The sequence below is a fragment of the Hydra viridissima genome, unplaced genomic scaffold (assembly GCF_058129835.1).
Source record: "Hydra viridissima isolate aposymbiotic clone 2 unplaced genomic scaffold, HvirCarnegie_v1 scaffold_8, whole genome shotgun sequence".
Classification (NCBI taxonomy): Eukaryota; Metazoa; Cnidaria; class Hydrozoa; order Anthoathecata; family Hydridae; genus Hydra; species Hydra viridissima.
In genome coordinates this window covers 14,407,291-14,690,000 of record NW_028324307.1, presented here as the reverse complement: position 1 = coordinate 14,690,000, position 282,710 = coordinate 14,407,291, and the positions used below count along the sequence as shown (strand labels likewise).

At 28.9% G+C, this 282,710-nt stretch overlaps 21 protein-coding genes, 3 long non-coding RNA genes and 3 pseudogenes across 35 annotated transcripts; 10 read left to right on the top strand and 17 right to left on the bottom strand.

Annotated features, from left to right (window-relative positions):
- Positions 1-64: 64 nt before the first annotated feature.
- On the bottom strand, positions 65-5,799 carry LOC149885267 (uncharacterized). Of its 3 annotated transcripts, XM_090095614.1 has the most exons (6): positions 5,517-5,799; positions 2,236-2,492; positions 1,780-1,915; positions 1,112-1,554; positions 612-868; positions 65-521 (listed from the first exon to the last, which is right to left on the bottom strand). In XM_090095614.1, the coding sequence occupies exons 1-6, from the start codon at positions 5,797-5,799 to the stop codon at positions 482-484; spliced, it is 1,416 nt and encodes a 471-aa protein (XP_089951740.1). In that variant the 3' UTR covers positions 65-481. The 3 variants fall into 3 exon arrangements, with proteins under 3 accessions (XP_089951740.1, XP_089951739.1, XP_089951741.1); XM_090095613.1 differs by having other exon boundaries at positions 65-868; XM_090095615.1 differs by lacking the exon at positions 65-521 and having other exon boundaries at positions 579-868; positions 1,234-1,554.
- A 68-nt stretch (positions 5,800-5,867) lies between these two features.
- On the bottom strand, positions 5,868-10,625 carry LOC149885266 (uncharacterized). Of its 4 annotated transcripts, none has more exons than XM_090095617.1 (6): positions 10,022-10,625; positions 9,341-9,499; positions 8,834-9,069; positions 8,591-8,729; positions 6,682-7,043; positions 5,868-6,535 (listed from the first exon to the last, which is right to left on the bottom strand). In XM_090095617.1, coding segments are annotated over exons 1-6 (1,209 nt in total). In that variant the 5' UTR covers positions 10,023-10,625; the 3' UTR covers positions 5,868-6,223. The 4 variants fall into 4 exon arrangements, with proteins under 4 accessions (XP_089951743.1, XP_089951744.1, XP_089951745.1 ...); XM_090095618.1 differs by lacking the exon at positions 10,022-10,625 and adding an exon at positions 9,808-9,970; XM_090095619.1 differs by lacking the exon at positions 10,022-10,625 and having other exon boundaries at positions 8,834-9,292; positions 9,407-9,741.
- Positions 10,626-13,113: 2,488 nt separating this feature from the next.
- On the top strand, positions 13,114-13,285 carry LOC149885265 (U2 spliceosomal RNA; annotated as a pseudogene).
- Positions 13,286-13,526: 241 nt separating this feature from the next.
- On the bottom strand, positions 13,527-19,015 carry LOC145194869 (uncharacterized). Its single transcript, XM_090095612.1, has 6 exons — positions 18,377-19,015; positions 17,784-18,034; positions 17,553-17,679; positions 17,014-17,251; positions 16,304-16,343; positions 13,527-16,146 (listed from the first exon to the last, which is right to left on the bottom strand). Exons 1-6 carry the CDS (start codon positions 18,549-18,551, stop codon positions 13,561-13,563), a joined length of 3,417 nt encoding a protein of 1,138 aa, XP_089951738.1. The 5' UTR covers positions 18,552-19,015; the 3' UTR covers positions 13,527-13,560.
- A 4,641-nt stretch (positions 19,016-23,656) lies between these two features.
- On the bottom strand, positions 23,657-25,976 carry LOC145195351 (uncharacterized). The gene is made up of 3 exons (XM_080073179.2): positions 25,710-25,976; positions 25,297-25,336; positions 23,657-25,131 (listed from the first exon to the last, which is right to left on the bottom strand). The coding sequence occupies exons 1-3, from the start codon at positions 25,814-25,816 to the stop codon at positions 24,844-24,846; spliced, it is 435 nt and encodes a 144-aa protein (XP_079929305.2). The 5' UTR covers positions 25,817-25,976; the 3' UTR covers positions 23,657-24,843.
- A 9,867-nt stretch (positions 25,977-35,843) lies between these two features.
- On the top strand, positions 35,844-40,801 carry LOC145194626 (QRFP-like peptide receptor). Of its 2 annotated transcripts, XM_090095873.1 has the most exons (5): positions 35,844-35,964; positions 36,048-36,187; positions 38,204-38,332; positions 38,435-38,716; positions 39,277-40,801. In XM_090095873.1, the coding sequence occupies exons 4-5, from the start codon at positions 38,602-38,604 to the stop codon at positions 40,359-40,361; spliced, it is 1,200 nt and encodes a 399-aa protein (XP_089951999.1). In that variant the 5' UTR covers positions 35,844-35,964; positions 36,048-36,187; positions 38,204-38,332; positions 38,435-38,601; the 3' UTR covers positions 40,362-40,801. The 2 variants fall into 2 exon arrangements, with proteins under 2 accessions (XP_089951999.1, XP_089952000.1); XM_090095874.1 differs by lacking the exon at positions 35,844-35,964 and having other exon boundaries at positions 38,536-38,716.
- Positions 40,802-52,026: 11,225 nt separating this feature from the next.
- On the bottom strand, positions 52,027-65,767 carry LOC149885264 (uncharacterized). Its single transcript, XR_016455202.1, has 3 exons — positions 65,340-65,767; positions 52,594-52,748; positions 52,027-52,154 (listed from the first exon to the last, which is right to left on the bottom strand). It is a non-coding gene; the product is annotated as an uncharacterized LOC149885264 (long non-coding RNA).
- Positions 65,768-71,430: 5,663 nt separating this feature from the next.
- LOC145194996 (thialysine N-epsilon-acetyltransferase-like) lies at positions 71,431-72,792 on the top strand. The gene has a single exon (XM_080072757.2). The coding sequence runs from the start codon at positions 71,583-71,585 to the stop codon at positions 72,075-72,077; it is 495 nt and encodes a 164-aa protein (XP_079928883.2). The 5' UTR covers positions 71,431-71,582; the 3' UTR covers positions 72,078-72,792.
- Positions 72,793-75,453: 2,661 nt separating this feature from the next.
- LOC145195079 (protein DVR-1 homolog) lies at positions 75,454-79,361 on the top strand. The gene is made up of 4 exons (XM_090094824.1): positions 75,454-75,566; positions 75,642-75,980; positions 77,769-78,532; positions 79,041-79,361. The coding sequence occupies exons 2-4, from the start codon at positions 75,716-75,718 to the stop codon at positions 79,194-79,196; spliced, it is 1,185 nt and encodes a 394-aa protein (XP_089950950.1). The 5' UTR covers positions 75,454-75,566; positions 75,642-75,715; the 3' UTR covers positions 79,197-79,361.
- Positions 79,362-79,581: 220 nt separating this feature from the next.
- Positions 79,582-81,636, bottom strand: LOC145195081 (uncharacterized). Of its 2 annotated transcripts, XR_016454690.1 has the most exons (4): positions 81,408-81,636; positions 81,211-81,255; positions 80,029-80,101; positions 79,582-79,883 (listed from the first exon to the last, which is right to left on the bottom strand). It is a non-coding gene; the product is annotated as an uncharacterized LOC145195081 (long non-coding RNA). The 2 variants fall into 2 exon arrangements; XR_016454689.1 differs by lacking the exons at positions 81,211-81,255; positions 81,408-81,636 and adding an exon at positions 80,289-80,611.
- Positions 80,723-86,593, top strand: LOC149885263 (uncharacterized). Its single transcript, XR_016454691.1, has 3 exons — positions 80,723-81,001; positions 83,721-83,860; positions 84,776-86,593. It is a non-coding gene; the product is annotated as an uncharacterized LOC149885263 (long non-coding RNA).
- A 1,174-nt stretch (positions 86,594-87,767) lies between these two features.
- LOC145194731 (receptor-type tyrosine-protein phosphatase S-like) lies at positions 87,768-118,860 on the bottom strand. Its single transcript, XM_090094820.1, has 25 exons — positions 118,737-118,860; positions 118,495-118,603; positions 117,971-118,408; positions 114,633-114,887; positions 112,604-112,864; positions 112,233-112,526; positions 108,074-108,186; positions 106,550-106,769; positions 105,699-105,818; positions 104,600-104,767; positions 104,266-104,451; positions 101,704-101,798; positions 98,088-98,178; positions 97,203-97,414; positions 95,565-95,724; positions 95,068-95,206; positions 94,500-94,635; positions 94,245-94,388; positions 92,102-92,198; positions 91,522-91,598; positions 91,280-91,408; positions 90,903-91,055; positions 88,877-89,031; positions 88,656-88,794; positions 87,768-88,572 (listed from the first exon to the last, which is right to left on the bottom strand). Exons 2-25 carry the CDS (start codon positions 118,520-118,522, stop codon positions 88,504-88,506), a joined length of 3,879 nt encoding a protein of 1,292 aa, XP_089950946.1. The 5' UTR covers positions 118,523-118,603; positions 118,737-118,860; the 3' UTR covers positions 87,768-88,503.
- LOC149885262 (uncharacterized) lies at positions 98,508-101,143 on the top strand. Its single transcript, XM_090094495.1, has one exon. It carries the CDS (start codon positions 98,818-98,820, stop codon positions 100,402-100,404), a length of 1,587 nt encoding a protein of 528 aa, XP_089950621.1. The 5' UTR covers positions 98,508-98,817; the 3' UTR covers positions 100,405-101,143.
- A 274-nt stretch (positions 118,861-119,134) lies between the features above and the next one.
- On the bottom strand, positions 119,135-133,622 carry LOC145195348 (uncharacterized). Of its 2 annotated transcripts, none has more exons than XM_090094821.1 (11): positions 133,502-133,622; positions 133,108-133,192; positions 130,925-131,054; positions 130,211-130,330; positions 129,953-130,014; positions 129,689-129,831; positions 129,457-129,535; positions 127,451-128,190; positions 127,236-127,363; positions 120,602-120,694; positions 119,135-119,421 (listed from the first exon to the last, which is right to left on the bottom strand). In XM_090094821.1, the coding sequence occupies exons 1-11, from the start codon at positions 133,539-133,541 to the stop codon at positions 119,224-119,226; spliced, it is 1,818 nt and encodes a 605-aa protein (XP_089950947.1). In that variant the 5' UTR covers positions 133,542-133,622; the 3' UTR covers positions 119,135-119,223. The 2 variants fall into 2 exon arrangements, with proteins under 2 accessions (XP_089950947.1, XP_089950949.1); XM_090094823.1 differs by having other exon boundaries at positions 129,689-129,826; positions 133,502-133,603.
- Positions 133,623-136,507: 2,885 nt separating this feature from the next.
- Positions 136,508-138,136, top strand: LOC149885261 (uncharacterized). Its single transcript, XM_090095437.1, has one exon. The coding sequence runs from the start codon at positions 136,737-136,739 to the stop codon at positions 137,277-137,279; it is 543 nt and encodes a 180-aa protein (XP_089951563.1). The 5' UTR covers positions 136,508-136,736; the 3' UTR covers positions 137,280-138,136.
- A 4,315-nt stretch (positions 138,137-142,451) lies between these two features.
- Positions 142,452-166,760, bottom strand: LOC145194909 (semaphorin-5A-like). The gene is made up of 10 exons (XM_090094659.1): positions 166,514-166,760; positions 166,183-166,233; positions 165,876-166,055; positions 155,372-155,487; positions 154,647-155,140; positions 147,904-148,160; positions 144,790-144,840; positions 144,262-144,441; positions 143,301-143,416; positions 142,452-143,119 (listed from the first exon to the last, which is right to left on the bottom strand). The coding sequence occupies exons 1-10, from the start codon at positions 166,671-166,673 to the stop codon at positions 142,625-142,627; spliced, it is 2,100 nt and encodes a 699-aa protein (XP_089950785.1). The 5' UTR covers positions 166,674-166,760; the 3' UTR covers positions 142,452-142,624.
- On the bottom strand, positions 156,411-157,792 carry LOC149885260 (uncharacterized; the record flags this gene model as incomplete). The annotated part of the gene is made up of 1 exon (XM_090096043.1): positions 156,411-157,792. A coding segment is annotated over one exon (432 nt), but the record flags the coding sequence as incomplete, so codon positions are not given.
- Positions 166,761-171,891: 5,131 nt separating the features above from the next.
- Positions 171,892-185,683, bottom strand: LOC145194984 (guanine nucleotide-binding protein-like 3 homolog). 2 transcript variants are annotated; one of them, XR_016454924.1, is made up of 13 exons: positions 185,452-185,585; positions 182,865-182,917; positions 182,715-182,766; positions 177,159-177,241; positions 174,603-175,037; positions 174,249-174,481; positions 174,007-174,118; positions 173,620-173,828; positions 173,441-173,540; positions 173,144-173,299; positions 172,852-172,911; positions 172,467-172,623; positions 171,892-171,994 (listed from the first exon to the last, which is right to left on the bottom strand). XR_016454924.1 is itself a non-coding variant. In XM_090095686.1 (13 exons), exons 1-13 carry the CDS (start codon positions 185,468-185,470, stop codon positions 171,927-171,929), a joined length of 1,716 nt encoding a protein of 571 aa, XP_089951812.1. In that variant the 5' UTR covers positions 185,471-185,683; the 3' UTR covers positions 171,892-171,926. The 2 variants fall into 2 exon arrangements, 1 of the variants encoding a protein (XP_089951812.1); XM_090095686.1 differs by having other exon boundaries at positions 173,165-173,299; positions 185,452-185,683.
- LOC145185914 (E3 SUMO-protein ligase KIAA1586-like) lies at positions 178,910-181,816 on the bottom strand. The gene is made up of 2 exons (XM_090096067.1): positions 179,457-181,816; positions 178,910-179,360 (listed from the first exon to the last, which is right to left on the bottom strand). The coding sequence occupies exons 1-2, from the start codon at positions 181,402-181,404 to the stop codon at positions 179,215-179,217; spliced, it is 2,094 nt and encodes a 697-aa protein (XP_089952193.1). The 5' UTR covers positions 181,405-181,816; the 3' UTR covers positions 178,910-179,214.
- A 5,210-nt stretch (positions 185,684-190,893) lies between the features above and the next one.
- On the bottom strand, positions 190,894-193,755 carry LOC145195021 (large ribosomal subunit protein eL20-like). Its single transcript, XM_080072781.2, has 4 exons — positions 193,645-193,755; positions 193,238-193,417; positions 192,840-193,079; positions 190,894-191,019 (listed from the first exon to the last, which is right to left on the bottom strand). Exons 1-4 carry the CDS (start codon positions 193,660-193,662, stop codon positions 190,927-190,929), a joined length of 531 nt encoding a protein of 176 aa, XP_079928907.2. The 5' UTR covers positions 193,663-193,755; the 3' UTR covers positions 190,894-190,926.
- A 4,544-nt stretch (positions 193,756-198,299) lies between these two features.
- LOC149885259 (uncharacterized) lies at positions 198,300-202,047 on the top strand. Its single transcript, XM_090096684.1, has 4 exons — positions 198,300-198,507; positions 200,011-200,853; positions 201,069-201,198; positions 201,435-202,047. Exons 1-4 carry the CDS (start codon positions 198,486-198,488, stop codon positions 201,625-201,627), a joined length of 1,188 nt encoding a protein of 395 aa, XP_089952810.1. The 5' UTR covers positions 198,300-198,485; the 3' UTR covers positions 201,628-202,047.
- Positions 202,048-207,045: 4,998 nt separating this feature from the next.
- Positions 207,046-213,809, top strand: LOC149885258 (uncharacterized). 2 transcript variants are annotated; one of them, XM_090094757.1, is made up of 2 exons: positions 207,046-207,137; positions 208,670-213,809. In XM_090094757.1, the coding sequence occupies exon 2, from the start codon at positions 208,672-208,674 to the stop codon at positions 213,709-213,711; it is 5,040 nt and encodes a 1,679-aa protein (XP_089950883.1). In that variant the 5' UTR covers positions 207,046-207,137; positions 208,670-208,671; the 3' UTR covers positions 213,712-213,809. The 2 variants fall into 2 exon arrangements, with proteins under 2 accessions (XP_089950883.1, XP_089950884.1); XM_090094758.1 differs by lacking the exon at positions 207,046-207,137 and adding an exon at positions 207,315-208,183.
- Positions 213,810-219,403: 5,594 nt separating this feature from the next.
- LOC145195349 (uncharacterized) lies at positions 219,404-237,408 on the bottom strand. Its single transcript, XM_090094756.1, has 13 exons — positions 237,155-237,408; positions 233,783-233,884; positions 233,388-233,450; positions 233,114-233,222; positions 226,064-226,163; positions 222,173-222,228; positions 221,779-221,834; positions 220,890-221,015; positions 220,704-220,798; positions 220,494-220,590; positions 220,129-220,348; positions 219,925-220,015; positions 219,404-219,850 (listed from the first exon to the last, which is right to left on the bottom strand). The coding sequence occupies exons 1-13, from the start codon at positions 237,288-237,290 to the stop codon at positions 219,689-219,691; spliced, it is 1,413 nt and encodes a 470-aa protein (XP_089950882.1). The 5' UTR covers positions 237,291-237,408; the 3' UTR covers positions 219,404-219,688.
- A 4,305-nt stretch (positions 237,409-241,713) lies between these two features.
- Positions 241,714-256,682, bottom strand: LOC145195067 (uncharacterized). Its single transcript, XM_090096138.1, has 13 exons — positions 256,303-256,682; positions 255,920-255,979; positions 254,332-254,436; positions 250,321-250,695; positions 249,760-249,836; positions 249,467-249,651; positions 249,133-249,191; positions 248,924-249,036; positions 245,056-245,177; positions 244,925-244,971; positions 244,029-244,708; positions 242,483-242,756; positions 241,714-242,357 (listed from the first exon to the last, which is right to left on the bottom strand). Exons 1-13 carry the CDS (start codon positions 256,430-256,432, stop codon positions 242,059-242,061), a joined length of 2,526 nt encoding a protein of 841 aa, XP_089952264.1. The 5' UTR covers positions 256,433-256,682; the 3' UTR covers positions 241,714-242,058.
- A 7,318-nt stretch (positions 256,683-264,000) lies between these two features.
- Positions 264,001-266,976, top strand: LOC149885257 (large ribosomal subunit protein eL29-like). Its single transcript, XM_090096585.1, has 4 exons — positions 264,001-264,086; positions 264,373-264,425; positions 266,679-266,743; positions 266,868-266,976. Exons 2-4 carry the CDS (start codon positions 264,389-264,391, stop codon positions 266,934-266,936), a joined length of 171 nt encoding a protein of 56 aa, XP_089952711.1. The 5' UTR covers positions 264,001-264,086; positions 264,373-264,388; the 3' UTR covers positions 266,937-266,976.
- A 1,426-nt stretch (positions 266,977-268,402) lies between these two features.
- LOC149885256 (uncharacterized) lies at positions 268,403-269,285 on the bottom strand (annotated as a pseudogene).
- Positions 269,286-276,740: 7,455 nt separating this feature from the next.
- LOC149885255 (uncharacterized) lies at positions 276,741-279,569 on the bottom strand (annotated as a pseudogene). The gene is made up of 3 exons (XR_016455168.1): positions 279,127-279,569; positions 278,852-279,019; positions 276,741-278,711 (listed from the first exon to the last, which is right to left on the bottom strand). The product of XR_016455168.1 is annotated as an uncharacterized LOC149885255 (transcript).
- Between the last annotated feature and the right edge of the window lie 3,141 nt (positions 279,570-282,710).

Below are 282,710 nucleotides of genomic sequence, written 5' to 3'. Positions count from 1 at the left end.
CTAATTGGCTTGAAACATTAAATGTATACGTTAGTAATTTTGTTAGAATAAATTAACTCTAACAAAAACGCAATAGTTTTTATCTCAAAAACCTTTTGTAAAAAACGGAAGAAATAAATTCAGTATCAAAATAAAATATTATAAACTATTGTCGTTTGAAAAATAAAAATAGCTTTATTGAACAAACTCAAGAAAGCAAACCACCTGTTGCTAGACAGAAATCTAAAGTATAAGTTAAATGTCACAGCACTAATTGAGCTCGATGTGCATTTTGAATATGAACTTTTTTACATTTGTTAAATCGTGCAAAAGGTGTGCCAACTGCTGCTTCATTCAGCTTTAACACCGGTTTCTAGAATTAGAAGATGGTTTCGACACTTAGAAGGTGCTTTCGACACTTAGAAGGTGGTTAACATGATAAACTTACTATTCCTACTGGAACCGTTTCTTGACATCACGGAAAGGTTTCCTTAAAAATTTTCTAAATAAATTCTTCAGAAAAAGATGAACTGTTGCTAAAGGTAGTATCAAAGTTTTGACTGTTGCTAAAGGTAGTATCAAAGTTTTGACTGTTGCTAAAGGTAGTATCAAAGTTTTGACTGTTGCTAAAGGTAGTATCAAAGTTTTGACTGTTTACATCATTTGATGGGGTATCATTTGCTGGGGTATGTATCGTGTTTTTAATACCTTCAGGACCGATTAGTATTGTATAGCGATCTAATTTTTTTTTGTTTAATGTGATTGGTTTGTCTAATTTTGAAGTAATAATTTTGGGCTTCATTATTTCTGAATGCGAAGGAGGTTTTGGCTTATTGCTTATGTCTTGGATTCCAAAAGGGTTTGCGCAGTCAGCGTATTCTGGTTCTTTCTGTAAAAATATGTAATGTATCAGTATAACAGCGAATAATGATTATAAAAACATTTTTTTTTTTTATCTCACTATTAGAGCTTTTTTTCGTCTCAAATATATGATTGCTACAAAATAAAGCTAATTTTAAAATTAAAATCTCCAAAGGATTAAGAATATATGCAGTATGAATGCAAATCAAACAATTACTGCATTTTCTTGCATATTACCTAAAGTTATAAAAAGTAATTAAAAAGTGCTTACTAGCGGTTCACTTTTCTTTCTACATCTTAAACACAGTAAAATAAGGAGAATGATTATCAAGAGAAAGGCAACTGCTCCAAATACACTTGCAATTATGATGGCTAATAAGTAATTATCATCACCTGATAGTCTGGCAGATGCGCCATCAGGTTCTGTTAGTCGAACAGAAAAGGATGCAACATTTGAAGTTTGTAAAACGTTCTCCTCAACTATTGATAAAAAGCTATATAGCCCCTTAGAGCTCGAGTTTCCTAAATGAAAACTAGACATAACAAGTAGTGAAGAGCTAATCGCATCTACGACTGACGTACGTACAGCTGACGTTTGTGTGGGGAGTGTTGTTAATTGTGTTGTTAAATGTTTTTGGGTTGAAGATAAAACAACTTGCGTTCTTGATGAGGTCGTCAACATTTCTTTAGTAAAAACAGCAGCACTTAATGGCACTAAAAGTCAAGAAACAAAACAAATTATAAAAAGAAAACAATTTCATGCATTTAGATTTTTTTTTTATAAAATACATAAAAGTTTCGTGGCCTTTGTTACCGTAATCTAAAGGCTTTTAACTTAAATCTAAGCACTTTTTATGGACAATTTTATGCAAATTTGTTCAATAACTTAGTTTTGTTAAGTCAGTTATAGATTGTATATATAAATTTTTAACAGCTCACGTGTCAAAGTTCCACCATATTTGATCATAACGCAATTTCTATTTGCATTTAGTAAATCCTCATCTACGTTATTCAAGCATTTAACATATAACTTCATTAATACACCAGGGAAGTTTTCATAAAATGTAAGAATGATCTAGCAAAGCAAATAAAGTATCAACGAGAAAAGAATGCTTTCTGAAACTTATCTTCAACAAAATATTACTCATTAACACCCATAATTTTTCCAGAAAATCAAACAAAACAAAAAAAAAAACAACAACAAAAAAAAAAAATACAACAACAATATCTTGATGCAGGTAAGAAATAGATGGTAATGAGGACGGTAACAGCGATATGGGCTTTGACAACAATGGCACGTTTTATATCATCAATATCATTTATATCATCCTCATTCGCATCATCCTCATTCGCATCATCCTCATCATTACCGTCACCACAATTTTAACTTTGTACATGCTTGCTATTTTCATCAATTTTAAAACTAATGCTATCAATGAGTAGTGATACAGCTGGTGGATCAGTCACCCAGACCTTCTTAACAACACTGTAAGGGTAGTCTTGTAATTCAATTTTTCCAAATGTTGCTTGGTATCCTTGCGTACAAAAATCAGACGATGATTGTGGAACTACATTAAGTACTGTATTGTTAACTCCATTAGGTATGAAACCAATCTCTGTGCCTTGATTGCTATCAAACATCAGATCACAACCTAAAAACACAAAATGTGAATACACAAAATGTAAATTCAGAGCTGATGTGTTGAACGTGGTTTAAAAAATTTCTTAAAGTAACTGTTTTTAAAAATTTGGTGATTTGATTTCGTCATGTTGCGCATTCTCCGTTCACGTCAAAGCAACTAAAATATTTCGATAACGCTACTCTATGTCATATATTATTTTCATATTCCAAAAACATTTAAGGTGGTCCTATACCATCAAACTTGTGTCGCTGACGTTTGACCTTAAAACACTTTTTACTGCATATAATAGGATGCTTAGGTATAAAAAAAGAAAAAAAACTAAAAAAATTAAAAAAAATAATTAAGGGATTAGTATACCATGTTGGAACCCGAAATACCCCAATTACTGTTTCCTTAATAACTTTTAAACCATATTAACTTATTAAATAAAATTTTACAAAAAAGTTTTGTATTACTATGAAGAACAATTTGAACTAAAATTAATAAAATTTATTGAGTAGTTTGTATTTTATAGATAAAAGACCATTTATATAAAAAAGTGATTATATTTATGTTAGTTCTTGGACCAAAATTTCAAAAAATACAAAGTAAAAAACTTTAATTTTAGTTCAGGTTGTAGATCAAACTTAAACGAAAAACTTGGGAAATTTTTAGGTCAAACTGTAAAACCTAGGAAATTTTATTCTGGAAACGGTGACTAAAAATAGATAAAAATCAAAAACTCAGAAAAATGAAAATAAGAAAATAAATAGAAAATAACAAGCATCAAAATAACATCACAATAACATCAAGTTGGCAAACTATACTTTAAAAATGCAGTGGTAACATTTTCAAACATTCATTTTAGTAGTGGTTAAAAAGTTTTTTGATTTTAAAAATGCCGTTGCTAGGTGCGTAACTCCGGAAAACAATTTCAGCACCTTGTTTAAAATTAAAAGTATACCAATCTGTGCTCTGAATTTATTTAAAATTATTAAAAAATCTTAAACTAGTATAAATTTTGCACAAAATTATTAAAAAAAAAAAATTTGAAATTTTCTATTTTTAATGGTATAGGACCACCTTAAGTTAAGTGTACAGAATAGTTAGCTTTCAACTCCAGTAAAAAATCCATGTGTCCATCCAGAAACATCCTTATTAAACTTGTTTGGGTTAAAAACGCCACCATGGAATTTAAGTATTATAAATTCGAGCCTCACCCACCTCAATTTACATAATTGAAACAAAATTTTTTTGGTTCAAAAAATCACTTAAAGTATTAGTAAGTTCAAAAAATTGATTTTGGTTTTAAAATTAAGTTACCTTCTGCTTTGTAAAAATCACTTTTTATATTATTTTTTCGACCAGATATTATGTTTGAAGCTTACATAGTAAAAGGTACTCATGAAAAGGTCATGAAAGAGTTGTGGAAAATCACGATGGGAGGTCATGAAAGAATCATAGAAGATAATAATAGAAGGTCATAAATGATGGTCAGTGGAATCCAATAATTATTCATTCGTACCGGCCGGTGACATTGATAGTCACAGCTTTTTGTTATAGCTTACTTCAACAATGACGTCATAAAAACATGATATAAGTTAAAATCTTTTAGCTGGATTCTATGGCACCTGATTATCTTGAAGCAGTCACATTGAAACTTGTTCCTATGGTTTGTTACGGTGCTATTGTTGTTTTTAATGTTGCAATTCTTTTTGATATTGAGTCACCATGGAATTTAGTAATTCACCATGGAATTTTGGCCATATTACTTATAACTAGCATCTTTTTTTTTTTCACTTGCATCAATCTTTTATTGTACGTGCTGCATTAAAGATTGATACAAGTGAAAAAAAAATACATATTGGCAAGTTTAGACGATTATTTTACTTTTTATGATTCCAGAAGAAGTGTAGTAAATACATTTTGAATATATAAGTATAAGCTTGTTTTACATTTCGCTAGAACAAAATACTTTTTTTTTCATTTTACAAATTTAAAAAAGATAACAAAATATTGAGAGAAAGACCTTACACCTGTTTGACTCGAAAAGAACGTATTACAAAATTCTAATGTTTTGATATTGGTAAAATACAATTATTGAGTTTATGAGGAACAGACGAAAGCAAGAGATGTAAATCAGGACATGTAATTTTTGATTCCATTTAAGTAATGCATGTATTTCTAAGAAAACAGGTCAGTTTTCTTTAATATAACAAAAAATCATATTGAGATTATTTAGAAATTGAAAAAAGAAATTCAAATAAACAAATAGAGGCGTTTTGATCGAAAGTTCAAATTACATAAACAATAAGCTAAGAATAATATATTACAATGAAAATTAGAAATTATATTTAATGTAACAAACTCGAACTAAATAATCTCAAAAATGATTTATATTAATGTTTAAACTTTTTAGTGACTTGCTCAGTACTTCTTACGCACTAGTTTTTGTGACCTGCTCAGTACATTTTGTCTTACACAGAGGTTTAGAGGTTTTTTTAGAGGTTTTTTTAGAGGTTTTTTTAGAGGTTTTTTTCTTTTAGAGGTTGTGCAACAATTACAAAAATTTTTTATCATTTTTCAAAATTTTTTGCTTTTTTTTTAATTTGAATTTTAAAAACAGAAAGCAAAAGTTTAAGTAACTTTAAATCCATTTTTTGTAAAATTGTTTTTTTTGTATGCAATTGTTTTTCTTACTTGTACCTTTTATTTTTAAACATAAAAAATTTTCTAATCCTTTTACTAAAGAATTATTAGTCACAGGAGGTTTAGAATAAAAACTGTTCGCTGCATTAAATTTCATTTTGTAAATACTTGCATTAAAAAATTATTTAAAATTTTTACTTAGTTTATATGAATATTGTATCACAGAAATTTAAAAAATTTTTTTCGATTAAATAATTCTATAAATATTATATCTTTATAATATTTTCAAAAAAAAAAAGAAAGTTTAACGATTAAATACAAAAGCAATTTGTATTGAGTAAAAATTATGCATAACATTTAATCGAGTAAAAATTTAAAAAATAAAAAAGATAAGTGGAAATATACCTGCATCTTTCATGGCTTTATAACAATTTAATGATAAAGTGGAATCCTGAGAGACAACCCAAGTTCCATTGCAAAGCTCACCGTTTTCATCAATATCGCCAACTACATCTCTTGAAATTGTGAAAGCGCTCATAATGTATAAAGTAGCCATACTCCAAAAAAACTGCGTGTATACCTTTTTCATTGATGTGCTCATTCTATTTATACAGTCATCTTTTGGGTAAGAGAAAACTTTTAAGCATATAAAACATAACCTTATTATACCATTATAACGATTCAACATTACACCATTTTGAAACTACAAAACGTTACATTATCCTTGTACAAAAAAATGAAAAAGTAAATGTGCTATTTTTATTTTTTATTTTTCCCCTATAAACAAATTACAAGCTAAGGACAATAATAATTCTATTGTAGACTTTCGATTCATGTAATAAAATTTATGCGCATAAATATTCATACATTGCGCAATTCAAATGGTCGTCATATTATTGTCATATTGTCGTTATATTGTCTTCAATTGGTTATATAAGAAATATATGAGAAAATACCACTGCAATTTTCTCAAAAATTATGAGAAAACAGCGCTTTGATTTTCGCTAGTTGAATGATTCAAAGAAAGCGTATTTCACTCAACGCTTCTTTCATTTTTAAACAGAAAAGCAGCAACTAGCACATTAGAAATTTAAAGGTTAAAAGTTTAATTTTCATATTATGGTGACATGCTGAATGCTTTCTGTCCCATTTCCTGTCATTTCTCCATGAAAATTTAGGGGTTTAATGTATATTTTGAGTTCACTATGATGCGGTGCTTCTCTTTCAGATTCAGTGTCGTCATAATTTGTATTAGTAAATGCAAAATTTTGGTTTGTTTTGTTAATCTGAGGGGCTCTATAATTGGGAACATCGTATGTGTCGAACTCGTCATATTTGTATTTTTGGAATATTTCGGGAGTCTTCAGTATAATAGATCTGCTCCCATCCCCAAATAAAATTTTTTTACTGACTCTTCCTGAGTTCTATAGAAGAAGTAAATGAAAATTTCTTTGGTACAAATTTGCACAAATGCACATGTGCGTGTAATTCGCACAAATGCGCATGTGTGTGTAATTAAGCAAGCATTCACCTAATAGAAATATTTAGTTTCCAAAACAAAAACACAAACCTCTAAAATTTCATTTTCTTTTTTGAGCCTTCTTTTTCTGCTTAGAAAAATTAGAATCACTATCAATACTGTAATTAAAACAAAAGATCCAAGCAACACACCAATGAGAATGTAAACGTTGGTAGTTTCTCTTCCACTCCCCTCAGCTAATTGAGCTTTTTGTTCAACTGAGTGAACTTCTGTTTCTTTTGAAAAAAAACTTGTTCTAAAAATTGACTCGATTTCTTTTTTAGATAATTCCATTACGCTTGCGTCAATAAGCGATGTCGTGTTTGGTAAAACTACAACTGTTGTCATTTCCATCCATGTAGAAGTTAAAAATGTTGCTGAGGTAGGTTTAACAAATCTTGCTGTTAGGGGAACTACAAATTAAAAAAAAACAATCTAATTTTTTAAAATCATTATAGTTATATTGATAAATATATACAGTAGCGTGAGGGTGGTCTTTTCATATATTTTATACTATAAGGGGTGGTAGACTGTGATAGAAGGTTATTAGAAATTAACGAGGTATAGGTTCTAGTGCTATATGAAAGGATTACGGAAGTTGGGATTGAGGGTCTGGTGACTATTTGGTTAAGGAAGGACATAGAATTATTGTAAAAGAGTTGTGTTTTCCGTCCTCAGTATATTCTACTATACAATAATTCTCAATATACGTTGTATTTGTATGTAATAGTAAACGCTCTTTCAATCATTGCGTTAATAATTTTACAATTAATTTTTTCTTGTTCTTCTTCTAGTGTATAATACTATTTTTATCAATTCCTCCTTTCATACATTTTTTTTTTTAACGATTATCTCTTCTTTTTCTTCTTCTTTTTCTTTTTTTTTTTTCGTTAGAAACAGCTAAAACTTTCATTTACTTTTCTTTAATCAAAATTTTTTTTTGACTTTTTAAACTCTACTTCTTTCGTTTATCAAAATTTTTATTTAGTTTTTCTTCTTTGCTCACTTTTTAAATTTTTTGTTTATCCAAAAACAAAGCAAAAATTCTCTAAAAACTCTCCTTAAAAAAAAACCGTTTCTTAAATTTACGCTTTCCATTTTGAGATTTTTTAGTTTTTACTTCTCTTAGGTTACGGCACTCATCATTTTTTTCTATATCATTTATCTTATCATCATTTATTCACATGACAGGTTGAATAAGTCTCCGTGTGTCTGCGTCTTTTCCTAGTCGTTGGTTTTAATGTTTCTTCATTCCGCTTTATCTTCTCATCATTTATTCATATTGCAGGTTGATTAAGTCTTCGTTGTTTTTAACTTAATTTCCCTTCACAGTAGTTACAAAAAAATAAGTTACAAAAAAATTAGTTACAAAAAAAATTAGTTACAATAAAAATTAGTTACAAAAAAAATTAGTTGCAAAAAAAATTAGTTACAAAAAAAATTAGTTACAAAAAATTTTTCTTCACAGTAGTTACAAAAAAAAAAAGTCCATTAAGATTTTTTAACGGTTTTTGCCAAAAAACATAAAAAGACATTAACTTTTTCTAAAATCTTTCTTTTTTTTTTTAAGGGGACCTTCTCGAGACAATCCTCAATAATCAATTGGAGTCTGGTGATCAAGTTGGCGAGACATTTATTTCATTTTCTTACATCCAATTCTTTGACTTTAAGAACTGCGTGAGCAAGAACTGCCACCATTATTTTCAATCAGTAAGTTTACTGATCATGCAGCAAACTTATCAATTGATTGAAAATATTGACGCGCGCCTTATTTTTATTTATTTATTTTTCCATAACTAAATTTCCCTAATTCACTTTTAAAAGCAACTAAAATAATAATTATCAAAAAATTTTTAAAGTGATAATTTCGCAAATTATTATCAAATAAATATATGTACTACATTTAATTGATATTATAAATTGTAAAAAATATTGAACATAGTATTCGAAAGAAACTTACATTCCGAAATTCCAGCAAATTTAACATAAACACATAATCCATCAGAGTCTGTAGAGTCTACAATACCATTGATATCGACGCAATGGAACTGTATCCTTAGCAAAACGCCTGGACTAAAACCAGTGAACAAAACCGAAACCTGAATGTAAAAAAAGAAAAAAAGCTGAGAAGCTTGAGCACTTTTTTCTTTTTAATACACCGAGTTTTTTTCGAGTTTGTCGGTAACATTTTATTCTATCAAACCTTATTTTCTTCCGAAGATGATTTCACATTTATAAATTTTTCAATTGCATCAACACCAAACGATGTCCAGACTTGCATATTTATGTTCAACGGATAATCTTGTATCCTGAGATTTGTTAGTGCTAAGTTGTTTTTATTTGTGCAAGTAGAAATGATATCGAAAATTGCGGTGCCATTATTTTCGGGTATAAAACCCACTTTTGATTTATTTTTATTGTTGAACTTCAAATTACAACCTGTTTTTACAAGAACAACCTTTAAAATAATTTAAGTAATTTGAAATATTTGAATAGTTTAAAATATAAAAATATGAAAAAAGTATGACAAAAAATATGATGAAAAATATGATAAGCTTTTGTCATTAATTTTGACTGTTTACTAAGAAATTTCAAATTTCTTTTAAAACATTTCTCTTGTTTTCCTCCGAGTGCTCGCCATCACCAACCCCTGGGTTGTTCCCTAGAAACAAAATAGATACAAATGACCGGTTTTTAGAATAAAATTCACCTCCTTCATCCATGTTCATGATGCAGCTTATTGAATGTGTTTCATCTTGATGTATTAAAAATGTACCATTTGGGCATGACTGGCTGTTATCACCGTCGTTCAATACATCGCCAAGATTTCCTCTTGATATATTCAAACCGTTCGTCATCAAAAGCTGCACTAAAAAAATGATCGAGCAGTGAAATTTATGGACTTTAATCAACTTGTTGGTACGCAGCAATTTGTGGATGCTCATAACTTTTTAAAAATGGAGTTGTGTTTGTAAAATGCAAGAAAATGTTCTGCTTTTGAATTTGTTAATTAAGTTAACTAAATTGATTTAAATAAACAACTCAATACAAGTAATCCAGAATCGAATAAACAAGTCAAAAAAAATTAATCAAGAATCGAATAAACAAGTCAATAAAAGTAATCAAGAATCGAGAAAACAAATCAATAAATGTAATCAAAAATAAAGAAAGCACAACAGTTGCCATTTGTTTTGATTTGCTCAAGTTTCCTACGGGTTTCGGTATTTGTGATTTTAAACTTCTGTTTCAACAACAAAATTGTATAAAGTTTAAAAAAAATATCAGTATATTTAACTCAACCATTTGATAGATTGTTATTGACAATCATAAAAAGTATTGTTTCATAATTCATGTCTTTTTAAAACTGCTTTAAAAAAAAAAAATCACTTACTTAAGAAATTTGACTGCAGCGGAAGAAGTTTCTTTTACGATCTTGTAACTCGCATTATCATTTGGTTTAGTGCACAAAAGCCTTCAACAGCTTCCATTTATTCGGTGTCCTTTCTCAATAGACAAAAGCCTTCCTTGGTTAACATTTACTTCAGAGTTTTTTTAAATTTCAGATACTTAAATGTGTTTTACTTTTAAAAAGCAATGCCGGAGAACGAAATGCAGAGTTTGCCTTAAACATTCAGATAAAGATTTAAACATTTAGATAGAGATTTAAACATTTAGATAGAGATTTAAACATTTAGATAGAGATTTAAACATTTAGATTTTACAGTTGAAAACAGAAAATTTGATAAAATACGATTTTGTTGTAACATATAACAGGGAATAACGCTGAATTTAATTTCTATTTTTAATTTCTATTTCTTATCTGAATTAAACTGTTTGTTAAACGGAAAAATGTTGCGATGTTCAGTTTGTTCAAGTTATTTATGGATCAATGTTAAGATGATAATTTCAACTTTTCAAACTTCTCTTTAACTACCACTTTGATTTGTTCCAAAGTAAATTGAAGGAGACTCCTAACGTGTTTAACCGCAAATTTCATAAAAAGTTTTGGTGATTTCAAAAGAAATGTTCCGTTGTTATGTTTTTGAATGACTTTTCGCGTTAAGAGGAAGCATCGCAGAGAATTTTAAGGAGGTCAGATTCATATTAATGATACTAATAATAATAATAATAATAATAATAATAATAATAATAATAATAATAATAATAATAATAATAATAATAATAATAATAATAATAATAATAATAATAATAATAATAATAATAATAATAATAATAATAATAATAATAATAATAATAATAATAATAATAATGATAATAATAATAATAATAATAATAATAATAATAATAATAATAATAATAATAATAATAATAATAATAATAATAATAATAATAATAATAATAATAATAATAATAATAATAATAATAATAATAATAATAATAATAATAATAATAATAATAATAGTAGTAGTAATAATAATAATAATAATAATAATAATAATAATAATAATAATAATAATAATAATAATAATAATAATAATAATAATAATAGTAGTAGTAGTAATAATAATAATAATAATAATAATAATAATAATAATAATAATAATAATAATAATAATAATAATAATAGTAGTAGTAATAATAATAATAATAATAATAATAATAATAATAATAATAATAATAATAGTAGTAGTAATAATAATAATAATAATAATAATAATAATAATAATAATAATAATAATAATAATAATAATAATAATAATAATAATAATAATAATAATAATAATAATAATAATAATAATAATAATAATAATAATAATAATAATAATAATAATAATAATAGTAGTAGTAGTAATAATAATAATAATAATAATAATAATAATAATAATAATAATAATAATAATAATAATAATAATAATAATAATAATAATAATAATAGTAGTAGTAATAATAATAATAATAATAATAATAATAATAATAATAATAATAATAATAATAATAATAATAATAATAATAATAATAATAATAATAATAATAATAATAATAATAATAATAATAATAATAATAATAGTAGTAGTAATAATAATAATAATAATAATAATAATAATAATAATAATAATAATAATAATAATAATAATAATAATAATAATAATAATAGTAGTAGTAATAATAATAATAATAATAATAATAATAATAATAATAATAATAATAATAATAATAATAATAATAATAATAATAATAATAATAATAATAATAATAATAATAATAATAATAGTAGTAGTAGTAATAATAATAATAATAATAATAATAATAATAATAATAATAATAATAATAATAATAATAATAATAATAATAATAATAATAATAATAATAATAATAATAATAATAATAATAATAATAATAATAATAGTAGTAGTAGTAATAATAATAATAATAATAATAATAATAATAATAATAATAATAATAATAATAATAATAATAATAATAATAATAATAATAATAATAATAATAGTAGTAGTAATAATAATAATAATAATAATAATAATAATAATAATAATAATAATAATAATAATAATAATAATAATAATAATAATAATAATAGTAGTAGTAGTAATAATAATAATAATAATAATAATAATAATAATAATAATAATAATAATAATAATAATAATAATAATAATAATAATAATAATAATAATAATAGTAGTAGTAATAATAATAATAATAATAATAATAATAATAATAATAATAATAATAATAATAATAATAATAATAATAATAATAATAATAATAATAATAATAATAATAATAATAATAATAATAATAATAATAATAATAGTAGTAGTAGTAATAATAATAATAATAATAATAATAATAATAATAATAATAATAATAATAATAATAATAATAATAATAATAATAATAATAATAATAATAATAATAATAATAGTAGTAGTAATAATAATAATAATAATAATAGTAGTAGTAGTAATAATAATAATAATAATAATAATAATAATAATAATAATAATAATAATAATAATAATAATAATAATAATAATAATAATAATAATAATAATAATAATAATAATAATAATAATAATAATAATAGTAGTAGTAGTAATAATAATAATAATAATAATAATAATAATAATAATAATAATAATAATAATAATAATAATAATAATAATAATAATAATAATAATAATAATAATAATAATAATAATTTTTATTTACTTTATTACTTTTATTACTATTAACATTAATTCCTAGACTTTAATTAACTCTTAAGGTCTTATTAAGTATATAGAAAGTTAAAAGAATTATAGTAAAAGCCAAGAAATTTTTTTTTCCTCCTGCTAACAATGCTAATTAAAGTTTTTTTTTTGTTTTTTCTATTTTGTTCTCCACTCAGATTAGAAATTATTACCACAAGCGATGAATTTCTATTAAAGTATTTTGACTGCGATGAAAATTTAAGTAAAATGACTTGTTTTGCTCCTGGGGTTATCTAAAAACCTTTGTTTCGCTTCTCGGCCTAATGGCTAAGATCAAGTGTAGTATCGCTTGGATTGATTGCGAGCTGGCTAGGCCGGTGTACTTGTATTAAACTGATACTTTTCTTTTTTTCCCCCCGTTCCTCAAAGGGGAGGCAAACTCAGGGTCGACGTGCTTCTGGGTCTTCCCTGGAGAGGTTCGGGCAAGTCCGCAAGGAAGTCGCTGGAGGACTCTAAACACAATTCAGGCTCTAAAAACCTTTGTTTTAAAAACCCCTTGTTACCCATTTATTTCCCTTGCTGTTACCTTTCTTTTACTCTTGTTAGTTTATGGTTCGGTGTTTATGGTATAACAAAATTATTTGAGTACTTACTTCTCCGATTCACTTAACATTATAGATATTATTGAAGATTTTATTGACCCTATGAGAAGAGCAAAAGTTTTTCAAAAACTATATTCTACCTAAATTACTTTTCATTTTTGCTGCTGTTTCATTTTCAGTTTTAACTCGCTCAATAGCGTTTTATGTTTGATCTCACCAACTATTGAGTTCTTATTTTCGTTCGAGCCTCGATGTCTTTGAGAAAGTAAAGCATTTTGATCAGTTCTAACTTCTTCTGGTGTACTATCTTTAACTTTTGTAAAACGACTAAAATCATGTTCTTGAGATTTCCTTAGATTATATTTTTGCTGATTCAACAAGTCTGTACTTCCGTCGAAATTATCTTTTTGATTGTCTTTTTCAATAAAGTATGACGTAAGGATATCTAAACTTCTCATGTCTAGAGTAACGGACGTTTTTCTCGTTGTTACTTTGTCAGAGTCCTCTAATTCTTTTGACGGCACCAAAATCTTTTCTCCGTAAAGATTATTCAACATTTCTTTTCTACTTTTGGCTGATCTCCTTTTCACAGGAGGCCCTTGAAAGTTTTCAGGATTAAAACTCCGATCATAAAAAGAGTTTGAATAGTGCTCTCCCCCAGGACTCTTTTTTACATTACTTTTGCGGTTTTGCTTCGGGTCAAATTTCTCCAGTACGCTTTTAACTAAATTGGTATCATGCTTAAAACCTTCTTCACTTTCCGTAGTTAATGATGTGTTTGGATCAAATTTTCTTTGGGATTCGTGTACTCTTAATAAATTATCTTCTGAGAGTAAATTGGACCCCAAGTTAAGTTTTGCTGATTCTTGATGAAAAGCGGAAAAATAAAAGCTTCCAGTTTTTAAATCAATGTTTAATGTCGAGGCTCGTTGAGAATCAACTGAATTATCGTAAGAAAAGACATGCTGACCTAAAGATCGTCTTTTGTCTTGCAGACCCACTAAGAGCCTTTCATCGCCACTTTCTTTTATTTTTAGTTTTACATCAGGTAATTTCTCAGAATTTTTAGATAAACCAAATTCACTAGAAATTGAGCTTCTTGAAAAGTTATTTTCTTTTTTCACAAGGGACTTCTCATCAAATTCTGACAACAACTGAGAGCCTAGGGAACGGCGGCTGGGTTCTCGATTCTCTTCTGAAAAAAGTGTGAAGGTTTTATTTTCAAAAGCTTTAAGAAGCTTTTCTCTTGATGCGACTGTATTTATTTTGGTTGGGTTTAAAACTGTAATGTTTGATGATTGCTTTCTCACATTGAGAGATGATTGGTTCTCTCTTTTTCTTTCAATTTGATCTTTCATGTATTTCACATTGGACACGTTGTCATTGTTAAATAACGCATTTGATCTAATAACAGAAATATCGTTGTTGATTACTTTTTTCGAAGCATTGTTTAGGTCACGAGAGAGTGTAGAAGTTTCCTGTGATGCGCTTGAGTTTTTGTTTTCTATTTCTTGCTTCATGCTTTTTTTAATATTTGCATAGTTTTGGAAAACACTTTCTTTGTTTAAAGGTTTGATTTCTTTTAAATTCTGTTTTTTTTTCATATCTAATTTGTTTTCTCGAATTTTAGAAAGATTTTGAAATTTATTTTCAGGCATTAGTTGGTCACTTACTTCGTGTTTAGCTGCAACATTACTACCTGTGACGTTTCTGACAGTTCTGTGAAGAGGCTGCTGATTTTGGCTTTTGATATTCTTGAATTTCAATTTGTCGTCCGAAAACTTTGCCACATTTGTTATGCTCCTACTATTAGCAAAATTTGAAGACGAGAAAGTTGCTTTGCTTTCTGCAGGATTTTTTTTTGCATCAATACTTGTTGAGAGGTCTATAATATCACTCCGTTTGGCATATGTGGGTCTGGATTTTTGAGGGATTCTAAGTGGAGTTATACCCACGTTATCTGCTGAATAATAGTGATGAATGACCTCGTAGTCTCTCACCAATTCCTCTTCGAAACTGACCTTAGATTTCTGCATTTTTTCTTGATCACCATTATTGTCATTTGTTTGGGGAAAATGATTTTTCGGCAAATTTGATGACTTCTTGCGCGGTTGTATTTCAAGATTAGCGGCTTCTTTTTCTAACAAAACTCTGGGAGATTTTCTAAATATAGTTTTCGTTTTATTTGAAGAAAACTGCTCCAAACTTCTGTTGTTAACTGTATCGTATACCGGTGACATACTTTGAGTAGACCTATTACCAGAGCGCTCGTTATGTTTCTCTTCTTCAAACGAAAATATCTCATCTAAATCAATATCTAAGCTATTATCTGGCGTTATTTCAGTAATCTCAGAAGAATCATTTGAAATTTCTCCACTTCTTACACTTGAAGGCTTTAATTTTTCGATTCGAACAGTTGTAAAACGACTAACAGGTAATGAACGTGTGGAAAGGAGCGAATCACTCAAAGGATTATTTAGATTATCATCTCCGGCTGGTGACTTGAAATCAGTTTCTTTACTAATGTTTGCTGACGAATATATAGGGTTATCTGTTTCGTTCTGTATTCCATGATTAAAAGCCGTAAAGACCGGGATTTTTGAGTTCATTAATTTTCCCCTTTTATTTAGAAAAATCGCATTACTCTCTATCTCTTGGGATTCTACATCTAGACTTCGCACGGCATTGCTCGGTAAATTGTCTTTTTCTCGTGTTATATTTGCTTCTTCCAGAATAACCTTCAAAAATAACATTTTCGTAATTTATTTAAAAGAAAGGGGAAAAAATATTTAAATAATGATGAAAATTTTAATGAAAAAAGAATTCTCCCTAGACTCTTCTTGAAAGCTTATACGAATTAGACTTATAAGCAAAACAAAAACTAGGATAACTTACGTCATTATTTGCAGAGTTTCGAATATTCTTAGAGCGACGCCTAAAATAAAATAAAATACGGTAGTTTCTAAAAATACCCTAATTTCCGGTATATACCGTTACATACCGGTATATTCCCAACTTTGTATTTGCTAATTTGAAATTTCATTTAGGATTAGAAAAATAAATTCTGTTTGGAAGAATTTTTGACAGACTTCAACAGATTCCACCAGTTAAAAAAAACCTGTCATACTTGTTCCACAAGTAACAGATTTTATTTATGACAGATTCTTTTTCAGCAACAAATTTCCACAGGTAACAGATTTTACCTGTTATCATTTCAAAAATTGGAAATGATAAATTGAACAATTGAGCTTATAATGTTTAGTTTGATATTATGAAAAATGTCGGCTTGATTATTCATATGAAAATTTGTTTAATAAAATTTCCAAAAAATATCAAAATTGTTCGAAAATTTGAATGCTCAATAGCCGTTAAAAAGTTATTATCATTTTTTTTTTTTTAAAGTCCGGTAAAATCTTTTTAAAATTGTGACAGAAAAAAACACAGATCACAGGTGAAACCTGTCAATATTTGAAAATCTAAAACAGTTTTTAACTGTAAACAGATTTTTACAGATTTCCAACCCTGGTTTTATTCTGTTCATTTTTGAACATTATAAAAAAAAAAAATCAAGTTGGCTACGTAAACGTTCGCATTTTAGAACCTACTGAAGTAATGCTTTCGCTCTTCTTCTTTTGCAAAAGCACAAGTACAGGAGGATGAATGCAATAACCACTGACGTGGTCAAACACACACTTGACAAAACTGCAATAACGATGCTCGTATCCGCATCACTTATCATAGCTCCAAAGGAAATGGGTGCTGTAGTTGCTACCACTGTAGTGCTACTGGATATGGTCGTCGATGGATCGTCGGTTTTTGTAAATGAGGCGGACGAAAGGGGAACTATTTTTATAAATCAAAAAATTATTTATTAGTTCTCCATTATAAAGTTACAATTTCACCTTATTAAAATATTACACTCGTGACAGATTATTTCTGTAACAGATTTACACAGGTAACAGAATTTTCCTGTTGTCAAATAAAAAACCTATAATAGTTTTGGCCTGTGGACATGTTTCACACTGTGAACAAAATATCCACAAATTTCCAACGCTGAAGTAAAACTAACTTTTTAAAAATTCAGTCAGCTGTTTTATGAATAATTAAATCTGCAAATCTATATTTTGTAATTAGTTGAACTTACGGATTGTTGAACCTTCGTACTTAATTAGAACACACCGATTTTCAACGACCTCATCAACATCATTTTCGCAGCTCACGTACAGCTTTACTAGGATACCGTCCCAATGCTCTTTTAAGACCAAAGATATCTAAATAAAATAATTTTTACAAAATTGAGAAAAGCACTAATTGGAATTAACTACAACCCTATAACACTCAAGGAAATTTTTTATTATGGCACCAAAACACTTACCAAAGAGTTCGTGATTATTTCCCTGGTCAAACTTTCGTTAACTAAAGCGACCCCTGTGCTGTTATTCCAGACCTCTTTGTATATATTTAAAGGATAATCTTGAAGAAGAATTTTCCCGATTGACGGCTCGTAACTTGACATACAAAACTGTGACTTTCCGATTTCTGGCACAATTTTAAGAGTCAGTGACTGCTGATCCTCTTTTGAAACAAAACCGACATCATCAGAGCTTTCAAATAGCAGATAACAACCTAAAAATTATTATCAGTTTTAAATTTTTCACATGAATCTGAAAGAAACTATTATCAACTCTCAAGCAATAACTAGTAATTGTAATAAATTATCAGCTAAGCGTTGATTAATGTAAACAATTGCAATAAATTATTAAATATGCATTAAATAATGTTGATAATTACAATAAGTTATCAGCTATGCATGGAATAATGTTAATAATTACAATATCAAAATAACGTTATTCCATGAATAATTATCAAATTATTCGTGGAGTAACGTTATCGAATACAAACATTACACCGTTTTTTATTGCATGAATGAGGGTTGTAAAAACCTTCTATTTAAATTAAACTACAAACCTGCTTCTTTCATTTGGTGTGCGCAATAAATCGAATGAGTTTCGTCCTGTCTTACGATGGCAGTACCATCCTCGCAAGTAGAACCGAAGTAAGTATCTCCTGTCTTTTTCCGATAGATTTCAAAATCACACAGCGCCATCATGAAACTTGTGTAAAGCGAATATTTGAGAAACATATTTTGTTATCTTTTACTTTTGATTTTTTATGAATTTAAATTAATATCTTGCTTCTCTACCTTTTTCTAAATTACCTGGAACATAACTTTTATGAGGAAAAATTGAGAATCAGTTATTAAATCCGTTGAGTTACGTGCATAATCCATAAAATCTGATATTAAGAATTTGTTGCCATTGGTTTATTTTAAGTGTTTACGCCATATAATTCGATTGCAGACATACTAAAAATTTTCCTTTAAATTCCTCAAAATACCTGTCTGCCATTCATTAAATACCTGTCAGCCATTTCTTAAATCTTTACTTTGAAATTTGTTTTTTTATTTTTTAAATTTAATTTAATTAGTGGAGTTTTATTACTTTTCTCCCACTTCTTCACTTCTTCACTTCTTAAGTTCTGAAACGTAGCTAAAAAATTTCCGTTGATCATTTTTTAAGTTACTTTCAGACAAAATCGCACTTCTTTGAATAATTTAGTTCAATATATTCAAATTAGCAATATATTTATCAGCTTGTTTTAAAAAAAGAATTAAATATTTATAACAAAGGCTTATATGCTTTACACAGTTTTCTGACGTCATCGAGAGCTGATCATTTACAAGCTCTAGCATTAATACGATGGGCTCCCACTTAATTAACGAAGCTGCCAGATTGAAAAGTATCAAATATGAGTTTAATTCTTTAACAATACAGATCTCTTACCCCCAGCTTCAAAAATGTTGGTTCCTGTGACTAACAGAGTTGGTAACATAACAAAAGAATATCTTCAACCAGATTGCTGTTAGCAAAGCATTTTAAAATTATCAAATGAGAACATCATTTTTTTAAAAAAAATTCATTTTATTGAAAAAATCAAAACTTTTAATACTGCTTTTTTTTTTTTCTTATGCCTTTTTGTTTTCATTGACGATTAGTTAAATTTTCATAATAATACGGTTAACTCGGTTAAAGTGAGTCTTAAAAACTTATAGCTGATATTCAGCACGTTTACTTAGAGACTAATTTGGAAGTTTTAAATACACAACCGTTCAAAGGTCGTCTTTTAGAATATTGTATAATTCTTTCAGGCTATGGAACACTTTTGGTGAAAATTTGACCACTGAAATCTTTTGATATCCTAAAGCAAAAAAGTATATGGATTTCAAAGTTGAAAATATACGGCCCATTATTATGTAGGTACGGAGGCGATGAGTAACGTCCTAAAGTTCTTTATGCTTATGGAATCAACCCGTTGCCGTAACATCTGCAAACGATTGTTTGAAAAATACAATTTTATTTACCATGACCCCTCATTTTGCAAAATGGAAGCACAAATTGAACCGTACAAGAAATGGGAGGTATACAAAAATCTCACGACATTCGACTCAGAAACACATTTTTACATCAATTCTCTAATTTATGTCTTATATACAATTTTACGTCTATATAACATTTAGTATAGACCAACCTAATATATATATATATATATATATATATATATATATATATATATATATATATATATATATATATATATATATATATAATTTTTTTATTTATTAATATATGCATAATTTTTATAAATGACTAATTATAAAAAAAAAAGTTAGATTTATATATATATATATATATATATATATATATATATATATATAAATTTTATTTTATAATTCTTAAAATAATTGGGTTTTAACGGTGTTAATAAGTATGAGACCGAACGAATCTGCAAACATTTTTTGACGGAAGCAGAAAATAAAAATTCTGAAAAAGCACTTAAGATTGATTTCTGAAATTTTTTATGCCAAATTTTACAATAAATAGGACTTAATCTAAAAAATTGTCTAAATTGAACTATGAAGATAAAAATGCTCAAGAAGCAAAAATAGTGTAAAGAAAGAATTCACTGGACCGTAGAAGATTGAATCAAAGTTATCTCCAGTGATGAATAAAATTTTAAGGTCTTCAATCTAAAATCAAGAGTTGTTATCTGGGGTTTCATTTCCCACACGAACACTGGAATGTTACAAAATGTATGAGGTCCGAATTAACCAATTTACCTACAAAGACACCACTGAAAATGAGTTTTTATCATTTGCTGAGCTTTTCTATGGTCCAAGCCAAGCATGGAAATTCCAGTAGGACGGAGCCACAGCGCATGCGGGGTTATCAGTCCAACACTGTCTCAAAAAGCACCAAATTGAGATGTTGCCATGGTGCGTGAGATCTCCAGATCTGAACCCGATCGAGAACATTTGGTCATGTATGAATGCCAAAGTGGTACCAAAAGCAAATATCGTATGTAGACCATCTTAAACAAAAGTGGGAGAAAGTTTAGTTCGAAATTCCAAAAGAACTCTGTACGAAGTAAATCAAATCGATGCCAAAACGTGTTAGAGTCTGTTATGTGCCTAAAAGTGGCTACTTAAAATACTGATTTGACATTCATCTGTATGCAACTTTTTTATGCCACTTTTTTTAATCTGCAACTTTTTTTACTGCTTAATTCTGATCCAAATTTGTTTTTTTTTGGTCTTTTTCAGCTAAAAAAAAAAGTTCTTTTTTTTTTTTTTTTTATTAATTTTTCTTTTATTAAAAAAAAAAAAAAAAAAAAAAAAAAATTAAAAACAATATCTTACATTGCGCTTTTGTTTTTTTGTTTTTTTATGGAAAATACAAACTTATCTGATAAAAAAAAAATTAAATTTGTCCATAAATATGTGCGCAACTGTATATTAATATGAGAATAATATATTATTTATATTGAAGTTTTTACTGACCAAAAAGATTTTTTTACCGACAAAGTTATTGTAAGGGTAACAAATTCGGCGAAATATAGTTCTTTTTCGATTAAGGTGGTACTAAAGCTGTTATTAAAATGTTAAATAATGTATTAAAAAATTGCAAATTAGAAGTTTTATATATAAAAAACTAAAATAAACAAATTTTGAAATAATTTGTAACAAAAAAAAAATTTTTTTGCCTTGCTTACCCAAATCTAAAAACACATAAAAAAGGAATATATGCAGAATGCAATATCTCAAGATAGGGTCATTTATTTGCTCTAAAACTTTACAATAATATTGGTCCCATATTGATATAGGAGTTGTACTAGAATCACATACTGTATGCATTTAGTTTAGAAGTAAAGGCAATTTTACCATATTGAACCAGCTGCGGGTTCCAGGTGGGGGACATATCAGGCATTACTTCATGAACTATTTTGTATTAGAAGCTAATTCTAGTATGCCTCCTGCATAGGAATGCAATGAATATATCCTGAAAATTTCATTGCATTTGCAACTTTAGATCTTGAGATATTTAATTCTGCGTAATCGTGTATATTGAAAGTTTTCAAATGACAAAAACACGTTTTAAAAACAATAAACTTTCCCAGTCAACTACCAACCACCAATAAAATAAGCTGGTTGTTTTTCTGATTCATTTTCAATGTCTAAGTAACCTTTTCTTATATTTTTAAGGATTTTTCTTTGTTGTGTTCTTTTTTTTGATGATTTTCTCCCCATATTTCTGATTCGTTCATTGTTGTTTTTAATAAATCCTTTATTCATAAATTGTCTGACAAGAATTTTAAAACATTCAAAAATTTTGCAAATACCAGTAGCACCTTCATTAAACTGTAGTATTGCAGATGAAACTCCAACCTTCATTAAACTGTAGTATTGCAGATGAAACTCCAACCTTCATTAAACTGTAGTATTGCAGATGAAACTCCAACCTTCATTAAACTGTAGTATTGCAGATGAAACTCCAACCTTCATTAAACTGTAGTATTGCAGATGAAACTCCAACCTTCATTAAACTATAGTATTGCAGATGAAACTCCAATCTTAAAAACCTTTTTTCCAAAAAAAATATTTTTGGGACATTTTTTCAATAATATAGAATTTAAAGCTTCGTTTTTGTTTTGGGTTTGCCCATTTTAACATTTGGAAAGTATTTTATCACTTAAAAGATCATGAAAAATTGGGAGAAGAACAGCTTCGATTGACAATGGTATATTCAATGTGGGTTTGTATTTGTTTTGATTATTAAACCTATCTGTTTGCCACAAGCACCAACTGTTTTTGGATTGAGGGAAGAATTGATGGCATTCGTTAGGGAAGAATTGATGGCATTCGTTAGTTTTACTTATATTACTATTATGAAATAACACAGCCCAAACAGATTTTTTCATTGGGTATAATAGTTTATTCTGCCTAATTGCCATTCCATAATAATTTTGAAGTTTACTCATATCTTTATCTGTCAATCTTCCTGACCCATTTAATTTTTTTCCATCACTTAGTATTTTTCCTTTCATACTTTGAAGCAAACTGCGGGATCCTGTACCTAATCGCTTCTGAACATGTACAGGTACCCTGGTTTTTTTTTTGGCACATCCTTTGTAATATTTAAATAAAACTGCTGTGTCTAAACACTTTCCATTTTCTCTTGAAAATAAAGTTTTAACACTGTTCATTGACAAATACCAACATTTTTGCCATGTACCATCAACTGAGACCTTCGTAATATTATTGTTATCAAAAGCATTGGTAGCAAGTAAACTCTTTGTTTCTAAAACTGCATTGCTCATGCTTTCTGATACTGCATCATTATAAAAAGTATGTAATTTATCATCTATCAATTGATATACAGGAAATGTTAATGGTGTTGGCATGTTCGTAATGTTTGCAAATGTACGGATTCCCTGATAACCTTGACCAACCTCACGAAAAGGCGTTGCTAAGCGAATAAAATTATACCTGATTTTTTAAAAATCTTATATCTCTTAATATTATTAAAAAAACATATCAAAGTTATACATATTTGAAACCAGAATTGAATTCTACATATATTGAAATAAAAATCCCAAAATCGTTTTTTTTTTTTATGATTTTAATGCTTTTGTACCACCTTAAGCTTATAATTACATGAAAACTTTAATATAAATACTTTAATTTTTCGATTTTCTTTTTTTTTTTTCTCTCTCTCTTTTTTTTTTCCAAGTTGCGGCAGAGCAATATGCCAACTTTGATCCTCATCACCGGGCTTACCCTAAAACCTACAAAGGCTTCACCAGCAATTTTGTAGACTGGAGGTAAGCCCGGTATAAGAATACGTTTGTGAATTTCTTGATGTTGATCAGGACGCTGATACTTTTGACGGAGCAATTAAGTTTCATCGTTTAATTTATTTAGTAAAAAAAAAAAACATTTCTACGTCTTTTAAACGCCGCTAACGAAGATAAATCTTCTTCTTTAGAAACGGTTAGCATACAAAATACTGATTGTAGAGAGAGCTGTATAGGTTTATTGTGAGCTCGAACCTGAACATTTCAGAATTGTTAACTTAAGTAAAAATTCTGAAATGTTCAGTTTTTTTATTTTAATCTGATGTTTACGTCAAGTTGTTCCTTGATGAAATCTAAAAGTGTTTAAAGCACAATCTTATGTCGCAGAAAAATTTTTTCAAATGGTTTTTAATTTTTATTTAAGGAAAAGTTTTTCTATATGTTAACCCTATTTCCACTTTGGCTGATGTAGGGGGAGTAGTTACTATCTTTATTAATAATTTTTAACTCTGACAATTTAACTTTTTTAATCTTTTCTGTCTTTTGAAAACTTGAAAGCTAACCAGTGATCAGTGATCTGCAATCAGACGCTTTCAATCTATTTTTTTGTCGAAATAAAAATTTAAAAAAACATAAAAATTTAAAAAAATTAAATTTCCACAACTTTTTATGACTTGAACTATGTGCATCAAAGCACTCAATTCACTTGTTCTATGTTTTCTAGGACACAATTACTTCCTATTACATCACACAAATAACTAGAAATGATAAAATGGCGCCACCAAACGTCATTTTGACGTGGTCTTATTTTCACATAAAATCTGAAATCTGCTCAGCAAATTTTTTAATTGAAATTTTATTGATGAGTTCATTTTTTTGACGAAATGCAGTTTGTATCGATTGTAGTATCTCTATAGCAATAGCTTTTTTTCAATAATTAAGGATGGGCGCCAGAATGAATAAACTATGCATGATATCGCATTATTCTGCGGTTGTTTCAGAATAAAAGGATGCCAAAGTGAACTAGTTTGAGTCCAACAACCTAATACAATTAGGAAATTATTCTGGAGATAATTGTTCTGGAGGTAATTGGTTGTGTTTCAATTTAATTTCCATATCACATTGATTGCATATCTTCACATCCTGCGTTATCGAAAAAAAATTTGTCTTTATCGATAACAACCTTTATCGATAATAACCTTTATCGATAATTTCCTTTTTTTTTTTCTTTATAAACAAATAGCTTAATCTTTCTCCTCTTTTTTTATGTCAATTGACTCTGAAATATCTCTTAATGAAATTTCTGGGTGAAAAAAGATGTCAAATTTTTTTCTTTGACCAGGAGATCTCGGCAAAGTATTGAAGTGATTCTGTATCTCACGAGCTAAATTGAATGATTCTCTAAATGGGTTATTTCTCCCAAAGTTATCGTCGTATTGAACGACGCTATCAGTTTTAGAAAGAGGATCGTTGATTTGCAAATGACCATTTTGTTCATCAGATTTTGGGACTTGATCTTCAAGTGCAGTTACCTCAAAATGAAAATTTTAAAACAGTTTTTTATTTACAATATTCAAACAATAGGTCTAAGAATTTGCAGACCGATCTAAAAATAAAATCTTTAAAGGATCAGTTTTAAATATCATTTAAAATAAAGAAAAAAAAAGAAAGAAAGAAAGAAAAAAAAAAAAACATACCACTATTTTAGTAATGTTGTTTTGGCACTGTTCAGCTTTCCTAGTAACAAAAGTAAATATTTAAGTAACTTTGTCCGTAAAACCAGGGGGAAAAATTAAAGCTTTTTCCCGCCTGAGTTATGCATTTAAGATTTAACATAACAGCGCTAATAAAACCCGGTTAAAGTTTTCATATTATCATGATTATGAATTATTCGTAAAAGGTCTTTGCTCAAAATGAATCTATCAACTGTACTCGTTGTAAACAACCTTGAAAAGGCTCTGAAAACCAAAAAAAAAACAGATTCGATTTTTTTTTTAACCAATAAATAAATTCTTAATTAAAATTTTGATTGTGGAAATTTACGGGAAAAAAAAAGAAGGTATTTCGCTCATCATCTTTCTAACGATAAAAAAATGCCTTTAATATTCACCTCGCTTTTCTCCTTTGAACTACAAATAAACAAATCCCAACTAAGACCAATAAGAATGCACCACCGAGTACTCCGATAATTATAGCTCCCTTGGTCCCAAGTACCATTTTTGAAGCAATGTGAAATACTCATCAATACTTTTTGGGCATTTATAACAACTGACGTGCTAAATTCAAACACGTATACTTAGATGAAAAACTTTGCATTTTCCTTCATATAATTTAACACGTCACTTGCGTCATGAAAGTCGTTAATATATCGGATTATATTTTTTTTTTACTATAATGCCTTTTTAGAATTCTTTTTTCGTCATGGCAACAAACCACCGAATTTAATTCAAATATTGAAAAATCTGCTTGATAATAACAGTGTATAATTAAAAACGAGCACTTTTAAACAGTTTCAAAACGTTTAAAAATAAATAAAAGCAAACGCTTCAACCTTGATGCAAATTACTTTAAAAAAAAAACAATTGCTTTTAAGTTTAAAAAATAAAATGCATCAAACAAACAAAAAATAAATTTTTTAACCATACAACTTAGTCTTGTTGCCTACGGAAAAAAAGATATTTGGTTTTTAATACTTTTGTTTTTATCAACATTAATTATTGTAATTAAGTTGTGATTTTTCTTTTTATCAATTTTATTTATTATAACTAGTTATACTTGGAAAGTTTGTGCGCGTTAAGAACTGGTCCAACAGGTAGTTTTTGACATCCAGTGAATTTTTTTATCGTTGCTTTTTTAAGCTCATTTCAGTTTAGTTCACAGTATTTAACAAGATACAGAGGCCACTTCGCCATATACTTAAGCGTCTTTTTTAAAGCCGGTTTTATTTCCTTTGCATATTAATTCGATTGCTGCACAAATAATTCCATTTGCTGTCCTTTTTCTTTTGCAGTCGCTTATTAAATAAAACTTAGACTCGATCATTTAATTACAGGATCAAATATATGTAATCAGATTTTTTTTTAAATAATTTTTTGTGCGAACTGTCTTTTATCATGTTCCACGTTCTAATTCGCATTAAAGTTAAATAAAATTCAAAAAGTAAAGATAATAATAATATTAATTTATTATGTTAAAATTAAAGTGAAATATTTGCTTCATTAGGTTTTATCGTGAGAGAATATTGGTTCGCAATGCTTTTGAATCATCACGCATTTATAAAGCATCCGTTTAGAAAATAACTGGGAATTTTCGGTTTCCGTTATGAAAAACATCATATCTCCAATCGTTCGCGTTTTCGTTTTTAATATCTGATAGGTTGCCTTCCATCCGACTTCGATTTCAGTTTGCTGTTTTTAAAACTACCGTTTGTGGGTCGAAAAAAATGGAGCTGTTCTAAAATAGTTAAAGGAAAATGGCAGCTTAAAAAAAAAAAAAAAGGTGCTTCTTAAATTTTGTTTTGGCATTTTGTAGTTCCTAATAGCCGAAGAAAATTAATTCAAAAAAAAAAAAAAAAAAAAACATTTTAAAATAAATTTATAAATTCGCCATTAAGACCTCTTTCTTGCCAATATCGGATTAAAAAATTTGAAGTATATAATGTATAGTTTAGGTATTTCTCAAATATTAACTTATATTATTTGCTTAACTAAACTTAGGATAGTAGTACTTGACAAATCAGTGCATAGTTAGCAATTTTCATTACAAAATATGCATTCATAAATCGATATATACATATTGTGTGTGTTAGATTTTGAAAAAATCTCTTTCTTTGAATTACATTTAGGCTACAGAAAAGATACATAAACGGAAGCATGCTATTACACAAATAATTATCTTTATTTATTTCCTTTTTTAACTATATTTTTTAAGCTATAGGTAGAATTTTTACTTGGTCAGGCTTCCGGTATTTATCATGAAGTCACCCTTAACTCAATATAAATTTTGAATTTTCCGGGATAGAAACCTGTAATGATTTCCCCAAATTAAGTCTCCATTTCTTTACCTGTAAAAAATTTGACATGATTTTAATTTGTTAATTAGGGGAAGTCGTTACAGGTTGCTTCCCGTTTTTTACTCGTAAACTAGTAAATAAGTCGTTGCAGGTTGCTATTGAACATCTATGTAACAATATTTGTGCATTGTAGAGTTTTTTTATTATTATCGATGAACCTGCAAAAAAATGGAATGAAAGAAGACAACGAAAATACGGCGCAACACATTTAATTTATTGTTGGTAAAAAGTATGTTCATAAAAAAGTTAACCTGCCGTAAAAATGAACTGTGGTAAATCATTTTTTTAAAGTCTTCAACAAAATATGTACTGAAGGTGAAAGGTTAGTCCTTCTCAGGAATAACAATAAGAGTTAGGTGACTGATTCAAAGGCGAAAAAATTGGCTAACCAACTTTGAAACGGATGCAATGCTTCAAAAAATTTCTGAAAGGTTCTTCTTTGCTTAACACGAAAATTAACGTCGAAGAGTTTTTTTATGGGAAATTTTGTTATCATAAACCGAGTTGATTCCCGGTTTATAATAACAATATTTTGTTGAAAACTTTGAAAACTTGATTTATCACAGCTCATTTTTACGGCAGGTTAACTTTTTTATAAACATGCTCTTTACCATTTTTTTACAAGCAAAAAAATTTTTTTTGTAAAACATTGGAGATTTTACAAATATAAATTTTTGGGAATTATAGGGAAAATTGGGAAATATTGGGAAATATTGGGAAATATTGGGAAATATTGGGAAATATTGGGAAATATTGGGAAATATTGGGAAATATTGGGAAATATTGGGAACTATTGGGAATAATATTGGGAACTATTGGGAAATTAAAAATATTGGGAAATATTGGGAAAAATACCTACAAAAATAAATATATAACACCAAAAATAAAAATATAAAATACCATTAGAAAAATAAATATATTGGGAAATGCCTTGAGAAGGACATGAAAATTAAATGGTTCCAGAGGCGGATCCAGGAAAAATATTGACTGTAGCAAAAGTAAAACCAGAGAACCACAGCAACAGTGGCGTAGCTAGGTGACGGAGGACCTTTCTTTTTTTTTTTTTATTTTTCCTAAGTTATAAATACCCTTCAAAAATTTAAAAAGTTTTGCTGGCAGAAATTGTTTAATTCGGCGGTGTTACATAATTTAATCTGATCTATTAAAGAATGATTGTTTGCTTTTAACGCTTGATACAGCTCCATTTCTTTTATTAAAAAAGTTTGTAAACCATATATAAAGTAATGTTAATTCAACCAAGTACAATTTTGGTTTTTTGCTACACTTGCTCAAGGTTCTCGTTTAATGACTTTTAGTTCTTATATAAAACCTCCTTGTTAATAAAAAGGTGTTACTAAATATGTATTTAATATTATAAATGCACGGGGGTAAGCTTAGAGTTGTTTGAAAACATGACAAACAGGATTTTGCTACAGTTGCAACTCATAATTTTCCATTTTATTTCACTCCAAACCAAAATTAAGTAGCTGCGCTGCGAAATGTTTGACATTCCTACAAAAATCTATGAACATGAGAGACAAAACCCTCAAAAAACTGGGGTTCTTAGAATTGTGCATTGTTCCTGCTAAGTAGTTTGTCAATAACGTTACATTAAAATACAATTATGAACCAAAGTCGACGAATGATAAATAAAAATAAAAGAACTTTCATCAAAGAACAGAAGAAGACCATCTGCATGCAAACTATTATTAAATGATTTTAGCGATCACATCAATTGGGCTTTAAAAGATTCTTTACGAAAACCGTGACATATTACCATGTGCACATAGAGTTAATAAACATGCTCCAACAAACATTTGTCATTTTGTTGTTATAAACCAAGACCCAACTTTGTCTATCAATGTAAAATATGGGTTAGTCATCATTACATGAGGAAGGTTAATGGTTTAAAATTGTAAACAAGATGACATTTGTATCTATTTAACCACCTAATATTTTACACACAGACAAACGATAGAGAAAAGACCTCATCAGTTTAAAAGAAAAACTTTAAGGCACAGCTAAGAGGAAAAAAATTGGAATAAAGCGAAGAAAAGATGAGTAAATTTTGAGTGAAAGAGACACGCGGGTTACTTTACGAGCGGGTATACAAGAGAACAAATAAAGGAAGGAATGAATATGAGTGAGAAACATTTTTTTCAATTTAGAGTTTGAAAACGAATGTTTTTTAACAACCTCATCTGCCCAGCAAACATTTAGTCTAAAAAAGACGTCTTAAATATGTCTTTTAGACGTATTAGACGTTTTTTATACCTCTAAAAGACATCTTTTTTAGACTCGATGTTTGCTGGGTGAGTTGCAAATGATAATTCTCAAATCCCTCAACCCCCTATTTCATAACCCAAATACAATAATCAAATAAAAATTGATAAAATACGACCCCTTAGGAGTCAAGAAGTCCATAAATACATCAAGAAGTCCATAAATACAGGCTTGGTTATGAAAAAGTCAACTAAGCCGCAAGTGAAAATGTTCAATCTCATAGGAGGAAAAAATTGCAATCGGCGTCATCAAGTATCAATTACAATAAAAGTTGATCAAATAGTATTTTAAAGAATCTGTAAAGATATTATCCGAGGGCAATCTTAAAACATTTATTGTAAAAATATGCCACTTAAATAAAAATATTAATAATCGGCAAGTGATTAAATCTCTTATTTTTTCAAGTTTAATCGACGATTTAATGTGATTTTTTTTCTTTTATTAAATTTATTTTTAATATCTGCTTTATTATACGATAAAGTAAAATTTTTTAGATCATCCAAGAATTATATAGAACAGTAATTAAACTTAGAATTTAACACCCATCTTGTTATTTAGGAAGCATTATTCCGGTTAACTTCGAATAATTCCGACTAATGACGTTTATTCTTAAGCCTTAATAAAATTATTGTGGTTTGAAGCACGATCTATCTGATTTATCCTGAGTTAACCGGAATAATGGATTTCAACATGATAAGTAATAGAAGGAAACCAAAAGTAAATAATCTGTTGTTAAGTTTTAAATTTGATCTATCAAAGATTTATTGGCTCCCATTAAATCGGAAGATCAGTTTATTAGACAAATTAGTTATGGACAAATTGTACTGCGTACTGCAAAAGGACCAACGCTGAAATGAAACAATTTATTTTAATCTTAGCTATTTGAGATAGTAAGTACATGGCGTTCGCTCAACCGTACGATTTTGTAATTTAGCCTTTTAAAACGCATAGCTAAAGGTGATTTTAGGTTTAAGAATTGTGTTACACTGTTGTTTAAAGAAACAAATTCTTATTTAACTTTATTTAGATTATGGAAAACCTCGTTTAAATAAATCTTTTGAAGAGAACTTTTTTGGGATTTTTGATGAAAAAAGCGGTTTCCCGATTGATATCCGATTCGGAGCGTTAAATTTACCGTTGCAACATGCAAACAGTAATTTTCAAATTGAATTGTCATTTGAATATCAAAACGGAACTCTATTTTCAAACTTACTCAGAAAAAAACAGCCTAATATAAAGTAATCTGTTCCATAAGTCCAATGAACTGAAAAAAAAGACTTTATTCTTTACATTTACGCATAATAGCTGTTGCATTTGAAATCATATACCTGATTGTATTAGTTTTTATTAAATCACCTTTAAACTGAAATTTTTAAATGTTTTGCAATTCTACTGTCACTAAGTACTCAAAATTTTCTGATTTAGGTTTTTCCCCCATTAAAGTAGGTGTAATTCTGGCCGTGATCTCGTATGCCGTTATATGGCTTTATTGATTTAAGATTTAAAAGGTAGTGATTACAATTTGTTTCCACAGTAATTTTGCCTGGACTCCTAAACTAAATTCTTGGATTCTACAAGTTGGCTTCTAAATACTCTTTATTTCCATTTGGGACAATGCAATAAAGCTCCTGAGCTGCCAGCAAAGCACGCTTGCATTGCGGTTAATTATTATGAGGAAGGAGACTTAAAACAGCGATTGGAAAAGAGTACAAATGAATATTTATTTATCCACCGTCTAAATAAATGATAAGAAGTGATAATGTAAAGAAGGTAAAGTAAAAAACAGCGATAAAAAAAGAGGTACACACGGATACTTATTTATCATGTCATGCAAATGAATGGTAAGTAGACATAACAACAAAAATAAGCAATAAAAAACTCAAAAATAATGGTAGAAGAACTTTTGGGTGAACAGAAAGAGGAAGGGGTTCGACAGAAGCTTCGAGAAAAATATTGGTTAAATTAAACTAAGCGGATGTTTTGCCTTTCTAATAAAAAAAAAAAAAAAAAAAAAAAAAAAAAACAGAAAGATATTCAATTAAAGAAGAGCTAGAAGAACAAAAGAAGATTAATTGACAAAAACGATACTTACATAGTATTAGACACTACAACGAGAGTGAGAAAATATTATTTGTAACTTTATTAACACAATGAATAAAATCTTGCCAACCATCATAACACATTAATAGAACATTATATTGAAACATGTTGAAGGTAAAATTTACTGAGGACGAGCGACCCAATCTCAACCTCTTAATAATTAACCCTTGTCCTTCCCAAGCCAAAAATATCAGGATCCACTCTTGAACCAATACACCCGCCCTAACATTATGTTAAATACGCATGCACAGCCTTTTGATATACGAATATACAAACTGTAGAACATGCGACGCATGTTTGTTAACAGATTTCCAGCATATCTGGGTTAAGACTAATATATTGGAGATTAACAAACGAATAGCAAATACGGGTCATAATTCGGAGACTAATGAAAAGGTAAGAGAATGATAAAAATTAACTTGAATTAACAAAATGCAGGGGATTAGATTACAAGCGTCACGATAGAAGTGAATGATAAAATTGGTTTATGAAGCTTGAGGATTGGGCTGAGGAGTCTCGTAATCAACGAGGTCGAGAAAAAAGCTGTTGTTAGTGATGACCAAGTTTCGGTTACCACCACCAAAGTTAAACGCACGAAAGAAAATTTAAATGCTAAAAAAAAGAAAACAGAAAAAGATGCTTTTCCGATGAAAAGATGCATTCTATTTGCAGGTGTCTTTTCCTATTTGATTACTAAGTATTACAAGTAGTGTTAGTAAGAACCCATGAAGATCAAAAAATGCACGTAGTTTAATATGTTAAACATTCCTAAACTAACACCTAGCAAAGTATGGCATTAAAAAACTTTAAAGTTTCTTTTGTTGTTTTTTTCAACAATAGCGATGAATTCGAGCGTTTTTCAGTAGCGCTAAAATTCTCTACTTTCTCTACTCTAATTTCTCTACTTCCGCGGTTTTATGCAATTAGATTAGAATTTATTTCCAGTTTACGGTAAAGGCGGAGAGAGACTAAAGAATTGTGAGTAGTGAGAATTAAGATAAAAACAGCGATTGGAAAAGACGGAAACACACAGAGACTTGTTCAACCTGTTATATAAAGAAAAAATGATAAGAAAATAAAGCGTATTGAAGTAAATTAAAAATAGCTATTAGGAAAAGACGAAAAAAAGACTTATTAATATGTCAAGTGTAGCAACAAAGTATGAGATTTATATGTTATGTATAGCAACAAAAAAAGAAATTTATATGTCAAGTGTAGCAACAAAATATGAGGTTTTTATGTCATGTACAGCTACAAAAGTTAAGCAATAATAAAGAACTATAAAAGCTCAAAAAATAAAACTTTTTGGGAAATTAGTTTTTAGAGAGAGAAAGAGAGTTTTTGGATAAACAAGAAGGTAAACGAAAAAAAAAAAAAAAAAAAAGAAGTTTTGGATAAACAGAAAAAACAAAGGGTTGAACAGAAGCCAGGAAAAATATTGACTAAAGAAAAGCAAACGAAAGTTTGACCGTTTGTAATAATGAAAAAGGAGAAGAAAAAAAAAGGAACAATAGATAAATATAGCATTACACACTACAAGAAGACTAAGAAAAATATTATTTGTAAATTTATTAACGTAAGGAATGAGTTTTAACCACCAGTTGATAAAACTTTATGTTAAGAATTATTTTAGTTAGAATGTAATGAGGACTTAAAACACTGCCTTAACCCTTTAAGAATTAACCCTTGCCCTTTTCTTACCAAACAGTTCCTAGTCCCTCAACATCCGCATTCCTTCACCCCCCACACTAACAGAGAACACACCAGACCTCTCACATTAAAAGAGAGAACATACTACACTCCTCAAATATAACATAAAATATTTAAAGAAAAGATCACCCTCACCGTATAAATGCAGCAAAACAAATGTTGAGTCATAACTTTTCATATATGGCATAAATTCATTTTTAATAAACTGACCTTTACAAAACTGAGGAGAGATAAATATACAGGGTGCGGAGCTAAAATCCGGACAAATTACCACTTTTTTACAAATATATTTCTTATTGCAAAAGCAAAATAAATTATCTTTTTTTTTAAACTTTTTTCTAAGGTCATATAGAACATATTTATTCAATATACTCCCATTTGTTTAAATAAACGGCTCTTAATAGTGCAACTTTAGGATGTCAACTACGCTTCATACGTAAATGTCCAAAGGATTTAAATCTGGGCTGTTGGGAGGCTAGAATTCTTTAGACCAAAACATGTTTATGTTGTCCGATAACCAACTTTACACCAAACGAATTGTGAGAGCGGGCGCATCGTTCAGCTGGAAAATATGCAGCCTTTCAGACGACGCAGTTTCCATCCAGCGATCACTTTTTCTATTTTTTTTGCCCGCAATCACTCTCTCTATTGGTTTTTGTCAACGATCACTCTTTCTATCCGTTTTTGCATTGACAATAACATTTTTTTTTTCAGAAAAAAAAAGGGTTGTCCGGCAGTATTGTTTCATAAGTAATGTAAAAGCAGTTTGCAGCGTTTAACTCGTTTTGTCCCAGCGGCTTCGGAAAACATTTGTGTCACTTTAAGTGTAAAGAACTTAAAGCGGAGATCCTCCTCGATGATTTGACGCAATTTTCTTTTATTCACACCAACAGCCAATAAAAATTTTCTAATCGACCGCCCTAGATCCTCCTAAATCAGGTCTTGAGCCCGTTGAATGACGTCAGGTTTCCTGACAACGCACTCCTTCGAGTGAGTTTTCTTTGCTAGTGTTACAGTGACCTTGTTAGACTCATCTGACTTATTGTACTTCGCGATCGCATTGTACACAATCCATCTTTGGTATCCCAAAAGCAGAATGATTTTTATCATTAACTGTCCGGCGCGAACACATTTATAATTGCGACTCTTCGGTTATACTCCATACTTGATCAACATGGCAACTGCTTTAAGGCAAAAAGTTTCATTTACTTTTATGAATTTAATTAGTTCGCTGTCCTTTCGCATGGATCGATAGGAAGCATGGTATAGAGAAGGTCCTTGAGGTGGTAACTAAATTCATGAACAAAAAAAGGTTTGTTGTTTAAAGCTGTTATAAGAATCCTATTTATTACACTAACAAAAGCTTGTTTAAACTTGCTTTCATTCGGAAAAAAATTACTACTAAAGTAAAATCGAATTGAAATAAAATATAGATTCTATTAACCTCTTCATAAGCCACTTCAATGTAATATTTGTAACGGGGCTAAATAAACTTCCCGTATACCGTAAACTTTCCTCTTAGGGCATGAGTGATTAAGTATCGATAAATTCATGAACTAATATATCCCTCATTTTGGTCTTAATGGCGGAAAAAACTTCCTCACTTACCAGTATTTAGTTTTTAAGTTATAATAACAGAATTGCGCTCGCAACCGTTTGGTTGTAATTGAACAGAAATGCAATTCCGTATTAATTATATTTCCTAATAACTATTTGTTTTATTTTAGTTTCTTTTAAGTCATTTAATTATTATAAAATATCGTTATAAAATATTATAAGAAGAGAAAATTATGAAAAGAACAATCAAGTCTTTTCTTTTTTAAGAAAAAGCGCATTGAATTTTAAAAATGTTCACATATAGCAGAAAAATAATTCATGTACAAACGCATGATCTTAGTGTATTTGTTTTACAGACTGTTCCGAAAAATTTTCAGGCTTTCGATAAAACTTTACGCGTCACAATTGACGAGACGTCACTAAATTCGGACAGGTTTTTACTTTATTCCTTTTTTTATCAATGACGCAATTCGCAGAAGTTTTTGGACCAAATGTTAATAAATTGCACAATTTTAATATGTAGTTTTTCTCCGTCAAAACTTAGCATTGTGCTGAAACGTCAGGGTAAACAGTGAGTGGATTAAAAAATGCTGTTCAAAACCTCTTCAAGAATAACTTCTAAAGCTCTAAGCTTTTCTGTCTGGTATAATTATTATGGCATAATTTTATACCATTTTTGGTATATACATTTAAAGCATAAAGTTATTTAACAAATTTTAATCCTAGTGAGTGTGTGCTGTTATGCAAATCAATATCAAATTCAACAGATGCATTAAGAGAAAGGGGTTCGACGTTTACAGAACATTAACAGTTTGCTAACAAGTTTTAAAATCTTCTTATGACAAACAACTTTATGAGATATATTGGTAGGTGAAATATAGTTAGTGTTTTTGTTTAAAGATGGTCTTCGCTAAAAGAAACCAGATAAATAACTTAGAAAAATAATACTCTGCGCTTGTTCAAACTGATGAAGAAAACAGGGAGCCTTTTACATTATACTTTTATTTTTTACATAAACGTTTAAGCAGTTTTTTTAGTTTTAATTTCGACTTAAAAACCGGCTTGAGTTGTAGATGTGTTCATCACTATTTATAAAATAGTGTTGTTCATTAAACAAAATGATTTTTAATGAAAATGATTACAATTTCTTTTAACATTTGAGATTTGAAGGGATGGATTTTTTTAAAAAATAATAAAAAAGCGAATTTAATTTTTTAATTTTTTTCTTTTTAATAATTTAAGTGGCGAGTAGCCCGTCGACTGAATGGCCCGGCTTCTTTGCATAAAAATACTTTTGTCGCTGGCTCACCGCTTTAACTTTCGTTAACATTTGAAAATAATCTGAATAAATGAAGATCGCTTTGATGATGAGTTTTTACTTCCAATCACGACGTTAACATTAAATAGAACTTTAACTTCATTCACGATGATAACATTAAATAGAACTTTAACTTCATTCACGATGATAACATTAACACGATGATAACATTAACACGATGATAACATTAACACGATGATAACATTAACACGATGATAACATTAACACGATGATAACATTAACACGATGATAACATTAACACGATGATAACATTAACACGATGATAACATTAACATGATAACATTAACACGATGATAACATTAACACGATGATAACATTAACACGATGATAACATTAACACGATGATAACATTAACACGATGATAACATTAACACGATGATAACATTAACACGATGATAACATTAACACGATGATAACATTAACACGATGATAACATTAACACGATGATAACATTAACATGATAACATTAAATAGACAAAAAAAAAAAAAAAAAAAAAAAAAGAATTTCAAAACGTCCACACGGATAAAGACGGGGAAAGCAAACATGTTTGCTTTTTACGAGTTAAGCAATACAAAACCATCTTAATCTTCTTGCGAAGCAAAAATGAAGTTTTTTTGAAAAATTTCTTTTTTTTATTTACAGTTAAAAAGATTTGATTTGACAAATTTTGTCAGTCAAATTTGTCAGCTTTATATTTTAAAGCGTGTACAGCATTTATACAAAAAATAGGTTTTGATGATAATGGTTTAAACTATAGTGATAATTAAATATATATAACGAATTTATAATTATCTAAAAGCTTTTGAAATAAAAAATTAGCTGTCAAAAGCTTTCAGGTGAGCACGAAGAATACCTTAGTATATGCGATAATGCGATAATGCGATAAACTATTGCGAGATAAAGTCGAACTTTATTGAATACGAATGCACTTCTCAATAACGTTTACCTCTCAAAGTTCATCCCTAAGGTTAACATTTTATGACGCATATTTACTTACTTTTTATTAACCCTATATTTAAAAAAATCGGTATAATACCATACTATTACTTATGTTCAAAATAGATTGTGTCAAAACACTCGCTGTAAGACCCACGTATTGTTTGCGAAGTTTTTACATACTTAGATCCTATTGACTCGGCAAAAGTAAAATAGTTTTAAGGTAAGCAAAAAAACAAAAAAAAAAAACGACTCCATAATTCAAAAGAATGCATCTCATATATAAGAATGCATCTCATATATAATGCATATGAGCGCACCCTTGTAATTTACCAGGATTTTTGCTTTGAACAACGGTCTTGAACATTTACACAATACTATCTTTGGCATTTGAATCTTTTTATTTCATCTTAAAAAAATCCTCTTTTTTCTGGAACATTCTTATCACATTGATACGAGCCGCCTGATACTTTGTTTTCAGAGAGATTTTAGGCGAATGACATTTTTCATACCAAAAAAACATTTCGAACAGTAGTACTAAACTTTAATGAAAAAAATAATTTATTATGTCATTGCATTTTCAACTATTATTATACTCTTTTTTAGCTTTTCGATGTTAAATAAGCTAATTTTAGCTTGGAGTTATCAATTTTAAGAGGGGAGGAGTGTCAGAAAGTGCATCGAAACACAAGCATTGAGATTAGTCCGGATAAATTTTCAAATGATATAAATAAGGTAAGGTTTGGTTTTAAACTACTCTTCTGACGTCATTTTAACTGTGATAGGCAAACAAAAGCGACCAGTAATAGTTCACTTAATTAACAATAAACATTTCAGATTTTTATTCGTCTTGATTGATTGCAATTGAAGAGAGGTCGTCACATTGTGTGGGAGTAGAGAAACTTCTTTTTTATTTTACATTTAAAAACTTAAAATAGATTTAGATAAATATACCTGCTTTGGTAGCTCACAAACCATTCTGTGGTTATCAGAAACAAGTGATCATGACAATCTCAAATTCGACTAATGCAACTACAATGATCAGACAGCGCCTCGAAATCTTTTCTTACGAAGAAAACTTGTTAATTCGGATTGCCTACGCCATAGTTACTATTATAGGTATGTATCCTTTGAAACAGTTTATTTGATTCTCATGGGTAGAAACATATTCCACACGGGAAACTGGTTTTCATTTTAAAATTTTAGTTACAAAATAATTAAGATTTTTAGTTCAAAATGTTTGACCTAAAAATAAATATTTCAATTTAAATCTTTTTGTGAATAAAAAAAATTTTATTACAAATCATAATTTATATTAGGTACTTTTAAAAGCTATTTATAAATATTAATTTACATTTAGTTAAGTATAGTTTTATGTTTATATTTCACCAAATATTACTGAAATTTTGTGGTTTAAGAGCTCAAAGTGAATATTGTTTCCTGTTCTTGACAAAATTTATATTAAGTTTCATAATAAAACCATTGAAACTTCATAAACAACGAAAACGTTCTTTTTTTCTTTTTTAAACTATTTTTCCAATCTTCTACAAATTATCAAGTACAACCAATTAAGAAGAGGCATTTAAGCTCAAGTTTTTTGGTTATACTTGTTTTAAGTCCATTTTTAATGTAGTATTACTTATTTTCATCTAATTTTTTTTTTTTTTTTTTGCATTCAGGTATATTATCAAATGCCACGGTATCCTACCTCATAATACGCAACCGCTATCTTAGAACTATCGTCAACTTATTAATTCTAAATCTTGCAATATCAGATATAATTGCATGTTTAAGTATTTACCCGTTCATCTTTTTTAAGATGTCAGAGACAAATATACGAGGTATGAGCGCAAACGTGCTTTGTGGATTTACAGAAGGGTTGTATGGATTTTTTGCAGCTGCTACTGTTTCATTAATAACGCTAAGTGTCCTTTCTATCAGCCGGTATTTGGGTATAAACCACCCTTTAAAGGTAACGTGGAAGCTTGGACACAAACACATGAAATGGGTGTTTGGACTTTCGTGGGCCCTAAGTCTAGGTCTACTTACTCCAAACGTGTTGTCGTTCAAATACGACGAAGATCTGAAATTATGCATAAGAAATTGGGCCAGTGGTGTAAACCCACTGATTTACTTTATATTTACTGGTCTTTTGGGTGTATTTTTGCCTCTCTCTTCTCTTACGTTTACCTACTTCACTAGTTTGTATACGTTGTGGTTCAAAGGACGTTTTAATAAAAACAAGAACAAAAGCAACTCTATTGCCTCACAAAGCAGTTTTCTTCTTAAAAGACGAGCCCTTAAATTACTAGGGGTCCTTGTCTTGATATACTTAATTTGCTGGTCACCATTTGCTTCGTACTGGCTTTTATCGGTTGTAATTGGAGAGTACACGGTAGGAAATTATGATGATGAAAGAAAGAGCATTCGTACCACAAGGTTGACTTTGTTTTTTGCTGTATGCAACACTGTGTTAAATCCAATTGTCTACGCTTATACAAGCAAACCGCTTAGGGCTGCTTTTAAGATCCAAATCGGAATACGTAGTCATGCTAAGTCAAATGAGAGCAGGAGGAGTACCTTAAGCCAAATATCTCCACCTCCAAGTTTCTTAATTCCACCGCAAATAAACTTGCACGAAATTTCTTCGGAATGTTCATCTGCAGTATTTTATAATCCGTTGGCATTCCATGATCACACTTTCGATAATAATAATGCTGTAAACGGTTCACCAAAACCTGCTGCAAAGATATCACAAGTTTGAACTGTCTATTGAAAATTTATGTAAAGAGGTCTTTGCAGTTTGAAAAGCTGAAAAAAGTAAACTGTTTTCTGAAAAGTTGGAGAATTTTCTGAAATTAAAGATTTTAACCATGAAAGGTCAAGGAGATTTTTAAACCAAAGCTGTGTTGTAAAAAAGTGCAGTTACGCTTTTTAGAGGAATTTTTATTCTTCAAAAAATCTGCTAAGCTTATTGAAAGAAAAATAGTAAATTAAAAGATTTCTTTTAACTTAGAAACAGTATCTAACGCAGACTTTTAGCAAAATAACAAAGAAATCAAAAACAAAAACAAGATTATGCTTCGTTATGGAGCATGTTGTGTGTTTCATAGGATGTTGCATTGAAACTATTGTAAATTATATTTATTTGTAAATTTTTTTTGCATGGATGAAACATTTTGTAATAAACATTTAAAAGAAAAATTTTTTTTGAAGTTTTTAAAGAATAAAAAAATCCTTTTAGCTTCTCATTCCTTATAATGTAACGAAAAAAGGCACGTGATATTTTACGTAGCCATGTTTAAATTTTCCTATACTATGTTTTAGAAAATCAAGACAAATCAAATTAAGCAAAATAAACTAAGTTCAATCATTTTCAAGAGGGCACTATCTTTTGAAAACAACTTTTGTCTTTGACCATAAAAATAAATTGATAACCTATCAAAAGAGCAACAGAATTTTTTTTATTTATATTTCAACGCTGATTCACAAAAAATGAAAGACTGACAAATTTTGTAAATTCCAACCTTTTCGTCTAGTTCCTGATTCTTTAGATTTTTTATGAAATGTTTAAAAACAAAAAACTTGAAGCTTAAAATAAATTTTTACTGATTTATTTTAACAAAACGTAATAAAAACTTAAAGAAAAAAAAATTAAAAAAAGAAAATCTTACATCGAAAACTAAGATCATTACAAACTTTCATTATTAGTACTTTGGTTTTAACTTAGGCTGCCCCTCGATATTTTCAATTTTTTTTTCCATCTATGAAAGTAAAAGTAAACCTTTTTTTTTTTTTTATCATCAAAGGACATGTCAAACTATTTCAATAAAAAAAACTGTCAAACCTTGTAAACAAAAAAACAAAAAAAAAAACAAACATAAACTCCATCAAGTATCTTGAGTAAATTCGAGATGTCGGCATTTTGATTTTTCGTTTATTACAAATAATGTACAAACTTCAATATTCGTTTGAAATAAATTGAATTTAAAATAATTTTCATATTTAGACCTAAAATGTTTTATGATTCTAAAAAAAAATTTTCGATACCTCACATTTATTGTATTATTTTGTTTCAACGTTTTAAGACATTGGGCAGAATTGCTATTTGATTAAAACCTTTATATATTCTTATATTTCAAAAAAAAAAAATTTCTAAGAAAAAAAAAAGTTTGATGAATATAATTTTTTCATACGTTAAACTGTTGCTGTTTTTAACGAATAGAGAGCTTTATATGAATAAAATTCAGAAAATTCGATTTATTTTAAAAGATTTATTTATAAATTTGTACTTTATTCGTCATTATTCGTTATCATTCGTTATTAACGGAAAAACCAAACGCCTATATTTAGTTTTAAGTAGGTTAGGCCATTTTTAATTCAGCGCACCCAAAATGGCGCTCTTAGCAGCATATAAACGGCAAAAACTAAAAGTAATATTACTCAAAAAAATATAAAATTCAAATTGCAGATTTTTTAGATTCACCACCCAAAAATCATCCTAACAAATGATTGCAGTTTTAAATTCTTTGCGTTTAATATTTAGTTCTAAATTAAACTAAACGAGACTAAACGAGACTACTTTTATAGTAATTGGAAGGTTAAAATTTAATTAACATATGTCATTAAAATAGCTATTACAAAATATTTAAAAAGTTATTTTTATGATTTAGATGGAGATGAACAAGTTCAAATAATAAAAATCTTTTATCTATTTTTCCTCGATAAATGACATTATAGTATCCATCACAAATACTTCATGGAAAATTTTGCTACTTCTCATTGAATTGCTACCGCTCAATGAATTTCATAATGGAAAATGATTGCCTCTTTCAAAACATTTGTTTTAATACATGCTACAATTAATTGCATAAATTTTCATAAATTAAATATTGAGATTAAATCAAAAAAACAATTAATGAGCTCAATAAGCATGGCAAAAAAGATGGAGGAATCTGATATTGAATGTATGTTGAAACAGACAAGAGGTCCATACAAAACACTTATTGTATTAAAACAATTAACGACTCACAGTTGCTTATTTTCATTTTTTTGACGACTAAAAAAAACAAGCTATTCCTTTGGTGATATAATGGGGTACCGTAGAATCGTCTAAAATTGGCCTTCAATTTAACTTTGGCCGCATTTTGGAAATTTATCGTTTTTTATTACATCTCTGTAAATACGAATTCACAGATGCTGAAATAATTTTTTCACATAACTCGATAAATGTTCTTTATAATAGATAAATTTTCAGTGTACATAATATTTTTCTTTCTTTACAGAATTTTTTTGGCGCCCGTTTTGTCAAAGTTTTGACCTTTCAAACTTTCTCCCATTTCAAATATAAAATAGTCATGGAATCCATATTTAATTTCTTCAAAAACTAAATACATTGCGCTCAAATGTCTTCAACGCATCTGTTTCAGTCATTGGATGTTGCATTTTTTGCAACAATCAAAAAAATTTCGCGTTAAATTCTGGAAGACTACTAAAGATCACATAGGAAAACAGAACGTTTGCAGAAGAGCAATTTTCCCCAGTAGTTGAAAAATGTTGTCCATAAAATGGACTCGCGTTGTCATGCCAATCTACAGTTCGGTTTTCAAGTATGTGGTATTCGGCCTTTCGATGCGGAATGTGTGCTTAAAAAGTGCCTGGTACTGAACCTGATCATGATCATTCGGTGCGCTCAGTTGTATTGTCACAATCAGTTATATCCGTTTTGTAAACAATGCGTTTTAATAAGTAATCAAATCCGGCCTGAAAGAAAAAGTTGAAAGTTGTAGCTGGAAAAGTTTTCACCGCTGCAGCAAGGCAATTAGCCACATGTTTCAGAAAAATCAGCTGCTAAAAAGTCTCGAGTAAAAGTTGTATTATCGAGTAAAAGTTGTATTATCGAGTAAAAGTTGTATTATCAAGTATTGATGAATCATCAGAAGAAAAAGAAAACCACGAGCAAGAAAAAAGCAAAGTTTGTTTGATCAAAGAAATTTTGAAAATTCCAGAAAGTATGTAAGACTTGTTAATCAAACATAATGTCAAGTCGGGAAATGATCGTGAAGGTGGATTTAGTTGAAATGGATTCAGGTCTTCCAACAAAACGTCTTTTAACAACAAATTTTTGAAAACATCACGTGTTTGAAAACAACTTCTTGTAGCAGTGTGTCAAAACCTTCCTGAATTCTATGAAAATGTTAAGTTAAAGTTTGAACTAATTGATGCTAAAATAGTTTAATATATTCTATCCTGTGATATGAAAAGTGGCAAATATCTTGTGTGGTATACAATCCCATTCAAGCAAAATTGATTCTATATCTATCAACTCAATTCCGACACCTTTTATAGTATCTTTAAGTTTTAATTCTCATTCACTGACCAGGTATTCTAGTTAATCACTCGGCTAAGTTGTCCTTCGATACAATTAGCTTTACGTAGATCTCCAAGTTATAGACGCCAACCAACTCCCAGAACAAGTTCGCTTGTTCTCCCATCGATTCTTTCGCCGCCCTTTTTTTTCAAACCATAATTCCAAAAATGTTTTTTAACGTACTCCATGCTTACTACTCCTTTCTCGTGAAAAAAAATATCACCTGCATATCTCGATGTTCCTTTTTTCTTTAGTTATCTTCTTCAACGATGGCGCTCACTACGGACTTCAAGATCATCGGTACTATAGCCGCGTCAAACAATATTGTTTGCTCCTAAACCGTTTGATACGCTTTCAATTGGAGATGCGCTTTGCGAAATTCGTCTCCACTGCCTCAACTTCCCAGCACAGACGTCCGAATCTCTTGTGAATGCCTCAATAAACCTATTGGTTTCTCTCCAGTCTAGTACTATTCGAACTTTGTTTTTGTTCCGTTAACTACTTCCATTAACAGTAGCTGGCCTTTCAGTGATCCCAGCATACATTCATTGCATTCCAGTAACCAATTTTCCTTTATAAACTCTCGTAATTCTTTATCATACTCTTGCTTAACGTTTTCCGGAGCTGCGTACTGAGCCACCATATTCGCATATATCCACTTAATTGTCCAGTCCAGTCCATCGAACACTGCTTCATGGTCTCGCTTCTTGTTCTCAAGTTAACAGCATAGACCTTTGGTGCGACCGATATTGGCAAAAATAGGAAAGATGTTTTGAATTTCTGAATTTTAGTCTTAAAGATTTCCTTTAATGTTGTTCAAAAAATGAAATGAAATGACTTTGAAATGTCTTAGGGTTTAAATAAAGCCAAAGAAAAAATAAGCACAAGCTTTTTCAGGATTTCGTTGGAGATTGTCAATATTTTTTAAAAGCGTATGGCAATCATTCCTTTAAAGTGTCCATCATGGTACGCTGGAGCTGAGTGAGCAACTCAGCTGGCTATTCTTTGGCGCCAGACTACAAGTCTGAAAGACTTTTGAAAAGATGATAAACAATTCCAAGAAGAAGATGGAGTTCAATTAGCGGAGTAATATCTAAAATGAGCACTGAGTTGTAAATATTGATCAAAGGTGAATGGATTTCATTTGCAAAAGATTCCAAGTTTAACAAAATGGTAGCTGAAATCTCTGTCCAACAGCACCATGTTAGTAAGTTAAATCCTCCAAGTTTTTGTATTGAATACCATGTTTTTGTTCTTCAGTTTTTTCTTTTGTACTTGCAAAGTTGACAACTGAATGCTGAAAGAAATCTTGCAATTTTTTTTCCGGCGGCTTTTTCGACTATTCGAGTTCATGTTTTTTTTTTTTGAGAGTTAAAACATTTCTCATTCCCGTATTAGATAGTTCAGTGTTTAACTGCACGCTAAACAACATTAGCGCTGTAAGTATATGGCTTGTTTATTTTATTGCAGATTGTAGGGCTATTAAAATAAAACCAAATATAGTGTAGGTTGCTGATTGTAACAACTTTCAAACTGGCATTTAATAATGTGTAATAATTTAAAAGTAATAGTAAGTATAAATGTAAATAAAAATTTTCACTGCTTAGCATTGTTGATTATACTTTAAGTATTTAAAAGTTATAAAAAAATGCATAACTACCTGGTGTTGCTGGAAATAATCCTCCTCATTTTGCTTGGCTAAGCAAGACTTTACCTCTTGGAGGTAAATTTTTTGCCTTTATCACGGCAGATGCAATTTGCTCTGCTCCGACTTGATCTTTCTTGACCAAATGATCCAAGTTTTGACGTCTTGTTGCGATCGTTCAAGAATGATTGGAGCCTTGAGGTACAATTGACAAACAACACGTATATCTTTTTTATGATGATGGAAAGCAAGAATTTGAATAAGTTTCAGGATTGGAAGATATACCCTTAAGATTTATGTTAGGTGCCTTTGGTCCTAAAGGATGCTTTTCGTTAAATTTAAGCTTTCCAATATGGCAAATAAGACAATCATATACACCAGACCTTCGTGTCGAAGGTTTGATAATAATCGTAGAGAAATCGTAGAGAGGTAGCAATAACACGTCATATCACCAGCATCTTTTTTTGTAAAATAGTTTGACACGAATTGCAAATACCACGTGGAACTCGTTCATCTGCATGATTTATATCACTTTTAACAAATTTTCGGATTCTTGCAATATTAAAGTCATCTATCACATTATCTCATGCATAACAGACATACAGAACTTCTAAAGTCTTCGTGACTGTTTGCTTTATTTGGCATTGCAAATGATTTCTTTTAACTGTTTCTTAATTTTAAAGCTGACTATTTTCTTTCAACAAAAGAAAATTTTTTTTGAATGTTTTTAATTCATATTATCAAATCCAACTACCACAACTACTAATTATTTAAAACGAATTGGTTTAAGAATAAAATAAAATAAAGAGATTAGATTTTCTAAAATTCCCACTGCTTGATATCTTTTCTTTACTTTTATTTGCACTTGAGGTCAATCTGGAACATTTAAATTACTACAGTAAAATAGTATGCTAACACTAATTTTTAAAGTTTAAGAAAACAATATTTGCCTCTTGACATCAATTAAGGGAGAAAATTTTTTGAAAAAGAAACAACTTCATCCTAAAGTAGATCAAAATTCATTAAAAAATTTAGGTTTAAAAGATTTTTTCATTTCGTGTTTAAGAGTAATGATCATATAATAAATGCAAACCCCTCTAATTGAGAGAGTTGTAAATTTTACATGGTCACCGTTTTGAGTATTGTTGATGAAATATGAATTATATAAAAGAGCTTTGGTCTACTATAGAATAACGTAGTTTTTTTTCCAAAATAATATTTTCTTCGACAGGGGTCACAAGGGCAAAATCGTTGGGGTATTTTTTTCCCCAAGTTCCGTTTGCTATAGTTTTTTGTAAACCATCCTCATTTGACATCATGAACATATAAAAGATTTGAGTTTGCACCATGCTGGAAAGTTAACCATCTCGAACACAAAAAATCCACCTGCTAAAACGCAAGAATCAGGCTCGGAGAAAATTTAAACATTTTAAAAACAACTCCAAATGTACACATAAGGTCTATATAATGCTTCCATAGAAGGAATTTTTTTGGTCCTTTCAGATGATGTTTTCAGATTGATCATGAACTTGACAGGGTATGAGATTTCAATGAAACTACTTCAGCTTCTACTTTACGTGATTGGTTCCACTCGCTGTAATTACACCAGCATTTGTCAAAATTTTAAACTTTCTGTAATCCAGTTTTAGAAAATCCAGTTTTGTAGAAATTACCTTTATAAGAAACTTCATGGAAAAATTTAATTAGAAAGTTTTCAAAGATATGCCTAAAATAGTAATATTTGTTTTAAAAATTTAGCTTTTGCAATAATACAAATGAAAAATTTGGCTGTCATTTGCTGCTTATCTTGTTTATTTCGTCCACTTAATGAAACCATTACAGTTGTTTTGTTTCTTTTTTTAATTTTCAAAAATATAAAAAAAAAGCAAGTGTGAGTCGTTGATTGTTAACGATACTTTACAATTTCATACAATGGTTGGTTACAATTCTCGACTAAAAGTTTTTAAACAAAAAAAAGTATTGTTAAAAAGGAAAAAAAACAAAACAAAACATAAGAAGAAAAACATATATATGGATATATTATTAGAAGGGTATATTAAACTAAGCAGTAACGTTAAGCGGTAAAAAACTTTGAATGCTTTTTATACTTTACGATTCCCTTTTTACAAGTAATTTAGATCTAAACTATTTTTGATGTATTGATAAGCGATGTTCATATACCATTATAAAAGTATGTCATAGTTTAGGCAAAAATAAAAAAAAAAAAAAGAAAGCTATGTTCAACCATAATCATAGAGTCTCGCTGCACCAAACTCAACAATTTAGTTCAATTATATAATGAAGCACATTTTTTACGTTATCTGTGCTTTGTAACTATAACTAAAAAACCCTCAAATTTCTCTTTTTGTAAAACATTGAAATATTAACCTTAATTTTTCTCAGAAAATGAAATAAACTCCTTTGCATGACAGATTTTCAACATTTAAAGATCAATTTTCGAAATTTATCTTAATCAAAATAAAAATCAGTGTTTTGGTTGGACCACAAATAAAAGAATTAATGGCCTTTTATGTATTTTCAAAGCTGCTTAGCACTTATGAAAAGCAAGCCTGGGTCAGCTATAAAGCATTGGTTCATGATTTTGTTGTTAACAACAGAGTAGAAATTTGGAAGGCCCAAGGATTTGAGCAATACTATGGAACGGGAATTGATGGAACATTTTTTTAACAAATAAGTTTTTTTGGGCTTATATAACTGATCAAGGAAAACTTGTCTATCAACTAGCTGAAAATTTTAATTCACCACACAGTTTTAACAGAGAAAAAGAAATTGCAGGAAAGATGTGGTACTATAAACTTATGAAAGTTAATTCTCGCTTATCCATACTCCAGAGGCAACATCAACGACTAGTGCTAAAGCTTTTAACAAAGAATTAGTTTATAAATTGTTTGATAAATGAATCTATATTAGACGAATATAGTTTCACTGCAAAGCAAATTTATAACGTTGATGAAATAGGATTATCCACTGTACACAAAAATGGAAATTACGAATGAATGATTAAAGTTTAAACGTGCACGAATGAAGGGTTGCTTAAAAAAAAAGAGCACCACCGGGAACTGTGTTCGAATGTTCTGGAAACGGATGGATAACATCAGAGCTTTTTGTTGAATAGTTAAATTATTTCATCAAACATATCAAGTTGGAAAAGAGTTACAAAAATAAGTTACTATTTCCTTTGGATGGGCGCTCCACGCATACAAAAAATATCGAAGCTATCAATTTAGCGTGATGGCATTATTATGCTATCTTTTCCTGAACACACAACGCATCGAATCCAACATTTAGACAAATCTTTTTTCAAATCTCTCATAACCAATTATAATGAAGTGTTATCTAGTTGGTGAAGAACAAAGCCCAGGAGCACTGTATCAGAACTGTTGGGAATTGCATACTCGAAATCTATTCGTATGGATATTGCTTTGAATGGCTTTAAATCTACTGGTGTTTGGCCATGCAGAAGACATGAGTTTCTGAGGAAGATTTTTTTACTCCAATTGTAAATTTAATGACTGAAGAGTCTTTGCGCACAAATGCAAATCAGATTGTGAGTAATGAAACTCCTCAAAATGTAATAAAGCTGTACAAGCGTAACTCCAGCAGTTGAATTAACGTCGCGTGTGAATAAAGAAAATTTAAAAAATGCAATAAAAAGAAATAAAGATGCAATGGCTAAAAATGAATTTATATTAGCGATTATAGATATATAAATACAGACACAAGCAATTGTTTCTCTTTTGTCTTTTTGCAGAAGATTGAAAGGAAAGTATGATTCAATGCTTGAAATGTAAAACATGGGTGCACGGTTTATGCGGAGGATTCAACAAAAAAAAAAGTATAGAAATAAGTGTGTGATGCCTGTGCTTAATAAAAATTGATTTATTATTGAATTTTTTTTTTTTCTTTTTGTTATTAAAACTCAATTCTTTACAAAATGATCATTCTTAAAAAATTTTCTTTAAATAAATACCTAATAATTCATTTTTAGGTAGGTACGACTTAAGCCGTAGGTGATACAGCTTAGGGCACTGGTTTCGTAAGTCGTACCCTTGCTACTTTTTTTTTAATTTAGATTAATTTTTATGACGACAAAAGATTTTCGGGATTTTTTTCATGTATAAATACAACATTTGCAACATTTTAATCGAATAGTAAATATAGTTTTTACATTTTATGTGCTAAATACTCATTGTTATGCAGGTTTTTTCTTAGGTGGTACGAATTGAGCAACCTTACTCTAGAATAAATTTTAATGGAATTCTTTGTGACTTACTATAATTTATTCAAAAGCATTTTAAAATTTATTTAAGGTAATGATATTTATGGGTAACTGAGCAGCAGATGTCTTTAAATTTACATTCAAAACAACTAACTTTTGGTTCAGAAATATGTTATTGTCAACATCATTAACCAGAGGTAGATTTACATAGTTTTTGAAATTGATTTCTGTGTTGTTTGTGTGTTGAAAGCATTTAACATAGTTTTAAAATCACTTTTTGGATAGAATTTGCATTAAGATGCTGCAAATTGCATTTATGGTTGCAAATAATCTTAGTTGGTACAAGCATTCATGTGGTCATCAATCATCTCAAACCTTTTTGTAACTTTAAGAAAACCTGACTAAAGAACTTAGCAAACAGCCTAGTAAGGGCCAGATTAACCATAGAGCAGATAAGGCATGTGCCTCAGGTTTACGAAGAAAAAACTGGCCTACATGAAAAAACTGGCCTACCAAAAGAAATGATTTACTTTTAACTTGAGAGAAATAAAAAAAATGAAAAAATTAGATTCTTTTTCTAACAATCGTATTTTTTTAAAGCCCAAAGTTCCATTCATCTTTTATCATTCATAACCATTTCAAATTTTTAACTATTTAAAAATTATCTATGTCTGTTAATGAAATCAATTTCAGTACACAAACCTAAGTTTGTTTAAAGGTTTTTTAAACTTGACTATTTTTATACGGAAATTCGAATCATTTGGCATTATAAACGAAGTTGCTGAACCAAACAAAGCGCGTAGCTTTCAAAATCAGACCAATCGTAAATATCAGATGGATTTCAAACATATTGTTAAAAAATTTTTGAAACGATAACTGCTCTTTAAACTCGAATGTTAGAAGTAATCGTCTTGCAGATTATGCCCCATGTACCGAGCATTGTTGAATCTAGTTGAGTCAGTTTCAGCTAAATATTGTTTGCAAGGAATTTCTGTGTTCAGTACATTCCTAGAAATATAACTTTTATGTTGTAAAAAGACTTTCCTAGACAAAGTGGTCTTCACATGCAGATGCAAGGAAAGCCTTTTACGCTAAATTAATCATAAGTACTGGAAACTTTGTCAACAATTGCAGAGTGCCCTTCAACAAACCAGAATCATTTTGTCGAGCACTTATTTGGTTTCTTTTTAAAGCATTTTATAAAAAAGCATTTTATAGTTTGCACAGAGCTTTTTCCGCTCAAATGACTGGAGATAGCCCTGATGGGCAAACTATGGAATCCTATTTTAACTTTAAGGTTTTTTAACTGAGGTTAACATTGTTATAAAGTCATTCAACAATAACCTGGTATTTTGAAAAATGGCTTTAAAACTTTTAAGCTAATTGGTAATTCATCTTGAAACATTGGAAACCTTTTTTCAGCGCAAATCTTTTGATTCTTTTAAAGAACAAGCAAAACAACTTCGTTTGAGTGATTATAGGAAATCTTAAGTAATAAAAAGCACAAGATTCTTCGATGAAGATAATGTCAGTCGCACAGATGCAGCTTTGTCTAACAAAAACAATTTAAAACACAAACCTATCTTGTTATTGCTGATAAGCTTTTAAAAAAAAAGAAAAAAAGGTTATCAGATATTTTCAGATAGACTTGGTTTCTTGACAAAAGTCAATAGCATGTCAGACATGAAATGCTTTCGCGAAAAGTTCTTGCAACACTAAAAGATTGTGATTTAAAAACGGATATCACGGATTAGATTCTTACTTTTTAAAAATACTAAAAATGATTACCAAGTAAAAACAGTGGAAAAATACTGTGGTATATTATTTCAAAAAAATTAAGTGTTGTTTTTTTTTTAAATGTATGCATTGAATTTTGTATTTATTTGAGCATCTTGGCTACTTCTTGTAAATAAGAACGTTCTTTTTCAACAATCAAAAGAGAAAAAAATTAATCTTGCTCTTCTCTGCATTGAACACGATGAAAATCCTAAATGTAGATCACATCATCAATTGCTTTGCAACTATAAAACATAGAAAGAAAAAAAATATTCAGTTAAAATAAACACAAATACACTTATTAATTTGTTTTACTTTTTTTGAGCAATTTTCTTCAATGAAAAATTTTGACAAAAAACTTTTTACAGTGACTATCTGTAATATAGACGTACCCTATATTATAGACATTGTGCGATCCTACAACGTTTGTATTCATATTTTTATAAGATGCTGTTTTACCCCAGGCTTACGAAATGGTTAATCCAACTCTGAGCCAAGCGAATCAGTTAACCAAGATTTCAGTGGACTTTTGGAAATGAAAAGAAACATTAAAATGCAACACAAATACTTTTCTACAAATTTGCTATCAACTATTATTCAGAATGACGGACGCCACTTCACCAATTGTTAGTCATATTGAATGTAAATTTAGAGATTTATAGTCATGGAGGCCTCCATTTTTATATGAATTCTATTAAACACATTTGCACTTTTGTTACTACAATACACAAACATATATATATATATATATATATATATATATATATATATATATATATATATATATATATATATATATATATATATATATATATATATATATATATATATATGTATATATATATATATATATATATATATCTTTTAGATCCGATTTTGGTTACCTTTAAGCATCGCGCAATCAAAACTGGACTACATTTTATAAAGAAATATCATGAGCTGTGGTTATTACGAAAATTGCATACCTTTTCATTCTGCAACCTTTGAGTTTAAATTATTCAATCTCAGTTCCAATACACGAAAAGACATCAAGTGAAAAAAATAAGATAGAAGAAATCATCTATTATCTTCTTGCCCGTTATGACCAGTTAATTATTCCGCCTTTGCCAAATCTGTATTTCTAAAGTTGACAGAATATCCTATAGAATATTACACTATAAATCTAAGACACAATTAGTCTGGTAAATGTTACATTAGGGGATATTTTGTATTAGATAATATATATGCATTCAACGCGTGCTTCAACGTTATTATCTTCAAGCTCGATCGTTGCACAAAAGTAAATATGTACAACATGCCATTTAGACATCTGGAAGCAAATCCAATCAATATGCAGAGTTTTAAATACTGATGATGTCTAGAAATTATCAAGACAACTAATACATGCATTACAATAAAATTTGTTTTATTCATAAGAGAAAAAGTTGGGATCGTAAAAGCAAATGTTAAAGTAAAATATTCAGACCAGAGGTTTGTGACAGCCAAGTTCTGTGAAGTTTTATTAGAGAATGAATCTGAAAAATAAAATGTTGTGTAATGACATGTCATTTTCTCTCGTGCAACCTTTGGTAGTTGGACATTCATGATTAAAATATAAAACTCGTACCGATGGTGGGGGTGGATCATTCAAGATTAAAACCTTAAGTATGCTGGACATAAAGAAAAAAGAAATTACTTCATAAGCAAATTTTATTTTAAGTGTAAAGAAAATTTTTTCATAGATTTTGCTCCAGAGTTCTACAGCAGCCATGAGAAAGTTAAAGTAATACTCGATCTCCTTCAAATTGATTCAATAACGTGTTATATTTCTTACAAGGTTTGAACTTTAAACTTCTAAACATAACGCGTAGTACGCAGTAAACACTTTCCGTGGGTATGGTGTTCTAATCGCACAATTTACACTTGTAATGTGTAATAAAGTAACAACTTTTCTCAGCTACTTTCTTCGAAATCTTTGTTCTTATTATCAAATTCAAAAATTCATTTCTTATTCAACTGTTTGTACTTTCTTTTGCACAAAGCCTAGAAATGTTTTATTTATTTATTTTTTTCTTTGGTAAGGTAAGCTGATGAATGTCATAGATCATAACTTTAATTGGTCAAAGTTAGTTTTTTGTTTATCTAGATAATTGCACACTTTTCGAGCATAATGCAAGCTAGTTATATATGGCTCAAAAAAGAATCTTAATCTTGTTTCGGTTTGTTGGATCTAGACATTTTATGACACACTCTTCGAGGTAAAAATGTTTGTTTACTGTTCGAGACGTGTTGTAAGGTTTAGAAACTTGACCATCCTGCGCATTTGCCGGTCAAACCAAATATTTAGTTAAAAAAAGAATTCATCACCAGCAAAAATGTCTTTAAAATCTTTTAAGTAATTTTTCATCCCAGTCATTTAGATTTTTTGTTTCGTTTCTTTTTGGATTGTATCGTATTTTTGGATCAGGAAACTTTTTATAGATTTCAATTCTCAATTTCTTTTTTGCGTTAAGGAAACGTTTTTTGCAAATAACGGTCTTCTTCAGTTGTTTACTTCAGTTATTTATGTTGTTAAACTAAATTCTTTGAGTTGTCAATTAAACCAGGATGAATAAAACGGTTTCAATATTTGTCAAGTTGTTCTTTTTTTACATCCTACATCCATTCGAGATAATACATTGTTGACTTTCGATCTTGGTTTCAATTTTTAAAAAAGATGATAATTTTCTAGCATCGTCTTTACACTGCTTTGACTTCATGTTGATTGCGATTGCAAAATTAGTCCACTGCTTATTACCGAGTTCTACAAGTTCATCAAATTAAGTTAGTAGAACTCGGTAATAAGCAGTGGACATTCGAATTGACTTTGAAGAAAGTTTGGACAAAAAAACGAATAATGTCGTTACCAGTTAGATCGCTTCAACATCGATTGTTAAAAGTGCTGATATCGATATCGTATCGAAATACTGATTTCTTAACTCACAATTGACTTAAAAACATTGATTAAAACTGATATTCCTTTGAAGTCAAATTTCCTATGCAAATCAGTATACATTTTTCATCGTTTTAATTTAAGTGTTAATTTTGCATTATAAGTGCGCGTCGTTTTTAATAAATTATGATCGTTTTTAATCGTAGATTAACGCTTTAAATTAACTTAATTTAACCAGTCAGTCTTGCATATATACTCATCAAAAGTCCTTTGTAAATCAGTATTCTTATATGCTTATATCTCACTCATCAACAATCTCACTCATCAACAATCTCACTCATCAACAATCTCATTCATCAACAATCTTACTCATCAACAATCTCACTCATCAACAATCTCATTCATCAACAATCTTACTCATCAACAATCTCATTCAACAACAATCTCATTTATCAATTCAAGGCTCCTAATCTTATCTAGTAGAATTTTATCAAACAAACAATTGACGAAAATGGAAAAATGACAGTGTTTGCAACTTGCAAACATTTCAAAAAGGAATTAAAGCTGCCTCAATATTCTACAACTGACATCAGGATACATTTAAAGGAAGAATCCAAATTCGAAGCTGTCATTTTAAATCACCATTTTATGTAAATTGCACTTGATAATTATGACGCGAAACTTTTTAATATAAATTTTCGATCGCATTTTATTTTTTAATACTTGAAGACTTTTTAATCCATCCATGGTTATAAAGCCTAGTCATGATCTACTTTATACACGATTGGATATATTGCATAAATAAGCCGAAAATTAGAAGGCTACTTTTCAGACGAACTGGCAAAAAACTTAAAAAGTGAATCTTACTCTCGTTTCGCAAGTAAAGCTGTTTTTAGTTTCCCTAAAGATACTAATTTAGAAGAAAAATGGATTAAACTTATAAGCAGATTGAAAATCAAGCAAACATTTAGTTTTATGACACGTTTATCTTGGATTATGATAATGCCAACCTAGCTGACCCAAGAACGCCGCTTATATGGAATAATAGCGTGCACATCAAGGTACCCTGTGATGTAAGTTTTGAAATCTTTTAATTTTGTCTGCGGAAAATAACTTGATTTGAATGTTCAAGTTGAGTGAAATTTTGACTTTATAATGTGCCAATAAAAATACCTCTAGAATGTGAACCACTCTGTATAATTTGATAAAAATTGTTGCAAATGTAGACACACTAACTTCGGATAAAGTTTCAGTCGGAATGGTTAGCTGGTTAAGAACTTATAATTGTTACATGAGTGTTCTACTATGTAGAACACTCATGTAGCAGATTAGGGTTGTTTTGAAGCAAAATTTTTAAAAGTTTTATAAAAATAATTAAAAAATTATAAAAAGAGTTACAAAAAGAGAAAATCTCTATCAAAAGTTTTTAAAAAGTGCAATAATTTTTAAAGAGAGAAATGTTATGAAAGGAAGAATAGTCGTTTGAAGAGCAGTAAAAATCTTTTGTAGGACTCTCCAATAAAATAAGATCTTATCTAAATTATCTTTAAGTGTGACCAAGTATCATTAATTTAAAAAGCTACAAGTATGTAAATAATCGTAAGTATGTTAGGTGGATTGTTATTCAATAAGAAATTTTGATTAAGTTTTGTAAAAGGCAGAGTTTAATTTAGTGAAGTTAGGTTTAGTGAATTAACACAATGCCAAATCAAGCAAAGACTCATGATGAAAATCAAAAGTGTACTTGCTCTGTTTGAAAAAATATCTAAAACAGTTTACTGTTATCCAAGCAGATCGAATATGCCAACTGTACGAAGCCAAGGTCAAAATAAGTGATTCTCGAGTACCAAAAGGACCATGCAAATTGTGCTGAACTACTTTGCGCAGGAAACAAGAGGGGAAAGAAGTTGTACTCCCCTCTTTGTTTGATTTTAAGTCAATACAAGTAAAACTTGAAACAAGAGGCACGATGTGTTATTGCCTAATCTGCCAAATTTTTCATTTAATGCTGCAAGGTAAACATTCTTTTGAAGAACAAACCACTATTGAGAAAAAAACAAATGTACAATGCAACACATGCCTCAGCCCTTTAGGAAAAGGTTTGCCCCACCAATGCTCTTAATAAAAAGTACAGGGAAAACCTTCAACCTTAAGCAGATGCTAAAACAGCCGAACAGATTGCATCTTGAGTTATTTCTAATAAAGAATTATTTCCGAAGGAACTATTCAACTTTCTAAAGCATCCGGCGGGCCTCAACTTACAATTACCTCCGGTAAATATTTATACTAAATAATTTTTACATACATATATTGAAAGAAAATTTTGACTATTTAGAAATGAGACTAAATAAATTTCAGCAATTATATTTTTGACAAGTTTCTAATCTCTTTAGATGATTTAAAAACTTTACCCAAAGTTTCTGAAAAAAGTTTATAATAAACATAAAAAATGTATGTTTTGATTTTAGGTCAAAAGTACCCAGCCACCATCAAGCGCTTCAAAATTGACCACTCTAGCTTTGTTATGTACAACTAAATACAGGCCTGTCAAACAACGGATTAAAAATACTGGTAAGAAATGTAAACCATACATCAAGCAGCAAGATACTAGAACCAAATTTTTACATGAATTTCCAAAAGATCAGGTCAACACTTAAATGATTTCTTCACATAAAATGACTTAAAAATCACTGACAAAAAAGGAGATTCTCGTACAGTTCGGGTTGTTGCTCATTACAATGGTTTATCAAGTCTTGTGAATAATGTCATTTGATCTCGAAAAATTTCTGGTGGCTGTTTTGTTAAGGTCGGATTTAATAGAGGCAAAGATTTTCTCAAGTCTTGACTAAGCACACCTGATACTGCGTTAAGGTATGAAATCAATTCACCACCACAAAAACAGCCTCTCAGTCAAAGGACTGGCAAAGACACTGGAGTCAAGAGACAAATTCTTGTTGCGGTATTAGAAGATTTGTCAGAATCTCACTCCGATATTGAGCAACTCTGGTCACTGATTAATTTAAATGGGCTTAAAATAAGTTTGGGTTGTGATTTGAAAGTTGCGAATGTAATATGTGGTTTTCAAACCCATTAAAGTATGCACCCTTGCACATGGTGTGAAAGTCAAATACAAGTGTCTTGCCAAATCTAGAAAATTGTAAACACTGGGCTTAATCAAATTTAACCTCGAGTCTTTTCAGCAACATGGTGGGGTTGTTGCTAATGCAAACCTGTTCTGCAATGTCATTCAAAAGACAATCATCAAAGGAACTAACAATGTTCTGATTTTGGGAATCATCCCACCCATGGAATTGCATCTCCTCCAAGGAGTTGTCCTTCATCATTTCAAGATTCTTTAAACTGCTTGGATAGAAGCTGTTGAGTGGCCAGCAGCCTTCGACATTCAACTGATCCCTTATCAAGGGGGCCAGTTCGATAGAATCGAATGCAGAAAGCTTCTTTAAAATGAGGACGTGCTGCAGTAACTTGCTGATACAAAACTTGTTCCCAACATCTTTCATGTAATTGAAGCATTCAAAAGTTTCAATTTAGTTGTCAAGGCTTGCTTTGGATTTATTCTACAGCCGGACTTCGCTGAAAGAATTGAAAATTTCAAAAGGTGTTACTTAATGATAACTGATGCAAGTGTAGCACATAAAATTCACAACATACTTCTACCACACAAGGATTTTATCAATCATGCTTATCAAGATTTTTATAAACTTTGGTCAAGGTATAAGCGAAACAATAATCATCCAGAGTAAAAATAAAGATTGTTGTGCTGCATAACTGATCTTAACAGTAAGCATCTTTAAGGAACATAATTTGAGTTATTAGATATAAAGAGCAGAAAATCATAGCTTATGGTTTTTAATGAACGTTTTAGCCAACTTAATCCTTGAATGTCAAATTAAAAATTATTAATTTTGATATTACATTTAAAAATAGTATTGTAGAGTATTTGCCTTAAAAGAGTATCTTGAGGAAATTATTCACATATTTTTTGTGGAGAAAACCAAAAAAACATGCTTTAAATTATAATCAGATGCTGTTTAATTGTAAAAAAATAATGTAAAAAACAGGGTTTAAATAGTTATTTTTTTCACTTAATTTTGAAAGTAAAGGTATTTAAGAAGGTTTCAAGAGACAATAAAAATTTTTTAACAAAGAAGCAGTTTTTTGTTTTACCAACTGGTAGTCTTTTGACCAGGATTTGCACTTTTTTTTTTTAGGGTTTTGTTGCATTTTGGCAGTAGTATACTTTAGGAAATGCTGAGATTTTCACGCTATGCATAAGCCAAGTCAAACTACGCTTTAAATAGCAAACCAATATTTTGGTCTATAAAATGAAAACGGTACATGTAGCAATTAAACAGTTATAATCAAAAATTGTTGGTATTACATAGTAAAACACTCGTGTATTATTTTGAAAATAGTGACCGAATTTCACAGCAATTGATAACGTTTTGAGGTAAAAGTAGCAAAAAACTAATAAACTTTAAACTAAAACTGCCATAAGTTCTTAAACAGCAAACCATTCCGACTGAAACTTTATCCAGAGTTTAGTGTGATCCATGCATCTCAGTTATCATGGTCCATGATAACTGAGATGCATGGATCATTTTGAAGCAAAGAAAATTTAAAATAAAGAAAACGGTTTATTAAAAATATAAGTTAAAAACTGTTCCATTCATTTATTTAATTTGCATTCCATCTCGTATAAAGTCTAAAGTTTCTAACTTTTGTCATTTTTTCGTACAGCCTTCCGTATTTTGTTCTTGCGAACGGATTACAGCTTATGTTGTTTGCGTTTTACTGATGTAAGCTAGGCTGCAATCAAGCTTTCAGGTTGCTTGTCTTTAAGAAACTTCATCCTTTTGGCCATAACTTTTCCTTTAAACGCTTTATATTCTTTCTGGCCATTATGTTTGGTTTACAACCGTTTTCTGTTGCTTTTTGACAGTTAGCTCTGCTTTCTAAACGTTTTATTATAGTATAGATAGCTGAATTTGGTACAAATTCTATCATAAAATGGTCATCAGTAAATTTTTTACCTTTACCTTTATGCGTTTTATAAAATTCGTAGAAAGCGTGTTTCTTAAGATCCCTGATTTAGAAATCTTTTTTTTTTTCAATTAATAAAAGTTTAAAGGAGGAGAAAATGTGCAATATTTTAAATGTACTTGCAATGTTTCAAATGGATTGTGGTGTCAAGAAATTAGTTTAAAACTGCTGGCCAAATTTAATATTATTACCACTACTAGTGTTTGTTTTTTTGTAGACTCCGGTTCTTTTCTCGAATCAGTAAGTATAGATAACAATTTGAATGTAAAACTACACTTTAAAAGTTGTCCACTTCCATTTCCTCATTGGCTCAGATAAACAATTGTTAGCTCACAATTTTATCTATTTTAAATAGTTTCGTGTCTTATAATGTACAACCTTGTTGAAGGGAGTTTCTATTATTTAGTTTATAAACTTTCAGAACAAATCTTTTTCAAATCTAGATGTGATCCTCCATTTTCTTCAAAGTTGTTATAATTTGCATTCATTCAATAAAATCATTAAAGTTTTTGTTAAATGAGGACAAAACAAACAATCATTTTGTTAATCCTTTTTGATGAAATCCGCAGCAATCTTGTTAATTCCACCGTAGTGGTCAGACAAACCAGAAGAAAATTATCATTTATAATGATCATAAAATAATCTGACGTATGATAGCATGCATTTTGCTTAAAAACTTAAGAAGTAATTTGATTAGTACTAATAAGTTCGTTTTCCAACCATTTTGAATTGCAAGTTCAGCTGCAATTCAAAATTATTTTCCAAAAAATTACTGAAAAAAATTGAAATATGAGTTATGCGCAGTAAACGCAAAAGTGCTGTATTATCTTTCAAAAGCAGAAAAAGAGAAAAAAGAAGAAAAAAGACTGTGTATGTATGTATACATGCATGCATCCATGTGTGCATGTATGCATGTATGTATGTAAGTATGTATGGTATTGTAAGTATGTATGTATGTATGTAAGTATGTATGGTATTGTAAGTATGTATGTATGTAAGTATGTATGTATGTATGTATGTATGTATGTATGTATGTATGTATGTATGTATGTATGTATGTATGTATGTATGTATGTATGTATGTATGTATGTATGTATGTATGTATGTATGTATGTATGTATGTATGTATGTATGTATGTATGTATGTATGTATGTATGTATGTATGTATGTATGTATGTATGTATGTATGTATGTATGTATGTATGTATGTATGTATGTATGTATGTATGTATGTATGTATGTATGTATGTATGTATGTATGTATGTATGTATGTATGTATGTATGTATGTATGTATGTATGTATGTATGTATGTATGTATGTATGTATGTATGTATGTATGTATGTATGTATGTATGTATGTATGTATGTATGTATGTACGTACACTGCAGGCCAAAAGTTTCCGGACACTTGATATTTTTTATATAAAAAGCTAAAATCTATCCTGTATCATTAAATTAATCAATAATATTAATTTATAATACTTAAACTTACTAATTTTAAGTGTTTATGTAAGTTTGAGGTCAGTAATTAGGTATTACTGGCCTCAAACTTACATAAATAAGTTTGTTTTTTTAATTGCTTATTTTAACTTGATATATAGCGTTACATAACTCTTAAGAGTTTGGTCTTGTTAAAGTTATTTACTTGTTGAAACATGAAGGAAATATTTATAATATAATGATATCCGACTAAAATGATTAAGAATATTTAGTTTTGTTTAGTTTTCATTTGGTATTAATGACGCTTGCATTAAACAATCTTCAAAAAAATTTTAAAATTTTATAATTCGACTATTTAATTAAAAATATGGGTAAAAAACCTTCTTTAACGGTTGTAAAACGTTCTGAAATAATTACGTTACATAAAGAAAGATATTCAGTTCGTGAAATTTGCAAAAAAGTACAAGTTGCCAGAAGTACTGTACAAGATACCATCAAACGATGAAAAGAAACAGGCATTTTTGAAGACAAAAAAAGATCTGGTAGACCACGGAAGACAACAAAAGCTGAAGATAATAGTATAATATTGATGAGTAAAAGAAATCGAAGACTTACGGCCCCGGAAATAACTTCAGGCTACAATAGGAGTCGTTCAAAATCTATTTCATTAACCACTACGAAACGACGTCTTAGACAAGCAGGACTTTCTGGCCGTATAGCGGTCAGGAAACCGTTGCTACGGATTGAAAATAAAAAGAAAAGGTTACAATGGGCTATAGACCACCAAAATTGGACAGAAGAAGACTGGAGAAAAGTACTATGGACCGACGAGTCTAAATTTGAACTGTTTGGGCAAAGACGTAGAATTTACATCAGAAGAACAACAAAAGAAAAAATGATCCCAGAGTGTTTAGTGCCGACAATCAAGCATGGTGGTGGGTCAGTTATGGTATGGGGATGTTTTTCTTCAGCTGGTGTAGGTGACCTAGTTAAAATTGAGGGTATTATGAAAAAAGAACAATATAAAATAATTCTAGAAAACAATGATATACCTTCTGGCTTAAGAACTATTGGTCGTGGTTTTGTTTTTATGCAGGACAATGACCCTAAACACACCTCAAAATTATGTAAGAATTATCCTCAAAATCATAACCTGGCCAGCCCAATCACCAGGTTTGAACCCAATAGAGTTACTGTGGGAAGAATTGGACAGAAAGGTCAGACAAAAATGCCCAACATCCAAAGAGCACCTGTGGCAAATATTAGAAGAATCCTGGTTATCAATTACACCCGAAATAATAAATAAATTAATAAATAGGATGCCACGGATCGCAAAAAAAGTGATAAAAACTCGTGGGTTATTTTTTGACGAAAAGACAGTGTAATAAGAATAGTGTTCTTAGTATTTTTTTTATTTCATTTTTTGGCTTTTTTTTTCTTAAATAGTAACTATATGTGTCTTTTAAAAAATAAATATGATATTTGAAATTTATTGAAATAATTATGGGAGTTTGAATTAAAAAATTATACAAAATCCAAGTGTCCGGAAACTTTTGGCCTGCAGTGTACGTACTAAAAACTATCTATTTGAAATGAACTGTGAAATATGGTTTTACTAATTTTATACTTGGTGTAAAATTTCAAAACACAGAATAATTAACGTGAAATTATTTTAAATATGGAAAATTTATTAAACTTTAAACTTTAAAAAACTAAGAAAACGTTAAGCTTTAACGTTAAAAACTTTTTTAAGTTTTAAAACACAGAAACTTAAATTACTGAAAAATTGATCTTCCAATTTTTGGCCAAATTTTTTATTTTAAAGTCGACAATGAGCAATTTAAGTCATCATTTACATTAAGCATTCGAATATTTAAACATTAAAACTATTATCATTTTGTAGTTTTTTCATTCAAAAGATACAAGCTAGATTATCCATATTTGTCTATTTTAATCATTAATGCAAATTGCGCTAAAAACGATCATAATTTTCAATTAAGGCATGCTATCGGAAAAATCTGCCCACATTTCTTGATCAAAAAAGGCTGTAAGAAAGCTTAAATGTATTTAAATCAATATATTTCTGAAAAATTAAGACTGTAAAGATTACATATTAATAGGGAAAAAACAAAAAAAATTAAGTTTTACAGAAAATTCTGACTTTCTTTTTGATGCCTCCCATAGTTTCTGGACAGAGTGATTTTTGTAAGTTTTAGCAGCGTAATCCCATTTTTTCTTCAAATCTGTAGCTGATTTTACTGTTTTTCCACTTAATTTCAATTTCTTTTTTATGATGGCCCAATATTTTTCAATAGAACGTAATTCGGGGCAGTTTGGAGGATTCATCTTTTTCGGAACCAACATCACTCCATTATCATCGTAAAACTTTTGAGCATCTTTTGAGTAATGTATTGTGGCTAAATCAGGCCAAAACAATACTGAAGTACTTCTATGAGCTTTAGTTAGTCGTTTTATATGAGAAAGACAACATTTCACGTATTCCGAAGATTTCATTGTGCCAAACAAACATGAATTGGCGATTTTTTGCCAATTCATGTTTGTTTGGGCACAATGAAATCTTCGGAATACGTGAAATGTTGTCTAGAGCAAAGTGCCTGCCAAATCATCAATTTTTTCAAAAATTTATCAGCCATTACATACTTTTATTTATCACTCACATTTCCTCTTATTTTAGAAGTATAGTAGCACTGCCCAGGAATTTGTTAACAAGTTGTCATACAACTTTCGAGCTCGACTCTTTGCGGTTGAATTTTGTTTATCGTTTCGATTTGGCATTTTAACTACTTTAAAACTTTGATATCCAAGTCTCTGTCGCCATTTGTGTACAAGAAAATTGGAAACCTTCAGTTTTTTCGCTCGATATCTATCAGACCAATCAGGATGTTCTTCCAATGAAGTCTCCAACCGTTCGAGAGCTCTAGGATTTGCTGTGCGTTTTTTTCGACCACTTCCTTGTTTTCTCTGAAAATCATGAGTTTCAATACCTTATCTTAAGGCTGAAACCAAAAGCAAACATCAAAGTTGAATCCAGTTTCAGAAAATAAAAACTTGTAAATGAACATGAAAGTCTCGAGTAAAAGAAAAAATTGGAGAAGGACCATAAAGAAAAAATTGGAGAAGGAACATAAAGAAAAAATTGGAGAAGGACCATGTCAACAGAGTTGGACTTACCACAAATGGTTTGACTGCTAAAAATGGTGATAAATTCATTTCTCTCACTGTCAGCTACAAAAGCTAACAAAAGAGTTTGCAATACAGAGATTTACACTTGACTGCTGCTTTTTAAATGACCAACACACCAGTGAAAACATAAATTAGAAACTTGATGACATTATTTCCTGATATGATGTCCTCAATGACGTAGAGATAATCTGAATCACAGACGCTACTCCCAACGTCACCTTGTTTATGAGAATAAGTGACAGTTTGAAGGACAGTATGATTTGCTTGGCACATGTACTGAACACAGCATAAAAATCAGCTTCTGAGATAGAAGAATAACAAACAGTAGAAAAATTCATTAAAAAATGCAATAACATGGCAAAAAGACTTCATCAAAGTGTGGTTCTGACTCAAGAAAAATGAAAAAAATGTAGTTTATTGGTGTGCTATTCAACGAGCAGATACACATTGAAATAATTACTACATGACACGTTCTTCAATTTGCAAAAAAAGGGAAGGACTGGAAATGATAGTTCAAAGTATTCAGATTCAGGCAACTTCTAGCTGTTTACCAAAAGAACATTTTTTTGAACAAAAAAATATTTTTAAGCATTTATAAACTTTTACATGTGATAATTCATTTAGAAAAAGGATTTTTGATGATAGATTTTTTGAAGCACACAAGAAGGTCAAATATATTCTTTTAAATGCTGTATCATAATAAATACACATGCAGAAGAAAAAAAACAACAGGAAAACAAACTAAAACAACAACAAATAAACAACCACCACAAGCTAAAAATTTTACTATTTGTCTAATTAATGCACAACAATAATATTTTGTTGATTGCAATATGTAGATATTGAATATTTCAATAAAAGAATTGACCTTTGAATCTGAAGCAGGTAAAAGACATATTAAAGGCAAATTTTAAAAAAAAATTTTCCTTAATGAATGTATGAAGAAATACGGCAACTCAAAAAGCAATAATCTATGTATTATATATAACATTAAAGATAAATATACATATATATAAGTATTGGCAAAATACTTCAATCTTTAGAATTCAACAATGTATTATTAGCTCTCTTTAAATATTTTAGCTTACAATTTCACCACGTCAGTATCCATCCTTCTTTTTCCTGGTGAAGGAGATGACATTTCCTGGTGAAACGGATGACATTTCAAAAATACGGCTCAACTAAACAATAACTGCAGCTTATATGTAAGACGCAAAATAGTCAAATATAAAACTTTAACTCGGAATGTTTTGCTAAAAATTTGGTAAAACACTTACTATTACATCATTGGTTATAATGGAGAATATACTGTTACAAAAAAAAAGCTTTTAACTTGAAGACGAGTGTGGTCTAATTCAAATGACGATTTTATCTCCGTTATTCAAAGCCAGCAACTTAAATTATAAGTTGAATAACAAAATCTAAACAACACATTATTTGCTTTGTAATTACACATAAAAAGAAAAACCTTCTTACACTATAATCCCCGCATTCGAAAACCAAAGATTGACTTATTGGACAAACTTGAATATCATCTATTTCTGTAACATTGCATTGCGAAGTGTACCATAAATAAAGATTTGCATATTTACAAAAAAAAATGCTTTTTGCATGCCTCAAAAAATGCTTTTTCGAGACTCGGTACAGAGTAGTTCAGTGAGGGGAAAAAAAATTTTTTTAGATCGATTTTAATCGGTCTTTTTTGAATTCTAGAGGTAAAATATTGGAGAATCCGAATCATTAAAAAAATACTGATAATAAGCTGTGGCCGTTAATTTGCAAACTTACAAAAAGACAAAGAATTCTTTAGAGAGATAACTTGGCTTTCTTTTGTGACTGTTATAAAATAGTTTCTTGAAAATATAAACCAGAAAACTATGTAGATTTAGTCGTTCGAATGTAATGTTCCGCTGCACACTCAACTTGTGGGACTGGACTGGTCTTGTGGGACCTAGATTGGTGTTTTCTCATGGCGAAATTTGACTTTAATCTTTAGTTTTGCTCGAAATTGATAGATAAGATACATATGGTAGATAAGAAAAATTTCAGTTTTTTTTTTTTTTTTGCGCTTGTAACGTCTGCTAAGAGTGTTATAATTTAAATCGAAAAGCTACAAACTACACGGGATATCACCACAAGTCATAAAGGCGGTTTTTCCAGGATGAGAATTTATTTTGCACAAAAAAAAAAAATTTCCTCGTCATATTGATGTTGATTGCGGCAAAAAAAAACTTTTAATTATGTGAAATAACATGGATATTTGGAAGAAATCTGGTAACGAGTTAGAAAAAATCTTTAGTTGACCGAGTAAAGGGTGTTAAGAAACACCAGTAGTAACTAAAAATAATTGAAGACATCGAAACATAAAAATTCAAGAAAAATTCTAATGAGTAGAACCTTACGCTTTTGTTTTTACGTTCGCAATCTTTTCCAGTGAAATATTGATTGATGCACCTGCGGTGGTCTGCCATAATGTGGTTGTCTCAACGTCCTTGGTAAGGATATTTTACTGCAAAGATCTTAATCTTGGAGGAATAGCTCTCTTTACTCTTCACTCACATCTCTAATAAAGTCAGGAAACTAATCAAAATGACTATTTATGAACTAAATTTTATACTAATATTGCATTCAAGATCGAAACATCAAATTTATTCTAACAACTAATTCCTCAAAGCTTGACCTTTGAAAACAAATAATTAAGACACTTAGAACTAATCGTAAAAGTAAATAGTGAAGTAAATTGCATTCTGCTTTTTTTATTTACTATCAGTACTAAGTGTCCTAAGAAGTTGCTTCATAGAGCCGAATTTCAAATGAAAAAAGGCGCTCATTTTATTTAATTGAGCGCCTTATAGTTCTAGAGCTTTCTTAGAAAGTCATAAGTCAAAAGTACTAAATTATTTGCTTCTTATTAAAACATCGAGGTGATTTAAATGTTTAGGATTAGGCGAGAAGTCTGATATTTTTTCTAAGAATCTGATATCATTTCTTTAGTTCCTGGATAAGGTTTTAATCATCTTCCGACCAAAAAAGAATTTAATCAATTTGAACTGGAATTTCTTCAGGATGTGAAATTGTTATGGTTCAGAATATATAAAAGAAGTATGCGAAAATTATAAAATCAAAAAAAAAAATGGCAGGAGGAATGTTAGAATAAGCAAGTTTTTTATTTTTTTGCTGATCCCAAATCGTCAGCAAAAAAAAAATAGTAACAACCAGTTGTGTGGTTTAGTGATTCTCGTCTAAACATCTTCCAAAGGTTAATCCTTTCCTTTTTCCTTTTGTCAACCAACTTTTTTGTCAACCTCTTACCAAGACTCTCTTCATAATTATCGCACACAATATGTGGAAGTCACATTTTTGTCTTGATCACGAAGTTGATAATTGCAATAAGAGTTAGATGCTCACTTAAAAAAAATTGGTATGGCTTCTTCTTTTTTGGGTATAGATACAACAAAATGAGTTTATGTATACACTTATACTTATTTGAAGTTGTAAACCAAGTGTGAGGAGGGAGAAAAGTTAAAAACAGCGAAAAGACGTACATACAGAGACTTATTCATCATGTCGTATAAATAAAACACGAGAAAACTAATGAAGCAAAAATAAAAAAAATAACCATTAAGAAAAGACGTACATACAGAGACTTATTCATCATGTCATATAAATAAAAGATAACACGAGAAAAAATACTAATGAAGCAAAATTAAAATAACAACGATTAAGAAAAGACGTATACACAGAGACCTATTTACATGTCAAGTAAATTAATGATAAGTAGATATAGCAACGAAACAAATAATAATGGAGAACTATAAAAGCTTGAAAAAAGGAAGAGTTAACAGTTAAGAGGAGAAGAGATTTTTGGAGGAGTTAGAAGGGTTAGTTGAGAGAATTAGAGATAAAGAGATCGTCTCTTTTGAAGAAGAGATTTAAAAGAGAATTTTAAGAGAAAGAATTTTTAAGAGATTTAAAGAGGAATTTTAAAGAAGAAAAAGGATTTTGTTATAAAAAGAGTTTTAAGAGATTTAAAGAGAATTTTATGAGAGGTATTCATCAAGATTTTAAAGAGAAACTTACGAGAAGAATTGCATATCTGCGCCACTAGATTTACGTCACACAAATATAAGAGTGCTTACCGTTACACATCAATAGAACATTTGTTGAGTTTTGTAGTATAGAATATACTGAGGACGGCGATTATAAGTTTAGCCCTTTTAGAATAAACCTCGCCCTTTCCTAACCAAGCACTCCCCAGACCACTAACCTCGTTCCCAACCTCCACATACCTAATCCAAACAAACCTTAACCCAAACCTTCCCCTTCCCCTCACCACCCTCACCTTCATCAGCTAAACTAAATAAAAAAACGTTAAACGTTAAGCATTAAAATTAAATTAAATATCGAGCAGAAATATAATAAAATGATAAAGAAAATCCACCGCCCTCACACAAGTAATATACTTTTTTAAAATTTTTTTAAGAAATTTATTAATTTTAAAACTATTATACTTAATTATTATACAAAAAAATGTCATAACTTTTGAAAAATCAATTATTTCTAAAAAACTTTAGCATGCCGACAGAAACTGAGTTCATATTTGAAATCAGCGCTAAAAGAAATACGTAGAAGTCAGTTTAAATATCTCATTTCAAAAAGATTTTTTTTTTGACCGTGACTTTCAACAGCCTGAAACAGGTACTGGCTTTTTTTTCTTCTTGGTTTGTGATAACGGAATTAAAACTTTGAATTAATGACACCCCACGTTTGGCAGTAATTGATGTTCCCTCCAACGGCTGATGAGCTGGGATGGGTCATGGTGCTATGAGATGACATTTGATTGAACTAGAGATGATGAAACATTAAGGCTGACAATATGACTGCTTCGTTTACTTTTAAATTCTTTAGAACATGATTTACTTATTCAAAAGTATCTCTTCTTCATTAGGTTCTTTTTTTAATGAGTGATAAACTTTTAGTAATAGCTATCACTCAAAAGCACATGAGCTGCAACAGATCGTGAAATCTGTGTTTTTATATAAATATAAATTTGAATTTTTCAACAATATTCAACATATTTCTTATAATGACTTGAAAAGCTGCAGAACAGAGTCTCCAATTTTTTACTACAAAGCTGAATTACATTCAGGGGGTGAAACAAGTGGGCTATAGCAACTTTAACCCCATTAAATAAAAAAAAATTTAGGTGGCTTGTCAACTTGAAGTGAAAACATCTAAAAGTTATTTTTGAGCAAATTTTAAAAGATCAACAAACATAAAAATCAGTTTTCATCGACCAGTTTTTTTTATGAATTTATCATAGCACATGGCATACGCTTTCCGAACTCTATGAAGCAAAGACCTCCTGGAGATTCTGAATATAGTTATGATTAGAAACTTAACACATGACTTGATCAAACATTTCTAGATATAAAGCTAATTCGGCGCCGATATTCCGATACTCAAATCAAACAGACATCTCACTTTGATTAGTCCAAAGTCCTCAAAATTCACCATTTCTTGTGATGGTTTTAACTTTTTATTTTCAAAATAATTTTCGCAATATTATAACATAGTTTAAATATTTATCACTTTTATGAAATTGTATATATATATATATGTATATATATATGATGTTTGGAAGATATCCCTATTCGAACTGAGATGTGGCTTTTTGAACTAAGTTTACACAATTCGAAGTGAGTCTTGAGTTTACACTATTGAAAGTGAGTCATGATTGAAACGTTTTGTGCGTCATTTTAAGTTAATCACAAAATATTTTTAGGCGTCAATAAATGACTTGGACTCATACATAATGCTAAATTTTGTTTGCTCACTCGTTAATAGTTTGTTGGATGGGGATTTTTTTGAGTTGATTGATTAGTTTGAAGTTTTTTAACATTTAAAAAATGTAAAGATTCTTTGGACGTGTTATCAATCATGCATTCGTTAAAATTGAAATCCAGAAGAATATTTCTCTTCTTGTTTCAGTATATTTTCTGTTGGTTAAAATTTTATTAAAGTATATTAATAAACTGATGCAACCAACAAACGATTAGTCTTTTGCAATAACATAGTCATTAATAATTGAATTTCGCTAAACGAACTTGATCAAGTGAACTGGCTAAATGATAATTATGGGTGTGTTATATATGGGTATATTATAAATCAGAATTATGTATAACATGGTATGCCAAATAACTTTAGAAATAGAATATTATTTTTTAATATTATTCATATTATTAAAACAGATCATCAAATCTTGACTTTAATAGTCTTTTATTATTCTGACGATTAAAATGAACAACGTTATCAGTTTCACAATTTTATTAGAATCGTTAGTGTCACACTGTTCTAACAGATCTTTAGGAATAACTTATGCCGTTTTTTAAACCAGTATTCTCTCTTTCAAAGGGAGGCAATCCAATAAGAAAAATTACATAGAGATTCTCATTTTTTTGTTTCATATTTCGGTTTACTCAGAGACTTGTGGAGGGTATGACGTTTTAGTGTTTTAGGCCAAACTTTAAAGAGTATGAATGAGAAATCTAAAAAAATAGCTAATAAGCTCGATTGAGAATTCGGTCAACGGAAATATGTTGAAAATAGCCAATCAGCTTGGTTATGAGTTGCTCGATTGAACAAAATATGTAAAAAAAAACCAATCACCTCGATTGCTATTTGATAATTTAGAATTCTTGAGTATTTTTTTTACCCATCAACGTTTAGCTTTTTTGTAATGAATAAAAAACTTCCCTCAAACTTTTAAGAGTTTATAGCTGTGTATGTTTAAGTATATATTAGTCGATTTTTTTCATATGGCTAATATAGTGTTTAACGGAAAAACAAAACACCCATACTTAGTTTTTTTACACAAACCTCATTGAATCGCATGACTATTTTAGATAATGGTATTAACCAACGATGACATTGGATTCTTGAACCTAACAAGTAACCTAACAAGCTTGCTGAGAGTTCTTTTTAGTTGTTCGTTGAAGAGTAATCTTTGAAAAAAAGATTGTTCTTCAACTGCGTTGAGGACAATAACTCATCTCTGTACTGTAAATATGTAAAGAATTTCACTGAGGATTCCTTAGAGGAAAAAAAATATCATTCTGCTGAAAAAGAGAACGAGAAGGGTTTTTGATGACAAGCTTAACTTGGTTTTATTTAAAGTACATTAAGCAAACAACGCTGATGTTGTTTCTTTAAATACGATGTTTAGCAAACACAATGTTTAAAGACGATGTTTAATAAACGTTGAGTAACTTAGGTTTTTTTTAACTTAATTTAAATTTAATGCTATTTAAATTAAATAAAAAGAAAGCAAGATGACATTAGTGAGAATTCGAGACGCCGTTGCTAATGATTGTGATTGCATAATTGATATGATCAAAGAGTTAGCTGTGTTTCAAAAAGAATGTCAAGCCAAGGTTACCAATACTAGTTCTACTTTGATTAGAGACGGGTTTGGAAATGGAGAAAAATGGTTTAAAATATCTGTTGCAGAACTAGAAGAGAGACTTGTAGGATTTGTTTTGTATTTTAGAAGTTATTCATCCTGGAATGGAAGGATACTCAGAATCGACGATCTTTATGTAAGGACTGAAGTGAGAGGCACTGGTATAGGTACCTTGCTTCTCAAAGAAGTTGCGAAGCAAGCGTTACTAGAGAACTGTGTCAGGGTTCATTGGAATGTTTTACACTGGAACGAAAATGCTAAAAAGTTCTATGAAAAATGTGGGGCTGAAGTTGAACCAGATTGGCAAACATGGGTACTAAAAGGAGATAATTTACACAATTTTGTAAATGCTCGCACCCAATAATCTTTATTCAACAATATTAACATTTGACACTAAAAATAAAATTCTTAATCAAAATTTTAGATCTTATTAATTCATAAATATACTTAGCTAAATATCTTCAAAACTAAGTGGGAATTTTGAGATTTCCCCTTTCAATTTTGAAAATGCTTAACTCTATGTAAGGTGTGGGCTTAAGGTTGAGCCAGTTTGCCAAACATGGGTATTAAAAGGAGATAATTCACGCTGTTTTGTAAAATACTCACACCTAGTAAACAATCTTTAACAACCTTTATTCAACAATATTATTTATATTTTATACTAAAAATAAAATTCTTAATCTAAACTTTAGATCTTCTTTTTAATTCAAAACTGCAGTGTTAAGCATTTTTAAAATTAAAGGGGGAGTTTATTACGAGTATCCTTCCTAAGAACTCTTATTCCCCCCCCCCCCCCCCCATTTGCAAACAGTTCTCAGAATACTTTTTTCTTGCATCATTAGATTTTAAAATGTGCTAAATAAAGCAGCCTTAATATTAATAGCTTGATAACTTGCAATAAAATTAGTCCTTGTTTATTAGGAATATCTTTAAACTCTTTAATTTTAATTATTAAAACTAAAGATTAATTGGTTTATGTAACACCTTGAGAATTTATAGAAATTTATATAAAAAAAAAAAAATGAATATAAAAAAATTTCTTTTTTACTTAGATATTTCTACTTGCTTTTTATCAGTTTTTTCTAATCTTCATATATTTCTAGCATATATCATAATATCTATAGTATATTTTTTAGCATATATTTTAATATCTATGGTATATTTTTTAGCATATATCATAGTATATATGGTACATTTTTAGCATATTTCATAATGTTAATTTGTAAGATATATAGCATCTATAGTATATCTTATAAAATATATAATATTTATGGATTATTTTTAGTATATATTGTAATATCTATGGTATATTTCCAGCATATAGTATCTATGGTATATTTTTAGCATGTATCATAATGGTTATTTGAAAGATATATAACATCTATAGTAGATTTTTTAAGATGTGTAATATATATATGGAACATTTCTAGTATACATCATAATATCTAAGGTTATATTTTATAAGATATCACCTTTTAGTCCTAAAAAATAGTCCCATCAGGCTTATACAAATAAAATGTTTACAAATATGGGTAAGCTATATATAGATTACTCAAAACAAATTTTTATAACAACACAAGTCAAATCAAAGCACTAAATAAAGAAACATATAGTTGTACTAGCTGGTTGATGAAACAGTAATAAAACTGTAGTCAAAGGATAGTTTGAAAAACTTAGGGTGAAAATTCTAGCCTTTAAACAATATTTGGATGAAACTCTAGTATATGCCAGCATTTAGTAAAAATTGTTAAATTGCTGATGACTCTAGAAATTGATAACATTTCATTGTTTTTAAACCAGCATGTATATCATCATCACCATAAATTTTCAACCATTAAATTAGCTATCCTTAAAAATTGCCCATTGACAGCAAAATTACATCCATATGATATCTTGTGATTACCAAGTACAAAAAAAAACAAAAGCTTTGTATTTGTTTCAACGCATATACATCTGCAGTTAGCTGCTAAATTGATTCCAATAATTTTTCTAAAAGCTCCCAGTAATTTTTCTAAGAACCACAATTTAAGCTGCCAGTATTTGCTACAATTACAACACACATAATAACCATTTTTGAATTGGCTTTCAACTTATTTAATGCCTTTTAAATAATTAAAATATCAGTAAATGATGCTAATAAAACTGGCAAATGATATAACTAGCATGCATTAGTAGTATGAGCCATACATTTCCCAATTCAATACATAATAGATTTTGTAACACAAACATTGCTCTTAATTTAACAGGAATTTGATTATCGAACTCTCAGCCTTTCTAGAGTCTGCTTTGCTCTGTACCTTTCTTTTATCAACAGATCCTATAATATAACTTAAAGACTGCTGTAGTGTAGAAACTGCTCCTATTTTGTTACTAATTTTTATAGCTAAAAGGATGATGTCAAATAACTTTTTAAGTCTTTCTGAAACAGCCGTTGCTATTACATATTTTTCTCATTATTCTAGTTTTACCTTTCATCTTAAATATTCGATCGTTCTGACACTTTGAGAGTTTTTTCAATCTTTATTTTTTTTTTCGATTTTTTTTAAACTGAATTTTAACCCAACTGGCACTTTTACTAACTGTAAATTTCTGCGATGAACGAAAATAAGTTAAATCTTTCATTATACTAGTGCCACTAGATATAGTCTATCTTTCTAGAAGTCTTTTCCTGAAGAAAAAATAACTGGAGCCAATGAGCCATAAACATAAAAAAAAAAAAAAAACGCTTGAGACATGGCATTTTGTCTAATGCTTTAGCAGTGCTGATTTTTATTACCACTCACGACATCAGTTCACGTGATTTTTTGAGAGAATATTTAGTGAAATCAGTATTAGATTGTCAAGAGTAAATAAAGACATTTATTACAAAACGTTATCCATACGCAATAAATTATTTTAAAATAATTGTTATACTGATCGTGTCAGTTGTTACACGGAAGTTATAAGAAGCCTATGGCAAGTAATAATAGCCTCGCCAGAATTCCAATGTTAAATTTGGGAGAGTTTCGGTGACCTAAAAAACCTGTTTTGGTTTGCAGTATTAAGATATAGCATAACACACTTAGGAGGAGTTGTTAAAAATTCATTGCCTAAACCTATATTTAAAGTTATTGGTTAACTTTCTTTTTTTTATATATATAAGCTAATTAAAGATTGCCACCCTCATAAGTTAATAGTATATGAAGACAAAATAATATCATACTTTGTGCAAGATTTCCTCACTAAGATAAATTTATAAAGAATTATAAACTTCAATAGCATTTTTACAATTTCACGCTACATGTTTAAAAAAAAAAAAAAAAGATTGCTTTAAAATTTATTCAAAAGTTATCCCTTTTCCAATCAAACCGTTTTTTTTTCTCTTAAACCCAACAAATTTCTTAACTGAACTTGAATTTAGATTAAAGAGATGCAGAGGTAAAACTGCAATGTATAACACTGTGGTCATTGTTTAGTACTTAACGCTTTTTTTTTTTTTAAATATTTTATCACGAAACCTTCTTGTTCTTCATTCAGGTTACCTGACGAAATTCCTAAAAGAATACAAATTTTTAGAAAAGTTTTGATAATTCTCATTAGACTATCAAATGAATCAATTAATTTAAAACGAGTAAATTAATTTAAAATGAAAAAAAAAAAAGGCTAATTGTTTGTAGATCAATATTTAATTATTGTAATTTTACAGCTCAATTTTCTGTATGACGTCACTAGTTTATTTTTTTCAAGTATTTGCTTTTTTTTTTTTTTTTTTTGCTTCTTTGCGCTTCTTTTTTATTTTGATTGGTCGTATTAATGACGAGCTTATGGATGCGCTCGCTGAAGAATTCAATTCACTTTTTTTATATTCGCAAAGGTAAACAAACCTTCTCACTGATTGAAATGAAGAAGGCGATTAAAAAAAGATAATTGTATATGTGTTTACTCGTAGGTCGAAAACTTTGAACCAGGTCAAATAAAAAGATATTGTTGCGAAGCCAAAATCAAAATAATAGCTGTTATGATATGAAGACCGGAGTTTGCGTTTATGTTTTTTTTTTGCTGTATTGCGTCCGTAAATTTGTGGGTCAGCCTTTATCGTTAAGAAATCTTGTAGGGAAAACATTTAGCGAAGTAAAAAACCAAGATGTGGAACAACCGATAGAAGAGTCGTTGCAGGACTTAGATATTCCACAATACATGCAGGATTTGTACGAAAGCTTGTCTAGTCCAGAGAAATCAGAAGATCTTCTATACCATGGTGACGTTGCACGCAGCTACACTGACTTAAGTAAGAACTTTGAATATCTTTGTTTTATAGGCTGTTTATCTTTTTAATTTATATTTCCGAGCGGCCACTGAAAGGAATTTTAAAACATGTAGAGTAAGCGAAAGACATATTTTCATTTAGCTTTGCTTCAAAATATTTCAAACTATTGCTATTTGAATTCGCTTACTTTATATTAGCTGTTATACGTGTTAAATGTAAAATATATTGTATATATTAATCAATTTAATTCTAATCTAATTCAGATATTAATTTAAATTTATATATATTTAGGTGAATTTTAAACCTTTTTTTTATATAGCAGCACTTGATGAAAATTTAAATTGAGAAATGATATTATAGAAATTGAAAAATAGAAGGAAAAAAATGCGAAAAAAAAAAAAAAAAACGGAATAAAAAAAGGCGAAAAAAGAGGCGAACGAAAAACTGAAAAAACTGAAAAAACTGAAAAAAACTGAAAAAATAATGAAACTTAAGAATTAAAAATTAAATTTTGCACTTATGAAAGAATTTGGACTTTATCATGATAAATAAATAGAATTTTTATTTCTTAAAAAGAAACTCTCTCAATTTTAAAGTCAGCAAATACACGGTAATTTTGCACTTATGAAAGAATTTGGACTTTATCATGATAAATAAATAGAATTTTTATTTCTTAAAAAGAAACTCTCTCAATTTTAAAGTCAGCAAATACACGGTAATTTTGCACTTATGAAAGAATTTGGACTTTATCATGATAAATAAATAGAATTTTTATTTCTTAAAAAGAAACTCTCTCAATTTTAAAGTCAGCAAATACACGGTAATTTTGCACTTATGAAAGAATTTGGACTTTATCATGATAAATAAATAGAATTTTTATTTCTTAAAAAGAAACTCTCTCAATTTTAAAGTCAGCAAATACACGGTAATTTTGCACTTATGAAAGAATTTGGACTTTATCATGATAAATAAATAGAATTTTTATTTCTTAAAAAGAAACTCTCTCAATTTTAAAGTCAGCAAATACACGGTAATTTTGCACTTATGAAAGAATTTGGACTTTATCATGATAAATAAATAGAATTTTTATTTCTTAAAAAGAAACTCTCTCAATTTTAAAGTCAGCAAATACACGGTAATTTTGCACTTATGAAAGAATTTGGACTTTATCATGATAAATAAATAGAATTTTTATTTCTTAAAAAGAAACTCTCTCAATTTTAAAGTCAGCAAATACACGGTAATTTTGCACTTATGAAAGAATTTGGACTTTATCATGATAAATAAATAGAATTTTTATTTCTTAAAAAGAAACTCTCTCAATTTTAAAGTCAGCAAATACACGGTAATTTTGCACTTATGAAAGAATTTGGACTTTATCATGATAAATAAATAGAATTTTTATTTCTTAAAAAGAAACTCTCTCAATTTTAAAGTCAGCAAATACAAGGTATTGTTGTAACAGCGACACATGAGAAACAATTGTGCTGAACGTCTAATCGTGTTGATATTCACAATATCTTTTTTGAAAAGGTGCAGCCTTTTTGAGTTTTGTAAACATTTTTACAAATCAAAATCTCAGATTAAGTTATTTTAGAATCAGGTATTGAACAAGATTAGTTACTTTTAAACTTAATCGCCGAGCAAATTGCTGTCGATTATCAACTTAAAAGGAGATGTAGCCGCTTTTCAAAATTCGACTTCTTATCTATTTTCAAGTGGACAATTATTCTTGTTATTATCCAGTTTATTTTTTAGATTTGGACCTTGTAGACTTTTAGTAGATTATTACACAGTTTATTTTTTTAGATTTTGATCTAAGCAGAAACTATAACTATATATTCAACGTGTCGGATATCGATAATTCAAGAGAAGTTTTGAAAAAAGCTGAACTGAGATTGTTTAAGGGCTATAGCTCAAAAAATCGCGATGTCACACGGGTTTTACAGATAGACGTTATAAATATATCTAACAATAAAACTGTCAGTTCAAAAATAATAAGCTCTAATAGTTACGGCTGGCAGGTTTTTCCTCTCACAGAAATAGTACAAAATTGGATCGATAACAAAGTTCATAATAAAGGTCTTAAGATTTCAATTCGAAAACTCTACGGAACCGATACGCTAATCGGTTTTAAAACTGACAAATCTCTTCAACACAGGTCGATTTTGGTCACGTTCACTAAAGAAAAAAACGAACTCTCGTTATCTTCACTTTTAAAACATATTGGGCCACATCCCAACTCAATTAAATTAAACAATTTAACGAAGAGAACTCGTAGAACAGTTACCAACAGCATTAAAAAATGCGGAGTAGAACCCCTAGTTGTACCTTTAGAACTAATTGACTGGCATAAACTATTTCGCTACCCTACTCAATTTACTATTAATCAATGCAAAGGTCAGTGCTACCATAAAAATGACGAAGACTACTTGGGACAAACAAATCATTCCATATTACAAGCGTTGTTCGCTGGTGTGTTGAAAGATGATAATGTAAATTATCCATGTTGTGCTCCTACAAAGTTCTTGCCGGGACCAGCAATATTGGTTGATAGTTCATCTGGCATCCAGGTAATTAAAGTTGTTAGATTAGAAAACCTAACAGTTACAGAATGTGAATGCCTATAAACTAAAATGCATAAGATTTTTTTATGATAAATTATATAATTTAAGATAAATAAATAACATCAATCATGGCTAACCTCAAAGTCATACCACGAACCTTGAACTTTCTTGCTTTGTTTATATTCATCAGACGTGTATTTTAATATTTATGTTATGTATTTTTTTGACTTTATTTTTGAAAAACTGGTAACGAGGTTGGATTTTCGTATATGATTTTTTATAAAATTAAAATGGATTTTATAATAGGATGGTAACTAAGTTTACCGTTCAATTAAAGTTGCCTTAATTTATGTTAAGCTAAAAAACTGTGAAAGTGTTTTTTGTGGAAGATATTTGCGTGCATAATGTCAACTAAATTTTATTGAACAATTTTCTGGAATTGAATTAATATTTATAGTAATTTATTTATACTTACTTGTAATATTTTATATGTTAATATTAAATATTTTTATAGTTTATACCAAAGTTTTTGCTTCATGGAGTCCTGGAAACAAATACGTCATTTATTTACGCGAATTTTCTAGTACTTCAGGAAAAAAACATTAAAGTCGTTGCTAAATTTGTTAAACAATTTTGTCGTTGTTTAAAAATCAAAGGTATGCGCAATTAAGAACTAGCGATTCTCTTTTTTAAACACGAAGATGTGTTGCAGTTTTTTTAAACACGAAGATATTTTCGCAAATGTTCGTTTTTGAATTTTCACAAAGTTCGAAATTGTAACAAAGGTGAAGGTTTTCTAATATATGTTTTATTGCGACACCTGGTTTCTTTTTTGCGTGTTGGTGTTCAATCATCTGGTTTTTTACATTTTCGATTGAAACGTAAAAAAAGTCAATTTATACGTTTCTGCCGTTAACATAAACTTAGTGCCGTAAATACAAACTTACTGCTATTAACAGCTGCAAATAGAAGAAAGTTCATATTTGCCACAAGGTTTCAAAGAAGTTAACACTTTAGCTAAGACCCCAAACTAACAGCAGTAACAACAGATTGTAAAATTAAACTTTTTCTTAGTTTACTTCTTATTCATACTCTCATTTTTTACACTTTTCGTTCAATAATTCTGGTTTTTAACGACGTTTCTTGTTTTTCGAGCTATCTTTTTTTTTATCGTCTTTTCATACCATCTTTTTTGTATTCTCCAAAGTGTCGCTCCCAACTTTCTTGCTCAATTTCTTGCAATTCAACTTCTGCTGTTGTAATTCTTCTTTTTTCTTCTCTTCTTCTTTTTCACGTATACCGGCCTGCTCAAGGTTTTTTGCATATATCATCCATGATTGAGTGTGACGAGGTTTTTCTGAAAACAATACAATAGTATCTCCGACAGTATCTCCGACAGTTTAGATTAAAATTTATAAAATAGTTTTCAGTTCTTAAAAAAGAAATGTTTTTAAAAGCTATTTTTTAAATGAAGAAAGATAAAAATATTATAAATAAATTGCCTGGACATGGTGGATAATTCCTTGTGCGTAAGTTTTGAATTCTTTTCTTAGCTTCCATTTTTTTAAATTTATTCTAAAAACAAAAATTGAGCCATAAAAACTAAATACAATTTACTGTTGAAGAATATGTTAGAGTAAGCGTTTATCTAACTTTTCCTTTACTGTATTTAGAAATGTTAATTACAGTTTTTCGTTGGCAACAGGTGTAAATTATTTAAAAGACAATTTGTAGGAGAAAAATATTAAAAATATATAAATACTTTTGAGACTTTTTGAAGATAGCATCTCCCTTATCCAATCGTCTCTTATCTAGCTCTTAGCAAGAAACTACCATGTTGTCTTGATGTAAATCAACAAAATGTACAAGCTCTCGTTGAATGCTTCAGATTCTATGAGTATACACGGCTTTCGTTTTCGAATTTCGGCTTACGGTGTTGATACCGTTTGAAGGATGCATTTCACAGTTACAATTTCTTACCATTTTAGTTTACTTTATTAAGCCATAGATGAACGATCTTATAACTATGTTATTACGATCTATTTGTTATTATTAACTATTTATTTATAGTTATATTTGGTCAATTTACTCATAAATTATTTTTTATTCTGATTTATTGATGTTTATGCGTTGGTTAAAGCATCATTAACCTCCGACTAAAGTTTTCAAAATAAATTAAGAAAAGAAGTCACTTTTAGGGAAAATGAAAATAAATATAGAAGCTACGAAGTGAGAAACAAACAATGATTTGGCTACCAAACGTGTGTTCTTTTCTACCCCTTTGACAATTAGAAGTAAAAATCAACTGCGTTTCAAAATCCAAATAAAAAAGCCAATTGTTAATTTGATTGACGGTTTTAATGCTTTGATTCTTTACGTGAACTTTCATGTTTATCTGTCTGAGATATTTTTTGATGACATTTTTATTGGTTCCCAATCCAAGAACGTGAGACTCAGAGGAGCCGAAAATTACAAGTAAATTTTCTCCATCATTTGGTAAATTTGTTATCGAAACATTAAAATTGAGATAAATATTAAAAAACTTTGATTAACAATATTTTAAATTATCTTTAAGCTTCTTTTGGGACAATAAATACTGGGTTAAAGTTTCTTCGTTACACATTCTTTTCATTTTTTTTTTATTCTTTTTTACATACTTTTTACATTTATGTCTTTTATTTTACCTCTTTTTTGCCTCTTTTCCAAGAAGTACAACGAGTTAATTATCCCTAGAACAGAAGAAAATCACGGTTAAAAAAAAAAAAAAAAAAAAAAAACCACAAGCAGCACAGCAACACATTTTCATAAAAAAATTCTTGTTAATTATAAATAATTAAAAAATATGCCATTTTGTTGCTGTGCTTTTTTTTTTTTTTTTTACCTTGGATTTTCTTTTGTCCCAAGTTATCACGATCTTACTATCTAACGGTCTATTCTTATAGTGTACCGTCAAATGAGGTGAATTCGGACAAAACCTCAACAAAAGCGCAAATATGCTAGTGACTTGTATATATAATCTATCAAACTAAATAGCTCAATGGTGAAAAATAGTGTTGACTGTTAGTTACTTATCTAATAAAAGATATGCCAATTTTATTATGTCATCAGCGGTAAAATAAATATTCTCTGAGTGTGTATGTTTTTACGTAAGAAGGTTAATTTAGCAAAAGTCTGTTTTGGAGCACCCAGTTGCAGACAATTTATAGAAATTTTGGTACAATATTTGTAATAGCTATCACATGGCAACTTTTTGTGAACAGACAAGTAAAAGATTTGACTGGGGATTTGTTAAAAGTAAAAGGCAACAACCCCATCTAAAAATCGGGTGAATAAGAATAAATGCACAAATTATGAAGCTTGTGCTTAATAAAAGTGTCAAACAAAAAGTGAGAAAAATTTTACAATGCTATTATTACAAAAGTCTACCAGACGTTGATGAAAGAAATAAAACCAGACGTTGGTGTATCATTCCTGAAACAATACCGCAGAATAACAGAAGAGTCTGTCACATCTGACGTTAACGAAACATATCTTGTTGCTCTGTCTAATATTGTTGGTCTATTGGCACCACCAAGAGAACTAGGACGAGGCGTCATGCAGTTTTCAGTGGACAGTCGTGAATGATTTGCTTAAGTGATAAATGTGCATTGAAAACTTTTTTTTACCAGTACCGATAGTGTTTTTATTGCTAATTTAATGTTCTAGTTGATAAATGTTCATCTAAAATATTAATTGCAAACGTTTTTGCACCTGTGTTCCTACCATATCTGTTATGGGTTGGTAGACTACCAAACTACCTACTTCAGTGTCACGGTGCGGTACCAGTGTACCAGGAAATGTTGTAATTGTTTATAAAATATTCTAAGGGTTTTTTAAAAACACTACGTATGTATGAACCTACGTGAACCCTGACTTCGTACAACATGAAAAACAACGGCTATCCGAATTCACACCGCCCAGTGTGGTGAATTCGAACAATTTTTTACCAAAAAAGAGTAAGTAACAGTTACAGCTTTGTATACACTTTTGGTATATATGATATTCCTACTTTTGGTATATATGATATTCCTACTTTTGGTATATATGATATTACTACTTTTGGTATATATGATATTCCTACTTTTGGTATATATGATATTACTACTTTTGGTATATATGATATTCCTACTTTTGGTATATATGATATTCCTACTTTTGGTATATATGATATTCCTACTTTTGGTATATATGATATTCCTACTTTTGGTATATATGATATTCCTACTTGTATATTGTCTTAAAAAAAACGTTACACGTCCTCGTTGCTCAATTTATTTATCAGTTCTTAATTCGCCAAAAACCCTTAAAAACTTTTTCGAAATTACCCAATTTGTTTTCGGCTAAATGGAGTATCTTGGTTACAAAAATAATACTTTTTTTATGGCCAAAATTAACCCATTATTAATTAGTATTTATGTTGGGGTGATTAATTAGTATTAGATAGTATTAATCAAAATTATTAACTACCCAAAGTGAGATTCATTATAAAAGTGTCGCAACAAAAAAGGTCTCAGTGTCAGAAACAAGCTTTCTGTTAAAACTGTATTGATTTTGTTTTTTAAAATTGTTTTTTCAATCAAAAATTTTTTAGATAAATAACGAATATAAAAAGGGTACCATTATAAGAAAATAGTGTGACGTGGAGGAGGGTCGACATCTTGACTCGTCAATAACAAGATTTTATTACTGCAATTATTTTCTTTACCTCTTCATGTATTATTTTCTTTACCTCTTCATGTATTATTTTCTTTACCTCTTCATGTATTAGAATGATGTTGCAGAATAAAGTTTCTTTCATTTTGTTCCAGGGTTTTCGACTATTACCTAGGTCATTTCTGTGCAAGTTAATCAGCCTGGGGGGGGTTTACCAAATCACATAAAATCTAAGGTCGACATTTATTCTAGTGAAGTTTAAACGAATTTCTTAAGTTTTCTTGATAATGCATAGAATAATAACAAGCACAACCATGAGATAAAATGCAGCTGAAATTTGTTCAAACTTTGTTCAAAATATGAAAGTTTATAAAGTTATAAGTTTATTGATCAATTTTTTATTCATTAGCTTTAGTTAATTTAAGTTTTAATTTTATCTCTTTTGTTTTATGGAAGATTCACTTGATATATGTATTTTATCTCATTTTATCATTGATTTTAGTGGGAGAATCTTTCAGAAAATGCCCTTTAAACTTCACATATGGGACTCAGCCATTGGAGGGGCCTGTAAGGAAAAAGATTTATAAAAACTTTATTGCAGAAATAAATCAAGTTATAGTAAAGCGGACATTCATGTTTGAGGTATTGAAGTACGTGCAGTGTTTGATTATACGTTGTTTTTTTTTTTGTTTTCTTATAAGAAACTAAACAAATGGTCTAGCTAGTACTAGAATGTTTTTTATTTTAAGGGTAATTTTTTACAACTCTAGTGCTAAAAGTTTTTTAAGAGTTTCTTAAGTTTCAAAAGAGAGAAAAAGTAAATAAAATGCAGTTAGAAAACATGTTAACAAGTAAGGTAAAATGTTTACTGTCAACTAAAAATTATTTGAATTCCCTCAATCATCATTCAATGTTAATATAATCCTCAGGTTTGTCCCTGAGGAACAAACCTGAGGATTAAATTAACATTGAATGATGATTGAGGGAATTCAAATAACTTTTTGTTGACAGTAACTGAGCAGAACACAAATTAGGAAATGTTCCTAAAAAATTTTAATAAACTAAGTTTCGTATCGAAAATTAACTTTGTACTAATAGTTTTTTAGGATTTTGGGGTTTCTAGTGCTAGTTTCTTATAAACAAGTTTCTTATTAAAAAAAAAAAGGAATATGTATTCGCTGCTTTTTACCTATTTATAAAAGAATGATTGGCATTTGCTCGTAACGAACTAAAATAAACTTATACTCATTTCTTTTTGTATTAAGTTTAAACAAGTACGTAAATATTTTATGTGTGTGCGCATGAGAACGGGTGTTTTTATACAAATATTTAATATCAAAAATAAGAATATTTAATATTGAAAAAGACAAAACTGCAAGTGACGCTCAGATTCCTACAGATGAAGGTTATTGGGGAGAGGGGTGCTGTTGACCCAAAGAATGTCAAGTTTTGATTTTACTTTGATCTTAAACTTAAGATCTTTTTTTTCTTTTAATTTTATTGCTTTTTTTATGGCGTCAATCAAACATAGAATGAAAGGTATTTAATATTTCTTAGGGTCAATCTCATATAACAGTTTACGATTGTAACACAATCCGACGCTTGTAGGCGGAATAAGCTATTTAAAAGGTAAAATACATAATTTTTCATGAAAATAATTAAAGGTTTTCATTAGTTTTCAGGTTCTCACTTTATAAAAATTCAACATTTTAAGAAACTAATTGCGCCTACAAGCTTGCGTTGGATTGTGTCACGATCATAAACTGCTTTATAAGATTGACCCTACGAATACTTCTGCACAATAAAAAAAAAAAAAAAAAAAAAAGTCCTTATAAGCCACTAATTTGTTACGGGAAAGTTACGTTACATTTTCGCAAACCTAATAGATGAGATACTCTCGGAATCATGATCAGTGATGGTATTTCAAGTTGTCTTTCCCTCACGATATGTTTATAAAGTATGTAGGCCAGTTTAGAGTTAATCAGTAAATATATCTATCGGATGGTATTGCAGCAAGATTCATAACAGTTTATGCAAACGTTTTCTATGTCGTATTTTCTGTGTTCTCACTCAGATTTTCTGCGTTCTCACTCAGATTTTCTGCGTTCTCATTCAGATTTTTTCCAACCTAAATCTCGGGGATGTCAGCAATGAACATGGAGAGTAATTTTTTATCAGAATAACCATAATTGAAAGATCAATCGAAAAACGATATCAAAGTTAAGTCTAAGGATAAGCGTCTAAACATTCATAATACTTATAAGAGTCAAATTTAATTTTTTTAAAAACCTGATTTAACTCGTTTTGACCAAGCACCCGTTAGTTAAATATAGTTTACCAAAATTATTTGAGAAAGAAGTAATAACCATAGTGTAATTGCTGGCTGACAATGAAAGACAATCAGTGAGCAAGCTAGAAAATAATAGTTTTGACCTTGGGCGAAATTCCTGCCGGAATTAGTGCAGAGTAGACCTCATGTCGGGTCTACTCTGCACTAATCAATATGGAACAATCTAAGTGTATAAATATCTTAAATATCTTTTTAATGAACATTTTAACTTTAATGTTGAAAGCTAGTTCTAAATAATAGAAATGCAAATGCGAAATTTTGATAATTAATGAGACTAAAAATACTCTATTATGATGACGTCAAATGAGAAAACCGAAATCTTCTCAGATCACAAGATGCTGTTTACAAACCCTTCCTTGAACAAACCTTTTTTTTTAGCAGACTCTAATCTTAACCCTTCAAACATAAGAATAATACAGAAACGCAAAACTTTTAAAACGGTTTATTTCATTATGGTTTAATTTTTTTAAGAAGTAGGCCAACACATGTTACGATCAAGTCTGCTACATTAATACATAATAAATTAACAAACTCTTCATTTGAAATCTCACTACAAAAACGAATAACTGAAACCATCGATACCAGATCCCTTTTAAAGTTTAATTTTAACAATTGTAGTTATCATAATTATCATGATTTTTCTGGATGTTAAAGTATTAAAGTTTCTTTAGATACTTTAACATCAAGTAATTTATGATAATTATTATAATTACAATTGTTTTAGTTACTTTGATAATTATGATAAAAAACAATTTTAACGAAATTTTTCCAAAACAATTTTTCTGGTCGAGACTTTTAATGATACAAATCTTTTAGCGAATATCTAAGTTATGAAAGTAAAACAAAAAGCGAAGAACATAAATTGTTTTTAAAAGTGAAAACAAAGCTTCTGGAATAAAAACGTTAATTGCAATATTTTTTTACAAGATTCTAAAAAATTAAAAAAATGACATTAGGTTAAGTTGCGAGAAGTTAAGTTAATCCCACTCCCTCCCTCCCCCATTTAAAAAAAAAAAGAAGAAAAAGTTTTAAAAGGAAATTGAAAACGATAACGAAACCTCACCAATGTTTAAGTCTGGAGATGCAACAAAACTAGACAATTATACACCCATGCTTACATACATAAAATACTTTCTCAAAAAAATTGGAAAGAAAAATGAGATTTTATATATATTTTTCAAAACAAAAGTTTAAAACGATTCGGATTTCAAGAACACCAACTCCAAACCAACCCCCAAAGTAAGTTATTCTTTTGCAGTTCACTGACGAAATCAAAAGCTCTTTACAAATCACTTGATTTAGTTTATCACAATCTCCCATCATTAAAGCTTGACTTGTGTGGGATTCGAGAAGGAAAAATTTTTCTGGAGGCAAGAACACATTTAAGGAAAAGAGGGTAGAGAGAGAGAGAAGGGAGGATGGAAAAAAATAATCCAGAAGTTCTTTTAGCAAAGTAATTAGATTCAGACAAAAAAATTTGACTATTACGAGGGCAGCAAAGAATTAACAAAACAGGCTCCTTTTGCATATTTTTGGCGTTTAAAAGCTCGTACAACTTTTTTCAAATTTTCTGGCAAAATATGCAGTGATTCAGACAACATTAGGCTCATTAAAAATTTTGTTTGTTGCTCTTAGCAACAAATGCAGCTCAGGAGAAGAGAGAGAGAGGTTTAGTTCAGTAATAGCTCTCCAACAGCCAAAAGTTTGTTGAAACAAACAAATTCCTTTGAGGTCTGTGGAGGTTTTCCCCAACTTTTAAATTCTTAAAATGGACTTTATTCATTCTTCTTGGTTCTTAGCATGGCAGGAAGTCTCTAGGGAACCCTTCCTTCACATCATCCATAGAGATACTCGGATGTATGACTCTGCATCCTTCCTGAAAATTTCCTGTCTGCACAAATGAAAAACTTATGCTGATTCTTTTTTTTAAATATTTCAGAGTAAAGTAAAGTTCAAAAAAAAAAGAAACTTTTTTTTTTTTAAATAATCTGTAAGCAATTATAATAATTTTTTTTTGTGCGTTCGGAAAAAAAGTTTGAAGTGATTAAGATTAAACTTCAACTTTCCACTCGACAAAAAAGATTTTAGCATTAGGCATGAACGTAAACCTGGCAGAACATTATGCATGAACGTAACCCTGGTTTGAACATTTAGGCATGAACGTAAACCTGGTCAGAAATATTGAAAAAAAAATAATAATAAAGTTAAAACATTCTTTTTCTAACGACTATTTTAAATACATACCTAAAATATTTAACACAAAACCGTTTCACAAAATGAAAATATTTAAAAAGAGTTACCACATGAAGGGAACCAGTCATTGTTAAAGAAGACATTTTTTCTAAGAGTTTCGATCGCACCATTTTATAGTACAAAAACAATAATAAAAAAAATATGTCCAAGTAAAAAATAAAGAATTTTATATTTACATAAATACTCGTCGTTGAACTCGATACTTAAATATGGATGCAATAAATTTTTAAAAAAGGGTTCCACAAAGTAATTTATTTATTTATTAAAAAATATTAAAAAAAAACTAAAAAAAAACAACCGATAGTTTAGCAGCTGAGTGTCAGAGATCAAACTGTCGATCAAACTGTCAACCAAACGATTACTGAGTTTTTAAAATTTAATCAGAAACATATAAATCATAAATTATCATTACGTTTTTTTCATGAATGTAAAAATAATTATCACTTTTTATTTACAAATATATACGCGTAAAAAAAAATAAGAAAAATTTATCTCTAAGAACTAAACCAAGCGACCCAATGGAGGAACGAGGTATCGAACGAGGTGATATAAACATTTTTAATTTACAGTATAAACAAAAAAAACCTCTCAGCTCCCGTTTGACGAAATTAAGTGTTTCAGTGAGACCACGGCTTTCAGTTTCCGCTGTAAGAGATAAAATGTTTCACTGAGATTACGGCTTTCAGCTTCCGTTTGACGAGATAAAGTGTTTCAGTGAGACCACGGCTTTGTACAGGAACTCATACTGCTCCTGTCAATTAAGAAGAACAGAATGAAAAGCAAGCACAATTTCAAAACACTTATAACAAGTTAGAAATCTTTAATAGAACTTACTAAAGACTGGATCATGTCAAGCCTTTGATTTCGAAGCACTTTGACGGTATTGAAAACATCCACAATCTTTAAAGAGTCCTCCAACTGTTCTTTAAACAAAATCAAAGCAAGAAGTATCCCTGAACGGCCTATGCCTAATCTAGAAAAATGTGAAGCTTTAAAAATTCATACTAAGTGAGAGAACAAATGTTTATTAAAAATCTACGGTTGAAAAAACATACTTGCAATGGATTAAAATTGGGGATTTGCTGAATTGATTATGACAATTCATAACATCATTGATAAAGTAGAAAAGAAAAGCCATTCGTGGAAAGAATCTTTCTGGCCAGCTGAAGAAATGATAGTGATGCAGAAAACGCATTTCACTCGTATTTCCCTAAAAAGAGATGGCAAAAAAAGAAACTCTAGAAAAATGAATATGGTAACAAATACAGCAAAAATCCTTATACAATTGACACTTCATACTACTACATACTATTACTACATTACGTTTACTACTACATCACACTTAAAGTCACAATCAGCTGATCTTTCGACAAAAATATTAGTTTATCATAAGTTTTGAAAAAAAAAAAGCATTCGTGGTAATAAAAAATGTAAGACGTAGAAGAAATCAGTGCTAAAGAACAGTATTTTATTTTATTTTACTAAATATGTTAAAAAACAACCAATACCTAAATAAAATACATACTTTGAAAATAGCAAAACAGACAACTTATACAGCATATAAATATTTTTGGCAAAAGGATAAAGAAAGTCAAACTAGGAACTTCTAATGCAATAATTCCTTCTAAATTTTATATTTAATTGTCACAATGCATCTTTTTTTCCAAAATATCAGAAATGAACATTTGGATGTTTCTCTATGCAACCAAGCTAAATATACATAAAATATACATAATATACCATCTAAAGTATACAGCAGCATTTTATGCTTATATTTGGTTCTTTTCTGGCTGCTTTTATTTTTCTGAATTTTAAACTATTTTTTACTTTCTCACTTGCTTTCATAATGGTTCATAATGGTTCATAATGGTTCATAATGGTTCATAATGGTTCATAATGGTTCATAATGGCTCATAATGGTTCATAATGGTTCATAATGGTTCATAATGGTTCATAATGGTTCATAATGGTTCATAATGGTTCATAATAGCTCATAATGGTTCATAATGGTTCATAATGGTTCTTTAGTTCTTTATGTTAAATCATGAGTTAACTTTTTTTAGTTTTTTTTTTTTTAAATCTTTTATTAATAGGTGTTATGCGAAGAACTGCCGAAAGAAGAAATGCAGTCATTCAATTTGAGATCCAAGAAGTGAAAGTAAATAATTAGAGCTAGGAAATTTTATTTCTCTTCTAAATTTTCTTTACTTAAATTGACCCAATTTACAATAATAATCCGCCTTTTCTGTTTATCAAATAAATATAAGCGATTAACGTTAAAACCCATAAAAGAAATTAGATTTTTAAACAGTGGTATCCACATAACCAGCAACTACGAGCTGTATAAAGCTCAGGTTAGCAAAATAAACTTTTTTTTTATGGAAAATACTTGTGACCTGCACATTAGAGCTTTGTAAATAATTGTGACCTGCTCACTGGAGCTTAGTAAATATTTTGAAACAAAAGAGCTTGAGTAGTTACACTTTTAGCTATTTATCTAATTTCTTTTTTTGCTTTGTCTAATTTGTTGACTTTATTAGTTTTTTTTGTTTGTCATTTTTTATTAGATTTAGCATCAGCGCTGAATCTCACTTTATCCTTTTTTTTTTTTTTTTTTTTTTTGCCTTGTAACTGGCAACATGACAATTAATGGTACTCTAGGACATGCCTTGTTTTCAGTTGATATTGTAGCTATTGATGCTGCATATAGCTGATTGGAGGTGTTTTACATAACTTTCAGTTTGACATGTTTAAGGTTTGACTGAATTAAAAGGGGTTATAATGGCAGTATGTCTGTTTTTGCCCCCTAAAAATGGTTGTTTACCCCCCTTTTTTAAGTAGATGAGGACAGATTCATCCCCATTGTTTTCTTAATGGTTTTATATCCCAAATCTAAAATAACAGAAAATAATCACACATTTTGGCCAAAATAGTCTTTGCAAATCCAGCATAAGCTACACAGCCACTACTACTCCACCACCATTATTTCCCCATCATCCCTTATAACCCAGTTAACAACTACAGCAAAAAAAAAAAAGCATCAAAGTATATCAATGAAGAATTAGAGTAAAAAAAAATTACTGAAGAGTCTGATAATGACAGTTTTCTGTATATGTAGTTGTTCTCTTTCCTCTCTTCTATGATTTCGATGCAATAAATACCAAGCTTTTCTATACTTCCAACTTTTATGAAACAAGACGTACCAAATAGAAAATTAATATCGCACATGTCTCTCTAAAACAAGCAGAAATTTCAATAAACTAGTTGTGCATTTATGAAAGTAAAATGACATTTTTCAAACTAAAAATATATAAATACATGATGTAATGCGATTCAACTTTTGTCTTTAAGCCAAACATTTGAATATCAGAAAAAATATTCCTCTCCTTAAACATGCTTCTTTGAAAAATAAAAACTGGACCAATTTTTATTGTTTGACAAACACATAGCAAATTTACCATTTCCTCTTCAGTAAGCAAGTTTACAACAACTTTCACTTCATTCTCCCATACCATACGATAGAATTCATCCTTCTCTTCAACTAGTGGAGTTTGTGTAACTATGAAGGTTTTTTTACGATGATAACTCTGCAATGAAAATACAAAGACATCAATAAAAATATAAAAACTATAAAAGAACTAAACATCTATGCAAATATTTCAATAAAAAAACAAAAACAGAACATTATCAAACTATATACATCAAAGTAAGATGCATTTATGTAATCAGATCCATCTGTGAAAGGTTTTTTTAACAAATGCACACGTGTTGCGTCCACTAAAATTACAAGCAAGAAAAAAAAATTAGTTGAGAAAGTAAAAAGTTTTACTTTCTCAACTAATTTTTTTTATTCTGCTCTCTTGAAAATTTTCCTTATTAAAAATTTTCAAGAGAGCAGAATAAAACTTTAACATTTTTGTAAAAATAGCATTTTTTGACAAAACATTTTTCTACAAGAAAATTATCTTTTTAAAAAAATGACTCTTACACTATTATAAATTCTATTTACTATTACTAAGTATATTTCTAAATATCATAAATATTAAAAAATATATTTATTTTTACTAAAATTGTTTATTTTAAAAATAGGATTCAATAGACAAAGGTCATTTACCATTAAGGGCAGTAACCATTTTTACATTGTTATATTCATTTTGTTACAAAGTCAAGAATAAAATCTTGATTTTATAAAAAAAAAATGAATATAACAATGATTTGGTTGCAAAAAGGAAAACTAATTTTGCCATTTATGTAAACAATCTTTACAAAATCTATTTCACCTGGCAAAGCTGAAGTAGTGCAAATATTCTTTAATCGATTACAAGGGCGCAGAGCTGCAGAAAACCGATGGCGGGGAGCATGCACCTTTTCTAACAACTAAAGTCAAACTAATTGTTAAAAGATAAACTTTTGAAAATGCATAAAACTACACAATAACCTACACTAATCAGTCACAAACTGTGGGTAAAAAGCAAACTGAACTGAAAAAACTGAGAAGATAAGTCTAACACATAATTCCAAAAATTAAGTGGGAAAAGTCAAACAGGTTTGATTTTATAAAAATGTTAAATTTTTAAGCTTTCAGTTTTGTTCCCTTTTTTTTTTTTTTTTTTTTTTTTTTCAAATTATTAAATTATTTTTGTAATTACTTTTGTATAAACCTTTATTATTTTTGTAAAGTTACGAAAGTGACACCTGTAAAGCAATAGAAGAAAAAATATCTACATGAATCTCTGGCAATAAATTGAAAGAAAGTTTTTCAGTGGCATTTGATTTGTTTAAACAAGAATATACAAAACTTTTTTGTTGTGCTTAGTAACTTTTATAAGGATTTGTTACTATGATCCTAAATAAAAACAGAAATGTTTACAGTGGATTGAAGCAAGATGTTTAGCTTCAAGGCAAACAAAGAGTGATTGATTGAAATAAAAGATTATAGCCTCTGTTTATTAGAGTTAAAATAGAAATTTTGTTGATTCAGTATCTTGAGAAAGGTAAAAATGATTAACTGAGAATAACATTTAAGCTTTTTTGCCCAGATGCTGCAAACTTATTAAAATGTCAACATGTTTTCACAATAAAAAAAATCAACATATCGATTTAGGATTTGCTTGAAAATCAATCATATTCACCAGGCTCACAATTTTTTCCATTATCTTTTAAAAAGTCAAAACATTTTTCATCAAATGAAGAGGCCGTTGCAGCTCAATACCAGTATTTTTGTAGGCCAGATTTGTACTGTTGAGATAAAATAGAATCATTAGAGAAGCAGTGAAATAATAGCAGAATATGTTCAATAAAAAAATAACTCAACAAAATTAGAGAAATTTAATAAGAAGTTTATTCCTGCTTTCAAAACTTATTATGCAATCGAATTTTCCATTGGAATATTTTTAAGTTTTAGAAATATGTTTTTGAAAAAAATAAGTTTTGAAAAGTGTAGAGGTATAGAATCATAAAATGATCACATTGTTGAATATTTCACTTTTTTTAAATTTTTTTTTCTAGTTTAAAAATATAACCTTACATAAAAGTATTCTGGTTTTTATTTACGCTTAAATTGTTCAGAGAAATATATTGTTTCACAAATTTTCCATTGGAATATTGAAATTAATGATATTAGTCCATTTTTAAACCAATAATATCACAGGGCATGGAAAGAATTCCTGAACTATAAACACCAAAAGCAAAACAAAAAAGTATACTTTGGTTTAGAACAAAATAATACTAAAAATATATACCAAAATATATACCAAAAATTACAAAAGAATTTTCTTAAAACATCTAAAGAAAATACATTTTTTTAAATGTTACTTTTATTTCTACACCCTTTTATTCCATTCTTAAACTAAAAATGTTGCTCCACTTTCTATTTAATTTCAATCTTCATCAAAAGAAAAAAAAAAGTTTGCTTTCTAAAAAATTGAGGTGCGTTACCAATTCAAGTAAGAGTAGTTCAGAACTTTTTTTTAAAAGGTAAAAATACAACTGATTTTTCAATTTTTTTATTTTGTTCCCTTTATTGATTGGCTTATTTCTCATTAAATCTTTTGAAATCGAAAACATTTTACACTTTTCATCCTGCTTCCTCAGAATCATGGAATTGATTTCCATTCCTACTAACAGAAACCAATTGTAATTTCTACATTACATTATTGGCGAACATTTTTTCTCTTCTTAAAAAAACTATCCATTACAATGAGTTATAAATTTAAAAGTTTTTACTTTTTTTTTTTTTATGTTTTAATTGTTACTTTTACTTTTACCTACCCAGACAAAACAAAAATTATTTGAAAGTTGACATTAAAAAAATAATAATGATTCTAATAAACTACCAAGATAAAAATTTGCAACAATAGTGATTTTTTTTTGCTTTAAATTGAAAAGAAAATTATAAAAAAAACATTTCTCTAAGAATGGTACCTCCCATTCTTTATGAAGCTTATTATTAACTTCTTTACGACAATAATCTTGATTCAGTGCTACTTCCAAATCACTAATTGAAATTTCTGTAATTCCAGAGTACATATAATCCAATAGTAGGTCATGTATAAAGATATACTGTATCTAAATTAATAAAAATTTCTTAAAACTAACATTTGAAACTAATAAAATAATGCTAAAAAGAAAAATAGGAAAACAACAAAAAATTGTAATTGTTTTTACAAAAAGGTTAACCTCCTGTTGAACTAAAAGATTTCTTTGCAGTCTTATCTTCTTTAAATAATTATAGACATCATAATCCTGCCTGTGATCAAATCGCCTCATTTGTGCATCAACAACAATGAATGTTCCTGTTCTTCCAACACCTGCACTAAAAATGAAATAATTGTTTAGTCAAAGAAATATAAAATAAAATTAGGAAACTATAATAACTAAAAAAAAACCTTTGTGAACAAAAATTTTATCTGCATATGTTAAAAACTATAGTTTAAGATACACATCAACATTAGTCACGGTGTAGGATAGCTAAAAATTTCTGAGAACTTTACTTTTATAAGTAAAATTCCCAGAAACTTTTGGGTATTCTACACCGTGACTAAATAAAAGTAAACAAATTGTAATAACTGTTGATGACAAGAACTGATAAGAAATACAAAAGTTGATTTTTTAAGTAGAAATAATTTGTCCAAGTAAATCAAACATTCAACACTGAAAATTTCTTAACAAAAATTTTGTTATAGCAATAGAGCTATATATGATTATCACTTTCTGTTTACTTGTATAAAAAAAATAGTAAAACTACCTGCAATGAACAATAACTGGTTTTGATTGGTCTGAGTGTTCTCTTGTTCGCAAAACAAATGACATAAGAGAGGAACTTTCCAATGGTACACCAAAATCAGGCCATTCAGTGTAATGATAATGCCACACATCTCGAACTTCTAAAAAGCAAAAGAAAACCTCTAAAAATCAATAGAACACAATATACAAATATGATTTTCAAAGCATTAAATATATAAGTGCAAAATATCATTAAAGATTGACAATATTTTGTTGTAATAGTTATTAAATATATGCATAAAGATTTATAACCCTACCACAGGTTCACATATCATAACAAACAAGCTTTGAAAAGCATTTCAAAATGATTGCTACTCCTCTAGTATTCTATGATTGCTTTTAAGTTAAATTCTTTTTTTTTTAAGATCTTTTTTTTCTTTATCTACTTTTCAGAAAACTTATGTATTACATAAAGGAACATAGAAAACAAAACAAAAAAAAACTTTAAAAAAATACTACCATCTGAAGTGACATAACTACTAGAAGGTTCAGGATTAACTTTTGTTATTGTCAACTTCCGCTTGATGTAAGATGCATATGTCTGTGTTTTTTCAATAGTAACAGTAAACCCTTTGTAGGTCTCACTTCTGTTTTCAGGCCAATAAAGATCACATTTTTTCTAAATATATTAGGAGCTTAAGTATTAAAAATAAAAAAGTTTAGTTGGTTGGTTACAGTTGGTTGGTTAAAAAGGGTTGGTTACAAATACAATTAAAATTTAACAATTAACACAATACAACAGCACACTGCAACCAACTTTAGGTCAATTTTGTTTTAACTTAGGCTATAAATATCTGAAAAAACTGTAAATTTTAAATTAAAAAAAGCTAACTCAACTTTTGTTGGTTATTAGATCAATTATCCAATAACCTGATAAAATTCAACTAGTGTTTAGTTCAAACTTATTTTGATTTTAGCTTTTTTAACTCCAATGTTTCAGTTCAGTTCAATAATTAACTGATGAATTGATGAATCACATCAATTCACTTTGTGTTGGAAACATTCAAAATAAAAGTGTGCTCAACCATATTTATGCTTTAAATATATAAATTTTCTTCAATTATCAACTTATTATATCAACTTTAACATATTTAGTAAATTTATTCTTTACTTAATCAATATATCTATATATATAATTATACTTGCTTAACCAATCAATGGTAAGGCTGCATAACGATTTTTCCTAAGTTAATGGAACTGGCAAATGTAATGTGTAAGTGGAAAACACAAGGATATTTACCAATTACTGCTTCAATTACATTTAGATTTAAACTAACTCAGATGTATCATATTATGAAGAAACAACTTCTTGATCTGCTTAATCATGACTTAAAAAAAAGTGATAAGGTTGAATTAATTACAGTTGACTTGTGATCAAAGACACACCGTTGGTATATGTTAGTTACCCTGTATTATGGCAATCCAAACTTCAATTTGAAGAAGTTCATTTTGATTGTAAGTTCATACTCAACATTTGAATTGATACTTTAAATTGCTTTGAATCTTTTATCAGTTTTTGTTTAAAGATCTCCTGTAAATAGTCTAATAATAATAATAAATAATAATAATAATAATAATAATAATAATAATAATAATAATAATAATAATAATAATAATAATAATAATAATAATAATAATAATAATAATAATAATAATAATAATAATAATAATAATAATAATAATAATAATAATAATAATAATAATAATAATAGTAATAAACAGTCTATTTCATTTTGTTTTATCTAATCTTTTTTGTTACACTTGTACTAAATTAAAAAATGTCTGGTGTCTAGTGTCTAACTAACAGTTTCTTTTAAGAGTTAATATGAAGAAATATTGAAAAGGAAGTTTTTAAAAAGAAGTAAATTCATTTTTTAAGATCAAATAAAATTTTTTAGCAAAGATAGATAAAAATAGATGTATAAAAATAGATAATAACTTAAGAGTAGTTTGAAAAAAATAAAACTTTAAAACTTTAAAACTTTATTTTAAAAATTATTTAACTGCAATATTTCTTTCATCATCACTATTGTAGTTTATAAAATGAAGCAAATTATCAAAATAAAAATCCTTAGATATCAGATTAAAAATGCTTGCCTTTCTATTTTCAAACAAATTTGTTAACATAACAATAACTTGACATTCAGATTCCCAAACCATTCGCCAGAAATCACCAAAAGTATGTTCTAGAGGTGCTTGTGTTGCGATATACGATTTTTTCGTTTCATAACCATCAATAAAATTTGCATTAATGTAATCTGAACCAGGTATTCCAGGTATTGCTCTCAATCGAAAACGTGTATGATCATCTAAAAAAAAATATTTCAATTTCAATTTATTAAAACCTAAAAATGTTGGTAGTGAAGAAAATATTTTTAAGTTATAAATTATATGATAATATATTACATAATTATAATATGATATATTGTATAACAATCATTATTAACAACTATATTATGACATATAAACATTAAAAACAGACATTAAAAAATTGTGCACTGGAAATTAATGAATTACCATAAACTTTTAATTATCAAAGTTAACTATCATAATGCTATGATGAATTATACATGCGCTTATACAAATTTATTCCATTTTATACAGTAATTCTATTATAAAAATTTTGTTCAACAACTTTCACCTGCCACATAAATGAAAGAAACTTTTTAGAACCTTTTCAAAACTGAGTTGAAAAAGAATCAGTTTTTCTTTCCATTAAAATACACAGTGGAAACTTTGTAGAAGTAAAGAAAATATCACCTTTCAAATAATAATACAAAAGTGCAGTTTAATTTAAAATAAAAATCAAACTAGAATTTTTTAACTAAAAAAGATTGATACTTAAAATTTTTCTAAAAATATTTTGCTTTCCAAAAATCTAATTTTACTTTTTTTAGATAGAGATGTTTGAAAATGATTAAAAAAAAAATTCAAGAAAATCTTTTTAAGATAAAACCAAATATAAATGAAAAAAAGTTTTACATGCAAAAACGTTTTGATAGCGATTCTTTGACTGATTTTCAAGAGTTCGAGAATCATTCCATGTGCTTTCTGGTTGATCTGGACCCAGAGTCTAAAAGTAACCGTACTCAAGTTTAGCAGAAAAAACACTTAAAATATTGTTATCTATTATATTACTATAACTTTATTTTTACACTAAATTATAAATAGCTATGCGTTTTAATCAGGGTTGGCATTAAAAAACCCACCCAAAAAAACCCACCCAAAAAAACCCACCCAAAAAAACCCAAAAAAACCCACCCAAAAAAACCCAAAAAAACCCACCCAAAAAAACCCAAAAAAACCCAGTTAAAAAAACCAAAAAAAACCCGGGTTTTTTTGGGTTTTTTTAAAATAATATTTTGTTTAAAGGATTCTCTTTTTTTCTGTGATTTATTTATTTCAGAAAACATTTAAACATAATTATGACTAATTAAAAGGTAATTATTATTGAAAAGAGGATATGGATATGATCAGAATATAGTATTTAATAAGAATCAAAATTTTTAAAAGACATGATTTTTTTGAAATATTTCTGAAAAAATAGTTTTAGTATTTTTTACAATATACTTTCAGTGGTCTCAGTGGCTTTCATCAACCATATCAAAGTCAGGCTTGTGTTCTATCTTACAAATTACTCAAGAAACTTTTATTCAAACAGTATTATTATTTGTGTAGCTTTAAGTATATTTAACTTGCATATTTCGATGCAATGTGTATTTTTCAGAAAAAAATCTTTATAAGAATGCCATTCGGAAGTGGAAGGAAGAAAGGATGGGAGTGGAAGGAGGTCAGTGAGATAGAAGGGGACAAAAATAGTGTTCAGTGTGACCATTGTTCAGAGAAGATTAGTGGAAAAATTGAAAGAGTTCGTATTCATTTGGAGAAGTGTAAAGAGAGAAAGAAGGACACTGATGAACAAGAACCAAGACCTGGAAGCTCAATGAGCAATATTAGCCTCTTGTCAAATGAGTCAGGTACTTCAATTTCCGAAGGATCTATTATGACCAGCTCCACACCAGCAAAAAGGTTTAAAAGTAGTAACTTAAATAACTTTGTAGTTAGAACATCAAATGATCAGAAAGATGCCATAGACATGCAAGTTGCCCGGTTTTTTTTCAGCTCTAACATGTCTTTTAATTCAGTGGAAAATTGTGAGTTTCAGAAACTTTGCTCTCTTCTTCGTCCTGGGTATGTCCCACCAAGCCGAAAGAAACTGGGTGGAGATCTATTAAATGAAGTCTATGATGATCTGTCAGCTGGGATAAAGAACGAACTGGAAACCAAAGACACGTTGGTAATTTGTCAAGATGGATGGTCTAGTATTCAGAATGACCCAATAATTGCTCACTCATTTTATGATGGAAAAAAGAGTTATCTGTACAACATAGTTGACTCAGGATCAGAAAAAAAAACTGCAGAATACTGCTTCAGAATCATCAATGAAGCTATAGTTAGCATAAAAAATGATTATAATAAGTTTGTATTTGCTGTCTGCACTGACAATGAAGCTAAGATGAAGAAAATGAAAGAGCTGATCAAACAAGAGTATCCTGATATGTTAACATATGGCTGTAATGCACACTATATGAATTTGCTACAGAAAGACATTTGCAATTCTTTTTCAACAATTCTAAAACAGGTTGTGGAAGTTCAGAAATATTTTAGAAATGTGCATATGGCCCATGGTTTGTTAAAGGAAAAAGGTGGATGTATGCCTCAGCTGCCAAATGAAACACGCTGGAACTCTCAAGTTGCCTGCATTGAGACATACCAGAAAAATCATAACTTCTACGTGGAGATCTATGGACAGAAGATGGAAGATTTTCCAGCCAATATTGGAAGAATAATTGAGAATATAGCCATCAAACGTGAGGCAATTCGTCTTCTTAGTGAAATGAAAAAATTGGGGATTGCCTTAGACAAGATGCAGAGTGATTCTTGTCATCTCTCTGATGCAGTTCATATCTGGTATTCATTGATAAAGGATGAAGAGCTAACCATATACTATGATGCAATAAAGAAGAGATTTCAAGATGCTGTACAACCCTTTCATATTTTGGCCTATATAACTGACCATCGCTATGTAGATGATTACAAAAGCTTCATTGATAATGATAATGAAAACATTGCAGAACAATGGTTAGAGGACAGGAACCCTGATTTCTTGGGTTTACTATACAAGTTTAACTTGAAGGACAGGGAGGTGTTCCCCAAGCAAATGTTCTCAGAATCACTGAAGGTTATCTCTCCATCAGAATGGTGGAACATCATGAAAGGAAAGGTTACTAGATCTTAAATCAGGGATAAAGAGGTTTCTGCCAATTTCTGCAGCTTTCTAGCTTCTCTACACTCCTGTCCCGCTAGCTCAGCCTCAATTGAGAGATGGTTTTCAACCTTTGGATTTGTCTGGTCGAAGATCAGGAATCGTCTTGGTGCAGATAAGGCAATGAAACTTGTGAAGATTTACAAATCATTTCACAATAGCTCAGCAGCTGACAGCAGTTCCTGTGATGATATCGAATCTGATCAATAAGTAGGTAAGTAGTAGGAAAAATCGTTTTTAACTTCAGAATAACCATCGAAATTCTGAAAAAAATTCTATTTCTATTATTTAAGTGTAATTTATATTTGTTTTAGCTTATTCTTGATGATCTCAGAGGAGGTGTTTAACTGGAAATCTGTCAAAAACATCTGAAAAGCTGACAAGAATTGAAAATTATTGTAATAATCAAACAAAGTAAAATTATGTAAGGAGAATTTTATTAACAGTTCTTCAATTTATTAAATCTTCCTTGTAAAAGCTCTTTTCAATAAATAAATATAACTATTACCATGTGTTTTTAATTATTATTTTGAAAAAATTAAATGTATAAAGATAGTTTGAATGCAAAATAGGTATTAAGTCTTTCATTTTCTAAGCAAAAAAAGCTATTTTTAAAAAAACCCAAAAAAACCCAAAAAAACCCAATAAAACCCAAAAAAAACCAAAAAAACCCAGTGAGCTGGGTTTTTTTAAAAAAACCCGGGTTTTTTCCAACCCTGGTTTTAATGACTCAATCTTGGTGATATATAGAAACCACCATGTTTATCTCAGCACAAAAATGTAAATCTGAACATTAAGACATGATGAAAGTTGATATTAAAACAATATGGATGACTGAGATAAAGCAAATTTCAGTTTTTATATTGAATTAACTTTTTTTGATACTTCAAATGAATTCAGTTGCCTTTATATATTACTTACAATTTTTAAATTTAATTTCTTAATATTTAAGAATATCCTCAATTTTATTTTCCAAAATTATCATAATTTATGATAATTATCATAATTTATGATAACTATCATAATTTATGATAATTATCATAATTTATGATAATTATCATAATTTATGATAACTATCATAATTTATGATAATTATCATAATTTATGATAACTATCATAATTTATGATAACTATCATAATTTATGATAATTATCACAATTTATGATAATTATCATAATTTATGATAACTATCATAATTTATGATAACTATCATAATTTATGATAATTATCATAACATAATATTTAGCTTAAAAACAAAAATTAACAACTTACTGTGAATTCTTCAGAAAATAAATAATCTGAATTAGAATGAAGTTCAGCAACTCGCCTTTCAAACTCACTAGGATCATATGAGATTCTCTTCACCTCTAAAGAAGACAAGTCAACTTACACAAAGTGCTTTTACCAAAGCCCTGGTACAAACTTACAAAAAATACAAACTTTCGGATTGTTGAAGTATTTAAAATCAATCTCAAAATTTAGTAGAGAATTATAAGAGAAAAAATTTAGAATTGGAAATCGTTTCAAAAGCAACTGAGAATCATTGATAAATTTCATTTTAAAAGAAATAGTTCTACATAGTGAATTTTATTTATATTAACATGCTGTTAGCTGTCATTTTGTTCATATTCTACCTGTTTAAATTCAGTTTATAATCTTTTCTTTTCTTTTTTTTTTTTTTTATCACAATGTTGGAAATGGCAAAAAGAAAAAAAAACCTTGATTTTTAAAATTTTAGGTTACTTTTATCTAACAAACATAAACAACAACATGAAATAACTGTTTTACATATACAGTTTGTCCCATAACTCACTAGAAAAACTAAACATATATAATATATTAATATTATTATCATATAAATAATAATAATAATAACAATAATAATATAAAATAATAATAATAATAGCTTTAAAAAATTCAAATAGTGATAATTAAAAATTCCACTTAATTTTGCATTTACAAAAAAAAAAAAAAAAAAAAAAAAAACTATTCATAAATTTTATTTGTGGTTGTTTATTACCAAATGCCTATTTAAAGCTAACATGAAGTGCCTCACAGTACCAAAGAGAAAATGTTGATTGATAATTTATTCTGGAAATTTATTCTCAAAACATCTTTAAAATAGTAACAAATGTAATGCTAAATACCTATCATGTCAACTAAAAACAAGTCTTTACTGTTAAATAATTATTTTCTTTTATACTCAAAATGAAAAGCTATTTGGTTAACTTATTAGAACTATCATGATATTATCATGGAATTTCTTTAGCCTACCAAATTCCCATCTTTCAAACAACTAATTACAACTATCATGATATTATCATGGAATTTCTTTAGCCTACCAAATTCCCATCTTTCAGACAGCAATTATTTTTGTTCTGTTTTAACAAATTAAAGTATATAATTTAATTTTTTTTTTTTTTTTCAAATATACATTCCATTTTCTGCTCATCGTCACTTTCAATATAAAGAAAATCTTGTTTTCCAAATATCTCTAATAAGTTTGATTGTATTTCCTGTATATTACTTATGTAGCTAAGAAAAATAAGAACTGTTCTGAGTTGATTTTACAAAGGTAATGTAGCTAATGATAATAACAGCAACAACCTCAATAATTAAAATTAACAGTAATAATAAGATTTTTGTTTATGTTTAAATCAATAAAAACTTTTGAACTTTTTTTGTGTTAAGGTGAAAAAAAAATTTAAATACTACTTGACCAAAAAAACGAAAATTTGAATGAAGTTACATTTTCTAAATCTTGATATTATGATTGATGAAATAATTATTCATTTAAATAAATTATTTTTCACTACTTTGTATGAATGATTAAAAAAGAAAAAAAAATGTAGCAAAGTTAGCTAAAATATGTTAGTGATGTTGCAAAAAACCTGTAATTTATAACCTGTAATTGATAACCTGCAATTATTGCTAGAGAGAAAAAAAAATTATTTTTTAAGTACTTATAAAAAAATGGACAGCAATTAGAAATGTGATTAATGATCAATTGCCTCATATCTGTTGTAATGACAATCAGTTGACTTTACAAAAAAATCTGTCCAAAGTTTCTACTCTATTTGCATGATAATAAAAATTCACAAGAATACAACTACTTCAACAAATAATAGTTTACAAAAGTTTAACAAAACATGCTAAGCTCCTGTAAACACTACAATAGACTATGATAATGATACTATAAAGTGATAGCAAATGACATTTATGAATGCATTATTAATGTTGTAAATGAAGTGAGCATAACTCTTCACAAAAATATCCACAAAAGTTTATTTGTTCCTTAAAAGTGAGAGAAAAATATTCCAAGTTCAAAAAAACTCCTTTAATTGTATCAACCAATCAAAAGACAAACCTTATTGCAATCATTCAAACACTTTTAAAAAATTTTATAGTGTATGAAAAAAAATTTTTTAAACAAATAATTGCAACTGAAAAGTTGTTTCCATTTATAATCGTAAACTTTTACAAATTTGAAACATTTAACATATTGAAAAAAAGTAAACAAAAAACTTAAAATTTAAACATACAGAATTATCAGGTGTAGATGATAAAATTTGAAATATCAAACTTTGTAATAAATAGAATGATTTATAAAAAAACATTTAAAGTTATATGATAAACTTTATTTATTTAGAAATAAATCATTCTATTAAAAATAAATTAAATAAATTATTTAGTAATAAGTTGATTGTTTTAATACTTGTTTTTTTAAATTTACATTTAATAATGGGTTTTTTTTTAAATTTAAATTACTAACTTTTTTACATTTCTAAAAAAATTTTTTTCTCAATTATTTTTTCTCTCAAAATCCACACTGACCTATGTTCTTCAAAGTTTTGCGGATGGTCAACCGTGTTTCATTTTGAAATTGGTCCTTCTTGAAAAGTTTTTTTCGATAAAATAAAATTCCTTGGTGTTGAAAATAGAAAACAATGAGAGCTATAATTATTATTACAGTGATCACTATAATGATCGAAACAACAATCCCAATGTTGAGTCTCTTGTCTAAAGAAAAAAAACTTAGAGTAAAAATGAAACTAAATTTCAATAAAAACCAAACTTTAATATTTGGTCTTTGACCTTTGATTGTGATCTACAAAAGCAAACAACAAAATTAAAAAATCAAAATGAATCAAAGAACAAGGAAAAATACCTGTTTTAGATAAATTTACAAGTTCTGGGCCCATGAACAGTGCACCATCTCTCTTTCGAATAACATATGCTCGTATAGCAACAGTGTAAGTTGTGTCTTCTTTGAGAGACCTGATTGTTGCTTCTGTAATATTTGGGCCATATGTCAGTAACTCTTTATAAGTCGAATCTAGAACAAAAATATAAAAACTAAGAACATTTCCTCATTAAACCTTTAAAAAAATTCCAAGCATGTTGAATTATGCTACATACTGAGTAATAACAACTTTGACTTTTCATAATATTAATGGCATCATTTTTAACAAGATTGAAAAAGTAAAGCTGAATAATGTTTGTGAAAATCTTAAGATTCATTTTCTAGAAAATGATTCCCAGATAGAAGGAATCTTTATCAATTTGTGTACTGCATTTTGTAAACTATAAACAACTTAGCATAAAAAACTCATAAATTTAAGAATATTTTATATACCAGTAGGTAATAACTTTACTTTCAAGCGTTGAGCAGAGTTTTCACTAAGACTGTAGTGAAAGTGGCTCACTATGCAAAAATTTCATTTTTTGTTGGTGATATTCTGCTGTTTGATGGTGGTTAATGAGATAGTAAACTTAAAATGGTGATAAAATTTTCAAAAAATTGGTAAAGACAACTTGCAAAGACCTTTTAATTTGTCTCTTCAACAACAGCACCAGGTGAAGTTGTTGTGAATGTTATAAATTATACTTTAGTACCATTTAGACATTGATTTAGACATTTTCCAACAATTAAAAGCTTTTTTGATTGAAAAATTTTTAAATTTAACAATATCGTGCCAATCATTAAACAACTTTGTTAAAAGATAAACTCTGACCAATAAAGTTTAATCCAACAATTTAATTCTTTATTTAATTAAAGCAACAATGAAAACTGTTGGAAGATGATTTTTTTTTTTAACATTGGTAAAAACATTTCAACAAAATTTTATATAAAACATTAGTTACTAAGCGCAACACAAACTTTCATATCCAACTATTTGTTGAAATCTCATTATGATGCCTTATTAACAATGCTATTTATAAAATGTTCTAATCCCAAAGTATAAAGTGACTAGAGAAACACCTACCTATTATAGAATAATTTATTTCATATCCACTCACTGTAAAAAGAGTGGGGGCAACCCATTTAAAATGCAAACTATTATCTGTAGACTTCACCAATGTAAAGTGCTTTGGTGCAGAAGGAGCTAAAAAGTATAAAAGCAAGAGATTTAAAATTTTATTCATGTCTAAATAAAAAAATAATAAAACTCATTGTAAACTAACAATTCTAACAATAATGAAAATTTGGAATTTTTTTTATTATTACCATATAGCAAGTTTGCAAAAAGTTTCAGATATTTGAGATGCCTCAAAAATCTTTGAATTCTCAAAAAAAAAAAAAAAAAACTAATTGATCATCTCATTCAGAAAGTGCATTTCTTTAATGACATAAAAAATAAACAACAGAATCCTAAAATCAGGCTTCAATTAGGTTAAGCAACCTGAAAGTTTCTCAAGACAAGAGCAGCAGTAGTTTATTGCCATTTCCAACATTGTGATAATATGCTGAGAATATAGAATTAGCAGAAATTTGGGGTTTTAATGCTGTGTTTTTTATTTTTTTATTTTTTTAAATTGCTTAAAAACACTTTAAAATATAATAACTAAAAATACAAAGAAAATTCTCAGAAGAGTGCCCTTGAAGATTTTACTTAAATGATCTCCTCAGAGCCAGCAAATGATCAATAACTTTCTTTGGTTTTCCTGTTATCAGTGCAAAAAATTTGATATTTTCACCAATGACAAAGCACCATTATATAATTTTTTTTATTTGAAATTGAACATAAAAATAACCAATAATGTACATATATCGTGTCAGAATGCTAAAAAAAAAGCATCTTGAAAAAACAAGTTGAGTGTATAAAACTTTAATTACTTTCTTCGTCAGTCCAAATCATTTTATTGTGACCAATAGATGGGCCAATGATATTGTTTGTATCTACTCGTACCCAGTACAATGATTGAGCAGAAAGATTGTTTAGGTGAATTGAATATTTGAACTGCTCTAAACAGGGGTTCTGTTTTCCATCATAGTGTGAGCTTATATTTGTTATTTTTGCAACCTCCTTTTCTGTTCCATTTTTTTGATAGACAACCTAAAAATATTTAAAGCAGCTTGACAAACAAAATTTTCATTGTTAAGATAAGGGTACTTTACTTAAATTGGTTTTAGAGAAATTTTGTAATGTTGCTTTAGAACCGTTGCTAAACTATTTACATTAAAACCTGCAGAAAAATTCAATGCAAATTCAAAATCCAAATTGCTTGTTATCTTCCCAAATATTGATATTCAAAAGTGTTTTCAAAAACATGTAATTATTTTCATGTAAATATTTTCTAAATTATGTAATTACTTTCAAAATGATATTGTTATTTTCAAATAATATCATTTTTAGTTTAAATTGTCTTCCCTTTATAAAATCAACCCTTACAAGATCAGAATCTTAAAGTAAATTTTTTATGTAAACCTTTATATTAAATTTTTTATGCATATTTAAAATATATACTAAAAAAAAGTGAAAGATATAATAATATATATAATAATATATGTACATAGGGTTCCTGAATTCAACCTGGTTATTTTAAAAAACTGGGAACCGGCAAAAAATTCACCAAAGAAGCAGGATCCCTGGAGAAAAGCAAGAAAAAATTTTAAATGTTATTTTTCCTTTTTGAATATAGTACACTCTAAGGAAGTAAAGGGCATTAAACATCAATTAAATGGCTATGTAAGAAAGTAAAGGGCATCAAACATCAATTAAATGGATTTTTTTTTTTTGTAGCTTTTTTTTTTTTTTTGTTATTGCATAAAAAATTGAACATTCAACATCCTGACCAAACTCAGCCAAATGATTTTTAAAAATGCCAAGACATTTTTCAGTAGGAAATATACCTGACATCCAAACCATACCAAGATTGTAATGACTATTTTGCTCATGGACATTAATGCTCATGTATTGTTGATTTCTTGAAGAAGTAAACTCATCCAGTAAAATACTGAAACATTTATTTTAATGCTTCTTTTTTTCAATTTTATGTTTAATTTCTTCCTGAATTAAGTCATGTTGATGATAAACTGTCATTACAATTGACTCATCTTTAGGTAGTTTTAGTCCTTAATCCAATAGGACTGATTGAATAAATTTACTGTTAGAAATTAAATGAATAGATACTCCATCTTTAGCAGCAAGTTTTAAAACAATTTCTTCTAAGGTACCTGATTCCTTGAAGAATGATGAATTGTTTTGTTCAGATTTTCATTTTGTTTAAGGTGTTTCATCACTTTCACATTTATTTTCAAAAATTTCATGTTTTGTTTGGAGATGGCAAGATAACTCACAAAAAAAACTAAAACTAAAGAATCTTATAGTATAGTGAACTTACAGCATTGTAAACTTACAGTATAGTAAACATAATCTGCATTTATATGTTTAGGTTTACACCATTTCACATTTAAGCCAATAGAAGCATCATCGGTGTTAGTTACTTCAATATCATCTACTGGTGATGAAACTGTGAAAAATCATTCATATAATATAAAATCAGTGTTTAAAAAAATAATTTACTAATGGACTAAAGACATTTAAAAAATGGTGATGATGATGATGATGTTAATGTAATATACACATGATATATTACATTAACTTCATTAACCTTTTCGCCCAGAAGTACGCCTTTTAGCATTTTTAGATATACCTTGATATTTTACAAAAAACCAAAAAACTGGAGGTTGCATTGTTACTGAATTCAAATTATGAACAAATGGTCCACAATAGTCCGGAAAAACATTAAAATTTTAACTTAAAAAGCATAAAATTATGACTTCCAAAGGTCACCAATTACCTGAATCAGAAATTCAGAACTTTATAGATGAGCTGGATAACAGTGATAATGGTGATTGTGAAGATGATTTGTTGATTTCCACTGATGGTATATACACCTTGTACAGAAAGTTTAAATGCACTTGTTTTTTTAATGTGTATAATTCTTTTAAGAAATGATAACCCGATAAATTGAAGAGATGTAGTCCGCATTTTTATGTTTACTTATACTAATGGTTTAATTTATTGATTTAGAGATTAAAAAAAAAATTATAAGGATACCATAAAGAAGATGAGAAGATTAACGAAGTAATTAAGCCCTTTCAATAATTTGAAAAAAAGTTTAAATGCACTTTGATTGGAAAACTTGTAACCAGGGCTGTGGAGTCAGAGTCGTGGAGCCGGAGCTCATTTTGGCTGGAGTCGGAGTCGGAAAAATTGTACTGACTCCGACTCCGGTTTAAAAAAAATCTTTCAAAGATTCATAATTTTCATAAGGATTTTATAGATGTTACAAAACTACAAGTCCCAGGATGGTCTGAAAGCTGTAGGATATCCAGACACAATGGGAATTGTAGTTTACAACAACCGGAGGACAAGGAGTTTGACATGTTATTTTTAGGCCTTTAAAACAGTGATAAGCAATAGGGTATTTTGCTGCTTATCACTGAGAATCATATATCACCTCCCTTGCGCTCTCCTCTACCTTCCCTTAAACTATATAACTTTATGATCCCCTAACTCTCGACTTATATTGTCTGGCACTGTGCTACATATTCTTAGTAGAAAGCTAGGCGTGCCACCACCAAGCACCAAAGAGTTGCTCCACAAACAGAAAGACTGTAAGTATTCAATTAACTTTGTTTCTGAGGAGAGAGAGAGTATTAGAAAATTAGTGATTGAAGAAGCTGTTAAACAAAAAGAAGAACTTAATGATGTGTCTCAACGGACGCTTTGTGTTTCTTAAGTGTGAACTATTTTGCAATCAATGTTTAATTCTTTTTTGAAAAAAATGAAGCAGTTACTAAGACATTGGCAGTAAAAGACGCCAAAACTAATCACACCAGCGAATTTCTCCAGGTCTTAGTAAAAAAGATTCTTAAAGAATATGAAGTTAAAGAAGAACAAGTTCTTTCATGTTTGAAATATTGTCCAACTGACAATATTTCAAACATTATTTTGATAAATTTATAATGTTATTAGCGACTGCATAAGAGTTTATTGCATAACAAGAGTTCAGAAAAGTTGTTTGTTCAGAAATTGTTTTCTTATAAATATTGTTTAAAGCACTAAGTGGTTGGATTATTTGTATCATAGTGATGAAATAGCCAATGTTAACATTTTACCACAGTTATTTGTTGTTACAAACAAATAACTGTAGTAAAACAAACAACTTTTTGTTGTTACAAATTGGTTACTTATGAAGGAGTCGGAGTTGGGAGTCGGAGTTGGGAGTCGGAGTCGGTCCATGATAAAATCAAGGAGTCGGAGTCAGAGTCGAAACAGCAGCTTACCGACTCCACAGCCCTGCTCTTAACTCTTGTTAATTGATTGATTTTTTCTTGCAGTCTTTCGCATTTTCATCACTCAAAAGCCTGCTATCGTTAGCATATTGTATTTGCATCTTTATTCTTATTTTATTTTACAAATAAACTGCATCTACGATTTGATTCAACCTTCAGCCATTTTCAACTCATAAAACTTTGTCAAAAGATCATATTTTCATGGGTAAAAGAGCTGTCTCATTGAAAATCAAATGGCAAGTCATTGACATGCATAAAATGAAAATGAGCAATCAACAAATCAGCAAACACTTGAATACTTCAATTTTTTGATTTCTTGCGTTTGATATTACATTTCAGAAAAGATTTTTTGTTTTTTTCCTTCTAAGTTGTGTTTTTTTCTTAATTAATAATTGACTAAGAAAAAAAAACAAAAAACGAAGAACCTGCATCAGATTTTTTCTTTGCACCAGTCCAAACTTACCATAACTTACAAAAAAACAAGTGCATTTAGACTTTCTGTACAAGGTATATATTTTAGTTTATTTTCCTTGCCTTGGGACATTAAAAGAATGATTTTTTTAATACTTAAGAGTAAGATTTAAGTTGTGATTTAATTTCTTCCTTAAACTCTTTTTTTCAAACATCATATTACATGTCAAATTTATAAATTAATATATATATATATATATATATATATATATATATATATATATATATATATATATATATATATATATATATATATATATATACATATATATATATACATATTATAATAAATATATAACCTTAAACCAATCCAAAGATGCATTTCACTACCTTAGATTCCTTTGAAGTAACATCTGAAACTGAATTGTCAGAAGAAGAAGATTTGGATTTTGAATTTATTCAACAAGAAATGAATGAAGATGTTTCTTCAAATTATTCTAATGTTGAAGCTAATACCACCAACATCAGTATAGTGACTGGTAGTAATGCAGTTAACTTAAAACCGCAGAGAAAACGTGTTCGTAATGCAGTTGTTAATGAATTTAGTAAAGAGGAAGGTTGTGAAAATAATTTTATTTGGGATGATATTCCTAGACAACAACGAGAATTTTCTTTCACTGTGGATAATAAGGTAAATAATGTTCCTGAAAAGCATGATTGTCCACTTGCAGTACTAAAAGCATTCTTAAAAGATGATATTATTAACAATATTGTCAGACATACAAATAAGTATATACAGCTTACAAAATCAACACCAGCAATAATGCAAAGAATGCAAACAAAAAAAAGAAGCTGCTTTAGTTTATGGGTTGATGTGACATTCAATGAACTTTGGGTGTATGTTGCAATAATATCCATTATGGGAATAATAAACAAGCCCCATTATCATATGTTTTGGACTAAAGACCACCTATTTTCTACACCTATTTTTTCTAGGCTTATGCGTCGTGATTAATTTGAGTCTATTCGTACAATGATGCATTTTACAGACCCCCGAATATGAAATTTGTGATGACAGTTTGAGTAAACTTAGGTCTTTTATAGATAGTGTATCAAAATGTTTCTCTGAAAATTATACGCCTGAGCAAAATGCCTCTGAAGATGAATATCTCTCTCTTTAGAAAGGATACTTTGTTTGAAATTTATGTATATTTTTGTCAAAACTATGAGTCTCAGATTTTCAAAATTTGAGAAAAATAAAAGTGGTGCTTGTGTATATTTTAATTATTCTGTTTAAATATACTTATGGGATGCTAAAAATATTAATTTCATAGCATACATATACATTTCCACCTGTTTTTTTTTTCATATATGTCAGTTTATTGAAAAAAAGTGCAATAATATAATTTTTCCTTTTTTTTGTTTGTTTTTTAGACGAATGCTCTATAAAAGTTATATCCAGTATGGTGTAAACCTCTATGAATTATGTAAGTATACTCATTTACCTTTTAGAAAAACTTTACTTCAAGGTTAACACATAAAGATAACTGAAAATATATTATTTTTAATAAACCTACAACTTAAGGTAAATAATTATGTGCGCTGAGTAGTCAAACCTACAAAATTGAGTGGAGCGAAAAGGTTAAATTGTATACATTGTAAAATGAGCAGACACAAGGGCATATTAGTAGAATAGTAATGTTCTACCAACCACTAAATTGATCTTTTACATACAACAATTGTAAAACAACAAAGTAATTTATCTACTTATTCAGAAATTTTAAAAAATCTAAAATAGAGTAACCTGACATATTTGTTCTCACAGATTGTTTTACTTCTCTGCTACAAGTGAGATGTTTTCTATCCACACAAGTTGCTGCGCAAAAACTGTAATTAGTGTGTGGAGAAAGATCTGTAAAAATTACTGAATCATTTTCAATGGTAGCATTTTTGCAATTGATATGTTCTTTCCAGGTATAACAAACCCGTGTGTAAGAAATATTTTGCGCTGAGCGATGTAAACCATGTTGAAAAGAAAAAATAACAGTTGTTGCACTTACATAATCAACTTTGAAGTCTGTTGGTAGAGAAGGCCTGGCTAAAATCAAGATAATGGTACTGTCTGAGAATCTGTTGCAAAAAAAACCTTGATATAAACTTTATAAAATTTAGTACCTTGCTCTAGCGTAGAGGCAACATGTTTCACGGTTCTACTACACCCATAATCATTACAAGCTGTTAAATTAAATGTATACTTTGTGAATGGCTCAAGCTGTGAAAAATTATATGAAGTAATAGTACTGTTCAATTTAATACCACATAGATTGTATGAAAACAAAGATTTTTCTGTAAAGATTTCAGAAGGTTTCCAGCGAAGTATTATACTTGTTTCTTCTGAATCCGATGTAAATTCTTGAGGAGCACTAGGCTTTGAATCTTTAAGGAAATAAAATTAAAATTATGTTTCTTTTTAATAATAACCGTTCTCACAAGAATTAAGTTTTGATTTTTTACTATAACAGATATATTTGTATTATAAGAAATATTATATTATAAGAAACTTATATTATCATAAATATGTTTAACATGCTTAATTTGTATTAAAATGTTTAAAATTAAAAACTAAACTACTGAAAAGAGACTATCAATAACATATAAGAAACCTTTAAAAAATGAAAAAAAAAACCATCATTACCATTTGTTACCATCCTTTTTTAGTATAGTTAGCTACTTTGTCTTTATGATTAGTTATCTAATTAAATAATCTAATTATAAAAAGTTATTAAATAATCAAATGGAGTTAATAATCATTTAATTGCTATGACTTCCCATTGCTGCACAAATCATCCTGAGAAATTTTGTTACTGTCTGTGTTGACTATGTAGTAAATACTGAATTCAATTTAAACACCAACTTAAACAAAGTCTGCAAACTCTATCATCTTTACATCAGCTGTGTGATTGATGATAGCTTTGCAAATAAAGCATAATGTTGAAGGCATTGGATAAATTGCTGATTTCAGAAAAAAGCTCTTAGTAGTAAGTACAATGAAGCTTAAAGAAGGAGTTTTCTTGGACCTCAAATCTGACAATTTTAACACAATGATCAATTCCAGGTTGTCATGGATAGTCTACCACTAGTAGCTTGGAAAGGCTTCAAAGCACTTTATGAAGTGTCTCTTGATAATAAATGTTCACCTATTTACAAGAAACTTGTCAAACAACTACACCATTCAATTAAAGCTTCAAGACATAAGTATAATGGAAAAACACTACAAATAAAAGTGATTGACTGGAATGCTAGTTGACTATTGCTAAATGCTAAAAGAGCTACCACTCTTTAACATTTACCAGATTGTAACACACTTGCATTTGTTTTTCATAATGTAATACTTTGATTTCCTACTTTGTATTGAACATTTTCTCGAGCAGTTGTAAAGCACAAAATGATGTAACCTTCTTTTTGAAAATCTCATTCTTTCAGACTAAATCCAGACTAAATTCAGACTGAAGCATCAAATTTGAAATCAGTACAAAAGGGGAAGACCAAACACTTTACTTTTACCTTTTTAAAAGATAAAATTGGTTTCTCTGTAATATTTTTATGTAGAGATTTTATTCGCTCGAATGAACCTAATTGATTCAGCAGCGGAAGAATTTCTGGAATATGGAATTACACATTTAATTTAATTTTAGTTAAATTTGATGCACAAGGAAAAATATAAATACAAGTATATGCTTTTTGCATACTGCAGCATGTTACCAAATAAAAAAGCATATCTGAAAATAAAAATCATAACAGGCAAGATCTATAGCATCACAATCAATATCTAACTCCTTTATGTAGTGCATTTTATGTAGTGCACTGTTTTTTTCAATAAAAAAATCAGCATTACAGAGGAAATAAAACACAATGAAAAAATATCAAGCAGAAACATGGTACAAACCTATTGTAAAATATAGTTATTATGTAAGTAAGACTATAATAATACTATAATAATAAAATACGATATAGTTAAATACACTGTTAAACTGATATAGTATTAGGAAATGATTGTCACTTAGTATATGTAAAGAATGGCTAATACCTTGGTTACTTAAATATACTATAGAAAATAATTTACTATGAATAATTATCTGTAAAACAACAGAGTTTTAACTTATGATATTAAATATATGTGAAAACCATTACTAAACCAATTTACCTAAAACCTGAATTGCAATTGTAATCGAGGAGTTCCCTAAAGTATTATTAGCATGACAAGTATATTTAACTGATCCAATCATATCAAATTTACTAATATTTAGCCATGAAGATGCACTTTCAATTGTTGGAATGTTTAATGCCCAATAGACACTTGGAAGAGGGCGTCCAGAAGCTTGACAATTAACAACCAATGGGTCACAATCGTATAAAGTGTATGAAATAAGATTTGGAAACAAGGTTAATACTGGTTTACCTGTAATTAAATAAAAAATTTTACTTCAGTTAAGTTGTAAATGGTCATAAAACTTAGAAGAGGAAATTTATTTTGGTAAGTGTGTGAAGCGGACTTCTTTTTCATGTACCAATATTTTTATAAATTAAAATTTAAAAAAAAAAAGTTAAATTTTTAGAATTTAGTCAACCAAAATAAAAATAAAAATAAAATGAATTAAAAAAACATGATTTGCATTTTTACTAATAACTAAAACTGTTAGACACTAAAAATCAACGCTCCTACCATCAACCACCACTATCAACACCACTCACTCATTAACACCCAACATTTTCACCATCACTCACTCACCAACACCCACCATTTTCACCACCACTAACTCACTCACTCCAATCATTTTCATACATCTACAACATATTTACTTTTAAAAAAAGTGCATTTTGACTGACAAGTTAACAGAAGTTTGTTACAACAAAAATGAGTTTTGTTTGGTCTATTCAAAATTAGAAAACCTTTTAGATTAAGTTGTAAAGAAAATACTTAATAATATTCTTCTTTAAGTTTTGAATAAGAAAAATATAAAAAAGGTCTTCTAACTTTAGATAGCATGCTTTAAATTACAATGTTTACATGAGCACACGTCAACTTACATTAGCACTATGTTAACTTACATAAACACTATGTCAACTTACATAAGCACTATGTCAACTTACTAATTTGCACTGGATAGTTTACTATGCAAAACTTCAGTTTAAAAAATGTGATAGAAACAGAGAGCATGTAGAAAGTATGATACATATTTAAAGTTTTTTTAAAAAAAAGAAAAATTTCAAAAATATATATGATACATGAAAAATTTAACAATATATGTATGATACATGCAGAGTTGGAAACTACTTAGTAAATTAGACAACTTCCTAGGGATTTTTTAAAAGGTTAACTTTTAAAAAAGCTTCACTTTTTCTGAATTCAGACTTTAGATTTATAATATTGACTTTCAAAAAATGGAACTTTTACATGTATAATGTCATCTTTTAAAAAAGCTAAGCTTTTTTGAAGCTAGACCTTTTAAAAAGCCAGACTTTTTAAAAAGCGTAAAGATTAATTTTTTAAAAAAGCTAGTAATTGAATAAAAACAATAATAAAAATTATTATTATTATCATTATCATTACTATTACAATAATAGTAAAAACAATAATAATAACAATAATAATAATAATAATAACAATAATAAAAATGATAAAAATAATAAAAATAATAAAAATAATAAAAGTAATAAAAATTAATAAAAATAATAATAATAATAATAATAATAATAATAATAATAATAATAATAATAATAATAATAATAATAATAATAATAATAATAATAATAATAATGATAATAATAATAATAATAATAATATACAGTTAACACCAAAAAAAGAATGGCCAAAATTTTTTTAAAGAAAAGTTTACTTTTTATAGGTTTTTGAAGTATTTCACAGAAGTTTAAACCCAAGTTTAAATCTTGAATTTTTGCATTGTTTAACTTAGTTTCATTTACTATATTTTTATATGAAACATGAACTTCATATTGAACTTAAGTTAATTATTTTTTCTCAACAATTTTAGTATTTAGATTTATATCATAATCATGATTCAATAACTCAGTATCTTATCTTTTTTTAATAAAATATATATGTAAGCTGTATATAAACAGAGTTAACCTAACCCTGTATAGATGTAAAATCTGATATATATTTATTAATGATGAAATATGCTAATTTATTACTTTTTAGAGAAGATATATAGATTTGTAATATATACATAAAAATGGTCCTGAATGACAATTATTGAGATATCATTTGGGATGACTTACAAAGATATTGCTTGTAAGATTGGATGTGGAAAAATTACAATTAATAATTTTCTAAAGAAATATAAGGACACAAGAGAAATAGCCCAAAAACCTATATTAGATAGAAAAAAAAGAGAAAAACTACAGAAAAAGATTCTAGGTGAATTGTCCATGCTGCTCTTATAAATCACTGCATTTCTACAGATGAAATAAAAGTGGAAACTGGTAATATCAACATCTCTGTAAAGACTATAAGACATCATTTACAAGAGTGCAAAAATTTAGATTCTCATTGGGTTGTCAGCTTCTTTTATCAAAGGTAAACATTGCGCATAGACTGGACAATTGCCCAATCAAGACAAGCTCTTTGGTCAGATGGTTCTTCTTTTAGTTGTAGATGTGCTCAAAGATCCTATGGAAGCATAGTAAGAAAAATTGTCATTTTAAGTGTATTAAGGCCACCATTAAGCATCAAAAGTAGATCAACATATAGGTACTTTTACTGCATGTTACAATAAGGATTTATAAGATTAATAGCATTATGGATTAGAACCAGTTTCATGGATCTTTGCTCATCATGCAAAGCCAAGTTTCATGGAATTATTTTTGGATGGCTGCAAAAAAATAATTTCAACAAAATAACAATCCTAAGCACATTTCAGAATGTATCAAAGCATATGTTGAAAAAAACATGCTTACTGTGGACTGGTGGGCAAGTCAATCACCTGATCTAAATCCAATATAAAGTCCTTTCAATTGCTTCCAAGAGGGATGGAATAGCTTAGAACCATTGTTATTAGCACGACTTGTTGATAGCATGCCTTATTACTAATTTAAAAGATTTTGTTCCCAAGAAATGACTTGATCAAGTACAATATAACTCCAACAATCATTTTGTACTATATATATTTGTTAATACTTTTGTATTTCTTAAAGCAGCATTACAAAATGTATTTTTTAATGCTTTGATGTTGACTTTCTTTAAAAAACAACCCAGTGGTTTTTTTTCTTTTTTAATATATACATTATATATATATATATATATATATATATATATATATATATATATATATATATATATAATGATGCATGAAGTGTTTAAAAAACTATAATACATGGGATATTTTTTAAAAATATATCTGATATAAGAAGTATTTTTAAAAAAATATACATGATACATAAAGTATTCATAATAAACATATATGATGCATTAAGGATTTAAAAAAAAAAAAGAAGCAACAGAGTACTTATGGATCAACCTACCAAACACTGTCAAATTCAATGAATTATCTATATCAGTTGTATTATCAGGGTAAGTCACATGGCACACATATAACCCTTGATCATCTAAAGTCTCTACTGGTATTTGGATTAATACATCAGTCACACCACCTGTGTTGCTTCCTGATGCTATAGTCTTTTTATTCTTATATTTAAATGAGTTATTAGCAACTTCTATACGGGAATAAGATTTATTATCTTTTTTTATATCTATAATTGCATCAGAGGAAGTAATTCTGCACACTATAGAAGTATTATTTGGGATAATAACTGTTTTGTTTTTAACTACTGGAGGTGATTTAGTAGCTGTTGATATTATTTCCTTGGTTGTTGGTGTTAATACCGAAGTTGTAGTTGTCCAAACAGGTGTTTGACTGGATAATGTTTGGTTTGTCTCTGTTGTTGCTCCAGCACAGACAACTAAAATAGAAGAAAACAAAAAATTCATTACATAATAAATTTAAAAAGAACAATATATTAACAAATCAAAAGACAAAAAACGTTACCAATTAGAGAAGCTAACAAAACAATCATATTGTGCACCAATCAAATTGCAGATTAATTGTGCACCAGTGGTTAACAATCAGCAATTTTATCATAGTTTTAAAGAAACATCTAAAGTTAAAATCAGTGAAACTTAAAAACATTTATTAGAAAAATTAGTCTTAACAGCTCAAGCACTCTTGGGATAGGACTTAAAAGAAAACTGAAACTAGAATAGAAGTTAAAGATATTGAAAGCACGGTACCTTAGGAAGAGCTTTTACAAGCATGACATGAGACTTTGTGACGTGAAACTCAGGCCTTGACAAAGCATAATTTTTGTGCAAAAAATTTAAAGATTGCTTTAACAAAAAAAGAACATGAAAAAATTAAACAAATAAAAAAAAACAAAAGAAGCTAAAAAAAAAAATTGTAACAGAAACCAAATTAAAAATTTATATTTTTTTAAACATAAACAGACAGCAGTTTTCGCAATAATATATAATATTGAAAATCTAACAAAATTAAAAAGCAATAAATGCTGGCTATTAAATATTTTTTGTACAAATATTAATATTTTTTAAGTTTTAAGTTTTAAATACTGCAAAATAGAGTTTTGTAGACTCACAAAAAATGAAAAATAATCTATTATAAAAAGACAAACTTTCGTTGAAATTTTTGTGTTTAAATTTAAAATCTTTTAGAACATCTCATTTATGCATATCCGATTCTTAATCCACTTTTTCTTCATAATCATCTGCTTCTTGTTCGACTTTTTTTCTTACTTTGAATTTCTTTTTTTAGGCTGCTATTTTTTGTGTTTAGAACGACCTTTTTTACACCTCCCTTTTGTCGTTCAAGTACTTCAGCAATTTGTCCTTGGTCTGCAAGCATTGTGAGGAATGTTGATATGAAAGGATCATAATCATGTCTTCGCCTGCAATCTTCAACCTAAAACAATGAACAGAATTTCAACACAACATTAACTGTTATAATTAAACAATGCACAACATAAAAACTAACTGTTTAAGGTTTAAATGTTTTAAAGCTTACGATCAAATTTAGTGATTCAAATTCTTAAAATATCTTTCGAATTTGATTAGAATTCTTAAAATAGTCAAATGTTTAAAATATCTAAACTGAAAAAAAAACAAAAATCTGTCTGGATGGTCAAATAAAATTTAAAAAATTTGTGGTCAATCATTAAAATCTTCCATAAATACATAAATACAAAAGCTTTCCTGATGGGTCAAAAAAAACAGATAGTATGACTTTTTTGAGTATAATGGCCTTAAATTATTTTTATCATTTCGTTTGGTCAGGCGAAAAAAAAAAAATTTGAATTCTTACAAGCAGATAAGCAGTCATTCTGTACTTGGAAAATCAGGGAAACTACAATTATAATGGTAGATGAAAAAGTGAGTGATAATACTTGATAGGTTTCTGTATAAGGAGAGAATGTAGTGCCTCAGCTGAATAATCAGATACTGATTGTTATCAGATGAACCTTTACCTGTTTTAACCAATAACAACCAATATCAAAAAAAAAAGAAATGCATTTTAGCAGAAAAATTTGGTAACTTGTGTATTTAGAAATGCAGAACTAATTGCAGACTTTAAAAACCTTGAATTTAAAAATACTTGAATTCTAAAGACAACCTTGCTATTGAAAATGTTTTTGATGAATTTTTGATATTTTGAGTAACTTTTTAACAACAAACATTTTATACTTTATTATCAATATTTGCTAAACAATTATTGAGATGTTATTGCAATGATTTTTGAGCTGTTGGGTCTACTTAGTTGCAATAGAGAAACATTGTTGAATTACAGCTCAAATTATAAATAGATTTTTGAAAAAGTGTTTAAAATTTTCTGAGAAAAGAAAAATTACTTCCAAAGTCAGCAAAAAGTTGGACTTTGAATCTAATTTTAAAAAGATCAAGAAATCCAAGATGCTGACTTCCTGGAAATCTGTAAAAAAAAAAAAATCTGTTGCTTTGGACTATTAAACAAAAAAAAAATGCTTACATTTTTTTTTTTTTTTTTTTTTTTAATTTCTATTAAATATAAGGTGACACTATAACCATTACACAAAAATGTCTTAAAAAAATAACTAAAGACTACTTACCTTGTACTTTTCTACTTTGATCATTTCTTCTTTATATGCCAGTTGAAAGCCTTTGTACAACTCATCTAAATCTTGCATACACTTTTGGACATCCTACAAAGTTAATTTTAATGAAAATTTCATTCAATGAAAATACTTCAGTCAAAATACTTGCATATTGGTTAATATTGTTAATCAAAATTTGACCTTAACAAAGCTGTATTTGAATTTGTAAAAAAACGTTTAAAAAAGATTTATCTTACATTAATATCTATAAAAAAATATATATATCTTTGGCTTTTACAAATTAAAAAGAAATAAAATAAAAGATTAAGATTATCAAAGAAAACTCATAAATGAAATATAAGCTTAACAAATGGTTAACTTAAATAACAGTTCAAGTAAATCAATTTTTTTGTTTTCAGTTTAATATAATATTTACATCATCAAAAAAAAATCCTTTTAAATACTTTGAAAGATTTCTTTGGTTCATTTTATTATAAATAAAATTTTTGGTGTGTAAATTTTTTTTTTACAAAACATCAAACATTTTTAAGCATACATATAAACACTAAGTGAAGTCAAGGAAGGTTTATAAAAATACAAATAAAATAGATTATAAATAGAATTTGAATAAAAAGTATATCGCTCATTTTCTTGACCTTGCAGCAGTAAAACTTAAATAGTTCATAAAAATTATAATAAATGTTCGGGTGTCCTAGAAATGTTCGGGTGTCCTAGAAATATTAGGGTGTCCTAGAAATGCACAGAATTTTTTTTTTTAAATAATTGATGTCTCACACTTTGAAATGTGTCTCTAGAGTAAAATAACTAAAATTGGTGAAGTTTCATTTGGTGAAGATTATTTGGTGAAGATCATTTGGTGAAGATCATTTGAACAAGTTCAAGAGAGAGGTTCATCATGCGCTTTTAAAACTTTTTGAGTTCATTGAGAATTCATTAAAATGAGTGCTTACTATGCACAAAATGAGTGCATAGTAAGCACTCATAGCACTCATTTTGTGCATAGTAAGCTTATTTTAATTAATTCTCAATGAACTCAAAATAAAGCTAGAAATACAGAGTAGTTAACTAATTTCACTGCTGACATTAACTAGAGTGTAGATTATTTGCTAACAATTACCTATAAATTGTTATTCTTTACTTAAAAATCTAATAAATGTATACTTTTGACCAGCCAACTCCATATTTAAACCAAAAAATTATAAGAAACAATTATTACTTGCTGCAGTGCTATTGTCACATGACCAAGCGGCAATTTTTAGTTTTGCAAACACAATTTACACATGTTTTATTGTATGTAAAGTGGTGAAATAAAAAAAAAGAACTCAGCAACAATTTGTAAGTTTATTAACTAGTGTACTAATAATACAATGATTATATATTCATGTTTTAAATGTATTTTCAAAAACTTTATAAAGTATATTAGAATATTTGAATACAATGTAAGACTAATTAATAACACTTGCACTGTAATTAGTTTTTGCATTATTTTTTAGGGTATGGATTAATCTAGAGTATTAAGAAGCAATTATAACATTTTGTCACTGCTTCTAAACCTAAAATATATATAATTAAATCTACTGGTTCCAGCTACCTTACAAATCAAGGCTTTACAAGATCAGCTGAAAGAAGTTAAGCAACAGTCTGCTTTGCAAATTGCTTTGCTGGAAAGCAAAATAAGAGCGTTTCAAAACTCTTTTCTAAGGAAAGTGATTTTTTGACCTCAAGTCCTAGTAAAGCAATTTTTAGTGCAAACCTAATTGAGAAACCTACTTCTGAAGCAGGTGTAGTTTGCTTTCCAAAAGTAACCATATCAGGTGTTTGCCTCCTACTGGCCAAGATGTCATGGAAAGTTTTGTGTTCTATCACAATATACAAAAGCTAAACATTAATGAAGCAGAACAACAAGTACACGACCAACTGCTTTGTGGGTGAAACCAAGACTGGCTGTACAACAAAAATATCACATTATACAAAAAATTAATGATCTGTATGGTGAACAAGTTTGTTTGATAAAGCATCATTAGCTGAAAAACACTAATGATCAAATGAACTAAAAAGAGTACTCTTGTAAATACAGCTCTTATAAAAGGAGATTGTATTCCCTCAAAATTCATAGTTCATTAGAATGGTAAGCAGCTGCTAATGCAGTCCATAAACATGTGTGAATCAATGGTCATCAGCATGTGGTTTGACACAACAGCTTCCAATACTGGATGACTCAATTCAAACTGAAACTCAATAAAACTTTTTTAATCATTTTTTGATCTCAATTTGGAAATTTAAAAATAAATAGTTTATAGATTATATAGTTAATAGATCTATATATTTTTCCAGATTTATATATTTTGATTCATTTCTATTAACACATCACTAAGCACCTACATGTTTTTTAATATGTCAGTATCACATATAAACTGTATGAAAACTGGTTGCAAACAAGTAAACACCAAAATTGGACCACATGGGGACCTCTAAATATTGTGCAAATGGGCTAAAATTTTGTAGTAAACTACTGCTAAAATAAACATATATTTGATGAGTAAGACATCAATGTTTAAAAATTTCCTTTTTTTAAGACACCCTAACAGTACTATGAATAGTTTTTAGCCCACCATAATTTTACATTTTTGTTTTTTTGTTTTTTTTAAATGTGAATGACTTATTAGTTAAGAAAAATCAGGTTTATAGACACATTACAAACAAAAATATCTAAAAACAATTTAATTAAATATGATACAAAAAGAAAAAAAAAAGATACTTCAGATGTCCCCCTTTTGCATTGATTACAAAAGCAATTCTTGAGGTCCTGTTTTATCCTCAAGAGGTCCTGTTTTATCCTCAAGAGGTCCTGTTTTATCCTCAAGAGGTCCTGTTTTATCCTCAAGAGGTCCTGTGTTTTTTAATTTTTTTTTTAATAACTTCTCTAATGGCTGTCTTTGAATATTTTGTTTCTTAGTCAATTTGTTGTTGAGAACAACTTTTTTCATGAAGGAAAATAACTTTTTTATGTTCTAGTAGTGGAGTTTTATCCATTTTAACATTTTAAACACAATAAACACAATACTACAAAAAAACAAAAAAAAAAAACTTTAACTAGAGAAAGTTTTGTTCTAAGAAAAACAAAATATAATAAATAGTGTACAATATCTATAAAATGTCTTTATAAACTGTATGTCATCTAATATGAAGCCTTCACAACTATTAATAAACAAAAACGCAAGAGCAAACTAAAAACAAACAAGCTCATACAAATTAGTTCAGGTCAGCATATAAAGAAAATAAACACATTAGATATCTAAATACAACAAATTATTTAAAATTTTGATAAATATTGTTTGAAATAATAAATTGCTTTGTATAAAGAATATTCAGAAGCTTTTCTTCAAAATATTAAAAAAACATGAGTTTTAATACGTTGGCTTAAACTTATTCACAGTATTACATACAGTGGGGTGCAAAAAAAAAGCCACACTAATATTTTTTCTTCATTTTAAGTATAAAATGTATAATCAAGCAAAACAAAAAAAATTGGATGTGTCAGTGAAAAATTTAGGACTGAAAAGGTATGTTTATATATAAACTAATATTTACATAAATAAAATCTTTAAGAAAAAGATTAATATGGACACATTTAATGTTTTAGAAAACATCTAACGGATGTAGAAATTGGAAGAATTATTGAAGCTGCTGACCAAGGAGAGTCTCATAGAAGCATTGGAAAGCATTTTAAACGAGAAAACTCAACTATTAGTAGATTGGTAAAGAAGTATAAACACACTGGTAAAACTGAAAGGTCTGCTGGATCTGGGAGAAAGCCTAAAACTTCAAAAAAAGAAGATCGCTACATTCTTAACGCTGTCAAAAAAAATTGTAAAATCACATGTTCTGAGATAAAACTAGATTTGAACCTTAGTAATATCTCAAAGTGGACAATATCTCGCAGAATAAAAGCATCGGGTTGTTTTTTTTCTGGAAAGCAAATTAAAAAACCCTTTGTTAGTGAAATCAATCGAAAAAAACGATTAAAGTGGTGCATTGAGCACAAAGATTGGACATGTGAACAATGGGCTAAAGTTATTTGGAGCGACGAGTCTCCTTTTGTTTTGTTTTATAATGGTCGATCTCACTGTTGGAAATTAATTGGGGAAAAATTCAACCCCCAAACATGCAAGGCAACAATTAAACATGACAGAAAGATTAATGTTTGGGGTTGTTTTAGTGCACACAAAGTTGGAAAACTTTACCGGGTGAAGGGCATCATGGACCAGCATATGTATCATAAAATCTTAGTTAATCAGCTTGGACCAAGTATAAAAGAACTTTTTCCTAATAGTGACTACATCTTTCAACATGATAACGATCCTAAACATACAGCACGGTTGAATAAAAGATATCTAGAATCTAAATTAATACCAGTTATGTCTTGGCCAGCACAGTCTCCTGATTTAAATCCAATAGAAAACCTTTGGTCTATATTGGATAGAAAATTGAAAGATCGTAGAGCAACAAATGAAGATGATTTGTTCCAAATTCTTCTTGATGGTTGGAATGCTTTGCCAAATGATTTATTAAAAAGACTTGTAGATAGTATGCCTTCCAGATGCGCAGAAGTCATAAAAAACAAAGGATGGCCAATTAAGTACTAAAACAGCTGAAACCTAAAAAATGCTTTACAAATCCTAATTTCTTTTTATGGCGCTAATTTACTTTTCTACCCCCCTATTTTTATTTTTGATTATGATAGAGAATTTTATCCTGATTAAGAATCGTATAAAAACATACACCTGAAAACCAAAGGAAAGTTCTCTAATTTGATGTTGAAGTGTCAAAAAAATATACCAAAAACGCTAATATTCGCCATCTTTTTTTACAACACTTTAAAATTTCACTATTTAATTACGCCGCCTGGTTTCTGTAGTTTAAAAGTAATTAAAATTCTCATGAAAATTCAGAAAGTATTCATGAAAATTCCGATGCAAAAAATTTGCAAAAAACAAAATGTAATTATAAAAGACTCTCTCTATAAGAAATGTTTCTTTATTTCTGTTTTAAAATTAAAATGGCGAATGCTAGACGACCGACTATTATTGAATTTGATAGCCTTAATTTACCGGAAATTGGTCGCAGGTTTAAAAACAATAATAACGAGTGTATCCGTTGGTGCAGGGAGTTTGGTTTACTTGCTATCAATATGGTCTGTCCTCGATGTAACATCCAGTGCAACGAACAAAATAGTGATAATGTCGATGGAAAGATTTGGAGATGCATGCAAAAACAATGCAAAAAGAAAATAAGTATTCGTGTTGGGAGTTTTTTTGAAAGATCTCAACTGAAACTTTGGCAAGTAATAGGTATTACTTATATTTGGACTCGTAGCGCCGGAAAAAGTCGTGGCCTTTCAGTAGAAGACATTCAAAAGGATTTAGAAATTGGTAGCAATAAAACTGTTGTTGATTGGAATCAATTTTGTAGAGACATTGCCGTTACTTATTTCCTTAATAACCGTGTGCAATTAGGAGGACCAGGTTCAATAGTGGAAATAGATGAATCACTTTTTTCAAGAAGGAAATACAACCGAGGTAGAATTGTGGAAGATCAATGGATTTTTGGTGCGTACGATATAGCGACTAAAGAAGGGTTACTCATTCCTGTAGCGCACCGCGATGCTGCAACCTTACTACCCATCATCATACAATGGATTCGTCCTGGAACTGAAATATGGAGCGATATGTGGGCAGCATACCGAGGTTTAGCAGCGCAAGGCTTTCAACATGGTACAGTAAACCATACTTTACATTTTGTTGATCCCGCAACAAGTGTTACAACAAACAGGGTTGAGGCAATGTGGCAAAGAAGCAAAGCCAAATTTAAAGCTATGTTTGGGCCCACAAATCGAGAAATGATTCCCGATTATTTGTCAGAATTTATGTGGGCGCAACGTTTTAAAGAACATTCTTATTTTCACTTTTGGAACCAAGTTGTAAATGAATATCCCGTTTGAATAATATTTATGTATATTTTGTATATTTTAGATAAACATTTGTTTATCTAAAATCATTAATATATTTTTAAAAAAATCTATATAATCTGAAAATAAGAAAAAAAGTTATTGAAATTCGAAGTTTTTTCAAGAAAAAAATACTTAAAAAGAAAATACATAACAAATTTCTCTATAAAATGTTTTAGCGAAATAAAAACCGGGCTATAAAGTTTTTTTAATAAATAATTTCATGTTTACTGCATGAATTATTAACTTAGTAGTTTTGTAAAAAAAGATGGCGAATATTAGCGTTTTTGGTATATTTTTTTGACACTTCAACATCAAATTAGAGAACTTTCCTTTGGTTTTCAGGTGTATGTTTTTATACGATTCTTAATCAGGATAAAATTCTCTATCATAATCAAAAATAAAAATAGGGGGGTAGAAAAGTAAATTAGCGCCCTTTTTATTATATGTAATATACAATGATGTTATAAACATTTTTATCAAAATTGTCCTATAATACTTTTATTATACAAGTCTTACTCATTTTTTGTTGCTGTTTTGATTAAAAAAACTAGTGTGGCTTTTTTTTTGCACCACCCTGTATGTAAAAAAGTTAATTTGCAACTAAAATAAGTAATATACTTGTAATTTAATTTTATCTTGGTACTTCATTAAATGATCAAGAGATAGCTTTTCGACTTTATTTTGATCAAGAAGAGATTCTATGTCAGCATCATCTGCAATAATTTCAATTCCAATTCCAGTGGGAACTAAATATAGTTTTTCCTAATAACAAACAAGTTTCACAAAATATCATAAAAGTTACTATAATTAAAAATAAAGGAACAAAAGGTTACCTTTTGTTTCATCCACTTTTTCAATCGATTCTACTTTTACTTCATTTTCAAGGGAATTCTTAAATTTTTCTAAGTCATTATTGTTTTGGTTTTCTTCTTTTTTTTCATTTTCATTGGTTTTACCTGAGAATATATCATTTTCTGATGAAAACATATTGTTATCTTCAAGGAGCACATTTTTTAAGTCATTATTACTTGTATTATTTTTGTCTATTGAATATTCTAATTTCTGCTTTTTATTGTCACTGGTGTCGCTGGTGTTTGGCAGGAAATCCTCATTGGTTCGCTTTAAACTTGCCTCAGGTATGGTTGTACTCTTTTTTGAATGATGATGTTTTGCTTCACCAACACTACCACCGTATATATAAACAACAGGCTTTGATACCCCTCTTAAAAGAGATTTTGTGCGATAAGTATCTACAGAACTGTCTTCACTGTCTGAACACATATTACTACCAGATTCTGGTCCTTGCACTGTTGATGATGAATGGCTGTGTGTAGAGGAAGCTGTTTCTAAATTTTCTATTTTAGGAAAATCTACATGGTAAGGTGGATAATCTTTTATCATAGCAGTGGGACTTGGCAAATCACTCACAAAAGATTCTTTTGATGCAAGGTTCTTAAAAAGCTCTATAAGAACTTTTTTGTTGTGAGATAGAATAGCAAGCTTTTCTTTAAAAGATTCTCGTTGCTCAGGGACAACTGCTAATAGGTTATAACGAATATCATGTGACAACTCACTGAAAAACAAGAATTTTTCAATTCAAAGTTAAAAAAAATTACTAGACAGACTGTTTAGAGTAAACATGTTAAAAAGATGTTTCAACTTGTATCTTTTAGCCTAAAAATTTTATTTATCAAAAAAAAAAATGTTCTTTTTAAAGTGGGAACTCGATTCATTAACATTTTTTTCTATACACTTTGTGAACAAATTTTAATTTCATATTTAAATAATGTCAGTTAAATTAAGAAGTAGAACATGATTGAACATTCATTCATGAATTTCATAACCCATGGATAACACGAGGGTTAACCCTCCTGGTGTCTAAAATTTAGTAAATGCATACACTTTTGCAATTCAAGGGTTTAATACTTCAAAATTCTAAAAGTTATAAAAATGTTACAGAAGTTTTGTTTAGATAAGCTAAAAAATTTTAAGCTTTTTTTAGTATAAAATTTACAGAAAATTATTGCCATTAATTTTCTTGTTAAAATTTACATAAGATTATTACAAGTGATGAAATTACTTTTTCGCTGAAACAGAGAAAGTGGTTGGATTTTATTTTAAAACTAGCTTTATTTGTTAATAGTGTCCCCTCTGTTTGTGGACAAGAGACCTTCATAGGCTTCTTACCCTGGTTTTTATTTTCTAATCTATTTTTTAAAGTATAAATTTTACTAAAAGTAGAACTTCCTGTTACAATAATCAATAAATCTTCTAGCTACAATAATAAACAAACCAAAAGTGTAGAGAAAAATAAATTAATCTAAGATTTAAAAATAGTTTACCAGCTACATTTTTTGTTCAAAAGAACAGGCAGATGCTAAAAATGCAGTCATGATCTGGCATTTAATGTAATTAATAATTGACTATAGGGTTAAGATCCTCCTCTTGTTGTAATATTTGTGACTGTTTTTGTTTCTGCAGCAACCAACAAATAATTATAAGTATAAAGAAAACTAATTTTTTAATTTATTATTTTTATTAATTATTTAATCAATACTGTAAAATTTGGGGTTATTATAAAATAATATAAAATAGGGGTTGTCTTGCACAAACTATAACCTACTTTATTTCAGTTGAAGTTATGTGCATAAAATTATTTTAAAATATATTATTGTAATATTTTTTTAAAAGTATTTTGAAATTAATGATTTTTTAAATTATTGTTTTTTACTTTTTAAAAATTGCTTTTAAAATTGCAAATTTTCAGTAATGATGAACATTTGATAATTCAAAAACATATTTAAAAAACAATAACATTTTTTTGCATTGTATTACATACCCTCCAGTTGCTAGTTTAATTCTTTCTTGAATAACATGACGAGCTTTGTCTGTCCAATTTTCTTCAGACAACCAAGGTCCTTTGAGCAAATTAAAAGTTTATGAAAAAAATATGATTACTGTAAAAAAATTTTGTGTAATACTAGAAACACATCATAATTATTATAATACTTTTTCCATAATGTTAAATAAAACTAAACATATATGGAATGTAAAATAATTCAAAAATTCACCATGATCAATAGGAAAAGGCTTCAGACCATCTAGTTCAAGGAGTCTTCCTTTGTATGGTATGTAACTAACAAAATGAAATGCTTCCATGGAACGAGTTGCAGTACTGACACTTTTCATTCTCTCAAGTTTACGAAAATCTGGGCTTAATAAATATACCAGAATATAAATATCAGCTTAATAACTTGCAATAATAATTTAAAATCTATAAAACTGATTTCAGAAAATAAATTTACATGCTTAGAATGCATATAAATGTAACACACCTTCCATGATTATTATGAGCAATTCCTATATTTCTAAAATTACTGATGGCAAGTCCCTTTGTCTAGATAAAAAAAAAAAACTTATATTGCTTAAGTAATAGCTGAAAGTGACAATAAGGTAATGTAATAAGGTAATAAAGTAATGCATGATGGTAAGTAATGCATGATGGTAAGGATCAGGCTGGTGTATAAGGATAATTGTCCTAATTGTATTGGAATAAAAATTGTTCCTCTTAAAAAATGATTTTGATTCTTGACCTCAGAATCAAATCCTTTTGTTGAATCACGCAGCTGTTTTAATGTATAGCCAAGATTAAGATCTGGAATATTTAACAACACACTAAGCAAAGCATGAGATGCGCAAGAATTTGGAATAACCTAAAATTAAAAACCATATTTATATTAATAAAATTATAAATCCAGCTTTATGAACTATTGTATATTATATGAAATATAATATAAATTGCTACATTTCATATTATATATAATAATACATACATATGTGTAAACTGAACAAAAAATAACAAAAGACTGCCTATTACCACTGGACAATCTGAATTAAAGTTTAAGAGATTTTAAATTGAAATTTTCTAACTAACTTTCTAAATAAAATGAGTGTAATTCTTTTTATCTTAAAAGGATTTTATAAGTTCTTTTCCTTTTGAAATTTTGAAGATGTAAAAAATATATAATCAACATTCCTTTTTAAATCTTACTGTTTTAAATTCTATTAAGAGTAATTTTAAAGGGATTTTATAAGTTCTTTTCCTTTTGAAATTTTGAAGAAATATTTCTATTAAGAGTGATTTTTTCTGAGATTGAAGAACAAATTTTTAAGTCTTATTATAAGAAATAAGGAAAAAATAAAGGAAATTTTTTATTGTAAATAAGAAATGAGGAAATGAGCAAAAAAAAGTAGTGCAGTCAATTTAATAAATTAAATTGTAGCCCTTGTGGTAAAAATCTTTTAACCTGCTGGGCAAAAAACATGTCTTCAATAAACTCCTCATTAAATATAAAATTTTCTTCAACAGCAGTAGCTTTCCTACGTGATTTACGTTCTTCTGTCCACTTGAACAAGAAAATTAGACCATATACTTTTCTAAATAAACATAAGAGAGGAGTTTACAAACAAGAAAAAAGACAAACAATTTTTTTTAAGGATATTAAATTTTATATAGAGATATCTAAATTTTAAATCTATGCTACACTGTTTTATGTAGAAAAAAAATATTTTTTTAACCTTAGTTGAATAAAATTTTTAATGAAGGATCAAAACTAATTCATCAAACAATTCTCAAAGTATTTGAAAGGAAAACCACAACTGAGTCAAACTTAATAAATCAATATAGTTTAACAAATTTTAGGTAGATACCAGAGACTTGATAAAACTTGACTCAATCTGAGAAGAAAGCTTAATAGTGTTTTGTCACATCATTACTTGGGCTCTGATTACACAAGCTTTAATCAGAATGGCAATTATCACAGCTTTAAAACCTAAAGCATAACTTTTCAGTTATTTTGAGCACTTAAACCTTAGTTAAAACTGAACTTCAAGGGTTTTGATCTGAACAAAGTCAAGAGATGAGCTCACACAAACAGCAGATTCTTGCATAAAATTGGGATGTGAGTTAATCCAAACATTAGATGCTCGATTTTAGTCTACCTGAGCTTAGAGTTTAAGATTAAGTTTTTGGTCTCTAATTTTAAGTGCTGTTTAAAGTAATATTTTTATGAAAATGTTAAACTTCAGCAATTATTTTAACTTTTTCAGGAATGGTGATGTTTTAAAGTAATATTGAAATTTTACATGATCTTACACAAGTGAATATGAATTTTTTCTCATAGTCCAGAATGTGATATTCAATAGCCTAATCCAAACTGTTTCAATCTATCTCTATCAAAATATCACACTTCGAAAGCTTTTAAGTCTAATACTACTTTACAATTCTTATCCTAAATTACTAGAAATAAAAATAATCATTTAAAAACTGATAGAATTATTATAAATTGTAAAAATCTAAAAGCTTGGATGAGAATGAGATACTGGATGACCTCTTTAAATATTAGCAAGTTAATTTGGTGTCACAGTTTAATCAACATATTTTTAAGCAAACAACTTTAATCTATAATTTTACAAACTACTAAAATTTTTAGTACTATAAAGTTGATCTACAGCAATTTTTCAAGCTTCAATCTCCTTCATGGACTTTTTTATTCTAAAGTTTCTTCAAATTTAGTAATTACAATAGTAGGACTAAATACTTGTGACCATTGATTTTGATCCTTAATATCACATTATCAAATCATTTGTTACTGATAATATTTTATTAGGCTTATAAGTGAACATCATTTTAAAAAATCACATTTGTAAGAGTGGATAAAAACTTGTATGTACTTTTCAACTCAGATCAAGCCAAAGACTGTTGTAAGCTAGAAACATCGTTTGAAAAGCAAAGTTGAAATGGCTCATATAACTCAATTGTAGCAGAGTCATTAGATATTGTTGTAGACATCTTTTTCTAATGCAGCTAAACTTATAATATACCAATTACTGAGGGTAAATTTGGTATGCAAAGAAAATCACTAGTTTTTAGTGCTTTGAAATAGCACCTAGTTTTTGTCAACAGAGTATTTTAGAATTCAAGTTATCAAAGCTGTTTTAAAAATGGTATAAACAATTTTTATCACTCTTTTCTGCAACAAATGTTAATTTTAGAACAATATTAATTCTCATGAATCATCTATTCAAGGCTTGCATCAACATATGGTTAAAAACCTATACTTGCTTTTTTAATAGAGATTAAATGAGGGATAAAATTACTTATTTTCAAATTAAATTACACAGGTTTTATAAATTCTTTGTTTTAAAATAAAATCTTTTAACAAAAACATAATAACTATTATATACAACAAAACTTATTTGTATGATTTGAACTTTATTTATATAATTTGTTGATAATGAAATTGAAAAATAGCTTATGAATCAAGAGCCATTATTTTGAACCATGCAATCTACAAAGTTATTAAAGTTTTCTCTGTTAGTTATAAACAAGTAGCAGTGGCAAAGAAGTATTTTTTTTCAAATACTTTTTAGAAGTAGAATTCTAAATAACAGTATAATAAATAATGATCAAATTTTCATAAAAGCTCGCCTTTCCATAGGTTTTGATAAATCATAAACTTCCTCAACCTCAACATTTTTTACTCCAAAATCATAAACAAGTAATGTGAACAACCCTAAAAAAAAGTATTGTAAAAAACTCTTTAAAAACTTCTAACAAATTGAAGTGAAAAAAAAAGTCTTAAAAACCAAAAAACATAAAACTCATTTAATATACACTTAAACATATATATATATATATATATATATATATATATATATATATATATATATATATATAAATTGATTAGCAAGTGTACACAAACATCCACTAAAACATATATACATACAAAACATATTTGCATAATATATAAATATGCAGTTTTAATAATATTTAAATTGTCTTTTTACATTATATTTTCTATCAAGTCAATGTATAATTTTACCTGGATCACTTTCCAACTCAATCCAATCACGGAAACTCATTTTTTGTGTTTACAAATCCTTAGTGAATTGTCTGCATAAATGAATTGTATAATTGAGATGCTGGAATAATTTTAAAGAAATTACATAATAAATAAACATATATATATATATATATATATATATATATATATATATATATATATATATATATATATATATATATATATATATATATATATATATTATACAACATCAGCGACAAACATCAGTCATTAACTAATAACCATTAATTAAAAAACCGTTACAAAGTAACAAAAAACGATAACTCTTGGTGAAGGAATTTTTTAAACCTCTTAATGAACTTATTAGTAAATATATTTTGCTACTATTTTGTGCCATTTCATAAGAGAGAATTATTTGTAAATAAAAATTATAGTTAATTTAAAAGTAAACTATTTTAGTAATGTAAATTGTCACTATTGCACCCTATTTTGGGCTGATCTTTTTTTTTTTTTACATTAAATTTTGATACGGACGCAAAGGGCTGCCAATAAACATGAATTTTTTTCATTTATTTGAAATAAGGTAAGTCTAGTTTAAACTTTTTAAAAAAGACCACCAATAGGCTATGATAAGTAAAGCGTTAACGGTTTGTCAACACATCTCTTACCTAATTTTTAAATTGTGAACAGCTTAGCGGCCGCACAAAATATTTGTCACTGGCACACAGTTTAAAGTTTAGCCCGTGCGAAATTCTAAATCGTTATTTTTAAAAGATACACCTTTTCCAATCATTTGTTTAATGATTACACTAAACTAACGAAATAGCATTTCACTTTGATCAATTGATACTTATTGAAAAAGAAGATTTAAGCATCAGATTTTTGGACAAAATTACAAACTTTAAAACACTACCCAGAATCCTTGACAAAAAAGTTTTCGCTGTTATTTTGAACTACGGAGTAACATGAGACTTTTATTCTTTTTTATTATTATTATCATTATTATAACTATGTTTTTACTCCACAGTAAAAATCTCATATATTCTTAAGGAGGAGGGGGGAATACATTTAGAGATTTTTAGTCCCTGGAAAATCTAAATCTACACCAGATAATGTAGTTTGTAGAGATTGCAACTTTCTCGTGTTTAAAGTTGAAAAACAAAAAACCATGCAACAAAGTTGTAAAAAATTGGCATATATTAAAAATTTATAAGGAATTCTATATAGGAAATCAATTTTCTACATAGTCAAAAGTCAAGTAACTTTATTTAAAGATTTAAAACACACACTTAAGTATAATTCGTGGATTACTCCATTAGTCATATAAAAATCTATTTGGTTCATTTTAGGCGATTTGATGATTTGTTATATATACCAAATCATGATGGATTTCATGCTGGAACAGTTACTCGATAAGCTAGCATAGAAAATGAATATGAGAGACTCACAAATTTTAGTTCTTGATAATCAATAGAAACTAATTCACAATATTGAATCTAATTTACAGTATTAAAAACCCATGATGGCTGTTTTAACTAAAACCCTTTTTAAAAACCATTAAATTTGGTGGGGTCGAGAGAGTTGAGCTTTACATGGTCATAACTAAGCATATAACAATAACGTTCAAAACGACCTGTGAAAGGGAGCTGCTTTTCGAACTTCGTATAAATTTTTGGAACTTCAAAAAACTCTATCGAACTTTGAAAAATATAAAAGGAGTTTTTTGAGTTATTAAGTTGATTGTTTCAGAAAGTTTTTCAATACTTTCGATTCGATATTTCGATATTGCAATCTCTTACTTACAATAAACTAGAAGTTTTTGCTCTTAAGTTTTATCTAAAGGCTATATTAAACAACTAATAATTTTTCAATCAGTGTTTTTCCACTAAGAAGATAAAGGCTCAATCCATGGATCACAACAACTTTTCAAAGCATGACCAAAAACAACTGGGCTGGATTTATGATTCTTTTAGGAAGAACAAAGCTACCCATTAAACTGTTGGAACACAAACATTGAAGGACCTGATTGAACTAATTCTAGTAATCACGACCGTGGTTGAATTCTGAGCTTAGCTAAAATTAATGATGGAGGATAAACATTTTCAATATTCTATTCTCGTTATTAATTTTTGAAGCTTAGTTCATAGGTGTTTCTAAATTAGGCAGTGTCAACACGCACTTTAAAAATCTTCAAAGGTAAATACATATCCAGATAAGTTATTGACTATTATTGCCCAAAGAGATTATCCACACTAAGTTGAGAGCATTCCAAACAGTCCAGAATGTAAAGGTCGAAGGGTTCCTTTATCCCCCTTTCCCCCTCCTCTTTCTTCTAAAAAACTTTTTAAAAAATTTTGGTTATAGATTTAGAAATTAGTTCTGGACAGAAAATGCTACCTCTTTCAATTCTAAAACATCCCTTTTTTCGTTGTAAACGAATGTAAGCTGTTATGTTTTAAACTGAAACCAGTTTTTGATTGAAACCATTTTATTGAAAAAAAAATATTGTTGAAATATAACACACGCCACATATTTTTAAATAGAAATATTAAAAGTTAGAGCAGAGTTTAGTTGGACTTTAGTTGACAAAACAAAAACTAGTCAGAACCAGTCAGTCTAGAATTAATTTTTCAAAAGCTGAATTTTGTTTGCAGCTGTTGATTTTTGAGATTCCGGGATCTTTTTTAAAGGTTATTTGCACGTGTTTTTTTCTACGAGTCTCATTTTTCAAGTTTTAGTTACATAAAAAAGTTGTGGTTGTTATCTTCAGTAGTTGTAAATAACATTTTTCACATACTTAGTTCACATTATTTGATTATGTATTTAAAATTCTAATAGCGCTAAATTGAACATTTAAAGTGGTTTTTGGAAAAAATGATAAAATAAAGTTTTACGAATGGTTTAAAAGTTTAGTTAAACTTTAATTGTGAATTTCAATAAGGCTAATTTATCTTTCAGTTCGACCGCCTCTTTGTTTGTTCGGAAACAAATAAAAGAAACTATTAGCAACGATCGACGACCTTTAAATAATAAACTTGTGAAATAGGCCACTTTTGCTGACTTGTTGTTTCTTGTTTTTCTGACGTTGATCAAAAATAAACTTAAACGAAGATTAAAAGAGGACAAACTGCGACTGTAAAACAGCTAAAACTAGTGGTCTTAAGCCTAACAATACTTTTTACCTTCATATTTTAAAAAAGATGAAAATTTGAGACGGTTGATGTTTTTTTATTGATTAAATACTTGGGTTAAAATGCAAAAACTTGTGTTCATAATGAACTTGTGCTTTTATTCGTGTTTTCATTTTTTACTGATGACACTTTTCGTTAGTGTTAGTCAAGCTGAAACTAATATACAAACTGATTGTGCTAAATACAACAATAATTCCTGCTCTGGTTGCGTTGACCAAAATTCATGTTTTTGGTGTGAATCATCTGGGACCTGTGAATACTATTCTTTCATTCCAAATGGATGTAGCAAAGCACAATGGTATGTTAAACAATGTTCAATTGCTGGCTTTTGGTTGATAATTGTCCTTCCTTGTGTTGCTGTATTTTTGTTGGTGTCTTTGATTTGCTGCTGTTGGTGCTGTTGTAAAAAGAGCAAATCATCAATTGAGGAGAAAATTAAGCTAAAAGAAACTAGGCGTCAAAAGGAAAAAGACCAAAGAAGAAGTTATCATGAAGCTAAAAACAGTGAACGAGAAATTGAAAGGAATCGAATAAGATCTAAGTATGGATTGTACAATTCAGATGTTGCAGCAAAGTCTAATGATCGTTCTCCATTACTAGATTAACTAGCTTGATTATTGTTATGTTAACTAAGGTTCTAGGTGTTTGACAAATTACATGAATAATTTTGTTATTACTATCTTTATATAACAGATAATTTAGTTCTGGGTTTTTCAACCATGCTCTGTCACAGTTGTACTACACATCTTATTTTCACACTTTATGATGAATTGTCATAGTTTGGTTCAGAAGAATATTTCTGTGGGTTTAAAAATTGTGTATATTTTATTTCAGCAAAAAAAAAAAAGTATAGGCTTATGATATTTGCTAAAATCACAAACACTCAAGCAATCTAGGCATCTTATTCTTTCATTCCTAACTAGATACCTAGTAATTTATTTTAATGTTTTTACATTCTATTTATTTAAATGGTTTTATATATTTGTGTTAATTTATTTTCTTTCATAACAGATGATTCTTTGTTTATAATATTTGATGTGCTGGTCTGATATATTGCATGTTGGCACCAAGTGGTATTTAGAAGTTGTCAAACTTCTAAATAACACTGCTTAGCTACTCTGCGGTGCTTAATTGTTTTACTATACAGTTTTTCATAATTTAATTCAATTTTTTATCTTCTTACTCTTGTTTAAAGAAGTCTTACTGTCTGAAATTTGGTATAAACTAATCCTATATATAATAACAATATAAGTTTGATATAAGTTAATACAGAATACTTAATACAGAATACCTTTTGCCTTTTTTTTTGTCTTGAAAAAAATCAAGGTGTTTGTTTATTCATCTTGCTTTGTATATTTAATATTTTTTGCTAATGGTATTTTTTTATTCTTTTCATAATCCAAATCCCAGATCTTGGTTGCAAGTTTTGTGTTTAGCATGTTTTAAATAAGTTTACACTTGGATTTTAGTATTTATTTTTTCTTCAAAATCCTTTCGCATATATGTACTTAACTTTGTAATGAAGATTTTTAAAAATGTTTTAACCTTAATTAAGGTCAAAACTTTTTTTTAAATCTTCATTACGAAGTTAAGTACCCATATACTTTTCTTCAAAAGTTTTTATGTGAGCATTTGAAAACCTCTCTATTTCTGATCTTTATATTTATCCAAGGATACAAAAGCTTTGCTGCTGCTTGATGAAGTTTTTGAAGAGTCTTCGGCATATATCAGGGGGTGAGTGTTTTTAGAGGGTCGGTTGGTAAACCAGTTGAACTTGCAACAACCTCTCTGAGCTTCATAATATGCTCAATTTGTTGTGATCTTGAACCATTATCTAATGTTTTGCAAGTTTAGCAATTGATTACCGACTTTTTAGCAATTGATTACCGACCAATATCTGAAAAAAGTGAAGCAAAAAAACCTGTGTGTATTAGGAATGAGCAATATAGAACTGTTTAAAAAAAATACTGCAGATGTGTTTTCACTAACCTGTCGTGATCTCATCAACTTGTGTAAATATTTGTTGAGTTTAAGTCATGAGTATGGTATTTTAGGAGAATTTTAATCAGACAAAACGTAAGTAAACTCAGAAAAGATCGAGTGGGATTTCATTATTGTTCAACAAGTCATTCAAAAAATGAATATCAAAAACTAGGCTATCAATGTCACAAATGGGTTATTTATTGGATTTTGAGGTTATGGAAGTTTTAACAGACATCTTTACCAAAAAAAATGTAATTATAGTTTTGGTTTATGAATCATCTTTGTGCTGCAAGAATTCACTTAAAACAAATTTTAATCGTTTTTTTTTTGTGTGTGCTTTTCTTTATAAAAAAGTAAGCTGAACATGTTTTTTAATAAATATCATAACTGAGGAGTCGGTAAACCGTTGTTCCGACTCTTTAATGTTAACATGAACTGACTCCAAATCCGACTCTCTACTCCTGACTCCTACTTCGACTCCTTCATAAGTAACCAATTCCTAGCAACAAATTTACTGTCGTAAAATGTTAACATTGGCTATTTCATCACCATAATACAAATAATCCAACCACTTTGTGCTTTAAACAATACTTATTAAAAAACAATTTCTAAACCAACAACTTTTCTGAACTCGTTATGCATTAAACTCTAATGCAGTCACAAATAAAATAATGAATTTGTCAAAGTCATGTTCGAAATATTTTCAGTTGGACAGAAAGAACTTAGTTTTCTTTAAGTTCATACTCTTGAAGAATCTTTTCCACCAAGACCTGGAGGAATTCGCTGGGGTGATTAGCTTTGGTTTCTTTTACTGCCAATCTTGGTAACTACTTTATTTTTTTCAAAAATAAACCGGATATTGATTGCAAAATAGTTCACTCTATTAAGAAACACAAAGTGTCCCTTGAGAGATTCTTTAAGTTCTTCTTTTTGCTTAACAGCTTCTTCAATCACTAATTTTCTAATGCGCTCTCTCTCTCTCTCTCTCTCTCTCTCTCTCTCTCTCTCTCTCTCCAGAGAAACATAGTTAACTAAATTCTTACAGCCTTTTTAATTCAAAGTTAATTGAATGCTTACAATCATTCTGTTTTTTAAAGCAGCTCTTTTGTGTTTGCTGTTGACACGCCTAGCTTTCTACTGAGAGTATGCAGTATAGTGTCAGACAGCTTAAGTCGGGGTTTGGGCATCATGAAGTTATCTAGTTTAAGGGATGATTGAGGAGAGTACAGGCGAGGTGATTTATAGTTCTCAGTGATAAGCAGCAAAATTCCCTGCTGCTTATCTCTGTTTTAAAGGCCTTAAGCACATGTAAAACTCCTTGCCCTCCAGTTGTTGCAAACTACAATTTCCATTATGTCTGGATATCTTACAGCTATCAGAGCATCCTAAGACTTGTAGTTTTGTAATAACTGGAGGGCAGAGTTTTATACTTGTGCTTTTGATTCACAGAAAATAAAATATTTTAATGAGTAACATCTTTAAAATCCGTATGAAAGTTATGAAACTTTGAAAGATTTTTTTTAAGCTTAAGTCGGAGTCGGTACAATTTTTCCGACTCCGACTCCAACTCTGACTCCACGACTACGAGTCCGACTCACTGATCTCTATAATAACTGGATAGCGCATCTCTAATATCAAAATTGACGCCAAAATCGCCATATTGGAAAGCCCCAGAACGCTGAAATCTGATACTGTGTATTTAAAGCGATAAGCCGAAAAACAGAACTTAAAGCTTACGGGAATTAAATTTTTGGGGCTTTCCAATATGGCGATTTTGGCATCAAAAAATTAGATATTTTGCTCGGAGTTGCGCTATTCAGTTATTATGGAGATCAGTGGTCATACTTTGTAGCCCTGGTTTCTGAAAGTGCAGTCATAGGAGCGTTACAAAAAAAGCGCGAAAGTGGGTTTTGTAAGAGTCTTCATCGTTCTTAAAGGTCTAAAACATTTTCAAAACAAAAGAAAAAATCATCTGTGTTCGAAGGAAGAAAAATCGTACACTTTCAGTTAAAATTCGAGAGCAACTCAACTCCACACGAGAAATACCAGTCTCTGCTTCAATGGTGCAGCAACGTGTTGCCACAAAAATACCATTACAAAGCAAAACACAGTTAAAAAATTGAATGGACCTTTCCCATAAATCGGCAAAAGCGCAATGCATTGTGGTAGTTGTATCCATTTAAATCAAAACAAATGTTGAAAAGCGTAATAAATGTTGTTGTATTCCCATAAAATGAATACAACTACCACAATGCATTGCGCTTTTGCCAATTTATGGGAAAGGTTCATTGAGCAAAATTCTATAAAGATTGAACAACTGATTAATGGTCTAAGGTTTAGTTCACTGATGAGTCGAAATTTTTGGAGGACGACATTGACAATATGTTTGGCGGTTGATCGGCGTATGCATGATTAATCAATGTGATATTTCAACAGTCAATCATGGTGGAGAGTTAGCATTGGTCTGGAGATGCTTTGCTGGGAACAAAGATGGTAATCTTGTGCAGCAATTTTCCAGCAGAACGCTTTTCCGTTCATTAACGGCTTGTGGGTTGGTAGATAGATTTTTTATTAAAACAACAATCTCAAGCACAGTTTTAAATAAAATGCCGGACATTTTCTCCTCATTCTTCTGATCGCAACATAATCTAGCAGTTGTAAGGCGAGTTGAACAGAAATGAGAGGAAAATGCAACCAACTTGGGAAGTTTCTAAAATCTTGTCGGAATAAAATTATAATAGAACCATTGGATAAACTATTTGAAAGAATACCCAAAGTATGCGCTGCTGTTATACGGGCAAAATGCAGATATTTTGAAGAATCAAAAATATCTTTAAAAATTCTTCAAAGGTTTTGTAAGAGCCAACATATTTTGTTTTAATAATGTTCACTTTTTTATAATTAAGTAATTCCATCAACAAACAGTGGAAAATCTTTTTATTACTTTTGTTACATGAAAATGTTTTTATTACAGTTATCTAGTTAAAATTTATGAGATGAGCGTAAACTTTTGACCGGTAACATCTATAATGTGTCGCTAAAAATCAGTTTGTTTCATGTTGATTTAAGTTTAAACAAACTTTCTTCGTGTTCTAACCATGTCGACCTTTTTGTGCCAGCGAAACTAAATTAGCGAAGAGAGCTGCTTTTTTGTTTTATTTTGTTAAAAGCTGATAGATTTCGATTGCTATGTAGGGTAGACCGGGGTACGTTGGCCCTAGGGGCAGGATGGCCCTTTTGAGTTAGTTCTCTGACTATGCGCTTCGGCGCGCTAGGAATCAAGGGGAAGGTCAACAGCATTTTTCCCCTCATTCCTCAGAAGTATCACTGATATCTGAGCACAGTTGCCAGTGTTGTATCTTTTTATCGATTTTGGATAAGCTGAAGTATATTTTGAATAGTTTGCTTGATGTGTTTGTGTTCACTAGTCTTCGACAGTAGTGGTATAGGTAAGTATCTTGTTTGAAGTTTAAAGTCTGAGGATTATTTTAATATACAATGTTACACAGTATCTGTTGATGGGTTAAGAAAAAAGTAATTTTTACTCTAAACATGGCGATGGGGCAGGTTGACCCAGCACAAACGAGGCACGTTGGCCATGTGGGCTAAAGTACCCCGTTTACGCATGCATATTTTTTAATTCATATTAAATTGTTTGTGATGGAACAAAATGCCAGTGATAGAGTGTTTTTATTAAAACACTCTACAATTTTTGATTGCGTTATGATTGCTTGAAACATTCTTAAACTTATTAGATTGGAACAACATTGTACAAAGTGATACAGACAAAAATATATAATAGATTTTATAAAATTATAATTGTGACAGCGGTATTAAACGTTATAGAATTATGTTAAATTCTATTTATACTTATTTAAAATTTGAATATAAACACTAGCTAATAATCTCATTAAAGAATCTCATTGAACAATGTTTTTGATGATGTCATTGAAGGAGCATCGATTAATTAACAACTCTGGGTATTGCATTCATCAGCTTCGATGCTATTGCCTAATCCCATTTCTTTACAGTTTTTACCTGTTCCCTGAGGAATTGGATTGTTGCAAGCTCTGGTGCGCTCTGTTCTTCCGCCTCCGCAACTTTTAGTACACGGTTCCCATGTTGACCATTCTCCGTAGCCACCATTTATATCACACGGTTGTGTGTTGCAGGGTTTTACGTCCTCAGCATTTCCGTGTCCTTGTTCCATACAAGTTTTTCCTCCGTTACTTGGAAGTGGGGAATCACAAGCACGAGTTCTTACATAATACCCACCTCCGCATTTTTTAGAGCAAGAGCTCCAATCGCCCCACAAACCATACCCTCCGTTGACCTCGCATAGATTTTCACAGTCCCGACTTTCAGAGTTGCTGCCAAGTGAAGTGCAGTCTTTTCCTCCATTGCTAGGTGGTGGATTATCACAGCTACGTTCACGCTTACTGTTACCCTTTCCACATTTTACCTTTAAATAAGCAAACTAATATATAGAATAATCAAAGTAATACTTAAAAAAAAAAGGTGTTTTTATGGTGTTCATTACAGCAGAAAAACCTCTATATATAATTCTTAGGAATCCGCTTCTTCAAAGAAATATTTTTCTAACGTGGATTTGATGAAAATGATATTTACAACAAAGTGTTTACCGAGCACGAAGACCATTCTGTCCACTCAGAATAACCACCATTTACTTCACATGGTTGTAGATTGCATGACTTTACTTCTTCATAAGATCCTAGATTTTGTTCGGCACAGTTTTTACCTACAACCAATATAATATATTTACATTTTTGTATATAACATAACAAAATACGAAAAAAAAATTCGAAGCCAACCAAGTAGCTCAAAAGGTAGTGAAACTTTCTTGCTTAATAATTCATAGCAGTTTTCGGACACTCAAAAAACACCTTACTCTCTCTCTCTCTTTCCTTCCCTCCAATCGACCACAATGTTGTCAGGAAGCACAAATTCAGGAATTCGATGTTTTTCTCCATTTAATTACGTCATTTCGTCTGAGTGGTGATTTTTTCAACCAAAAAAACCTCACGTTAATTGAGCTGCAAATGGCCTTGCAATCGCAAAGATATTTATTTAGAGAAATAGGGTATCAACGAGATGCCCTTTCAAGCGGATTATCACTCAGATAGTATCTCCTCTTATATTATAATGCGTTATACAATAAGGTTTTGTACCTTGATGAGAGACTCGTTAATTTTTACGAAAGTTTTTTTTCTTTTAGCATATTTAGACCTTGATGTCTTTTTGTTTAATTGCGATTAATTTATCCAACGAAATCCAAAAACTGATAAAAAATGCGATTCTTATCACGACAGAAAAAACTTCATGAAAAAAAAAAGATTAATAAGGATAAAAAGTTTAACAAATGTACAGAATAAACAAAATCTCAGCAGGATTTAAAAACGGAATTAAATAATTGCATTAAACATTTAAATTCATCTACTATCGCGATTTCGCGTACTTTAGACAAACCGCTCTAACTACATCGAGTTGCCACTAACATGGTAGTGGAATTGTTTGACATGATTCTGAAACAATAGAAAAAATGAAAAACATAAAGCGTCATATTTTTAAAATTTAAACGATTACCTCCAAATTTAGGCACAGGTTCAATGCAGTAACGAACACGTTTCTTTACTCCATCCCCACAGGTTGCACTGCATGGTCCAAACAAGCTCCATTCCTCAAATCCCCCGTTAATTGGGCAAGGTGCAGAGTTACATTGCTGCATTTCGATAGAGGGCCCCAGGACGCTGCAGTCATTTCCACCTACAGATAAATTTTATGGAGTAATGGTAAAATAATTTTCTAACCATAGCATGTAATATAACCCAACTGCTCATAGTTTTAGTTCATTTTTTAGTTCATTTTTTTAGTTTTTTTAGTTGTTTAGTTGTTATTAAAAATAAAACAACTTGATCAAAGATTTAAAAAGTAGAAAAAAGTAAGAAGACATCTCAAAGCTTGAATGGCTTAGAAAAGAATTTAAAATCTTAATTCGATAAAAGATGAAAATATTTTTATTTTAATGTCTTTTTATCTGAATTCAATAAAAGATATAAAATTATTATTTAATTTTGATTTTAATTAGCATTAAAAATAGTGATAAATAATTACCAATCGATGGTGAAGGATTTGAACAAGCTCTTCGTCGATGAATAACTCCACCTAAAAATTATTAACAACATGCTTAATTATGTCAGTGAAGAGAAAATTGTTGGCTGTTTTGAAATGCTTTAGAAATATCTTCACTTATTGGATTCCCCAAGTACAAACTCTTTGTACGAGATTAAGATAATAGCTGTTACAAGTTTCCAATTTCGGTAACTCAGACTTTTGTGTACAAAACCATCGTTTAAGATTAATTCCCTGCTAACTAGTGTAAATTCAGTGATATTCCATCAATGACTTTGCATAACAGTATTATTTAATTAACATTAATTTACTGATTATTCTCAATTAAGGAGAAAAAAAAGTGAAGTGGTATCTGGCCGAGTACTAATTCTGGCTAATTATCAAAAGCCCTGAATGCTTTATAGCAGCAGATCTATTGGTCTATTATCAAATATAGCAGCAGATCTATTGGTCTATTATCAAATATAGCAGCAGATCTATTGGTCTATTATCAAATATAGCAGCAGATCTATTGGTCTATTATCAAATATAGCAGCAGATCTATTGGTCTATTATCAAATATAGCAGCAGATCTATTGGTCTAAATAAAATTTCTATTATCAAAGAAAATGCATTATGAAATAAAATATACTTAAGTTTGTAAATCTTAAATGTACATTTAAAAAATTAAATAGATTTACTGACGCTTTGTTTTTTTTTTGTTTTTGTTTTTGTTTTTTTTTTTATTGTAACATTCTTATCAACACGAAATTGATATTGATATTGAAAAATTGAAGACATACTAGAAATATTTGATTAGTTTGACTTAGTTTACATAATTACATTCAAATGCTATTGCGTTTGTAAGTTGCTAGAATTAAAAGTAATTTTAGAATACAGTTTGTTAAATCTGTATACGTATTTATGCCAGTTTTGAATGTTTATTAGTTTTATATATATGTGTGTGTGTGTGTGTGTGTGTGTGTGTGTGTGTGTGTGTGTGTGTGTGTGTGTGTGTGTGTGTGTGTGTGTGTGTGTGTGCGTGTGTGTGTGTGTAGTATTGTAAAAATTATGTTAATATTTCCAGTAAGAGGAAATTATTAACATAATTTTTATTTTTATTATCATTATTATTTTTATTATCATTATTATTCTTATTACCATTATTATTGTTATCATCATTATTATTATTATTATTACTATTATTATTATTTTTTATTACTATTAATATTATTATCACTTAAAGTTTCATGCAATAGCGATCACTTGCCAGTTCACACTTCTAACCGGCTTCAGCCTTTTTATCGAACAGTATTTGGCCCACTCAAGAAAGCTTATAGAAAACATGTAAAAACTTAATTAGTAATTTTCCTGGGGCACTAGTTTCAAGCGTAAGTTTTTAGATATATGTTTGTGGGTATATGTTACAGCCTTGGAACGAATCTGTACTCCCAAAGAACATTTTATCTGGTTTTCAAGCTTGTGGAATTTATCCATATAATCCAAATATAATTCTACCTGAAGCTTACATGCTTAATTCTTTATACATAGAACCCAATTATCAAAACAATGAAAACCTGTTGAATAATTTAGGCGACATACCTCAAGCATCTATTAACCGTTGTGAAACAGCAGAATGCAATATTTATCAATTAAACCAATCAATATAAGCAGATGTTGACTTTTCTATTTCAACATCTTTAGCAACAAAAAAAATTTTTATACTAAATTTTGACCATAAATATTCCTAATCTATCCTCAATAAAAAGTATAGCTACAAGTAATATTAATACTCGAAATGGCGCCATGAACAAAAAAGAAATAACTGGTTCAAGTGTCATTCAAAGTTTTCCATTTAAAAATTAATCCTTTCTAGGATCCAGATTTTGATGTTTCAACTTATCCCACTCAAATCATTAAAAAAACAAAAACCGCGTTGAAACAAAACTATTTTTGGTTCACATTTCATGAAGCACTGGATAACAAACATTAAGAAGTTCAAAAAAAATTAATAAAAAAAAAAGAGAAGAAAAGATTAAATAAAAGAAAAAAAAGAAGAAGAGATGACTTAAAATAGCTCCACACTAACTGCAAAAAAAACAAAAAAAAACAAGATAAATGTGAACAATTTATTATTCTTTTATTTGTTTTTATTTTGTTATTTTTATTTTCCCTTAAACATTGATATTATAGTTTCTTCATTATACATCATGTTTAGTTTTTCTGATTTAAAGCACGTAATTTATAATGAAGTTATGCAAAAAGTTATGCAAAAATTTGGCCGATGGCCAGAATTTAAAAAAAGCGGCCAGAAATAGGTATTTTAGCTGGCATCTGAAAAATTGACGCTGAAACAAATATCAATTTTGATTTTGTCAAAACTATTTGTGAATTTTATCCATCCCTAAATATCCTATTTACATGCTAATTTATTCATATAGCAATTTTTATTTTTAACAATTTTTATTTAAACAATAAGTACGTGGCCAGATATTGATCAGTTGTCATGACAACTAATGTCAAAAAATTAAGAAAAACTTTGAATAATTTAGTCATAAATTCTAGATCAAATGTCCTATTGGCTGATTGTTAAATTGTCTCTAAGCTACGAAAAATTGAATGGGTTTTTGACACAATTATAAATAATATCATTTTGTTAACATCGCAAAAGCAGTGAGTGAATTTGATAAACGAGTACTCTTCCTGCCACAAGTTTTAGTGTTTTTGCACGGGAGAATATTTATAGATACTTTTACAAATTTCCGATCTAAAATTGTTTTCAAGACACGTAATTAGCTTATAAAAATCGTAATTTTTTTATAAAAATTTTAGTTAACTTAAAAAATTTGTCAAAAGGCTACGTTAGAATTAACGAACAATAAAAATGTAGCAAAGATATAAAATGTTTCCTTTAGTTAAACTTTGAGAACCTGAGAATCTCTTTCGAGTATTAATATGCAACGCGATACAAGGCACGCGGTAATAAAAGTAACTAGTTTTATCAACAACATATAACAGTAATATTTTAAAGAAAAAGTTTGTTAAAGAGGCAATTTTCGAGACAACTACTTCCAGTTCTAACACGATGATATAAATTTTAAAAAGACTTTCTCAAACCTCCACATGAAACAGGACATGAAGAGAAAGGTGTCCATTCTGTATAACCACCATTCTGAAACAGGTAACCTCCGTACAACTTATCGAAAACCAAAAAAATCAGACATACCAACGCAATATTTGCAGTGCAAACAGCCACATTATCAGAATTATAACGCATTTTTATATGTTGACTTTTTTTTTTACGCCACCAAAATTTTTTTTTGCTTTGTTTCCAAGATTTCAAAAGAATTTTATTAAGAATATTATCAAGGTATTAGCGAAAGAACAATGGTAAAAAGCTATCCCACAGATGCGTGAAATACAAAAACAAATTATGAAAACTCCTTATTAATAACATTTAAGCATAAAATCGAATATATGTAACAATTTAAAATACAAAAAAACTGATTAAAATTATATGTAAATATTTTAAATAAGAAATTTTAATATGGTCGATGCGAGTAAAAACGGCGCTTTTTTTTACAGATAATTTCGTCTTGTAACCTATTGAAAAATGTTATGAAACTCAGTTTAAAATATTTTTGATAGCTTTCGTACTATCTACCATATTTTGTAAATATTTTGAATTAAAAACCATCCATTTCGAACAACTATTGAAAATTTAGTACGCCAGTTTTATCCGTCAAATCTGTTAAAACTGACGCCTGACGAGGAGGGTAAAATTTGCAAGAATTAACCCTCCTCGTCAAGCGTCAAATTTACATAAAATAAGACATCACGTGAATGAGTTATTCAAATTATAAGATGTATGTACTACGAGCTATTGTCACCAACGGAGTTACAAAGGAATTTATCATGTCGAGATGGTGTCGCTAAAGGAGTTGCAAAGGAGTTGCAAAGGAGTTGCAAAGGAGTTGCAAAGGAGTTGCAAAGGAATTGCAAAGGGAATGCAAAGGGTTAAAAGTAAAACTTCAGAATACAAACTTCTTCTTCAAATATTAGTTAAATAGTATTTAATTTTTTCAGAAATTTTTTCTTCTATTTACAAAAAATTGAAGATTTTATTTTAAGTAAGGCTGATGTTTTTTTTTTTTTTTTTTTTTGCTTTCGATTCCAATTAAGAGTATAAAATCTTAAAAAGATTACCAAGTTTAAAACGATTAAAACGATTAAAACGATTACGCATGGCAATTACAAAGTTATTACGCAAGGCGATTAAGCTGATATCTATCCAAAGCGATTACCTCAATTTCCCTGATTTCAATAAGTTTTTAGAAGTGTTCATGCCGGTATCCACACTTTACTGACAGCTACTTGCGCTTTTTAAACTATGACTATACAATTGTCACAACAACATATTGAATTATCATCACCGATCGGTGTTGAAAAACATTCAGGAGTATCGTGGTTTGTCGACGACGACGGAGAGTCTCTGGTCAACTTTTAGTGTACAGAAAATCAAGTAAAAAATGCTCTAGTTTTTCTCGCAACGTTAAGTAAATAAGTTTAAACTAGTGCTGAGGATTTTCCTTCATGTTCATAAGAAAGGTTTATGAATGACAAATATCACAACGATCTGTCGCGGTTTTTTTTTTTTTTTTTTTGCTGCCTTTTATTATATACCTTCCAGGTTTAAAAATGTCGTTAAAACGTTGTTAAAAGCAATTTTGTAGATGTTTAAAAACCAAACATAGTTTGAGACAGGTTACATTTAATGAATGACAAGGGAAAAAAAATCTAGTAATGGGCTATTTATATGAAAAGCAGACTAGCTCGTTTGCAGGGCTAGCCCTTTTACCGAGATCGACGTCGTCCTTATTTTAACTTAATTTTATTTTGCATTTATATGATTAAGAGAGCTAGCCCGGCAAGTGAGATCTCACTGTGTTTTGCCGAGATCTCGGCAAACGGGCTAGCCTTTGTCCATATAAACAGCCCCTAAGTCTAACTTGAATGCGTGTAATAACATAGTTTAATCGCATAATTTAATCGCATAATTTGAATGTTTTAAAAGATTTGTGTTATTTTTGGAAGTAAAAATAAATGTAAATATTGCAATGGTGATCAAAGGCACACTTAAATATGATTTGAGTTTTGGACCAGACCGGTTTCCTAATAATTATGAATTAAGTTGATGAACACATCCGTTAAAAGATGTTTGCCATTTGATCACAGATTTAAGCAGTTTTTTTTTGTTGTTTTTTTTTTGCAGAATTTGGATGATGCAGACGGTCCTTAAGATTTATTTGAATTCTGAATAAATGGTTTAATGAAATTGAAAATAGTGTGGATTTTTAAATTCTTGTGTAGAAAAAGGTCTTTTTGATTCTGAGATAATTGTTTGAGCAGATCAATAATTTGAAGAAAATGACATTATGGATCATTTAACCTTTCTGGGTCATTTAACTTTTTTGCACTACCATGACAGACAGCAGGCTTGACATGAATAATCCCATTACCCAATTTCCACTGTCCATATTTGATATTTGATAAAAAAAAAAAAAAAAGGTAGTAATTACTACCTTTTTTTTTATAAACAAAAAAGTTTTTCCCGCCCAAAGTAAAATTTTTAAATCCGCCACAAAATGCAATGTAAAAAAAAAATGAGGAAGCGGTAAGCTTATCTAATGTAAAATATTTTTCAAATAAAAAATTCTAATTTGGTATACATTTTGAGTTGGGCACTTCTTAATTACTTCAGTTTTGGATTTTATTTATACAATTGTTTATGTAACTTGAACAGAGGGTAAAAAAAAAACTTCTACAAACTTCTAAACGCACCAACATAACTGAATATTTGCACAGCAAAATAGATAAGTTCGTGCTTCATAAGCATTTCACATCTCGCAAAAAAATTTTCTTTTGGCATTAAGTTTGATTCGTTTAGTTAAGTTTACATTTTAGAGCATTATTTTTTTTTTTTTTACCAAACAGTTGATGGATAACTCGACCAGTTGATGGATAACTCGACCAGTTGATGGATAACTCGACTAGTTGATGGATAACTCGATCAGTTAACATTTTATAAACTAAGTATCTTCAGAAGGAGAGAGACAACATGATCATTTTTTGACCTCTAGATCAAATTTAAGGTGGTTTACCAGGAAATAAAGTTTATATTTTTCAAATTTTTCAAATTTTCAGTTTAGATTGTTTTAAATAATTAATTATCCCTGAATTCATTTCTGAAATCTGTTTTTCAGAAAAATAAACACAAAAGGTTTATTTTAAGATTTAAACGAGGTGGTTAAAATAATTTTCCATAGCAACGGCCCCTATCAACACACTTTTCTTTCTTGTTTTGGACTAATTTTTGTATACTTGGCATACTTTTCAAAAAATTGAATTTTAGTATGATGGTTAAGTCTGTTCTATACCGTAGATTAAAAAAAATAAATAAATTACATTTACTTTCCGTTTTATGTAAGAGATGAATAAATGACAAAACTTTATATTTATGTTTACCTTTACTAATGAAGTTGTTTATGGATTTTAGTTCTTTTATTATTTAAATATAGCTAATATAAAAAGTAATGGGAAATAAAAAAAATCATTTAAGAAAAGTGAAGAGGACATTCGCTAGGAACAAGTTCCAAAAAGCAAGTAAAACCGAAATAGTAACAACAACTTTACTAAAAAAATCATGTAGTGCTAAAAAGCTTAGCAAATTTAAATTGAACGAAAAAAAGTATTCAGATGATTTTAATTTGATTATGTATTTTCCTATTCTCAAAGAAATATTAATGCAAGTTGGTAGCTGCCCAGATTGTCAAAATGGAGTAAACATACAAAATGATGATTCAAAGAGAATGGGATTTTCACACAGTTTGAAAATCAAATGCACATCATGTTCATATGAATGGTGCACTTTTACAAGTAATACTGCGGACAAAAGCACACAAAGTAAAGGCAGGAGTGCATTTGATATTAACTTAAGAATGATTATTGCTTTTCGTGAGATTGGTCAAGGGCATGAACCTATGAGTCTTTTCACTTATATTACAAATATGAGTTGCATGAATGTAAATGCTTTTCAACATAATCATAAATTGATTCAAGCTGCTTATGATTCTGCTGCTAAAGATTGTATGAAGTTTGCTGCAAATGAAATTAAAGCAAATGCTGTTGAAAAATCCACTACCGGTGTTCCATTAATCCAGGTTTCTCTTGATGGTACTTTGCAGAAACGAGGACATTCTTCTCTTAATGGTGTAGTTACTGCTATAAGTAGCGGTTGATGTGTTGATGCAGATGTATTAAGCAAGTATTGCAGAGGGTGTCAAATTTGGTTCAACAGAAAACAACATTCTAAATATGAAAACTGGAAAACAAATCACAGTTGTTCTTTAAACCACACAAACTTGTCAGGGGCAATGGAAAGGATTGGTGCACTTAATATCTTTCAACGCTCATTGGAATTGTATGGACTCATTTATAAGTACTATCTTGGAGATGGGAACTCCTCTTCTTTTAATTATGTAGTAGCAAGTGATCCTTACGCTGAGTATGATATCAAACCAGAAAAGTTAGAGTGCATTGGACACATTCAGAAAAGAATTGGAACCTGTCTCCGTAATCGTCGTAAAGAGAAACATGGAGGGCTAAAGTTAACTGGAAAAAATAATCTGACAGAAAGGGCAGTGAATATCATCCAGATTTATTTTGGAATGGCTATTTGCCAAACTGTTAAAAATTGCAAATTAAATGATACACAAAAGATATACCAAATGAAAAAGAACATTAGAGCAGTACTTTTTCACTGTACTTTTTCACTGTACCAATTTCAACAGTCAATCACAACGCCATGTTTTATGTCCTGTAGGACCTGAAAGTTGGTGTAAGTGGAAAAAATCAGAAGATGACCAGGGAAATGACAATTATAAACCAAAAGTTAATCTACCTATATGGGTTCATGATATTATATTAAGTGATTTCAATGATTTAAGTGATGACCAATTATTGAAAAAGTGTGTTCATGGAGAAACACAAAATTGTAATGAAGGGATCAATAATGTAATTTGGTCTAGGTGTCCCAAAAATGTGTTTGTGAAGAAAGCTACCCTTGAAATTGGAGTGAATTCAGCTATATTGAGTTTTAATGAAGGAACATTTGGTCTTAAACTCGTTTTTGAGTATCTAAATATACCACACAGTGGTAAGACTGTAACCGGTTCATTGAAAAAGGACAAGCGTCGTGTTAGTAATATGGAGAGAAAAGAAAAAACTTTTATTAAAAAAAGAAGAATTCAATTAAAGGGATTATCTAAAGGCTGGTTTGATAAAGAACAAGAACTTGAAGCTAAAAAATTGTATGCTTCTGGAAGTTTTTAGACTGTTTTTTATCTTTATATTTTTGAAATGCTGTTTTCTCAATAGGTCATTTTTTGCTATTTACCTTTACGTGGAACAAGATATTTCCAGATCGGTTTAAGATATGGAGCTGAAATTTTCAGCATTTGCAGTTATAACTTAGATCTGGAGATTGAACTAAAATCAAGACATAAGGTGCTCTATTTACAGTGTTATTACTCATTGTTCATGATTTTTTTATGTAGACCCCCTGAAAAGTGGTATAAGTTATAGCAAATATTAATAATTGACCTTTCTACTTGTGCAATGAACTTCATTTTATTTCAGGAACTAGATAATATAAGCAAGATTATTTGTGCAAAATTTCGAAAGAAAAAGATAATTTATCTTTGAGTTTTCTTGTTTCATCCATGTGTACAGTTTAATGCCTTTTTCGGCTAAATTTCGCTATTGGAACTATTTTAGTTAATATTCTGAAAAAAAAATTCAATTCGACAAAAAAAATTTATTTCCTGGTAAACCACCTTAAAACATTCTATGCAATACTATTTTCAAAATTTAAAAAAATGTTTTGTGGTCGCACAATTTATTTCAAGTTTGTACTGAGGGTTTAAAATTACAATCTAAAATTTTTATTTTCTTGATAAAACGTTTCTTGGTTTGATTTTTTTTTTTTTTTAATCACTTTACATCTCTATTCTTACATCTCTATTTTTAACAATTTAACGTAAATTTATTAGGAGATATTTCAACTTCGTGGCTGTCAAAGTTCAAAGACTCGAGTTGCTTTAACATAATGTCTAGAAATACTTATACATTGTTAATAGGAAATCGAAGTTCATGTAAAATCAAATGGTTGTTATTTTTTAAAAAAATTTTATGTCGTTTGAGAAGCTCTTCTAAACGTAACTCAACGTAACTCTAAAACGTCTTTACTCAACGTAAAGTCTTAAGCCTCGTATAAGCTTTATACTTCTTAAATAACTATTGATGAGCCCAAACATAGTCGTATTTTGTCAAGTTAATATTAGTCGAGTTTTAAAATCTCACGATAAGTTGGCATTCGCCGCGTTTTAAAATCTCACTATAAATTGAACAATTAGAACGTCTGCAAACTGAATTTTTTAAAGTGTTTATTGTCATTTAAAATAAATTTAAACATAAATATAACAAAAATCTGTAAATATAAAACATAAATCGTTGTTTATTTCTTATCTTTATCTTTGTTAAAGATCAAAATACAAATATTGTGAAATTCGATTCAGTTTTTTGCTGTAAAACTTGAAAAATAAAAGATAAAAATGAAAATAATTTAGCATTACTTTCATTACCTCCCTAACTTATACGCATATCTCCCTAATTTAAATCTTATCTAAAAGTCACGATGGGGAAGGAGGCTTAAATTATCAATTTTGAGGCATTTGTTTACAAAGTACTTTAGAGCTTAGCATCGTTTCTCTTTATTTATGAACGAAGTAACTTTAACTCACGAACAGGCTTGAGTATTGCATTCATCAACTTCAATGCTTAGTCCAAGTCCTTTTTCTTTACAACTTTTCCCTGCGCCCTGAGGTTGAGGGTTATTGCAGAGTCTGGTACGCTCTACTCTCCCTCCTCCGCAACTTTTAGTACATTTCCCCCATTCTGACCATTCTCCGTAACCACCGTCTACATCACACGGTTGTGTGTTACAGGGTTTTACATCCTCAGGATTTCCGTGACCTTGCTCCATACAAGTCTTTCCTCCGTTTTTTGGAGATGGAGAATCGCAGACACGAGTTCTTACGAAAATGCCGCCTCCACATGGTTTAGAGCAAGAGCTCCAGTTGCTCCACAAACCATATCCTCCATTAACTGTGCAAGAAGTTTCACAGTCTCGACTCTCGAAACTGTTTCCAAGTGAAGAGCAGTCTTTGCCGCCGTTACTGGGCGATGGATTATTACAGCTTCGTATACGGTTGTTTTGACCCTTTCCGCAAGACACCTTTTAAAAGCAGAATAGAACTAGTGATAATTGCTAACAAGATAAAATGCAGGATAGTAAAAATATTATCAACTTAAAATTTGAAGAATTAATCTTTATTAACCAGAACAAAAAATAACAACAATTATTTTAAAAACTAATATAATTATTTATGCAGTATTTATTTAATTGATATTATATAATACTATATTTATCTTGAATGAGAAACTGTATTTACAAAACTCTAAATACCGAGCAGGGAGACCATTCAGTCCATTCTGAATAACCACCGTCTACTCCACAAGTTTGTAGATTGCACGGCTGTACTTCTTCGTAAGGGCCTAAATTTTGTTCGGCGCAGTTTTTACCTGCAGCCAAATAAAGTTTCGTTATTGAATAAACGGATTTACAATAAAACAACATAACTTAGTACCCAAAGCATTTAAATGCCCACATCAATGAAAAAATATCGCTGGTGTGATAGCATATTTACTTAAATTTTATAAAATTTAAATCACAACTTTTTGCTGAGAACTGCAACAGGTACAGGGAGTTTTAAAGATGTTGTAGAAACATTCAAAAGACGTTCAGGCGTTCATTACCTAAACGTCCATAAGGTGTCTTTGAAAGTTTTAATATAATGATAAACTAAAATGTAAACAAGTTTTATATAAAAGAAAACGCGTGCTTTTGTTACACAAAATCTGTTTTCATTGATTCAACTAAAAAATTTTCAAAACTTTTTCTTGCATTTTAGCCAGCGCGTTCAAAAGGCGTCTTTTAGACGATTGGACCAATCGTCAGCGTTACTAACCGGCGGTAAAAAAATTGCAGTAAAATGCGAATACACATTGTTAAGATTATTACTAGGCAATAATTATTAGAATGCACAAAATGCGTAATACGCATTTTACACTTTTTTACAGTACACTGTTAAAAAAATATCGCGCTTTCTACGGAAAATTTCCGGCAGCTACGATGACAAAACTTCCCGTTATTTTACGGAAAAACCCATCACATGTAAACGGAAGTTTCTGTAAATAAACGGATATTTCCGTTTAAATACAATGGGTTTTTTCCGTTTATTTCCGTTAAATAACGGGAGGTTTTGTCATCGTAGCTGCCGGAAGTTTTCCGCATATAAACTGAAATTTCCGTTGAAAATCAATGCGTTTTCCCCGTTAAACAACAGAAAGGTTGTGGCAACTCAACTGCCGTATAGTTTTCGTAAATGAAAGGAATGTTGTTCATATGAAAATTTAAAAAGTGAACATTTTAAATGTAAAATAGATTGAATGTTATCGAAAATATTATCTAAAACAAATCATTTTTGATTTACAATAAAATATTAAATTTTCCGTGATTAAATAATCAATTTGTAAATAAACAACTTCAAAAAAAAAAAAAATTAAAATTTTAATAAAGTATTAGCACATAATAATGTAATTATATTACATAATCCTATATACATTTACAGTGGGGTGCAAAAAAAAAGCCACACTCAATTTTTTAATAAAAAAAAAAGCAATAAAAAATGTCTTAAACTCATATAATGAAAGTAATATAAGACAATTTTGATAGAAAGGCTTTTGATATTATTGTATATTACATATAATAAAAAGAAATTAGGATTTGTGAAGTACTTTTCAAGTTTTAGTTGTATTAGTATTTAATTGGCCACACTTTATTTTTTATGATTTCTGCGCATCTAGAAGGCATACTGTCTAAAAGTCTTTTTAATAAGTCATTTGGCAAAGCATTCCATCCAACAAGAAGAGTTTGGAACAGTTCATCTTCATTTGTTGCCCTACATTCTTTCAATTTTTTATCCAATATAGACTATAGGTTTTCAATTGGATTTAAATCAGGAGACTGTGCTGGCCAAGACATAACTGGTATCAATTTAGATTCTAGATATCTCTTATTCAACCATGCTGTATGTTTGGGATCGTTATCCTGTTGAAAGATGTAGTCACCATTAGGAAAAAATTCTTTTATACTTGGTCCAAGTTGATTAACTAAGATTTTGTGATACATATGCTGGTCCATGGTGTCTTTCACCCGGTAAAGTTGTCCAACTTTGTGTGCACTAAAACAACCCCACACATTGACCTTTTTGTCATGTTTAATGGTTGCGTTTCATGTTTGGGGGTTGAATTTTTCCCCAACTAATTTCCAACAGTGAAGTCGACCATTATAAAACAAGATGAAAGGAGACCCGTCGCTCCAAATAACTTTAGCCTATTGTTCACATGTCCAATCTTTGTGCTCAATGCACCACTTTAATCTTTTTTTGCGATTGATTTCACTAACAAATGGTTTTTTTATTTGCTTTCCAGAAAAAAATTCACCTGATACTTTTATTCGACGAGATATTGTCCACTTTGAGATATTAGTAAGGTTCAAATCTAGTTTTATCTCACTACATGTGATTTTACGATCTTTTTTGACAGTGTTAAGAATGTAAGGATCTTCCTTTTTTGAAGTTTTAGGTTTTCTCCCTGATCCAATAGACCTTTCAGTTGTAGCATTTTGTTTATATTTCTTCACCAATTTGCTAATAGTGGAGTTTTGCCGTTTAAAACGCTTTCCATAGCTTCTATGAGACTCTCCTCGATCAGCAGCTTCAATAATTCGTCCAATTTCTATATCCGTTCGTTGTTTTGTAAAATATTAAATGTGCCCATGTTATTCTGTCTTTTTAATGATTTTTGTTATATAAATATGAGTTTATATATATACATACCTCTTCTTTCCTGAATTTTTCACTGCCACATCCAATTTTTTTTGTTTTGCTTGATTATACATTTTATACTTAAAATCAAGAAAAAATGTCAGTGTGGCTTTTTTTTTGCACCCCACTGTACATAAAAATTTATTTTTATCTAATATATTTATTGGTTTCCTAAAATATAAATAAATCAACTCAAATGCAAAAAAATATAGTATTTCCTTTCTTATCCATTTCGAATCAACTAAAAATAAAAATGCATAAGTTTTTGAGTAAGGAAACATTTTAATATTTAATAAAGTAATAAATTATAAAAAAAGTTGTTACTGTATATGACTGATTTAGCGAAGGCCAATTTTTTGCCATTGTTGGTGCCAGTTTTAAATTAGATTTAAATTAAAATTAGAAAATTAGATTTTTTTATATTATTAAGTAAATAAAAATCTTTAGAACTTCTTTGAAATCAAATTCTAATAATCAATTACTAAATTTACCTACCAAATAATACAATGATTTTTTGAGCAGAAGATAAATTAAGAAAAAGTTTAAAACTCTATTTTAACTCTAATAACAATTATTTATTCTAATAAACATTTTAACAATCCAAATGTTCTTTTCTAATCTTTAATAAAAATTTATTTTGATTTATTATAAAACCATTTAAAAAATAAAAATTAAAATTTTTTATACTAAGTTATTTTACTAATTTTATATTCCATTGTTATATATTATAATATAATAAAAAATGAATATTTTATAATAGAAAATTAATAACTCTAACCCATCTGGTCATTAATCATTGCTAAAAAAAAACTAAATTTATGAAATAACATTTCATTATTCTAAGAATGTTTAAAAATTAACTTTTTCTTGCTTAAGTTAAAAATTGTTACAAAATTAATATCTCTCTTTATTGCTATTATTTTTGCTAAACACAAAATAATTAAAAATAACTAATTTAATATCCCTAGAGTTGATAATACACCAATATATATATATATATATATATATATATATATATATATATATATATATATATATATATATATATATATATATATATATATATTATAATATTTATATAAACTTTTCAGTAAATAATCGAAGAAGAAGAAGATGCAATTGTCAACTTTTATAAATATTTCTATTTCTTTTTGAAGCTAAATGTGTACCCAAATATAAGTTTGAAAAATCATCACTTATGGCGGTTTAACATGTTAAATATAACTGCAGTTATTAATAATACAACGGAAACTTCCGTATTTGAAAATTTAGCCGCAGATACGGAAAATTTCCGTACATAATGTATCTGTACATCCCATACATGGATATACGGATACTTTCCGTGCAAGTAACAGAATATTTTTCCGTTTTTTAACGGAAATTTTTAACAGTGTAGAAAGACTGTAAAGTTGTGTAAAAACAGAAAATATCGGTTTTTCCGGCAATTTATGATTAAAATTCGTAAAAGTGGTGGTAGCGATGATATCACGGCCTACTTAATAACAGGCCTGAAAGACGCGCAAAAAAAAAAAAAAACTGTAGGCGGATATTTTGTAAACAAATATGTCGATTTAAACAATTTTGTAAACAAATAAGTTGAGTTAAAATTTAAAATTCGCTACACTAGCTGCTAAATTGCTTGTTTTCAAATTTTGAGAGCTGTTTATTTTAAAAACCTTTTACAATAAGATAACATTTTTTAATCGATTACTAAAAAAAACAACACTTTTCTTTAATAATATCTTTTCAAATTTCACAAACCCTACAACTTCACAAAACATATTTTACATACATTTACATTTCTGCTCCGCAATGATCATTTTTGTGACAATTTAAGTACTTTTAAAGCTGGTTCTTTTGTCGATCGAGGTGAGTAAAGCTTGCTATAGTTGTTAAATAATATGTTAGATAGTATTTTTCCATGAAACTTATCTATGTTTTCAAATCCATAAAATTCTGCTACCATCATTGTTATATTTATAAAACTTGTCCTACAAACTGATGACATGATGTGATGAAAAAATACATAGCAATAAATCACCCATTGACACATATTGTCTCCAGGTATCTTCAAGCCTCCTCTGTTGATTTCTTTAGTAAATTCTCCAAATTCGTTGTAATAGAACTGCGTATCATATTCATCTACATCATTTCTACTGATGTATCCTGCAATATAAACTAAAGCCATTTTTACAGACTTAGACAAGGCTAACTCCATATTTGAAAGATTATGAAACACATTGAAGGTATTGTCATCATTTAGCAAAAATCCACATTTCAAACAAGCATGTTCACAACATGTTTGAATTCCATCAAAATCTGTGTTTAAATCAAGGAGAAGCTTTGTTTTCTTAATGTTTACTTTTTGTAAAACTTGTTGAACATTAATAAAATATGTTCCACCAGAACCTTGACGTAGCTTACTGAACATTTTTTCAATGGGATCACTAGAAAAATTTCCTAGATATACATATTCGTGTGAAGTGCTGAGGAGATGCTTAGTTAACTCAACCAGTCCTCTACTCGTGTATGCAAGAGCAAGAGCAGTATCTTTGGTAAGTTGTTTTACTCTTTGTCCTTGTTTTTTAGGAACCATTTTTTCAAACATACTTGCTATATCAAGTAAAAAATCTAATCGTTGATCGTTAGGGTTATCAAAGACAGCCCTTTTTAAGTCTTTAGTTTTAACGTCTTCGAACTGACTTTTTACATTTAGGATTTTGAAAAAGTCTACAATTTTTTCTATAAAATCAACAGTTCCACCTGAATCCTGAATTTCTGGATGAATTTTTAATGCAGTTAACGTTTCAACACAAAAAATCTTAAGACATAAAGCAACATTCTGTCGTTCTATAGGTTTTGGACAGATAGAAATTTCATTAAGCTTTGATAGTTTCACAATAGAATTATTTTCTAACTCAACCAGCTTCTTCAAGTCAACCCACTTTGCAGTTTTTTCAAGGCCGCAGTCAGAATACTTTAACTCTTGCATTTTTTCAGTTAACCAATTGTTTCTGATAGATTTGATTAGATGTACATAATCATAGAGCAAAAAAATGTTTTCAGTTGTGCGCCATGGAGAAATCAAATTGAATTTTTTAAAGAATGATTGATTTACTTTATTATTATCACATAAAATTGCAACAGTAATGCCATTACATGAACGAATCAAATTTAACATATTTACAACTTGTTCATATTGAAAATCAGCACTTAAACGATACACTGGCAGTGCTTTGTACAAAAACCTCTTTCCTCCTAATAATGAGCAAATCATAAAACTCAAAACAGTGGTTGCAAAATGTTCTGGATTATTTACTGCTTTTCCAAATAAGTTACCTCCTTGATACGTTAGTTGTGGTTTTACATAAACTTCATCGATTATAATAATTACATTTTTTTGACGAGGATCTTCTAGTTGCATAAAATATTTGTTGAGGAAATCAAAATCCTCTAGCTTACTAACCTTAGATATAAGTTTACCAAGTGTTACAATACTTGGCATTTCATAGTCATCTCTAATACGACTGTAAAGAGATCTTGAAATTGAAAAATACTCAAAAGCCCTACTTAGAATTTCTGGAGAATATTTTTTATTACCAACAAATGTTAATGCATGCATGCTAACAACTTGTTGTAGGATAATGTTTTTTTTATGATCCATTTCAACGGAATGTAAATATCTAATAGCTTCTAAAATTTGTAAGAAAGATGTAATTTTATGTATTCGATTACTGCACAGTGGTATAATAGAGCATCTAGATCCAAAATAAAAACCTTCAAATCGCATATCAATTTTAACTTTTAAAAGAAACTGTGGAATAGCAGAGGTATCAATATAATCCTTACTTTGGATTATTAAACCATCATCCACTGTAAAAGATGTTACTGGAAATGGAATAACTTCTTTGCTTACTTTTAGGCAAAGATCATCAAAACAACTAATTTCATACAAATCCAAGTGAGCTGAAATTTCATCAGGTTTCATGTTACGCGTAGATGGTAGTGATTTTGTTGTTGTTCTTTTTGTTGGTGGAGGTGTAGGAATTTGACTTTGAAATACACAGATGAAAATAGTTGGTGGATTTAAGGGACGAATTTTACCATGAATTTGACAAGTTTCATAATTAACTGGCCAATGATTTTCACAAATGAATGTATTTGGACTATTTGGAATGTTTTCTCTTGGAATAGATCTAATCCATCTTTCTCTTTCTTGAGGATTACGGTTTTTGTTTGGTAATCGAAAAAGTTTAACTTTATGTTCTTTATCATAGTTTCCTCTACAACCAGTCACACAACATTTAAAAGGCATGATATAGTAATTTTTGTTTTGAAAGATTACTAAATACATAAAATACAAATAAAATAATATTGACTATCAAATAATTATAAGCAATTGATTTTAAATATATATTGTGTAGTATATCATATTATGTAAATACATTACTGCATTATATCTATATACATGACTGAATATATATATATATATATATATATATATATATATATATATATATATATATATATATATATATATATATATATATATATATATATAAACACTAAAAATATAACTAAAAAAACCACAAAACTTTCTCCATTTTTGTTTTGACAAACATCCGCCTACAGTTTTTTTTTTTTTTTGCGCGTCTTTCAGGCCTGTTATTAAGTAGGCCGTGGATGATATATATATATATATACGAGATGTCTAATTTGCGGGATTTGGACGAAAAATAAAGCTGCTTTTTTTGTTTACAAATTTAATCCGTCATTTATAATAAGGGCAAAAGCTATACCCGACGTGCGAAATAAAAGTTAAAAATGCATATTGAGAGCATTTAAAGTTCCCAATAAGTTAAAGATCATTCGAAAACTCGTTTTATTACTTAGATAAGTTTTTTATGAGCCTAGGTTCTTTACAAAATATCATAATTCATAGAAATGCTCTAAAAGCGTCTGTCCCAAGTTAAACAACTTGGAGCTTTTTTGATTTATGAAATCTGTGAAAATGTCACTTCCTTTCACATATCTGTTAGAAAAATCATACGTAGCACAGGAATTCACCACTTTAATGTTAATTTTTAAGATATTATATAGCTAGATAAGTTTTTTGCCCTAATTAGAAATGGCTTCCACAACATTGCGTTATACCATACGGATTCACTTTTCGGATCGAGGTTAGACATCTAGTATATATAATATATCATTGGGTAAATATGGGTAAAATAGCGTAAAATTTTACTTTCTTTTTTTTTTTTATCAAGCCAGATAATTGTTAAACAATTTATTACCTCCTAAAATTAAAAAAACTTTTTGACAGCACAATTGTATTATGCTGTCAAAGAGTTTTTACTAAAAAAAGTTGTCTTAAGATTGCAAAAACTTCATTGGGAGATACAGAGGTCTTGCTTGTTTAAGGATTAGACTACATGATTTCTCGATTTCCTACTCTTCAGAGGAAGAACTTTACGAAGTGGATGTTCCTGATGCTGCAGCCAACATGAAGAGAGTAATCACAGAGGAATTTGAGAAAAGTCTACCCAATAATGGTATTAGAGTAAAATTTTATAATGTCGATCCACTTCTACACCCATATTGTAGAGGATAAACACTCAAAAATATAGCAAACAGTAAGGAAGGACTGGAAGCTGCCATCAAGAGATTGGTTGACTATCCCCCAACCACAATCTAGTTCTACGAGTTATTGGATGATGATCATTGATCGCTAGAAACATCCGACCTCGATGAAGCTATGGATGGCTTCTCCAAGTCAAATACCCGAAACTTAAACTGGTCTGAACCTAAAGAGCAACAGCAGCCACAGCTAGACACTTAAGAGAGTCAAGGGACTCTAGCTCAACCAGAAGAGAATGAAGGAAAAGTGAAGACCAAACTCACAGTATCTCTTTGTTGATTCCAATGACACTCCAACAAAGACAAAGTAATAATAGTACTAGCAAGTGACATAATGAAGTCAAGTAGGAAGGGGAAGGGGGATGTGAAAAAGTACAGAACATCTCAAGTTCCAAAATCTTTTATTTAGGAAGGTAATGAATTATCAAATTATTAACATTTAATCATTAACTTTTAATCATTAACTTGTTTATTTAAAATTGTATATGTAAAATTTAGTAATGAAAATACAATAAACAATTTAAAAAATGCTTGTTTAAATTTCCGGTAAATAATGATAAACGCAGTAAAAAGTAATAAAAGCGGTAAATTAAAAACACCGATGCTTAGATTAGACAGCAAGTTTGGTGCGAATAGTTGATTAAAAGTTAATTTTTGTTAGTACACTAAATGAAATATTAACACAGGAAGACGAATTAAAATAACTCTTATTATTATGAATACGTGAATAAAAATGAGGTATTCACTTGTTTTAAAGTTGCGGAGATTATACTTTGGATATCTAAAGTGTAATCTCCGTAATTTAAAAGTTCGTCGTAATTTAATTTATAGCGTGTTAGGAGAATACGGTTTTTACTTTTTTTGAGTTACGTAACAAATGTTTACAAAAATTTTATATATGTATAACATAACAGTCATGTATAGCATATGATAATATGCATATATGGCATATGTTATATACAATAATATGCTGTATATGACTGTTATGTTATATATGTCTTTGTTACGTAACTCAAAATAAGTAAAAACCGAATTCCAATACAGCCATATGTAACATGTTTACATATGGCATAGCAGTCATAAGTAGCATATTGTTACAAATGGCATAACATGTTTGGTTATTGATTTTTTGTTTTTATTATTTTCCCAACTTATTTTGTATATTTTAGCCAAGTTAAGTTTGAACCAATACAAATACAATAAAAACAAATACAATAAGTAGGATAACAAATAACTCTGTATACAATAACTTTGTGGGAAAAAATCTTTTCCGAAAAAGATTTTCATTATTTTAAATTATTTCATTAAACCAGACTGTAAACTGGCTATATGTATGTATGTATGTATGTATGTATGTATGTATGTATGTATGTATGTATGTATGTATGTATGTATGTATGTATGTATGTATGTATGTATGTATGTATGTATGTATGTATGTATGTATGTATGTATGTATGTATGTATGTATGTATCCTAAATAGAAAATTCTAGCATGTGAGCAATCCTAAATAGAAAATTCTATAATATTCATAAACTGGATGTCTCTAGCAATATAGTATATGATAATATAGTATATAGTAGATGGAGTAGTTCCCTGGACATGAAACTATTGTGCTCTAGATAGCAACAAAACTAGCTGATATTTTGTATTATTTATTATATCTCTAGTTATAAATGTAGTTAAGTAAATGATCTCAATTTCTATATTATCATCCGCGTTAAAAGTATTAAGAATGTCTATTTATATAAAATTAAGCTTAAAACTTGGTTCTATTGCTGTTATCTTTAATAACTAAAAGGAAGTTGATGTGACTGGTTAGACGAGACCAAAGATTTTCGACGAATTCGACATACTTTAAGAGAATTAATTTTCTATTCTTTAAAACAAAAGATTTGTAACAATACGCATCGAGCTTGGTTCGCAAAAAATACAATCTTGCACGTCCATATAAGTAATCTTAAGAAGACATTTTCCGACTAATTTTGATTATTACATACTGAGATTGCATGCTATTAAATACGTCATTGAAAATGTAATGTGAATGTCGTCACTGTGATCGGATGTGTTTTTATTTATATTGCTTAGATATTCTAAAGTTTCTTTTTTCTTCCTGACTAAACGCTTATGTAATACAAAATTTGACTAGAAGAAAGAGCTAAATCAAATTTTAAAAATAAACAATAGGTTTACTCTAGAGATTTGTAAGAGTGTCGGTTCACTTTTATACACGCTCTCTTACTTAAAGCACTGATATCTTAAAAATAATAAAAGTTTGCTTTAAAGTTTTAATTTTTTTTTTTTTAAAGAAAAGTGTGATTCACATTTTTTTTCCACTGAGGCTCTGTTACTTAAAGCACTGATATCTTTAAACCTAAACATACCTCCAAATCTTGGTGCAGGCTCAATGCAATACCGAACTCTTTTCTTCACTCCGTCTCCACAGGTTTGACTGCAGGACCCAAATAAACTCCACTCTTCAAATCCTCCGTTTATTGGACATGGATTAGGATTGCAAGGTAAAGTCTCGATAAAAGGTCCGAGTCTGGTGCAGTTATATCCACCTGCAGAGAAACCTTTTGTGTTATACTACTGCAAAAAATAGATATAAAAGTTTAAAAATAGAATAAATAAAAAAGGAAATAAAGGAGGTAAATCCCTTTAATGGTATTTATAAGTAAAAAGGTTTACCAAAAGTTGGTTCTGGATTTGTGCAGCTTCTTTTACGGTGAATAACTCCACCTAAACAATAAACCAGCAACTGTTAAACATGGAGCACTCTTACTCTCACGCACTCACACACTCTTATTTGTGTAATGTGTAGTGGAAAACTTTTACTCAATTTGGAAAGTTAGAGCTTATAGGAAAAGTATTTTTAAAAAATATATCCGCATTCTGAGACTCAAGTCCTTATTTTGACCCGGTTGAAGGTAAGTTACAAAACATTTGCCTAAAGGTAAATGTTCTCCGCCCGTTGTAAGGAATCAGCGGTTAAAAAGATAAATATAAAGTTTTTTGCTACCTCCGCACGTAACAGGACACGATGTGAAAGACGACCATTCCGTATATCCACCGTTCCGAAATACAATCCCTCCGTATAAGTCATTAATAATCAAAAAAATAACAAACGCCAAAATAATATTTAAGCTGTAAATAACAACCTTCTCGAAATTAACACGCATGTTTTGCTTCAAGTAAGTTTTAACTATGTTACAGCTTATTTTGTTCAATGAACTAAAATGACAAGCTGGATTTTGATACAATGGAAACAATTATTTAAAATCATTAACATATTATGCATATCAGTGGTTAAACAGCATTTATTTAAAATCTTATGTAAAAAAAAAAAAAAAGCCAAATCGGAATTACGATCTTAAAACTTAAATTGTCTATAATATAAATTACATTTTTTCGTGAATACTTAGACATTTTAATTAAATAAGAGTTTCAAGTGAGAGCAGATGAATCTATATATAAATTAATCTATATAGGAGATACATAAGAGATTAATCTATATAGGAGATACATACATATATATATATATATATATATATATATATATATATATATATATATATATATATATATATATATATATATATATATATATATATATATATATATACAGTATTACCAAATCTTTTTTTTTTCAAAAAATAAATGGTTACGCTCCAAATTATACAAACAATAAATAACGGTACTACGGTACTTCCTTTGTAAGTCATTTGAATACTATTATGAATAAGGAGTTATTTAGCGTGCGTATTTTTTGTTTCATTATTTGTCTTAAAAGAAACTTAGTATTGAATAGGCTTGTAAAAAAATTATCCGACCAACGATATATAGGCAGGTTTAATAAACTTTATGATAAATTTCTAAAAATTTTTTAGCAAATTTTTAAAGAAGCTGCGAATCAAAAAATTCGAATTATGTTTTTATTAGTGAAATGGCTGAAGGTAAACGTCACTGGACTGTTGCTTAGAGAAATCTAGCGGTCGATCTAGTCAATTAGGGTAAAACTTATCTCCAGGTGCAGGAAGAGACTTCATAATACGGTGTCCGACATAATGAAGAAGTATAATTTGGTCGGAACACCAGCCACAATAGATGGACAAGGACAAGACGGACAAGGTCGCAACAAGAAGTCTCTTAAGAGTTTTGATAGAAACTTAATTATGAAAATCAAGAAAAATTGCTTCATTTCTGCTCGAAAACTGGTTGAGCAAGAGAAAGAGGATTATGGATTCAAATTATTCCTTTAGACAATCTGAAACCTTTGGGCTCGGATACAATTTCTAAGACGACTTGTGCGTAATAAACCATTTTTGAGTAAGACATGAAAATGATTGGAGTTTGCAAAAACATGCCGTCAAGTTTCTGGAAAAAGATCCTGTAGAGCGACGAATCGAAATTCAACTTAAAATCATCAGATGGAGTCGAACCAATGTCTAGACTTCTAGAAGCTGTAATCGAACCAGGCCCTACAAAGTATTAAAACAATTATTTTTTAATATTTAGTAATTTATTATAAAACAGAAAATGTGATTGGTAGAATATTTTTTTGGACAATAAAAAAAAGAACTTAATTTATTTTAAGATCGGAAACTTTGTGGATTCATATTTACACCAGAATAAAAATAAAACCATCTTTAAAAACATCCTCTTTTATTATTGTTTACCTTGAGTCTAAAAAAGTCTAAAGTTACAAAAATTTAGCATTTTTTTAAAGCTGTTTGGTCGGATAACTTTTTTTGATAATTTTTGAGATATATATCATATATATATATAAAGTATACATATATAAAGTACTTCAAAATTGATTTATTCTATTGGAAGCATTTTTCAGTTTTAATTTTCATATTTATTTCCGTTGTTTTAGTTTTATAATTCTTTGATGTTTTCCCCTGGATTTCCTTATTGTCTTATCGCGTATGTGTTTCAAATAGGATTTAATCCATAGACAATAGAATTTCAAACAGCATTTAATCCATAGACAATAAAGTTTCAAGCAGCATTTAAGAAAGTTGAGAAAGCTTAATTGAGTTATTCTTCTGACGTATTTTACAAAAATTTATCATAAACATTTGGTGTTGGTTAATAAAACTTAAGTTAAAATACTCAACTTGTGATCTCAAATAAGATTCCCCTTAAAAAGTTGAATAAATTATAGTCTTTCGCACTCTAGAGAGATAGAAAGTTCTCTTTTCAGAGAGAGTGGCCTTACTCTCTCTAAAGGAAAGTGACTATAATTTGTTTAAAAATTTTGCTTTTTTTTCTTTTAAGCAGGAGGAGGACTAAAACTTTTTTTACGTTTTAGTTAAATACTTTTTATCGTCTAGTTAACATTTGTCGCTTTTGGTTGGTTGTTAATTGATGTCCTGTCTACTTCATTTACTTCAGTAATTTTCTATCAACATTTTGTTTATAATTACTTCAAAGAGTACATGTATGAACGCTAGAACATCAAGTGAAAAAAAGGAACCCTTCAAACTAAGTTTTTTTCTGACACCTTAATTTATGCTGATTTAAAAAGTATTAATGCTAAAAATCATTTACTAGTTCTTGCAAGTTATGATCTGTCATTAATTTTTCTTCTGCCAATCAGAATTTTCTTAATTACGTAAAACATTGATTTTTAAACGACAAAATTGATTAACAGTATTAACAACGATTTTGATTTATTTTATTTTTTTTTTTTCTTTTAACGTATGCTTACGTACGCAATTGTTTTGTAACATCAACCCCAGGGTATTTCACAGTGGGCCAAAGTCTTGCAAAAAAAAAACCCAGCATATTTAAGTAATTAAGTTATACAACGATAATTGGTTTTCCATTAATAATGAATAAAGTATATACTTTTATAACAGTCTTCTGAGATGAATCGATTTTTCTGTATTAAATTAAAAATGTAAATGCGTTTTAAAATAGTAAAGGTTTTGGGGGTGACAACTTTGTGTTTAGAAAATACTTGTTTTTGGCAATTTTTTACTTTTTGCCGATCAAATAACAATATTGGGTAATATAGGGTTAGAACAAAGTAAAATATAACATCATTACGAAATTTTTAAAATCATTTTTTACTATTAATTTGAACTGTATAGGTATTACACATACTTTTGCTTTTCCTTTTTCTTAGTTCAAGCTTAATTTCATAATTAAAAATTACTTCAAATCTTCCAAAGACCAAAAAATATCTCTCCGTTTTTCACAGTTTTCTTTGATGCCATTGGTAAGTTCATGATCACTTAACCTTAGATTGGGTTTTACTTGACGAAATATGAGATTGCCCCGTAGTTTTTTTTTAGCTTCCGGATCTTGAATGACGCTGGATGAGACTTATCGTTTCCCGAGTATTTTTGATGCAATTCTCGGAAATTAACATCCTACTTGCTATTCCTGACCCTGAAGCCACCCTTCATACCAATTATCTGCTATGTTACTGCTTCGCTTACTGCTTTTCGATTCATTTCTGTGAATTTTAACTTTTAAATCTTCTAATAGTCTCAAAAACAATGTTAAATTTGACAAAACCGGTCATCATTAGCAATCTTATACGGAAAAATGATCAAATATAAGTTAATAAAAGTAATTAATGGTAGTTGGTTCGAAAAGAAAAAAATTTCGTATGCAGAAATCATTTTAAAACTTTTTTTTTTTTTTCCGGTATGTATTTTTTATACGCACTTGATAAAACTGAATTAATAAGAAAAAATTTAAGATGCGAACTTGTAGTGAAGTATTTTTCCAGTCAAGCAAAAAAAAAAAGTGTTTTTCTCAAACGTCTATCTTTTTATGATGCTTCTTTTTTATTCGCTTGTTAATGGAAAAACAAAATGTCCATGCTTCAATTATCTCTTTAATGTCATCTCTTCAATCTTATCTCTTTAAAATGTTGCATTATCTCACATATTATCAAGCCAGAAAATTATACTTTGCATTGTAATGAGTTTGTAAGAAAATATATTTGTTATCTAAATGCCATATTTGTCACCTTAATATTAACTTGATGTTAAACATCTTTTGTTACAAAAATATTACTTCGTAATATTTTTATAACGAAAAAAAAGTTTTATTAGAGTATTTATCACTAAAACTAACTCAAAGATTCTTTAACGAAGAGCAATTGTCAGTACCAAAATCTTTACTTTCATTGATTTTTGAGTATGCTAAGTCCAAATCTGAAAACCAAAGTGTCGCATTAGCAGATGGTGGAACTTTTTTAGAAAATAATGATCTGTGGAAAATACACCTCGACTTATACATCAGTTTGAATACATTAAACGACTCTTTTTAGTTAAAAGGATGAGGTCGACTTACACGTGTCTTTCAACAATTTGAAATCTCAGCAGAAGTATGAAATACTGATGCAAATCTCTTGAAAAGATTTCATGTTAGTATTTCATGAAAAGATCTCATGCTACCACAGTTTCATGTGGATAATCAATATTAGTTCATCAATAAAGATCTATCCGCTGTAATAACATTTTTTAAACGAACCAAGTACAGAACATATCGATGGTATAGAGGATAAGTGTAGTATGTCCACATATTCATTGTTTTATTACATTTTTATTAGCAGTAACTTAAGCTTGTAGAGGACAGTTGTAATGTCCACAAATAATATCATTATTTATAACACGAAACAATTATAATATCTTGCTCTGAGCTATGGTTTTGAAGACTGAAATTCGTTTTCCTTCATTTTTCTGTTTTTTGGACAACCTACATTTGTCCTCTAAACAACTTATTTGTGAAAATTATTATTGATAATCTAGATTAACATCTTTAAAAAAAATCACAAACTTTTCAATAAATGAAACCTTTTCTTAATTGTGCGAGTTTATTTTAAAATTTTTAGAGAACTTTATTTATTCTATGTTATTATTTTGTAATAAAATGTTCCTAATAGAAAATTACCATTCTAAAATTTATTTCAGGGTTTTTGCAAATTTTCCAATATTCAGTTCACTTTTGTCCTCCTATGTATTGGAAACAGATTGTAAAAACGACTATGTTGCTGTCATTGCAACAAAAAAAAAAGTGCCATAAACACGCACACATTAAGGATACACTTATAATATCAAAAAAAGAAAGCTTTATTGCGTTAAAAAGTATTTTTATCTTCGTTACGCTAAAATGTAGAGACTGAATTCTGCATTTAAAAGTAGTAATTAAAACCCTTCTTTTAGCTATGGTCTAGTTTTTTTACTTTACAAAAGTTTCATTCAAATTATGAATAATTTTTTTATTAATTTGAATGAATTGAGAATTGTTACAAAAATTACCAATAACCAGTGATAAGGAGTTTAGAAGCGAATAAAAAATAGAAAATCATTAAATTCGAAAGCGATTACGCAAAAGGATTGTGAAACAAGAAGCCAAAAAATATTGAGGCGCACAACAAACATTTAAAACTCAAGTTTTCTAAGAAACTATTACAACGCATCAAAATCGTATGGCTCTGATTCTTTATCATTGGTCGCACCTTCTTGTTTTCTTTTCTCTAAATGAAGAATGATTTTAAATATACAAGTATATAAATAGAAATAAACAGCAGTGTAAAACACTTCAGGACAGCAGATAGTTCATTCTGGTGCGTGCAGACCAAATTTCTAATGTTATTTTATGGAAGAATAGAAAATTGTGGAAGCAACAATTTTCGCATTTTTATGACGCAACATTTAATGGGTAAGTGATTAAAAATAAATTTCGGAAGATCACAAAAGATCTTCCGAAATATTTTTCTAAAGTTTTACAGTATTAGAGGTTCTAACACCTTTACACTAAGGAAAGCACAAGAAATTTAGAAAAAGAAAAAAAAAAAGCCAAAAAAATACCTAACTTTAAACTTAGATAAATTCGTTGTGGTCCGAGGATAATACCTTAGTCCCATTCATTTTGATTTTCGCCACAAAATTTAAAACCAAGTAAAAAGCATTTTAGTTTTAAAACAAAATCTTTGATGAAAAACTCACCCGATTTTCGTAACTCTCGTTTCTTCGCCTTTGCAAGGTTCTTTTTTTGTTTATTTATTTGTTGGTTTGGATTGTCTGTGTCGGTAATTTCGCTTTTTTTTGATTGGTTATCAGCAGATACTTTTTTTTTCTTTGGTTTAACAATAACAGTTTGCTCCTAAGAAATACGATTATTTGGCTTGAAGTTGCAGTTAAGATAAATTTTATATAAATTGTATTTATAACTTTATAAATAAAGTTCGATTGAAATCTCTTTGTGGAACTTTTAACTGATATTTTATCATTAAAAAAAAAATGCTTATATCAATTTTGTATCGATAGAAAAATACCTAAAACTGATATAATATCGACAATATCTTTTTAACAGAAAGTAACGAAACAATACCTGGACTAATTTAGCTGAGTTATCTACATCATCTTCCATTTTTTCAAAGTCTTCAGCACTCTAAGTAAAAAAGATCGCTGAAGCATAACTGTTGATTACAAAAAAGACAAATTATGACCATAAATTTAGAGTAGTACTGAGAGAATATAACAAAGGTACAGCACATCTGCTTGTCTATTACAAGACAAAACTAACATGTGAAAAAACAACTGCGTATGCATGCATATATAGAACACAACCATACAAACATTATTTTTAAATATATGTATTTATTTTAATAACTTATATATACTTGTATATTTTATCACATTACTTCATCATCATCTTCATTCTCTTCATCAATTATTTCTTCCATAGCAGTTGGTTTCCCAGGGTCCAATACAAGAAAAGAATCCATATGCTTTATAAGATTATTTAAGTCAGATTTCTCTTCATCTTCGATTGCTTTCTATAAACAGATTAACGACTAATACAATATGAAATGTTTATTATATATAAAATTATTTTATGCGATTTTTTAAAGTTTTTTTTTTTAAAAGAATTTTAGACTAAAAAAGAAGACAGGAAATGTAATAAAAAAACATTTTACTAAATCAAATCCAGCGCCCCAATACTGTGCTATTGTTGAAGTTGAATGTTCAGCATTCGGTAGATCTACAGGTGGGTGGGTGTAAAAAGTAATTTTCCCGCTAAAGAATAAATATCAGAAATGCAACAAAAAGATTTCCAAAAAAGTTAAAAATTTTCATTAATCAAAAGATAAACTACCTATTCCAATCTTGTAGCAGGACTTTTGCAGAAGCCTGTGTATCTGGGACACCACCCTTTTTTAGTTTTCCTAATCTTTTTGCAAATAACACTAAAAATTCATTAGCATTTGAATAATCAGCCACACAATACTTTTGCATCATCATGGTTTTTTCACATCGACTTAGAATAGCTTCAACCGGTTTAATTGGATCAAGAATTTGTTCAACCTACAAAAAAATTACCACAGAAATTAAAAGAATTGTGCATTCAGAACAATATTTTGAAATGCTGAATGCATTTTTTGACACAAAAATTTAATAAAAAAACTACTGTGTTAGCATCAATATGTAAATAACTAAAACCACTTATAATTCATTTGTAAAATGTAAAGACAAAGACTTTGACCTTCATGGCATTTCTTAAAATAATCTGCATGTCTGTAGAATTTGATCCCATAACAACTCCTGGGCAATCAAGCAACTTAATATGTTTATCAAGTTGAACCTCTTGCATACTTCTAATCGATGAACATAAAAATTAATCAAGAATAGTTTATGAGTATTTTACATTAATGAAATCAAACTATTTATGAAGGTTTAATAAAGAAATGATTTAAAAGAAAAAAATAAATAATCAGAAATATTTACTTAGTAAGTCCAGGGGTTGACCCCACTAAGCATGCTTTTGACCTTCTCAAACTATTGATTACACTACTTTTTCCCACATTTGGAAGACCAACAATACCTACAGTTATGCTTGTTTTAATACCAGCATTTCTACAATAGTTTGCTAACAGTTTTAAGAGCGTACTAGCACCAAGACAATTGCTAGTTTGAAGTAATTCTTGGGAGGCTAGTTCAACTGGAACCTTGGATTGAGCCTAGTTAATAATTTTAAAAATACCAAACTTTCATACTCAATGTAAAAAAAACCAATGAAAATTAAACTGTAAAATGTAAAATAAATTACAACTTGATGGGAAATAGTAAGTCAGCACCTACCAATTTGTTTTTCTGGTCTTGTGTGGATGCTTTAAATGCAACAGCAGGAAATATGTTACGAAAATATTTTAACCATTTCTCAACAATATCTTTTGGGACTAAATCTATTTTATTAAGTAACAATATTAGCTTTTTGTTAGGTCCAGATTCCATAACCATTTCTTCTATTTGTGGACATCGGCATCCCATTGGATCTCGTGCATCTAATACCTGTATTATAACATCAGCTGCTTCTACAACTTTTTTTAATTCTTTGTAATAAGATTTTTTAGACTTAGATTGTGGGACTGAGCTTTGATCATCATTTGCATTATCAACTGCATTCTTTTTTTCAAATTGAGCAGCACGTTTTTCAGCATCTTTTTGTAGATCTTCAAGTTTTCGTTTTCGAGTATCTTTCTTTTTCTTTTTTGACTTCTCTAATTGTTCTTTTTCCTTAAATCAAATTTTTTTTAAACTTTGTAACAATTCTTGGTCATCATTTGAAAGCCATGAATACTAAAATGGACTTTTAAATTTTCTCAGTGAACAAACTTTTGAATATATAGTTTTATATAATAATATTTGTGAATATGTATGTTACATATACATAGAAGACCTATCAGAAGTAGATTAATACAATTATAAAGCTAAACATAAAAATGAAATCTGATTTCGGATTTTTTTCTGAAATAAATTTTAATTAGTAAAGTTAAAATATAAATTTATCACAAAATTTCAGATATCTATTTGCAACATTTTATTAGTGTTATTTTTAGGAGTTAGTATTCTTCCCTCAATTAAATTCATACTCTATAAAGTTTTTAGGAAGTTTAAACAAATGAATTAAAGTGCCTTTATGAACATTTTCCTGAAAATGTTCATAAAGGCACTTCAATTTATTTGTTTAAAAAAGTAAAAAATCATTCAATTCTATGGAACTTAAACTAACTTCTAGATTCTTGCTAAATGTACTTTTCATGATGAAATTTTTGTATGCAGTTGATAAAAATTTTTTTAAAATAAAACCGTTATGTCATAAAACATTTCTTCTTAAAAACAGTGATTACAAAAAGATTCCAAAAAACTGATTGATTATGAAAACAAGAACCCTCAAAAAATAGAACTATAGAAAAATATTCTTGCAAACATATTCTTCATCTTTACAAATAGTATGAATACAAAGTGAAAGTTGGCACAGAAGAAAAGTTTCTTGATTAAAAGTTTTACCAGAAAGAAATTTTTTTTTTTTTCAAAGTGCATACTGGCTATCTGGTACATACAGGCTTTCTATGCCTTTCTAACCAGAACAACATATTTACATTTAGATTAGATTAGTAGCTTTACATGTAATTTTTCTGTGAGACAAAGTGTTTAAAGTATTCTATTTTTTAAAGTACTATTGGTGTACAAATTGGACTTCTGGTTTTCATATTGAAGTGAATGAAAAAGTTGTTTTGAATTATGTTAGTGCTGATTTTGATACTTATTTATTTTCTCTAGGGAAACCTCCAGATGAGTTTGTATTGATTTTAAATACACACAACTGATAAAATACAGAAATTAATAGAATGTGAATTTTGAGACAAATTGTAATGCTTAAAAAAAGTATTACAGCAAATCAATTGTAATCCCTTTACGCAGGGCTCATTCCTTTTCGCTAGAAGAAATACATTGAATTGCAATAATTAAAGAAACTCTGCAGCCTTCTCAATCAAGCCTACTTTTAAAACTTATTTCAGGACTTTTTTTAGGAACTTTAACTCAACACAAATATATCTATTAATCTGAACTGGCTGCATTTTAATATAATAAACTTTTAAAACTCAGTTGGTCACGTTCAGAAGAACATTTTTGCAAAGTTTAATCTTTTAAACATATTGTTTCTGCTTTTTTTTTTTGTTTTGTTTCTGGTTTTTTTAAAACAGTGTTATAACTATTTTTTTTCTGTCGAAAAATACCCATTTATAAAAAAAGTAAAATCTGAAAAAATTTTAATTACAATGTAAAAATATGATTATATAACAACACGTTTTTTAAGTGTATGCTATTGCATATACTTAAAGTATATGTTAATAAAAAATATATTTTAATAAAAAATAAATGGATCTTATCAAAAATTTTCTTTGTTGGTATTTTTTTTTATTTATGACACAGAGAAAGTTGGCTTTAAAGTTTAAATTTTTTTTAAAAAAAAAAAGAAAAGTGTGATTTACATTATTTTCCCACTGAGACCTTCATATAAATGTTAAAAATGCTATATTGAAATAAACTAAAGCTTGCAATGCTATTTTCCTCAACAAAATAAATGCTTACTAAATATTGTAAAAAATGATTATATTTTGTTAAAATTAAAAAAACTCCTAAGAAACTTTGTCAATTCTTCATTGATAATCTTTTGCTTAATTGATAAGACAAGACTTAATAGTAAAAAAAAAAAAATTAATCAAACTATGTATAGTAAGAAAGACTAGGAGAAAATAGGTCTGCAACTTTGAAAAAAAAGAGAGAGAGAAACAATTTGCATGGTTTTAACCATGCAAACTGCTTTTCAAACACTTTTTGTGTTTAACTTACAAGCTGTTTGCGCTCCTCTATCTGCTTGAGAAGTTTCTCTTTGAAAGGATATGAATTTGGAATTCCAGGATCTTTAGGTTTTTCTAAATTTATAAATTGATAATCAAGTTATCTATTTGTAGAAAAACAAATAATATTGCATTAATTTTACAAATTATCAAATTAATGCAGAATGATTCTACCTCATGATGTTCTACAGTTTTAATTCAGTTTTTAGATAAGACTAAAATCAGCATTAATATTTAAAAAAGGGAAAAGAAGAAACAATATACATAAGAAGTTTTAAGTAATTTGCATGGTTGGGTAAACCCATGTGAAATTTTAAAAATGAAAAACTTTTTTTTTTTGATATCTATTCTTTGAGAAACAAACAACACTTAAGTGAACTTTTATTAACTATGCAGCCATTATTAGTTATGCACTACTTAGCTAAAACTTGTTTTTTAAGATAGTCATTAAATATTACGCTTTGTTTTTTTAAAACATATTTTATGCAAAACATATTGATATAATCAAACAAGTTTTATACCAATAGACTTAACAGCATTCTTAAAAAAAAAGATAAAAATAGCATTTTTTTTCATGCATTTAAATAAGACTGATCCCTTAAGACTAGTCATTCAACACATAGTTTGTTAGCACATATCAGTAAATGATAAATAATTATACTATTTGAAATCTGGAAGATTGGAGTGCTTCCCATGATTCATTACAACCATGAAAAACTTAGAAGACCTATTTGAAAAAGTGTTTTGAATTTCTATCAAAATCTACATGATAGTTCTCTAACTTGTAAGAAGTTTTATTTGTAATACTGAATCTTTAGTTACAAAAGGTATTTTCTAATCTTTTACAAATCTTGAAAAGTGAATTTGACAAGTTTGTCTTACAATTCGACAATTGAAGTCTTTGAGGTCTTTGAATACAAATTGATTTAAGTAATATAATATTAATTATTTCTTGTAATAATTTTTACAGTAATCAAATATGCATTTTTAATTACAATATACATGTTTCTTCATTTGTAATGCTTCAGCAACAAAACTTTTGCTACTAAAGCATAACTTTTACTGAGCATAAGGTAGTTATTCTTAAAGAAAATACAAACTAAAAAAATTATCAAGCCCTGAAATAACAATCATTTAGTTTTTTAAACTTGATACTTAAATGTTGATTTTACCATCATAGATGTTCAATTTGAGAGTTTTGTTAATAATTTTTTCCTTTTTTTTTTTACTGTTAACAACAATTTAGTCAAATTTATTTTATATATAAAACTAAAACATTTCACTATCTTTTAGTCCAACATTCAAAAAAAGAGAAAAAATTGCAAAAGCATGTTGTGAATGACGTCTTCCATGGAAGCAAATGGTGGGCCTATGGGAATTCCAATTAAAAAATATTTTAACTTGCAATAATATTTTGAGTTGTTATTGAATATAAAGTGTTAATGAATAGTTTAATAATATTTTAAGGTGTTAATGAATATAAGATGTTAATGAATGACGGGATTGTAAATTATATAAGGAGTTGAGCCTGTAAATAGTTGGTAAATCAATCATATGAAGTTTGCAAAAAGCAGTAAATTCATTAGTTTCTAGCAGGAAAACACATTTGAATATATATATATATATATATATATATATATATATATATATATATATATATATATATATATATATATATATATATATATATATATATATATATATATATACAGTGCTCGAAGTGGGAAAAAAAAGGTAGCGGGATGGTTTTTAATATTTTCTAATCGCCATCCCACCTATCCTAAAATTATAGATTTCGTATTTTGTGTAGATTAAATAAAGGAACTATAAATCCCTAGAGTATTCCTATAGTAAAAAACCTATATTAAAAAAAAAACTTGAGGTCCGTTATATTCTTAAGAGACTGTCACCGTAAAATATTGAGTTGAGTTTCACATCAAACGTCATTAAGCAATCAAAAAACAATGGTATATTTAAACATTTTATTTTGAAACAAGTCTTATTTTTTTGTATTTACCAATTTTTTAAATAATTGAAAAAAAATTCGGTCAGAATATCTTCCAAAATGTTTCACTTTCATTTATAGACTTTAATGCCGGCGCTTCACAATTCCTAAAATTAGCATCGCGATGTCCTTTCCCAAACCACTTAATGACATAATCCTTTGGATCGAAATGCGTAATTGGTGGACCTACTAATGAAATGAACATTAAACTCGACACAGTTTTTATTAATAAAGAGTTTCGCAAGGAAGATAAGATTATATTCATAGTAGAAAAAGAACGCTCACATTCAGCTGTTGAAACAATCAAGGTATTTATAGCAGTTCTCAGAGGCTGAAGATCATTAGGGGGATCTTTACAGTCACCAGTGGAAATGTATTCACGAAACCCTTGGACTGCCTTAATTTCACAAATATTTAAAGTTTTTGCTAATTGTCTAATATCGTTATCTCCAAAGCATGGATCTTGGTCTGCAAACCATTGTGGCTTATCAAAAACTTGTAAATTTTTTATTAAATTATCGTATTTTTCTTTGTTTGGATCATTTTCTTTGTCTTGTAAAGATTTATGCGCAGCTCTAGTTGTAAACATTCTAGAATCAAGATTTTCACTTAGTTTACTAAAAAATTCATTTTGATTAATTTTAGAAACTTTTCCGATCTGTAGTTTGACGCCTTTAAATTCAAACTTTTCTGCTGCAAGCTGCGTTTGCGAATAATATTCACCTGAATTATTTCTCATTGATTGAAATATATGGTATTTTAAGGTGATAAGCCGATGTGCATCAGGTAAAGAAGTTTGCCTATCTTGTAATTTTTTAGAAAGATGTTCTAGTTCTATTAAAGCATCTAGCATTAGTCCCATGTTGAGTATGAAATTGATACCACATAATTTATTTTTAAGACCTGCATATTGGGCTCTATCTCCTCCATTACGCCTTAAATCCAATGAAGATTCATGAAAGTGTTGATACAATGCTGCATAATTATTCCAAACAGCCATCACAGATCGAGCGCTAGACGACACCCATCTAGTGCCTAGAATTCGTCCAATGGAATTTAGTTTTACACTTAAAGCCATAGCAACAGTTTCCAGTTCTTTTTTGTTTTTAGGAGATGCACTGTAAATGGAATATAATTTATCAAAAAAGCTTTTCATGTGACAAATTGGTAAGATATCGCGCACAACATCATTCACTGCTAACTCTAATCGGTGATTGCTACAATGCCATAAAATCAAATTAGGAAACTGATTCAAAAGTAACTGGGCAACGCCTGCCTTTTTGCCAAGCATATTAGAAGCACCATCACATGCAAAAGACACCCAATTACATAATAAAAAATTGTTGTCAAAACCAAAATTGTGTAAAGCACATATAAAAGATTTTGCAATAGACGAGGCTTCTGTATTTGTTAATTCGATAAGATCAAAATAAATACTATTGACAATATTTATTTCTGGAATGTTCACTCTCAAGCAGATTGACAGAGCAGACTTTTTGCTCATCGTGGTAGATTCGTCTATCATAAACCCTACTTTACTATTGTTAAGAAGAATATATTTTACAAGCTTAGTGCGCATTTCATTTGCAATGTGATAAACAATATCAGCGCATGCGTGATCAGATTGTAAAATACGTCCCATGTCTAAACCATTTTCTACCTGTAATAATACTAGTTCTTTCAAATCAGAAAATGGACGATTCCTTTTTGCAATGTGATAAACAGTGCGAAATATGCGGTAGGTAGTTTCGTGCTGATTGATCTGCATTTTTGAACTAAACATCTCTATGGTGTTTTTTTTGGACTGAGAAATAATTTTACAAGCCTTTTCGTGTGCAACTGATAGTTTATGGCTTGAAAGCTTTTTCCTCATTGATTGTTGTTTTTTTTCTTTTGTTTCGCCATATTCCTTAACGTTGCCAAGCGTCCACTCGCTAGCCAATTTTATTCCTTGAGATTTTTCGGCACCTAAATTATTTGCTGACTTACAAACAGAACAACCAAGATCTGTTAATGAAACTGTCAACCAGTCAAATGTTTTTAATTTCTCCTTCCACTGTAAATCAGACCAGTAATCTGGAAAAATAACATCACATTGAGGAAAGGATTGGCAAGTTTCAATACTTGAAAAATCTGTCACTTCTTTATTTATTTCAGTGTCATTTTCCAAATTACTTTTAGAACTATCACTGCTTAACTTTCTTTTCCTTCCGCTTGCTAGCCATTTATCCATATTTATAAAAAGTATATTTTTTTTAAATCATAACATTTAATGTTGAGTAAATCTACTGTGTACTATATTTTATTTCACCAAAAAAAACTCTAATGATACTTTAACAAAAAAAAAAGCCAATGTAGCTTTTTGTTGCTTGGTAACTTTTTATTTAAAATACAAAAGAAAAGACGCAATGTTTTATAATTATCGATTTAGTTTTTAAACTTTCTACCGCAAATTTTTAAATAACAGCTGAGACTTAAGTTCATTTAAATTCGCATATTGCCGCAAACTTTAAAATTGTTTTTACAAGTTTATTTATTGGAGGAAAATAAAATAAAATTTCCATTAATTTATTATGTACCGGGATGGCATCCCACCCCAAAATATGCATTAAAAAAGAAGTGGGATGGTTTTCAAAATTTAAAAAGGTAACGGGATGGCATCCCGCCCCATCCCGCCTCACTTCGAGCACTGTATATATATATATATATATATATATATATATATATATATATATATATATATATATATATATATATATATATATATATATACTACTTATTTTTAAAACTTTTAAAATTTTTTACAAAAAAAAAATTAAAAAAAAATTAAAATAAACTTAGAGTTCCATGAAATTTAAAAAGAATTACTTCTGAACTGAAAGGAAAACTGAAAAGGTCAGCCAAAGTGAATCTCAATATTCATATCATGACACATGGAGGTTTGGTTAACTATACTTTAGATACAAAAGACAAAATGGATAACTTAAACTAAATGCTTTAAAAAATCTTAAAACTTTTGAAAAATAAATTACAGAAAAAGTAGCTATATCAAAATTTTAAAAAATATCTATTTATTAAAATTCGATGAAGATTAAGAAGTTGTTTTAAAAAAATAAAAAACAATTCTCTGAGTTCTATTGAAAAAGTAAACTACACTGCACAAATAGCATTGATAAAACACTGCACAGAAAGTTTTGATAAAACTTTTATAAATGTTAATGGTGCAACTGTAAACCTCAATTACCAATAAAATTCTGGAAAAAAATTATTCCAGAATGATTCTAGTTGAAATAATATTTGTTGCAATGTACTAAACATGTATTTCAATCGCAGAAAGAGCAAAAATGCCAAAAATTTTCCAAAAATAATGCAAAACTTTGAGCATAGGGAAACAAATATTTTACAGGACTAGAAAATTGCTAATATTTCCCTCAAAAAAAAAAATTTGTTTGTTCAGGTTGCAGGACACAAGGTATATACTGTCAACTAGAAAAATATTCTTTAGTTGCAGTTAAAAGATTTTTGTTCAAGAAAAATACATACTGCCTGATTTTACTTTTTCTTCTTTTCTCTTCTTACGATTATGGTCAGCTACCTAAGAAAGTACTCCCAAATTTATATTATGAACTCAACCAGTATTTAAAAAACTACAACTTTTATTAAGTAAAAAAAATTATCAATCAAAAGCCAAACCTTTTTTATAATTTTATATCTTTTTCTGCAGGTCATCCTTTTACTCTTTGAATCTAAAATTATATAGATGTTAGTAATAACATTATTCTTAAATGTAACTTCAAAGAATATTATAACCATAAGAATTACATTTTCTGTTTATTTTTTTTTTTTTTTTCTTTTAACTTGTGCATAAATACAATTTTTAATAAATCTTTAAAAAATACCTTTCGGCAATCTAACATTTTAATTAAAAATTTATATTCATATAAATTGAATCAAAATTTGAATTTCAATCAAAATAGAGCTTTGCTGTAACTAAAAATAAAATCAATTTAAGTAAAAACACTTTTTGTTAACTTTATTGGAATTTTATTGAAATGTTCACAAAAATGTTGAAAATTACTTGGTAGTTAAATTATTGAGATCAAACCTTAAAAGTTTAAAAACTCAAAAAGTTTGAAAAAAAATATTAATATCTTAATTTTCCCAAAACACTTCTGAATTAAGTTCTAAATTTTCCCCACTAAAGACACAAACACAAACCACTTCAACAATTGCAACAACAATTGTAAAAATTGCAACAATTTAAATTGACTTTAAATAGTGAGAATCAATCATTTTAAAAGGATATATTTAAAAATGATGAAATAAATTTAAAAATTTTTTCTAATAACAATTTTATAGAAAAGTAGACTAATTTTGTATGTCAAAAAAATTTTGCTATTTGTAACTTTTATTGTTACAGTAAAATTTTAACTTTATCTCTTTTTTAAATGTTTCAGAAAGTTATGCAACCTGAAACAAATTACCAGGCAAATTAATAGAGAAAAGTGAAGCAATATTTAAAAACAATTTTCCTAAAGTTCATGAAATATCTTTCTTTTATTAATGATTCAGTGGAATTTAGCTAGTTTTTTTAACACATGACTTTCTTTGACTGGACAATTTGATCTGAGCTTTTTAAAATTCTGTATTAAAATAAAGTAATTGTATAATTAAAAATAAGCAGAAACAATAAAAAAAATATACCACTTGATTTTTCAATTCATGAAGGGTGCTTTTCATTTATTTTTTGAATTGTTTTTCGTTAAAATACTTTAAATATTGGTAATTTTACAATAGACATTTTTTGCACATTTTTCATCAATTTCCTTTAACAAAAGTTTTAATATCTAAAAAACTTTGACAAGCTTCTCTTGAAAACAAAAGTGAAAAGTGCTATATCTAAGGAACATGTGTAAAAAAATTGCCATAGTATACCACTATATTAGCTAGTTAATCCACTTTGAATAATGAGATGATGCAGTAGTCATTGGCATAATACATAAACTTTTCTCTCTTTCTCTCTCTCATTTCTACACGTTTGTATTTTCTGATACTGATGAGGAAAGCATCTAAAATTTGTTTGACATTATGTTTATTTCAATTAGTTCAAAAATAATCAAAATTATTTGTGTGAAGAAATTTTGCGTGAGGATAAACAAAGATGTAAGATTTTATTTGTTATTTTATAACTAAACTTTTGATTTTTATATTTTTAAGGTGTTATTTATAAAAGGCTAACATATTGGTACAAAAATGTATAAATATTGTTAAATTGAATTTATTCATGGTTTGAAGATTTTCTAACCTCTGTGCACCCTTGGAGCAGGTTAGGTTTTAACCTTAAAAACTGATCTTCAATTACTGGCTAATATTAGTTACTTTATTTTTAAAATGAGAATACATTCCAATCATTAGAAACCTTTTTATGTTAAATAAATATATCTAAATTGGTAAATCAATGTTAGTTATATTTTGGTATTACCAACTAAACTAAATTCTTTTTTTATATTACTCTTGCAAGAAAAATTCAAATCCCTTTTTATCCTGATTTTATTTTTTATTAAATTTTCTTATGATCACATGTTAGCTCTTTAAATAAATGCAAACTGTTTTACAAATTCTTAAAGTACTTAGAAAGTGATAGTGATAGGGAATTGAAGAGAAACTTGAGGAGAAAATTTTAGAATTAGATTCACGGAGTTTATCTGAAAGTACAGAGAATAATGAAGAAATATTTCATAGGTTTGATTGTTCTAAAATGTCACAAAATAAAAAAACTACAGAAGCTTATCTAAACATAGGAGAGAATTTTCCTGTTTTGCTTTTACAAAAGATCTTTTAGATCAAACCATAGAGAGAATTGGAGGGCGAGAATTTGAATTAATTTAATTTTCAACATCATGAAAAGAAGTAGATTCGATGAAACAAGTAATTTTTTTCAATGGTAATGCTATATCGAACAACAATCGTTGTAACAAATGATACAGATCATTTGCAAGAAAAAATTTATTTATAAACTTTTTGCTAGGTCTAATATTAGATTATGCGTAAAATTTTGAATGCGGTTCAAAATTATACGCATAGTCTAATATTAGACCTAGTGTTACCCTACTGTATAATGTATGCACTTCAGTGTTACTACCCTACTATACAGTGTGTTGACGATTAACACGAACTTAACGAGGTTAACGAAGATACTATTCTTATTTAGAGGTTTTTCACGCATATAATTAACTGGATTTTACATATATCTCAACTTTAAATAGGTTAAATAACTTACTCAATTTAGGTTTTGACATGATTCTTTTTTGTTTAGTATACTTGTTTTTGTTAAACTATGCTATATTATGTAAAACCATGCGTAACAAAATACTCGTGTAAAAACTTACACCAGTGCGTTTAGCGTTATGTTCAAACACACGAAAATTAACTAAAAGAATGACTTTAGAACTCAAGTTTCCGTTAGTTATTTGTTGATATTAGAGAGCTTACGATAAGAAAACTGCAACGGCAACTTCTACAATTTATGACAAATATTTGACACTAGGCATGCGCAATGGATGGGATTCCCTGAAATGCCGTTTTAAAACTTTTTACGCAACGTCAAAACGCTGAAATTCGTGTTCTCTGAAAACGGCTTAAAAATAGATCAAAGTAGTACTTGCTTCAAAAGTGTAACAAAGTAATTATTTAATTTCTGATACAAATTTAAGATATATACATAAGTATAAATGTATATATATATATATATATATATATATATATATATATATATATATATATATATATATATATATATATATATATATATATATATATATATGTATATATATATATATATATATCAAGTATCATATCGAGTAGTCTACATGGGTAGGAGAATCGTTTTAAAAAAATACACAGTGCTTCTACCGGAGTAACTTTTAACCCATTATAACATACAAACTCTTGAGGTAGTTGAAGTACATTGAGTAAGCAATATATATCACTACGTAGAAATCTAAATTCACTTTTGCATTCATCATCAGACATGATTTCTAAACAAAATTGCTTATAACTCCAAAACGGTAAATCTGGATTCTTAGACGAATTAAATTTGTACAGTAGTAAAAATTCCTCGTCGTCTATGATATTTGATTCTAATGCAAGCAATAAACTATTTCTAACATTTCTTAAAGGAGCCATTTTTAATTTTTTTTTTGTTTATTTCAAGATGTTTTCTTTTTTTTTGAAGCAGAAATTCGTAACTAATTTTATATGAATACCGCAACTGCTAGTCGCAACCGCTCGATCCAGACCTTTGTCGTCTCCGTTGCCGTTGCAGTTTTCATATCGTAAGCTCTCTAATTACAAAAAAAACAAAGTAGCATTAATCATATCACAAACTCTTGGAGTAACAATTGCATCATTTGAAACTTTTACTTAATTGATAAAAAATTAAACCATTTACAATGGTGGAATGGGGTTTACTCATCCTCAAAAAATACTGCCCAGAAGTTTTTTGTTTTTTTGTAAAATTTTATTAGCACTGGATTTTTGTGCATAGTTACTGGAAAAGATATATACAATAAGATTTGTGGTTAAGAATATCTCCATTTTTTCAGTACGTTATTTTAACAATGATGCAATAAAGATTGATAAATAAGAGCAGCTTTTTTTGAATGCGATTTTTTTGGTTTCAAGACAAAATTGAATTGAAAAAAACTGGTACGAGGACAAAATTGTAAAACATTAAAATGGAAGTTTAAAAGTTTTTTTTTAACTTTAACTTTTTTAGCTGAATAACTTAAAGGTAAATTTTGATAAAAATAAACTTTATTTAAAAGGTTTTTTATTTATCTAAGAATTAGAAATTGAAACGATATACTCTAAGGAGACCTGTTGATGCCTGTTAGGGACAATAACACATTAAATACTTTTAGCTAATGTTATTGGTTGAGCTAAAAATTGAAGTAAAATGAACGCTATAATCCGTGAAATGAACCCAGGACAATCAACAACTATAATATTAGCATTATTCTGCTATAAAATTAAGTACAATTAACAGTTATATGCATATTAAGTACAATTAACAGTTATATTATTTCATCGAGAAGAAAAGAAGCACATCAACATCTTAAAGAATTTTAAAATGAGTTGAATTCCGAATTCAGTTCTGGTTAATTTTGAACTACAGTTCATTGAGATATATGATAAGTAGGGCTCAATACGCCACGCAGGTCAGATAATATACTCTGTATAAAGTTGTTCTCTGGTGTGTCAAGGTAACAAAATATAAAATAAACGTTGATCTAAAAATGTTGTTGCGAGTCGTATTATGTTTTTTCACTAAGTTTCTTTTTTCTTCATAAAGCTTTTTTTGTTTTTGTAAAGATAAGTTTAAGTGACCCGGTGCGAAATGTAATGCTGTATTTATTTACTTCTTTATCGTATAACTCTCTTCATATTTTTTCCATTTATTTCTTTTTAATCCCAAACATGTTTGATAACTAGGGGAAACCGTGATATTACATTGCATTTGGGTTGTCTTTCTAAATTATTTAATCTTAATAGGGTAGACCAGCGATCAGAAAATGTTTAAAATTAAAAATTTCACTGTCTAGTCTCGAAAGAGCCGCAGTTTACCAACCACTAGAGTGGCAAAATGTAAATTTTCAATGGTCCAAAGACCATTGAAAATTTACATTTTGAATTGCAAGTAGCTGAGACGATGCATTTTCTTTTGCGAAAGTAAACTAAGCAAATTAAGTGTGTTTCTTTCTTATGAAGCAAAAAACATTTATCAGAAAAATGAAAAATGCTCTGAAACTTAACTTTAAAGATAAAGTCTTGTATCAGACCTGGAATCGTTCTACGAATATCAGACCTGAATTTCTGATTTGTTTTGTAGACACCGGACTTTGGTTTTTCGATTTTTTACGAATAATAACGATTAAGTAAAATGTTTAGTATAAATTATTTAAAATCTATTTTTTGGAAATTTATTAAAATAGAACTCTTTGTGCGTTTAAAACAGCAAGATTTTTGGTGTGACATTTAAATTAGTACTAAAAATTTTTAGTTAACATTTTTCTTAATTGAATTAAATCGGTTTTTATCGAATAGCCTCTTTACGCAATGTCTTGAAACAAAACACAAGCTTTTACAAGAAAAACTAAAGTCCAGTGTCTATTGTTTTGAATAGTTTTCCGATACCAAATTAGAACCAAACTTATCTCCCTGATGTTAGACCTACACATATATACTTTTCCCTGGCGAAGACTTAGCTCTCTTGATAATCAAAAATTTGCTGTTACAACCCAAGTATTTTACGCACATTAACGGGATGTAAGAAACCGCATTAGGAGTCTTAATAGTGATGCAAATCCAAGTCTTGAAAATTATTAAGAGATATAAACCCCCAAGAATATTCAAAAAATGAAAAAAAAAAAAATTTATTTGTTTTAGATATTTTAATGTATGGGGATTTCAAAAATAATAGTGGCTATTTTTAAAAATTCTTCTAAGTATCACAATTTTGCATTTTATTTTAGTAAGTAAAAATGTCGTTTTTATTTAGTAAACTTACCCCTAATAATACACCTTAATAAATGACTTCTGTAACATAGAAAATCAAGATAAAATTCACAAACAAAAAACTTTGTTGGCTTTTTGTTAGATTTATAAAAACTCGATGAAAAGGAAGCTTTTTTTTTTTTTGAGTTTCAGCTAAATTTTTATCGCAATTCCTTACTAGAAATAACTTTTTTAAAAAATTTTCGATCACGGTAAAAGTAGATAGAGTAAAAGCATGAAAAAAATTTATAATTGTTGTAAATACTCCTTCTATAAGTGTTAATATTGAATCTTATGTTGATAATCAAACCGACATCTTCGATACGTCAAGTTCTTCTTTTCACAAGGTTGAAGCTCTTTTCAACTGAACACCAAAGTAGGCCCATATTAAAAACAAAGATGTGACAGGTTATAGAATAACTGACTATTCTAATTGGTTTGAAGCATTTTGAACTGTCCCACTTGTTTGCAAACAACTTTAGCAATAATTCAAAACAACAGCAAAAAGTGAGGACTTGCCTGTGAGCTTTAACTTTTTGGACTTAAAATGAAAATATCAAAACGACTTTTACACTTCTCAATCAGTCAATAAAAAAAGAAGCTTTGATATAAACACACGAACAATATACATAATGAGAACTCTTGGAATAGGACATTCTGGAATTCAAAAATTTACAACCCTCATAAACATCCCAAAACCAATGATGCAAAAAAACTATGATACTTAGAAGAAAACTTGTTTTAAAAATCGTTAATATAGCAGAGGAAGTTACACAAGTAACAATAGATGATGTTGTAGCTGATTTTCGGACAACAGTGTCAAAATGATGATGCGATTTTAGATATTGGTGTACCTTGTGACGGAATGTGGCAACCTAAAGGATTTTCGATCCTATTCATCAATCTTAATTTATGAAAAACTTAACATGATTCCAGGTTATTATACAATAAACGCTTTGAACGACATAAACAAAACCCGCATTAAATGGTCGATCAAGAAAACTCACATAAAAAATTGTATCGTCAAAAATTAAGGGCTAAAAAAATGATGACAAGTGAAAAAACCTTAGAAAAAGAATGCAAAACATTTGAAACAGGAGGTTTTTTGATTTCAATTAGAACCTTATATGTAATATTTGGTATATTTATAGATTTTTTAATTGTTTTTCACTTTTTGGGAGTTTTCTCAGTTAGATACTTTTAAATATGCCGGCCGAAATTACAAGAGAACCATTTGAGCTTTTTGTTTGGTATTTTCAGCATACCTACCTTTTTAATGAGCTGTGTTTTAAGTGGAACAGAAATTTGATGTATCAAGGAAAAAAACAGTAAGGCTAATTAAACTTTTCAAAAAAGGACCTTTTTATAATATCAACTTTTGGCACACAGGTCATCAGACTCAGAATTTTTTTTAAAAAATCTGTTCCATTTAAAACACTCAATTTTTTTAAATTAGTTTTTGCTAAAGCTTTGTCAAGTTTTTTTCCTATTATCTATATTTAAAAATGGGGGGAGGGGTGATATCCCTTAAGTTAATTGACTGAGCGGAAAAAATTACCATTGACAGGAAAAGCTCACGGCAAAAGTTGACGACTCAAGCCAACATGAGAGGCTAAGCTGATGTCAAATGATCTAAATTGAGGCAGTTTCTTTCAATAATTGATCGCATAACAGAAGTCTTCACTGATTAAGCTTATTCTTAGTGTGAAAGTTAGTGCACTCGAGTGGTTTTTCTTGCTTATAATAATTCTACGCCTTTAACTATTCACTTTATAGTGTATCAAAATACACGTTTTTGTCAATGTAGTTTTAGCCATTTCAGGACCGGTATAATTTCGAGAAAAAACATTAATTTTTTTTTTAAGAAAAAAGACTCAGATTTGAAAATGTGCAAATCAGGTAGCTTTCCAAAATGTGAAGTTGTTTGATACAGCCCAGATAAGACAGTGGAGCAACACAATCTGGACTTCGAGAAAAAAATTCATATTAGCTTGCGTCAGATCATGGAAAATTTCAATGACGCGTCACCGGTCCCAAAAGTTGCTTAAGAGCAAACAAGCTGCTTAAGAGCAAAACGACAATACGGCTAAACTAGTTCAACAACTGGTAATAAAAAGACGATTTATCTTATCAACCGTCTCAGTTCTTTTAAAAATTAAATCAATAGTCATGCACCCTGTTAAATTGTATTTATCAAAATTTACAGGAAAGTATGAGGTCTACGAGCTTGGAAAGTTGTTCGGAAATTCGATTTTAACACTCTATGAGGCAGAGGGAATCGCATTTTAGAATTCTAAAACAAACAAACAATTAAATTAGTCTTATAATTTAAAGCAAGCTTAAATAAAACAAAAATAAGGAAATAAGCATCAAACAAAACTATATTCAATGAAATTAAAAATTTTTATGCATAAAATGCAAATAGAAAATTCGACAAGTAAATGTTTTTATGTGTTTTTATATACCAATTTATTGGCATAAACTTAAAAACATCTGAAAATTTATTCTAGCAAGATGAAAAATTGAAACAGAAGACCAAGCTTCTGATACAGAGTGTTACTTGCAAACTTTATTAAGACTTCAGCAAATTAACAGTAAATTAATAACTATTACAAATAGTCCATCAGCAAAAAATCATGCTGATATTAATAAACTATTTTGTTAAGTTGATATAGCAAGATATTATTGAATCCAAATTACTTAAGGAAAAGTGCATTCTGCCCAATATTCTTGCTACCATGTTGATTTTCATTGAAATTAAATGTATTAGTAGAATAGAAACACGTTTTAGAACAGTTACTTTTGAAAAACAATTAGATAATGATATTTGAAAATGATTTATTTGCATTATAAATGGCTAAAGTCTTAAAGTCATTACAAACAGCTTTTAAAAAATACCAGAGATGAAACAAATGAGACATAAAAATTATCAAAAGTAGGTACTAGAGTAACAATTAAAATGCTTGATAATAAATAACTTAGCTCTTATGAAATAAACCTACCAACCATATATTTACATATAATGTTTAAAGGCAATTATTAACATAGTTTAAGAAAATCTACATCAATCATGATCTTTATTTTCTTTATCAAGGGTTTATTTAAAGAAAACTATAACAAGAAATCTTTTACTCAACACCTTGAACAAAACAGAAGAGTAAGCACAAACTAATATAACAAGACTGTTATAACAAATTAGACTAAATTAAATTACATGAATGATACTTGATTAAAGATGGTTTAATTTAACGGTACATTATTAAACAGATTATATTGATGTAACTTTATTCTGCCCAATGTAACTGCTTAAAACATTTGACTTATTTAACAAATAGGATTTAGCTAAAAAAAATTTATGCAACAGTTTCATAACTGCAAATCATAAGTTTTAAATTATAACTTTCTTTATGTCAGACTTTTAGAAAAAGTCTTTTTGAAATCAGTAAAATTGTCTGAACAACAATGCCAGATATATTCAAACTTAAAGTTCTTTTTCTATATACTCCTATAATATACAAATGTATTGCAAATTTCATGATATTAAAATGTTACAGATTGCAAACCAAAACTAAAAGGTTTAAAATTACTTTATAGTTGCAATTTTTAAAAATTTGTAATGGTAAACAAAAACTTATGTTAATAAAAATAAGTTCATGGAGAAAGTTTGAAGAGAATGATTAAATAGAAAACATGAAACAAACAACTTTCTGCATATTTAATAATGGTTTAATTTAATATGACATTGCCAATCAATTAACAAAGTTTTTTTTTTACATTTTCAGAGCTTAGTTATCAACTCATTTTTATAAAAATGGAAAAATCTACTAGCTAAATTCTGAAGAGTTTATTCTGCAGGCAGATATTAAGCACTTTTACACACAAGATCATTTTTACTAACAATATCTAGTGGACATTCCTTTTTCTTTAGTTAAAATTACTTCTCATTGACTTAAACAAAGCATCACAGAGCTCACTGCTCTCGCTTGTGCATTTTTCTAATCATTGAAGTATATAATTTTAAAATGTATCTATATAATTTATTTTTAATTCACATTAAATTATTTATACTTTATTATGATTTTTTATAGTTATAGAACTTTAAACTAGACTTACATGCATCTGCTTTACATGAGGTCGCTTACAAGCCTTTGATTCAACTTTTTCAACTTTTAGAATTTGAATAGAGCCAGCACGAGCACGATGACGAGCTGCCATGTCTTGATAGCACTGAGTGACAGCACCAGTTGTAGTAACGTCACGATATTCTCTGTACATGTTGTGTGTACCACTACGAGAATTGTATCGAAGCCAGATACCAAAATTCTTAACTGTGGTTGGGCTTTTGTCAAAGACCTACACATTGAACAAATTATATCATCTCTTTTTAAATGTTACTTTCTATTAAAATCTAATATTATTAAAGCAAATTTATTAGAAAACAATTACTTTATCTTAATTGTGTTTATGTTTAAAACAGGAAAAATAGAAAATAAAATTAGCCTAAAACTCACTTCAGTACATTGAACAATTTCTCCTACAGCTTTCTTAAGCTTTTTTAATCTTTTCATAAAATACCAGTATCTTGACTTTGCAGAGACAACATCAGAACAGAATATCCTCATGCGGTAAAGAGGTGGTTGTGGATTCTTGGCATTTGGTATATGCCTACCAATGATTCGGTATTCCTTTAACTATATTATAGCACAAAGTCATTATGTATTCTAGAGCTATATTAATTGATGAAGCATAGGAAAACTATTTTTCGTAAACCGTGTAAGCTGTATATTTACGAAAGAAAAAAGGTTATAAGAATGTGAACTTCTATAATAATAATGGAAAAAAAAGAGAAAAAAAATAGCTTTGGGAAATATTTGGTAGCTGAAGGTATATAATATAGTAGTTGAAAAAATCTGCTCACTTCGCCGAGACACTTCATCCTGCGGCCTTCCACACGAGGATGCTAAAGAGAGATGGCCTGTAACGACGACCCTTCAATGCAACTCATTAGGTTAGAAGGTGTATTTTGCAGAATGAAATTTACGATAATATGCAGAAAAAAATCGTTTATAAAAGGACGATTTTGGATGAAATGTGGCAAAATCTCTAATGCGCTTGGTTGAGATGGGTGGTTATGACCGCTACATATTTAACTATAATAAGAAAATTCTGTCATTCTATTTTTATAGATTTGGAAAAGGTTAAAAAACTTGTTTCACTTTAAAAAAGTGAAACGTACCTAAAGAAGTGCATTTTTTTGCGCGACTTTTTGACAGATAAAAAACATTAGCGCGCCTCTTTGGAGTGTAAATTTAACTATTATATCACGGGGTCCATGCTACAAGTATCTATATGCAAAATTCAAAAATAAAAAAACTTTTGTATTGTTTTGCAAATCGTGTACTGCTAGTTGTACTTGCGTCAAAATTCATGAGTAATTTTCACTAGTATTTCAACATAAACATTGATAAATACCATTCATGCAGTATAATATTCATAATCATGGAATTAAACAATGTAAAAATAAGATTTATGTGAAACTTGACACACAGAGACTTGTATGGACCACACGATTTACATATTACTGCATATAAGAAAATCCAATTTCTAGTGCCTGCAAAAAGAAACGGAGTCGGTATCATTTTCAACACTATCCTCCTCCTCATTATCCTTAAGTAACTTTTTAAAACTTCTATAATTACTCATGTAATTTTTCATGTAGTTCTTATGCTCTTGTATTTTGCCAAATTTAACTTAAATTTCGTGTTATTGATTACACGAAATAATCACCATTAAGGTGGTAGGCCTATCAAAAATAGAGATTTTTGATCAAAAATTGAAAAAATAGGTAATATATTGTATTTATGTAAAAATTTATCCTCTATCTTCTGATATATAACTTGTTTAGGTTTGATCAAACTAAAAGGGTTTAAAATAACTTATATTATCAGCTAGTTTGTTTATTTACCTTAGCAACGCCATAGCAACGAAAGATTAAAACCTTTATTTTACCCAAATTTGATGGTCAAAATGACAAATTTTGTGAAGCTTCTTTTTCCAATTTAATATAGATCTGCGCTGTTTTTGGTCATGCTTTAAAATCACATTTTCTTATAATAATTGTCGTATTGAACTGTATATTGGTTGTGGAATAAAATCATTATTTATGAATTTTTCAACTCTTGATTTAAATCAAACAAGTTGTACTGGTGTATAATTGTAATGTCTTCTGGAAAAAGCAACAAGCAAAATTTTTCACGAAAAAGAAAGAAAAAGCCTCCTTTAAACAAATATTCAAGAATAAATCTTTCAAATATTTCATCAGAAAAAGTTTCATCTTGCATAAGTAAAAAGAGGCTAATTATAGATCAAACTAATCTCAATACCAAGAGTGAAGTAATAAGGCAGGAAGATGATTACTTTTTATTTGTTAATTTCTCTATACTTAAGAGTTTATTTCAACCTTTGTTAGTATGTCCTGAATGTGGCCATAAAAAAATAACTCTCATTGATAACAGAAAGAAGAGAAAGGGATTTGCCCATAATTTAGAACTGTTATGTGAGTCATGCGAATGGTTTAAATCTGTTTATACATCAAAAGAATGCATTAAACAAAAACATGGTCAAGGTCCTAAAATCTACGAAGCAAATGCAAGAGCAGTAATTGGTTTTCGTGAAATTGGTAAAGGTTTTACTGCAATGGAAACATTTTCTCAATGCATGAATATGTTTTCTTTATCTAAAACACCATTCTCTAAACTTAATGACAATGAAATTTATACAGCATATGAGAAGGCTGCTCTTAATAGTATGAAAAAAGCAGCTGAAGAAGCTCAAGACAAAACTTTAAATATTCCAACTAAACAAAGAGTAACAATTGATGGCTCTTGGCAAAGGCGGGGTTTCACATCACTAAATGGTGTTGTAACTGCTGTTGTTAATAACAAAATTATAGACACTAAAGCTTTTTCCAAGCATTGTAAAGGCTGTTCAATGTGGAAAAAACACAGAGGATCACCAGCCTACAACAGATGGAAAGCAGATCACATATGTCACATTAACCATACAAAGTCATCTGGTGCGATGGAAGCAGCTGGTGCGTTGGAAATCTTTTCTCGATCAGTTAAAAAATACAATTTGATTTATCATGAATACCTCGGGGACGGTGATACTTCCTCTTTTAAAGAAGTTGAAGAATCTAACCCATATAAAAGTTATAATATTCAACCAATAAAATTAGAATGCATTGGGCATGTGCAGAAGCGACTTGGTACACGCTTGCGAAAAATTGTACATAAGTATAAAGGAACAAATAAACCCCTACATGGAAAAGGAAATTTGACTAATAGTGCAATTAACTCAATGCAGAATTATTATGGTATTGCAATTAGAAATAACACTAACAGCATTTATGCAATGAAAAAAGCAATAGGAGCAGTTTTGTGGCACAGTACAAATTTTAGTGATAATAGCATTCGTCATTCTATGTGTCCTAGGGATGAATATTCATGGTGCAAGTGGCAACTAGATAAGTTTAAAGGTACAAGTACTCACACAAACAAAATTAACTTGCCTATCTTTATTCATAATATAATAAAACCTATTTTTAAAGATTTATCTGATGACGATTTGCTAAGTAAATGTTTACATGGTCAAACCCAAAATTCAAATGAAGCATTTCATTCAATTTTATGGACTCGATGTCCTAAAAACATTTTTGTAAGTAGAAGAACATTTGAACTTTGTATAAACTCTGCAATAGTTCATTATAATGACGGTGGAGATGGGGGTAAAATCTGTTTTAAGTCACTTCGGATTGTTAGGATCATTGACTATTCCAAAACTGATTTTAAAGGACCAAAAGCGAATTGTAAACAAGCGTCGTAAATCAACTTCAATATGCAAAAGGCAAAGAAAAAAACTTAGATCTCTTCATAAAGGATACTTAGATACTGAAAAAACTGATTCATATAGCACTGGTAGCTTTTAAGGAGTGTTTTTAGACGTAATTTTTTGATTTTAAATTTTTGACTCGATTTTTCTCATTTTGAGATTTTTAGTTTTTTTTTAAATTTTAAAACATGATATCTCCAGTTTAAAGTAAGCAATTAAGCTGAAATTTTCAGGATATGTTCTTCATACATGTAGAATTCATTTGTCATAAGATTTTTAAAATTTCTTTTTTTGGGGCGCTACAATGTGGTTTTATCTGCCAGAGTTTTTTTATAAAAATATATATTCAAGTTTAAAAGTCAATATAATCTGAACTAGGAAGGCAAATTTAAAAATCCTATGACAAATGAATTTTATACATATGTAGAACTACCATACCAAATTTGAAGTTTTGATTTATTGTCGTTTTTGAGAAATTGTGTTTTGAAGTTTTCGTTTTTTTCACACTTTTTAATATAATTTCGAGGCAAGCGAGGCACTTTTTTATATATTTTATTGATTTTATGTTTAATTTCATAATTATTGTTAACAACTGATTAGTTTTATTGTAAATATATCTTTAATACTTGAAAAAATTTTTTCATAGGCCTACCACCTTAATTGTGCATTGAATATCTCTGACAAAATCTTATCTAAGTGTTTGAACTTTACGTATTCGCGGCGATCACCAGTAATCATTAGTGATAGTTCGTCAATTACCACTGAGTAGTACTAAACCACCAGTAATGCGCGCCATAGAGTACTGCTCGTGCTATTTTTTCGTTTTTTAATTTAGTGAGAGAAAGACAACAAGACAGAGGAAGAGAGAGAGATTATTTTTTCATTACTTGAAATTATTATTTTTTAAATGTATTATACAATTTCTGTTATTGATGCTTATCTACTTCTATTTAATTTAATTTTTATTGATATTCCCCAAGTTATATAAGCGCAGGAATAGTCATTTAGGATGAAAGAAACTGATGTAGATTTTCTAACCTGATTCGTTAACATTTGCTCAGGCTTTGTATAACATTCATATCATGAAAGGTTTTGGTCAGCAATGACTCCTAGGAAATTTTTATACTTTTAATCAGAACATTCGCTTTTTTAACTTTAGAGCAGCCAATATCAACTTTATCGTTTATATTGCCTAGTAAAATAAAAGTGAAGGTTGCTTTCCGCAATTATCGATAGTTAATTCTCGATAGATAATTCTTGATAGTTGATAAGCACTGAGCTATTGAGACTAATATGATTAACATTTTATTTATATTGTTATGTGAAGAAAAAGTTTTCACATTTAACAATAAAATTAACATTAAATTCCATTTACAAAAGCAATTTTTCAACAAACTAAAAACATCTCCTCAATACTTTTCGATGATGTCCACCAATACCATGGTAGACATTATCGAAAACGGATACATCATAGTAGACATATCAAAGATCAATAAAAACACCAAAACTAATCTAATTTTATTGAACGTTCTTCCTTTAAAAATATTCAAAAAGGTTTTTGATAAAAAGTATTCCACTTTTATGGTTGTTTCCATTAGTTACCAAAATATTTACCAGTTAACAGGAAAAAACGCAACAACTGAGGAATGTTTGAATAAGAAAGAAAAATAAGAAAGAGTTTGAGTAGTTATTTTTTTTCCCCCTAAGTTTTATTTTGTTTAAACACCAATTATCAGCGGGATGTTTTTAGTCGAGAAAAAAAAAACTATTTATGTTTATTGTCTGAATCGCTTTGAAAATTAGTAAATAACTAGTAATACAATTTACGAATAAAAAAAAAATTAGTTGGCGGACGTTTTGTTATGAACCATGGTTGAAGCCTCGGATAATGGTAAATTTTTTCTAAAATGTTCTCAAATGATCATTGTGGCTGTTGTTTTTTTTTTTGTTCTATAGGAAGTTTATATTTAAAGGTATTTATTAACCAGATTTACTTATACTTATTAAATTTCTACATTCTATATACTTTTACTACATTTACATATAATATGATTTTTATCTATTGTATTTATCGATTTATTATACTTGTTTATTATATGCTTATGATAATTATTTTAAAGCAGCCTATTATCACGGATGCCCGTATATTAGGGCAAAATAGGAGAAAAGGGCATTCGCTCCGCCTGATATCTTTTCAAGGAAATCCTGATATCTTTTTTAAGAAATTTGTAAGCATTGGCGTTTGGTTTTTTGAAGTTTAGAATAGAACACTTGATGCGTTTAAAATAGCAAATATGCGTTTGAAATAAAACACTTGATGCGTTTAATAAAGCAAAATTTTTGGTGTGAGAAATTTATATATATACATAAAATTTTTATTTATAAATATAAACTTGTCACACTAAAAACTTTGGTGAAACAAGTCTATACATAAATAAATTCAGCGATTTTAATCGAATAGCAATACTACGCATGCGTCTTAAAGGGTTAAAACAAAATAGCATTTTATAATTACATAATTTAGTTTCTATATATATTTATAAAAATATAATCTATAGTTATAAAGCCTCTATTTTTAAGAAACAATTTTTCAACATTTTCAATTACTTACACATGACTCCATTGTTGCCAGGCATAAAGTATTTTTACAACTACTTATGAAAATTGTTTTTTTCTTTCTTTTTTTTCTTTTTTTTTTTTTTGCATTTATGTTTGTTTTGCTGGGCAAAGACTGAGCAATAAATGCCTAAGAGAAGGAACACCATAAGCTTTAAGAGTGGAAATAGTAAAAAGTTTTTTAGGACAGATGTCCGGAGAAAATTAAAGATTCAACTAATTGAAAAAGTCTTTTCGCTATACTTAAATGATAAATATGCAATAAATTATTATACAGCCTATACTCACATAGTATTAGCTGGTACACCTAAGCTTATCTACCTATAGTAGCAACTTTGGTATAACAAAAATATATTTTTTTAGCTTTATATTTTTCAGAAAGAAAAAAAAAGAAATTAAAAATAAAGATACATGTTCTAAGTGATGATAAAAATCACACTCTTTACTTAAATTACATATAAAATAATTCCTTCATTCATATATTTTTTTAAAATTTAGCTAACACAACTATTTTAAAGTTAAATTACTTGTAAAATTTTCTTGACCAGATTTTATGAGAACCAAAAAACACCTATAAAATTGTTTTGATTAACTAAAATAATGCACTACCAGTTAAAATTTGTTGTATTTTTAGAAAAAAATGAAATCCACTTAAAAAAGTCAAACAAGTTGCGTTTATTCCCATCATTTCGTCAGTTTCAATGTTTTTCAAAACTTTTCTTTGATGAAACTTTTGATAATTTTTTTGAAAATTAGTGCTTTATTTTGTCCGTTATAGATTCAGAAACAAAAACAACATTAAATGAAGAAACAACTGATCATAACCAATCCACCAAGGATGATGACTTTAATCAATCAGTTGTGGAACTAGATACTAACCAGAGTGAAAATAATCAAAGTACTGAAAAAGCTGATAATCCATTAATTGCAACCGAGGAAGAAACAGAAAAAAACTTTTCATCTACAGCAGAAAGTAATAAAGACCTGTTATCTCAAGAGGTAACCAACAATTTCACTTATGAAGCAAAATATAAAACTGAAAACACTGACGGTCTTTCAAACCATGAAACATGCGAAGCTGTTAATTGTTCGAATGTTAATGAAGGTACAATAGACTCAAAAAATCCTCATCAAAAACCTCACGAAAATGTACAAAGCTCGAGCAATGACCAACCATCAAAAGAGAACAAAGAAAATGGAAAAGATTATGAACTAAGCAAAATTACTCTAAATGAAAATGACAGAAAAAGAGAGTCATTGATTTACGAAGTAACAGATGCATCTAACTACATAAATAATGTCACGTGGTCGTCTCCAACAATAACAGAAAGTATAAATATCAAAAATCAACTTGATTTTGTAAGTAACCCTCAATCGTGCGAAAGCGATGATAATAAAAAAAGTAAAATAAATTTAGAAATTAATAAAAATGACTTATATATAAATAATGCTTCAAGCATCGATAAAACCTTTCTTACTGCAAAGACAGCAGCAGATGATTTGCTTTTATTTAGCGCTAATCTAAAAAAGAAGCCATCTTTAGCAAGTATTGGCGATCTGACGGATCATAATCATAAGAAAGAAAGTTTTATAAACGTTGAAGCTATGCAATTTGAATCAGGTAGTTATTCCTTTAGCCCATTTGTTCGAGCAGAAATAAAAACATAATTTTATAATTTTACTTTTATTATTTTTATAATATTATTTATAATTCATAGTTGTAAATTTATCTTTACTGTCTTTATTTATTGACTTTATTTTTGTGTTTGTTACAGGAACAAGTAAACTTGATTTTGTTTTTAATATCAGTATCCTTTTTCTTTTTGTCCGGTGAAGAGTTTTTAACGCGGCGCATAAAAGAAGGTCGCGACAACGAACAATATGCAAAAGCAAAACTGAAAGAAAAAAATCAAAAGCTAGAAAGTGCAGAGAGAAAAATAAAAGATTTGAAGCTAAGACTTATCCGGTAATATTTTATTGTTTTGCGTTGTTTTCGAGAGAAAGTATTTGAGTTCTTTAACGTAAAAATACGATAGCATCACAAGTTGTGACGTTATTGTATTTTTTATTCGAACTTCGTTCAGCGTACAAAGTTCGAACTTAAATTTTGGTTTATTGCTTCAACATGAAAAAATGTTGAAAAAAAAAATGCTGAAAAATGTTGAAAAATGGATTTTCTTTATACAAAATTTATTTATACAGATTTGCAAAAGATGATGAAGCAAAAGATAGACGCATAGCAGCTTTAGAAAGAGAAATTAAAGAACTGAATTGGAAGATAGAAGAATTAGGAAATGATCAAAAACTTCCGTTTGCTGAAAGTTCGTCAATGAATACAACAGTCAATAGTAAAATTGAACCAATAAAGAAATCATTTATTTGCAATATTTTATAGAAAGATAAAAAAAGAGTTTTTAGTGTTCAAATTTTAACAATATTTTTGAGCACTGGCGCTTTCAAGAGAAACCCCTTATATACATACATACATACATACATACATGCATGCATGCATACATACATGCATACATACATACATTACATACATACATGCATACATTACATACATACATACATACATTACATACATACATACATACATACATACATACATACATACATTACATACATACATACATACATACATACATACATACATACATACATACATACATACATACATACATACATACATACATACATACATACATACATACATACATACATACATACATTACATACATACATACATACACAGGGGCGGATCTAGCTTTTTTTTTGAGGGGTGCTGAGCAAGTATGTACTGCGAAGATATGTTCATTACCCCCCCCCCCCCCCCGCACGCTTTGCGAAGGGGGGGGTCATAAAAAAAGGTTTTTATAAAGTACGGGGGAGAGAGTCACCCAAAAGTGTACAAGTTTGTTTAAGAGGTGTTCAAGGCAACGAATACGTACGTAGTTTGACTATATTTTTCACCAACTTTTTAAATTTTCAACCTCTTTTTTAACAAAAGAAAAGGCTATATCCCTCTGAGTCTTTTACCTGTCTGCCCATCTTTTTATACCCTTTAAACTGCCCGTATTTTGATTAAATAATCAGAAAAGAAAGGTTACAATTCTTATAAACATATCTATTTTATTTCCATAATAGTATTTTGTATGCAAAATAATGCAGCAACTTAATTTTATTAGCAGTAATTGACTTTTATATCATTAACAATTCAATAACAGAGTTATAGCTAATAAAAATGATAATAAAAATAATTACTCTCGCCTGCCGAATAAACGGGGTTTAATTTCATGAACCCAAACATTGAATACACAATTATTTTTATGGCATATAACATAAACTAGGAATGGCATAAGAATTGAACAATAAAACCCAGTTTTGAAATGTTAAAAGTAAACAAATTTCTTACCATAACTGTGCTAAATTTCTTTTTCTAAACTGTTAGCTTATGACTAATATAGTAAATTTCAAATCATGAAACTTTACTAAATTAAAATCATATTTCAACAGTAGGAAAACTAAAATAAACTAGTAGAATAGTTACAAAATGTAGAACTGATAAAAGAAACTTTTAATAAAAACCTAGTTTCAATGGAACTATCCAAATTTTGCTTCTAATATGATTTTTAAACAGAAACTTAGAAATATATAAAGTAACCATCTAGTTTAACTTCTAAAAACATCTGCGTCATGCACATTATATTGCAATTATAACACAATTGTATTACAACTCACTATTAAAAATAATTATTAATACTATGATATAATATATTTGTGTTTTCATCAGTTCTTCGAAATTTGGTAACATCAGTTTGAGAAAAAATAATTGGATGGTTTGAATAAAAATCTGCATTTGTATATAATTCGATACTGGTCAAATATCTAAAGTATTCTGACAAAGATTCGTTTCCAATTAATGATATAGAACAAGCATCAAATAAACAGTTTCCGTTTGGAGAAGTTCTAATAAAAAAACAAAAAATTAGCATGAGCGAGGTAACATAATTTAATGATGTTATGCCACAAAATAATTATTACACAATTTAAGTCATAAAATAACTTACTGGTAAATCATTTACTAAATGTAATTTTGGTATTATTCAATCATAAAATAAGTTATAACATAATTGATTATTTTCTCCTTGAAATATGATATAAATATATTATACTTAAGCATGAACAAAATTTTACTAGAAAAATATATTTTTAAATTTTAAGCACCTAGGACAAAATTTTACACATCTTTCAGCTTAAAATAAAAATAAGTTTGTAGTAAAATGTTTAAGCAAAAAAAGTTGGCGCTACTGCAGTTTCTCCCCCCCCCCCCCCCTTTTTTTTTATTTTTGATTATGACAGAGAATTTTATGCTGATTCAGAAAAATATAAAAACATGGACCTGAAAATTAACGGAAAGTGCTCTATTTCGAAGTCAAAGTTGAAAAAAATCCCACTAAAAACCCTAATATTCGCCATTTTTTTTCAAAACGCTTTCATTTTTAACGAAAGTTAATTACCGTTACATTGCGCAATAAAAAGACCTGGTTTCCATCAGCCTTCGCATTACTATTTTTAAGTGTTATAACGAAAGTGTAATAAACGAAATGAAATTAATGGAAGATTTCAAATAAAAGTTGAACGTAGAGTGTGTGAATGTAGACAAACTGATGAATAATTATTATTGTATTGTACGCTGGTTTTTTTTATTAAAAAAAACGGTTTAAAGATGACATTTTCTAAATTTTACATGTGATAAAACAACTATGAACTAAGTTTCAAAAGTTCTTCTTTTAGGAAACAAAACTGCTGAATTCTTTTTTAAAATTCATTACAAAAGTACATTACTTGCAATATAGTTTATTCTCTAATAAATCAAAAAACGGCTATTTTCATTGCCACGAAAATTGCGCGAGATAAACATACTTTAACGACTTTTTTTAATGTAAAAACCATGCTATAAATGTATTGCTTTTGTCAGCTAAAAAATCATTAACTTAATATTCTCAAAATGGCGAATATTAGGGTTTTTGTGGGATTTTTTTCAACTTTGACTTCGAAATAGAGCACTTTCCGTTGATTTTCAGGTCCATGTTTTTATATTTTTCTGAATCAGCATAAAATTCTCTATCATAATCAAAAATAAAAAAAGGGGGGGGGGGGGAGAAACTGCAGTAGCGCCAAAAAGTTATATATGATTTCTTTATTTGCTATTATTTTAACTATAATTCAACACACACACACACACACACACACACAAATATTTCGTTTGTTTTTTTATTTTTAAATTAATATAATTATTTAAGAAACAAATTATTACCTCACTGGTTGAAAATCGCTTTCTGCTCGAAATCATTGAGATGGGAAACTGTATATTTGAAACTTTGCATATTTTATGTAATACACTTAGTTTAGATTTTTCATTAAGCAAAAATTTTTATCTAATAGTATTATGAGCTTTGACAATAAAATTAGATAAAAACGATACCTTTTTTTGATTGAACCCTATTTTCATCTAAAATACATTTTAAAATAATTTGAAGCGTTGAATCCGCCATGTTTAGAACACTTAACCTACGAGTTAACCAAAAGCTTAGTGAAAACCCTCTTTTCTGATTTATGCGTGATTGGCTTGCACCCTTCAGAGATCTTTCTGATTGGGTCAGCACCCCTCAGAACCAGTTTTGATTAGCTTAAGAAACCAAGCCAATCGAAAATAGCTTCTGAAGGGTGCAGGCCAATCAGAAATAATTCTGAGGGGAGCAGGCCAATCAGAAAGTGACTATACTGGAGTTTCCTAGTCGAAACATAAATATATATAAAATACGCTAGCGCTAACACAACAACAAAGATAATTATTTTCGACATCCTTCACAAAAAATTAAATCGCAAATTTTGAGTTGAATAAAATATTTTAACAATTTAATTTTCATATATAACAAAATGCAACAAAATAGTAAACTTTGCTTGTTGAAAGTTGACGGGTGCTGGAGCACCCTTTGAACCCCTCTGGATCCGCCCCTGATACATACATACATACATACATACATACATACATACATACATACATACATACATACATACATACATACATACATACATACATACATACATACATACATACATACATACATACATACATACATACATACATACATACATACATACATATAAAATTTTGGATTCCTCAAATATTTCAGGCTTTGCCCCTTTTCCGTTTTTTTTTTTTTTTTTTGCATTATACTTATCGACTTTGTTTTTGATTTTAAAAACTTGTTTCAAAATTTTAAGTTTTTTTTTAAAGAAAATTGTAAAATTAAAAAAAAATTTTTGTATCATTACTAAAAATTTGTCCGAATTTCAACTTTAAGACAACGAGATGCTCTTACCAAAAGGTTTTTTTCTGGATACTTTCTATGACTGATTAACAGAGGAAAGACTAATTAATGGAGAAAAGACATATGATAAACTTCGTGACGTAACAATTAAAAGATTAATTTTACAATTGATCGTAATCATGACTGTGATGATCAATTAATTGTAGCAGATTTATTAAAAAATAATTTCCCTGTATCATTTATTCCGAAAATTTAATCGTTCGCCTCCTAATAAATTCCGAAAAAAATATTTTTTCAGGGGAGAAAGTCGAAAAAAATCACAAAACCTACAATTAATTCCAACTTTTTAAAGATAAACGGATAATTACTATCGGAACTTACGAAAATTTCATAAAAAAAAAAAAATTTAATTAATAACTATCCTCGTAACTAACGAAAAGTTATTATAAATTAAATAATAAAAAGTGACATATCTTAAATCATAAATAATAAATAAATTATAACAACAGAGTCTAGGAAGTGTATTTGTCCTGAAGTTTTGCTAAATGTTTTGGTGAAATTATGTCGTTCATCTATTTTAAATAGGTTTTGAAACAAAATTTCCAGGAGTTAAATACAAAAAAAAAGAACTTTGTCAAAATAAACAAAGATAAGTAAAGAAAAAAAAAAAAAAAGATATGAATAATTTAAGTATATTAAGAAGTTTTTTTTTTTTTTAAAAAAAAAGAAAATAACAAGAAAGAATATCGTAACTACCGATTGTTGGAGAAATTTTTACAAAATATACATAAAAATCGAAACTAACGATAAAACGATAAAAAATATTCCAATAATTACTTTTTCATGAGCATTTACGAAGTTGAAAAATAATATATTATGTATTATTTTATAATCATATGCAGTTGAAATTTTCACTTTGAAGCACGATTAAAAATTTTCATTTGAACAGGTGAAAAATTTCAAAATAAAAAAAAGTACGCAAACCCATGAAAGGTTTTTTAAAGAAATTCTGTAAGTTCTGATTTTGTTGAGAAACCTTTAACGGAAAAAAGACTTTAATTTGAGAAACCAATGAATGCAATTAACTATTCTGTACTTATTCGTACTTATTACTTTTCCCGGAATGAACCATTCAAAAAAAAAATCGTATTTTAACTTTAATTATTTTTAATGCACTTTGTAGTGTTAAATTTTATTTACATTTCAATTAATTAAACGCGAAAACGTTTAATAGATCTCATAAGTCTCGCCTCTACAAGTTAATGATTTTTCAAAGTAATTTTTTTCAAAAATAATGTTCCTCAGTTTAAAATTAGGGCATTTTAGGCTAGGCTTATATAAATGGAAGATTGAAAATCTATTAGATGATCATTCAATAAGGAAGCTAATTTTTATCCTAAACAGATTGTTTTAAGAAAGAGTTACATCCAATACATTTGTGATTCCCAAGCATTTAGTAGGAAAGAGTCTGGGTACAAAGTTATGAGTTGGTTTGGCTTTCTTTTCTTCTTTTTAAATGCCTGTTTGTAAACAACTAAATTTATTTAACTACTAGAGTAACTTTAAGGTAAATTATTCTGACGTGTGTTTTGAAATTTAAACTTTTTCTTTAATACTTGCTAAAAATTTAATTCTAGTTGTAAAAACGTGTTTTTTATTTTCTCACCAATTAACACAAATTTATTTCCCACAACATGGAAATTTAGAGTAGGCTATAGCCTATTGAAAAGAAATAAGTATTTACATACATATATATACGTTACAATTCTTAAATCTCATACCTCTTTCTCCTCTAAACAATAAATTTGTCTTGCTCAACTGAGCAATAAATTTCGTTATCAAATTGATGAATACTTATAACTACTAAATGATCATAAGTTTTTATAAATCAAGTATTTACTGGCCTTATTCTGTAATTGTCAACATCAAATACTGTTCTCAAACAAATGGGAGATTAAAGTTTATTAGGACAATGGTTCCTAATAAATTATCTTTTTATTTTTGTTTTTTGTTTGTTTTTTTTCTTTTTAAAAAAAAAGAGAAGGCAATACATTAAAACTTATAGCTTAATTGCATCTATAATGGGTAGACATACCCTTTACTTATGTACCTGGCAACATATATCTATATATATCAGACAATTTGCTGGTTGATTGCAAACTTATTTAGCTACATGCATAATCATCAGCTATATCTTAATAGTTTTTAATTGTTATGTTGATAAAAAAGTATAGGACAATATATATCCAAATGCCCATTCTGTCATGCACTATTTAATTGATGAGGTACCAATCTTTACTTAGGAATTATATATATTGCAATCATGTTAATGTGGATGTGAAAAATTTCCTAAAGAAACATTGGTGCCTGACATATTTTTAAGATAAAAAGTCTTTATCCCTTTACTCATATTTTGAATTTTTTGACTTAATAGTGTTCGATACTAAACCATTTTTTACATAGTGACACATGAAAAAGTTATGGCAATTTTTTTGATGATCTCATTGTTAACTCCTCTATTAATAGACAGATGACATTAGATATAGTACCTAGACATTCAAAATAGTTTAATAAAAGATGACTGGGTGCCAAAATCAGAGAACCCAAGCAAAGGTAAAAAATATAGAAAGATAATTGTTATAAAATACAATTAACTTCAAATAAATTCAAATACAGATAGCTGTAAATTTATCCAATTGTATTTATTAAGAGAATTTGCCACACAGTGGTAGTTTCATAAATTTTCTTTTTATTAACAAATAAAATCCTGAAACTACTCATACACATCCTGTTTTTAGCTTTTCAAAGATAATGAAATCTTTTTTTTTTCTGCAAAAAAAAGTACACCTAAGTAAACAACTAAATGGTGTATACAAATACAAAATCTTTTGTAGCATGAAAAATCTAGGAATTAAAAAATTGTTATTGCATCAACATTAGAGATGTGTACCAATTTTTAACACATATAGTAATAACTAATATGTTAGTATGCAGTACAATATATGGAGTGTTATTGATTTGTTATTTTACATATTTTATAAATATTTTTGACTTATACCAATGTTTAATTTTTACTAAGAAAGCAATATATTTTTATAGCTATGAATTCTGACAATAAAAAGTATATGTCAGTTATTTCTGAAACTGAAGCACATCCAAAAATTGTGAGTGTTTATTCGCTGGTATCAAGTGAGTCTGCTGGCATTACTTCTTTTGCATCCCATGAAAGTGTGTACCAAACAACTTGCCCAATATTTAAAAGTGTTCATTGCAACTATGGAAAAAATCTTAATCAAAATATTTCTCAATACAGATTGATACCTCTTGATACAATTGAGAGCAATAATTTGGTAAATTTAGAATTGAAAAAATTGTATACTCCAATTAAACCAAAAACAAAACGTAAAGTTGACAATTGTAGTGAATCCAATATTATCGATCAAATGAAGTCATCTAATGAATTATCTTTTTGTACTTCTAGAAATAAAGTTTTAAGAATTGAAACTGAAAAAGAAAGTGTAAAAAAAACTGAAGTTGTTACCGTTACTTCTAGTCTATTTAATGTATCCTTTGAAAATAATTCTCTGAACCTTAAAACCTCCTACAACAATTTCAAGAATAAATTAGATTCACATCCTATGTCTTTTGTGACTGCTTTTCAAGATAAAAGTAACTCTAAAGATAATTTAGCAATAGAATCTTTTCCTCTAGACGAAAAGAGTATTACAGTCAGCAGAAAAAACTCAGCAGTTGAAATAATAGAGTCTGAATCAGAATTTGATGATATGCAATTTGAGGATAATGATGATGAAATGGAAGATGATAGCAAGTGTAAAATTATGAACAATACAAGTGAAAAGAAACCAAGAGACAACCTTCCTACTAATACAAATCTAAATATCAACCAAGAATTTGAAGCAAAAAGTGTGATGGAGTGTAGAATGCTAGTTAGAAATAAAACTGAAAATATTACTTACAAAAATCTATTCGGTGGACATAAAAGTTGTGGTTTACATAACTTGCCTGGACTTTCATCAAATGATTTAAAGAATCCCAGCTCGCTTAAACAAGTGAAAACAGAAATGCCTCATTTAACGAAATCAAATAAAAATGAAAAGGTCAGTTTTTCTAACAAAACTTTTGCTGAAGTTAATACAGTTACAATAAATGGTTGTGCTGTAAAAATTGAAGCTTTGATAGATTTGATAATAGAACCATTGAAGCCATTACATGGACTACATGGAAATGACGATATTGATTGCGCTGTTTCACCTATTGTCTCAGTTCATCAACTAAATAATAAAGAATTTGTTAATAGCTGTTTTCAACCTTCAACAAGTCAAAGAAATACTGTACAAGCATTGACTTCACTTAAAAGTTCTTCACCTAGTCAAATTTTTAGTGTAGTAACTTTGACAACTCTGCCTACATCTGTAATAAAAAACCCAAAAATAGAGTCTAGATATATATTACCTAAAATTACAAGCCATAATGTTGGTCCCATTTGTTACTCTTCATGTACTGAATCTAAAATGTTAATCAGACACTGTATTCCAGCAACTTATGTAAAAGCAACTAAACATACACAATCTCCACTTAAAGTTATCAGTAGTTTGACTAACTCAATAAGTAGCTCTTCTGTTCAATTACATGTGAACTTTTCTAAAAACAAAACTGATAACAGTATAACAATGGCAACTCAAAGAAATGTTACTAGTAGTTCTTTTCTGAGTATATCTTCTAAAAATCTTAGTAAAATTATGCAACCTGGAAGTGGTATTACTGTGGGAACTTCAACTAGCAATTTGGTTAGGAGCAGCATACCAACCATAACTAGTTCATACTGTCATAGTATAAACAAAACTGTTGATATAACTAAATCTTATTTGCCAAAACAATGTTCCTATACTCTTCCAGACAATAAAGAGCAAAGTTATGTTAATGATCCTAATCTACAGTATGAGAAACTCTGCTGGCCTCTGCCTATTACAACAATAAGAAACACTGGTTTTTCACCACATGCGGTTATCTCTTCTGACAATGCTTTGTGCACTGCAGCAAACATACAATCAACAAATAAAGTTAATGTTTTATGTTCTACTAATTTTTTACCATCCTTTATAGAGACAAGTAAATCAAGAAATCAGAAATGTTTAGCATATACAAACACCTCACCTAAAATTTCAATTAAACCTAAAATTTGTATGACTAACAGTTTTACACCAGTAGTTGTTACATGTACAAATAAAAGTAAGTTTTCAATTTCTGAAAGTTTTTTACCAATATCAGCAGTGCCCTCAGCTAGTACAAGCGTTTTGAAGAAACATTCATATTCTAACAGCTCAATTGAATTGTCTACAATTCCTGAAAGCAACTTCTCAACAGCAATAAGCTCTTCAACAGGTGTACAATTTCAGCACCCATTTAAAGTTGCACTGCCATCTAGTAAGAGTAGTATATTACCTCTTAAAACCATTCTCTCAAATGTCACAGCTGCTGTACCACTTAATATTGCTAGAGATAGCTTATCAATCTATGTAAACAAAGTGCACACAAATGCAAGTATAACATCACTCAATAAAATTAAATTTTCTTTACCTGCATCTATTTCAAGTGCAGTTAATGCTGAACTTCCATCTAAAAATTTGGCTAATATACCACCGCTTAGAAATATTAGGTTTGATATTAAAAGTGTTACTACTTCTGGTATTAACAGTGCTTCTACTATTACTACCACCACTACTGCTGGTTATGGAATAAATATAGACGTCACTAAAACAATAAATTCAACAAATGAAAACCGCTTTTCGTATGCTTCAATTCCATTCTATTCTTTTACAACAGCCCCAGTATATGACAAAACATATTCACATTCAAACCTAAAAATGGATTCTGCAACAAACTTAATATCTTCTCAATCTTCAAATAGTTTACCTACACTAATGACTTACATTCCTGCAAATAATATTTTATTTGCAAATAGTCAAAACAAAATATTGTTTGAACCTATCAAAAGTAACATTTCAGTGTCAACAATTAGTTCTTGTAAACCTGCTTCATCTTCTTTAAAAGATCTGACTTTCCTTAATAAAAATACAAATGTTTCACATAAAATATTGGTTTCATCTGCAACCAGCAAGACAATCAATTTGGCTTCTGCTAGTAAAACAAAAACCAATTCATTTGGACCAAAATTTGTATCCCATATTTCACCTGGAGAAAATATGCATGTTATAACAAATGAAATGAAAACAAATCCCATGAATTTTTCATCTGTTTCAGTTGCTTTACCTATCATGATTAATACTCTATCATATAGAAACTCTTTGCAAACTGGAAATGTTTCTCTAACTGGTGTAGCGCCTATTCAAGATAAAACTTCACAAAATATACCAATCATTATTTCAAAAGTTCAATCAAGGAGTGTTAATTACCTCTCACCAGCTACAATTATTTCACCAGTTACAATTATTTCACCAGTTATAACTCAAATTTCTGATTTTTCTTTATATCAAAATTCAAATCATAGTTCAACAAAAATAAATCCTGCTTTTGGTAATTTCCCTATTTCTTTTAATCAAACAGTTTTTTTAAAACTTAGTGAAAATGCTTATCAGTTAATGGAATCTGGCAACCCAATTGCAAATAACCTTGGCTTATACTATCATTTGTTACCAGTTACAAGCTTAGACAGTGTAAGCAGTAAAAATAGTAACATTCTAAAACCAATCTATACTAAAGAAAAGTGTATTGTTTCCAACTCGTATCATGATACTTGTTTACCTGTTTCAGCCTTTATGGATCATCATTACAGTAATGCTTATTCCAAAGAGCTTCCAGTAGATGTAAATTTTTCTTCGCCATCCTCTCAAGCACAAAGTCAGCCTGTTGTAACTTGCTTATCCAAAGTGGAATCACTTGGCGTGTTGAAAAGTGTTAATATAGGAATATCTAATAAAAAAAGTGTTTCATCGCTTACCTTGATCAATTCATGTGGTGTCATAAGTTCTTCAAGTAGTACCTTTACTCCGCTCTCCTCTAATAATTCTGCTAGCAATGTTACCAAATGTATTTTTGAAAATGATAAAATCTCTAACAATTCTAAGGCAACTGCATTTCTAGGCGAGCAAGACAAACTATTTTCTCTAATTGGGACAAAACATAAAAAGTGGACTTTTTTACCAAATTGCCAAGACACCTCCCAAACAAGCATGTTTCTTAGTCTGGTTGGTCTTGAAAATTGTGTGCAAGAACTTTGTAACAGTTTTAATGACAAAAAACACCTCGAGCCACTGTTGCATGTTGCAATTGGTTTTGAAAATGGTATTGTTAAGAATAAAAAACGTAAAAATTTCTTCAACTTTCAAAAAAAAGAGAAGTTCACTTTCGTAAACAGGAAGTTCAACAAATCAGAAAAATTCCGAACTCTTTCTACAAAGAAAAGCCTTTCGAAAAAACGTAAAAATAAACTCGAAAATATTTATACCAATGCAACAAAACGAAAAGTTTCTAATAAAAAATTAAATGTTGATAATGAAAATTTTGATGAGTGCCAATCTAAACCAGTTTCTTTTGATCATCCTCTGGAGAAAATGCAAAGGATGATAAACGATATAAAAAGTAAAACTGTTGAATGTCAAAAATCAAACGGTAAAGAAGCCACTGAATTGAACTCTTCTTTTTCTTCGAATTTAAAAGAAAATGATACAAATTCCCTACAAGCTCTATATAATCCAATCGATGTACCAATTACTTCCAGTACGTGTAAGCTGGCAGATTCTAGCAGTCGTAATTTGCAACAACAAAAGTTATGTTTTTCTGAAAAAATGTCTAAACAAGAACAAGTTGCCGTCATGAATCCTTTAAATTCATCAGAACAGTCACTTCTTGAACATAATTGTAAAAATGTGCCTAATCGAAATACATTGAACACTTTGCCTGTAAACTTCAAATCAAAGTTAAATAATCAGACAAATCGCACTAAGCTTAACTCGCTTTTACAGGCCCCAATGAAGCATCAAAAAAAGAGTTTATCCTCAAGAAACAGTCGTCTTAAAAGTCTAAAGAAATATTCTTCAGCTTCTAATATTAGTCACACATCCGTAGATCTGTTTCCCAGGGTTGTGATAGAAAAGCTGTAGCGTTTTCTTTTTGTCGTTTTGTTGCTACAAATACGTTTTGTTTTTTTTGGTTTTTTTTTTGTATTTTGTTGATACTTCAGTTTATTATCTTCCCAAAATCTCTTTATATTTATTAATGTTATTAAAATTATTTAACAATATCGTTGTCCTGCAATCCCTATTACAGTTTTCTGGATTGCAAAAATTCGCCTGAGAGACGTTTCAAAATAAGGTCTACATCTTTCAAAAGCTTTTATTGTTCATTTTAAAGTTTCTCAAGTATGTTTAAGATCAGAAACAATTTCCAATATTCTAAAAAATGACGAAAGTGTGAAGAAGTACTTAAAAATGTTTTAAAAACATTCAGTTAATGCTTTTCCAGGCATAAAGCACAGGAAATGTGACCAAGAACATATAATCAAGATTGCTCAACGTGGTTTCCCTATATTTAGATAAGAAGTAAAAAATTGTAGTGAAAAATCACTGAAAAAATATATCCGCTCATTTAAACTACTTATTTTAAAATTCCTAACCTGGGTACTATTTAATTTATTTACCAGTCAGAATTTCGATGGATTCATTTAGGGAGACTTTCTGTGATAATTCGTTGTGATAAATTTACGATTTGTGGATATACAAATGTTACTTCAGGATAATATCTTACTCTGCCATTAGTTTTAGAAATGTAACAAAATTACCCTCTCTGGCTGGCTCAGCTTCTGACTCACTAGATGCCCACGACGTTTCGAAAAAATTCAATATTTACTATGTTTTCAGTTCTTTCTTGGAATTAGTGCATATTTGAGATCTCCTCATGCTCTTGAACTGTACTTACACCTTTTATCTGCAAATACCTAACAAACAAAAAAAACAAAAATCTTTTTCATTCTGTGATTTAATCAACTGTTAACTTTTGAACCAGGTTTCCAAGCCTCGTGTTCATTAGTTCAGGTGCTATTGCCGTTCTTTTATATTTTCTCTAAAAAAAAAAAGCAGCGACAATTATACCTAATGAACACGGGGCTTGGCAACCTAGTCCGAAAGATTTGTGTTTTCACTGTTTTTTAAAACTACTTCTGTTCAAAACTTAAGCGGAAAAATGCTTTTACAAAAGAATCTCGATATAAAAAACCTTCGACAGATCTAATTATAACTAACTTAAATTCTATCCCCATCAATTTACTTTTACGTAAAGTTTCTAAATAATTATAGATTTCAATGTAACGACTTCTCGACGTAACGAACAATTTTTCATTCTTCTTTAGAGTTCGTCCTATAAAAATTCTATAATGTAACGCGTTGATTTAAATGTCGAACAACCGGTAATCTAATCAAATAATCAGTTTAATCAAAGAATTTTTTCTTCGAAAAATTTCAGTGCACTTTGAAAAAGAAAATGTTTAAAGATAACCAAGTGCAAAAGTAGGAACTATCTGTTAAAAACCGAAATGGTACAGTCAATTAGTTGCAGCAGTTGATCTTAAATTTCAGATCGAGATGATTAGATCGAGACAATTGCATAAGACAACTTGAAGGAGAATTAGTTATTATTTAATAGCGAGTGTTGAGTTTGTAGTGATTAAGTTTTTTTCCATTTATGGTTTATTATTTAAAAAACCATTTTTTTACACAGTTTTATTATTTTAAAAACTGCGTCATTGTAAGAGACTACAAACAAGCTCCTTTTTTTTAAAAAAAAGAAAAGCATCTTTAAACAGCAAAGAAGCAATTTTGTATATGATAACAAGCAACAATAAGTTGTGCCCTGGGTCACCTAAAGTCTCAGACAGTGGTTACTAAAATTTTGTTGACAACTTAAAGAAATAAATTTAAAAAAATTAAAACTCAGTTGTAAACTTTTTCCATATTGATGTTTTGAAATGTAAAAATTTGTATTTTCGATGAGCTTCCATTTTTTGTTTAATATCTATCTTATATCTTGTTATATTTCTATCTTGCATGATTTTTATGTTAAAGAATATGTGCTTCGCTGTAACTAAGAGACTTGATATTCGTTGAGTCTTCAAATGGGCGAATTTTAAAAGCAGCGAGGGGGAATGAATGCAGCCGAAGTTTTACTACGCTAAAACATATATACGATGTGTGACCTGTTTTTATCTTATCGGAGACACCTTTTTTTTTATTTTTATCTCAACACACTCGAGACTTAACAATTAGTTAATCTCGTTCTTGGACCCAAATGTACAAAAAACTTCGTCATTTGCTTATTACAGTGAGTGTTGATTACGTAATGACATTTTGTGACGTAATCAGTACTCACCTTATTTCATTTTTCAAGTGTCTAGTTTTTAAATAGTTATCTTATTTAATCATTATTAAATTTTAACATGCTTAATAAATTTTTCTTTTCCAATATACTTTTTTTAACTAAATTATTATTTTTAGTAGAATACGTTAACTGCCATTCAGGCTTCGTTGATTAGCCTATATCCACAACTTTCAGTCAATCTTTACGTAACAATAAACTTACATCAATGAAAGTCATTACTACGTATTCCTTATTATTTAAATGTGATTAAACGTTTGCTTAGATTAAGTACAGCTACTAATGATAAATGCAAATTTGTTTGAGCTAACTCTATTCAACGTCTGTTCGCAACATCTGAATGCAATTCTGTTAGCATCAGTACGCAATAGGTGTCTTTCTGTAGCTTTTAATTTTTTAAGTGGCTCAATACTATCAAAAAGCGTTATGGTAACAATGTCTAAAAGATACAAGAGTATTCGGGATGCTAATCCAGAATATCACGAGTGCGAAGTTGAGAGAGTAAGGAAGTTGCAACACCAGATGCTGAGGCAGAATTAGAAAAGCATCAACAACGCGATGGAGAAGCCACGCTAGTTAAACACGTATTACCTCTTGATACACCACTCCTTTAAAGTTAGGCAAAACTGTTAACAACGTTTTGCAGACTTTGGGTACAGATAACACAAATCTTCGAGAGGTTTTATTGAAAGTTGATTAACGTTATGGCTTTTGTATTATTAATGTTCACCCAAGTTAGTTTTCTGCCGAAACCGAAATTTCTGCTTCAACAATCTTTTAATTATTCGGTTTCGGCCGAAATTTCGGTTCAAACCATTACCTTAATGAGCCGAAACTTTTATCAGGAGATTTTTTTCTTAAGTTTAGATAACTCTGATGAAATTCATGATGATTTCCTATTATGTTACATATTGATCGTTTAACTAACTTATGTCCCATTAATCACTACTAATACAAATCTATTTCCTTTTTCAAATATTTATTTAATCAAACCAAGTTGAATGATAAATAAGCATCATAGGAATGGGTTTTGAATATCATTATGATTACTATAACTATTATTATTACACCCACACCCACACACACGCACCCGCACACACACTTATATGTATATATATATGAAAAATAGTTATTTCATGTTTTTTGGTAATGATTTTGTTTTCAAGTTTCTGCTTTTTTCGGTACTTTCGGTTTCGGCCTTTCACTAGTTGCAATTCAATTTTTCATATTTACCTCTTCACGTCCTTCCAACGTTAATCTCCTGCGTGAGCTTCCCAAAAATGAATGTCAATGCTATTCATGCAAACATGCAACTTCTATTATAAGTATTACAGAAAGTTCTAGATCAAAGTATCTGTCCAGATTCTTTGGTTTGCTGTAGAAATTCGGAAAAGTATATGATTTTAGAATGTGAGTTGTGTGGTCAAAGTGATCAAAGTGTCATTCCAGATTCTTTGGTTTTCTTTTTTAAAATGTAAGTTGTGTGGGATCGAAACAATTTCAGCTTTCAATCTATATAAAATGGGACGTGGTTCCCACATTTTTCCAGATTATTTAGCGGAATTTACATCAAGCGTTCGATAATTCAGAATGTTGCATGTTTTACATTATGATTTTGTGTTATGTAAATACAATCATATCTGAACGCAACATTACACACCTTTTAGTTGAACGACTGTGGAAATAATTTTGGCTAAAAAACTTAAACCATTATGATAATTGCAAAAATTTATTTGCTGCAAAAAATACGCAAAAATTTCCTATCAAAACATACTATTTTTATTTTATTTTAAAAGTGAAACTTAAGAACTCGCAGCATTTTAAAAAGTTTTTAGCACCAGAAAATTTTCTTTTTTTTTCCGGTCGCGTAGCAACACTTGTTAAACGTAAAAAAAAAAAGTTAGAGGTTTGTTTTCAAAAAAATGTAATAATCTTTAACATCGATTATTCGGTACTTAAAAAATCATGCAGGCAAAAATAAAGAACTATTGAAATGTCCGAACGCATAGAGGTGAAATTGCCCTATTAGTTTTTAACTAATATCTTGATAGTGAGATCAGTTGTTTTCATTTTGTAGCCCCTGTTCGCAAGACCAATCGTCGCGTTGGTTTGACAAGGTTCTAACTGATCCGCGAGTAGTTTTGAGTTAATCAATGTTAAAAATTGTTATGTTCATACCATCAAAAATTATTAAAATCCATCAAAAGCTGAGTTGGTGTACGTTTTGGTGCACTGTGAGGTGTACGTTTGCCTTTCATGATTTTACCTTGTAGATTTTGTGCAGGAGTATTTGTTTTGACATATTTGACGTTGTGAGCTGTGTAAACTAGCTATAGTGAAATTGACTGTCTAGTTAGATAAAATATTTTTCAAACACTGACTTTTTCTTCTTTTACATGAAAAAAATATCTATTGGTGTAATTCCTTTTTGAAAAATTTGTTTTTCAGCGTGTCATCAGTTTTTATTTGCATTTTTATTACAATTGTTTTCCTCATGGTTTCTCTTTTAACTATGCAGCCTGGTTTTTATTACTGCTACAAAAACGTTTTATTTTAAGTTTAAATTTTAATATTATTGATATTTTTGATTTAACAAGTTAAAATAAGCTGCTTTGTAAGATCAACGTTCCAAAGTGCACATATATCGACTAACTGTTGTAGATAAGAAAAATGAAGAAGTATTGGCTTACTTTTTGGGGTATGCACTGGAAAATATAGTTAGATCGACTTACCGTAAGGGAAATGACGCGGCAAATTGTACTTAAATTGACTGAGGTAAGTTTTTGAATTTCTTAATGCAAAAACATCATTACTTTAAAATAAAAAGATAATTTTTAGCTCATAAATCCCCTTTTATTTTGAATTATAATCGAAAGCAGTATTTTGTTTCGCAATGTGACAGGTATCAATTTGAGTAACGTTATAAAAAAGATTTTTTTTAATTTTCAAATAATTGCTTTAATGGTATTTTATTCTACATCGGTGTCAAATTAGAACACTTTTTGTTGATTTTCAGACCTATTTGTTATATGATTTTTGTTGGGTATAAAATTCACTATCATAATAGTTATTTAATAAAAACCAGCAAAAGATTATGAAGTTATTGTTAGTTAGAACCTTGTCAAACTAAATATTAGTTAAATAAAGTTGCAGATAGAACATTGGCACTTTAGCAGTTAGCTTGTTTTGCGCTATATCGTTGTAAATTTCAGTTTATTATGTTCATGATGATTTAAATAGTCCAATAAAACGATTAAGTCAATTTTGGCAAAAATGTCAGTTAGAACCTTGTCAAACCAACGCGACGCAATGGTTTTTTTCCACCCGAAAAAATCTTTTATTTTAGCGTATCAAGGATTTTTTAAGCAACATGTTAAAAGTTCAAAAGATAGTACTTGTAAATCTGAATAAAACATGGAAAACAAGTTTGTAGTTTTTTAAAGAACTTTCAAATAAAAGTTTCATAAAAGAACAAATTGAATTTAACTACCAATTACATTTTTATTAGTATACAATTTATTCTTCATTTATGTTAGCTTGTTAATATTACTAGTAAGTATATTATAGTAAGTATGGCCAGTCAAGAACTTACTGTTTTTTTATTTATTGATGAACGAATATAAACACGTCTTTATGGAATAAGATTCTGAAGTGAAAATCTGTCGGCTTAAAAGTTGAATATTAAGATATGATTAAACCTGCATAACACCTTTAAAAGTCATCGCCTCTACTAAGGACTTCTTTACACGTTGGTCTTAGTAGAATTGTATGCTCGTATTGTGCAGTGTAGCAACCTTTCACGTCGCATAATGGAGGATAACTGTCAATAATGCCAGCATCTTGAAGATTTCGTAAAGCCATCAAATATTTTGTCTAGAAAAAAATGTCAAAATATTGATAACTTCCAGCCTCAAACGCACAAAAATTAAAGTTAAAAAAAAAAAAACCTGTCCAAGTCTGTCCAACCATCTTCTACAAAAAGCAAGTGTACCAAAATTTTCATTGATCACATTTAAAAGTTGCTTCGCTCGTGCCAAACTAACAAAAGAGAATTAAAAAGCCTCTTTATCGTAACTAAACTTGATTACCAATTTTAGAACACAGTGATCACCATTTCAAATATTAATATAACAACGTTCGACTTCACCTACCGCAATGGTATATGCCCCACTTCAAAATTTTTCATGTAATGGGAACACTCCAAGTCATCATGAACAACACCTTTTCCTGTACTTCCAAACGTTTCAATCGCGTAAAACTCATCTTCCTCCATAACTGTAGCTTCACCTCCCTTAACGATAGGGACCGTTTTACCAGCATGTATTCGATATGGGGCCACGGAATGCCCATTTAAGTTGCGTATTGCTTTTACTAATGATAAGAAAGATAAAAGAAACTTTAAAAAATGAATTTTAACCTAAGTAATAAACATAATACAAAATACACACACACACGCGCGCGCGCGCGCACACACATATAAACAAATTCGTTAAGTAGAAAAGTAAATTAAAAGCACCTTGATATGTTTTCCCATCAAGCTCAACTTCATAAGACTCCATTACTTCTTGAATAGCTTCTCCAATATCACATAACCTTACATCAATCCCTGATTCCTAAAAACAATAACCTTACATCAATCCCTGATTCCTAAACACAACAAACTTAATGCATTCTGCCATGAACATACTTTCATAACTAGTTTAGAAAATCACCACAAATCAGATACCTTGATCCCAGTGTTTGTAGCCTCTTTAACTGCTTTTAGTAAGTTATCATACCTCGGGTTAAATGCTACTGTAAATGCGCAATCAATAATTCGACCTAAAATTTTAATTATCATTGTATAATGCAACAAAAATTTATGAATCAACTTTATGAAAATATCAGCTCAAACAAAATAATCTCTTTGTACCATTAATATGGGTCCCAAAATCTATTTTGCATACATCATCATATTGAAGAACTGTTTCATCTCCGCTATTTGGTGTGTAATGTGCAGCACAATAATTAAGTGAACAACCAGTTGGGAAGGCAAGACCTAAAAAAAATTTAAACAAAAACAAACATAAAAAGTAGCAGGATTATCATAATAAATCCTTCATGTGACTTAACCTTTGCAAGTGTACCCAAAGTGTGAACAATTAGCAGTGTTGAATTGTACCAAGCCACTGAAAAAGTGTTTTTGTAACTTGTAACTTTAGTAACACAATTTTATTTACCAAACACAACTACTATGCTGAAAATAGAACACCCCCCTCTCTCTCTCCAGTATCTTTAGTTTTCTCTTTTCAGCATAGTAGTTGTTGAGAAATAAAAAAAGCTTTATAGTCTAACACCAAAAAGATCTTTTTTTGACTTTGATACTCACGCAGTTGAAGAAAGCATCTACTCTACTCTGGATACTCATTTAAATAATTCAGACTGTTTTTCTATGAACTTTATAATGACAAATATTTGAAAAGGCTGTTCATGCAATAAATCACTATACTACCCAGTAGTGCTTGTACTGAGAAATAATTTTCTATTCTAGGTCTAATTCTTACTAGTAAAAATTTTGAGAATTAGCTGTTGCTAAAATGTGCATAAAATTTTAAACAACTTCTGCGGTTGCTGATTTATTTTTATAAATTTAGCAAGTTGCTCTTAGAAAATAAATAAAACTGTAACTAGTTACTATTTGAGTTACTTGCTACTACAACACTTACAAAAGGTTTAGGAAACATTTTCAAAAAAACCAACTGCTAAAACATATTTGTGATCTATTCAAAATTTAGGACTAAATTACAATCAATAACAAATACCTGCTTCAAGTCCTTTTTCATTAATCAATTTGCGGCTTGCAGATTCCAGTTTCTCGCTAAATATATTACATGAAGAAAGAATTATTTCCACATTAATGCAGCAAAGTTGTTAAGTATAAACTTTAAACAGCCTTCATTTGAGTATTTGACTTTAAACATTAAATTTTAAGTGACAGACTATGAAAAAAATAGAATGAACTTAAAACTATTATGCAAGGTGATCTCAAGATGGCAAGTATGCAAAAGCAGCACATAGCTCAAACTACCAACTGTACCCTTATGTCAAGTACTTCTTGAAAATTGTAAAATAAGAAAACGAAAAATAATTTTCAGGTATTATACAGCTTTTTGAATAGGCAAAAGCATTTTCAGAGCTATCTAACAGAATACTCACCAAATATCAATCATTTTCATTCCAGGCTTGATGAAACCTTGCACATATTTTCTTACCTAGAAATACATAATTTATATTAATTTACTTAGTAGCTACTCCCTATAAAATCATCATTTTTACAAAAAAAAAAACAACTATAAAAAATTGATTTATTCATTTTTTTAGTAGAATCTAATAAAAAACTGAGAACCCTTAAGTTAAAAAATCATAAAAACAAGCAAGTGATATCCATCCAATGTTTGACCTTATTTAGCTAACAGCTTTTAAAAACCACCATCTTTAATGTGCTAATTTGCTAAATATTGAGGCTTGGGTATTTTCATTTAGAAGGAATCCAAAAGGCCATACTTGAACTTTCTATAAGATGAGGAAAGTACTTAAAAACTGAAAACAAAATATTAAATGTATTTGACAAACCAAACCCTTTTCAGCAAAATTAAAAAAAAAAAAGATGTGAATAAATTTTGAGAACTTTTAACTTGTTTTTGCTTGTAACATTTTTTACTTACTTTAGTTTACCTTTATTTTATTTAATAAATTCCAAAATCCATATAATGAGGATTGTTAAAGCAGGCATCAAACACATTTGGTAACATTCTGTTAAATATTCATCAAAATAAAATTACATGCATTAAAAGGTTTTTCATAGAAACACGTTATTACTTATAATGCATCAAAATAGCAAAATTTTTTTGGAAATAAATTTTTATAAAGCAATATTATCATGCCTAAAAAAAAATTGTATTTAGAACCTAATTAACAAAATTTACATCAAGTAGTTATATAGTTAACAAAAAGGGACAAAAGTAAAAAAGCTATATTATTCCATTTGGACTGAAAAATTACTAAACAGAAATTAAACATGAACCAAAGAAATAAAAATTTTTAGAGAAGCTATCTTCATCGGAATAGTATTTGAGCAAAAACACTGTGTGATGTGATGTTTTTGACACAAAAAATTAGTTTACAATCATAATAAACTAACTTTTTTGGGTTTAATGATAATTAATTCAGTCTTTTAATTGTATTTAATTGTAACAACTTATCAAAACCTGCACAAAAAGTAAATAAGCTAAAATTGCAAACTACTAACTGCAAATTTTACACTAAAAAACATAAGTTTTGCAATTTAACAATATCGATATTAAATCTAAAATTAATGCTAACAAGTCATAAAAACAAAGCTTGAAAAGAATTAGTAATTAATTTAGGTTTGTAAAAATGAACTTTACAAGTAGGGGAGGATGTTGTAGGGACAATAGTAGTTAAGAAATTATACTAGTCTTTTTTAATTTTCTTAAAGTTTTTAATGAAAAGTAATGTTAATAAGTTTATATATATATTTATATACTTGCAATTGAATCACAATTTCAATAACTGATGCCTTGATCAACAACTCTCCAAAGACACTGTCTTAATTAACTAGTACATGGTATCTCTTCAAAATCAATCCAAAAAAGTATTAAAATTATTATTTTCATAAAACTTTAATGACCAAGTTCAATATACTAAAAAATTTATGAAATCGACTAAATCAGAAACGAGTATGAAAATCTTGTCGCAGCCTATAAAGAGGATATCAATATTTAATATTAAAGAGGATTTTTTTTAGGAAACCACACATTTGAAATTGACTTGTTAATTCTTACTGTTGAGTCTTATTTCTGAATGACATTTAACAATTAAGAATTGAAAGTCTATTTCCAAATATGGTAGTCATCCTGATTATTTTCAGTTACAAGCTCAATTTTTAAAAAATCATTCAAGATTTTGCAAATAAAAAAGTCAGAAATGTGTTTTTGAAAATAAAATTTTGTAATTAGTAAAAGATGTAAAGATTGCTAAATATTAATTTTTTTTAAAAAAACTAGGGTCCTGGTAGCTAAATCTTCCTAGGGGCCTGCCAAGACTCTCTGTAGATCTGTTTAAGTGATTTCAGTGGAGTTTTATAATTTATATTGATTTCCAATTCATCAGAAGTTTTCTAACAACAGTTTTCTAATGTTATTTCAAATGGATTACATATATCAAGCAACAAAAAAATCTCTTCTTCTTCTGATGGGATTTGACTATAACTTACTGTTAACATCTGCTGTTTAACTTTGCGTTTTAGAATATTTACATTTTACCATATTTCACCTTCTCCATAGAAGGTGAAATATGAGAAATCAGAATAATCATCAGAAAAGTTCTGTCAAGGATTAAAATATTATTAGCCAAAATTAAAAGAATGAATTAGATCCAAAAAAATTGATAAATAGTTTGCCATAACACTGAAAGACTCATAGATTCAAAATTTACACTTTGGAGTTTGTTTCAGTTGTTATTTTGGATCAAAGCAAGTATCTTATACTATTCAGAAAAGCTCCAAGTCTTAGAAAGCATATTGCTTTTATTTCAACCTGTCTTTATGGCACCAAGGTAAGTTTTAGGCACCTCACATTTATATGGAAGCTGTCAAATCACTCTTGAAAACTGATTAAAGTGTAGTTACTACAGATGAAATGCTTTTTGCAATCCCTAGAAAAACCACCATAGTTTTGCATAGAAAAGTGAAAAAAGAAGAATACAATCTGTTGAGCAGCCAAAAATCTTCATAAATAAAACCTGTTCTACATATTCCCTTACTCACACTGAAAATGTGTTGAAATATAAAAAAGTTGAATGTAATATTATCATTACTATTATTTGAATCTTTCAACCATTTTTGTTTTATACAAACATCTTTCATGTGGCTTAACTTGATGCCATTTAATTAAAATTTTGAAAGCATACTTCTTGCTATGAAATCCTTTACCTTAAATATAATTTGTGTTGTATAAATATTATTAATTTCATTTGTGTTTTGTCATTTAACTTTGAACTTTTCATATATTGAAATGAGATTTGCATATGGTTAAATTCAAATTATGCTGTGATGTAATATATCTATTGTGAGTTTAGTGTGTATAACTTTTTTTGCATATCAGTAACTATTGTAATCATTCTTAATTATATCAGTAATAATCAATAAAATTAATTATTGTTAATATTTATTAATATAAATAATTATGAAAATAATTATTAAGAATAAGAATGCTTCTCTTAAGCTATGCTAAACATAAGCTCTACTGACTTTACATAATAGTAATAGTAATTAAAGATAAATGATTCCTGTATATTTCTATTCACTGATTCTAAAAATGACATTTGCTTTTTGCATAAATTAAATGCTTTTAACTTAAATGCATTTTTATAAGGTTACTGATATGCAAAAAAAGTTATATAATACATATACTAAATCAGATATTAACAGATATTAACAGTCATTTTTAATTATTGTTACAAATACAATTACTAGCACAGCTAAGTATAGGAATAATAATTAAGTTGATTATATTAATTATAGTTAAGTTAGCTATATTAATGATATTTTTGAAGTTAATTACTTGATACAATTAACTGTAATTAAGCTAATTGTATTATGATTAATTATATCAATTGTAATTAAAAAAGTTAATTGTATAAGTTAATTACACGGGTTTGCAAATTTTAAGTAATGTTGCCCCCTTTCTCTACCTTAATTCTTTTTCTTAATTAATCTTTTTTTTTTTTTTTCTGAATTATTCTCTATATTATTAAATAATTCTTTTTCTTAATAAACTAAAATAATTATCTTAAATATTCTTAAATTAACATTAGGAAAGGTTAACTATCTATGGAAATTTCTAAAATCATTTTAGATTTGTTAAGTTAAATGACATCAAAAGTTTAGTAATAATCATAATTATTGCTTTTATCAAAAAATTTTCAAGTTGAATACAATTGTTAATAAAACTTTTAATATAAACAACTTTATCTTTCTGTTATTCCTCTATAAAAATTGTAAAGAGATTTATTCCTAAAACTTACCTGCCGATGAGCTTCAGCTGCTAAACGAGCTTCTTTGTAAGTATTTTCATTCAATCTATCAATGGCTCTCTTCTCTTCACTAGTCACTCGCCAAAGATTACTATAATGTAAAATATCCAAGTTAAATTAACCTTTTTAATAAAATCGAATAAACTTCCTAATTCTTTATTAAGTTAATTATTAAAAAAGAGTTTAATAAGAACATAGGAAATTAAGTCTATTATACCTAAGTTTAGGTGTAATAAAAATTATAACTATAATTATTATATCTTAACTTACTTAAACTTATCTACATTATACCTAAAGTTTAGATTTTAGTTAGAAAAAAAAAGTTTAGTTAGAAGGTTTTAATTGTTTTAATAATGCAACTAAAGTTAGTTCAGAGAAAAGTATATTTATCACAACTGATACAAACCATGATAAAGCACACTTTTCTTTATAAACAGCAGCAGCCAATTATTTTTATTAGAATTTGATGAAACATCCAGAGGATATTACAGGTACCAAAAGACATTTTATATTTGTAAACAGAGTTGTTACGGCATAATATGTCTGGCAGATCTGTCGACATATTTTTAGACATATTTTACATAGACATAAAATATGTCAGAATTATTTTTCTGTCCTCTTACTTTGACATAACTTTATGTCTGAAACATTTTCTGCCGACATAAAATATGTCCGAAATATTTTTCTGTCCACTTACTTTGACATAACTTTATGTCTGAAACATTTTCTGCCGACATAAAATATGTCAGAATTATTTTTCTGTCCTCTTACTTTGACATAACTTTATGTCTGAAACATTTTCTGCCGACATAAAATATGTCCGAAATATTTTTCTGCCTACCAACTATGACATAATTTTATGTCTAAAACATTTTCTGCCGACATAAAATATGTCAGAGACATTTTTCTGTCCACTTACTTTGACATAACTTTATGTCTGAAACATTTTCTGCCGACATAAAATATGTCCGAAATATTTTTCTGCCTACCAACTATGACATAATTTTATGTCTAAAACATTTTCTGCCGACATAAAATATGTCAGAGACATTTTTCTGTCCACTTACTTTGACATAATTTTATGTCAGAGACATTTTCTGCCGACATAAAATATGTCAGAAACATTTTTCTGTCCACTTATTTTGACATAATTTTATGTCTAAAACATTTTCTGCCGACATAAAATATGTCCAAAATATTTTTCTGCCTACCAACTATGACATAATTTTATGTCTAAAACATTTTCTGCCGACATAAAATATGTCAGAGACATTTTTCTGTCCACTTACTTTGACATAATTTTATGTCAGAGACATTTTCTGCCGACATAAATTATGTCAGAAACATTTTTCTGTCCACTTACTTTGACATAATTTTAGGCCTGAGACCTTTTCCGCCCGACAAATTATGTCAGAAATATTTTCTATCCACATATTTTAACATAATTTTACGTCTGAGACATTTGCTGTTTCTTATTTTAGAAGAAAAAATCGTACAACTTTATTGCTCATTTTAGATTAATTTGACGAGTAAAACAAAAGTTTCGATTTCCCCTTGTTAGAATGTAAAAACTTAGTCTCAAACTTAATTTTTATTATTGAATGTGGTTTTTATTATATGGCGTCCTATGCCGCACTAGAAATTATGTTAAGTAGAAAGGAAAGTAGAACTTTTAAAGGGTCGAACCATTTACAGCATAAATTCTACGATCTAATCGTCTGCAACATAATAAAAATAGAAAATAATTCTTTTTCAGAATATTTATATCCGTTCCATGATAGGTCGAATAATTTATGGTCGAAGCAAACCTTATTAAAAATATAGTTTTTCACCAGCGCGGCGTTTCAGGTTAAAATAGATTAACCACAGGACGAACGACAATTTAAAGCAGCGGTTAGAATACAATTTTAGCCGTAAGAAAATATCTGGCCAACGTTTATCTTTTAATTTAATCGAACCGTCAGAATCGTTTTTTGAAGAGTAGTGATCTTAACCGAAAATTTACTTCAAATAAAACAAATATCAATGATAATGTTTGGTTGTTAAAATTTTTTTTTTTCTCTTACACTTTTTTTAAAGAGAAAACATCCCTTTTCAGATTGTAAATGATACAACGCAAGCCATTAAAATGGCAATTAAATGCCTTAGAATCAAATATTTGTCTGCTCTCCTCAACAATCCACATGGCATTACAGGTTGCTAATATTTGGAAAATTGGCTTTTTTTTTTATCCAGTTGTATTTTGTGGCCTTTTACCTTTATTTTGGCATTTTGACACAGAAAAATTTAAGTTCTTGAAAAAGTATTTGTTTTGGAAAAAAAGATGAAATCAATTTTTGCTCCTCAAGAATTTTTAAGGATAATAAAAAACAACTTTTGACTTCCGATCCGAAGATTACTAGTTGATTTCATTGATGAAATTTGTTCAAAATAAAGTGACAGAATCGTTTTGAAACAGCCGCGATATGAAAAAGGGCATTATTATGGCATTTTACATTCACGATTTTGGAATTTCACATGTAAAAAATGTTGGCAACACTGAATTTAATTGTCAATTAAAACGACTAAAATATGACGACTTGGAATGCTCGCTTCCACGTTTGAGACATTAAAACGAATTTCCTAGCCGCATTAAAAAAACTCTTGATGCTGGAGTCTTTTGACCCAAATGCAATTCAGTTGTAGATTTTTATATCACGGCCGTTTAATCTATTCTCAAAATTAACTTTGACTTTTTGTGCTAGAATTTTGTCAAGTACTTTGCTAACACAAAATCTAAAAGAACTTTATTACGTTATAAAAAAATTTTTTTTTTGTTTCGACTCTAAAAAGGTTTTCAGAACTCGATTCTTGCACTGGGGGGCCATAAAAAATTGACTAATAGAAAATGTGAAACGTTTAGTTTTTTAAACAAATTTTATTTTATCAATCAAATCTAGATTATTTTTTACCTCCATGATGGAGTCTAAGAAATCATTTGAAATGCGAGTACGTAGATGGCTATAAACCAAAGCGAATCCAGAGAAATCACGTTCAACTTTTACGCTGGAGAACGCTGCACCGTAAACTACTTGCGAGATTTCATGAAGCCGATTCCATTTTGTTTTCTGGTTTTTCTTCCAGTACGCAAGAATGTTGAATTCAACGTCTAATGACACTCGCGGTTCATTAAGAGTCCATTTTAAAATTAATTGACGAATATCTTGATCTGACTCTAAAGCTGCATTAGCAACATCTTGTCTGGTTCCTCCTCCAGTATATTCAATGAAACGGCGTACTTTTTCAGCATAAATTTCTTCTGATTTCATAGGAATCATCTCTTCAGAAGTATTTGAGGAATATGACGCATTTAATTGTATGGATTCTTCTGTTGATGAAAAACTTGATTGTTCTCGTTGAGTACAAAGTTTTTGATGAATTTTGATTAGCTGTATAATTCCTCTATTCAACATTTCTGTATTAAACAGTTGATGACCTGATGTAAAGCAAAATCTAGGATCCATAACTAAAGCAGCAATAAATGCTTCACATTTAAAAAAAACTTGTTCTCGTGTATTGATTGCGTTGGTCAGTAGCATTTTTAATCCCAAATCACCTGCTGGAACGTCTTCAATTCCTATTTTCATTTGAATCCATCGAACGTAGAACTCACTAATTGATAATTTTGCGGATTGAAAATCCATCATAGCCGAATGTATTGGTAAAAATGCATCGAAATATTCATCTATTAAACTCCATGAAGCATCATTTAATTTTAATTGGTCGTGTCTTAGCCTTTGATATGCTTCTGCGTTGGTATGGAAATCTTCTATCATCAAAAACGTGGAATCCCAGCGTGGTTCAATGTCTACACGAGGTTTTTTTAGATTTTTAAATGTTTGAATATATGCTACTTTCTTGGATTCGATAGCAACTTTTCTGATGTTATTTAATGCATCTTCAAACATTGATGTTACGTCCTTAGCAGCTAGCTGACACACATGTGCGCCACAAAACATGGCTGAACAGAACGATCCAACTGATTTTTCAACACAAACAGTTTGGGCTTCACTATAATTCCCTTCTTCATTCTCTAAAGCGCCAATATCAATTTCCTCGTCTTCGAAATCTATAAATTCGTCACCATAAATTTCAAGGATCACTTTCATTTGAACTTGTGCATTTTGAAGAATTTTTGAAGCCTTCGTCATGTTTTTTCCTTGATCTGTGCAAGTTGCGTAGATATCATTAGCACATTTTCCAATTTTTCCAATTACATTTTCTAACTGAGCAGCTAAAATTTTGCCAAACTGTCGACTTTCTTGAGTAAGTATGCCTAAGGTTCTGTCAGCTATTTGCCCGTCCTTCACATATCTACAGCTAACTCCAAACACGTTTCTTCCATATCGCGACGCACTATCAAACATCAACGAGACAAGAACATTTTCAGTTTCTTCTCTTATGAGCGAAAAAATATTTTCACACGCAAGTTGAATGTAGCGTTTCATGCTGTGACGGTTTATAACAATTTTGAATTCTTTGAGTGCATTTTTCACTAAAGACAATTGTCCGATTTCATCAGCTGACGCGAAAGACAAGTTACGGTTCATCATTAACTTAATCATTTCTCTAATTAATTGATTTACATCGACATCCAGCTTGATTCGTTTAATTAATTGAATCTCATCGTTATTTCGATTCCTTGTAGCCGAAGTAGTTTCAACTAAGTCAATTTCGCCAGCTTTTTCTTTGTGTTTTCGAAGAAGGTGATCTTTGAGGTTACTGAACTTGCCTTTGTAAAATTTTTTGCACATTTTACACTTTCCTCCTTCTTTACTAATTTCAAATTGACTTTTCACTTGTTTGTGCAATAAATTATTCTCCGTATTTGTCTTTAAATCTTAAGGAAAACAAAAACAGTGACAAGAAAATAGTTATTCCAAGATCTATTTATACCACAGGACAATCGTTTAAACCGCGAAAAATGAATAATTAGATTAATAATCGTTTTTTAATGCGGCTAGGAAAATCGTTTTAATGTCTCAAACGTAGAAGCGAGCATTCCAAGTCGTCATATTTTAGTCGTTTTAATTGACAATTAAATTCAGTGTTGCCAACATTTTTTACATGTGAAATGCCAGAAGCGTGAATGTAAAATGCCATAATAATGCCCTTTTTCATATCGCGGCTGTTTCAAAATGATTCCGTCACTTTATTTTGAACAAATTTCATCAATGAAATCAACTAGTTAATCTTCGGATCGGAAGTCAAAAGTTGTTTTTAATTATCCTTAAAAATTCTTGAGGGGCAAAAATTAATTTCAACTTTTTTTCCAAAATAAATACTTTTTCGAGAACTTAAATTTTTCTGTGTCAAAATGCCAAAATAAAGGTAAATGGCCCTAAAGTACCATTGGATAAAAAAAAAAAGCCAATTTTCCAAATATTAGCAACCTATAATGCCATGTGGTTTGATTGAGGAGAGCAGACACATAAATATTTGATTCTAAGGCATTTAATTGCCATTTAATTTGTTTGAGTTGTATCATTTACAATCTGAAAAGGGATATTTTCTCTTTAAAAAACGTGTAAGAGAAAAAAAAATTTTAACAACCAAACATTATCATTGATATTTGTTTTATTTGGAATAAATTTTCGGTTAAGATCACTACTCTTCAAAAAACGATTCTGACGGTTCGGTTAAATTAAAAGATAAATTTGGCCAGAATTTATGCTGTAAATGGTTCGATCCTTTACAAGTTCTACTTTTCTTTCTACTTAACATAATTTCTAATGTGGCACAGGACGCCATATAATAAAAACCACATTCAGTAATAAAAACTAAGTTTGAGACTAAGTTTTTACATTCTAATAAGGGGAAATCGAGACTTTTGTTTTACTCGTTAAATTAATCTGAAATGAGCAATAAAGTTGTACGATTTTTTCTTCTAAAATAAGAAACAGCAAATGTCTCAGACATGAAATTATGTCAAAATATGTGGATAGAAAATATTTCTGACATAATTTATGTTGGCAGAAAATGTCTCAGATATAAAGTTATGTCAAAATATGTGGACAGAAAAATGTTTCTGACATAATTTATGTCGGCAGAAAATGTCTCAGATATAAAGTTATGTCAAAATATGTGGACAGAAAAATGTTTCTGACATAATTTATGTCGACAGAAAATGTCTCAGACATAAAATTATGTCAAAATATGTGGACAGAATAATGTTTCTGACATAATTTATGTCGACAGAAAATGTCTCAGACATAAAATTATGTCAAAGTAAGTTCGCAGAAAAATATTTCGGAAATATTTTATGTCGGCAGAAAATGTTTTAGACATAAAATTATGTCAAAGTAAGTGGACAGAAAAATGTTTCTGACATATTTTATGTCGGCAGAAAATGTTTTAGACATAATATTATGTCATAGTTGGTAGGCAGAAAAATATTTCGGACATATTTTATGTCGGCAGAAAATGTTTTAGACATAAAATTATGTCAAAGTTGGTAGGCAGAAAAATATTTCGGATATATTTTATGTCGGCAGAAAATGTTTTAGACATAAAATTATGTCAAAGTTGGTAGGCAGAAAAATATTTCGGATATATTTTATGTCGGTAGAAAATGTTTTAGACATAAAATTATGTCAAAGTTGGTAGGCAGAAAAATATTTCGGACATATTTTATGTCGGCAGAAAATTTGTCTTGAACATATTGGACAGATAACAACTCTGTTTGTAAAGAAACTTTTTTTTACTTATCTTATTTATAATGGAGTTAAAATAAAAAAAAAGGTTAAAAGCAGCCTTTTGCTAATTAATTAACTCTGTTGCTTGCAATTTAGTCAATCAATAAAACAAAAGCTGCTTGCAGTTAAAAAGTTAAATATTTGTTTTTTAGAATAATTTATCTACTTTTAAAAAATTAAAAAAAAAAAAAATTAACTCTACACTGAAAACATTTATGTTATTACTTTACTATTTATAAGCCAAGTTGGCCACCAACAACTTATAATTAAATAGGTTCACCATTCAAAATACGTTTGAGAAACTTACTCATCTTTATAATTTTGTATTTCACCAATTGGGTAATCTTCACACGGAAATAACTGTGTGATTGGTATGGTTGGTGGATTAGTTTGTGTAATTTTTTTTTCAGATGTTGCTGTAAAATTGTAAAAGTAAAAATCAAACAATTAAAAAAATTTTTTTGAGAAAAAAATAATGAAAAGCTGTTGCATTGATTTCAAAAGTCAGCAGAAAACCAACTTTAACAAAACACATCAACAATTTAAAAAAAAAAAAAAAAAAAAAGGAGAGATGAACTCACCTTTAGTTGGAGTTTTCTTTTTCTTTTTCTTTTTATTCTTTTTATTTGCTTCTTCATTGTCTTCTAGAAATTAAAATTTTACATTCTTCTTTAAAAGCACGATCTTAGATTTTTGTGTAAAATGTTTAGATTTATTTTTACAAAAAAGTCCCATCTTGAATTTCAATGTTAAAGGCTCTGACAATCACTTTCAACTCATCAATTTTAGACAACTTTTAATTCATTACAGTTACCGAGGAAAAATTTACCCTGTTGAGTCCATTTTTGTTCTAATAAACAATAATAAAATTGCAACCACTTAATAAATGACGATGACAATAACAATAATGATGATGAGAAATGTGATAATAATAGAAAATTTTCAAAGTTTAACCTTAAAATTATAAAATTTTTACCTGGATCCTCTTCAACGATTTCCTCACAATCTTCAATTTTTGGATTGCAATTTTGATTTTCCTTTAGATCATCACTTTCAATAACAACATCACCAGCTGTAACTAAATTAAAGAAAAATAAAACTAAAAATAAGGTCAATTATTGATAATTTACTAAAAATGCAATTAAAAAACAATTAAAATACAATTAAACATGTTCATTTTATTGAAAAATCTTTTGTATGCAATAAATATGTTTAATTGCATTCAAATTTTTTTAGAAAAGTAGAAATTTTTAAATAACTACTATTTCCCAATTTCAATTGAAATTTAATTGACTCAGATGACTTTTTTTTTTTAATTTTCATGTTAAGTTTTAAAATAAAAAAGATAGCAACATGCAATTTAAGCTAGAATATTAACAAAAAAGTAAGTAGTTTACAAATAAAAAAAACACAATCACTCCAAAAAACCACAACAATTATATAATCATACAAAATCCTACAAAAACATTAAACAGCTTAATTTTTTTGCATCCATCTGTAAAAAGTATTCATTTTTATTATTCATAAGTTTTAAAACATTATTGTAATTAACTATACAATAACTACCTTAATTATGCATGTTTCTATATTGATACAACTAAGAATATTCTAAAACTGTTTATAGATAGGTTAATATCATTTTCAAAATTTATATCAAAAAATTATGGCTATGGGGATTTTGCCCTCATACCAGGGAAAACCAAATTGAGTGATGAAAAAATATTTTAGAGCTTTTTTTTTTAAAACAAGATTTTTATTGATTGCTATGTATTTTTTTTGTAAATGGATAAATTTGTAGAACTTTTTTAATTATGAAAAATTTTATAAATTATTTCTTAACCCTATTTAAAAAACCAAAATAATAACAGCAACAACAACAACAACAACAACAATAATAATAGTAATAATAATAATAATAATAATAATAATAATAATAATAATAATAATAATAATAATAATAATAATAATAACAATAATAATAATAATAATAATAATAATAATAATAATAATAATAATAATAATAATAATAATAATAATGATAATAATAATAATAATAATAATAATAATAATAATAATAATAATAATAATAATAATAATAATAATAATAATAATAATAATAATAATAATAATAATAATAATAGTAATAGTAATAGTAATAATAGTAATAATAATAACAAAGACTAATTTACACCCCCTTCCTTTGCAGCAGTCCATGAGCTACAGAGACCTACTAGAGAAAGCTGACCTGGGCTTCACTTATCCTCTTAACATGCCTGTCTGCAACTAATACATTTTGAAATCTTTATTTAGAGTTGACTATTTAAGTTAATGCTATCAACAACTAATTTAAATCACATTTACAGAAACCAATAAGAATGCTAATAATGCTCAAATGTTTTTTATAAATAACAATATTTACCATGTTATACAGTAGACTTAAAAGAAAATAATTTTCAATCCTCTTCTTAATAAGAGATCACTTAACATGAATGTAAAAAAGCTTGGTAAACCCAAGTATCAAATTGAATACATACAGCGGAGAAAATAGAATTAGCCTCACCATGTACTGATACAATATTTTGTAAATCTGTAAACAAGTTTGTGTGGTACATCTTTTGTATCCACACACATATAATTATTGTTACAAACAACAACTTTTTAGATTATAATATAGCAAAATTAAATTGCGGTACATTTGATAAAACCATAAAATTTATAATACTTGATATTTGCGGTAACAAATAGAATTAGCCTCATTAATAATTATTTTCAGTTTACTTGTATATTTTGATCTGGTGATACGCATTTGTGAGTTAGTTTTTTATTATTATTTGTAAGTTAAACAAAGACTGTGAAATCATTGCTCATAAAGTTTTTAACATTTGGTTTTTGATACCTTAATTTGAAATGGGATGTGGTAAGAGTTTAACGAATGAAGAATTAGCAGTAATCAAAGCATACAAAGATACAGGCTTATCTAATCGGGAAATTGCAAAGAAAATTAAAAGATCTTCAAAAGTGGTTAACAATTACTTCGAGATTGGCGTTAATTATGGAGCTTATAAGAAAAGTGGTGGCAAATGTAAAATTGATAATTGTACTAAACGAGTTATTGTACGTGGTGCTGCTGCTCAGCACATGATTGCATCTCAAATTCGTGCTGATTTACAATTACCTGTATCTATTCAACGTGTGAGACAAATCTTACATGAAGATCCAAACACAGTTTGGAAAAAGCATAAACCAAAACTTACTGCTCGTCAGAAAAAAGTTAGATTACAATTTGCGAAAGAACACATGTCTTGGCAAGAAGAGTGGCATCAAGTTCTCTTTAGTGATGAAAAAAAGTTCAATCTAGATGGTCCTGATGGCTATCAATATTACTGGCACGATCTTTGAAAAGAGAAAGAAACTCGGATGAGTTGTAACTTTGGGGGTGGAAATGTTATGGTTTGGGGGGCTTTTTCCTTTGCTGGAAAACTTCCATTGGCATGGATTTCAACAAAAATGAATTCACAGGACTACATTGACTTATTAGAAATAAGTTTACTTAAACATGGTGAGGAATTGATGGTTGAAAATTTCACTTTCCAACAAGATAATGCTACTATCCATAATTCAAAGGTTATAAAAGCTTGGTTTAGAGAAAAAAATATTCACCTAATGGAATGGCCCGCACGTAGTCCAGATCTTTACCCAATTGAAAATCTATGGGGAATACTTTCTAGAAAGGTTTATGAAAATGGTAAGCAATTTGAATGCACCTTGGAGCTGAAAACTCATATCAGAGAAGCTTGGAATGAAATATCTATAGAAACTATCCAAAATCTTGTGACTAGTATGTCAAACCGCATATTTAAAGTCATTAAAAATTCTAAGAAGCAATACTAAAATACTAAATGAGCGTAAAAACAAAATATTTTAATACTATCACAATACTATTCTAGGAAGCAATACTAAATACTAAATGAGCGTAAAAACAAAATATTTTCTTTATTTTTTGTATATAACGTTAATGAGGCTAATTCAATTTTCTCCACAAATTGAATACTTTTAATTTTTTTTCCATTTGTAATTAATTAAACATACCAATTTATAAACTTTTTAGTTGTAGAAGAAGTGATAAGAAATAAAGTAGATTTCATAATTATTTCACTGCGATTTTTGTTAAATTAGAACAAAAAATAAAGGTGAGGCTAATTCTATTTTCTCCGCTGTATAAATACCCATTTTATGACTTATTACAATCTTCTACATGCATAAGTCATTTCAATTAGAGTTTTGTTCAGTAGCATTGGCTAAAACAGATATAATTCAAATGAAACTTGTGAAATGAAGAACAACAAACCTTTCTTCTTCTTCTTCTTTTTCTTCTTCTTAGTAAGCTGGTCTGCAACTGGACTTTTTTCAAAACTTTGGATGTTTATCTGATTTTCTCTAAAAGATTCACCCTCAGAACTTCCAATAAGATCGTCGATCGCCATGTTTACCTTAAATATTCAACCTTCTTCACCTTCAAACTCTCCTTCTGAATAATTTGTTTTTAAGCTGGAATTAAAAAAGAAACACTGCGAAGGCGCATAAACTAACATTCTAACTAGCGACCCACTTTACGTCATTACTGAATTTATTATAATTTGTTGAAAAAGGCATAAGGTAAGTATGGGTATTAAGGCCCACCTTTGTCGAATGCGCGGTAAAGAAATGCTGATTTTTTTTTGCTGCCAGTGATAAAACCAGATAACTCTAATATTTTAATGTCGAAAAAAAGTTTCACAATTTATTTTTTCCCTAACTTTGGATTAGTGGGCCTTATTTTCGCCGGGCTTTAATACCCATACTAACCTTATAAGGAAAGTTGCACTTATTTAATTGCTTTTAGTGCAAAAATTGTTTATTTTTTCTGAAGCTATATGACCAGCAGATGAGAATTTTCTTTCACTTTTATCTGAAAAAAAAAACAAAACAGGAATAAAATTCCCAGACATTTGTTATACCATTATTGTAGGATACTTTTTTGTTTCTTTTCATATCCATCATTCACATCAGGCGCGTAGCTACCGTAGGCACAGCCTAAGGGCCCGTCGAAAAAGGGCCCAAATGTCGAAATTACTCAAAATTCATAAATCGAAATTGAGATGTTGAAATTTGCAATAGAGCTGGCAAGTCTTTTTTTAAAATTTGAATTTTTGTTATCTAAAGTAACGTTTGTAATATTTTACGCTAAAAATTTACAAACTTTTGTAGTTCAATGAGAATCTTTAAAGAGTATAGATTTGTGTTTAATTAAGTCATCGTTTTTTATATTTGTGAACTTCAACGTTGTTTATTTAGTCATATGTATATTAATATACATATATATTTTTTTCTTATCACTGAAGGTAAGCAAGCACTATTGCTGTTCTTTAAGCAGAAAAGGTTTTTTATAGCAACCATCCTTAACTTCGTAGCTAAAAAAAAAATTTTTTTTCATAGCAACCATCCTTGTAACTTCTTCCTCTGATTATGGTAGTGGATCCACTTAAAGTGAGAAAATTGAGGACTTACTACTACGCTCCGCAGTTGAAGTATAGTTTGCATTGTCTCATCTTTTACTTTCTCACAAATGCCGAAAGGTTACATTCCTCAAATCTTTTATCCAGGAAATAACCCATAACATACTCTATAACACGTACTCCACAATCTAGAAGCATACCCTTAAACCTGTTAAGTAATTGATCTACCACAACCACCAGTGGAATTTCAGAAAAGGTGATGTTTTTTTACAAAGGTGTTAAAAATAATTATGTTGCATAAACTAAAAGCTAGCTAATTATCAAAATATATTTCTCTGACTAATTAGCCTTTAATCTAAAACAAGAATCTTTTGTAAAATTTTAATGGATTTTTTGAAAATTTTTAGGAAAAATGTTTGAGGTGATCAAAATATTTTATCTATTTAGTGCTGACACCTCGTATGAGCTCTTGGACACCAGTTTTCGTAAAACGTCGTGATACTACACTCCAAAATCGGTGATATTGATTGATGTTGCCACAATTTCTCCCTTCTTACCCAGATCACATTTTATGTTTACCTAAAATTTTTTTAATTTGAAAAAGATGTAACTCATTTGCTGGATTCATGTTTTTTTGCCAAAATTGACGCCATTTTGTTGATAACATTCGATTACACATCTTGAGTAATAACAGGATGAAAAGTCAGGCCAGAAGACGGATGGATTATCATGTTTTTGGACCATCGGTATAAGTCGCTTTTTTAAACATTCTTTCACATAAAATTCAGAGTTCGTGCTTCGTGAAAAATCACTGAGTTTTGACTTCGTCATTTTTCACCAAAAAATGACTGACTAAACTATTGGACAAAAGGTTTAGTTAGGAACAATTGCAATTCGGAGTGCAGCTAAAAGATCGAAATCCAATCAGTTAAATCAACATCATTCAGTTTTGTGAATTTCAAAAAGACAACGTTTAGTCGTAAGAATTGGAATATTAACTGATGGAATCAAGTTCCAAAGACACTTCGTCAGGTTAGAATTATTGTATTCTATCTCCCATTTTAAACGTTGAAATAAAGCTTTTGAATTTTTCTATAAGTAAAAATTAGTTAAAATTTTATTATTACTTTTTTAAGAAGTAATAACTTATTCTTCAAATAATTTATATCTAAAGAAACTATTTAGAAAAAAAATTTTAAAAATAAAATGTATTTTAAAAGTAATCATTACTTAGTAAAATCAACAATTCATTTTCTCCCAACGTTTAAAATTGGAGATAGAACAAAATAATTCTAACCTGACGACTTGAACTTTGATTACAGTAATGAAATCAGCTTTTAATTTTTTCTGGAAGTAGAATTTTTTATATATATTAACATATATTAACATATTAGGCGTACACATCAAAACTTTGTGATTATCAACATCTTCACTTTAGTTCTCTGGTTCTTTAAACTCCAAATCTATTTTATCATCAAAAATGTCACAGCCATAGACATTATTGAAATCATTTTTTTGTTTCGTTATCAGATTTAAGTTTTCTTATAAGAAAATAGCGCCGCACATAACGTATAAAGCGTCACAAACATCCAAATGTAAACCATCAAAATGTAAACCGTGACTTAGACAAACATCCAAATGTAAACCGTGATTTAGAAAAAAGTGAGCAATAGAAGGAACTAAACGCATAAATGTTTTATTTACTACTGCTCCATTTTGACACCATTCAACTTTATTCTTTTTTTCGACAATTCCAAAGGAATTTAAATGCTAGCCACTATTTCAAAGTTTCAAAGACCAACAAATAAAGGCCACGGACTATGAATCAACAAAGCCGATGAGCCTTATAAATATTTCTGACCCAAACCCTCTGTTTCACTAACTTCATAACCACTTTTTACGCAACGAGAAACTAACAATTGAGAAGGATTTCAAAAACTCTTGTAAATGCAGCGGAAGGTTATATTAATGAGGTTGATGTAAATTATTATGAAAATATACAGTCCTAATGACTATTTACTAAGCAATCGCATATAAACCTTAATCCAATGTTTCAAGCAGTGGCGACAAAGTTTATCAAAAAGAGATTTTAAATGGCGAAAAATTCGAAAGTTTAAATCTCTTTTTGATAAACGTTGAAGGCTTCTTGGAAAGCAAATTTATCAACGGATTGAAATCTCGATTGTTCCATCAATCTTAAGTAAAACCATCGAGTAATTAAAATTCAAAGAAATGCAAATGTTTACTTTTAAAACTATCTGATGATGAGATGCTTGTTGCATTTCGAGGTAGACATCCCTTTAGACAACATAGACCTAACAAATCACCAAACTATATTCTAAAAACTTAGACAATTGGTGATGCTAAAATATACTATGCTTCTAAGAAAGATATGCCATAAAATTGCCTAAAGGTCCATTCAAGATATTTAATTACCTCATGGTAGTTCTGCGATTGCTGTGCTCCTAAGATTTATTTCAAAGATCCAAAAGTAAACTCATTGAGTAGTTTGAGGTTGCTCTGCTTTTGAGTAATAAACTTTTTTTTTAAGTAGTTGAGCGAAAGTGAAGCAAGTACTATGATTACAGCAGCAGTAAGCAAGGCAACCGAGAATAAACACTGACGAATAGTATACTTCCTACCCACTACTCACAAATCTGCTTACTGATCATAAATTAAATACGTGCGAAGAGCTCATAAAAGCAAATGTGATTTTAGTTGTTTTTATGTTGAAATAAATGTTAAATATTGCATTAGATATTGAATAAATTTGTTTCTTCTGTCAAACTATTTAAAGAGATAGTATTGAATTAGTAAAACTAGTTTTTAAAACAAACTAAGATGTTTTATTGAATTTTATAAATTCTTAAAAAAATTGATTTAAATTGTTTAGAAATGAAATAAAACATAAAAATTTTATATATATATATATATATATATATATATATATATATATATATATATATATATATATATATAATTTTGATCCAGTATAATAGAAGTTTAGTTCTTTTTAAATTTCTTTAAGTGCAGAATGTTCAACACACCCCAAGGTTCTAATGGTATAAAATAATTCTAGAGTAAAACAAAATCAAAAATCTTCAAGATCTTTAAGTTTAGACTTAGTGATAATTACTAAAATTATAGCGAATGTTTGCTCGTTAAAAAAAACTCGAATTTTTGTAGTTAATTTTTATGGTCAAAATAATTTTCCAGCCAAATCTATTTGTTTGGGCGACCTTCATATTACAAAGAAATCATCATTGAAAAAAATGGTCTGTTTAGAACTGACGTAATATGCCCCTTTACTAACAAGAAATAAAGATAGAGAAGTTTAACAATGAGAGGAGGGGAAAAAAAATCTTACACCGGCCATAAACTAACCGTGCTGAAAATCCGTCATGTAAAACACTTTTATTACGAGACATGCTTTTTCGATGAAAGGACCTTTTGACTGGCCAAAAAATATATACATATTATACAATTCCCTGTGTATACTTCACCACGCCAATGAAATCCGTGAATTCTTAGAGGAGGACACCTCTTTCATAGAAAAAAATTGTAAAAAAACGGAGCATTTATTTTTTTTAAAAATTTAAACTTTTTAGTAAAAAAAACCAAAAAAAAACAAAAACTAATCATTATCTCTAAAAGAATGAGGAAATGAGAGTGAAGCTTCCGAATCGCTCAATTAAAAGCAAATTATTATTTATAACAATCAAGATAAATCTTGGACAACCGAAATAAGGTATTCCAGCTAGCTTATATGCCCATTAGATGAAGAGCCATGACTAATAAATTGGAGACTGGCTTGACCAACAGTAGGAGAAGGGTATTGAGCTAATGTCTGTGCAGAAGATAACTTGGGTAAAATTTGTGGTTGGTAGCCGTGTTGTATATATTGTTGCGACTGAGCTTTTTGCTTCAATAGGTGAGTGGTTTGCAAGTTGTCATTCGATGAAGGTTGTCTTGAAGGAGCAGCGTTTAATGTGTTTATATTGCTTTGAGAATTTTGTAAAATTTGTGTAACGGATGATATAGAAGGAATTGACGAATCTATAAGATTTAACGTAAACTTAAGCCAATTCAAGTTACGAAACTTTATATTAATAATGAAAAAGTAGCGAGAAAATAAGCGTCAACCACTAACTCAACCACAAAGGGTAGATGCTTACACTCACCTTTTTTTTCCACCTGCTGCACAATAAGTTTATGCAAAAGTTTATTATCATCGTCTATAGTACTGTTCGTTCTTTTAAAAGTAGCTGTTTTATGATCTGTTATGGTCTCTCTCAACTCGACATTTCCCCACGACGAAAGACCTTGCAAGCTCAACGAATAAGGCAAGCTCACATTAGGAGGATGCTGATCAACAATATTACAATCTAACGAATATTTCTTTAAAGATTGGCTTAACCCATTTTGTACCGCTGATAAGTTGGCATCTGCTAGTGTCTAATACAAAAAAAAAAATTAAATTGGGTTTAATCATGAGAATAAATAAGACAAAATGTTTAATCATGAGAATAAACAAGACAAAATGTTTAATCATGAGAATAAACAAGACAAAATGTTTAACTTCGTAAGGAAATCGAACCAAAAATAAGAAAGTTATTGTGTAGTTTGAGGTTGCTCTGCTTCCGAGTATTAAAATTTCTTTAAGAAGTTGGACGAAAATGTAACAAGTATTAATACTACAGCAGCAATAAATGCGATAACCGAGAACAAAATGTTTTATATACAGATTGCGTCACAAAAAATCACAATTGTTTTTGAAGAGCGTTTGTATCGGAAAAAAAAAAAGTTATTACAATTTTTTTCCTTTCTTTTCAATGAAAAACGTGTAAAAAATTATCGAAAAAAATTTTATTGCATAATATAATCCTATTTCTTAGAATTGAAACCAAGAATCTTTTGAAAAAAGGAAAAAAGAAGAAATAGTTACTTTGTTCAACATGGAAATGGCCTTTTCACGTAAGTTAAGGAAGTTAGACCTTTTCTGAAAATAATTTGAAGAGTCAAAAATGTTTTAAAAGAACAAGGACATATTAATTGAAGCCAAGATTACGAAGCCTTCAGTTGTCAGACCCAAGCTAGTCAAAATCCGGGTTAATAAGGGTTCTTATCAATGAAAAGGATGGCAAATGACAAGGATGGTAAAAGGATTTGTTTAAAGCAAAAATGAGAAGTGTTGTCAGAAAGAACATTGGTGTAAGGTCATTGGACAGAACCAAAAAGACTGGAAAATTCCAAAAAGCTCCTTCATGTTGAAGATAAAAACACCAACTATGTTGTTTTCAGACAAAAATTATTTCACTGCTGATCCAGCCAGCAACAACCGAACTGATCGTTTTATCACCAAGGACAGCCAAGGTCCATGGTTTTCGGACACATTGCCTCTTAAGGAGAAAAGATGCCACCTGTTATTTTTAAGCCAGACTTGAGAATGGGCTCTAAAGAGTATCTAGACAATGTTTTGAAGTCTTATGTCTTTCCTTGGGTTGTTGCAACCTTCCCTGACTCACATGAACTTCAAATTACTGAAAAATGCATCTGGCCATCCTCTTCGCCTGATTTAAAACCCTTTATTTTTCCAGATTAAAAACATCTTTATAGTTGTATTCTGGAAAAAATTTGATGTGGTGAACGATTTTGAAAAAATTTAAAAATTTTCATTTTTTTGCGACGCAATCGGTGTTTATGAACCTTAAATACATTTTTACTTACTTGCTTATGTGTAAGACCTAATGAAGAGACTGTATTAACTAGCGGTTTAGGTTGATTAATCAAGTCATTTATTTGGGAAGCAATACTGTAAACTCTCTGATTAGAGCTACTCGGCAAAACAGCAGTGGGTAAAGATACTAACATGCCTTGAGTTATGGTCACATTTGGGGCAGGCATTTCCATAGAATTTGGAGAAAATAAATTTTCAATAGAGTTCTGCAGAACAAGACCTTTGTTTTGAGATGCTGGAATATTTTCTAGGTTCTTTGTCATGACAAAACCAACAGAACTTAGTGTAACATTACTGCCGATTTGTGCATTAGCAGATTTTGAGCGTCGATTATAAATGTGATCAATAGCAGGAGTGTGCATAAACGCAACGCTAGCAGACTGTTTATTTAGATAAGGAAGATTAGTGACCGGCTTAGAGAAATTCGTCTGGCTATCCAATAAAACGTTTAAAGTCACTTGATTTTCTAATGAATGAGTCTCTACCGTAGGTACTTCTGAAGAATGCCGTCTTTTTGCGGAAACTGAGTAACTTAATGAGTCAGCAATAATCCCCGTTTGAACATCGTTGTGAGATAATTGTCTTTTAGTACCGTTTGCTCTATTTGCTTTGTTTTTCTGTTTATGAAATATTCCTTTCTGTATGGGATCGTGAATAACAGAAGTAATTCCTACAAAATTACATTAAACTAGTTTTAGATTATAATAACTTTTCAAAGTTATAAAAATTTTGAAAAGTTTGCTTATTAACTGGTAATATAATTTTTTTTTTCTTCTGAACTCTCTAATTTAATAAACGATAAATTAATTCGCATCATCAACAAACAATTAAATTTAATAACGCTAAAAACCGAAAGTCGAAACCAGAAACTTAAAAAATGAAATACCTTCTTGCTTTATTTTTGCGGGGTCTTTTAGATTGAAATTCGCACAACTAAAAATGAAGCGACTGAAATTATTCAAACCGTATGGGATCTTTTGATACTGTTTTGAAGAAAAGTTTAAAACACAAGAATACCTTGCTGAAGAAGAGGTTTTAAGTTGGTCAATCAGAGAAGTTGCAGCATAATAAATATGATCATTGCGACGTGAAAAGAAGCGACAATTTAAATTAGTTTTTCGAGATCCGAAGGAATTTATCTAAACAATTTTGAATAATTCTTTTTTTTTTCATTTTTATCATTAGTGTAACAACTAAAAAAAACGTGAACCTGGACGAAATCCAGAAAAAGGATTTGATTTTATTAGAAGCGTTATTTCACGTATTTTATAAATTGTTTAAGAAAAATTAGTTACACAAATTTTTGTCAACTTTGTGGATGTGTCAGTAGCCAATCAATTTTTAAAAATCAAATTTAAAAAAATCAGAAGGTATTGTAACAAATTTTGGGCAAAATATGGTAACGTTGCCACATTTAGATTTTCTCCTATTTATGTGAGAGTAAATTATTTAACATTAAAACTAAGCATGGAATTCTCGAAACTATTTTTGTTTCGATACGTTACGAAACGAGACTCGTAACGGAACTCTTCTCGAAATGTGTTTGAGTTACGAGAGTAAAGTATTTAAACTTTCGGGAAATTTATTTCGATCGGGTCCCGGTTGTTACGAGAATCATTACGAGAATGGTTTCGAGTTTCCCGAAACTCATTTTTCCCAAATTTTCATTGTCTCATTACGAGAATTATTTGTGTTTCGGGATATTTCGGGATATTTCGAGTTATTTCGAGTTCCAGAAATGATTTGCAAAAAATTTGATTAACCAGTAAATCAGTTGAAGTACACATTTTTGTTTTCTTTTTTTAAAAAACACAATTAAAGGTTGAAAATATCAATTTAAAGTCTTTTATTATATTACTTATCAAGACTAAGGTTAGGACTATTGTAATTGTAATTGTAAAAATTAAATACAATTACACATTACAAAACAATAATTTTGTATTGTAATATTACAGAAACAATAACAAAATTTTACTTTGGTATTGTATTGTTGTGATGAAAAACAATTACAATAAGTATTGTATTGTTTTTCTTCTAACAATGCAATAAAATTCGAGAACTATTGTATTGTTTTAATGAAATAAAATTACAATAAAAATTGTATTGTTTTGATGAAAACAATTACAATAACTATTGTAGTGTATTAAATTACATTAAAGTAGAAAAGCTAACGTATTTTAACGTATTTATATTCATCAGTTTTTTGTTAATTTTTTAAAAAGTAAATGTACTATGTATAATTTAAATAATGTAATTTTTTAAAATTTTATTACACTGTTTCAATGGTCGAGCGGTCTGAGGTATGTGTCCCGTTATTAGAAAGTCGTGAGTTCGATCCCGAACAATCTATGACGTTTCGCGATTTGACTATTTCTTTAACTTCATCGCTTCTTCAAACTACGTCACATTGCAAAAGCAAACCATCCTCAAAGCAAATTATGACCATTGAAACATTTTTTATTATTATTTTTTTTATTTTCTCGATATGTATCGAAATTCAGCTGTCGCGCTCGTCAAATGTCCTAAAAATGCGTACTTCAACTGATTAACTGGTTAATCAAATTTTTTGCAAATCATTTCTGGAACTCGAAATAACTCGAAATAACCCGAAATATCCCGAAACACAAATAATTCTCGTAATGAGACAATGAAAATTTGGGAAAAATAAGTTTCGGGAAACTCGAAACCATTCTCGTAATGATTCTCGTAACAACCGGGAATTTCCCGTAACGTAACGAAATGTTACGAGAAATTAGTTGATTTTTCGAAATCGCTCTCGTAACTGATCGAAACCTCTCGTATCGTAACGTAACAATTTTCTCGATTGATTTTTCCCGAAACGTTTCGAGAATCCCTAGCTTAATTAAAACAAAATGGCACATATAGAAATCTAACCGATTTGCCGTCTTTTGCAGAGAGTTCACTGAAGAAACAAAAATTTCTCAAAAGTAAATTTTCAACCAATCAAACGTTTTGAATGCACTTAAAAAGAGTCATAGCAACTCTGAAAAAATAGATACTTAAGAGTCATAGCAACTCTGAAAAATAGATACTTAAGAATATTTCTTAGTTTGGTAACACAAATATAAGTGAAAAGTCTTCGGAATATTTCTCCTGGAATTAAATTTCGGTTGCTTTCAGTTTAAGTTTCATCTGGCAAAAATTAAAAGCATTTGGATCACTCAGGAAAAATAACCTATAAAAGGAGTCTTCTTCAAATTTGTAAAAAAAAAAAAAAAAAAAAAAGAAAAATGAAAAATGATTGGTTTTCTACTGTTGAACACCTTTAGAATAATTACATCAATTTGAATGCTAGTGAATCTATGCATCATTCTAAATGTTATTAACTATTACAATGGAAAGTATGTTAAATTGATGAAAGTATGAACTAGTTTTACCAAGATCAGAATCATCATAATAGATCAGTAGACTTAAAAAGCTCAATTAAAGTTACTACAGGCAGATAGTTCTAACACTATAATTAAATACGTTTTTAAGGAAATATCTTGACTTTGAAATAATGTGTATTAAATAAGTCTAAAAAATAAAAACAGAAAATAAATGTAGAGCACTGTTGGTTAAACCGTAAAATTAAATAAAACAAATAAATATTAATAAATAATAAATTCAGTTATAAAGTAAAAAAAAAATTGGCATTTTGTCTGATCTGTTAATTTACATTATTCTTATCTTTTCTTCAGACCAACTGCATCAAGTGGTCTGAAAATAAATAAATAAGAATAATGTAATATAAATAATCATAATGAGGAAACTAAAATGTCACAAAACTTTGAGAAACTTGCAGTTAGTTTGAAGACACAATGATACAAATGACAACATCTGACATACATCCAAAAAAGATTGAGTCTGCAAACTTAGATGTCAAAGCTTAATCAATAAATAAAAAAATAAAAAAAAATTAGAACTTCAATATGGTAAAGACTTTCCTTGTACAAATCTAAAAATCATCTGTTTCAAAAATACATCAAATTTCATAACTAAAAAGACTAACAAGCAAAAAGAACAAGAAACAAAACGAACAAAGTTTAAGGCTTCAACATCAAATATAAGTTTGTGAAACTCAGATATTCAAAACTATTATGGGAGCTTAACTCTTCACTGAACCATATGATTGGTGATAGAGAAAAAAAAAAAAACATGAAAAACTTTGTCGCAACAATGAAGCTTTTACAAATAATGAATTGAACTTCAAATAACTGGTTAACATAAAATGCTTTACTTATTAAGCTAGTTTTAAATTTGAAAATTACTTATGTTTATACTTGTATTCAATTGTAAAACTCAATTGTAACAAATTTAATTGTACATCCAACTTTAATTTGATGCTACAGGGCACCCAATTGGGTTTATTTATAATATTGAAAAAATGTATAATTAACAGACCACTCCCTCCCCAATTTTTTGTTAATAAAATTTAAAAAGTTAATTTGCAACTGACACAGTGAGATAAAGTAATTACTTTTGAATTCATAGTAAACAAATAAAAAACTTAGAAATTAAAAAACCTTTGGTCAAGCACATTTTAGGTAGACATTTTTTCTTGCTTAAAAGTACATAATATTAAAAATTACTCTGCCTCACAACCTGTTGTTGACCATAATTGAGAATTTAGAACTTAAGTGTTTTTGGTTTGTTCTTATTAGCAGGAAAAAAGTTTTTTTTACACTATGTAAAGTATATAATATTATGCTTCTAATAAAAAAAAAACACTCCTTTTTACAAACTTTGTCCAGTTTCACTCTCATGTAGACATCATTTTAAGCATACTTTAGATTTCTTAAAAAACAATCCACTGATTGTTAAGTATTAATAACAACCTTTTATGTATTCAATTTATGCTAATGAAGCTTAAAAAAATCCATACTTTAATTGGTCTTGGGTGATATAATAAAGTTGGTAGATTTGATGAGCCTATAACTTCGTCAGAAATGTCATCTGATTGCTTTGTGAAAGGTGAAAGTTGGTTATGAAAATTTGCTAAATAAGAAAAGGCTTATTAGCTAAAGCAAATGTGCCACAGGGTTTTTTTTTTTTAATTCAAGTAAAAAGATAATCCATTAAAAAGGGTCATACTTTTTGGAGATTTGAGATTGGATCCAGGCAATTCTTTTTCTCTACTAGCAATATTCAATCTGGGAAAAAAGAAAATATTGTTTTAAAAAAAGATGTTTTTATCAAAATATACCATAACATGTCTCATGATCTAATCACCTAACAAAATAATTTTTATAACAAATTAATACCAACAATATTTATCAAACTTACAACATGCTCTAAAATTATCTCAAAATACTTTTTATATAAAGAGTTAGAAAAAATAATTTGTGTACTTTTACACTAAATATTAAAACATTTAAAATAATAATTTAAAGAACAAAGAAATAAAATGATTCAAAGAAAAACTTACACAGAGCCACTTGAGTGTATAGACTTATCAAAACTATAAGGTGAATTCATAGGAGTATTATTACGACTATTTGATGAAACATTCTCTTGCGCTTTTAAAGCAACTCGTGCTCGATGTTCTGCCAACAGAATATCAAAATGTTTTGACCTACCTGGTACTTGTCGACGCAGAGATAAGGTGTGTGTCTGTAAAAGTGAAATTTGTAATTGAAAAAAAAACTTCTAGTTAAATTATGAATCTTAATACAAGATATAGATAAGTTTACAGAAAATTTGCATTACATGTCAACTTACTTTGCAAGTGAGAGAGCGTGTACAGTTTTTTTCCTGATCAGCAATCCATACACCACAATGTTTATCTGCATCATATTCTGAAAAACAAATCATTTATGAACATCTAAACAATTATTACATATCATTGAAAACTTTAATTAATGATGGGAGTTAACAACTGCTATAAGCTGTTAATAGCTCATGATGTTTAGATTAGATTTTTTATTCAAAACAACACTAAAACAAAGCTGTTTGTAACTTTTGACCAGAAAACCTTTTTACCCCCATTTTTTTAAAATCAAAGTTATTTTAAACACTTTCTTCAAAATAGTAAAGAACTCTACTTGCTTTGATAATGAAAAGGAATTTCAGAAAACGAAAATAGCTTTAGAAAGGCCTGGTGAACACTAACCTTTTTATTTTACAAAAAAGAAACCATTATGAGAAAATATCAGATTTCTTCAGGAGACAAAACATCATTTATAAAACCATGCAGATAAAAAAGAAGATCCCTTTAACAATAAAAATCTGGAATTATTGATTTATAATTTTTACTGGAATACAAATATTCAAACTCCAAACCTTTAATATGAACACTTTTCTTGGTTTTTAATGAAATACAAGGTGATGTTACAGGACTTATCAACTTGCTCTTGCTTGCCTCACATTTTTTGAGAGTAATTTTTGGTAGCTTTAGCTTATCAGTAGGATTTATAAAGTGAGGAATGGTGAGAGGAACTTCTTCAATTTTGACATTTTCTTCATTTGGATCAATTTCTTCAATACGAATGCATGTTTTGCTGTTTTTATTCATTAACTTGACAGGTTTTATAAAATTTGAGGTGTTGGTTTCAGAGACTGCTGAATTAAGATCATTTGTAGATAAATGTGCATGAGGAACATAACATTTTGGTGAAACAGGTTTCACAGAGCTGAGAAACTTTATATGTTTGAGTTCTATAAATAAAATCATAAGATTACAACTTATTTTAAAAAAAAAACCTTTAAAAAGCACCAATAATAAAGATATTTTTAGCTTCTTACCTCTTTCTTAATCCTCTAAAAAACGAAGTGTTGATTTGATTTAATGTCAATCAACATTGATTTTGTGTTGATATTTGATATCAGCAGAAATAAACTATAAATGGATCTTATTTTAACAGCAATTTTATCAACAATGAACCAATGTTTACTTCTAAACACTGTATGTCCATTGATTTACTTTTGAGACCTTTAAAAAAAAACTATTGGTTGAATCTACGTGCCATTTACTTAAACCAATGGACAACTAATATAAAGCTACCCTTTGGAAAGTTTCATAAGATTTTTGTCTGGATGTCTTAAATGTTGATGGTGAAAGATATTAGCAAGGACAAATTTAAAAGTTATATTTAAAATTATGGTACTCAATGAGCGTAAGCTTTTTCTTGTATCAAAAATATTTGAATTGACAAATTTGAATCATTATATTTACCTCAGAGGGTGATTAAAATACTTTAAGATAAATTGTCAAATGCATTTTTGTTGTACCATGAATTAAGTGTTTGAACACGTTACCAATAAGATATATTCTCAATAATTTGCATCAATAAAAGAATTGTTCAAATGTTAAATTAAAAATTTTATTTTCAGAACATAGTTAGAAAGTTAAACGAGTGCAAATAAAAATATACTTTCATCTGCATTCAACTGCTCTTTTACTGTACTATTAATCTTAAACAAAATTTCAAAGAAGATTTCAAAGAAAATTTAAAAGAAAACTAATCAAGATGTAAGACATGTACCAGAAAAAATCTGCGCGGACATTATAAAGGATATTTATCTAACTATTGTATTTCGATATTGAATGTTATGTATAATTTGAAAGTACAAATATTAATATTTTTAAATTTCATTTAAGAAAGTTTGTAAAGTTTTGTACGTGAGAACGCACACACTTTGCGTTTTACACTCGACATCAGCTTTTGCACAGTCTTCGGCTGGACTTTCTTGGTAGCTCTCATCCATTTATTTTTGAAGTCTTTAATGTTTTTGGCTTCTTTTAGATTGAACCTTAGTTTTCTTTTGACAAGAGCCCATTATCTTTCGATAGAACGTAGTTCGGGACAATTTGGTGGATTGCAGTGTTTTTCAACAAAATCTACTTTGAAAGACGTTTCTTGAGGCATTCTTTTATGTATATTTTGGTGTTAATTGTTCCCGTAGTCACAAAACAAGAGCTTCTTTCACCACATTTACAAATTGCTTGCCAAACTAAGAATTTTTTAGCGAATTTTTGCATTCCAATGCATTTATATTTGGAATTCAGTTTCTTGCAATTAATTGCTAAATAATATTGGTGTCCTGGAAGAGATCGGAAATATGCAGCACAATAAGTTTCATTGTCAATAATCAAACAAGATTTTTTAGCACATAATTTTTTATAGAGCAGCTTTGAACATCGAATTGCAACATTTTCTTGCTTTTCTTCACGACGAGGAACTTTTTTCTTTTTATAAGATTTATAACCACAATTTCTCTTTACTCTTTGTATAGTGGAAGCACTTGTCTTAAATTTATTCGCTAATGTTCGAACAGAAAACTCCGGTTTTCTGTCTAAGGTATCTTTTACCTTTTTACCAAGATCTCGTCTAACAAAACATTTTTTTCTTCCACTTCCTGATTTTCTTCTGATTGTACCAGTGTCCTTAAATCGTTTCACAATGCTCTGCACTGTTCTCAAAGCAATCTGCAGCTCTTTAGAAATTGTTTTGTTTGATACACCAGGATTTTCAACGAGAAAATGCAAAATATTTTCTCGCTTTTTATCTTGATTTGATGACATTTCAATTAAAGCTAATTGTTTTAAAAACAGAGTTGTTTAAATTTTGAACAACATTAATACAATCACATTTTAAAACAATTAGCTATTTTAAATGATGTACGGTTTCCGTAAACACCACATCAGAACACGCACAGATTTTTTCTGGTACATGTCTTAATAGCTGTAAAGATCATTCATCTATAGATAGAAATTTCTTATAATAGTCTCTTTCAAAATTAGAAGTAAACAAGATTAAAATGCCAAAATGTGACAAAAGCCTATAAAAGAGACGATATATGAAATAAAAAAGATATACTGAAAAAAATAAAATACTCGAAGAGTGAAACATTGTCGGACAAGAGAAAAGTGAGACTTGATCTTCAACCATTAAAGATATTTCTGATGTATCTAATGATGCGTACAGTGATATTAATGTCTTCAATCGCCTCAACAAGAAATGAAATTGAAGTTTATTTAAACAAACCCGAATCAAGTTGTAGTGATGCTAATGACATTGCAAATGTATATAGCTTGTACTGAAATATTGATCCTCAAACTTCAACAAAAACTTTTTAATGAGTAGTCATTAAAATACTGCATAGAAGTTGATGGTTTAAGTCCACTTTTAAATCCCTTTGGCATATTTGTTTCATTTCTACCAACGATGTAGACAAACATTACAAAAATCTCTTCGAAAAGTTGAAGTGGTTGAAGTGTTAGTGGAGGTGATTATATGTCTTGTTACTATGAATGTAATTCAATACTTTATGTCTTTACTAGTTGATATTGAGGAAAAGCTTAATACAATTGTAAATATTGATGGTGCATCTACATACAATTGTAAAAAAATTTCAATTTTGCCTATTTTATTTAAAATTGAGCAAAAAGGACCATGTTGTTGCAATTTGGTATGGTCAGGGAAAACCAGCATGTTTGAATGAGTACATTAAAGATTTTATTCTTGAAATGAATGAGTTGCAAACTAATGGATATAAACAGCTGTACATGACTATTAAAGCTTTTATTTGTGATTCGTCTGCAAGAGCATTTAAAAATGCATTATAGGGCATAGTGGGTATCATAGCTGTGGATAAAGGCTGTTGGCACACAAAAGCATGATGTCAAATTATTGGAAACAACTGATTCTTTTCATATTGATATGGCTTTTAAAAGTAATACATATACACAAAATATTCAAATTTTTAATCAAATTTTTGACAGCAGATCATTATGAAATCAATGTTAACAAGAAACATCTAATCAAACTAGAATCAACACTACATTTTTTTAAAGGGAAGTACAAAGTATTAAAGAAAATATTTGTCCCAATTTAATGCTCATGGGTAAATTCTTTAAACTTCTCTAAGATTTTCAGAATGAAATGCGCCTAAATAGTGAAACAATCAGATGTCATTAAAATAAGGAAGCGATTTGCTTATCTGAAAAACAAATGGAGCAATATTTAGTTAAGCTATCTTAATAGCTGATAAATTTGCACACACTTTTACTTAATGTAAATTTCAAAAAGGGAAAAAGTTATGTGAGAAAAATTAGGTAAAAAAAAGAGTATAATTTTAGTGATAAAGTTTTTTTCCATAAATACTTAAGGTAAAAATCTTATAGAACTTGGTTTAACTTAAGGTATAGAACTTGGTTTAATTTTGGCTTTTATTTCAGAAGCTAAATTCAGCAAATTAGCTTGATAGTAGTAAAGGCTCCATATATATCCATCTTAGAAATAAATATAACTGAGCATCAAGTTTTTAAACTTTAAATCTTAAAATTCTCACCATAATGTCTTTGTAAGGATGATACCATAATCAACTTTTGACATTGCTTGCATACAGATAAATGAAAGCCAGCTTGGGAAGGACAGTATCCAAACTTGCTTGAATCTAGTTTTACAGGTATAAAAATAATTAAATGGTTGCAGTAAATAAAAATGAAGATGATGAAAAAGTCTAAATACTTCAAGACTGGATATCATGTAAAAAAAATCTTAAGCTATTAGCTGTTTTAGAGTAAAACAATAAAACAAGATAGTTAAGTAAAAGACTATTTATCAAAAAGTTGATCAATTTTTTTACTTTACAGAGTTTTAATAAACAATGGTAAAATCAAGATTAGGTTTTCATCATCTCCTAAAATCCAACAAGAGATAAAGATAGGATAATTTATTGTAAAGATCATAATAATATCTCAACAATAATTCAGCATAAACTTTTTCTTAACTCAATAATAAAATACTGAATACACACTATTCTCTAGACTGACTGCCAGGTTGATACATCATGGAATACAATCTTTGTAAGAATTTTTTTTTTGCATATGCTTTTAAAAACATCAAAAAACATGAATGGATGTGTACATAACTTCAAGGAGTAAAAAAACATAAACATGATAAAGACGTGTTATGATAACATGATGTCATACAAATTATTGAGTTTAAGAAATTAAAAGCTTCTCTCACAAAGATAAACCTCAACATTTCTTTTCATTATTAACATGAAAATTTTCAATATTTTTCTTCAATTTTTTAACTTTTGATATGAAAATTAAAGTTAATTTAAAGAAATTAAATCACAAGGATTTGGGAATTTTACAATGGTCCAATCCTTATATGTATTGATAAATAAAGATCCTTACATGTAATGATATATAAAGATTAGGTCTTGATTATTTGTAATACTAGCATTATACTTAGTGTCATAAAACTAAAGTTACTTTGTAACTACAGCAGGCCTCTGAAAATATAATTGAAAGATACCAGAGTGCCAGGATGCATATCAGCCCACTTACAAAAGCATTTTTAAAACCAATAATCAATAAATATGATGACAAATTTTCTTCAAGCAAAATGATCCTGTAAGTGATTTCTACTATCACTATCAATGTAAATACTTTTCAAAATTGATTTAAAAAGTGCATTTATGTATCTTTTTACATTATTGTTTTCAAGTTACTATCTATGTTAATACTATCTATTTTAGAAAAAAAAAACAATTAAAATATTGGTTTTTTGATATTTTAGCTTCCTTATCAAAATTAAGAAACTTTTTGTAAAAAACTATTTAGTTTTTATTAAGAGCATATCTCAATTTACTAACTGGAGAATTTTTATACCATTATCTATATACAATTTACTAACTGGAGCACTGTTGGACTTTTTATACCATTATGTATATACAATAATAGGATAAAAAGGATGACTGCATAATAATCAACTAATTACAAAACTGATATAATTTTTTTTTTTCAAAAAAAAAAAAAAAAAAAGCAAAACCTTAACGTTAGACATCCTTTTTAAAAAATCAAGCCTAAATAAATATATTAAAAATAATTAGTGAAAAATTTTCCATAAAAATTCTGAAAATTCACCTTCAATATGAAGTCGGGTGGTCTCAGCTGATTTGCCCAGCTTTACAACCACTGCTTCTTCTAAAATAAAATTTGGATAAATTTTATTATAGTATTTCTTAAAGAAATTGAATTGGTTATTAAATATCTTTTTTACTCACACACTTTATTATAGTTTATTTATTTAATGGAATAAATATGATTGAATTGTTTAACAGATAAGTGAGAACAGTAATTGATATAATTAATGGAACTTTTTTTTTTTTCAAATGTAACTTTGTAAATTTTATGACCACAGGAAATGTCAACATTAAATTTTTTTAAATTGAAATGTATGTATATTACTATACTCTATAAATATTTACATAGCTAGAAGTTAATTAAGGATACATGGGGATTTCTACCTGACTCCTCAAATACTGTATTTTCAGCAAAAAGATTCCAGCTGGTCCCTGAACTTAGACCAAATTTCCCAAACTTTTCTGTCATTATAATTCTTTGGATTTGAAATTTATTATATACTGGCACAATCATGCATGCATATAAGTCTTCCAGCTACTATTTTATGTATAGCTAGCTAGTTAGCTGCATTTATTGGAATTAGAATTTAATTCATTCCTTATCTAATAATATTTAAGTAGAGAGAATCAATAGGAAAAGATTTAACTGCTTTTACTACATTGTTTTTTATTTCAAGGATTTATCTATCGGAGTTCAGGCAGGATGCCACTATCTGTCTTTTTTATGACCGATTCAGACATTAAGTTGCTAAGGTAAGATTTACACTTAAAAATAGCGTTACAATCAGTTACAGTCTGCGACCAAATTATTCATACCCCTTATTTAAAAATACGTCATAGCAATAAAAAAAAAACCAATTGATTTAAATAATTTCACCAAATTACAAAAAAAAAAAAGAAAAAAGAAAACCATAAAAACAACTATTAATAATATAAACTAAAATACTTGCAAAATTAAATATTTTTTCTAAGAAAACTAGAAATTTTTAGAAAACCATGAAATTTGGAAGCGTCTGAAGTATTCAAAATTTTATCCATTTATCCCAATTTTTTATTTTCTACTTATACTAATATTTAGTATAAACTCCTTGGGCACCAATTCCTGCTTGCAAACGACGAGGAGTACTATGAAATAGGCTTTGTAAACAGTTTTTAGCAATACTTTGTCAAGCTACCTCCAAAGCTAAAAAGAAATTTTGTTTGTTGGTACTCTGTTCATCCCTGTTAACTTTTCATCCAAATTATACCAAATATTATCAACTTGATTGATATCCGGGCTTTGAAAAGACTAAGCCTACAATTTCATTTTCTTCGAAACATACTTTGGCAATCTTACTGCCTTCTTTCGGATGATTGTCTTTAACTAAATTAAATGAGTTGTCTTTAATTAAATGAATGGATTGCATAAAATAAATTGATGGATTGCAGAAGATTGTTTCGCAAAGTATTTACATATCCAACTCCAGTTAATTTTTCTTAAATTTGAATCTGTTACCAACTTCATTATAACAGAAACAGCCCCAAACATGAACCTTACCACCTCCGTGTTTGATGATGGCTTTTAAAGTTTTTTTTCCTAACGGTTTTCTTTTTCTTTTCCTTGCATTTGGTCCTTTTTTGGAACTGTTTAGTTTAGATTTACTTTCATCAGACCATATAACTGATTTCCAAAAATCTAATGGATTTAAAAAGTACTTTTTTTGCAAAGAAAACAAAGGTTGTTTTTTTCTCTCACACTCGTGTTTCTTCTTTTATGTTGTTGAGCAAAGTTTAATAATAAGTCCATGAAAGTGATTTCGGGTATTGAAAAACTGCTAAGAAATATAATAAAATGAAGGCAACGGTACAATATATATATATATATATATATATATATATATATATATATATATATATATATATATATATATATATATATATATATATATATATATATATATATATATAAAATTTATGATCAGGCGCTTGAATGTAAAATCTAAGCATCGTAATGAATGTAAAATCTAAGCATCGTAACTTGTAATGGAATGAAGAAATTCAAATTTTATTGAAAACATAATCGTGCAAAAGTTTATAAACATTTCCATACCCCATTAAGAAAATTAAAATTTCATTAAGAAAAATGTATTTATGTTAAAATTAACTTATTGGATATAATATTTAACTTAACTTGAATTTAAAATATAATGGGAAAATCAAAGAAATCGTCAAGAGAAAAGAAAAATTAAGTAATACGTGCTGTAGAGAAGAGGGTTCCTTATAAGCAAATTTCTGAGCAGGTGGCTAAATCAACAATTAGCGTGCAAGTTAAGAGATATAAAGACAAAAAGACACTTGAAAACAAGCATCGTTCAGGCAGGCCAAAAATAGCTACAGAACATCAAGATAGATCTTTGGTAAGAAAATCAGGACAAGATTCCCGCAAAAGTGCTGTCGAATTAAACAGCATTTTGAGCAATAAATATGTTATTAAGTACAGCGTAGATACTACAAAATGTCTCCTGCGTCAGCATAATTTGTTTGGTCATCGTTCTGCAAAGAAATCATTAATATTATTAAATAATCGCTCAGCCCAAACGAAATTTGCAAAAGATCATATGAATTAGACTACAAAGGAATGGTCAAAAGTCTTATTCAGTGACGAATTAGTTTTGTATGTTTGGTAGCAATGGTATCAAGTACATGAGACGTCTGAAAGATGAAAGACTTGCTCCTAAGTATTAAATTCCAACAGTTAAACCTGGTGAGCAAATAATGGTTTGGGATCTTTCAGTCGTGATTCAATGGTCCACTTCATCGCATCGATTATATTTAGATGTAATCGATGTTATGAAGTGGATCAATAGAATCAAGACTGAAAGTAAATCAATGCATCAATTATATTTAGATATAATCAAGAATGTTATGCTGCCAAATGGAAAAGAGAAAATGCCTCGTGCTTGGATTTTCCAGCAAGACAACGATCTAAAGCACTGAGCAAATTCTATCAAAAATTTTTTCAATTTGAAAAAAATTCTTATTTCGGACTGAACTTCTCAAAACCCAAATTTAAATCCAGCAGAACATCTCTAGGAATATTTTGATCGTCAATTGAAAGGCAAAAAATCGACTAATAAAAGTGATTTATTCCAGGTGCTTTGGGATTGTTGGGCAAATATCCCCATGTTCTTATAAACTTTTGCACGCTACTGTACTCATACAAAAAAATTATAATCATAATTAAGCACAAAGATCCCAAAATTACAACAGATGGGCCATAAATGTAAAAAAGGTTTTTTAACTTTAAAATTGTTAATTTTTTATATGTAGGGAATAAAGAATATTTATAGTGTAAGTTTTCAATTTTAAACTAAATTTGTTTAAATTAGCTCAGAAAAAATAACTTTAAAAAATTGAAAACATATGCTGAGTTTTTACTTTTACAAGGTGACATGGATATATTATATCATTAGATCCTGGAGTCTGTAACTGTTCAACCATTTCCTATGGATCTCAAAGAGTGATTCATTTATTTAAGCCCTCATCTGTCTTAGGGAGGCCTTTTGTCTTTATTGGAAACCTTCTTCTTTTTCTTTTCAGGTATTTTTGCCTTCGAGGGCACAGTTCCAAACAACATTCTAGCATGATGTTCTTGACGGGGTAGCAGGTCTATCCTCAGCATGGACTACCAGTAGTTGTGTTTCTCAGACTCATCAGCAAAAGCTTGTTGTGGTTTCTGATCCTCCTCTACAGTAATTTCCTCATCACAGGCTAGTTTAATTCCCTCAAGAATAAATATTTAAAATAAGTGCATTATTACTTTGTATAATTTTGGTTAAAAAACAGCTCCCAAAACAAAGAAAAAATAATTGTAAGAAAGCACATTTTTAATGAATTTATATTTATTGCGGTATAAATACCGATGCTTACTAATGTCTAAACCAATTATGCATGTTATTTGGAGTCAACAATAGGAAGAGATTTACATTGAATAAGTTTAATTATACTTCCAAATTTTAACACAAAATAGCTGAAACATTGACTTTGTTCAACTTTTAAGTCCATTTTTAAGTTAAATTTAACTTAAAGCTTAAAAAATATTTTAGGTAAAGAAGTACTAGTGTAAAAATGAAATATAGCTTTTTATTTGCATCAGTCTCGCTTTGCATTTCACTACATTTAACTAATCCTTTTATGGCTTTTTACACCTTTTTTTTCAAAGCCATTGAACGATATATTCTATTTTTAAGTTCTTTATTGAGGCGGTAGTTTTATATAAACTTCAAACTAGTTTACTCATGTTAATTCTAGTTCCTGCATCTACAGCATTTTACAGCAACAGCATCAGCAGTATCTACTGGACTGTTTCCAAAGTATTTGCCAATACATACAAATTAAGCTAACCAATCAGAGTTGCTGTTTTATGACAGATAGCGATGTGAACAACATGGTGGCTTTTACACCGCTTGTTGCACTGTTTTGATTGTTTATGGTGTTAAAAAACACAGTAAGTATATCTGATTAGTTTTGTAAAACGACCTAGAAAGTGAAAAGCTTGTTGGCAGGCATGGAGGAAATCTATCACTAGACAGAAAAAAATTGATGCAAATGTTAGAGAAAAACATTTTTCTGTTGTTACTTGAATTACTTTTGTGGCGACTAATAATTTAGCAAACGCTGAAATATTGATGTTCCATGCGGAATTCTGGAAAAATGAAGGTTTTCAAAAACACTTCAAAGCATGTCTTCTAGAGATAATTCTTCAAACTTATCACCATGAATCATGAAAAATGTAACATGTAATATAATAAAGAACTGTTGTCTTTCCATGTTTTCGCTAACTGCTAAGAAGTATGGATTACAAATAGAATTGCTTTTTAATTGAGACCATAATTTTTAAACGTCAGTTGATCTTTTGAAGAAAAGGAGAAAAACTAAGAAACTGTTACTGTGGTAATGTTACTGTGCTGCCATCAGACGAAAATTTTTCTGATCTTGGGAAAACTAAATAAATATGTAATACATATTAGGATTTCCTTTAGATTAATAGGAAAGAGTGTTCAAAATATCAGTTTCATAATCTTCCTAAATGTTTTTAGTTTTTTTAGGGCAATTTTTAGAGCAAATGAGGAGTTCGCTAAATTAAATGCTAAATGATGCGGTTTGTAAGTATTTCTTTTTGGAGCCTTGATCAGTGGCGTACACAGGAGAATACAGGAGAGATTAAAGTGTTAGTCATTAATGCATTACTTATTTTATCAGTATACTGTACGATGACGAATATTTAGCACCTTTAGTTACAAATCGCGCAGCTCCAAATACGGTTACCACAATTCATGCCAATAATGTGGAAACTGAAATGGCTGTTGCACATTTGTTGACTGAAATGCAAGATGAAAAAAAAAAAAAGCGAACCAAAGAATTACTTGAAATATAAAACAAAAGCAGCTTCGCGTCTTCTTTTTGAATAAAATCTGATGATAATGTTAAAAAAAAAAAAAAATTGTTATCTTGTAAACTTTAAAATGTTAACAAAAATCTAGGACTATTACTCGTGCAAACCATAAGAAAAAACTGAAGGTCTATTAGTTTATAAAAGTTGGCTGATGATTTTTCATTCTATATGTAGAATATAGAACATTTGCTTAAAATTAAAAAAGCGTATCGGCCTCAACTTTTTCATACAGTTTACACTAGTAATAGGTCTGAGTTTTAGCCGTGTGGAAGTCTTATATAAACTTTTATGTGACTTGAAGAGTCACATTAATTTAAAAGAATAAAATTGAACTGTATTTTTTTATGAATATATTTATATATTCTTAAAGCCAGATTATTCTTCTATAATTTTGTGATTAATATTTTAGAATTATATTAGGTTTTTTTAAAATTCAAAATATATTGCTTCGGTGATTTATGTACCCCCATCAACTTTATTATTTATTTATTTTTATTATTTATTTGTTTTTACATTGCTTTATGCAAAAATTTAAAAATCTAAAAATTGTTGCGTCACAAAATTTGATGCCCGCCACCCCCTCTCACCGTAAAAAATCATCACAAAACACAGTGGGAGAAATTTTGAAAAACTTTGCTAAAAGTCGAAAAATTAGTGGAATTACATAAAAATTTGTATTAATATATTAGAGTTGCAATATTCGTTATGGCAGATCCGAAATGGAGGAATTATATTAAGTTATTTCAGACATTTAGTTTCAATGCGACATTTAAATTAGACAAGTTAATGTGGCAAATTACCGTAGAAATTATTACCAGGTTTGCTGTTGAAATGTGTAATTTAAATCATTAATTATACTTGAAGTATGGCCTGTTTCTGAAGCCCGAAGACTTATTTGAGTTGTAAGTGCTAACTAGGATGAACTGAACATAAAACGCATTTCGTCAGTTTTTCAGCGCTTCAATCGTTCGCTTGCTTAATCAAAATTTAAAGATGGTCAACTCATTACACTAGAGATTTTTTTTTCTCTTCTTTTTGTGCTCGGAAAATCTGAAAAAATTTAGCTGTTTATTACATATAAAAAATTTGAAAACATTAATAGAAATATTTATTGAAGCTTGAGTCATTTTTTCAACAATGTCATTTTTATTCGATTACTGTCTTAAATTTAATTTTGTCAAGACTTTCTTAAGTTTTTTCCTTGCATATGGAACCTGGAAACAAATTTGTCTTCTTGCACACAACTGTAATTTTGAAATATCAAACTGGTTATGTAAATCTGAAGATAACTTGTTTTTCAAAATTTTAAAAGTTTCCAGAAAAGTAATTTGCAAAGAATCTGCTTGTAACCTTGAAATCTAAAGATATTGAACTGAAAAAACCAAAAATACATTAAAGTTTTACAAAATTATTGAAGTTAAACAAAATTTAACCCATGCATTTCAAGGGGAAATGTAAAAATATATGCAAGTAATATATGAAAGTAAAAGTATAATATCCTTAAAGATATCCTTAAAATTTTACGAAAATCTATTGACTGTTTTAAAAAAAGTTTGCCATTTTGGGTGCTCTTCTAAATATTTCGTTGTTTTATTATATTGTACAAATCAGCTTTCTAAAAAAAACCGTATATCTAAGTCTATATGAAGTTCCACTGATTATTTTGAAAAAAAAACCAACTCCATTTTCTTGAATAGAAAAAAAGACTTTATGAAGAAATATGTAGAAAATGTGCTTTTTTTTTCTTTATAAATCAATAGAATTGACTTTTATGAATAATATCCAAAAAATAACTATCTGGAATCTCATAGGCTCACAATTTCTTTGTTGCTTAAAGATTATGTTCAAGGAAAAAAAATTTTGTTAAATGCATTTTTGACATCTACTTTCACATTTTTTTTTTCATTTTTACTAAAAAACTATATGTTTGCACCTTGAAGAGTATCACCCATAATATTTCTTTCAATAATGATAACTAAATTTTCTGTAAACAATACTTTTTTGAGCACGTAGTTTCATTGTCTGTAAAATCACAAAACACAGGTTTTAAATAACAGATTTTTATCTGTGTGGATATAGCTACTTATAAAATTTTAAAAATTTTCTCTTGAGGAATAAATTGTATGCAACTTCTGTGGGGAATTATTTTAACTTTCCCTAAGACACTAACGAATCACTGTTTTCTTTATGAACTCGATATTATTTTTCCCATATGACTGCGAATCATACCATTTTACAAACTCTATTCCTTTTTATATAGTTTTACAATCGCATCATTTTAACATATTAAATACATTAACACCTTACATGCATTTACACCTACATACATTAACACCTTACACATATTAATACGCTAATAGCATCTTGAAGACGTTATTCACGACACTTCACTTGTCCACTTTACTGGTACAGTTTCACTTACGCTACGCAACTTCTGTAAGCTATTGATGCGTTCTACTTTAATTTTCACCCCTAGTTCTTATTCCATTTTATGTAAAAATAGAAAATTACATTTATATGAACCTGCATACCTTTAAAATTTTAAATTGGGCTCAACGATTTAAGTTCGTAAAGTAAGAGTTTAGAAAGATTCTTGGAAAAGTTTGATTTCTGGTTTTAAAATACTTTACGGAATAAGTTTTATTCTCAAAATGCATTAAAATTTAGGTCTACTTCATTCTGCAAATTACGATAACTTTTCTTTTTCACTGCCATTTAATTTTGAACGAGAAAGGTAATGATTACCCTTTCAATACTCATTGGTTATCTTACTCTATCTCTAGTATCTTGATAATTTAAATGAAAATGTTTTGACCTCATTGAAACACACAGTCATAGCTACTTGCACAATTATCATTTTTGTGTTTTTTCTCTAATATTAAAATGAAATCTTTTTACTTAAACAATTTTATCGGTGATCATTTACTGCACTATTTCAAACTCTAAAAAGCTATATGCACATTTAGAATACTTCGATTGTATAAGGTATATCTTGACAGTATTAAAATTTTTTTTTTTAGTGTTTGATTATTAATCATGGCCAAATCCAAGAATCACACCGCTCATAATCAAAGTAAGTGAATGCTGTATCTGGTGTAATTCAAGTGTTTGATCTCTAATTTTTTAATTTGAAGAAAGAAACACTCTTGGCAAGTGTTACTGAAGTAAAAAATGTTTTTTTAAAATGCGAAATTTAGTGTCGAATAGTTTGAATTACTTAAGATGCAGTTACTTCTTTAAAATAAATTCTTAATGTTAAGATCAGCATGTTGAACTATAGAAAAAAGGACACAAAAAATTTTTAAGTTATTGGAACTGTTATTTTAGTTTAAAACTTAAATTTTTTTTTATTTTCTGAGACAAAATTTTCAAAATGATTGTATTAAAAACTAACTCAGTTCTTTACTTTTTTTACATCTTCACATTTTTTACAATTTTCTCAAGGTGAAGTTAACTTATACTAAATTAACTGATACAAAATTTAAATATAATTTCAAATTCTGGGGTTTCGTGTTATGAATCTACAAGGAAATTAATCTGATATGATTATCTTACATTTTTTGTTCAACAGCTAATGCTTCATATTGAATTAAATTATATTCCAGTATTTAACCCCTGGTGACTTTGTTTGCTGCAAAGTAAACATAAGCAGTAATAGTGCAAATAAGAGTTTAATGAACATAAAATTATTACAGAATAATAAGCAATACATTTATTTTTTACTTTCATTACTGAAATAATGCTTATTTGCCATTATATTATACTGCATTGATTTTTTTGTATACATGTTTGGACAAATTTTTGTAAATTTCTCTTAAGAATATATTCTTTTTTGCAGTTAATCTTCATTTTCAGCTTCTCAATTGCCTTCATACAATGTGTATTTAAGGATGGACTGGAAATTCTTAATCAGCTGTAATTCTGGAACACAAGCTGGATTATCAACTTCAATAACTTTAAATACTTTTTTCATCCAGAAAATTGGTCACACTCCTGGCATAGTGCAAAGAGGCTAAGTCAGGCCAAATTGCATAATTACCATTGCTGTAATGTTTGTCAGCAAAAGCAATCAATCTTTTAACAATGAATTCATTTTTATACACTGTCTGGTTAATTGTTAGTCCTGCAGGAATGATAAATGATTAAGATATTCCAAAAGTGGGTATGCCAATCCTCACAACAATTTTTCTTTTCAAATTTGCTTTTGGTCTTATATTTTTTAATTTTTGATGCATTTTTTGGTTCATCTGAGTAAAAATCCAGCATTAAACTTTTTATTTGTGTAATAAAATTTAAAATCTAACTCATCAATGATAAATTCATGATTTCTGGATTTGCAACAAATGATTCCACACTTCAGCTACAAACTCCCCTGACTCTTGAACAGTGTGATCAGGAATTTGCTTTTTATGCAATCATACAAATTCAAATTTGATTGAAAACGCAACCATGCTAAAGTCTGTAAACAGTTCCATGCCCATTAAGAAAATCAAAATCTCATTAAGAAAAATGTATTTATATTAAAATTAATTTACTGGAGATAATATTTAATGTAAATTGAATTTAAAAAATAAATTTGTTTTGAAGCCTTTAAGGAAAAACTTGCATTTGAATTTATTCACAATTTTTCTTGTTGAAGTTCCAGGCTGGTTGTTCGATTCCTAGCAGTCATTAGTTTAGTTTTTTAGTCTGATCCAGGCAAACAAAACATGTGTTTATTGTTTATTTACTCTGCCAAGTAATACTGTATGGTTCTTTAGGGTTGCCTAGAGGCAACAAAGCACTATGATGTCCTTAGTTTTAGTGTTAAAATGCAAATCATAATAGTTGAACAATTGTTCAATTGAATTAGCTTCATTTTACAGTAACTCTAACAATTAATGTAATTAAACCAAATTTTTCAGTGAAAGAAAACTAATTCTTTAAAAACAAACAATAAAGAAATTGAGGACTGGATAATTACAAATTTAATAAGCTTTCGCTGCTCAAAAATTGTACCAAGTTTTTGTTAACAAGGGTTCTCAACTGCAGTTTGATCTGTTGGATAAAATTTAAGAAATCTATCTGCTGAGATAGTATTTGTAGCTAAGTTTAAATTGGAACAATTCAAGTTTAAAGTATCAGGGTTTAAAAAAGTTTCATTAAAAAAGAAGCTAACACAAGCTGTTAGTCTCCTCAAAAAATCTCTACTACTTGAAATGCTGTTTCTATCCTTTACATGATTTACAAATGAAAAAATACCTATTTTTTAGAAGCCAATATATCAGTCTGGAGAATATTTATGTGCTTGATTTTTGGTGTTAAATGTCATTTCTTTATATTTTAGCAAGGAAAGCTCATCGAAATGGTATTAAAAAACCTTTGAGGAACAAATATCCTTCATTAAAAGGGGTGAGAATTTTTTAGATTTTTTATTTTGTACATTTTATAATTTAATTTGTATAATTTGTGATTTTTTATTTTAAATTATAATGATTTTTGTTGTTGTTATTTTAATTACAAACCTTTGTTTTAGGTCGACCCAAAATTCTTACGCAACCTTCGGTTTGCCAAAAAACACAATAAGAAATCTGTGGCAAAGTAGTCATGTAAATTGGTGTATAAAATAAAGTGCTTGGATACTAGTTTTTGTTACCTTAATAGATCTGACCTTTTTAGGGGGTTCTAAAAAAAAAAAAAAAAAACAAACTAACAAAGTATGAACTTGAGATAAGAAAGTATGAAGTTGCACTTATTATCAAATAAGTCTTAAAATGCATAAGAGGTATAAAAAAGAATTTGCTCCTTAACTGGTTCTTAAAGTATTCAGTAGCAAAATAAGTATTTTCTAGTAGTTTGCCATTTTCTGTATGCTTGTTCTATAGCAATTAAATAGCTCCTTTGAAATCTTCAGACGAGACGTTTTTCAAAGGGTATCAAATTTTGTGACAACAACTAGTTTTTTAAAGTATTGCAAAAAAAACAGGAATAAAAAAGGGGAGAACCACTATAAATAATGAAATTGTTCTTAAATAATTTGAGCTTTTAAAATGATTGAATGTTCTTTAAAGGAAAATGAACTATGGATTGATTATTAATTGATCAAAAGGACTAATTTTAAATCCTTTAAGATTTTTAGTGTGGTTTACGGGTGTCCCACTCTTAACTTGACCAAAAAAAATTCGAATGCACCCTCTCAATCATCCTTATTTGATCCCAGGATACATCGAAAAAATTTTTAGGTCTCCAAGTCAAGGAGTTCCAGTACAAGGTTTTTATCATATGCGAGGTTCCATGGAATTATTCGCCACCCCCCCTACCTTTCGGTGCCCCTAACTTATGAGTGGAATAGTAGAAAATTGTCCAATTTACATTTATTTTTGTTCTGAAAAAAATATCTTTGTCATTTACAACAACAAAAAAATAACTTGTCATTTACAACAAATACAAATAAAGTCAAAAATCACATTAAAATTACATAGAATCACTTTTTTTCATGTCTTTTCCAACCTCTTTTCGGTTTTTTTGCACAACATGGTATCCTGTAGAAGACTTTCTTCATGACTTTCAGCCACAAAAATCTTGCACAAGCTTTATATGGCGCTCAGCCCTGTCATTTACTACTGCTAGATTCTCCATCTTATGTTGAAAATAGAGTTATTCTTTATCCATGTGTTGATTACTCCCGTAGTTATCCCGTAGGTATGTGAAGAGCAGCCAGGAGTCCTTAGTGGTAAAGTCGGACAAAGCTGGCATAGGAACCACATGAATTGGAGGTTGAGGTTGTTCCCGTTCAAAATCATCAGGTTGCGGACAATTGAAACCTAGCAGCTTCTGAGTTAGTCCAGCTCTTTCCTTCAGTTCTAAATGTCTATTTTCTATTGAAAGAATAACTAGCTGTGGGGTCTGGTACCAACTATGATGGACCAGGCTTGCATGGAGCAGCTTTCCCAGGGGACCATACTTGGATATATGTAGCTTATTACTCATCATTTCATAAGCCAGCTTAAAAGCATCCAAATCATGTGATGGAGCCTGGGCCGCCAGAGGAGGCTTTAAAAAGTATGCTCCTTAAAATGTGACAATAAAGTCAGTTGACAGTTCGAGGATATCTTTCTCACTATTATTCAACTTTAAATTTATCTTTGAAGTCAGCTGCATTGTAAGCAAGAATAGACAATCAGCCATGAACCTTGCTTGATGGTGGGCACCTGGTTGTTTGAACTGGAAAACAGGTACATAGCCACCAAGGTAAATGACTATTAGCTCACAAAGAACTTTATAATCTCCCCTTTGAAAGCAATCTTGTTTTAGGGCTGTTATGCAGAAGTTCTTAGTATCTAATACCCTTCTATGAAAATCAGTACCTACCATATACTCCTCTCTTTCATAACTGAAAAACAGCAACTGATCAACATTATTTGCCCTTTCTCTTATTTCTGGCCAGATTTTTTGAAAATCTTTATATATTGCACGTGATGGAGATTTTGTTGAACCTTGAATATAATCCAAATATAATCAATTTTCAAAAGATACAAAATGTTATAATTTTGCAACAGCTTAGTGCAACAAACTTTTAAAATATGTTATCAAAATATTTACCTACAGAGCAGCCAAAGCACAGGTCTTTTAAGCACATGATCCACCAAGAACTTAATTGTCCCCTTGTATTTTCCAGTATTAGAGGCCGTTATATCTGCACTACAACCAATGATCTGGTCAGTGAGCTCATAATACTCAAATATGTTCTGAATAGCTATAGCCTGATCCTGCCCTTTTGATGACTCAGTTTCTAGAACTCCTAGCAAGAAATCTAAGGGTTCATTGACCTAAGTGGATGATATACTGAGAGCAAGCCTTTCTACAGTTTCAGACATTTTTTGGTCAGTTCGATAGTGTTTGACCAGTTTTGTATCAAAATGAATGACGACCTTTAAACCCCGAACTTTGTCCAGATTTTCTTCTCTCACTTTTCTAGCTTCATTTTCAATCACAATTTTTTTGTTTCTATGTAGACTACTCTTTGATACAGGAACTGAAGTGAAGTTTCAGCTCAAACACTGACTTTGTACTTAGTCAAGAAAGGAACCCACTTGTCAAGAACATCATTCATTGAAAGCTCCATGTAAACTCTCTCTTCACTGATCTTTTTTTTTTTTTGGCAAGGCTCAAATTCACTGTCAGTAACTTAATATTTTTTGTCTTTGCTTGCTTGTCTTTATTTTCGTCATCTTTTTAAGATGTCTGTTTTATAAACAGGAAAAACACAGTTTGCTTCTTTTATAAAACTCTCTGTTTTTGTTTTATATTGCTCTTCTTTCATCTTGTTTATTTCCATAAGGGTTCTAAGACTACACAGTTTCTTGTAGCGTTTATAAGATTTCTCAAGCTTCCTCTTCACTATTTGTTCTGTGACCCGAAATCTTGAATCAAACCGATCCTGTCCAAAATACTTAACAGTTCTCTCAGAATACATACTCCAGTATATTCTCCCCTGTTTCTCTTCGTACACTCCCCTCCAATGCAAAGCATAGATCTTGATTGATAGAATTGTCTTTTGTACACAGGATAGTTTTGCGTTTTGATTATACTTACTTGACCTGAGCCAATATAGTCGACGACAAACTTGTGTGGGTAGTTTAAACATATATAAAAGTCTTTACATATTTGTTTCAAAAGTTTTTCACCTAAAAAAAGCTTTTCCAATTCATTATTTTATTTAAATCCTAAAATATTACCTGTTTGGTGCAAACATATGTAATGGATGCTGAAGTATGTAGATTGTTCTTATACACCTATTAGTTCTCTGTGGAGCTAAACTTATGTTGAAGGATGTACCTGAGGTTCCTGGTCGACAATCCCTGTTAGTCCTAGGAGAGGTATATCTCATTGGAGGAAGACTTCTGCAACGTGTTGTTACCAAGGAGCTCTCCTCATTTTTCTCTCTTACAGTACTCTGACCATTTCTAGTCCTTGGAGATTACCGAGGAAATCCATCATCATCATCGGCCATTATATATTTTAAGAAATTTGTTGTAATCTGAAAAGTATAAAAAGAAAGGGTTTTATAATATTTTACATAAAAGCAATTATTTGAATAGAGCATTAATGCCGCTAAAACAATGACAAAATACTGCAAAAACAACATATTTGAATCTGATTTTATTCATCCAAGACATAATATTTAAATTTTTGTATAAAAAATCTCATTTTATGTCTAAAGACATCTTAATTTGTGGCTGAAAGTCATGACGAAGGTCTTCTAGAAGATTCCATGCGAATAAACCAAAAAGAGGTTGGAAAAGACATGAAAAAAAGTGATTCTATGTAATTTTAATGTGATTTTTGACTTTATTTGTCTTTGTTGTAAATGACAAGTTTGTACATGTATTAATTCTAAAACGAAAGATTTTTTTTTTCAGAACAAAAATAAACTTAAAAAGGACAATTTTCTACTATTCAATTCATAAATTAGAGGCACCGAAAAGGGGTCGGGGGTGGGGGGTGGGGGTGGCGAATAATTCCATGGAACCTCGCATATGAAAATACCTTGTACTGGAACCCCTTGACTTGGAGACCTAAAAATTTTTTTGGTTTGTCCTGGGACCAAATAAGGATGATTGAGATAGAGTGCATTTAAATTTTTTTGGGTCAGGTTAAAAGTGGGACAACCTAGTGTGGTTGTAAGTAATTTCTATTGCTTAAGACGAAGTTGACAATTTAGACCCTGCCACAACTGTAAAACATAAATGAAAACTGATGCAGGAAATTTAATAGAAAGTTCGCATGCAGAAGTAAAAAAATAAGTTACAGCCAATGATATATATATTAACTAGATATCTAACTCTCGCTTCCGCAGTGAAGCAAATATTTTGCCAGCCTGAAATGACCAATGATAAATCAAAGCAAAACAAAAATGAAGTTTTGTCAGTTTAAATAAAACGGCTACCGGCATTAAAAGCTTTAAAAACTTGCTTCACTTTTTCTTACGGAGTTTTTGTGACGTTAGACATCTAGTTAATATATATCATTGGCAACAGCTTTGTAACTTGACAAAGGTTTTGAAACCTGTAAGGAGAAACTCAGAGTTTTGAATTGCAAACAAAAGATTTCGTAAAACTTGATGAATGAAAATCTGGTTGTTTTGATGAGGAGAAAAAAAATATAACGTGCTCTACCAAAGAAGTAGAGCGAAAGGAAAAATGAAGGACATTCAAAATAAAAAAATATCTTAAGAAAATGAAGACTTGATGATGAGAAGCCGGAAATTCAGGAGTAGCGCAAGGGAAGTCTTTAATGGACTGTATGATTCAAAGCCAAAGGAAGTCTTTAATGGACTGTATGATTCAAAGCCTAGGGAAGTCTTTAATGGACTCTATGATTCAAAGCCAAGGGAAGTCTTTAATGGTAAGTCTTTAATGTATAATTCAAAGCCAATATTTAAAAAATGTTTACTCTTCGTATTTTTTCCTCAGTCATGGTGACAAGGCCGGCGCTCCTGCACTTTCGCACCCCCCCCCCCCCCTTTTTTTTTTTTTTATTGCAGATTATGATAGAGAATGTTATGCTGATTCAGAAAAATATAAAAACATGGACCTGAAAATCAACGGAAAGTGCTCTAATTCGAAGTCAAAGTTGTAAAAAATCCCACTAAAAACCCTTATATTCGCCATTTTGAGAATAATAAGTTAATGATCTTTTAGCTTTCAAAAGCAATACATTAATAGCATGGTTTTTACGTTACAAAAGTCGTTAAAGTAAGTTTTTCCAAATTGTCTTCGTAGAGCGCAATGCGCTCTACATAGCCATAAGCTACTCAGAGCGCAATATTGTACACGCATGCGCAATTATTTTATTATAACTACGATTTATATTTCACAATAAAGCTGGTTTGGGTAGACGGTTAGGGTTAGGGTTAGGGTTAGGGTTAGGGTTAGGGATAAGGATAGGGATAGGGATAGGGATAGGGATAGGGATTTTTTACAACTTTGACTTCGAATTAGAGCACTTTCCGTTGATTTTCAACTCTATGTTTTTATATTTTTCTGAATCAGCATGAAATTTTCTATCATAAGCTGCAATAAAAAAAAAGGGGGTGGGGGATGGGTGCAAAAGTGCAGTAGCGCCAAACTTACAAGGAAATTTCAGTTACGATGGGATGTTCTCAAAATAAATTTACAAATGCCTTAAAACCAGAAAAATCACGTGAGAATAGAGGAAGACCACGCAAAACGTATCAGCGTACGGATGATCACATTAAAATTATTTCAAAAAAGACCCATTCAAGCCAGCAACAAAAATTTTAAATAAAATTAATGAAAATATTAGTGTTTGGACAGTTAGAAGAAGGCTTTTAGAAAGTAAGTTGCCAGCTCGAACTCCGAGGAAAGTACCATTACTTGGTAGAAAGAACATTATGAAAAGAAAAATTTTTGCAAAAAATCATATTGCTTGGTGGGGACCAGATATGACCAAAAAATGGCGTAATATTTTGTGGAGTGATGAAACTAAGATTAATTTATTTAATTCTGATGGAAAACAGTATGTAAGAAGACCATCAAAGCAAGAACTTTCACCTCGCTTCACCGCGAAAACAGTGAAACACGGCGGAGGAAATATAATGGTGTGGGGTTGATTTTCCTAGTACGGTGTGGGGCCACTTTTTTGGATCAAAGATATTATGACCCAATATACATACGTAGACATACTAAATAATGTCATGTTGCCATTTGCCGAAGAAAATATGCTGATAATTTGGCATTTCCAACAGGACTGCGACCCAAAACATACATCCAAAGCTGCGAAAGAGTGGTTTACGACCAATAATGTAAAAGTTTTAGAATGGCCACCTCAGTCACCGGATCTAAATCTTATTGAAAATTTATGGAGGCAGTTAAAACTTAAAATTTTTGGACAAAATCCAAAAAATAGAAATGAACTGTGGATGATGCTCCAGGAGGCTTGGTACAGCATTCCTGTAGAAGTTTGCAGAAAACTAGTGGGTTCAATGCCGTCAAGATGCACGGAAGTCGATAACGAAAATAAAGAGAAGAAATTTCAAGAAAAGAGGAATGCTCAGGCAGAGGCTGATAAGTCCAGTACCATAAGATATTTTGGTCCTATTAATAAAAACAAAAGGCTTGATAACCTCCCACATGATGCATCATCAAGTCACCAAACAAAAATGGACGACTTTACTGAAACAATAAAGTGGCCTTCACAAAGTGCTCAACAGTTGGAATTTGATACCATCCTAACCCTTTCACTAGTTCTCTCTAACCTCCCGTTTCACGTTATTGAAACTGCTGGCTTCAAAATGCTGCTGAATTATCTTTGTCCACAAGCCAACCTAAAAAGTCCAACCACCTTATCCAAATTCAAGCTACCAATGATTTATCGCAATCTAAGACGTGATGTAAAAATGCAAATTGAGAGAGACATCCCGCATTGCGAAATGGCAGCTTTCACTACAGATGGATGGACTGCAAGAAATGGTGATCCCTTCGTCTCCCTTACATTGCATTATGTTACCAAAGACTTTGAACTCAAAAACTTATCTTTGGATTGCCAAAACTTTATTGGGAGACATACAGGGGTTTTGCTTGCACAAGGAATAGACCACATGATTTCTCAATTTCCTGGTCTTCAGAGGGAAGACCTTTACAAAGTGGGTGTTACTGATGCTGCAGCCAACATGAAGAAAGCAATCACGGAAAGCAAAGAGATCAGTGATCATCTAACCTGTGCCGATCATCTGCTCAACACTTGTTTAACAAAGGCTGTAGAAAAATCAGAAGGAATCAATGGTATAATTAAGAAATGTAAAGGACTTGCTCAAAGGACCCACCAAAGTTCATTAGACTGGCAGGACATCAAGAAAGCGTGCGTGGAAGCAAATATAGAACCAGTAAAGATCATTCAGCCAATTGTAACAAGATGGAATTCTAACTTTATGATGCTTAAGTCAATCCTCAGATTGAAGGCTGGTTTACTGGTTGCTCTAGAAACTTTAAACAAACCAGATCTTCAAAGTTTGATTCCAGATGAGTTAGTTTATTAGTATTTACAACATTTTACCATTTCTGGCAGAATGTAAGCGATGCTCTGATTCCTGGTCTTCTGAAAATCTAGTGACTATGCATAAAGTTCAAAAAGACATATTAAATCTCCACTTGCTTTGCAAAAGAACCATAAATGACATTGAAGAGCGTGACCCTCAAGTTGCAGAGTGCCTACACAACTTCATGAAAGAATTTGAGAAGGGTTTACCTAATTATGGCGTTGGAGTCAAATACTATAATGTGGGTTCACTTCTGCACCCATATTATAGAGGATATACACTCAAAAATATTGCAAACAGTGAGGAAGGGAGGGAGGCCGCCATCAAGGAATTGGTTGACAATCACCCAACCACAATCCAGTTCTGCGAGTCATTGGTTGATGATCATACTTCGCTAGAAACATCAGATCTTGACGAAACTATGGATCCAGTGGACCTTGAGTTTTTGAAAGACAGGAGGCAGGTTTCAGTGCAATCAAAGCTCAAGCCACCCTTGATGCTTGAATTTGAAAAGTATCAGACTATGGCCTTACCTGAAAGGGATGTGGATGCTTTAGAATGGTGGAAGCAAAATAAAAATGAGTTACCTTTGCTAGCTGGTCTGGCTAGAAGTTACTTGGCTATACCTGTGACTTCTGCTTCATCAGAAAGAATGTTTTCAGTAGGAGGTAGGACAGTTACTGATTTTAGACATAATGTAAAACCAGAAAACACTAGCATGTTAGTTTTTGTGAGTCAAAATTACGCAAAGGTTCCTTCTAACCTCAACGATTGGGAAAAAACTTGCGAAGAAGAGCCGTATGAATTACCACATGTCACACCACCAACTAAGAAGACTCACCAACAGGGAAAATCACATTGTCAAACTGAAACTAAAAAAAGAGGTGCACTTGAAAAGGCTTCTCCAACTTTATCAGATACTCAAACTGGTCCTGAACCTAATAAGCAACAACAGCTACAGTTAGATACTCAAGAGAGTCAAAGGACTCTAGCTCAACAAGAAGGGTATGAAGTGACTCAAGGTAAAGACCAAACTCAAAGTGTCTCTTTGTTTATTCCAATGACACTCCAGCACAATCAAAGTAGAATCAAAAAAGCAAAATTAGGTAATATAATGAAGTCGAATTGGAAGGGGAATGAGAAAAAAAAGTACAGAGCATCTGAGCTTGCAAACATTTTATTAGAGACAGATGATGATATATCTGATGATTAATTTTTTATCAATAACTTGTTTGTTTAAAACTGTAAATGTAATATTTACTAATAGAAATACAAAAAGCAATTTAAAGTATCTTTTTTTAGTTTTTCGGTAATCAGCAAAAAAAGAGGTAATTTGTGATAAAATGCGGTAAATCGTGATAAAAAGCGGTAAAAAGTGATAAAAACGGTAAAAAGTGATAAATGCGGTAAAAAGTGATAAATGCGGTAAAATTGCGTATTACGCATTTTTACGCAAAATTACCGCGGTAATTACGCATTTTTACGCTTTTTACGCAGATTTACGCAAATTTACGCAAATTTACGCATTTTTACGCATTTTTACCGACGCACTATGCGTCGCGCTGATAGAAAAAAAGGAAATAGCCTTATAACTAGAGAACTGTTTAACATTTTGAAGTAATTTTTTGAACAAAGCATCAATTATGAGAAATTGTTTGTTTTTATATATATTTATAAAAAAAAGTCCGGTCTTTTTTAAAACCGGTTTTATTCCGGTTTTTTAGTTGGTTTATCCGGACTAATTCGATTTTTGATTAAAAAGATATAAAACCGATAGTTTTTGATATTTAAAACTGATATATCAGTTTTAAGTCTCTATTTAAGTCTGATATATCAGTTTATCTTTTTTAGGGGTTACAGGGATTTTTAGTCTCCAACTTATATTTTCATGTTAAATAAAAAAGGAAATAACATAAGTATTTTATTATAAATAAAAGTAAAATAAATACTCCAGTAGTTCCACTTCCCTCAAATGCAGAATAGAGGTTCTGATGCTAAAATAGGTTTTTAACAATATGTGGCTATGAAAATAGCCGTTTTTAGGTTTTTAACAATATGTGGCTATGAAAATAGCCGTTTATTAAAAGTTGCTTATCAACTACAGCTGCATGGTTTAATGATGCTTCCTTGATTTCTTTTTATAATATGAACCATTACTCTTTATCTTCCTAAAATTATTTAACAACACACATTAAAATTTTAAAAAGTTTTGTTAATAAATAGTATAGTTTAAGATATAAACTATTTATTATAGAAATTATCTATCAAATTCTAATTCTAATAATTATACATTCAAGAAAAAACTGTATTCACTGTAATAAATAGATACAATTGAAATATAATTAAAAATTTTACTCTAAACGTATCTCAGCAATCCTTATGTGGAGCAACATTTAATATTTACAACAAGCCTTCATGAATTGCACTATGAAAGTTTGGGATTCTTATGTTTCAACTTTTCTAACAATTAGTATTTTTTTTTTTTTTTTTGCAAGCATAAAAAAAACATACCGTTTGATTATGTAAAAAGATCTCAGAAATATCAGATTGGCTACCACCAGCACCTAAAATGTATCATTAATAAAATTAAACGATAACATTAAATATTTAAATTTAAAGATATACATAGCTTTCTCCAATATTTACCTTAAGAACAGTTATCAGCTTAATCTTCTTGCAGTATAGCTTTTATACCTCTTGCATTTTGTTCTTCTTACAGTATAGGTACATGTCAGATGTCATAAATAAATAATTAGCTGTATCCCTAGTATTTTCAGCAAAAGAAGTTAATCGTGCATGACCTACTCGTGCAGTTTTGTTGGCTTTGTTCCTGGCTTCAATGGCACTCTCAGACAAAGAACCTATTGGATACTTAAAATATTTAATAAAAGAAACACCATGAACTACCATTCTATGCACAGACTGTGACATTGGAATGGCTTTTAAAAACTGATCATTAGAAATGAGACCAAACAGACGCTCAGATTTCTGCTTGAAAATTTTCACATCCCGTCTTGCGGTTGTACTATTTATATCAATTAGCAGGTCCCTAAATAGTTTGATCATAGTGGTATTCAAATTTAGAATTCTTCCAGTCACAGATGGATTATTAAAGAATTTTCGTGCAACATTGCCAGTGTTGAATGTACCACTTCCCTTCCTGACAAAAGATACCCTTATTTTTAATTGTATTTTGAATAAGTGCTGGAATTTTTTTTTGTTTTCAATAAATTCTTGGCTGTTTTTTGCTGGAATTTTTCTTCCTTGTTTCACTGCTGGAAGTTTGCAAGCAGTATTGAAAACCCACTCCATGCTGCATATCCACAAATGAAGACTGCAAATTCCAAGTTTCAATATATTCTTGTCTACATCTTTATCTTTATTCCAAATGGTTTCCAAATTAAACTCCTTAGGACTTGCTTGACATACATGACAGCACTGAGATGCTATATTTTTTTTAAGCATTTTTGATACCACAGCATTAAGTGTTTTACCATCATTCATTGTGTATAAATAGTTGACAAACTTGAATTTATAACAAAAGTATTGTCATGAAGTGTAAACTTAATATTCTCTAAAGACAAAATTTCATTTTGTAAATGTTTAAACTTCTCTTGAATAAAACTAGTAGTCTCTTTGGCAAAACAAAACATAAGATGACGGGTTGCATCTGGACTATTTGGATTACAATTTTTCCATAGTATCTTTTTTCCACTTCGAATCTCCAACAAGACAAACACTATACTATACACAGTGGAATCATCCACACCTCTCTTCATAGTTGCTGCATTCTGAAATTCAGATTGGTCACTCTGACCATCACCACCCACTTTGCAAATAACATATATGTTATCATGTTCCTCCTGTGCTAAAAATTTAATAAAACTATCATCATCCTCCAAAAGATACTCAAACACTCTAGAAACTGAATGTTTGATCATATTGAATAGACTACATTTTACTTCAGTTTCTGAATATTTCACCTGCTCTGGATATGTCAATTTTTTGTATTCTTTTAACTTGGTTAAACCTGGAGGAACAAGATGATGATTTTGTGTAACAATTTTTTTAAATTCAGCCCATGTTCTGTCTGTTAGTCTCAAATTGCAAAAAGTATGCAATGATAAATTTGGACCATATAAATTAGACCTGGGTGCAGTAGAGGGATTAGATGCAAACCTTTTTACAGCATGTTGAAGTTCTTCCAGTTCTTTTCCCTGAAGATTATCAGTTCTTTTACGTTTCATCCTACTCGTAAGTTCTAAAAAAGATTTTCTAGGTTTTGGTGCTTCAGGTGTTCCAATTGTTACAGTATTTCTCCTAAAACATGTATAAAATGTGTGTGTACAACTTTTAACTTTATATATATATACACACATATATATATATATATATATATATATATATATATATATATATATATATATATATATATATATATATAATACACACATACGTACCTGTTTAACTTCAGTCTAAGACCTTCAAGTATTAATTGGCCCTCCTTCATTTTTTGTTCACCCTGCTTAATGAGCAGGTTACCCTGCTGAATCAGCTTTTCACCCTCTTTTAAAATAAGTTGTCCCTCCTCATATTTACTTATCTGTTGCTCAGGATCTGCTTCTAAGCTATATATATATATATATATATATATATATATATATATATATATATATATATATATATATATATATATATATATAACATTTTATTTTAGAATTAATAAAAAACTTACCAGACATATGATTTGTATTCTATTTTTTTATCCAGAAAATCTTTGTATTTAGTGAAGAACAAACTGCTTTTTTTTCCACATTTGTTAAAGTTTTTTATCAACTCAAAAGCTAGTCTTCGAAAAATTTTGAAACTAACCATACAACCAGCATTATTTAGTGCAATAAACTTAGACTCCAAAAGTTTTGCACAGGCTTTAAAATTTTTTCTTAAGAATATATGCCTTGGGGGAAATGTATGTGTTAAAAGTTGACGAAGAGTGAATGTAGCCATTTTGATAGTTAATAAAAATCATCGCAAGGTAAAACTGAATCAAATAAAAACTTACCGGAAGTTGTTGAACTACGGAATTTTCATTAACTTCACAGAATTTAGTCGGTTTTTGAATAAAATCCACAATAGTAAAAATGATTTTTAAGCATGAGGTCACAGAGGTCGCCTCAATTTTTTTGCATGGCAGTAAATTCAATTCGCAGTAGCTATATTTTATTCAAAAAAAACGAGGCGACCTCTGTGACCACATGCTCAAATCAATCAATGTTTAAGAAATCAAAAAATCAGCAAAAAAATGCTATTCAAAACCCTTTTTTTTCTATTTCTTGTTTTACATTCAATTAAATACATGATTATTTTAATTTCGCATAAAAATAATATAGAAATTTAACACTTATCATATACTTTGAAAGGATTTTAACAAAAATGCGAGTTTTTTAAAACCTCAAAAAAAACCTTAAGATGTCAGAAGTTTAAAAAAACTTAAAATAATTTTTTTTTTATAAAGAGTTAAAAACTAAATGCAAAAAAAAAAAACTTAAAAAGTTTAAATATGAAAAATCACTAAAAAATATGCACAAAATCCTATTTCCGCTAAGCGATGCATAGTGCGACGGTGCGGTAACGCCGATGCTTAATTTCATATATTATTTCATCTGTCATAAAAAGCACATAATAACCCATTTGTTTTTGTCAAACAAAAATTAGTTTATATATAGCTGGTAAATCTGGTAAAAGTTTCATCAATTTTGCATAAACTATCGAGCACCGTATTTATGGAACAAAATTGTTGTTCCAAATTTTAATTTGTCAATTTCGTTTTCAGTTTTTAAAACTGAATTAAAAAACTTTTTTCTTTCTACTGGCAATATATATAAATATTTTTGAAATGAAAAATTATTTTCACTTTGGATAATTTGTAAGATTATTTTCAGTTTTTGTTAATTCTACATTGTTACTAGTTATTTAATCAATTTTATTTTTATTTTATCATATATACACGTTTGCTATATATTTTGTATGGTTTTGGCGACAAGATCTTTTGGATCTTCTTTCAGATACCAAGTTTATATATTGTTATATTGTTACATTACGATTAAAAATTGTAAATAAACAAAAAAAAAAAAAAAAAAGGTCAAAAAAAATGTTATGTTAATATTAAATTCTTAGTTATTCTTGCGGTTTGCCATAAATTGGCTTTGCGGTTTGCCATAAATTCTTTAAAACTGTGACAAACAATTTTTTCTTTATTGTATTTACATTCATTTTATGTATAAGTTATTTATCCTTTACTGTATATACTTCTGTTGTTAAACATAAAAATAGAAAATTCTATGATATTCATAAACTAGAAGTCTACAGCAATATAGTAAATAGAGCAGTTCACTGGAAAAGAAACCATTGTGCTTTAGGTAGCTACAAAACTAGCTGATATTTTGTATTATTTATTATATCTCTAGTTATACATGTACTAAAGTAATTAAGTAAATGATCTCAGTTTCTATAACATCATCAGCATTATTTCTTAAAATATCAAGAATGTCTATCTATATAAAAATAAGCTTTGTTTGCTCACGGGAAAAAGTTGAATTGAGATAAATCTTTTCCCGAGACGGATATAATGGGAAAAACTAAGTTGCGGGAAAGTAATATTTAAAACTGATCATGCTCACGTGATTGATTTTACCATTCCTTTCCCGTGGTTTAACGGATAAGTGGAATACCTAAGTGTTTAGGAGATCACTTAAGTGTTTAGGAGTAACTTATGTTGATCTTTTGATTTGTACTTATTTTCTTGTTCGATTAAAAACTAATATGTAACTTGTGGTGCAAGAAAAACGAATTGAGTAAAAAATGAAAATTTTCCTCTGTAAAAATCAGCTATGCAAGTTGCAATATACACATATGTGTGTGTGTGTATATATATATATATATATATATATATATATATATATATATATATATATATATATATATACACACATATGTGTATATATATATATATATATATGTATATATATATATATACACACATATATATATACATATATATACATACAGTGACCTAGAAAGATTAAGAAAGTTAGGACGGGGTGGGGGTGCTGAAACAGAATATAAGGGGCCTAACGCAGCTAAAATTTTTAAATTTTAGTTGCGTTAGGCCCCGTTATATTCTATAATTAAATATATTAAATATATTATAATAATTAGTGTTTTAGTTACCTAGTTAATTATTATTTGATTCATAAAAGGTAATAAAATATTTATAATTAGCCGCGTTTCGTAAGTGTTTTTCTGTTAAGAACCGTTTCGTAAGTTGCGCACAGTGCACAGTGGAGTATTTATACGAAAAAGTTGATCAAAAATCAATTTTCAAAATTTTGTCAAAATCTGTTTTTATTGGTGCATTGGTAAGGCTTAATAAAGGTTACATTCCTAAATGGTCATTTCGGTTACCCATCTCCCTCCCACCTTATTAGGGCAGCTTTAAAAGTCGAGTAATTGTGGTAATGAATTCAATTGTTTTTCAACGTTCCTGTTGACGAGCATTATTACAAATCGTTTTTTGAGTTTGTGGTTAGTGACAAATTTTAAAAATCATAATGGATATTGAAAAAGAAGGTAAGCTCAATTTTTCGGTATATTTATTTTCTCTATTTTATATGTTACTGTCACATTTCTCATCAATTATATTTGATGTAAAAAATTTAACATTTTTTTTTATATACACGATATTAAAAAGTGTTTTTGAATATCAATTAAGCCTTATTAAGCTACGAGCTTGTGCTTCACGTAAACCTTAGATATTCTATTTACCATTAAAAAAAAAAAAAGTTGCACATGTACGCTCCCTAAGATTTTTTTAGTTTTTTTAGTCAATAAGGTAAACACATTTTTTTTGTGATTAAAACTTTTATTTAATTTAATTCATATTTTTATTGTAGAATCTCAAGCTATCACAATAAAGATGACTAGACAATCACTTTATGAAGTCTTGGAGCAAAGTTCCGAGGAAAAAATTGACGACAAAAACTTTTTTTTTATTAGAACGCCTTAAAAACATAACTAAATGCCCTGCAAATGAAGAAAGTGCACTAAAAACCATTTTTTCACCTTTTAAGTTCCAATTTAAATAAAAATGGGAAAACGCTAGCCGTATAAGAGAGCGTTTTTTAAAAAATAACAAACAATGGCTCAATACCACCATAGCTCTACCAACTTGGACGGTAGCAAAACCCGGCCGACCGTCAAAAGAATTTTGTGAATCGAGTTCACCAACGAGAAGGCGAAAAACAAGGGTTTTAAGGGAAC

What these genes read in the sequence shown, in the direction of transcription:
- LOC149885261 (XM_090095437.1), top strand. Translation starts at nt 136,737, where the DNA reads ATGCAAAAACTTGTGTTCATAATGAACTTGTGCTTTTATTCGTGTTTT.
- LOC149885262 (XM_090094495.1), top strand. Translation starts at nt 98,818, where the DNA reads ATGTGTATTTTTCAGAAAAAAATCTTTATAAGAATGCCATTCGGAAGT.
- LOC145195349 (XM_090094756.1), bottom strand. Translation starts at nt 237,290, where the DNA reads ATGGCGATCGACGATCTTATTGGAAGTTCTGAGGGTGAATCTTTTAGA. An exon ending in ATGAAAATGATTGATATTTG is followed by an intron (nt 221,835 to 222,172) that starts GTGAGTATTCTG and finishes TAATATATTTAG; the next exon opens with CGAGAAACTGGAATCTGCAA. An exon ending in CTACAAACACTGGGATCAAG is followed by an intron (nt 220,591 to 220,703) that starts GTATCTGATTTG and finishes TATTGTTTTTAG; the next exon opens with GAATCAGGGATTGATGTAAG.
- LOC149885257 (XM_090096585.1), top strand. Translation starts at nt 264,389, where the DNA reads ATGGCCAAATCCAAGAATCACACCGCTCATAATCAAA. An exon ending in TCACACCGCTCATAATCAAA is followed by an intron (nt 264,426 to 266,678) that starts GTAAGTGAATGC and finishes TTTATATTTTAG; the next exon opens with CAAGGAAAGCTCATCGAAAT. An exon ending in AATATCCTTCATTAAAAGGG is followed by an intron (nt 266,744 to 266,867) that starts GTGAGAATTTTT and finishes CCTTTGTTTTAG; the next exon opens with GTCGACCCAAAATTCTTACG.
- LOC145194626 (XM_090095873.1), top strand. Translation starts at nt 38,602, where the DNA reads ATGACAATCTCAAATTCGACTAATGCAACTACAATGATCAGACAGCGC. An exon ending in CGCCATAGTTACTATTATAG is followed by an intron (nt 38,717 to 39,276) that starts GTATGTATCCTT and finishes TTTTGCATTCAG; the next exon opens with GTATATTATCAAATGCCACG.
- LOC145195351 (XM_080073179.2), bottom strand. Translation starts at nt 25,816, where the DNA reads ATGGTACTTGGGACCAAGGGAGCTATAATTATCGGAGTACTCGGTGGT. An exon ending in GTTCAAAGGAGAAAAGCGAG is followed by an intron (nt 25,337 to 25,709) that starts GTGAATATTAAA and finishes TTTTGTTACTAG; the next exon opens with GAAAGCTGAACAGTGCCAAA. An exon ending in ACAACATTACTAAAATAGTG is followed by an intron (nt 25,132 to 25,296) that starts GTATGTTTTTTT and finishes TTTCATTTTGAG; the next exon opens with GTAACTGCACTTGAAGATCA.
- LOC145194996 (XM_080072757.2), top strand. Translation starts at nt 71,583, where the DNA reads ATGACATTAGTGAGAATTCGAGACGCCGTTGCTAATGATTGTGATTGC.
- LOC145194869 (XM_090095612.1), bottom strand. Translation starts at nt 18,551, where the DNA reads ATGTTTCTCAAATATTCGCTTTACACAAGTTTCATGATGGCGCTGTGT. An exon ending in GTACGAAGGTTCAACAATCC is followed by an intron (nt 17,252 to 17,552) that starts GTAAGTTCAACT and finishes TTATAAAAATAG; the next exon opens with TTCCCCTTTCGTCCGCCTCA. An exon ending in AGAGCGAAAGCATTACTTCA is followed by an intron (nt 16,344 to 17,013) that starts GTAGGTTCTAAA and finishes ATTTTATTTTAG; the next exon opens with GCGTCGCTCTAAGAATATTC.
- LOC145194984 (XM_090095686.1), bottom strand. An exon ending in CTGCTACAAGATTGGAATAG is followed by an intron (nt 173,541 to 173,619) that starts GTAGTTTATCTT and finishes TTTATTCTTTAG; the next exon opens with CGGGAAAATTACTTTTTACA. An exon ending in AGAATGAAGATGATGATGAA is followed by an intron (nt 172,912 to 173,164) that starts GTAATGTGATAA and finishes TTTTTTACTTAG; the next exon opens with AGTGCTGAAGACTTTGAAAA.
- LOC145185914 (XM_090096067.1), bottom strand. Translation starts at nt 181,404, where the DNA reads ATGGATAAATGGCTAGCAAGCGGAAGGAAAAGAAAGTTAAGCAGTGAT. An exon ending in GATTGTTTCAACAGCTGAAT is followed by an intron (nt 179,361 to 179,456) that starts GTGAGCGTTCTT and finishes TCATTTCATTAG; the next exon opens with TAGGTCCACCAATTACGCAT.
- LOC145195348 (XM_090094821.1), bottom strand. Translation starts at nt 133,541, where the DNA reads ATGAGTTTCCGTGATTGGATTGAGTTGGAAAGTGATCCAG. An exon ending in ACATGTTTTTTGCCCAGCAG is followed by an intron (nt 130,331 to 130,924) that starts GTTAAAAGATTT and finishes TTTTAATTTTAG; the next exon opens with GTTATTCCAAATTCTTGCGC. An exon ending in CAAAAGGATTTGATTCTGAG is followed by an intron (nt 130,015 to 130,210) that starts GTCAAGAATCAA and finishes TTTTTTATCTAG; the next exon opens with ACAAAGGGACTTGCCATCAG.
- LOC149885258 (XM_090094757.1), top strand. Translation starts at nt 208,672, where the DNA reads ATGAATTCTGACAATAAAAAGTATATGTCAGTTATTTCTGAAACTGAA.
- LOC149885266 (XM_090095616.1), bottom strand. Translation starts at nt 9,575, where the DNA reads ATGAGCATCCACAAATTGCTGCGTACCAACAAGTTGATTAAAGTCCAT. An exon ending in CATCTTCGGAAGAAAATAAG is followed by an intron (nt 8,730 to 8,833) that starts GTTTGATAGAAT and finishes TTTTACATTCAG; the next exon opens with GTTTCGGTTTTGTTCACTGG. An exon ending in AAGAAAATGAAATTTTAGAG is followed by an intron (nt 6,536 to 6,681) that starts GTTTGTGTTTTT and finishes CTTCTTCTATAG; the next exon opens with AACTCAGGAAGAGTCAGTAA.
- LOC145195079 (XM_090094824.1), top strand. Translation starts at nt 75,716, where the DNA reads ATGAAGACCGGAGTTTGCGTTTATGTTTTTTTTTTGCTGTATTGCGTC. An exon ending in ACGCAGCTACACTGACTTAA is followed by an intron (nt 75,981 to 77,768) that starts GTAAGAACTTTG and finishes TTATTTTTTTAG; the next exon opens with ATTTTGATCTAAGCAGAAAC. An exon ending in ATAGTTCATCTGGCATCCAG is followed by an intron (nt 78,533 to 79,040) that starts GTAATTAAAGTT and finishes ATATTTTTATAG; the next exon opens with TTTATACCAAAGTTTTTGCT.
- LOC145195021 (XM_080072781.2), bottom strand. An exon ending in AAATTGTTCAATGTACTGAA is followed by an intron (nt 193,080 to 193,237) that starts GTGAGTTTTAGG and finishes TTCAATGTGTAG; the next exon opens with GTCTTTGACAAAAGCCCAAC. An exon ending in CTCATGTAAAGCAGATGCAT is followed by an intron (nt 191,020 to 192,839) that starts GTAAGTCTAGTT and finishes TGTTTGTTTTAG; the next exon opens with AATTCTAAAATGCGATTCCC.
- LOC145194909 (XM_090094659.1), bottom strand. Translation starts at nt 166,673, where the DNA reads ATGCGTGTTAATTTCGAGAAGGTTGTTATTTACAGCTTAAATATTATT. An exon ending in AAATCCTTCACCATCGATTG is followed by an intron (nt 144,442 to 144,789) that starts GTAATTATTTAT and finishes ATTTATCTGTAG; the next exon opens with GTGGAAATGACTGCAGCGTC. An exon ending in ACCTGTGCCTAAATTTGGAG is followed by an intron (nt 143,417 to 144,261) that starts GTAATCGTTTAA and finishes TATTGGTTGTAG; the next exon opens with GTAAAAACTGTGCCGAACAA.
- LOC149885259 (XM_090096684.1), top strand. Translation starts at nt 198,486, where the DNA reads ATGGTTGAAGCCTCGGATAATG. An exon ending in AGCTATGCAATTTGAATCAG is followed by an intron (nt 200,854 to 201,068) that starts GTAGTTATTCCT and finishes TGTCCGGTGAAG; the next exon opens with AGTTTTTAACGCGGCGCATA. An exon ending in TTGAAGCTAAGACTTATCCG is followed by an intron (nt 201,199 to 201,434) that starts GTAATATTTTAT and finishes TTATTTATACAG; the next exon opens with ATTTGCAAAAGATGATGAAG.
- LOC149885267 (XM_090095613.1), bottom strand. Translation starts at nt 5,799, where the DNA reads ATGTTGAATCGTTATAATGGTATAATAAGGTTATGTTTTATATGCTTA. An exon ending in TAAAGCCATGAAAGATGCAG is followed by an intron (nt 2,493 to 5,516) that starts GTATATTTCCAC and finishes TTGTGTTTTTAG; the next exon opens with GTTGTGATCTGATGTTTGAT. An exon ending in ATATGGTGGAACTTTGACAC is followed by an intron (nt 1,555 to 1,779) that starts GTGAGCTGTTAA and finishes CTTGACTTTTAG; the next exon opens with TGCCATTAAGTGCTGCTGTT.
- LOC145195067 (XM_090096138.1), bottom strand. Translation starts at nt 256,432, where the DNA reads ATGATTGTGCCAGTATATAATAAATTTCAAATCCAAAGAATTATAATG. An exon ending in TACAGTATTTGAGGAGTCAG is followed by an intron (nt 255,980 to 256,302) that starts GTAGAAATCCCC and finishes ATTTTATTTTAG; the next exon opens with AAGAAGCAGTGGTTGTAAAG. An exon ending in CACCCGACTTCATATTGAAG is followed by an intron (nt 254,437 to 255,919) that starts GTGAATTTTCAG and finishes CTGTAAAACTAG; the next exon opens with ATTCAAGCAAGTTTGGATAC.
- LOC145194731 (XM_090094820.1), bottom strand. Translation starts at nt 118,522, where the DNA reads ATGATTGTTTTGTTAGCTTCTCTAATTG. An exon ending in ATTGAATTTGACAGTGTTTG is followed by an intron (nt 114,888 to 117,970) that starts GTAGGTTGATCC and finishes ATTTAATTACAG; the next exon opens with GTAAACCAGTATTAACCTTG. An exon ending in CCAATTTTAATCCATTGCAA is followed by an intron (nt 88,795 to 88,876) that starts GTATGTTTTTTC and finishes ACATTTTTCTAG; the next exon opens with ATTAGGCATAGGCCGTTCAG.